The 236,873-nt window shown below is 40.7% G+C and overlaps 1 protein-coding gene across 15 annotated transcripts; it reads left to right on the top strand.

The window, feature by feature from the left end:
* Positions 1–37,466: 37,466 nt before the first annotated feature.
* BAZ2B (bromodomain adjacent to zinc finger domain 2B) lies at positions 37,467–231,334 on the top strand. Of its 15 annotated transcripts, XM_053407698.1 has the most exons (39): positions 37,467–37,849; positions 92,820–92,862; positions 121,817–121,890; positions 150,839–151,000; positions 157,878–158,066; positions 162,471–162,632; positions 164,348–164,541; positions 166,250–166,468; positions 168,028–168,423; positions 170,735–171,359; positions 172,569–172,868; positions 174,868–174,928; positions 177,397–177,505; positions 177,792–177,893; positions 183,526–183,736; positions 187,728–187,820; positions 187,948–188,009; positions 189,821–189,886; positions 191,409–191,474; positions 192,460–192,504; positions 192,775–192,801; positions 194,068–194,133; positions 202,679–202,819; positions 203,719–203,973; positions 206,603–206,817; positions 207,309–207,383; positions 210,829–211,072; positions 212,612–212,674; positions 214,684–214,828; positions 216,489–217,162; positions 218,383–218,647; positions 218,828–218,983; positions 219,394–219,554; positions 220,424–220,734; positions 221,127–221,262; positions 223,814–223,960; positions 227,066–227,331; positions 228,888–229,031; positions 229,874–231,334. In XM_053407698.1, exons 4-39 carry the CDS (start codon positions 150,841–150,843, stop codon positions 230,025–230,027), a joined length of 6,705 nt encoding a protein of 2,234 aa, XP_053263673.1. In that variant the 5' UTR covers positions 37,467–37,849; positions 92,820–92,862; positions 121,817–121,890; positions 150,839–150,840; the 3' UTR covers positions 230,028–231,334. The 15 variants fall into 15 exon arrangements, with proteins under 15 accessions (XP_053263673.1, XP_053263697.1, XP_053263653.1 ...); XM_053407722.1 differs by lacking the exon at positions 121,817–121,890 and having other exon boundaries at positions 150,839–150,949; XM_053407678.1 differs by lacking the exon at positions 121,817–121,890.
* Positions 231,335–236,873: the final 5,539 nt, after the last annotated feature.

Raw genomic sequence — 236,873 nt, 5'->3', positions numbered from 1 at the left:
AATCTGACACTCTCCTTCCTTAACTATTGTCCCACTAAACCTGTTTCTCCAGAACCAAAGTCCTGAAGGAAGAGACATTCTGACAATTCTGAATCAATGCAAATTAGCGTCAAAGTTCATAATAAGGACAACATTACATGCAGGATGAAAAGAATTCTATCACAAGCTAGATACCAGTTTTTGTTTGAAGCTCAGCCTTCATCTCTTTAGGAAACTGGTTGGGCAAGTTTGTCCCATGATTCAAAATCCACCCCATTAGATCATCAACCACCTGCTTTTTAGCACAACAACAACGTAGCCTAATATTAAGCACCAAGATTATAAACAAGCATAAAAACTGTAAAGCTCCATGCATTAACATTTCAACATGCTATTTATTTCATTGGTTAGGATTTAAAATTCAAATTTGCAAACAATCTAAATGCCATTCGATAAATACTATGTTTGTCCTAAATACAATCAGAGGAGAGGGAAATGCTATTATGTTTATAAGTAGCTAGTTGCTAACTCAAGGTCACTCCCTTGACTCATAGTCCTTGGGGTTTTTTATCATATTTATAAAGATGACATCAAATGTCTGACTCATTAATTACTGGCCACAGTCCTGTTTTGCTAACATCCAATTTGCACACAGAAATTTAGCAAACACATCTCCAACCAAGGAGCAGCTTGACGCGGTAGATTTCTGTGCGTCAGATTGTTGTTCAAGGTACACAAGCAATAAAAAATACGGTGCAAAATAGCAGTGCAAAAACGGTTACAAGTGCTTCCATAAGAAATAGAAAGCTGAAACTCAATACGCATAGTAAAAGGCAACCCTGTGTTAAATTCCTTAGGCAAGATGTTCAAGCACATAGTGGCAAACCATCTCCAGGTTTTCTTTGATGAAACTGGTTGTTCTGATTCAAATCTAGTTTTGGGACCTAAACTGCCTTGCACACCCTGGTGGGATGACATACACAAGCAGATGGACATTCAGAGTGCCAACTGGCAGGTTCCAGTGAGTACCTGTACTGTCTTTTTTTTTTTAAGGCCCTGCTAATGCTCAGTGATCTACACTAGCCACTAGTTTGTTTATGGTCTCAATTCAAAGTACTGATTCTGACCTCTAAAGTCCTAAATGGCCCAGGACTACAGAATCTTAAGAATCATCTCTATCCATACAAGTCTGGCTCTTGTTGGTTTTCTTCACTTACTGTTGAGCTCCCTGCCCTACCAGTCCCAATTGAGGTCAACTACCCAATGGGGACATAGTCATGATCTGGGAGAGTATAGCATGTAGCATTGGTTGTTATCTCCAGTAATGCTTCGTTCCCTATTACTCCCCTGTTGTAACTGTCCTGGCATATCTTTGGTAGAGTGTACCAGCAGAGCATTCTACAGATGTTCTGCCATGCTGTTTATCATGGCAGCAGTGTTATCTCAAATTCTGTCAGTGAGACGAGGTTTCTACCATATCCCTCAGCTGAAGGATCTGATGTACAGTATTGCTCTGTTAGTTCTAAACCAAGTTTTATTATGAAAGCTTTAAATCCTTTTGTTATCTTACAAATTTACCAGCAACGTACTTAGTTTAACCTTGCTTAAAAGTTTCAAAAAGATCTGTTTTCAATACTCCAGTGAGATGAAATACTGAATTTTTTGTATCAGTTTCTCAAATTATTATCTTAAACCTGACACCTCTTTCTCTTTGTTAACATCTGAAAAAACAAAATTGTGGGCCTAGAAAGGAACCTTTTACAACCGCCTTTAGCATTTTAGCGCAGAAGTCAAACAAAAACTTTATACAAACTTCTTACCAAATATATGTATGTTTTTCTTCTTTACAATGATACAAAGATATGGCTGTCAGAATATTACACCCTGGGAGTGTCAATATGTTCAATTCAATGTTTTCTCTTGGAACATATATTTACACAATATATCTTAAATTCTTTACCATGTGTTCTGTTCACAATCTGGATATACACTGTTATTTTTATATTGGTCTTATCATAAACCAGTTGCTTCTTATGATGTCTTTAACATAATGTGAAGTTCAGCACACAGGAATCTGAACTCCCAACCACCAAATCCATTTCTTGATATCTGGTAGCACCTTCACAAGCTCATATCCATATACAGTGGTACCTCGGTTTACGAACTTAATCCGTTCCGGAAGTCCGTTCTTAAACCGAAACCATTCTTAAACCGAGGCACGCTTTCCCTAATGAGGCCTCCCGCCGCCGGTGCCCTTCCACCGTTCGGCTTCTGTTCGTAGACCAAGGCAAAGTTTGGTAACCGGAACACTACTTCCAGTTTTGCAGAGTTCATAAACCGAATTGTTCTTAAACAGGGCTGTTCTTAAACTGAGGTACCACTGTACTGTATTCAGCTTGAAATGTAGAATAGCTCATTAACCTTTGGTTTAGCAGTGAACTGAAACCATTTTTTCCCCTATTTCAGTTTGATGGAAAATATACAATCTTAATGTATACAGTATTTATTTCATCAGTTTATACATATTTGCAAATTCCAGAAAGGAGGACTTTGGCAGAAAATCATGAACTAGTCAAGCATTTTACATCTTCAGAAAATGAAAAGTATCAATTTTATTTTTGTCCTCATTAATATTCTGCTCATATGTGTGACTCCATTATCCTGTAGATAAAACCTTTTGTCATAACATGTATTTTCCACCTCCTTTCTTTCCAAGTTATATGTAGATTTGGTTCGTTACGTCTTCGGTTCTCCAGACACTTTTGCATGGTTAGTGATTATCACCTTGCCTTTTACTCAGGGAGTGTTTTTTTAGGACAGCTGCCCACCCCCCGCAGCGCCCAAAACGCCATGCCACCCTCAAGCCCCCCTGCCGCCCAGAATCCCATCCCCTGACACACAGCAGTCACTGTGCTGCACTACAGGTCCCCATGGTCCAGGCAGCAACAAAACAGAAACTTTGCAAGGGATATTATATCTGTACATTTTTTAGTTTCCTTTTCCTTAGGTGAAGCCCTACACAACCTCCTTTTAGATTTGGAGTGTACCCCTTCATATGCTCTTCTTCATTCCTCCATCAACTTTATGGGAATTGTCTCTTGTGCTGCCTTCCTGAATCATTCTAGAATTCCCAGCCAACTATTTGACTTGCACCAAGCCTTTCTTTTCTGTCTGTTTGACGGTGCCTGGTTCTGTTTGATCTTTGTGCTCCTAACCTTTTGGCCTGAATGCTCCCTGACTAATGAAAACAGGCCTCTTCCTGCCAGTACTCAAAAGCTCCAATATTTCAAATATTACCCATGCCTAGTTCTGGAGGAAACTATTGGTCATGTGTTGCTGTATTCCTCCTTACAAGAAACTAAACCCTGCTATGTGTCAAATGTTGTGATTTACAGCAAGTCTCCTTAGATTCCTAAGGGCTCGCCTGCATCTCCCAATGCTGCTTCTCCACTGTATGTGGGCAGGAGAGGCTGTCAGTTTAAATAAATATACCTCTCTCTGTAAAGAGGAATGGTGTTGCATAAGCATTCCTATCATGTAATTCGGTGCAGATGGGTTGGGTAGGTTGACATCCATGTGCAAACAATCCACTGCTTGGTATTTCATCTGCTACTGTATTTTGTTTTGTTTTTTGTTTCTTTTTACAATGCCGTAATTTATTTTAATCAAGTTATATTTTATGTGGCTGTCTATTTTGCAAGATGTTGTTAACCACCCTGGAGTCATCATGATGTGAGGAAGAACAGCCGACGAATTCTGTTAAATGAATAAATAAATTGATGTTTGTTGTTTAAAATGGACTAACTACACATGAAAAATATGAAATAGTGATTATGCAACATGAGAGAGTGGCAACACGAGAATGGGCCTTCTCTGCAGTGGCTCCCTGTCTGTGGAATGCTCTCCCCGGGGAAGTTCGCCTGGTGCCTTCATTATACACCTTTAGGCGCCAGGCAAAAATGTTCCTTTTTAACCAGGCCTTTGGTTTATTTGATTGACATCCTATGCCCTTTTAAAATGTGGAGGGGTTGCTGGGTTGTTGTTTTTATTTTGATTATGTATTTTGTAGTTTTATATTTTTAGTTTATGCTGTGAACCACCCTGAGTCCTGCAGATTGGTTCAATACCAGCAAAGAAGTCTAGCCTAGTCCTGCACAACTTGTGACTCAAACAGCTGAATGTAGCCAACCACCCATTTATGGCAGCCAACAAGGAGCTTAGTAAGACCTGCATGAAGCTGAAATACATAGTGGCTAGGTTGAGTGGCTCATACGTGTCTACATGCATTACCCATGGAAATTCTACTTGGCACTCCTTTAATTCTTTATGTTCAAAGCATGCACAAGGAGGTGCCTAAGTGGAGAGGACACTTGCGGTATTTCCTTTTTCCTCTTACTAAAACAAAATGGCTACTCCCTCCTGATGTCATCAGGGAACTCGGCAATTGGGGCATAAGCCAGCTCCCTGCTAAAGAACTATTGATGTGGATGGGCCTGAATTTGGCTGGGAAGGGCCTGCTGCCTGTGTTTTTGAAGCATTGCCTTCAATGCTTCTGAGTTAAAAGACAAGGCAGCCTGACACTATAAAGAAGGCAGGCAGGGTTTTGTACAAGATTTGCAGGGCCCCCAAGTCTGCCCTGTTTGCCCCCCTAAAGCCAGCACATCAATGTTCTCTGAAACGCACATCCACACACACTGCCAAGGTTGGCACAGACGTCCTGACAGCATCGTATATCCATAATACTGTATGATAGTAGATATTACTAAAAGTTTTAATTAGGCATCTGGCACAATTCACAAGTGGTAGCATATAACACTGATTTTAAGATCAGCAAAGGGGACTGTTGCTCTCTCCTGAGCTTCAGATCATATGCGATTCCTCCTCAGGAGCATCTGGTATTCCTGGCAAACTCTCTGGTTCTGCACACAGCAACTATTATTATAACCAATTAAATGAGCCTCTACCTGGTCCATTTGCTTAAAACTGACCTGCTTTGCTAATTGTGTTATACACTTATCAGGTATGAACAGATTTTCATAAAATACTGGGGTGGTGGAGAATGAAAACCCAGGAATCAAGACGGAATAGAGGATTCTTTACCCAAGGTTGCTACTTGGGCCTCAATCACTCCCACTGGATCTACCAAAGTTTACGAAGGAATACCTACATGCACAAAACAGGAGTTGAGCAGCAGCCAGCTTTCCCCTACCTGCTTCCAAACACCTAGCTGAACTCTGAAGTAACCGTCTTTGGCCTGACTGCCCCACAACCAATACACAACCTACTTCCACCCCAGCCAGTGATTGTTTCCTGTTTCTTCCCCATCTCTTTTGTGACGATTACCTCCGGTGAGAGCAAGAAAACGGTCGATCACTGGCAGTGGGGCAAGGATTTGTCTCCACATTTTGGCTGTGGAGGAAATGCTATGAAAGTACACTCAGAAGTAGCTCACCAGATAGGGCAGTGCCGCTATGCTGGCCTCCCAGCAGGTGAGTCACTGTTGCTTACAGGAAGGGACAAGGTGATGGGGAGGTCAGCACAGTGGAAGCACACTGGCAGGCACCTATGCACCACAGAACTCCTCCAGGAAAGCAACAGTGACCAACTGCCACAAAGCGGCTCTTCCCCTACCATCCAAGCAAGACCCTTCTGAACCGAAGCTTCTTTTCTTTAATCTTTACTCTTGGCTACATTCAGGAATGGCCCCATGAATCTATGTTTTCCCACAACAGGTACCAGAGAATCCTTAGCCTTGTGTGCTGGGTGCTCCATGTAGAACAAGACTCACCAAGGATTTGTCTGTGGTGGGAATAAGGTAGCACTTTATTTTAATAAACAGAGGAGTTGTCAGATCTTCTCTAACACTTACAGACATTTCCATCATTAAATTACTGTGCCAAGTAGGTAGGAGAAGGTTTATAGATATATGGTGCACAGCTCTCCAGAGAACTGGTGGAAACAAGGCTAACTCTTTGAAGGCCCCATTGTCTTTTTTATTTACATATAAATGAATTATTCCTCTTGCTGTCTTTAAATCTTATGAATTACCAGCAAAAATCAACATTCACCAAATTTCTGAAACTCACTTAGTGGCAAAAAGTAATGTATTCCTTTTTTGCTACTTTTTTGCTCTTTCCCTGTTTTGGGGAAAACATTTCTAGACTAGAAAAGCATATACTGAACACAGTATTTGCATAGCTTTCTCTGCAACATAAAGAAAATATAAGCTACACATGCTTCCAGTTTATATCTTTTTTAGAACAACAACACCACTAACTCGGTCCATAGCCAATATTTTCCTCTGGTCATTAAAATACATGTTGTTGCTTAGCATTATTTTAAAAATTCAATATTATTCTCAGCCATAATAAGGTATAGGCTTGGACACAAGCTGTGTGGTTTTTAAAATAAAAAAATAAAAATAGCCAGTCATTCGTTAAATATCTGGGCGGATGGGAAAAGATTTTTATTCAAACTATAGATAAACAGTGTATATATGTTGTTGTTGGTTTTTTTTTTAAGTACTTTGAAATTATCCCAGTTGCTCCAAACAAAACATAAATATTGCTGGTATTCTAAGTGCTGACTTACTTTTACTAGGAAGAAAGACAACAGAAGGAAAATATACAAAGACTACTAGCATTTGTACTCCCCCATTAAAAGAGTTGAAAGAGAAAAAGGGCTTCAATGGAATAAAGCGAGAGATGCTGTAACACTTTACTCCTAAAACAACCAAATGTGGGAGAAAAAGCTTACAATGGGAGCAACGCTCAGAGTCTGAATAGCAGCTTCTGGGGGCCTATTTAGTAGACTTTTGTGTGATTGCTATGCTGAGAAAATGTGGAATTTAAGCTGTTGTTAAATGCAGATAAAGGTCAGAGAGCAGGATCTCCACAAACCATCATTTGCAATATTTTTTAAACTTCTTTTATGCACCGAAGGGATCCACAGTGCCAAAGCTAGGCAAGGCTATTGCAAAATAAGGTATTCCTGGCAACCATGAGGTATTTACTGCTGTTAACAAAGACCAGCATGTAAATGCATTTGAATCTCAGACACAGACAACTGTTGGGAAAGAGTTCCAGAACGTATTCACTTTTTGTCCACTTGCTCTTGGATAGAATGATATCACACTTTTATTTAGAAATGCACTTGGTCGCTGATGCTGTATCAATGGTTGGGTTTTTTTTTCTTTCTTTCTCTGTTAATACCATTTGGAAGTTACTAATATTAGTATAAACTCTGCTGTGCCTTGTGCATGTTAACCGAACAAGTTTCAGATCTCAAAATCAATTAATACATTTCATGGTTAAATCTTTGCACAAATTAAGTATGCTTAGTTCTCCTTCATTGCTTCCAATATTACAGTTACCTCAACATTCATATTTATGAAATTATATGAAAAGTGAACCTATTTGATTACATTTATATTGAAATATAAATATTTTCCAATAATTTTATTTAGACCTAGGGAAAGCTTAGCAGGAATTACAGATCCCCCCCCCACCATTTTGCTTTCCTCCCTCCTCCCCCCCTCCAAGTACAGCTACTAATATCCTAGCCACTAACCCTTAGTGGCAAAATCTACTCTTGATATATTGCTGGTTGCCAAGATAGTGGAACTGTTCTTGAAAGGTTTTCTCAGGTTAGTAAACCATACCTAATGGATTAGTTTATTGGATTTCTGGAGTCAAATTTCAACCTGTATTTAGCATTTTTCTGTCCATTCCTGAATCTATATAAATTTACAAGTGGGCCATTCCTTCAGTATTAATCTTGCCTTTCAAAAGTAGAAGTAAGGTAGAAAGTGGTTGCAAAGCTATGATTACTTTCAGCCAAAACTATATCCTATTTTGCTTAGTAATTCAATACTAGCTCCATGTGATGGATGTTGATATGGCCAGTAAAATATGTATACATCGTACTTTACCAACCTCACCTATGATATCAGAGATTGTGTATAATATTATGTGAATTTACCGCTAGTGGTCACAATCCAGTGCAGTTGTAGCCACAAGAACCGCTGAAATCAATAGGGCTTGAATTGTGGCCAACATGTTTGATCTACACGACTTAGCAAGTGTTTTGTCTCTAGGAACCTGCTTAAAAAGAATTCAGAATCATCTATATCCGCTGAACACAAGACTAGCCCTGGGGAAACCAATGCCAGGTGGTTGGTATAAGCATGACAGAGCTCCAAGAGCTGAACATTGGTACAGTGGTACCTCGGGTTAAGTACTTAATTCGTTCCGGAGGTCCGTTCTTAACCTGAGGTACCACTTTAGCTAATGGGGCCTCCTGCTGCTGCCGCGCTGCCGGAGCACGATTTCTGTTCTCATCCTGAAGCAAAGTTCTTAACCTGAAGCACTATTTCTGGGTTAGCGGAGTCTGTAACCTGAAGCGTATGTAACCCGAGGTACCACTGTAGTTCAAATCTCAGTTCATCTATAAACACTGATGGAACTTCAGTTTCCCCTTCCTTGTCAGCCAGCTTTACAGGGTTGTAAGGAATGTTAATTAAAAGCAACATGCAGTGCTTAAAAAATACTTTGGGGATGATCCAGTCAGTTCCTTACATACACCACTGAGAGCATATAGCACTCACAGAATTGTACAGCTCCTTGCATAAAAGAGAAGCAACAGAGAGGGCAGTGAGAACACACATGAGTGTGTGGCAGGGAACTGGATTGTTCTCCAAGTATTAATACTCCCATGACAATTGCACAGTTTAATACATTTAATTGGGTACGGTAGATTTAGAAACCTTTAAAACCAGAGAAACAAATTCCAATTATTTATCAGATTCGCTATGGTATTTGGTTGTGTGTCTCATTTTAAATATATTTCTAGATACTTGAAACAGATTGGGGATTGCAAAACGCTAAGATCTTTTATAGCCGCTTTCTTCTCACATTAACTACTAGAGTGCTTTAGGGTGCTCAACAGTTTTTAAATGCATGAATTAAAATACAAAGTGACAGTGGAATTATTACTTTTCATAATTAACTGGAGTGTTTTTCTACTTGGAAAATATTAAATACTAAATAGCTTGTGTGTTGTTCTTTTGTCTGTGGTGAACTGGGAAAACAGCCTTTTCAAAGTTCATGCATAAAACTTCCAAAGCTTCTTAGATCTTATTAGCATACATTTTAACATATGCATGATACAAAGGGAGAAAAATGTAGCTAATGATACTGCACTCTCTTGCAAGGCTTTTTACGCTAGCATTTTACTCACAGAAAGGCATACTGCATAGGATTAACGTGCAATTGTGATGGTAATTTGAATCAATTATTTTAAAGATAAAGATACATAAAAAGAATTCAGACTCTCTGCACAGACACACACACACACAAATATGCTACATTTATCCTTATGCTCAATCACAACTGTGTGTGTAGTTTGCTAAGCCATTTCTGTTTAGAAGATTAGAATGTGTTAACTTTGGATTCTAGTGCAATATAAAGATAAGCTGGAGAACTCACACGTATGCAATACTGATCCTTTTACCTAGTACTAATGTGCTTGTGATTACTAAACCATTTCGATTTAGCACTAGAATTCCGATTCGTTACACCGGATCCCAATGCAATACAGTTGTGAGAGATTAAACTTTCTTTGAAAAATTAGTAAGGGACTCTCTAATAAAGTTAAATTCTACCAAGTGCTGGAAAACGGGGGTTTACTGGAATAAGGAACATTCGTTATGTCCTATAGAGCTGATCTTGTAAAATAAGGCACATTCCCTTACAAAAATGGAGGTCACTTAAAATAATGGATTTATGGCAGTAGTCATTCCCACTGAGATGAGTGTCTGCAGAGATTTGAGCTTAACACATTGGGAGTTCCACTATAATTTCCTCAACCTTTACCTTACAGACCCAAGAACAAGAAACTGTCTACTTCAACTCTGATGTGAAATTGAAGCTCTCTTTGTAACCTTAATATAAAGTGCTGAGGTTGTTTGAAATTAAGTTTTTTTTATCTAGCATTTTTTGTACTATTTCAGTTTGGTAAGTTTCATAAGGGATACATCCATCTCACACTAATTCTAACAAATTGCAAAAAATAATAATAATAAAACCTTTCTTTACCAGGGCTTTCTTTCAATCCTATTTCCAAAACTGAGTATATAAGAAATTGAACTTTGCGTCAGTTAAAACAGATAATTGGGCAAAGTCAAACCAAGGGGGAATGGGAGCAGGTAACCTGTTTGCAATTTATTTTATCAACTGCACATGGAAAGGAGCAGGGACAGTACAAAGTGTTTTGTCTTTCCATGTAATTATACTTATTGCCAGTGCAGTGTAGTAGTCAGGATGTTGGACTGGGCAGGCCCAGGTTCAAATTCCCACTCAGCCGTGAAGATCACTCAGTGACCTTTAGCCAATCAAGATATATTAGCCTTGCCTCCCTCACAGGCTTGTGGGGGATAGAATGAAGAATGGTGGGGCGGGCGGGAAACAAACCCATATTTCCAGACCAAGCAATAGATGCAAAAGAATGAACTCAAGCTACTAAATGAACATTATGCATTTTTATAACATATTATGAAAGGATGGGGTATAGAATATACAATAATAACCAAGCAATCATAATCACATTAGATACATTGTTAATATTGTATATTTTATAGGTCATGGACTTATTCTTTGCAAAGTTTGTTAAATCCATTCATTATGTTATAAAATATATGGGGGCGGAGGGAAGCTTCTTAGAATAAGGGTGGGATATACATATAATAAATACATCATCATAATCAATAGATTAAAATGTTGCTAAGTAGTTCCTCACAGAATAACAGGATTTCAAGGTGACTGAACAGCAATTATTTATTAGCAAAATGTAGTCTGTAAAGAACAGAATTAAGTATATTTGTGTCCTGGAAGAAAGTGATGGAGAAGTTGGCTTGGAGAAACTGCTTAGCCTTAGACCAGGCATAGGCAACCTCGGGCCTCCAGATGTTTTGGGACTACAACTCCCACGATCCCTAGCTAACAGGACCAGTGGTCAGGGAAGATGGGAATTGTAGTCCCAAAACATCTGGAGGGCTGAGGTTGCTTATGCCTGCCTTAGACCATCCCACAAAGACTTTTAATGAATGACCAACTGGAATTGTAACAGTTCAAGGACAGGAGGTGCCCAATGGAACTGAACTTTCAGTAGAGCTGGTGAAATGGTCCTGCTTCCCATCTCTCCCATTGAAGCAACCTGCTGGGGCAGCTACTAGCAGTGGCAAGTGCTATTTGATGGAGAGAAGGCCTAATGGAGCTGGTCTTGCGTCACAGAACTACATAGCACTGTACCAGAAGAACTACTTGCTTCATTCATTCGTGAGGATGGTGGGAAATGCTTTCTGCTTTATATTTCGGGGTCTGTTTTCGTATTTTGGATTACGTTTGTGTCAATGCTGAATGAAAAATAGGGATGGAGGAAGAATCCATCCTATAGGCTGCCCTGTACCTGTCCCCCCGCCCCTCGGGAGCTATGGAATACCATCAAGTCTCATAGCTCCCAGGATGGCTTGCTGTATGTGGGTTGAAAATGTAGGGGGGGGCATGGAGTCCTGCGCACTAGGCTGCGGGTTGCTGGATACAGAATTGTTTAGCCATTCATCTAGGGCTGGAATAGCACTAGCATATGGGGGCTGGTGCATGTGTGGTCAATGGAGAAAGGGATAGCAATGCGCCCTACCCACATTCCCTACTCATATTTCCATTTTCTAGGCAGCCTTTTTTATTTTCTCTTGGAAGTTGTGTGCACTGGTGTAGCAACCCTACTGGACTCCTTTCTAAGCAAAACCTGCTTGCGATCCAGGTGTCAGTGGGGGATCATCAAGGTCTTTTTGCCAATTGGCAAATAGCTGTGTTTGAGAACGCAAATACTGAGTGGCTATTTGAAGAGTTATTCCACAAGGAATGCTCTGAGCTCTTAAGATAAAGTAGATCATCACATCCTGGTAACTATTCGTTGTTTAGTCGTTTAGTCGTGTCCAACTCTTCGTGACCCCATGGACCAGAGCACGCCAGGCACTCCTGTCTTCCCTGGTAACTATAGTCCTAGTTTTATTATCCTTCTTCGAAAAAACCGAGTCAAACTTCAAGTAAAGGTTTGTGTCTGGATACCAGGGGGTGTGTGGGTGGGGGTGTTCAGAGCCATGTGGGAAAATACAACAGGATTGTCTAGTAAAGACTTGGAAAGCCCACCAAAGAATTGAGAGATGCAGTAGGCCTTCTGACTGTGGCTTGATACTTTGGGCTTTGTATTTGTTGTGATTCATATTTAATAACAGGGGAGACTTGGGGCTTATCCACACTTTTTGCTCCACACTTTCCATGTACAGACCTGTGCTTTAAAGCTGTGTCCAAGCGCTCCTTTTTTCACCCCAGTGTTTTCCCTGCAAAAGCCTTCTTTTTAAATCAAACAGCAATTTGGCGTTTTCCAATTCAGTGGTAAAGAGCAGGTTTTGCGAGGAAAGCTCTGGAGCAAGAAAAAAAAAGTTCGGATAAGGAGCTTGCAAGCGGGGATCATGCCTGGAAAGTGTGGAAGTGGAAGCAAAGCTTTGAATATGGGACTAAAAGTAATGCAATGAAGAGTATAAATAGACTACATAAAGCTAACAAAGAAGTTTGGAATAGTAAAGAGAGTTGAGGAGGTAGAAAAGAACACCATACATTGATCAATTGATACCACATCTGAAGGCAGTGGAAGAATGTATTTAAAAAAGCAATTAAATTTGAATGTAGAAAAGAATTAATTTAAGCTTGAAAAGTCTTATTTGTAGAGAAGCCAGAGTTCTTAAGAAAGCAGAGATATTCAAGTAATGAACAAGAAGGTTCTAATGCTACACATTTAGCAAGAAACAGCAGCCAAAGATAAGCTTACATGATTGATTTAATCTACTTGTAACCCCACCTTTCTACCATAATATTAAATGTGGCTTACATTAATCATTAAAATCAATAAGAAGCAAACCCCATAAATTACAAAACTAGCCACTCAAACAAAGCAGATTAAAAGCAGCCTACTAATTAAAAAAAAAAATCAAACTTTCACCACACCCAGTTAAATCAAACAGTAAGAAACAGCGAGTCAACTCTACAAGACATGGCTTGCCTGAATTATTTTTATTTTTATTTTTTTAACTTCAGGTCATGTCAGGAGAGGCTAGGCATCTCTCCCAAGGCAGGTATGAAGAAGAGAAGGTCTTGAAGCTTCCCTTTAACAAATCCTGGCCTGCAGATTAAGCAAGCCCACAGGTCACTTGGCCACATAGCCTTGCTCATTATGGTAAGACATATTTCCGTTTAAATTAGTCACTTTAAAATTTATATCTATACATTGAATTAGCAAATGCCAACATTATGCAAACTTGTGTGTCTCCTTTTACTCTCTGGTTTTGCTGAACAATTTCCTGGGGTGGGGGGATGTGTTAAGTGGCCACTTAGTGATCAAGAGGTAAAGCTTCAGTGTTCCGTGTTGCTCTCTATGACTGACAGAAACAGAATCAAACATGCAAAATAAGTAATTTATCCAGGTTATAAAATCAAGCTGCTCTTCGGTGTAAAAATAGTGTTATCTTGGCACAAAGTCCAAGCTCTGTTTTCATGGAACGGGCTGATATAAGAATGTAAATTCCATTAGATAGCTTACACTTCCATTCACGTTCCCACTTTTGCCCCATTAGATATTGAATTCCAATTGGGAAATGTGTTGAAGGGGTGTAGATGCATTTGCAAATGTAAAACATGCCCTTTGGGCAATTTTTCTTGGGGTGTGTTTTGCAAATATATTTGCTCCCTGTAAAATGGGCTCTTTAAGATATTTTTCCCTACTGCCCTGCAAAACCGTTGCAAAGTGGTAGTAGTTTGAAGGGGACGTGGGGCAACTGGGTTGACAACCCCTACTCCTGTTCAGTATCACTTATATAGCCCTCAGGACCAGGATACCTGAAAGATCATATCATTCCTTATATATCAGGAGGTCCATTCTCTACAATAGGAATTTGGTCTCCAATGTGGTAGCACCAGGGGCAGCCCACCCATAAGGCAGACTGAGGCAGCCGCCTCAGACAGCAAAATCTCAAGGGGCAGTGCCCCTGCCCACTGCCAGAGAAGCGAGGAGAAGTGGTGCCGGTGGCTCCCAGCAAGATCTCCAGGAGATCTCAATACCATCTTGGAAACCACCTCAGTTGATGAAGCGGACCTGGCCATCTCTGGGTATTGCCTACCTTTTGGAGCTACCTGCATTTTAAAATTAGACAGACACTGTCCCTGTTGACTTTTCAGCACCTATTGAATACTTTCCTCTTTCTGCAAGCCTTTTAAGTGGATATCTTCCCCATTCTGCATCTGTACTGGAATCTCCTTTCTTCTATACTGAAGTCATTGGTTTGGGTCCTCCAGAGCAGAAGAAAACAAGCTTGCTCCACCTTCCATGTTACAGCCCTTGAGCTATTTGAAGATGGCCATCATATCTCCTCTCAGACTCCTCTTTTCCAAGCTAAACATACCAGAACCTTTATCTTGGTTGCTCGCCTTTGCACACATTCCAGTTTATCAATATCCTTCTTAAATTGTGGCACCCAGGACTGGAAATAGTACTCCAGGTGTGGTCTGGCCAAGGCAGAATAGAGTGGTAGTATTAATTCCCTTGAACTGGTTATTATACTTCTGTTGATGCAGCCTAGACTAGAAATAGCTCTCTTTTTTGCTGCTGTACCACACTGTTGACTCATGTTAAACTTGTGGTCTGCTAAGACCCCTAGATTCTTTTCACATGCACTACTGGGAAGCCACATGTCTCCTATCTTATTGTCCTGAACCCTTGGTCTACCTGGCATCAATTCAGTATGTCAAGACCAAATTCTGGGGGTCAAGCCACACAAGCAAAGTCCAACGGTCAAGCCATACAGTCCAGGGTCAATCCAAGTAGTTAAGTCTGAAGTCCTGCAGTCAGGATACATTTCAGAGTCAAACCCAAAGTACAGCCCCATAGAGATCTAGGAGCATCCAGGCCAAGGCCTATCAACGTTGAGCAAACACAGCACCTCAGTTCTGCTTCCCTTTTGTACTTTGCTTGCTGATTGCAGCATCTGGACTTAACGAGGCATGTGACCTTCACCTGTTCCAAGCCTACTCAAGCTGAGGAATCACACCCCTCCTCCCAGAGCTAGTGAGCCCCACCTGGCCAACTAGGGAGCTGGCCTGGGGGCCCTTGCCTGCCTCAGGCTCCTAGATCACCACTCTCGCTGCTCCCTACGCCTTAGCTGCTATGTTCTTGTGGACAGGGGCCACTCTGGCTCTGGCAATGGGTCCTGCTGCCCTGGTTCCTGTGGATTAACCTTTGTCACCCTGTGAGTACTTCCTTCCCCATTACCAGCTTGTCCTGGTGTGTCCCAGTCCCAGCTATACCCCTCACTGGGATCCTCTTCCTGCTCCCCGTTGTCCTGCCAGTTCATGACACTTAGCTTTGTGCAGTTGGTTATTCCTGCTTAAGTGTAGAATCTTACATTTGTCCCTATTGAAATTTATTTTGTCAGTTTTGGCCCAGTTCTCCAATCTGTTCAGGTGATCTGAATCCCAATTCTGTCTTCTGCGGCATTAGCTACCCATCCCAGTTTGGTGTCATCTGCAAATTTTATGAGCATCCCCTCAGTTCCTTAATCTAAATCATTTATAAAGACGTTGAACAACAATGGGCCCAGGACAGTACTCTGCGGCACCCCATTTAGTCCTTTTCCCCAGGATGATGATCCATCATTAGTGAGCATTCTTTGGGTTGGGTAAGTCAACCAGCCACAAGTCCACCTAACTCCAGCTCACATTTTACCAGTCTGTCCACAATAATACCATGGGGGATGATGTCCAAAGCCTTACTGAAATGAAGAAACACTACGTCTAGAGCATTCCTCTGATCTACCAAGCTTGTAACTCTATCAAAAAAAGAAAAGAAAAAAGGAAGTGATATTCATTTGGCATGACCTGTTTTTGAGAAACCCATGCTGGGTCTTAGCAATCACAGTATCCTTTTCTAAGTGCTCAAAGGCCAACCATTTGATAGTCTGTTCTAGGAACTTTCCTGGTATCGACTTCCAGCTGATCTGTCAGTTGTAACCTGGTAGTTACTATACTACAATACACTTCTGATGCTTTGACTTCCTTCTTGAGCCACTGTCCATCACCTTTCCCTTTAGCCAAGGAAAGTCCCTTGTGAGCTCTCACCATGAAAGCAACATGTGGAGACAGGCAAATGACAGTTTTAAAAGTTGCAATAGGTGGTTGTTATCTCACCTAAGTTACATATATTTCTTCTATTTCTTTATGATGTTTGAATCTCAATGAACTTGTACTGTTGTGAAAAAAGCCCTGAAGAAAAGGAAAACACAACAGTATTAAACAGATATAGTGTGTGATCAAGGTATTTTTACCGGAACATTTTTGCTAAAATCCTTTTTTTTTTTAGTTCTAAAATGTTTACAGAACGTTAAAAATAAAAAAATCTAGAAAGCTTTAGAATCCTGAGGAATGCCTATAATACACAATGCATATTTACTGTTAAAATTTGAAACAGAAGACCACTAGGTGGGGTTGTAAACAATATAGAAAATTTTTATTGCATTTTTATGCTTTGCTGAAGCTACATCTTACAAAAATTGTAAGGCAAACAATGGTTAATCCATAATACAGAAATATGTTTTTGTAGCAACCACAAAAAAATATCCTTGCTGCAAAATTAGTTTAAAACAAATTGAGATAATAAAATTATTCATAGTTTGAAAGAAAGTAACCTCTGCTCAGTGAACCCATTATGAGCCATACAATACCATTTAGGGCTTTCTCTTTTTCGTCTCCCCCATGTCTGTTTTTTCTCATTGTTGTTGCCTGTTTCCCTCTTCGTTGTATGGACATATCAGCTCCAAGTTGACATAGTAAAGAATAGGGAAATCAGGAACTTCAGGCAGCTATAAAATTTCATTTGGAGCCTCCTTCTGTTACATTTTATTCAGTCTTGGAGAAAGCATTCCTCTGAAGGATCCTAAGCCACACACACCTAGACACACAACAGTGTATATTTTAATTTTATGTAGCATTGACATAAAGAGCTGACAATGCCACGGACAAACAAAGCGCACTGAGATATTCCCCAGTAATTTGAATCTGACTTTAAATACCTTCCAGAAAATTGCTTTGTTGCAAAAAAAAAACAAAATAAAATCATACTGCTGTGTAGTGTAATTTATGCATTCTCTCCCAGTGTAATGCGAGGAGGACAAGGTCACTTTTTACATCACTTGAATGATTGAGTGTATATTCTGAGGTTAAGATACTCTCTTTCTTTCTTGAATGTCCAGGCTTCTGTCTTTTAATAAATCTAGATTGTCTTCTCTCCCCCCCCCACCCCCACTCACATAACACTTCTTTCCACTGCCTTGCACATATAAAACATGTAGCTCTGTCGCTGCTGGCAGAAACACCAGTTTCATTGTTTGTATGTCATTATCAATGTTAAAGATTGTCTGTTGTAACTCAGAAAAGACTTTCTATCGAGCAAGAATCATAACGTTTGACACCCCCCCCCCCAAAACCTTCTGGGTCTCAACCAATTAGGCCCTAGCTAGCTTTGAAATCCGTCATAGGCTTTTCAGTTGTCCACTGATTCTTCCTCAAGATCATCACTCTTCCTCAGCTCAGGTTGTAATAAAAGAACTTAGCATATTGCTGAACAAGGAATATTTGGACTGAATTTAAATAATGTGTTATACACAGCAAAGAAGAAGAAAATTCTTTGTATGTTTGTGGCCATACTGAAGTTTAAGATTGTGGATCAAATATATCTCAGGATATGTGAAATAATAGCTAAAGACAATGGTAGAATACATATCTGTTAACTTTTAAGGTATCAGTGTGTGTTCCTGGTTATTTCTTAAGATTTGCAATAGCTCGCTTTGTAAAGCTCAAGGTGGTAATAGTATTTATTCATGCACGCATACATGCACTGATTCAGTTAATTCAGAAAGCTAATCAGTCACATTTTCAGCTTTGAAAGTACCTGAAGCAACATACAGCCAAGGCTAAAAATCATGGCATCATCCCCAAATCAAACAACAAAAAGCAAACCAACAGTCACATGAAATATAACAATTGTACACATAGTAATTAGATGACAAGCCAAAATCTAGCAAACGGGGAAGACTTCCACACTGGCGTCAATATTCTAATGAATGAGAGATGCCTCCCTTCCTAATAAATCTGTGATTCGGTGATGAAATGTAGCAGGATAGGCCTTTGTCTCTTGGAAGGGCAATTTAAAGTGGGAGTGCTACAACTGATAAGGCTCTGCCCCACACGCTTGAATAATACAACGTGGTGAATAAGAGAACATGGAGGCCCCTCCAGTCTGTTGCAGCAAACAAGGAGGCACATATAGGAGATATACAGGACCCGTGGTATTTAGGGCTTTAAAGGAAAGCACCAGCATATTGAACTGTCCCACAGGCATCTGGTTAGCCATTGTGAGAACAAGGTGCTGCGATGGGCCATTGGTCTGATCCAGCAGGCTCTGCTTATGTTCTCCTCTGGACGGAGCTCGTAAACTGACAGCTTGGACTTCTCAGCTGGAGGTAGCATGAAACAGACGTCTCCCACACCATGCCCACCAATCCACATCCCTCCACACAGAGTCTGGGATGATGCTTGTGCATATGCCATACAACTGAAAACCAGGAGGATCCATTTTCAAGATCTCTAACAAAAGTTGGATTTCTTAAATTTATTTTTTTCAGGATAAGAAGAAGCAGGTTTTTGAGCACACTTTTCCAGATTGCATGATGAATAATGTCGACATTTTGTGGCAATGTGCCAAAAAAATCCCCAAAAGCCCAGAAACTATTCTTCTATAAATGGGAAGTGTAGAAAAGCCCTTAAACATGAACTTTGGAGCAAGAAGCAATATACCAGTTGAGGAGAGATTGTTTCCGTTGCTCCACCTGACCATATTCCTATGTTTTGCTTTCCATAATTTAGATGTGCAAATGTGTGTGAAAGTCTTAATTTGTAATTGCAGTGCTATAATTTTCACAAGTAAATGTTTTAAGTTTTCTAGGAAATACTTTAAGTGCTCAGCAGTGTTCTTAAACAGCAGATAGAGGTCAAGTAAGCTATTATTAAATATAATTATATCCGACTTAGAAATAATATTACATTGGATATTCAACGTTATTCATCTGGTTCTCAACGAGCTGTTCCTCCTCCCCTCCCAGATCTCCCTCTTCATGGCCAGATTTTTCTCTTCATTGAATGAATGCCAAAATATGAGGCTCACTTTACAGAGGTGGAGCAAAGGAGTTATACACGCACATTAACGGTGTGCAAAGCTTTGGCACATGTTTATGCTGGATCCCAGAGAGGCTGCAGAGATAGGGTTGTCATTTTCCAAAAAGTAAAAACCAGGACATTCCTGTTGAGCTTTTTTTTAGGAAAAACCCCAAATGGTTGAGTTTTCTAAAGACAAACCCCAAAGTTGTGGGGTTTTTTTACAAAAACACCAAAAAACAACAACACAAAAACACCCCACACTTTTTCTATTGACTTGCTTAAGATCCAGGACAAAGCACTGCCTTTTGGAAATTCCCCTTGGACATCAATTCCGCCTATGAAATCCCAGTAATGTCTGGGAAAATCTGGACGTATGGCAGCCCAATGCAGAGATTTAAATATATATCTCATAAGTTGGCAACCTTAATTATTCAGAAGCTCTAAAAAGCTTAAGTTTCTCTTGCTTCTCCATTCTCTGTTTTCTATTTTGTTTAGCTATGTAGTCCCATTATCTGTATCTCTTATTGTGAAATCCTATGCATGTCTTAGCCAGACTAAGTGCCGTGGAATTCAGTGGCATTTACTTTAACATGTAATCATAGAATAGTAGAATTGGAAGGGACCACGAGGGTTTTCTAGTTCAACTGCTGCAATGCAGAAATCTTTTGCCCAACATGGGGCTTGAACCTGCGTCTCTAGATTAGGAGTCTCATGCTCTACCAACTGAGCTATCCCAGGCACAATGGATTCATTGATTGAATGAATGAATGAATTTATATGCTAACCCTTCAATTATACTCAGGCAAGTTATATATATATATATATATATATATATATATATATATATATATATATATAAACAAAGGAAAAACCACATCAGTTACATACAAAACATCATAATCAATTATTAAAACAATGTAATATCAAATTCTTTATTATAGCTAGAACAGCAGCAACACAACAATATAATATAAAACCTATATACACTTGATAAAAGACTATGTCCCCTTCCAATTGCAAATTCTTAACAATGGCACTATAATAATCAGAACTTCAGAGGCAAGATACACTTTGTATCTGACCAAAATATTTGGAAAATGAAGGAAAATTTCAAGGTCTTAGATTTGAAAATAAACCCTCGTCTTAGACAAGTGGGTGGAAAGCTTATTGTCAACAACGAAGAAGAAAGTGCTGTTTTTCTCAATCAACACATTTCCGAAAAGTGTTATGGAAAGAAAGAGACTGAGGAGATTGACACAAAGGTCTTGTTGACTGACAAGGTTGTACAACTTGTACAACTCTAACAACAGGAACTCCATGCTAGTAGCTTTCCCTGCTGCTAATTCCAGCTTTCCAAGAGCAACCCTACAGGTGGTTAGCAACTGTTAGCCTCTTTCCTCCTGTCTCTGGCTTCTCTTGATCTTCCAGTACCTGGCTCCAGATTACTAATGTCTTCCCTGCTGAGCAAGAGACACATCTGCTGAATCTAGTCCTTTGAACATGGTTCTAAAATGGTGTGAAATCTACTAATTGCTGACAGTTTGCCCTTGTCTGTGCTTTCATTTCAACAGAATTCAGCATTGTTTCTGCTGTTGCTGACATCTTTTGCTGACAGCAGATAAATGGCTGAGTTTAGACATTGCCACAGTACATGAAGGTTGAACTGTTAGATGACAAAGGTGTTAAAGGATTACTGAAGGGGGACAGGGAGATTTCAGAGAGGCTGAATTAATTATTTGTGTTGGTCTTTACTGTGGAAGACGTTGGACAGAACCAGGCCTGAACCAGGAGGGCATCTGCAAAAAGATGCCAGGGCAAACTGGCAAATTAAAAAGTCACTTGTGGTGACTAAGGGAACTTATGGAATCAAACACAAATATGCAACTTGACACTAAAATCAGCCTTCTCACTGGAGAGCTGAAAAGTAGCCAAGATAAGACAAATATGTGCAAAAGGATTCAGGAGAATTCAGAACATTAGAGGCCCATTTGCTTAACTTCTGCTCTGGGCAAATTAATGGAAAGCATAAACAAAGTCAGAAGTGTTCGACATGTAGAAGAACAAGTCAAAGTTTTCTGCTCTAAGACATTACAAGGAAGGAAGGAACTGTCTTTTGAATCTGAAGTAATTCGTAGAAAAAGCGTTGTTTATACTATGCTGTGAACATAAGAACTTAAGAACATAAAAAAAAGCTCTGCTAGAGCAGACCAGTGGCCCATCTGGGGAAACTGGGATTTGAAGCTCTTTATTTTTTATTTTAGCAGAACCTGTGTCCGGGGCATCTAAAACAGGGGCGGGGATTTGTTTTTAAAATGAAGAAAAACAACTGAAGGTGCCATGTTCATTTTAATGTGTTTTATATTGAAAGCAAATGGAACAAAAAAAATTGGACAAAACAAATGGAAAATATTTCATTTAGTTTTTCCATACATTTGAATCCCTATTTAACGGTTTTGCATTGGGAACCACCGTTTTTCATTAGATATATATAGTATACAGTGGTACCTCGGGTTAAGTACTTAATTTGTTCCGGAGGTCCGTACTTAACCTGAAACTGTTCTTAACCTGAAGCACCACTTCAGCTAATGGGGCCTCCTGCTGCCGCTGCGCTGCCAGAGCACAATTTCTGTTCTCATCCTGAAGCAAAGTTCTTAACCTGAAGCACTATTTCTGGGTTAGTGGAGTCTGTAACCTGAAGCGTATGTAACCTGAAGCGTACCCAAGGTACCACTGTATCTGAAATGCCACATAAAGCTTGGGAAAAGAGGATTTATGTTAGGTTGTCTATGTAAGCCACAGAAAGTTTACATGGATGGGGGAAGAGAGGGAGCAAGTTGTGAAACAGAAATTGGAAAGTCCGAATTAGTTTATACTGTGCTGTTAAATTTGGGCCAGTTGTGGCTGGTGACTGGGAAGGCAGAAAGCAAGGAACCTAAACAGTAGGTGGAGCCAGAGGCTATGATCAATATCAATATCAATAACAATATTAATATCATTATGCGGCCCATCTGACTGGGTTGCTGGGCAACTTCCAGCAAATTGAAACGAATTCTAGCTTGGTCCCCATCATCCTCTCTACTGTGTTCTATTAGGGCGACACTCCATTAGGAGAAAGAGGAAGTTGATAGGCAGTGACACTTCCTGGACTGAATGTAAGGAGGATGGCAGGTGGGTGGGAGCAGGCTGAGGTTGGCAGTGCACTTTGCCCTAATGGACCAACCTCCACTGATTAGGACTCATCACTTCCAGGGATCTTCTGATCTGTTCAAACCCACTTGTCACAAAAACTGCTCTACCAATACTCCTTCAATGTACAGTGTAACCACCACATGGTCTCCATGTTCTGCTTATATTAGGCGTTACTACAAAAGATGCCAAAGCTACATTTGGATTAAGTGTGTTAGAAGACATTGTGTGGTTGGTAACGCACAGCCCGTGTCCTCTTGTGCTAATGAGTGCTATTAAAGGTTCCGCCACTGGATTTCCTTCTGAATTTGAAAGAGTGCAGAATATTGTTCTGTCAGCACCCCATGGGCTGGATCCAAAGACCCTGGGAAAGAAAATAACTCATACTACCCTTTTGGAAAAGACTCACACACAATTCATGGCGAATTCATGCAGTGCTATTACAGATTGATTTTATAGCAATTCTCATGCTCCCACTCATGCAAGAGCTTGTGTAAGCAAACCCTTGTGCAAACAAAATAACATTCTTGGCTTTAGTTTCACTTTTTTTGCACCACATTCTAGCGTGACGTGCAAAGCAGCCCACTCATGAATGGAAGACGCCTTCCAAATATGGAAGAGCGCTCCAACAGTCCATTCCCAAATGTGGATGGAAATTCCCCAAAGGGTAATGGTCAGTTTTTCTTGTGGATAGATCCTCTCCTGTACACTTGCCGCCTTAGGCCTAGACTAGTTAGGACAGGGCTTCTGCATAGTTAGTGGTTCTGTGGGAGAAGGCATTTCAGGGAATTGTCAGTGACAAACTACAGTTACTGAAATACCCTGTTCTACCAAACTATTCAAGGTGCAGGAGCCTTGCCCGAACCCCAAACACTTGGTCATTTTTGTCCTCTGCCTCTTGCTTTCCATCTTAAGATTGGGCCACCTGTATATTGTCGTGCTTTTCCCCTGCCTCCTACTTTTTTATTCCCTCTCACCCATCTTTTAATGTCCAGCAAGAAGAGTTCTAGGGCACTTGAAGGCTTGTTCGCTATTTTGTGTGACATTTTAACTGGGTCTAGTAAAGAAGGCATTGTCCTACTGTTGTTAATTCCTCCAGAAAGCTCAGAGTGCTTTTTGTAGCCCCCTCCCCACTAACAATATTTCTCATCCAGGCACTGATCTGGATTAGTTCATTAGTTATGCTTATGAAACTAAATTATGCTGTATTTGTTTGAAACTAACCATCTTTTGTAAAGCGCCCTAGGAGGGCTTTGCCCTAAAAGGTGGCATACTAAGAATAAGTAAATAAGTAAGTTCATAGACATTCACAAGCTGACTTAGCAGCTGGCCAGAGCCAAGGGAGAGATGAAGCAAGGAGAGCTCATATCCTGTTACAGAGTCAAGGAATACCCAGCCCTAGTCAAAAGGAGGAAACGGAAGCTGGAAGACCAGAGAAGAGAGAGGCTCCTCCACTGTGGAAGGGATGCTTAACAACTTGCTATCCCCAATGTTTATTATTTCTTTTGTTTCTGCAAAGTTATATCCAATTATAAATTGATTTAAAAAATCTATTTGACTAAATTAAGGAAGTCAATCTCTCATTGATCCCTTACCCAAGGTGCAAGAAGAGACTATATTATGTCAGATGGTTGAGTAATTTAGGACATATCTTTCTGTGATTAATGGACACTGCAAAAGTATATCATCAACAGTCAAAACGAAATCATCCATATTTGGGAAATTTGAGGTACTCTGCACGGATGGCTATTTTGATTCCCCTTTTAATTAAAATAAAAACAAAATCCTTGTCATCCCTGGTTCTATATTTCCAGCTCTGGCCCAGCTCTTGCCTCCAGGACATCTACTTAAAATTTCCAGTTCCAGCTGTCATAGATACCAACAGATGCCTCATGACAAAACATCCTGTTGGAAGAAGGAACATGCTGCCTTGAGCATGAGCTTTGTGTTGTAGAAGCCCCCTGCCTCCAATGACAGCATTAGGGGGACCCAGGCAAAGACAACCATGATCTATTGAAACTCCCCTGCTTCTTAGGATTGAGGGATAGAAGCAGGAGGGTTCAACTTACTCCCACCCCGGGAGGTGATGATAGGGTAGAACAGGAAATCTGAAAAAGTTTGGAGTGACATGCTGTTTTGTATCACATCTCCCTGCACCACATCTAACTGGTACCCAGACACTAAGACAGACACTTTTCCTATCTTGGAGAAAGTGGCAAAAATGCTGATAGCTGAGATTAGGAGTATCTGTTTTCCAGAAACTACAGCCAGAGGGTTCACAGATGGTTAAAAGCAATCCCCTGCACTGGGAGCACTTACTGAAGTTGATATCACCTGGCAGGTTCAATCACAGCTATAGAATTGGAAGGGTCTTGGAAGGAGTGAGGAATCAGATGCAAAGGTGATCTGATGCCATCTCAGCAGAAGTCACCTAATTGCCATAGTCCTAAACACCTTTATAGTCTTGCTAAAGTTGTCTATCAGGGACACTTCCTAAACCATCTACGAAGGTGATACATATTACTCAGTCACTCGGTTGGACACATGCCTGGTAGTTCTGGCAACTGGCATATGCTCATATTCAAATGTTACCTTGCCTATTACCTAACTGGTAATATAATATAATGAAATGGCAATTGTGTAAATTTCCCACTCAGTTGGCATGGTTCTGCTCTTACATAAATTAATTGAACGTTAATGTAATTGCACTGAACTACTCTATATCATCTAAGTGTCAAAAAACCAAAGTGAGGAGAACCATATCCTCCTATCCAAGGAACAATCCGTACATTACCGAGTTCAGTTCATGGGATTCAATGAGTGAAAACTGTGCCACTGGATTATGTCTCGATGCAGCACACTTTTAAAAGGTTTTAGCCCTCATTCCAAATACTTATTTCAAACTTCTTAATTTTCTCATGGTGTGTATCTTGGTTGAGGTTTTGCTCTTATTCTCAAATGAGTATAGAAGAGTCTATAGTCCTATTCAGCTATTCATCTTCTGGGTTAAATCAACATGCAAGTGGAAGGACAGGTACTCTAACTTCCCCCAACTCTGGGTCTCTGTCCCTGTTATCCACCCCAAGTTGACCATCTGCAGCAGTGTGCTTGCTCTGCTCTTACGAGTTTCTTACATGGTGCAAATCCTATTACAACCAGATACTTCAGTAAGATTGTTCTTCCCCACTTGGAAATAATTGTGTACAATTAATGCTTAACCTGGGCTTTCAGCTCCCAAAATACTTGCACTTGAGTTGCCCTGTTGTGTACAGTGGGACTGCTCCTCACCAAATTGTTTAACAATTGTGACACAATGAGGTTGCTTTTCTAGTACAGTTCTGCTTGTCTGCTCGCCATTCCCACAGTTCGTATTGTTGCAGCTGCACCTTGCAGAGCTGGTTTTTCTTACTCCTCTCTCCTGTCTCATGCTATCATAGATCCCCGAGACAAAAACACAGAACTTTTGTCCACATAAACAAATATGGTTATATAATTATATGTAATTATGTAGGACAGCCATCTTCAACTTTTTTTTTTTAAGACCTGGGACCCACCTTTAACCTCTGCTTGAAACATGGGGACTGTCTTCTAATTTTATCATTAATATCCCCAGTGCTTTTTTGTGATGGTACTCATCAGTACAGAGTACTCTCACCTCTTTTTTCCTGCCCATTGTCTGAAGTGGGGTTCCAGTCACTCAGGAACATGCAAGAGTTGGTGGGAAACCTGATGTAGACAATAAGAACATGGCTGACATGGTAGAGAACCCACCTCTACTGGGACTATGGGAATGGAAGGCGTGGGGAGTGTACATGAAATGTAAATATTTAATAGCTGTGCATATATGAAGTATACATAATGTACACTTTTAATTATTACAAAAAAGACCACATGTTAATTATTCCCAGAAATACTTCATGGTGTATGATTCAATATATAAAAATGCCTCATGCTTGGACTTGTTGCTTGCCCTTTTACTTCCTCTTTGATAAATTCCCCAATTCATTTCATCAAATAATTACATCATAGAAATCCCACAAATCCCACCGGCTGGCCTTTATTTTTCCATTTCAGTCTGAGGGTGATATGAAAGGTTAATTTTTATTTTATTTTTAGCAGCCAAGATTTGGGTTGGAACAGTTCACTGTCAAGAAGACAACAAACATTATAGTTACAAGAATGCCCAAGCATGACATAAATTCTCCCACTTGTGAGAATTTCTATCACTTCACTGAACCGCAAATTGCTCCATGTCACTCCGTGCCAGAAAGTGCTTTGGACAAGTTTTCCCCTCTCACCGAGTCTTGCCAAAAATTCTCTGTAGGGGATTGCAATGAATTTCTGTGGCTCAAATACAACTTGAAACAAAGGGAGTTAATTAAAAGAAGTTATAGGGAGGGGGAAGAAAATAGATGTCTGCAGACAACACAGAATGTCTGTTTTCCTTGTTATTTGAAGGGGCTTCTACAAAAACTAGCTTTTGGTGAGGTTACATAATACTCAAAACTAAACTGAGTATGTTGCAAGCGTCCAAAACAACTAAACTCCCATGAGCAGGGAACATAGCCTGCCAAGCATGTGCTTCTATATCAGCAATAGAAACGAATTTAATACTTTGAAGTCTTTATTGGAATGAACATATTAGCAGCGTCCAGTTGAAAAGTATTGAAATAAACATTGCAACAGTTTAAGTTCCTCCCCTCCCCCAGGCTTTAGTATAAGATTTAAAGAGTCCTGAGTATGGCGGGGGAGGGGGGGAGAGAGACATGAGAAGGAGGTGAAGACCACTCATTTTGTATGACGCCATCCTAACCCAGGATGCCGAACAAGTATCAAAAGCTGAGAAATCAAACTGATGGAGTGGAAAATGTGCTCAGATTAAGAAACAGCCGATTGGCAGGAGTTCCTGAAGGCGTGGATATAGGACAAGCCATTTTTGTTAAAAACACTTTGCAATGTGCAGTGAATGTGCTTGGTAGATAAAAAAAAAAATACTTTTGAACTTCTTACACTTATTGTATTGAAGTACATTCAATCCCTGGGAAAACCAACTTTTGCAATGGATAGTAAACATTTTTCAATGGTTGTGGAAAGTTGAGCTTAATTCCTTCTTCCCTCTAGAGAGGGAGTTTTAGTGCTATGATTAGAGTCTAGGACTTGCTTCCAATATTATCCTCTTTGGGTTTCTAATCTGTTATTTTGAGAAGATTTGGCCTCAAAATACACATATGCTGATAGCAGGCTCGTTCCCCCCCCCCAAAAAAAAACGCCATTTATATACAAAATGGGAGCAGGCAAGTTCTGATTTTTAGATAAGCAGAGCAAGTCCATGCCTTCATCTTATCTCTACACAGCCTCTCTCCCAATACTACCTTTTGATACTGGAAAGATACTGAGGGGAAAGTGTCAACCATTCATCTCACCATCACTCATGTCTCCCTTGTGCAGGGTGGCCATGCATCCCACTGCCCAGAGCAAGCATAGGCAAACTCTGGCCCTCCAAATGTTTGGGACTACAACTCCCATCATCCCTGACCACTGGTCCTGTTAGCTAGGGATGATGGGAATTGTAGTCCCAAACATCTGGAGGGCAGGAGTTTGCCTATGCCTGGCCTATGCCAGAGTGTTCATGTCTGGTTTAAAAATAAAGAACACTTGGAGAGAGAACAGGTGAGGCAGGATGTGCAGGGACACAGGTCACCTGGTGACAGTGAGATGCATTGTTGTATTTTTCTATTTAAGTTATAGTAATTATTTATAGAGGTGCATCTATACATAAAACTTAGCAAATGCACTCTTAATGCAACCTTTGTCATTTTTGTCCTAATTTTCCCCCCATGATCTACTTCCCTCTTCTTGATCATGCCGCCCTATCCATTTTCTCCAAAAATTGGACTTTTCATCACCCTCACTTTAGAAGTGATACTGAGTTTGGAGCAAACTGGAGCTTAATTAGTCTGCCTACTTCTACAAAGGTGAACTAATAATAATTACCTATTGCACAGAGAGGTGGATAAATTGATTATAAAAGTCTTACTGTGTGTAAAACAATTATGCAGTTATAAATAACAAGTGCTGCTCTATAATTTTATCTCTTGATTCAAAAATGTCCCTCAGAATGTAATTATTACACACAAAAAGCAATTCTACTGCTGTACTCAAGAGTGTAAAACATTAGATATGGACCAGATCCTGCCTCCTATCTAAATATATTTTCTTTTAAATTAAATGGAACTTTTAAATTTAATTTTAAGTGATTTCTTTCTACACACATATTGAGGGGTGAATTTTAATAATTTTTGTGTAGACCCCCGCTTACTACTTTCTTTTTTTATGTTTAAAATTCCTATCTACCTAATTTTCATATTCATTAAAAATTGATTTTTTAAATGTGGGGAGTTTCTTCCCCCCTTTCATATTATGGTTTGAATTAAGATAGGTGGTGGAGAGTTTGACTGATAAGATAAAGGTGTCGGCAACTGTATTGTACCTCTCTCTTTCCACACCTTGAAGCCCCATTCTTCACAGCTTTGAGCACAGATACATTTTCTACATTGCATATTTAAGATAATGTTGCAGGTGAAAAGAACATCAGAGAGTATGCCCATTTCCCAGGGAAGGAATGCTGCTTGCATCACTTCTTTTCCAGTACCCTGGACACTTTGGAGGCCATTATATCAAGATAATAGTGCAAACGTATACAGGTTTACTAAGAAGTAATTCCAACTGCGTTCAATTAAAATTATCTGCAAATAAATGTTCAAAGGACTGCATGCTTAAGAAATATGAATGTGAACAACTGCACAATCCTACATGTCTACAGTGGTACCTCGGGTTAAGTACTTAATTCGTTCTGGAGGTCCGTTCTTAACCTGAAACTGTTCTTAACCTGAAGCACCACTTCAGCTAATGGGGCCTCCTGCTGCCGCTGCACCACCGGAGCACGATTTCTGTTCTCATCCTGAAGCAAAGTTCTTAACCTGAAGCACTATTTCTGGGTTAGCAGAGTCTGTAACCTGAAGCGTATGTAACCTAAAGCGTATGTAACCCGAGGTACCACTGTACTCAGTTGCATTGAGTTCAGTGGAGCCTAATACCAACTAAGTAATACATTCTCACTTGTGGGGAGAGGTGTTTTCTTGCTGAGCGCCTTCAAAAGCTTGCTGCAATTGCTATAGAGAAGATAATTATACAAATAAAAGGTACAATTTTGCATGTTATATAGAATCTTTCACAATGTAACCAAAAACTAAAACACTCAGCTTGGACGTAATTCTAAGGATGAGCAGACATAGTGAACTGTAAGCTCACACGCTCCCTTCTACTCTTCCCTTGTATGTGAGAAAAGGAGATTAGAGATCTAGTTTGTGGCAAGCTGTAATTTTGCTGTTTTATCCAGATGTGGTGAACTATGGTTTGCAGAAAGTTAGATGAAAGCTTGCCATAGTTAGATGAAATTACAAACTATGGTTAGCCACCACAGGGGAACGGAAAGCGTACAATCCCTAGATGGGCTCAAAATCTTCCATTATTTACTCTTCCACCAATCTGATCAATTCTACTGAGGGGGGGAAAATACTCCTCATATCCCTCTTTGCTGACTTGCGTGTCTACCATACAGTATTGGCAAAATAAGTCTATAGGGGCTTCTTATCAGTGAGGAGTTATGCTGCAGCAGTAGGAAGCTGACAACAGAGGAGTCATGGGTTCAGGCAGGATGAATGGGAGAGAACAGATTGCTTGCCCCGATTAGTAAAAGCTCCATTTTAAATCTGAAATCAAACCATTAATTGGTCAATCACATCAGTTAATTAATTTATGCTTTTAGCCCTACTATGTAGTAATTAAAAAAAGTCTGTGGGATTTCCTCCAAGAACACAGTTATTAATCCCAGTGACCCAGCTAAACTTCTGCTAGCTTAATTGTATTTGTCTAATCTAATCCCCCAGTAGTTTTAACTGTATACAGTATTGTTTTCACTTCCAATACTAAACGACTGTGTGCACTAACAATAATACAGATAGAGAAAAGTTCACTCCCTTGATACCATTTGAGTTTTCAGTGCCTTCTAAGGCTATTGATTGAAAGGTATTGGTGTTGTAACAGCCATGTGGTCCAGGGAGCTTCTGATGTGCGATTCCTTGTAGTCTTCGCAATATTTCCATGTAGGTCCCATATGATTCTGTCTCATCCCCATCTTTGACAACACAACTATATGATGTTGCCAGACCTCTGGATATTAATGCACCATTTCAACCTTCACCTCCCTATTTACCCTCTTTTGTTTCCCATTGGCTTCTCTAATCTCAGTTCTTACTCCAAGTATTACGATTACTGAGATTGGATGAGGACGAATTGATTGAAATTGAATCTGACTGAGCTGGGCAGTAAGGGAAAAGACATAGGGTTTCTCATAATCCATTGCCTCCACCAAGCTCTGCTCTTATGTTAAAAACGTCACTGTGGTGTGTCTGATAGAGATGAGAGAAGTATAATATATAAGATGGGTGTCCATCCTGATGCCTGATCCTCAAAAAGTGGGGGGAGAAATCACAGGCACACGATCTCTCCGAGATCAGAACATCCATTACTTCCCCCATTACTGTATCAACTGGACTACTCCTACATGTGTTGTTGTTTTAAACGTATGACTTGGGGGTTTAAGTTTGACTGTCCTGGTCACCTGTGTTTATATCTCAGGAAGGCCAACAGTACTTGGATCTCCAGGTAACTGGAGTGACCTGGAAATGTTTTCAGCAATTCCAGTGATTAAGAAGGCTGCAGTTCTTCCTGTCTTATGTGCCCCTGCAATAATTGCACATGTTTGTGTACCTTCATGGCTGGAAACTGTGATATGTTGACCATTCTTGGTGGCTGTTTGGAATTTAAATCTGGTAAAGGATTCAACAGTATCCTCTTGGCAAAATGCGGAAGATATGATGGTACACTTGAAATGTTGTATATCCAAACAACAGTCTTCTTACCAAGTTAAATCTGTGTTGTAACAAACTCAGTATTTAAACCACATTTCAGTGATGCTCCTCTCTCTCACCCCAAGCGAGCCCCTCTGTTTCTACTGAGACTGCTGTGTGTACACGGTTATGTGATGATCAAGGGCACCTATGGGTTAGTGTCTGTGTCATCGCTAGTAATACAATCTGGTTTATGCAGGAGCAAGAATGTATAAACCTTACCTTCACATTTTCTCCACTGTGTACTGGATTCCTTCTCCATATTAGCACAAGCATTGTCTCAGTTTGCAACGTACTGGCTGACGATGAGAGCAGTGTAGACAACTGAGGATGGAGCAGGGAATAAACTAGCATTGGAGTGTATCAGAGGTGGATCCAATTCATGCAACAGTACCCCTACAAACCTCTTAGTCTCCCCGCAAATATGGAAGACCATTTATGAGAACTAACTCTCTCCAGTAGGATTTCTTTCAGGTTGATTTCTAGCAGAGTAATTAGAATTCTTCAGAGCAGGCAAGTCACAGTGATCAACGACAGATCAATCTAGCTGCAAAGCTATTAAAGTTGTGTTATATGCGGTTATTTAAAGTGCATTTTGTTTTTAAGTATTCACCAGCTTTCTGTCCTCCTGTACTCTTTGATTATGCTTAAATGAAGTAGCTTCTCATTCATTTGACTACTCTAGGGTGACATCATAAAACAGGGTGTGTAACAGCATAAAGGCAGCAGGAGTACTTAGACATGTTAAACTGTATAAATAGCCCTCAGAGAATGATAGCATAAGCTCTTCTGTGCCAACAAGTATCTGCGATAAGAATAAACCTCTTAAACCCAGAGTAAATTTTCTGAGCACGAAGGTTATGCTTTTAACAGCTTTCCACTGAGGTATCACTTTTAAGCATAATGTTTTAAAGCATAGATTGCACACCATAATTGAATGAAATATTTAGCTTTTTAATAAATCAACTTCAATGCTTCTTCTTTCTTTTTTATTAATAGCATGTACTTCATGCTAACGGCTTCCATCTTTTACTAGACGCATAGTCCTTGCGGGAGTGGGGGTAGCTTTTGCTGTGTACGTAAGATGAATTCTGATAGCTGATTCATAGATGATATGATGTGGCCAGCTCCCTCACCTCCATTGCAGCCACGTAATTGCTCACATGAATAAATGTAACGGTATACATAGAAAATGTGCTTGATTTCATAGGGCGTGCACCTTAGGCCTCATAATATTTGGTAGCTGGGTTCCTGACTCTAGTGAACTATACTCAGATGGTTTCAAACTATGGTCCAAGAAACCCCAGGGTTCCTTGGAAGTTTAGAGGTTTTTCACTGAGAATATAAGTAATATAAGTATGGTTTTCCCAGTAGTGATGTATGGAAGTTAAAGCTGGACCATAAAGAAGGCTGATCGCTGAAGAATTGATGCTTTTGAATTATGGTGCTGGAGGAGACTCTTGAGAGTCCCATGGACTGCAAGAAGATCAAACCTATCCATTCTTAAGGAAATCAGCCCTGAGTGCTCACTGGAAGGACAGATCGTGAAGCTGAGGCTCCAATACTATGGCCACCCCAAGAGAAGAGAAGACTCCCTGGAAAAGAACCTGATGTTGGGAAAGATGGAGGGCACAAGGAGAAGGGGACGACAGAGGACGAGATGGTTGGATAGTGTTCTCGAAGCTACCAGCATGAGCTTGACCAAACTGCGGGAGGCAGTGGAAGACAGAAGTGCCTGGCGTGATCTGTTCCATGGGGTCACGAAGAGTCGAAGAGTCGGACATGACTAAACAACAACAAATAAGTAATGGCAGGCGTGTTTCTCTGAAAGACATTACTGATTTCCTGTAGTCCAGTTGGTGGGCAGCAGTGCGGGTGTTTTCCAGGGAACAATTCAAGCAAGGCAGTGCTCAGATTCAGCAAGCTTGGCTGGTGCCCCAGATGAATGGGTTGTTCACTCTAGGTCATATCCCAGAACTATCTTAAATAAGTTGGGGTTCTGTGGCAGTTTCACATCCACACCATACATTCAAAACATTTTAGCAGCCATGGTTCCTGCAAGAAATCTTGGGGAGTGTAGTTTGGTAAGGGTGCTGGGAACGGTATCCCTGTGAGGGGTCTCCTAACCATTTTCAGCATCCTTAACAAACTTTAGGTGAAGCCATGACTGTTAAAGTGGCGTAAGAGTGCTTTAAATGTACAGCATGGATGTGAACAGCACGCAACTATTGTTGTTGTTGTTGTTTAGTCATTTAGTCGTGTCCGACTCTTCATAACCCCATGGACCTTAGGGGAAGAAACATTGAAAACATCCAATGCTGCTGTTCTACTTGTAGAACAGCTTTTGATCTGGTGGAGGGAGGTACCCACTAGCAAAAGAGGAAGGAAGGCAACTGTCTCTAATGTCCCTTCCTGCTGCAGCTCCCTACCCTACCTTCCATACTGTTCTGGAGGTTTCCCCAACATCGGGAAAGAGATTTCTGGGATGCACAGGGAGAGCGGGAAGAATGGGAGAACTCTTACATTAACATTCACTTCACCAGATTAAAAACTGTAATGCAGCCAGGGTATGTGTTAATTTCACCCATATATATGTAGTCCAATATACTGAGTTAAGGTAACTTTGCAATACCTGGTCTATATAAACTATAGGTAACTTTGCAAGACTCTCATAATTGCAGCTGTCTTTTTCAAGTTATTTCCATACAATTGGTAACCCTTCTAAAGACTGCAGTAAATAGATAGAAGAACTGTCAGATTTCCTAGACAAGCAAGAAAAGGAAGGAAGGAAAAAGTTCAAGTGATTACTCCTGTACATTACTGCTATATTTGCTGGACTTTTTAAGAGTAGTGCTTGCACAGTAAATTGAAAAAGAATGTAAATAATTTTAAAAATTGATTCATCATATTGTTATTGTATAAATGCAATGCTTGCTTTTAAAACTGAAAACCACAGGTGACTATAAATATTTTTGATGTCATACTTGCTCATCCCAAATGCACCAACTTGCTTATCCCAAATGAATCAACAGTATTCAGTTATTTGGATTTCTGCTAATTAAGAATATGATAAACATTTTCATATGAGTGAAATATTTATGTGTATATTTCTTTGCAGTAGTGATTGAAACAAACAAACAAACAAACAAAAACAGCTACCATTTATCTTAAAGGAATACCATTTGATTTGGACTACAAACACCATTAATGGATCTTGCTATATTTTAAAATGCTAATTGAAGCCAAAATCAATAGATTGCTTTCCAGTGAATTGAGACAGGTATCGTCTGAATTCTCTAATGATCCACAGGAAAAATTATTGTAAAAAATTTATTTGTAAAATAAAAGCATGGGAGGGACCAAGATGCTCTGAATATAATGTAGTTGTCAGAGATGCGTAGGATAGATGGATGTTGTCAGTTGTATATATGGTTATCAGTAATTGCATCAATCTTATATATCTAGATGAATGGACATATTGTTCCACAGGCTGTCCTGACAATGCTTCTATCACATCATCTTTTTTGATATGGCACAGGGGCAGCAGTTTGTATGCCTTATTATTCTATGAATTTATCTGCCAGCAAAGCAACTTTTAGGACTGCACCCTAAAAGTGTTAGTATATATCTCTTTAACATGTGATGACTTCTTTTAACTACACTTGTAGATGTGCTCCTTAGTAATAATTCTAAACTAACTGACTTTAACTTGTCCCAGTATGATAAGCATAAATCAGAAAGTTGTAATGGTGTTGATTTTTAAGTATCTGCACAACACCAGTACAATTCACTGCGTGGATTATTTAAATGCATTGTTTATTTTTTGTGGATTTTAAAATCTTGCTATCTTTTGAGAGATAATACTGTCCTTCCAATAAAATATATGAGCGTCTGATGGGTATCATTCTGGGTGAAATGTCTAATTGGGTATATTCATAGCTATATTTTTATGCCACATTTTTCTCCAAGAATATTATTAGTAAATTTTGAGGTTATGGAACTACTGACCCAATCAAACATGTACAGAGCTTGGCCTCTGAGTTAATTAAATATGGGTTAATAATATATTATAAGGAAATCATTGTCCTTATTACAGTTATTAGGTAGTTAGTCAAATTATAGCTTCAAAGGAATGCAGAGCATGAAGAACTCAGGATTAAATTATGCATTTGAACCTTAGGCCAGCTTTTACTGTTGAGACAGTTTGCTGCTAAGAGAAATTGTGTGTCATTGAAATTAAATGCTTTTCTGGGGATGGAAGGTTCCAGTTTTTTAATGAAATTACTGAGTGTGGTGTAGTGAAATGATTAAAATCTGTATTCCGGGAATGTGGCTGTGAAAAAAAATCAATAAATGCTAGCACAATTTTGCTGCTGAACATGAGTCCTAGGAACAAAATAAACTAGTACCAATATTACAATTAAAATCATAGCCCCATTAACTGATTTTTCATCAGCCTGTCAGGACATAATTTCTACTAAATTTTTTGGAATACATTTTCCTGTGTAATGAGAAGCTTTTCAGATATCCTTGTTAGACAGGCAGTGTTTTCTGCCCTTCCCCCCCAGTGTTCCTGCATTGCAATCATTGTGCTTGCACTTATTATGTTACAAATGACCGAGGTAAGGCTGACATTCTCATTGCATGCAAAAAAGACCTAGTCTGCCAAGCTCTCCCCCCCCTCCTAATGAAGCAGCTTTGTGAAATCTCTCCATGTGCTAATACTAATGAAGATCCTCCAGCACAATTAAAATCACAGCCAGTGCCTGGAAGAGGAAACACAAAACAATAGTATCTCTCTACATGTGCATATTATTTTGATGTTCCAACCAGCTTTTGTTCAGATCTAATGTTAAAAACCTTCACATTTTAAATGGCCCTTGACAGTGCAAAGCATCGTCAGCAACTTACATGCTCCAGTTTCAGAGTGCAAGAAAACATCCTCTTGCGCGCGCACACACACACGTTCTATTTCTAGTCAAAGTATGTTCTTGGCTGTATTTTTAGGCCCTTAATTTTATAGATTACAGGAAGCAATTCTTTGTTTGCAGTGTACTTTAACCCTGACTGAGCTTGACTTTTATGCCATGAGAGGAGAAAATGACATGAGTAGTAAACTATTGACTCAGTGGAGTGCCATGTGTTTTGTCAAAGAAATATTTAAGAGTTTGAATTTATTACAGTGGGCACATTCCAGTATACTGCAATGGCTCAGGCATATATTTTTTTCCAGGAAGGTCAGTAGAAGAACTCTTATGATCTCAAGCCTACGTAATTCATTTCCCTCATATCAGTGGTGTCTTATTTCAAAGAAAGTGGATCAGAGCTTTAAACCTTTGTCTTAAAGCAACTGAATAATAAAAATCCCACATTGTTGTTGTTGTTATTGTTATTGATTTAGTTGTAATTTTATCTCCATTGCATTAAAAAATTATGGACGGGGGTTATTTGGTAGGTTTACTGCCATTCCACAAGCCCTCCCTTTTCTGCTTCTTGGAGGAATTCTGTGTAGCTGGGGTGGCTTGCACACTCCCTACACCAAATGGAGTTAACCCAGTCCCTCCCTGCCTCTTTTACACGGGAAACCCTTTCCCGAAATCTTCACTTTTTTTTTTTAAGTGATCATTTAACAGCGGGGCAAAGCTAATGGATTTACCTTCCAGCCCCAAACGATGCACACTTGCAGGAGCCCCTGGTTTTAAAGCAAAAACAAAGCAACCAAGCTCAACTTTTCTTACAACTTGAGGGGGACACTTGCTCACTAAAAGAACTGAAGGTGAACTTCGAAGAAGTAAGAATCACGCCTTTGGTTCCCTTGCAGCTTTTTTGTTTTGTTTCTGCTTTTGAGGGAGGGGGGGAAGCGTTGGTGGTGCGCGGGGGGGGGGGAGAGAAGGAATCTGACCAGTCATTTCTTACTGAGGCTGAAATGAGAGAAACCATTCTCTCTCTCTGTTTTACACCCCCCCCCTTCTTTAACAGCAACTTTCATTGTTAGAAAGAGAGGAGCCGAGTTGGTTGACGTCACTTTTGGTTGGTGAAGGCTTCGCCTGGAAGTGAAGCTGAATAAACCTTGAGAATCTGCTTCAAGCTGCTGCCGCTCTAAGGAACTAAAGCAGAGACAGACAGAGAGAGAGAAGGAGAGAGGAGGCACACGCGCGCGCGCACACACACACGCACACACATAGAGAGAGGGTTACACTATCATGAATCCTCCTAGTTAGATCTCCTAGCCTCTTTCTTCATTCCCTTCTTCAGGCTGTTTGGGGGAAGACAGCGTCCCCATCACCCAGATAACGCGCATCCATCTCCTCCTGAACTCCACCCCACCCCACACACACAAAAAAGAGGTGTGTGCATGTACAGGGGGCCCCAAGATATCTCTTCCAAACTGTAAAGGTGAGTTAGAATCGATTTCGGGGAAGCGGAGTGTGCGGTGTTGCCGGCGTGCGGGCTGGGGGGGTGGGGAAGGCAGAGAAATTGCTTTAAGGTGGAAGTCTGAATTATGGTTGTCGGGTTGCTCTTGCTGGTACTGCAAGCCGAGGGGGTGGTGGGGTAGGGAGGGGAAAGGGGGAGGGAGAGAGTGGGGATGTAAAGGAGACCATGGGGGGGAGGGAGAGAGAATCCTGGCTCTCCTCGGAGTGTCTTGCGGCGGCTCCCCAAAACATCTCTTTGTTGCCGGGCTTGACGCGTTCCTGCATCGAAGGGACGTGTGTGGGTTTTTTTTTTTAAGCCTGTGCGTAATGTATTAATGACTATTATTAGCCCCGGCGCGTCCGTAATAGTACGGCGGCGAGGAGGAGGAGGTCCAAGTCTGGAAAGTGAAACTGACCTTGTGCACTCGGGACAAGGAGGGGCGGGTGGGCTGGCACAGGCGTGCGGGGCTGGGTGGAAATCGCAGCTCTCCTCCGCCGGGCAGAGAGGTCCCCGTGCCAGGCGCTTCCCGCACTACGCCTCTCTCTCCGGCGCCCTTCAACTTTTTATTTCTCTCCCCCCCCCCCAGTAGCTGGGCAGAAAGTCTCGGGGTTATCCCAAGGCTGGCTCCGGGCATGCAGGCGACCTCTTTCACAAATCGGACCGCTTTTGTGTCTTCCTTGGCTGCCCTTTCCCCACCCCACCCCTTCCCTCTCGGATCTTTCTCCCTGGCCTCCTTCAGTCGCCTTGGGCATGACAGCCAAGGAGACCTGGACCCTAGTGCGGTCGCCCCCCTCCTCCTCCCCTTCGCTCCTTTACTTGCCCCATCCCTTATGCCTCCCCCTGCCGGTCGCTCGGAGCCAGGAGAGGGTTTGCCCCATAGTGGATGGGAGGGGGCGTGAAAGCAGGAAAGTAAGAGACCCCTCTCGCCTTTCTCCTCCCCACCTCTCGGATCCCACAGTAAACTCCCCCCGCCTCGCTCCTTTCATTTCTCCACCCTCTTATTTGCCTCCCTGTTTTTATTTTTATTTTTAAAAAAATGTTCCACTGCCCCAAACTCCGCTTTTTTTATTTGGGAAAAGCGCGGAGGGAAGGAGGGCGAGGAAGCCAAGGGGGGACCCTCGCCTGGGCTCCTCTCGGCGCTTTGCTGCTTTCTTTTCCCTCCCTCTCTCTTCCTCGTCCCCCTTTCTCTTTTGTGTGTGTTGCTTCCTTATAAAGCCAGAGAAGCAGCTGCAGCCCTTGGCCGAGTTGTTGAAATTTATCCCTTTGTGTATATTACAATATCCTCCATTTTTCTGCCCTCTAAACAACAAGCCTTTCGCCATCTTGGGCATTAAAAAAAAAAAAAGATTCCAAGTCTTGTGTATGTATGTATATGTGTATGTGTCTCCCTCTTTGAAAAGGGTGAAATCCTTCACGTCCTGTTGGATAAGGCATAAAGTTTAGGGAATCTAACAGGGTACAGACGGTGACGTCATGTGAAGTTTTTAAAGGGACCCCACCTCCAACGGGGTGTGTGTGTGTATGTTTGTGTTTGTTGCTTCTCTAAAGGTTTCTGGTCGAACAAGTTTTAAGCTGTATTGAAGAGGGAGTGTCTAATTTTAGCTTATTAAAACGTGCAGGAGGGATTGGCATGAGAGGACTAGCCTGTGTATTTTTGCTTAACAGGTGGAGAAATATCTGGATTTATGTATATTGTAGGCTTTAATTTCTTTCACAGTTTGACCTTTCACTTGTTCACATGCAAAAAAATTCTTTTAACTGCCAGGGCATGTCATGTTGTTATTATTTTTTTAAAAAAAAACATATCATATGATATGGTAGTTCACTGATGGATAAATATTAAATTGCTTTGCAAGTGACTATCATTGCCAAACGCAAGAGATGATGACATTCCTTTTAGAAACCTTGCCTGCATACCTGATGGCAAAGAGAGTAGCTAACTCTTTCCTGCAACCCCAAAATAAATTCCAAAAATTGTAGGTCTTTTTCATTTTATTTTAACCTGCACACTCTTTGTGAATTTAGAAAATTCTAGAGGGACAGGACCTGTAGATACAGCCTGCACTGTAGATAGTGTCCCACATGCTGTTGTCTGGGGCTTTCAAAATACAGTTAGTATGCTAAGTTCCAAATTACTAACTAGAAAAAAAAATCAAATTACCTCTGGCTATAAGCTCTTATTGTCTCCAGTTTTGAATAGAGAAGCAACAAAAAGTATTGTGCTGTTAATTTACCTCTCCTCAACAGATACTCTTTTGATTTTATAAAAAAAAGTTATCTTGATCACAGGGCAAAACTTAATGAAACTCTGAATAGTGCATAAATAATTGGATATTTGAACAGAATTCTACTTTTCCATTCTGCCTCCTGTATTTGTTTTGTTTTTCTTTCCACCTATTTACACTTGCACTAACAACATGAAACTCCCTGTGTTTAATTTGCATTCCCTTTGTCTTCATAGTGGGGGGGGCACACCATTGACTACAATTAGCATGGAAACTAATATGAACATTTTTAGAACATCAAGATGTTCCTTTCTTCAGTACACTAAAAACTGAATGACAGATTTAGCATATTTTTATGCTTGAGGAGGAAATGTGCCTTCATGTTTACAAAAGTAAACAATTTACCTTAGTGTGTTATTTTCATTTTCTTTTTTTTAAAAAGGAGTCACTTTAGAAAGCCTTGCTGAATTGAAAGGCTGCCAGTTATGTGAATCTTAGATGGAAGAAAATGTTGAAATAGTTAAAAGCACATAGAACAGATGGCTTTAAATTATACATGCAACAAAGGCCTGGAAGATTTGGCAGATTATAAACGGTGAGCAACAGAAGATAAGCAGTTTAAGAAAATGGTAGTTAAGTACATTTGATACCCACACCTATTGTAAACTGTGTGCACATTTTAGTCACAATGCCGCATAATCAATATAGCATGAAATATCACAAAAACCGTAGTATAGCTGAAAGCATTTTCTGTATTGGATGTGTGTGGTGGGGGTGGGAAGCTTAAATATTTAAGAGGTATGTTTCAGATTTAAGATTATTTCACACAATGTAAGTCTAATCTGGCAAGGAAGAAGCTTTTTTAATGTCTTGGATCTTGCTGATTTTGAAATAATAGCATCTAAAATAAGATACATGCATGTGGTTTTGTGAATCTAAGTGATGGTAGGGGGCTTAAGGATTTTGGAAATCTGAATTATTATTTTTTATTGTTGTAATTTTTGTTCAATTGATAAATATATCTGTGAACTCTTGGACCACAGGGTTATAATACTAATATTTATCTATTAGCGAAATCAAATAAATATCTGAACTGCTTGCATGTGTATATTTCAAGAAAGTGATGTTAACTTTTAAAGTTCAGGCTTAGTATAATAGTTTGTATTGTGAAATGGTTAAAATCAGTGTTTGCTAATATTGCGTGTATGTGTGTTTGTGTTTCTGTCTATATGTGTCTGATAGAGAGAAAAAGAGAAATGTGAATAATAGTTGGGGAACATAGTTGGAGTTAAAAGGATATTTATACATAAACAAAATAGTGTACCTTCTAGTTGTCTATGGGTTTATAGTAAGATAAGACCTGCCACACAAATAGTTTGCGAGTCTTCCCCCCCTTTCCTTTCCTTGCAAGACACTTATTAAACATTCAAATAAAAGGGTAATGAAAGCCTTGGATTTCTGGTTGCCTTTACCCTTTTTTCATTTCTTTGTTTGCATGTTTATTATAGAACTGCAGTGTAAAGGAGCAGATGTTTTGCCAAACATCCTGATGTGTTGCTTTTTCTTAGGGGAGTGCGTAACTGTTCCTTCTGATGCATCGACTTGACAGCTGGTTGATTTCATGGAGCTGCTAAGAAGCCATTAGTGGTGTCATTGAATTGAAACAGAACAGTCACTCCCAGCTTGAACTGCAATTGTTAATGTCTTTGTTGCTACTTTTGTGTTCCTACACAAGATGCAGAATACCACAGTTGCAGGAAAGTTCATGCTTTCTTTCTGATCTTCCTAAATGAGTGAAACGATGTGCTGGTGTTTGATTGCATCTAGATTCTAAATATTAGCCTAGATCAAGAACTAGGATGACTAGGATTTGTTCCCAGGAGATTTCAGAAATAAAAAAAATAAAATTTATGACAAATAACGTGATAGGGTCAAAGCATCCTTAGAATCAGTGTCATGCTCCTTCTCAGCCAGTAGTTTGTTGTTAAAATAGGCCCCTTCTCGTGCTGCTATTTATTTTCAAGGGTGAATTCCAGCTTTAAAAGTAATTATCACAACCCAGCACACACTTATAGATCTTGCATGTGGTAGGCTGCGTCTTGATCCAGTGTGATCTCGATCTATAGAGATTTTTGGTTTTCAAAACTGGAATAGGGGTTGAATAATGTTTAACTTTATTCAAGCAAGTTGTGCATTTGAAGCCACTCAAGTCGATTTTGGTGAGGAGCAGAAGCAACAGAACTGAGTGTTTATAAAATGTTGCTGAGGCCCCCAAATTTTACTTACCATGGGGAGACATTTCTGTTGAACAGTTTTCGGCAGTGGGCTGTGACCTTTTAAAATAAAATAATAAAATAAAATAAATAAAAGTGCTAGAATCGGCAAGAAAACTGCTGACAAAGTTAATAAGACAGAATTATGTATTCACATTGGAAAGCTGGATGAAAATTGATCTGCATATGAGTATGTGCTCGGGTGAAATCAAGGGGAGAACATTTCTACAAGACAGAGAGTTTAGAAAACTGTTTCATGTGCTATTTTTATAAGTTGGGGGGGGGAGTTGAGTGAACTATAGTAATAATAATAAACATCAAAATGCATAGCATTTACAGCATGTTTCAAGTGTTCAAAGCACTCCACTCTACATTATCTCAGTAACAATTAACAATAGGCATGTACGGGAAGCAAGTCCCCGTCTTGCAGTTGGAGGCTTGAGGCTAAGAGAATAAAGACTTGCTTTAGGTAATCTAATGAATTCGTAACCCAAGTGAGGCTCAAATCAGGACCTTCCAGCTCCCTCTGTAAGACTGCAATGCTTAGTAAACTCATTGGGGCCTAAATGGCATTGAGCTCTGTGAGATTGGTTTCCAAGGGACCATAGTTCATTGGAAGACCACAGAAGGTCCCATCTCAACTCCTGGTGTCTCCAGTTGAAAGGCTCAAGGAGCAGATGATGTGCAAGACCCTGAGACTCTGGCGAAACACTGGCGGTCAGAGGCAAAGCTAGGCTAGTTGGACAAATAGTCTGAGATAGTATAAGGCATCTTCTTGTATATTATTGATGTAACATGCACGGGAATCTGTAGTATGCCACAACGCCACACCTGCTGGATAGACAACTCTGTCAGATTGATCTTTGATACTTAAATTTTATTTTCATAAAAGTTTGGGATGGTACTTTGATTCATATGTACTATTTTCTTTCTTAAGGTCTTCTTCGTTAGGGTTCTGACATGGATGTGTTTCAGCCACTCCATTCTAATCATCTTCTGCCTCCCTGTATGCTGAATTGATACTTTAAAATTTTATTAAATTTCCATATTGTCCTTCATCTGAGGATCGCAGCATATAAAAACACAAAAATACACACCATAGTAACAAACAAGAACAACACCCACCCCACAGCTTAAAAGGCCATAGATTGTTTAATAAAAAATATGGAACGCTTCATGAATTTGTGTGTCATAAGACATAATAGCTGGTTAGCTCATCTAAAAATAAACCTTTTTGTAATAGTTAATATATTAACTGCCACTTCTGTTCATGCACTTATAAACCATTTTTCTGTAAAAATTACAATTAAAAGCACCACAGAATTACACAGTGGCTTGGTTTGCATATAATGGGAAGCTGAAGTTAATGGCTTGCTGGGAAGGAGCAAACATGCTGGTGCGTGCTGCTCAGATTATGTCTGCCACTCCCATTTCCCCTTTGCCACATCAGGAGGAAACAGACCAGAGTGCTGGCTTAATGTTACTTGGGAACCAACTCCTGTGAGTTGTTTTAAGAGAAACCACCTATGAGCTCTGGTTTGCACGTAGTATAAGCCAACGCTCTGGTTTGTTTTTTCCTGGAGTGGGAAAGAGAAAAGGGAGAGGGCGTGATTTGAGCTTCCTGCACCAGCTCATTCCTGGTAAACCATAGTTTGTTTAACTTTGGCTTACTGTTACATGCAAGCCAGGCCAGTTTTGTATGAGTAGGCGGTAAAATAGCATTTAAGATTAATAGTTTCCTGAAAAGGAAAATAAATTTCTGTGATGTGCTCAAGGTTTTTTGTTTTACATGTTAGGCCTGTAGTTTTCACTGATACAGTTGTAAGATCGAGATCAAATTATCCTTAAAAATAACACTGTCCTATCCATTCTTCCTTATTGTGTTCATATTGTTGAAAGTGTGACTGTGTGTGCACAATGTGGAACAAATGGAATTAATATTTTCCTCCATCTGCTTCTGTGCATTCAGCAGCCCTTCCATTTTGGTCTAATTGGCACTTTCCATTAGTTTTCTACATATAGATACAAAACAGGGTAACCAGATGCATACTATTTTGTTTTGTTTTTTGTAAAATAGAGGGCTACCATTCAGCACAGAGTTAAGCAAGTGTAAATGGAGGACAGTCCTAAGCATTCTTACTCTAAGCTTAACTTGCTGTGTATTAAATATGTTTAGAATTGCAACCTTAAGTGATCAGAAGTCTTCCTTTTTGAAATTTGACATTCTGTTTTTTTAATTTGCTGGGGTACTATTAGGAAGGAGTGTTTTCTGAAATCACTTCCAGCTTTAAAACATCTACAGCTCAGTCCTATGCATGTTTTCTTATTATTAACTTTCACGGCCCTTACTTCCAGGTAAGCGTTGATGTACAGCAGTCATAGGATTGCAATCTTGTTCTGCTTAAAATCTGGCATATTTCGTTACAGAGGAAGCTTTCTTTTAATATACAATCCTTTCCAAAACCTACCTCTATAAACATGTCAGTATTGATCTTTCTTTTATTTCTTTTAGCATCATAATGTAGCAAAGGTAATACAAGAAGCCATAAATTAATTTATGAAATTTCTACTCTTGAAGATAATTGAAAATAACCCAAATGGATTCAGTACAGTTCCTTATTAGCAGTCACTGGGTCTCTTAGTCTTGGTAGGATCAGAGTAATGATGGATCTGCAATTATATCTGCTGTGTCCATATTTCTTTAAAAATTTAAGATGGAAGAAAAGGAACATTCATAGATGGCTGTAAACTTTAAAAGATTACCACTCAGTTGGAGATTTTTCATATGGCCATATTTTGGGTGACCATCATTCAATGGTGATTAGAAGGCAGGTTGAGATAAATATACCTATTGAGATTTAATGGTTTGATTGCTGAATATCTAGATAGAGGTGCATAACATTAAAAGTAAAACTTCTACATCCACGCTTCTTTTCTAAATGTTTCATAAGGAGGTTGTCTCTTTACATACAATGGAGCACATTCCCCCTTAATATGTGAAAATGGGGACTCAAATAAATGGAGACTCAGAATGCATATTTTTTTTAAAAAACAACAAGCTGTTATGCTGGTGGTGGAGAAACGGTTGCACTGAGATATGTGTGCATTTACTAAGGATAACATTTGTATTTGTAAGAAAATATTCAGAAAGGCTATTACAGCTGCAGTGTTCGAACAAATATGTGCTGTAAGCAAAACGTGCTTAATTCTTTTCCTCTGACGGGAAATTCAGCTTGAAGATAATTATTGCATTGGTCCAATGGATATGCAGAGACATAATTGTGTGTTTTTAACCCTGTTTTTCTGTTCTTACACTTTTCCACAAGCATGCACTCATTAATCAAAGACGCTGCACTCCTGCTGAGGGCGGAGAGGTTCATCAAATTGGCAGCCGGTTTGGTGCAAAGAACGGTGTACTGAAGCTCTTAACGCGCTGGGACATAAATAAATCTAAGGTCTTTGTATGCAAACCCTGGAGGTTAATACTGCATAATTCAATGTCCTGTCTTTGTTTTTATGATTGATGTTTTTAAATGTTTGAAGCTTGATGCAAGTCTTCTACTAGGTCAGGGCTGACAATCTGATTGGCTGATGCCAAAAAAGAAAAAAGGGGGAAAAAGCATTAGGCTGGCAAGGGGACTTTGAGTACGCTGCAGAGATTTTGATTCCCCCCTCCCTCCTCCTGGAAGATCATTGTCATATTGCCCGAGCTGTTATAGGAATGTTTCAGTGATTGACAACCCCTGCTGTGATAATGGACCTAGTGCATGAAATGCCAATAGTTTGGCCCTATTTGTTCTGAAGCTTACTGCTATTTGTATCCTTAACAGAGCTAACATGTAGAACAAGGAAAAACTACTGGGATTTCTCTGTAGAAATAGTGCTGGGACTTGGTTTTAACATGAATTGGTTGCATATTCATAATTTAAGAACAGCTGGTTACAGGCAGCACACAGTCATTTGCAAGCTATTATAGATGGTTCGACTCGCACATGGAACCCGGTCTTGAGCTCAACTCCCCCACCCCACTTATTGATCAACTTGCATTTAAAATCTGGTCACTGCTGTCAAGGAGGCCTTTCATTTCAGCTGTGCTTGCAACATACAAGAGGTTCCATTTTAAAATATTTAATTTTAACTAAATGCTGAAGAAAATGATAAAGTGCAGGCTTTGAAGAAACAAACTGCATGGATCAGTAGTGACACAAATCTTAAATGCAAAAAGGCCTGTTTATTGGAAACACGTTTCTGCAACCTTCTGAGTCCTTTGATTGCTTATGTGGTTAAGAGCAAGGAATCTGCTGGATTTAGTCAAGGTTACACACTTGACTCCACGGCTCTTAAAATACAGTGCAGCGCTTTTGTGCTTATGCCACACACACAGATTTTGCTTGTGTTTTGTGTGCATGTGCACATGTGTAAATGAAATGCAGAGAAGTGCTAGCTAAGAACAGGAACGGGGAGATTTCAGGCTTCTCAGGTCTGCTTCACTTTCTACTAGAACCCTAAATCTACCAATCAGAGCCTGCTGCAAAAGACATACAATTAGAATGGAAGAACAGGGTACCTCTGAATACATTCTGAACCTGAGAATTTTTTTTCAGTGCCGGAACTAAATGCATTGCAAAGTCTGCTCCTGATTAGCTTTATTCATATTCACAGCCTAATTTAGGTAGAAAATTTCATTTTGTTATTGGTGGTGTTACAAAAAAAGGAAGCCAGAAAGCCAGCAATGGACGGTGGGGTGGGGTGGTGGCGATCATAGGAGCTCTGGTGCGTTGTTGCTGCTTACTGGGAGGTAGGGGGAGAGGTTGGTGCAGTGCAAAAGCACAGCGGCACGTTTGCACTGCGCTGACATTACTGTTGCCTCTCCCCTTTCTCCCTATCTCCTGGTAAGCAGCAGTGATGCAACCAATCAAAGAACATCTGAGAACTCCCACTGTACCACATTGTCTGCTGCCGCAGACACCCTTGCTGATCTACTGCACCATGTGATCACCATGTGATCAACCACTTGGACCCAGTCTACATTCTGCCCACCCCTACTAGGCCTTCCATGATTAAACCAATAAACTAGTTGAACTTTAGTTGTATCCTTATAATTAGTTTGAATATTGTAGCCTGGGGTTTTATTTGCTTTTAAGGAATTCAAAATGGTACTCGTGTGCATTTTATTTTAACCTCTTTTGGGTGAAATTCCTCATTACTCAAGTTAACTGTGTGTGTCATTCCCCACTCCCTACATAAGTGTGACCCTAGCTAAAAAAGCATTCCGGTTTATCTGGTATTCTGATTATGCAATTGTTGGTTCTTCCTAGGTCAGCTGATAAGCGGCACTTATGGGGTAGCCTGCCATGGTAAATGGGAAAGTCGTGATTACAGATGCAAATTTACAGTCAGGACTTAAACCATGGTTCTGATTTGTTTCAGTGGGATTTACTACTTAGTAATTATGTTTAGGGTAGCATCCTTTCAGTGCAGAGTACAGTGCACATTTTGGATATTTTAATTTGACAGTTTGATGTAACTTTGGGGGAAGGACCTACTTTCTTGAAGCATGGAAAAAAGGCATTTCATACTGAGCATCTCTTTGTGAAATAATGAGCACAAGTGATATCCTTTTATCTCATAGACTTGAGTCCAGAGTGAGGTGGGTAGGAGCATCAGTAATCTGACATAGTACACAGTAGAATGAAAATCCTGTACAATACATTCAATGCCAGCAACTGTTATCTTGCCAAGTATGCTTAGTGTGTTTAGGAATCTCTATAAAGAGCCGGCAGTAAAGCAATAAATATCATTTGCTGCTGGTTGAAAGTGGAGTTCCACATAGGCCAGTATTGCTGGCTCTGATCTGACAACAGTGTTTGTTGCAGTGTGCATTCTCTCAGTTTTGCAGGAATTCATGTCTCGGCAGATTCTCTTCAAACTTCGTGAAGCACATTTCAGGAGAGGAGGAAGTTAAGTTTTAATCCAGTTGAGCAACGGACTCCAGTTCTCAGGAAGTGCCCGTGCATTTTTGCTGATATGCTTAGGTGTTTTATAGGACAGTCAGTCGTTCTCAGTGCAATCCTAAACATGTCGCCTCAGAAGTAAGCCCTATTGAGTCCAATGGTAGCTACTGTTAGACGAGTGGGTGTAGAATGTGCAACCTAAATTGCCAGCTGAGCACTTACATATTCATTATGCATAAAAGCATTTTGCAACCTTGTCTGGTTTTCAAGAGCAGCTTTGTATAATGTTGCACAATTTCCTATTCTGGGTCACATTACCAATAATGACCTGAAGTTCTCTCTTCTGCTTTACCCATACAAGTGGCTGCCAGTCACTCCTGGGGGGGGGGACGGGACAAAACTCAGCCCTGCCCTTTGACTCACTGTTGCAGCTAGAGGAAGAGCCAAAAACACAAGTGTTCAGAGATCAGTAACCAGAGCTCACACTGTTTTGGAGCTGTAAAGTACAGTATCCATGGCCTCTGTTTTTTAACCCACTGGTAGGTGGGATGTTTTAACTCTTTCCCAAATTAAGTTGTCTTACATATACAGTGCCTACTATATATGGTGCGACTATGTAAGGAGAAGGGCTCCTTTCTCCCCACCCTTTAGCTCTGATCAAATTTGGAAGCAATGGGAGTAAAACAACAACAACAACAACAACTAAGGCTGTGTGCACGCTCCCGTTTGCTCTGTATTCACTGTGCTTTCATGCTAGTTTGGGAAGTAACATGACGTTATCAGCAGTCCAACAGCTTGACCTCACCCCCAAAGGCACAGTCTTTCATGGTCCCCCGAGACATACGGATGCGTTCTGATGTACTTTCTCCTCAAACCAACTTTGATCTGAAATGAGAAAAAGAACAACCTAGCTTTGTTTTAACTCAGTAATGTGGGCACTGCTTAAAACTTGAAAGAGTTGATCTGATCTTCAAATCTGTTTTGCCCCCAAAACATGTCCTTGCCAATTTTAAGCGCCAAGGTGTAATAGCCTTCTGCTTCTGGACCCTCCAGATAGAGTGGGCTAAAAATGTGACATGCGAAATATTGCTTGTTCTAAGAGGATATTCACAGAACCACAGAAGGGAGCTTCACACTGGGGATAGCATAAACCATGTGCTATATGTGATTGTGTGGTTAGTTTCTAAACGCTCCCCTCTTTGGAGCTGCCATTTTTATTATTATTTGTTTACTCAAGGTGGGTTGTCCCTACTAATAATGCTTACCTTGTGTTTGCAGAAGTTAAATTGCCAGATGTGAATAGCAGGTGACAGTTACCCTGAATCATTTCTTGGAAAAAAACCTCATTGATTCACTAACATGATCTCTAAACCTAAAAACTTCTGCTAGAATATCTTCATGTATCATTGATCTAAAATTTCAAGCATAACATTTGGGACTTTACTACAGTGTGCACTCCATCCTACTTTTAGGAGTAGATCTTAACTTTGTAGTCTACGGTCCAGTTAAGTTAGAGAACGTCAATTTTTATTTACTTTCATATCATGTATGTCATCATGGAACACGCTCTGGCTTAAACAGATATATGCATTTCTAGAGATGTACAAAAGCATGGATTCTACATTTCCTGGAATGTATTCTGAGTACCATGCAGGCTTGAGAGAATTCCTGTTATTCTATTTGCTTTTCCAGTAAATGTCTTCAATTCAGGTGAAAAGGCAAGTCAGTTATAAGCTAATTCAGCTGTGCACATATAGCTTTGCTTTGGTGTATGCTGATAGTATTGGAAAGTGAGGGCAAATGAGGGACAGTGTATACACAAATGCTTGTCAGTCCCTCAGATCAGTCCTGGTTTGATCTGGTGGAAAACTTGCAGCACAGTCTGGAAGAAGATTGCTCCCAGGTCCTGTGAATCAGCTGTGCTGTATTATTTTCAATGTGTTCTTAATAGCAGGCACTGTAACTCTCCAACAGTTTGGCTTCACCCCCGAAGGCACACTCTTCCATTGTCTCCTGAGACAGACAGATGCCAACCAGTCTTAATAAATCCTCTCTTATGTCTATTTCCCAGCGCACTCGGCCCTTTTCTTTTCAAACAGGGGCTGAAACATATCTTCTACAAGAGACCAACTATGGGCTGATTCTCCCTGAAAGATGATAGAAGCTATGTAATATGTTTGATATCTGAATACATTGTGTTCTGAAAGCTGCATTCTGTTACTCAGCCTTTACACTAAACATGTTGGACATTGTCCTGCTCTAATATGTGTAGATTTGATTACTGGTAAGTTTTCTCAGACGTCAGTAATCTTAAATAGGGGGAGATCCTAGACAGGGACAGGTTTTGTTTAATGACTGTATATACCACTGGAAATGTTGCATTACTGGATGACATAATGTACCAGATAGCATTATGCTAAAATTATTCATAGAATAATTTTTATGGGACAGAGAAACAAGGAATAAGTATAAGCTATGAATTCTCCCCTGTTTTGCTGATCAGCTGATTTACAATACAAGGAGCAGGTACATGTCTCTGGACAGTTTCACTTGGTGTGTATTAAACTGCAGGCATAGCCAGTTCTGTGCTATCCACATGTCATTGGATGTGTCAGCATGGCCAACGGTCAGGTATGATAGGAGCTGTAGTCCCAAGAATATCTGGTGGACACAACATTGGCCATCCCTCTAAAAAGAGAAGCTACAAAGTAGGGTGTTATTAATACTATATTTAAATTAGTGACTCTGGGCAAGCTGTTTGCATACTTAGCCAGAATGTATAGAAGAAGAAAAAAGATTGGATTTGCAATTCAAATTAGGAAAGCAAAGCAAAGTGCCAATCCTAAACATACTTACTCCTACTGAATAGTGAGGGCAACACATGCATGGATTGTATATTAATGAGTCTTAAGAATTAAACTTGTGATGTTTTCTCCCATTGGACCGCTTTGAGAGGTCAGGAAATAAATGAAAAAATGACATCAGAACTGAACATTCATGTGGATTTCCAAGAAAATATCAATGGCCAGATTCTGTTGGCTTCTGCTGATATAGATTTGTGTAGCTTTAAGCCTCTACATCAGTGTTTCCCAAACTTGGGTCTCCTGCTGTTTTTGGACTACATTGTAGACACCTTGGGAGTTTCATATATAATGGTCTTACTATAATGGTTATTCTGTTTTAAGATTGTACCTGAGGATGTAGCTATATTCTGAGAGCAGCAGGAGTAGAATCAAGGTCTATATGGATTTTAAAATTTCTAGGCGATTATATTGAATGATAGGGTAGCCAATATGGTTCACTCCAGATGTTGCTGGACTCCAACTCCCATTAGCCCCAGCCAGCATGACTCTGAGCGGCTCACAGTGCAACATTTTCACAGAGCCATGTTGGCTACACTTGATTCTGCCATGCATGGAAAGATTGGAGTAAAGGTTTAAATTTCTGAATGCATATACAGTCATACCTCAGGTTGCGATCGCTTCAGGTTGCGTGTTTTCGGGTTACGGATGCGCTGAACCTGGAAGTACCAGAACGGGTTACTTCTGGGTTTCGGTGCATGCGCAGAAGCACAAAATCACGCTTTGTGCATGCGCAGAAGCGCCGAATTGTGACCTGCACGTGCGCAGACGTGGCACTGCGGGTTGCGAACGCTGCGGGTTGCGGACATGCTTCCCGCACAGATCACGTTTGCAACCTGAGCGTCCACTGTACTTTTTTTAGTAGCACTAATGCCTTGACACCTGGGCATTTTCTATTCCTAACGGGTAGGAGATACAGCACTCAACATTTGCAAGCCTGACGAATGAAAAAAAAGGACAGTTTTTCTTTTAATCTATAAAATGAGCTCTTTTAAAAAGAAATCACAAGAAGTTCTTTAAAAACATTTGCTGTCAACTTTCAAACAGCTGCCTATTGATCTTCAAAAGTTCATGAGTTTGAGAACTGCAGTAGAAAGTACAGCATGTTTGTTCAGCAATATTTGTTCAGTAATATGTTTCTGGAGCAACAGCAGTGTAGATTTCAGAGATTACTTCTCATTTGCCAGCCTACCAAGAGCTTATTGTTTCTGTATATCATCGCCTTGAGTCCCAGGTTGGGCTGCTTGTGTAGGGTGCTAGTATACAGAGACAATCTGAATAATGCCTCAATCATTCCTAGCTCAGCCCACCTCTCATAAAAGGGGAAAACCTGGAATTAATGTTGGCATCTTTTCTCTAATGTATGGGCAGTACAGTTGCCAGATTTCAATGCAGATATTATGGGTGGGATTCAACTAATGAATCCCATCAGCAGAAGCCCTGCACAAGGACTTAGACGTTTGCAGTGAGGTGTCTCCTGCTCTCCATCCCCTGTGTGCCCCCCAAAATTGGATGGCAAGGGGTGGGAAGAACCCCTGGAACAGTGTGTGGCAGGAAGAGAGGGGGTTTGTTCCATCTGGCAAACCGAACTTGCTTGCCCTGACAGAATGACCGCCTTGGTGCTACCTTGAATCTCTCCCTGTGCAAGTCTCTCTTGCAATTCTAATACAGTGAAACAGCCACAGATTATTTTGCCCTGTTCTTCTGGTCCTTTCAGCCTCATTATTACCTGCTGTGAAGCAAAAGAAAAGTCCTCCTGGACGGGTGAATGAGCAAAGGGACCAGTGGAGCCTTGTTGTGGAAGAAACCACACCTGTGTCCACACTTTTCTTTTTTTGCTGCTGCAGACTTCTTGAAGGAGTCAAATATTATCTCCAGGCTTGATGTCAACCCACCAAACTTTACGTGAAATTTTTGTGTGGTAAGGTTTTGAGAGATGAAACGTAAGGTTTACTCCCCGTGTCGAAGGAAGACTTCTTCGACAGGAGGAAAGACCCAGTTCCATATTTTGGGTCAAGCTGGAAGGATAACAGAATTGTATGCGTTTCCTCATGGTAAAGCAGGAGCCCATTATATCATAGTACACTTTCCTTTCAGTCCTAAAATCATAGATATTTCAGAGGAAGTGCCACTGACTTCAGTGCATTTTATGTCCATATAATCCTGTTTAGAACTGGAAACTCCATGCATTGTTCTACTGAGTCTTTCACTTAGGTTAGCTGGCTTAAGATCAGAGAGGGTTTTATTCTATAACACAAAGTTGTTGTTTTTTTGAAAGCTAACATTTTCTTTCCTCACTAAAACTGTACTTTGTACAATGTTACTTGATGCTACCTTGGTTGCCACGGAAACTGGAAACTGTAATAAAACTGGAAGCAGGCGTGCAACTGACAGTTTTTTGTCCTGTTTTCCTGTGTTTCTTGTTTCCCTTTTTCCATGGAAACCAAATTCTTACCTTGGAAAAGAAGTTTAAGGCTTGGAAGCGATATGCTTATTTGGCTCTACCTGTTTCTACTTCCAAAAGGAAGCTGAAAATGCGGGTTGTTGTTTTTGTGTGTGGGAGTTTCAGCAACCAGCGGTGAAAGAAGAACTTCTAAAGTGGTAGTTTGTCTGGGAGCCTCCTTCAACGCTCCAGGAGTCAAAAAGCTGTCATCTACATAGCGATTTTAAAAACCATGGGGAAGGCAGTCCCTCTAGGAAGAAAATATATCTTTGTAGGTTCCTACTGGTTTTTGATTAAAAAAAACAGTGACAGTTAAAATATCACTTAGGACTTTTCTAACCTAGGGTGCTTTCAGACTAGCTCTCTTCTTAAAAATTGACATCATAGGAACGTTCAAAATATCCCTATGCTGTCAGACCATTAATAATGTATTCTGGGTGCCTCTCCAGGGTCTGAGGCTGGGGCAGCCTCCAACATCACCTGAAACTATCTGTTGTTTTATTTTATTTTTTTATTTCCCCCCTTTCCTCCAAAGAGCGTAAGGTTGCTGACATGATTCTTCCCCTATCCCCATTTTCTCCTCACAACAATCCGTGTGAGGTAGACTAGGCTGAAAGAGACAGTGAATGACCCAGACTGAGTGAACTTAAATGGCTTAGTGGGGTCTTAGACCTTGATCTCCGAATCCTACTCCAGCACTCTGACCAGTGCACCTCACTGGGATTTTAGCTGGGATCGAACATAGGTTTTTCTGTATGTGTAGTATGTGATTTAAGGGGTGCGGGTGGCGCTGTGGGTTAAACCACAGAGTCTAGGACTTGCCGATCAGAAGGTCGGCAGTTCGAATCCTTGTGAGGGGGTGAGCTCCCGTTGCTCAGTCCCTACTCCTGCCAACTTAGCAGTTCGAAAGCACGTCAAAGGTGCAAGTAGATAAATAGGTACCACTCTGGCGGGAAGATAAATGATGTTTCCATGAGCTGCTCTGGTTCGCCAGAAGCTGGCCACATGACCCGGAAGCTGTACGCCGGCTCCCTCGGCCAATAAAGTGAGATGAGCTCCGCAACCCCAGAGTCGGTCACGACTGGACCTAATGATCAGGGGTCCCTTTACCCTTTACCTTTATAGTATGTGATTTACCAGCATGGCCCACGGAGCACTGATGCTAGGATTTGAATGTGCCACCTTACAAAGCACTTGCTCAACAACACTGGCTGCCCCACCTTGATGCTCTTCTGCAGCCAGGTAAAGTTAATGAACTATTCTGAACCTTCCAGACTGTGTTGCTGCCAAGACATTACTTTCTGTTGTTTTTCCACTTTTCAGGTCTGAAACCTTTTTCCCCCAGCTTGCAGTACAACACAGTGCCAACCTTTCAAGTGCAGACTGGCAAAGTACTATTCACTCACCTAGCATTGAGGAGCGGCATGTGACACATTTAGGGATGGGCTTGGCGGAGCTTTACGTTTTGTCTGCATTTCTTGCCGTATGTTTGCTCAGTGTACTGCCACGGTTCTTCTGCAACCACGGGGAATATGCTTGTTCTTCCTCTGCATGCTGCTCTTTTGGGACACATTATTAGGGAAGCTGGAGAATTCTGAAAGAAAACAGGAGTGGAAATTGCTGATGTTTGCTATTCTCTGTTGTTGTTTTCGGTCCACAGACAATACGTAATGGTTGACGATTTCTCCCAATTGGTATGGCATTTCCTTTGCATTGAAATGAGTGGTGTGGAATAGTGTAGTTAATTACATAATCAGTTCCGCTGCAGCAGACAGCAAGACTAATTATGGAATGTTTGTCAGAAGCTGAAGTGCGGTGGAATGAAAACAGCGTTGTGTTCAGTGAGCACAAGTTGAAACAGAAATGGTTGCCCTTTTTCATCCATATTTACTATGGATGCATTGTTTTGCCAAATGCACGTCTCCCAGCTTTGACATGTGGTCAGTGGATGATGATCTCAATCTGCTGCAATATGACTGGGTGTCAGTCCTTCTCTGTGGGTATTACTGATCTTTTCGCGGTACCGTATAATTTTACCAGCATATTAATCATATGCATGCAGCTTGTGCCAAAGCCTTCTCCTTTCCTGCCCATTCCTTAGATTGGTAGGTTAATCCTGGCATGTGTCTGCAATCAAGAAACAGCACACGCATGGGCAAGTTCAGCATTTTCACAATGGAGTTGGCAAACGGAAATACATTACTTTGTGAGGGCTAGGAGATGGTAGAAGCCTAGTAATGCTTTACAGCTGTGAGCTGAAATGGAAGAGGAGTTGCCTGGAGAAATTTCCTTGAACTAGGAAAGTTATTTATTATTCATATTCCTATACTTGTTTTGTTAAATCAAAGGGACTACTTTGAAACATTTTCAGGTGGCTATAAAAACAGCAGTAACTCTAGCATCGTGTGTGAGAGTGAGAGGGTGTAGTTGTCCCATATCTAAAGGCTATCATAGTAGTATTTAAATATCTGCATTGCTGGAGCCCAACTTAATCTTATTTTTTAAAACTTAAGACATTTAAAATAGACGTAGTATATTTGCAGACATTTTTATAGTGTGGGTTTACTATTTTAAGTGTTTGGACTGCAACTAATGACAGCACTGATGTCAGTGCTAGTTGTATGACACAATGGTTTGCATCAGCATTCCAAAAGTACTTAATGCTGGCCCTCAAGAGTTTCCATTCCCATTCCATAGATGGGAAAGAACGAGTTAGAAGTGAGTGGCAAGGAAAAGATTTCAGCAACCACAATTCCTTCTCTTTAACATTAAAAAATGTATTTATTAGATTTATGTCTTGTTATAGGCTTAGGGCAGTTCACAGTGTGCTTCCAGACAACCTGTTTGCTGATCATCCATTCTGATTTGTTTGCAGGGAGACTAGGTGATATGGTGTCAAAGAAAGTGTTATTCAATTTCCTGTCACTTTCCTTACTGCAAAAAGTCCGATCTTTTGTGGAAGCAATATTTATTATGCAAAACCTCCCAATAATTACACACTCTCAATTTGACAGCATGTTAATACCACCTGAAAATAGTGACAGTCTGAAAGCACCCACAGTCTTTTCCCCAAATGATAACTCTTCTGTCCCCAGTGAGCTCCCAAAATGTAGCAATGGCCACTAACTTGTATAGTTTTAGACAGATTCTTGGATGCTAATTCTATAATTAACTATAGTCATACCTCATGTTACGTTTGCTTCAGGTTGTGCGTTTTCAGGTTGAGCCCTGCGGCGAACCAGAAGAACCAGAAAGGGTTACTTCTGGGTTTCGCCGCTCGCACATGCGCAGACGCGCAAAATAACGTCATGCGCAGAAGCGGTGAATCGTGACCCGCGCGTGCGCAGACGCGGGTTGCGTTCTTTTCAGGTTGCGAACGGGCCTCCGGAACGGATCTTGTTCACAACCAGAGGTACCACTGTATTAGTCGTGTGTGTGTGTGTGTGTGTGTGACCAGTTACAAGGTAGCACAAGCAGAATAGGTCTGTTGCGTTACTGTCCTGCTTGTGAACTTCCCATACAGTTCTGGTTGGCCACAGTGGGAACAAAATGCTGGACTAGACAGGCCTTTGTTCTAAATCCATCAGGGCTTTCTTATGTTCTGATATAGGAAGGCAGTTCTTTTTGTAGACTAAGTGAATATGCTTTGCAGAGTTCAATTTGAGGTATGGTGATGATGAGCTGTCTAGGGCTCTGCCTGATATTCATTCCCTCTGCATGAGAAAACTTTGTTGAAAGGAGGGGAAGAAGGACTTTTAAAAAAATCTAGTTTTGCCAGTTACAAGTTATTCTTGTTCCCGATTTCAAAAATGACTCTGAAGTGTATTTGAGTGAGACTACTCCTACACAGTTCTTTATAGCTCCTTTAGCTTTGTCTTTTTCTCACTAGATGGGTGAGCAAGTGTGCTTAGATTTTGTGAAGGTTGCACTAGTTTTAAAAAATTATTGCAGAGGAAAGGTTGTGTGACCCCCCAGACTTCTTAGGTGTTTTATTTGTCACCGTAAAGTAAAACTCAACACAGTGTTTTCACATAGTTAGATCCCATATCTCCAATCTACATCAATTGTGTTTGCTGGTTAGAGAAGGGTAAATCACTTTATGATGGTTCTGCCTCATGTGGTTTTCAATAAATATACCCAAGCTTTCCAAACTGTGTGTCGTGACACGTTAGTGTGTAGGTGTGTCGTGCGAACGTTCCCTGTGCCCCTCCCGGTGCTAGAAAGGGGTTTGTTAAACCTTCGGTTTGCTAGTAAAACTGAATTACTGTGTCACGAAATGATGCATGTCTAAAAAGTGTGTCACCAACATGGAAAGTTTGGAAGGCTCAGAAATAGACCATATACAGTTGGTGGGTGGGTGTAAGAGAGACATTAACTATGTTGATGTAAACTCCTGTGGGAAATAGCAGTTCATTGAAGGAGTCTTGCGGTCACACAACCTTTCCTCTTTTTGTTCTCTTCATTGGATTACTGGGGTGGGTGTTTTCAAAACAGGCTTTCAAGTATGCTGTTTGCATAGGTTTCATTTTAGGTTTTGTGTCTGTGTCTCATGAAATTATTTCATCTGCATGGTTGCCATATGCGCAGCTGATTGTAATTTTGCTAATAAAAGTAGGGCTTTTTTAATTTTAATCAGTCACTGTTGATTCAGATGAAAACTGCAGATTATAAAACCTTTTTTTAATAGCCGCTCGTTGTAATGCATGCGAGAATGTATTTTTAAAGCTTTTGGCTGTGTTTCAAGCTTACAATGGATTTTCTATTCATTTTCATATTTTAAACTGTAAACTAGATTAGCAAGATTCAAACCTTTTTGACAGATTTAAGTAAACCTTTACCAGCCCTTGCTTTAATATCACTTAAATCACATTATTAATACATGCTTGAGCCAACTAACTTTTGCTGACAGTTGGAAAGTTATCAGTAACCTTTTCCCTGTTGGAAAATAGTCATGTGAAATTGAACACTAAATCCACTGAAACTTTATTGGGCACATCCTACAGCCTTCAGAAAACTGAAACATTTGGTCTAATAAAACTTGGACATTTCTATATCATAAAAAACCTTTATAGTGTTTTGGATTGGTAAATCTGAAGAGGAATGTTAATTTGCTGCTGGAGTTATTCCATAACATTTTAAACTAATGTACAAAGAAATAATGTTCATCAGCAGTTTTTGGTTTTTTTAAAAAAGCCATAACTTTAGTTCATCAGCTTGTCAAATACAATGGGGTAGTTGGGAAAGGACAACACATTGGGGGAGGGGGTTTACAGAAACAGCAGAACACATGGTAATAATGTTCCTGGACTGTACCACTTTATGGGGAGCAGGCCATGGGAATAAATGTTCCTTGATATAGGACACCCCCATAGCTGTCAACCGTCCCTTATTTGGCGGGAAACTCCCTTATCCCAGCGCCGTGTCCCGCTGCTGTCCCTTATTGATGATGTCCCTTAAATTTCCCGGGTTTCAAAGGAAGCAGCTCCTCTCCCTCCCTCCCTGCTGGCCAGGGAGGAGGGAGCCGCCAACTGTGTTGCTTGGCTGTGTTGCTCACCCATTAAGGAGTCTAAGAACAACTGGGGGGGTGTGGAGCTTGCATGCCTTGTGCCGATCAAATTGCCCGTGTTGCCTGGGGACTTGCCTTTGCTCAGCGCTTCCCAGCGGAGAGGTGATGGTGATTTTCCTTGCTGCATCCCCTTTGCCGGGTTGCTGCGCTGTGGGAACCACCGCTTGAGGCTTCGTTTGGCTGCTGGCTGGGCTTTCTGCCTTTGGCTCGGAGGGGCTCAGAAGTTGAACATACCTATGTTTGGAAAATCCCTTATTTTGGCTGCTGATCCCTTATTTTCGAGGCTGCTGGTCCCTTATTTTCAAATCTGTAAATTGACAGCTATGGACACTTCCTGTACAGTACATAGAAAATCAGATGTCATAGAGGAAGATTCTAATCTAATTTTAATCCTAACATGCTAATTAGTTGCACTGACATTTTGTGGGTTCTTTTTTTGGAGAAATATTCTGATATGCCCCCTTCCACCCATGTATTCAGTGTGATTTGATTCAGTTCACAGGCAATATTGCCGCATTTTTTACTGGGTTGTGCAGGCTGATGCTCTGTCTTATGAATGTGTAGACTACAACTTGGAAGCAGACCAGTGCCGATTGGCACTGAGCACAGATTTTATCACTCAGTTCTTTAGAATATAGTAAGAGTAATCAGAAGCTCCCAGCAAAGCCCACTTTTCTCCCCTAGAGCCCCCCCATCTTTACAAAAGAATAGCAAGTTGGGAAGGAGACCTACACCAAGCCAACCACTGTTTACCAGTTATGTTTGGCAGCCCACCAGGGTTTGATAAAAATCCTGCTTTGCTGCATGGGGCACTTTGCTGAGGCAAAGGGGAAGGTTCCAAACACTGAGTGGGCCATAGCATGTGACTGTGTTCTGACTGGTGGGCTGCAACTTATGCAGGGCTGATACTAAGGGGGCTGTTTCCCTCCTTGCAGTACCATGATGAATCACTTGATGTATTCAATCACATTGCATATGTCTACATGAAGCTTTCCCATGCCCTCCATTTATTCTTTAAAACTTGACTAGAAATTTATGCCACAGTGGTTCATGCAGTGTTTAGCTCAGCCTATGCTGATCCATTTCCCATAGTGTAGGGACCTTGGGAAGCATGTGGGATGGCCAGCAGACTATTAGCCTTTTGATATATTGACATTGCCGGGGAGGGGTGTGTGTGCAAAATCTATGTACCCCTAGTTTTTCCAGGATAATTTATTCCTGAGCTCCTCATCCCATTTCCCTTTGCCAGATGATGAACTGCTATTTCCCATTTCAGTCTGATGCTTGTAATACTATATTCCCCACAGTAGGCATTAAGAACTTCTACAAATCCTACCAAAACCAGCAAGGTGGTTTCCCTACATTAATTAAAATACAACCCCTTCTTTTACCTCTGATGTTGCTGAGATATGGATTCCAATATGCAACCGTTTTAGGAAGATGCAGCCAACTGCTTTGCACTAAGAGAAGAAGCAAACAACCACCACCCTAGTGATTACTTTACCACCTTGCTTTTGTCATTGCAAGCACATGGGTCTAGTCCGTGCTTGCATTTGGGCTGAACAAGCACAGATTAGAAAAAAAATAAATAGAATTACAAGGTGAGCACTGTAACAAAACAAATCCAGAGTAACCATTCAGTAATGACAGCAACAGACTCAGTGGTATGTAACATGAGCTCTTACTCGCCGTTATAATCAATGACATATGCTAGGAGCTTTCACATACTTCTTGGGCCATACATTTAAAACCTGTAAGCGGCATGAAATAAAATTGCATGGTTGTCATTTAGCTCTTACGTTTCAGCCTTTCCCCCTTATACTTTATTTATCTTGCTCTCTCCTTCATCTCTTGCCCACTTTGCTAGACAGCCAGTATAGTTCTGTAGAACATGGCCAAGTCTTACATCACCACCACTCCAAGAATTGGCTCTTGGGGAAGCAAAAATAAACATGGTCCATCCTGGCAGCTGAGAGCAAAATGTGTGCCAAATTCCCAACCTCCGCTGGCTGGAGGAGCTAACTTCCCATCCTTAATTCCTAGCTCTGATTTTGAGAAAAATGTTTTTTATAATCTGTTCAACATTAGCCCCAAACCTGCCTGCTACAGTAATAATTATAATATATTGGTGTGTTTTCTTCCTGATAGAGGCACACACATACACTCCAATCAATTAAATGTAATATATCAAAAAGCATGGCCTCCCCAACTAAGTTTGCTTTTGTAAAACTTCAGGTTTGTATATATTTTTTGTTTTCAAAAGAAAATGGTTCTATTCAGGAACCAGGAGAGGTGGGACTGTGCCCAGGAGAGGCACAGCGGAAAAAATCACCCCAGATTTGTAGGAAAGCTCATGCAAAAAAAATTAAATGAGACCAAGGATTTCTCATGCAGAAAGAAAGGAAAAAGGAAAATAGAAATAGAAAAATCAGGTAAAATATCACAGGACATGATGTGAACTGTGCCACCCACTATTTCAATTATAAATTGCAGATCAGTTGCTGCTACAGCAGCCTGGGTCTGCTCTTACACTGGTGAACAACTTCTGTAGCTATCTGCTCTTGCTCCCATTGAAAGCATGAACCTGTGGCTGGGCATGGCTTGGAGGGACAAGCTTGGACAGTGGTGGAGTTAGGTAATGTCAGATTCTTGACTTAATAGCATTTTGCTGGGGTCACTCTACATACGTCTTTAGCTTGGACTTGATGGTCTTCTGATGGGTCCCCATTTTAGATGATAAATGAATATTCCTTCACTTGCTTCAAAATGTGGAAATGGGGTCTTCCTGCTCATTCTGCTGAGTTGGGGCCCTGGACATTTGCCCCAGAGTCATATCCAAAGTGGCACCAGTGAGCTTGGAGGCAAATTTGAACTGTCCCTGTGTGGGATTAATATTAATCGGGGGAGGAGTTTTCAACATGGCGCCGAGGTAAGACACGCTTACCGGTGCTCTTCAGATTTCTTTTAATCTTCTTTTAATCCTCTATATTTTATCTTAACTGACCCAGTCAGTCTTTGAAGCTTTTTATAATTGCTGCTAGCTCATTCCCTCCCGGGCTTTAAGGCACTCCCTCCCAGTTTCTCGTTGACCCCGCGTGACAAACTTACTCCAAGGATTTTGAAGGACTTCTAATGGGCTCTTAACCCTAAAAACTACAAATTTATAAAACCACAAATTCCTCCCACCACCTCCAATTTCGTGGACCCCCAAACATCTCAGCTGTTTTTAACAAACTGAGAAGAAGGGGGGGGGATACTGCAAAGGAGTGCTCTAATTGGACCCAGTTTTTAAACTCCTCGCAGCAGCCCACCTAGGACGGAACGAAAATTGAACGAGATTGCGACCTGAGAACTTTAATACTTTAATACTTAATCACTCTGTTTAGAAGTCTGATCTCATTGATTTAAGAAGAATCTGTAATGAGAAGAGCCAAAAGACTCAGGTGTCTTGACACAGAAACTGACGCAGAGCCCTCTGGTTTCAAACAGAGTAATCTAGATAAGTATCTGCTACCTCAAAAACAGCATATATCTCCTCCCAAAAACTCCCTCAACTCTTTACATGGAAAGACAGTTGAAGAGATATCCCTAGGAATAAATGAGGACAAGGCCACTACTCCCATAACCGAGGCACAAGTACTAATTGATAGAAAGGTGGAGCTGCTGGAGGAATGCTGCCTACTGACTGCTCAAACAGTTCAAAAAATCTTTGAACAATTACAAAACATCTTCAAGAAGCTGGATAACCCAGATGAAAGGAGGCAACTCACTCCCTTTTTGCCATCCTTAACAAGCCCTGGAGATAAACAGAACAAATACAAATTTATACCTCTAAACCAGCTAAAAACCAGAGGAAGCCCCCCTCACTCAGTTAACTTGATACTGAGGCCATGTGAGATTGTTCTCCACATTTTTCCATACAGAGGGCCTCTACCTTACTGGGAGTCAGCCTTCTGGGCCAGACACCATCTAGATCTGCTCCTAGGCCTTGAGGGGGGAAGGATTGACTTAAAAGCAGCCAAGAGGCTCACTAACGATGGATATTCCAAAAAAGTACTACTAAGATTTGGTAGTCATAGAATCCCAACCAAAATCTTAAGGGAAAAGGCTCATTTAGCCCAGAAAGGAATTATTCCACATCGACACTTTGAAGATATATCACTCAGACCACTGATCGCATCTAAAAGACAGAACAAGATGAACAAGGCCATTCCAACAGAAGCCGATATCTGCCCTACTCCCGTGGAAGAACCCAGTAGATGGGAGAAATCGCTGCCAGCTACCCCGGAAATCACGCAAGAAAAATCCAAGTTCCCAAACCATGCGATTGTACCATCAATCAACAGCCTCGCCCTTGACACAACAGACTGGACAGTCCCAGAAGAAGAAGATCTGCTGAGTAACTTTACCAACTTACCAGATAAAGAACAAATAAGCATACTCAGTAAACTGACGAAACTACAGGCCAGATTGACCGAAATTCACCAACAAGGTCAACAAAATGCAGTAGAAACAATACACAATCAAACTTCACACCTACCAGCCCTCTCCCCAAAATGCATAGTCAAAAAGAGAGCTACTAATGGAACTTTCAAATGTATAGATGCAGAGCTCCAAATCCAGCCTCCTTTAAAATATGAAATGACAAGGAAAAACTCCAGCAATGAGACCACAAATTCCTGGCTGAGATATCAAATACTAGCTCCAAACGAAATAGGTACCCCTTATTTAAGTACTACAAAGGGTTCTAACATTGCCGAACAAAAGATGACCTCCAACAGACCTGACACACTGAGCTCAACATCAAATGAAATCAAAGAAATGGAAGTAGAGACCGAAAACAATCCTACTGTCCATAATAGTCCACCAACTACAGAAATTTCTCAGGAGCAAGGAACAGCTAAGGAAGAAAATCAAGAAAGGGAGGAAATTCTAATTTCCCGCACTTTAAAAAAGAATCTAAAAGATCCATCATTATGTTCCCCACCGAAAGTAGCGACAAATGGCTGTATCGGCACAAGACAAAATCCCTCGCTGGACTCAATAACAGAATTAGAATGACTAAAAGCTGTCAACCAGCCACCAACTCAAAAACGGATCCTACGCTTGCTGTCCTGGAATATTGCAGGGTGGGGAAACAAAGACGGAGACCCAGACCTAATGAACTTCTTCAAAGATTTTGAATTAATACTTCTACAAGAAACATGGTCAACTAGAGATATTAAAATCAATGGATTCTCCTCCTATATGAAACCCGCATTGAAAACGAACACGAAGGGCCGGCCGAAAGCAGGGTTCTGTTGTATGATCAAAGACAACTTAGGGTTTGAAATCAAGCAGTTAGAAAAATGCTTGCCACTTGCACAAGCCCTACTTTTAACCCAAAAAGACGATACTTTGCTACTTGTAAATGTCTATATCCCCCCATCCAAAAACAACAGCAACAGTGAAAATTGGTCACAACTAACCTTTTATATAGAAAATTTGATCGATAAATACCCAAACACCTCATTGATAATAGCAGGTGATTTTAATGCCAGAGTGGGAACCAACAATGAACAACTATGTAGCAAACTAAATTGGAATACTGATAATGATATTGCACATGCCCTGAAAATAGGACGATTCTCCAGAGATAGGGTTGTAAACACCGAAGGCTTACGCCTACTTGAATTATGTAACAACTTTAATTTGCAGATTGTGAACGGTTCAACAAAAGGCGATAGAAGCGGGGAGTTTACATACTTCTCCCCCCGAGGATGCAGTGTCATCGACTATATTCTTGTCCCTTATAATATTATAAATTCGATCATGGACCTCAAAATTGGAACGCGTACTGAAAGCGACCATCAGCCATTATTGTTGTCTATTAACTTAAAGGACGAAACCAAAATAACCAAGCACAATATTATAGAACCCTCTCAATACAAACAAATGACCCAATTAAAATGGTCCCAGGAAATGAGTGCAGTAGTGGGGCAAAAACTTACAGCCAACCTGAGAAAACAAGTATTATCCAACTTAAAGACTACTAATTCCTACAGCGATATCCCGAAAATTTATAATGAAATCTTCCAAATGTTCGTAGAACTTAGTACTCCACCTAAAGTTTGGGTACTTAAACATAGCGCTAGCCCTTGGTTTGACGATGAATGTTTCCAGCTAAAAAGAAAACTGCGCCAAACATTTAAAAATAATCGTACTAAACTAGAGCCCTCTTATCTTGATGAAAAAAGAAAATATCATTACATTCTGGCCGAAAAGAAACAGAAATATGCAACCCAAAAATGGCTACAATTACTCGACTCAATTCAGAGTAAAAATAACAAAGCGTTCTGGAACCTAGTGTACGGAGGATTGAAAGCCGAAAATCAACTAACTCTACCACCAATTGCAGAATCCAAATGGTCCCAATATTTTACATCGGTATTTAACAATCTACACAGTGAGCTTAAAGGAAATGAAACCACTAAAAATAAAATCAATAAACTCCAGGAGTGGCCAAGGGTAGAAGAAGAGGAAATTAGAGAGATAGTTAAAAATTTCAAATCGGGGAAATCTCCTGGGCCAGACGGTCTACCAATAGAATTATTCAAGACCTATATAGATTGGTGGGCAGAACCCTTAGCTCAATTGTTTACTCTCATAGATAAATATGGGATCATACCTGAGATATGGTTAAGATCAATAATTATCCCAATCTTTAAAAATGGCGACCCAAAAGAACCAAGGAATTATAGACCGATAAGCCTATTATCAGTGATAGGGAAAATCTACGCTAAGCACCTTTTATCTAAACTCCTTACCTGGATGAAAAATCTAAATTTACCAGGGAAAGAACAAATAGGTTTCTCCAAAGGTTGCTCTACATTAGACCACTGCCTTATACTTATGCACTTGGTTGAAAAATACAGATCTCAAAGGCAATCTAAGATATATGCTGCTTTTGTAGATTTTCGTGGTGCATTTGATTCAATTGACCGCCCAAAGCTGTGGAGGAAACTCACAGAATTAAAAATTGATCAGCGCTTATTGATCCTAATAAAAAATTTATACTCTTCCAATATCTGTCAAGTCAAACTTAACACCAAAGGTCACCTCTCACCAGACATCCCAAACTCGAAAGGGGTAAAACAAGGGTGTATTCTTGCCCCCTTCCTATTTAATTTATTTTTATCAGACTTGCCAGATCACCTTCAAAAAATAGAATCACATGCCCCTAAACTTAATCAGAAACCAGTTTCTCTGTTATTATACGCAGACGATGCTGTTCTACTATCATTAACGAGCTTGGGTCTGAAACGTCTTATATCTTCTCTGATCCTTTACTGCGAATGTAACAAGCTCTCTATAAATTATGAGAAGACAAAAATTTTGGTCTTCTCGAATGGTTGGAAATTAGAGAAATGGAAAATAAGAGGGCAGGAAATCCAACAAGTGAAAATCTATAGGTATCTGGGAATCTTATTCCAGAGCAATTTAGGGTGGGCAAATCATCGCACAAATGCCATAAAACAGGCAAAGTGCACCTCATCAGCTGTTGCCCGTTTTTATTATCAGAAAGGCAATCAATTTATTCCTGCGGCCAATCAGATATTCCAAACAAAAGTGCAATCCCAGATATTCTATGGAATCCCGCTATGGGTCCAAGCATATAATAGTGATCTAAAAAAGATTCACTCCAGCTTTCTGAGACGTATTCTTGGACTCCCAACTGTGATCAAATATGAAACAATGTGTGCAGAAATAGGCATACACACAATGGAATATTGGGCCTGGTCCACCTCAATAAAGTACTGGTTACGCTGCCATTTTCGCTGCCCTCCATCAAGTCTGCTCGCTGATTTGCTCAAAGACTCCTATAAATCAAGATGGTATCAGTACCTCGAAAAAAAGATTGAATCTTTAGGCATCGAGCTGGAGCCCCTGTACAATTCTAATGAGCAATACATTTTCCATAATATCCTAACTAGACTAAAGGATGTCGAGAGGCAAAATATTATGGCAGCTGTAAACAAAATTTGTTCGCCCATATTCTATGATTTAAATATCTTAGATAACAGAGCCAATTACGTCACCAAATTAATAATTCCAGCCCAACGTAGGGCCTTTATGCTGGCCCGTTTGAATGTTTTTCCCTCAGCATTTGTCAGGGGAAGATATCAAAACATCCCCAGAAACAAGAGATTCTGCAGATGTTCTATGAATGTCCCGGACACGGTAGAGCACATTCTCTTTCAGTGCCCATTGTACAGTACGCTCCGCCAACGCGTGCTGTCCCCTCTTTTGGGTGGTCTGGAGCCCCAACAAGGTGAATGTGTGGGATTCTGCCTATCCGACGTTGACCAAAGGGTAACGGCGGGGGTAGCCGAGTTTTTGGTAGTAGCCCTCCAAGGAGCGGGTTAGCAAGGAAAACCACTGATTTTATATGTATATATATATATATATGTATGTAGCCAACTGCTGCCTTTCTGTATATATCTCAAGGCTTTTATATGTTACTTTCTCTTTTATCGTTTTATTTGTATAATGCCTAATAAAGGTTTGAATAAGTAAGTAAATATTAATCTTCAACTGATCGTGCTTGTATATACAGCTGTATACATATCATGGTTAGGGTGATGAGGATGGCGCTGTGGTCTAAACCACTGAGTCCCTTGGGCTTGCCGATCAGAAGTTCGGCAGTTCAAATCCCCACAACGGGGTGAGTTCCTGTTGCTCTGTCCCAGCTCTTGCCAACCTAGCAGTTCGAAAGCATGCCAGTGCAAGTAGATAAATAGGTACCACTGCGGTGGGAAAGTAAATGGCGTTTCCGTGTGCTCTGGTTTCCATCTGGGTGTTCCGTTGCCCCAGAAGCAGTTTAGTCCTGCTGGCCACATGACATGGAAAGCTGTCTGTGGACAAATGCCGGCTCCCTTGGTCTGAAAGTGAGATGAGAGCCACAATCCCATAACTGCCTTTGTCTGGACTTAACTATCCAGGGGTCCTTTACCTTTACCTTTTACTTTACATATCATCTTCTTTCCATGTATGGGCAGATTGCTGCTCTAGATTGACTTTTAGTCTGATCCGACAAGGAGATTCGTATGCTGTTATGCCACTACATTAATACCTCTTTTCCTGTGTCCCCTCAACCCCAGAGAGGCTTACCAGTCTTTAATATAATTGTTTCTGTTGCAGCATACTTGCTATAGAAAGGACCATTGCATGCCCATGGTCACAGAGCAGACACTATTGAAAAACACAGGGCAGTAAGTAAAAAAGAGAAATAAAACCAAGTGGTATTATCTATACATTTTCTGTATATTCCACATACCGTATTTTTTGCCCTATAGGACGCACCGTCCCATAAGGCACACCTAGTTTTTTTGGGGGGAAATAAAGGGGAAAAAATTATTTCCCCCCCAGGCGCGGGGCTGGGGCGGGGGAGGCCTGAGCTTCCCTCGAACCCAGCCCCCAAACAGGCAGCTCTCTGCAAGCCGTGGGAGCCCAGCGCTGGCTCCCGCTGCTTGCTGAGAGGTCCGCGAAGCCTGGACGCGCTGAGCTCAGCGCGCGCAGGCTTCGGCATGCAGGCCACTCTCCGCAAGCAGCGGGAGCGCTCCCGTTGCTTGCGGAGAGGTCTGCGAAGCCTGGACGCGCTGATCTCGGCGCACACAGGCTTCGGCAAGCAGGCAACTCTCCGCAAGCTTCAGCGAAAGCCTGCATTTGCCCCATAGGACGCACACATATTTCCCCTTCATTTTTGGAGGGGAAAAAGTGCGTCCTATAGGGCGAAAAATATGGTACTTTTCTTTCAGTGCTGAGTGCCTTCACAGCCTTAGTGAAACAAAAATCCTGTGATACCTGTGGTAACAACCACACCCTGAGAAGAGAACTGGAGTTTCACTGAGAAAATGGCTACCTTCCCTTTTACCATAGAGTGACTGTAGAGCACACCAACTCTTCACCGTATAAAATCCTATCCTCTCTTTAATTGTCATGTTTATTAGTGCTTTTAATTCATTTGAAACCTTCTATTATACTTGGAGTCATGTGATACCAACAGAAGCTTCAAAAACCTGACAGCCACTTTTAAACAACTAGATTTTGTCATGCTAAAATTTATTACCTAGAGGATCTTGCTGCTAGCAGCTAACACTTCAGTTCCTATTCATTAATTTTGGAGACCTCATAGTCAGCTTCTCTTTATAGAAACCTCTAGCAATGAAAGGCAGTCTGGAGAAAAAAACAGTGGCTCATGTTTTCCTTCATTATATTCCAATTTCCTGTGTTTCCGTCGTTCGTTTTGAAACAATAATGGCTGTTTTGATTTTGAAACAGAAATGTATAGAATCTAATGTATATATTTAAAACAGGCATATTGGCTAATAAACCCTTTCTATTCTACCCATCCTAAACATTGTTTCTTTGTGAAGCAAGTTGTCAGCTTTGTCTAAGGACCATGCTGAAATGTAATGTACACTGTAATTTGCGACCCAAATAAGGATGCTGATATTCAGATTTTTAGCAATATGTTAATTAGCAGTTGTAACCTATATATTATGTGTCTGTGGTTTGTACTTTTACCAGATATTCCACAAAGCTGAAAACAGAAAGCTGTTTAATATTAATAGAGAAATGTATAGAAAATTTCAGCATAACGTTTAGGGTTGCTCAGGATATGTAACTGTTGGCATAAATAAAATGAATGTTGCCCCTTTCACAGTATTTAAATAATATTTATTTTCAACTGTATTTTACTGCCTAGTCTTAAATATGTTGGTTGAAAAATAGGTTATGGTCAGGTCTGTGGGCCTACCTGGTATGTATATTCAGGTTCACAAGTTTCTTTAATTTGATTATGTCTCTTCTAAAAGGTTTAAGTCATTATGAAACATTATCATCAGGTGCTGGGTTTCAATCAAAGATTGTGATATGTCTGCAGGGCTTGTGTCTAGGTTGTGTTGTGAATTAAGACTATGTATAGCCACGAGACGTGAACTGTGATTGGCCCAATTGGGAGTCCAGCAGTATTTGTAGAAGTGAGGGATAGGAATATGATTTTGTTGGGGCTTGTCATTGAGCAGGAATGATAGGAGCAAGCAGCGCTTAGGAAAGTAGAAATTATTGTGGGGTCTTATTATGATTAGCTATCCATGTATTAATTAGGGTGGTGATGGGGCACAGTTGCGAACACTGAACTCCATTCTCCTTCCTCCCTGGGAGTTCAGTGAGACTTACTTTGGTGTAAGACTACAGCTATTAGAGATACAGTTATTGAAGACCATTCTGCAACATGTGCAAACTGTATCTCTGTCTGAAGATTTCATACTGGCTAATTCTGTAAAAAGAGAAGGTGGATTTGGTTCATTGCCTAACACAAACTGTGGCTGCAGATTTATATACATGCCCTGTTAATTTTAGTGGGAACTACAAATGCATAAGCATGTGCAAAATTGTAGCCAAAAGGTCCAGTTGGCAGCTCTGTTGCTTCTGAAAACAGACAATTCATCACTTGGATGTGAACTCTAAAATAATCTGCCCATGTCAGTTCAATATTATACTGGATCTCTGAGGGAGACATTTCCCAGTGGTTTGCTTTGCATGCAAAAGCATCTACAATTAAAAGGGGAAAACCTCTGTCCAAGACCTTAAAGAGCTGCTAACAGAGCATTGCAGTAAGATGACTGCAACCTGCTCTTCTCTGAATGCTTTGCCATCAGTCCGAAGCAGCATGGCCGATGGTCAGACCTGATGGTAGTTGTAGTGCAAACATCAGGTTGGAGAAAGCTGGACTAGATGGACTAATGATCTGATTGAACAGAAGCTTTGCCTGTTCATAATAACATTTTCACAGGCAACTGAGGCGCTAAAAACATGTCTGCCGCATAGCAACTTTATTATTATTATTTGGCCAACCATTACCTTAAGTTTCTTAACTTCTCAAAGTTGACAAGAGCTGACCCAAATGCTTCATTTACATTGCTGTGACCTCCCCTGCAATCTTTTGGTAAAGAGTGGGTAATAAACACCACCACCACCACCACAACAGCACCCAACTCCATTGGGTGGCATTTGATCACATACCCTAATGAAACAGGACAAAGACAAGATTTTTAGGTAAATAAGCAACTATGAATGTCACAGTGCAACAAGAGAGACTTCGTTTTTCTTGTGATGTAATATGGACTGTAATTGGATTGCCATATGGATTTTCTGGCCTTGTATAGATAATACTGTAAAGGAAGGTTGGAGAATATCAATAGCCACTAGTCTGTACCACTGACATATTATAAAGGTGGGTGGGAATACCATGTGATATGTTTGTTTTTTTACTTTTGTTTTGGCTAATAAAAAACTTAGAAAGACAGACAGAAAATGAAATGAGATTTCTCACTCTAGCCAACTTCTCCCTGAAATACCTCAGAGCATAATGTGCTTTATGTGGTTATAAAAAAACTCCCACTTGTGGTAGTCACTTATTTGCTTTGTGTAGATGTTATTTCTCTGTTGCTGGTCACTTGGGAACAGAAGAAAACACAGTATGTGTTAACTGATTGATTCACTTGCCTATTGACAATGGAAACATCTATTTCCTTATGTAATTGGTTACAGAACTGTAGTATACATGGAAAGAAATATGGTCGGCCATAAAACTCTGGAGCTAACTTAAATTTCCATTAACTGTGTACAATGCTTATTAACAAGTCATTTCCTTCCAAAACAGGGAAGGAAGCCCACTGAGGGCATCTTGCCCAAAGAAAGCCCCCTCTTTCACCACTGCCCGTTTGCGTATCTTCTCCTTTGAGCCAGATCCACACCACTGGCAAGAATGAGAGAAGCTAAGACTGGTGCTCTTTCTCCTTGTTTGGTCACTGCTCACAGGTGAACAGGAAGTAGCAGTGAGGGGGTGGAGGAGCAGAGTCTGAGGAGCCCCCTGCTGGAGTGTAGGTCTCAGCAAATGCCTGACAATGCAAACTTGACTCCAGCCCTCATCATGGAAGTGCCAGATTTGAGGGAACCTTTTTGCCGTCCACCATACTTTCTTCCCCTCCCACACAGCCTGATTCACTCACTCTCCCCCTTCTTATCAGGCTGTGAGATAGAGAATCAACCCAGGGTAGGGCTTGTTCTTTCCTCAGGCTTGTCAGATGGCGAGGAAGAGCAAAAGCTGCAGAGGACCTGTTGGGAGCCTGGGGTTTGCATAGGACTGCCCATTGTGTTTCCAGAAGCCTCTGCCACCAGGGGTCTTCTCAGATGCAAGGGCCTACTCAGGGAGAGGAGGAAGACTCAGTTTTGGGCAATGACCAAGGAGAAGAGGAGGAATTGGCAGTGGGCAATACAATCCTCTTAACCTAGTGAGAGTGCTGAGGAGATTAACATCTTCCTATTGAGCTCCTTATTGTTCAGCTAGCTCACAGCTCCCTTGTTATGGGCTAGTAATGGACACCCAGATACATTTTAGCAGAATGGCCTGACGGGGATAGACCCATGGGTGACACGTGGGAGAAAAACACTCATGCTGTAATCCGTTCATGGCTCTGCCTCTGTTGATGGTGGCTTTTCACGCCACCCCTTGTTCTTGCACAACATTTTTTCCTTCTGTTACTGTCAGTGAGATGTACCTGTAGCCTCAGCTGCGTGTTGGAAATCGGCTTGTTTTGAATCTGACCATAGTTAATGATAAACTATGATTCTTAGTTGAGACAAAATGACACATCAAAACTCGGGGAAAGGGAAAGTAATTGCTGCCAAGGTCGCCATTGTCTTTAGCTGTGCAAGGGAAGAAGAGGCGAGAAAATGCATGATTTCAGCCTTTCACCAGCTTGTTATCGCAGCACCAAGCAATGGTTTGGTGCAAGTGTGGGGAATCTGTACCCCTCCAGATGTTGCTGAACTGCAACTCCCATCAGCTCCACCTAGGATAGCCAAGGATAGGTGGTGTAGTTTGGCAACCTCTGGAGGGTCAAAGGTTCCCCACACCTGGTTTAACATTAGGCCTGAACATGCTGGTGATTCTGCTCATTTTGAAAACAGCAGCATTTTAAAAAACAAACAAAAGAAAACATTGCTGTAACATAGACCAATGGGAACAGAGAGAATTTCACCTACAAGTAAATGCCTTTGAAGATAGGGTGGAATCAATAGTGGTTTAAAAAGAAATATGGTATTCAGAATCCTTATAGTGTTCCCATGCCTTGAATATGCAAGTGCCATGCATTTAAGAAGGTGAAAGGAGCTAATGTTATATATATATTCTTGACACCTTTCTAATGAAATAATCTTTTAGCTTCCGATTATTAAGTCTAGAGAGGGAACTTGTCAGTAACTGATTACTCTGACAGAAAACTACTGGAAATCCAGTTGAGCCCGTATTAGATGCCAGATATTTCAGCTGCTGCTCCATATAAGAGTATGGTTTGGTACAGGGGCTGCATTCCAATGCACACTTGCTTGGAAGTAAGCTCCACTGAAATAACTGAACCTTGGATGTGTTTTGCTGTGAGGATGTACTTATATTTTAAAAGTGATGTGAGCTTCTGGATTAACTTTCATTGTTGCTGTTCTATAAAGAAGCCATCATAAAATAATTAAAAAAAATTTTTTTTTAGTTTAAAAGCCAAAAGCTTGCTTGCTGCACACTGCATGAAAACACAGAGCTTATTTAGCATTGGTGCCAGAAAGGAGGTTTAGGGGAAGTAAAAAAAGGTAAAGGTAAAGGACCCTTGGACGGTTAAGTCCAGTCAAAGGCGACTATGGGGTTATGGTGCTCATCTCACTTTCAGGCCGAGGGAGCCGGCATTTGTCCACAGACAGTTTTCCGGGACATTTGGCCAGCATGACTAAACCGCTACTGGTGCATGGAGGACCGTGACGAGTGCCAGAGCGCACAGAAATGCCGTTTACCTTCCCGCTGTAGCGGTACCTATTTATCTACTTGCACTGGCATGCTTTTGAACTGCTAGGTTGGCAGGAGTAAGTAGCAGGGCATCGTAGGTTTTATCCTGCATCAGGCAGTGGAATGGATTTTCATTCCCTTCAATGAACACTGAGTTGGAGCTAAGAGTTACAGAACTGTTGTCACTCCTGTTCTCCCACCAAGGGCAGACGTCTTTCTCATACTCTGTAAAGAACAGTCAGCAAAACGGGGGCAGGGAAGGGATATTGCTAAGGCAATCATTTTGCTATCTCTATATCACACCTTGTCCAAGCCCACAAAATGAGTTATGTCATAAGTCAGCCTCTAGCCTCTTCTTAGTTATGAGTGGTACAAAATAAAATAAAGATGGGTTTGAATTACTTTTCGAAAACCACACTGGGGGAGCCAAGAATTATAAATGATTTTTAGACTTGTCATTTTCCTTCTTTTATCCTGTCCTTTGTGTTCCCATTTTCTTGGAGACATTTTAGTCTTTTGCAGAGCTTTATTCTGCTCTGTTTTTCTGTGAAAACCTGACCCCTGCACAGTACACAGAAACTTCCCATGTTGTGGCTGTTCAGATTTTAGTCTGGTGGTGTATGCCCAGGGTAGCCAACAATTCTCATCATCCCTGACCATTGGCATTGCTGGTCGAGGCTGACATTTGTGGCTCACAAGATCTGGAGGCCACTTCATGCAGAATCTCTAAGTTCAGAAAATCTCCTGATCAATAAATATCAAAGAATTTTGTGATGTGCTGCTCCTGGGTTGCATAACATTATTCTTTTTACCTTTAATGCAGAAGAGCAGACTAATTATTTCTCTCCAAAGGAGAAGATGAATGTTTGCAAGTCTCAACTAGTAGTACAGTGAACTCTTTGCCTTGCAATTAAACTCACAATGCCCATAAAATTTCACAGTATTTGTGTCTGAATTAGTTTTTACCCAAGCAATTAACAACAGAGAAACCCCTGTTCTCTTTCTCCACACACAGAGAGAAGAGAGGTTTCTTAAACCACTTCATTTTAAAAAGAGTGATCTAACAACATGTGTGGATCATGAAGGAAGGCTCTCTCTCTCTCTCTCTCTCGCTCTCTCTCTCTCTCTCTCTCTCTCTCTCTGTGTTGTGCACATGCTCTAGCACTGCAGAAAATTGGGGGGGGGGGCACACATACAATTGTAGGAAATTAATCATCCAAAAGATCATTGAGGGCATTCCCTCTCCATCTTGATTAAATATCAGCAGGACAAATAAAAATAAGCCCTCTTATCTATCTATCAATCAGTCATATAGTAATGTAATATTAAAATTGAACTTTAGGTATGGTAAATCTATACTTCATATTGGCAATATTACTTTGTACTGCTATTGCAATGGTACTTGTTAATTTATACTATTTCCATTTTTGTGTGGCTAGCATTGGCAACCATCTTGGGCCGTACTGAGGTGGTAGATGCAAATCTGTGGAAAATTTGGCAGAGAGACTGAGCTTTCTGTTACTCTGCTTCTGCAGAATGTGCTCATCAGGTATCCTTGCGCTGAAAGAGAACATTTCTACTGTAGAATGTTTGAGTCAGTTGAATGTGAATTCACTGATGTGAAGGAAAGTGGGGGTGAGGGCTGGAATAGCTGTACAAGATTTTCAGTCAAAGCTTGCTGAAAGATCATTTTTTGCTAGGTATGAATCCTGATCAAAATACCTGCTCACGATGTAGCATCTGCATTGTAGATTTTCTTGACATCATCAACTCCATCCATTCCAACCGTTGAAGGCTGCAATGTGGCGAGGTTCATGGCTTGACTGTGTCTGATGAAGTGCAGGTGGAGCTTTGATGATACGCAAAGTCTTTTATTTTCTTTAAACTTTTATTTTCAAACTACTGGGGCTTCCAGTAGATGAATTGGGGAGGTGTATTGTGGAAGGATCAGCAAAACGAACCTGCAGCAGCACTGTTTTACCTTTGTAGCTTTTTCTCCTGAAAGACTGTTGAGGCGGGTCTTTATAAAGCTGGGAAGAAAATAATGCTACTCCGTTGACATGTTTGCAGATGCTAGCCATTTCTTCAGGCGGTTGATTCCAGAACTGCCAAGCGTATATTGTGATAGCATGGCACACTTCACACATCAATGGTATCTTTACAGAGAATGGAATTTTGCTCCATTGTGAATACAGTTGGAGTGGCAGAAGACTGAGTTTGATGTTAGTTGTTTGATCTACAATAAAACAATCACACATGTTGTTTGAGCCCTTCTTTTTGATGCAGAGAAACAGCCACCTGTCTCCTTGCACCTGTATCATGTTGTTGTAACATTAGTTCCATATCATGCAAAGCCATTATATGGTTTGCTAGCACAAGATCCACACACAAATATCCTTGGGAAGGGATATTTGATCCAATTTCAAAATTACTCAAGATCTTGCAATGGTTTCACAAAGCAGGATAGTGCCTTATTGGTGCTGTACGCGTGATTCATTTGGTTTTTAGATCTCATTCTTCATTGTTTCATGATGTCATTTTACTGTTTATGTCTGTTGGCTTGTTGCTAGAATTTTTGGGGAATTGCTGCAGCCTGATGAGGTTATGTCTGAGCAATGAAATTTAGTTGGAAGGGGGGAGTATTAGATATGAGAGTTAAAAGTTAATGATAAAACCTGAAATTGTTGAAAAAATGGAATACCTGTTACCTTGCATTAGCAATGACTAAATTCATGATGAGATGATAAAACTAGCCAGGTGCAAGTGTATTTTGTTCTGTATACTGGAATAGTCTTTTTATTAAGGATCTCTTATGCACAAATGTGCATTTTTCTAATTATAGTTGTAGCATATTCATGCTCTGGTTGGAAAAGGGCCTTCAGAAGAATATTGCAGGCCTTAAAATCTACCGGTACATTTTAAGTTTATTGAGAACCAGATTTGTGCACCAGTTCTGCCTTCTCTACATTTTATTTGCTTTGGATTTTCCATTATTCATTGCAGCCTGCTCAACACAGTAAAACTGGCTGAGTGCCCACCAGAATAGAGTTGTGTGAACTACTTTGATATGGCTTTTCTTCTTGTTTTCTCATTACCATTCTCTCTTTACTTTCTGTCCTTTCTTTGTGGACATTGCTGATTCACTTCTCTTGAAGTCCTCTGCTTTCTACTTTTTTTCCGGGGGGGGGGGGGGGAGCCATTTCAGTACTCAGAGAAGAACACAAAAACCAAGATACAAGAGAAAGTTCCCTATAACTGAAAATAAAACCCTGATTAACACTCTTAACTTGGAGGGCATTGCTTTTAGAGAAGCAGAAATAGGTGTTCCAGGATGTTGGAAGGTTTTCAAGTTATGACAGTGTGTGGTGTTTTTGGTTTTTTTTGTGTGTGTGAGGGGGGAGTATAGCAGGGAACGTTGCAGCCCAAGACATTCTGCTGCGTGATACCAAAGGCAAAGAACACCCCCCCCATCACCCATTAAAGGATCTAATTGGACTGATGGTTGAGTGGGAGAACGTCCTCCAGTGCACTTGAGGCACCAGGCTAGTTTATATGGTGTATATGACAGGTGGGTGGCACACATAGCTCTAATTTCCAGAAATGGGGAATGGCTGGGGATGAATGCCTGGAAGAGAGCTGCTCATCAGCATCTGCTGCCTGAGGCTTCTATCTCAGTTTACCTAATGGTAGGGCCAGCTGTGTACGCAAACCTGGTTAGAGTGGTAACACTTCATACACACAGGATATTGCTGCTTTGTATTAGAGTAGTCGAAACATTTTCACGGTCAATGCCTTGATAGGTATTTCAAATGAAAGCTTTTCTCTACATATTTTTGAAAGCCCTGCTTATGAACTGCATATAAACTATGAATACTTATGAACTACATCTATAGTCATAAGTAATTAGAAGACATCTTGAGTACTTTCTGGCTCCAAGTCAATTGCGAGTACTCTTTCAAGTCTTCCACATAGTACAACACTGTTCTGTAATTGTCAGGAGAGATAGCCAAGCTATAATGGAGTAGTTACGCTGCTGTTATTTTTCATTTAATAAGCTGTAGGACTGTGTACTTTGGTTTTGGAGGAAATAGAAAGCAATGTCACTGAAATAAGCTATGTGCCCAGGTACACCCTTCTTTCCTTCCTGGTTTATTAAACAGTAGTTTTCTGTGTTGTCCAAATCTGAAAACTGGTTTGAGCAGTCCCTACAAGCTCAAATATAAACCCATTTTGATCCTGGCTTGATAGCCTTGTTTGTAGGGAGTATTCAAACAACTTAGCTGGTTTGGACAACACAAGAAACTGTGGTTTAACAATTGCAGAAGTATTGAACCACTGCACAAAGGTGGGGATGGGAGACCATGCAGTACAGCGCTCTTTCCGGGTTCAATGAATTGATTTTTTATGTTTTATTTTTTGCTAAAGGGGCAGAGAGGAATGGCTGTAATTTTGCAGTGTTGTAAAAGGAGAAGCAACATGACTCAGTGGCGAGTAACATATGAAGAGCAAAGGGCAGAGAGAAGTCAAAGATAAAGTTGAGGCTTTGTGCCCACAACAGGGTAGATGGTGACATTGTAAATAGATAAGGAGAATAAACAAAAGAGAGGAGGGTTTGGGCATACTGAGTTTGGGATGAGAAATTATGATTTATTTATTTTTAGTGTTGACTTTACGTTCACCTTGACACAACCAAACAGACTTCCAACATTAATGAAAGCTTTTGAGATTTGGCATTTTCTATTATCTGAATAATATCACAGGAAATTAGAGGTATAAACACCCTACAGCTTTTGGCGATGGCATTAACCCTCCTCAGGTGTTTGCCACAGAACAGGTGAAGGAATGTGTGGGGATAGCTCTGCTGTGATGTAGTTTCCCCAAACCAATGTGCAATTGGCTGAGTCTGTAAGGAGCTGGTTCATTGTGCAATGGGTTAATTTGATGCTAAATTACAACGTAAGTTACAAAAGATCTACCACAAAATATTATTGGCATAATCTTTTGAAATGTGATCATGCCTGGAAGCAGATCTTCATTTTGTGAAATGTACTTGTGTAGCCATGGAATTGTAGAATTGCATGAGCTGCTTTTTGTTTTTGTTAGATAGTCTATGTGCTCAATTGTACTAATGAGGCCTAAAAATAAACAGCACTAAATCAATCTTTTAATGAAGTAACACAGCACACACATCAACTTGCAGAAGGAGGGGGGAAATCTAATAAAGACCCAAACGTGAGCGTATGACTCTTATTAGTACTGAAAAATGTTCACATTAAAATATTGCGTGCATAGGCACAATAGCCTTTTTGAGAATAAACTTCAGTTAATCTGAAAAGTCCCTATGCCTCTGACTGATATTTTTATTGTATAAACATGTTTGTATTGTGTAACTTCCTCAACTGCATGCCAGATCACATCTTTACAGTTGAGTCTTAGTTCGTTTTCCATTTGTTATAAAGTCTGCCTACCAGAGGCATTGTTTTAATATGGTCTTGCTACATGCAGCCAAAGTCCAATCTAGTATTTTAAACGCTGTGAAGGAAAAGTTAATGGAGGAACAAGTCTGTGTATTTTCCTGCTACTAAATTAGTGATCGAGAGAGAGTACACCACAGACCTAATATTTTTATTTTTGTTACAATGCCTTTATGAGGTTGCCTCTAAAACACCTAGCTCTTTCTCACTATGGATAACAGAAGGGCCAGTCCTACTTCCTGCATTTATAAAAATTCTGAGTTGGATCCACGCTTTTCCATGCTTAAGCATAGCTTTTAGGTTGAAATCAATAGGTCTACACTAAGTATAACCCAGTCTGGATCCAACCCTCTAGGCTAATTGAATGTTCATGGAATCTGACACTGTTTGGCCTATGTGAAAGTTTTGTGCTTTTCATGACTTACAGCAATTTTTTCAACTTGGGCGATTATTTCCCACCATTCCACCCTGTTCTGTTGGTCTATGCTGCATAAGCCCCTTTCCCTTTGTTGAAATCTACAATTGTAGCTGTTGCTTTAGAATAGCTCCATTTGTGTGAAGCCATTCCAGAATGTGGCTCAGACAGATTTATGTGGGAGTTGCCGCTTCATTTCCACATTTAGTGGCCCTCGCGTTTTGTGTTCTTGATAGCAAACGAAAGGGGCCTCTGCGTGTATGTTTGTTCCTTGGAAATCTAGCTGCCAACAATGTAGGGCCTTCCCACAACCTTTCCACAGATGGGGCTGCTTCTATTTGTTTAGTTTGCTGTCTAATGACTCCCTGCAATATCAAAAAGTGAGCTAAGCCTAGACAGTAGTTGGAGCAGTAGTTGAATAAAACAATATAGGTTTCTCTCCCCTTATATCTAAGGGAAACAACAGGTGGGTATTTAAAGGCATGACCAGTATCTGGCATAAATATATAAATATAACTAATGCATGTTCTGGCCACACAGGAACCTTCCTGTTGAGAGAGCAGGCCTAGGATTAGTGATTTTATGGGCCTACTTGTGAGCAACACCTTGAGGTAGAGTGGGAAGAATGCTGAAGATTTCAGCAGGCATCACCAGGTTGGGCTAGGAATCTTCGATGTAGGATTGCCATACTTCCAGAATTTCCCAGACATATCTGGAATACAGCAGCTGCAGTCAATGTCAGGCAAAAACTGGTGAAATTTCCGGGAAAATCTGGGTGTATGGCAGCCCATGTTGGCAGTGTTGGTTTTGCCAATTTTCCTCAGAAATAGCTCCAAAATGTCCAACTTCTTTGCGGAAAAAAGCTTGAAATGTGGAAACCCTAGATGAGGGGTTCAGACTTTCTGATCAGTTGTAATGCAGTTGATACAGCTTTTGGTAACGTAGGTTTTGTCTTAAGTTGGTAAATGAAGATAATAGGGATATCCTAATAAGAAATATGGCTTGTGGGCATTGGTTTTGTGGTACAGCAGACTGCCACGACCTAAGGTAGTGAGTGTTTATTAAAGTAAAAAATATTCTTTCAAAGTGGGCTGGTCAAAGATTTTTTCCCTGCCTGAGGCAGACCAGCAAACGCTTCCCACTCACTCCAAGGCAATGAGCTTTCAATATTCAAGGCAGGCCAAGTTATTTTGGCACCTGAGGTAGATAATCCCACAACCCCCAAAACTGGCTCTCCCTTTTCTGGTATTGAATATACATTAATAATACATTAAATAACTAACAGTTTGCTGCTCTTTCATGATACGTAAACAGCAGGGACAGCCGTGCTTTCAAACATTCTTTTAAACTTGTTACATAGTGTGAAAATTGCATTATAATAATAGATACAAAACGGACTTATTTAATTTATTTATTGCACTGTACAATAAATAAAAAGTCCATTTTGTATCTATTATTATAATGCAATTTTCACACCATGTAACCCAAATTTTATTTTATGGTTTATTATTGTTTACATTTTGAATTAGATATAAACTTTTAAGTGCTTTGGGCCTCTAAAGGTCTTGATCCGGCCCGGCAAGTAGCTGATGATGGAGTTTACCCTAGTATAGGGGTGCCGTATGTCCGGATTTTCCCAGACATTACCGGGATTTCAAAGCTCAACAACTTTCGGGGTGTCCTGTTTTTACTTTTTGAAATATGGCAACCCTACCCTAGCATATGCATTTCTTTGTGTGCATTGCTTGGCTGCAGAACTGCATTGCGAATTCAGATAAGTGCGAAGGGTAGCTGTTGCTTATTGTTTTGGCTTGCATATTGTTTTGGACAGTGTGAATTAGGTAGGTGTGCCTGTAAAGGCGAACTGAATCAAATTTCTTCCCATCCCTGGTGCTTTGTGCATTGTGCTGTGCACTCTTGAGCTACCCTCCTGCTTTCAGGTGTGGTGGATGATCTGCCTCATAGCCTGTATTGAAATAAAATTCATCTGCTAGTCGGGCTGGCTTTTGTGCATGCATAGAATGGAGGAGGTGCCATGTTACCCTTTGCCTCAGGAAGCAAAGCATCGTGGCCAGGCCCTGGTGTCGCTGCAGATGGTATAATTGTTGCTGCAGGGGGTGATTCATCAACCTTCAGAGAACAAAAGGAGGGAGATACATTCATGACTAGCAAAACATTACTATTGTGGATGGAAGTCGAGGTGGGGCTGAACTGCTGCTGCTTGCTAATTTTTTTATTAAGAGGGTTATATGGGATGCATTAACACTCATGTGTTTGAGTGGTACATCAGAGGAGTCAGCCTCTAAAGAATTTTATTTTAATGTAAATGACCCAGGAGATATTGTCATTCATCATTAATAATGACATAGGCACTACACCGTAAGTACCTGTAGGACTTCAGAAACCACATCCTTCCTATATATAGTGCTCGTTATTTGAATTAATGCGCTCTCTGGGAGAAAGAATTGAATTTTCCTGGTGACAAAAACACAGCGTATTTCTGTTTTGAGAAATAAAAACACAAAAGAGAAGTGCTACCTTGAGAAAAGACATCTGGCTCAACAAATGAATAACAACGGAGCATTTATTGTGTGAAGTATATATTATCTGGAAAGGCCGTAAAATATTTCTAAAATGTTGGCCTCCACATGTTCTAAAGAGGTACCTTGGTGAGGGATAATACATATTTTGTGGGATTTAAACAAAAACAACAAATGGCACAGAGGGCTGTGTTTGGGATTATACTGTTTATGATGTCATAAAAGTTAAAGCATAGCTATGCTTGCCCTTACTTCAGAGATCTTTGTGAAGGGAAAGCAGAAAGCAAACACATTTCCCCCCAATGGTGAATAAATGTTGCTGCTGTATGCCCTCTTCACCAAATTGCTGGAAGTAATTTTGACTTAAAACTGCATGTGTGTGAATCTTCAGCAAGGAATGAATACCTTGGTGATTAAGAATAAATAAAACAAATTTTTTAAAAAATAATTTTGACATAGTGTGGGCCATACTGTGAGCATAAAGCTGGGTTTGCTTGTCTTTGTTCTTGACGATATGCACCAGCTACTCAGGGTTGTCTCTTTACAGTTTATTTTGTCACCAGGACCCCCATAAATATACAGTCACTGGGATGCTCTGCTGTGGCTATTGACTTTTATGGGTTATAGCAGTACTGCAAACTTCAGTAAGCCCATTACCTAAAAGATACAACTTTTTCTAGAAAGGGGAGTGTCAAGGTGAGAAACCTTCAGACGAGCAGTATTAGAGAAGTTAATGTTGAATTTTGGAGGGGACTGCAGTCACATTTTGAACCAACTAGTTAATTTCTCTTAATGTCATATCCTAGGCTTCAGTTAGTTGGAGTGTATAAAAAGTACAATAATTTAGGTGGCAAAGTGGCAACTGGGTGGGTGTGAAGTGGAAAGCAAGCTAAACTGTCTCACAAGTATTACAACTTGTGGACATAGTTGCTTTTGTCCTAATTTATGTTCCATTAAGTCACATTGTTCCTTGCACATGGAGGAAGCTTTACAGTGCAAACCTAGTTACAGGTCTGCCGTAGTCAAAATAAAATAAAAATTCCTTCCAGTAGCACCTTAGAGACCAACTAAGTTATTGGTATGAGCTTTCGTGTGCATGCACCTGTGGAAACCTGTGCATTTTTGCTCAGAAGGAAGTCCCATTGATTTAAGTGAGTCTGCCTCATAGGTAAGTGGCTATAAGCCCCTCCTTCAGAGATTTGCACAAAGGCATTCCTAGTATGTCAGGGAAGGGTATTGTTCCACCAGCAGCTATAGTATTAAAATTGGAGTAGGAAAGTAGAACATCTGCATGCTGGGCAGGGATAAAAGAAGGAGCAAGAGAGAAATCAGCATTCAGCAGGAGGAGTGTGAATCCTGGCTCTTCCTGATGGGAGTTGAGAGTCCCAACCTCATCTAGAGGACCACAGGTTCCCCACCCTTGAACTGAGGGCACAATTAGTCGTGACAGCAGGAAGGCGTAAGTATACAGTGAAGCAGCCTTATATTGGGGTCAGAGCATGGTCCACATTTTATTTATTTTAAACAAATAAAATGCTTCTGCCCAAAGGCCCCCAAGGCATCATTCAAACCAAGCTGCAAGCACTGATAAAATATAGCTGTAAAAGCAATACAACAGCAGGAAACACACATCAGTTAAAAAAAATGCCACACAACTATCATGTCAGCTCAAAAGCCTGGCTAAACAGCATAGCCTTGACAACCCAACCAAAAATGTGTAGGATAGGGGCTAGAACAAATCTCCAAGGGGAGGTGTTCCATAACCAAGGTGCCACTGCAGAAAAAGCCCTGTAATGTCTGCTCTTCATGCAGAGCTTTCCCGATCTACAGGTGGGATGTACTGATTGGACTTTGAACACCAAAGCACATCACATGGCTCTTGAGTTGAAAGGGCTTGAAAGACGGAAGCCACTTTGCATTATAAAGGGGAATGTTGTGATTCCGAACAAGAGGTTGTATCTCATTGCCATATTTTAAATAAATGATCTGGAGCATAAAGCCTCCAATTCAGAAGGGCCATAAAAACATGCTGGTGTGTGGTTATCTAGCATGTTAGTAATTTAAAATGTAGTGGGTCAAAGATGAAGCTGTGAACCAGGAGTCCAAAGTCCTGAATTCATGACTGAAGCGTACTAGGTAGCAAGCTACCCGCTTTCAGATTCAGCTGTGCTTTTGCAATATGTGGATAATAATACTGAAAATATTTTATGGGATTGTTTCAAGAAATACTGAGATAAAGAATTGCTGAGTTCTAGATGGCAGTTGCGGATTATGTTTTGAAATTGCCATGCAGATGTGTAATTCTCATATGGCTAGTCCTGAAGGATATTGCTTAATCTAAATAAATTTAAACTAAAAGGTAGGCTGATAGGCTGGCTGGGTGCCCGAATCATGCTCTTTGGCCAGATCCTAACCCCATCTGTGGGTGAATAAGCCATTGGTGGTGAAGGAAATGTGTTATTATGCATATGCCCCAAAGCACTTGGCTGGTTGTCATTATTCATATGTACTGAGGCTGCTAGGTGCCCCTGCACATGTCCACATGTATAAGTGCCACTATTCTCTTTAAAATATTGGGAGGTTATGATATCGCCATCCGCTTGACACCATCCTTGGCAAGTGGGGAAGTGGAGCAGACTGCTTGGGGAGATGGAGGTGTTTGAGGTGAGGTTGGACTACCATCTGTCAGGGATGCTGTAGTTGCATTGCAGAACTTACATTGAGCAGGGTTGTTGACTAGATGACTACCAAGGTCTCTTCCAACTCTAGCCCCTCTTCAGGGCATATAATACCAATGTATTGGGCTGTGTATTCCAGCCCCACTCCCAGTTTCCCAGTTTCCATCTAACCCACCCCTGAACCTACCTTGACTCGCAAGGTCTGAAGGGGGCTTCTAACCATGTTCAACTGAATGCTCTTAGAAGCCTCCCAATGATCAGGAACTCTGGGTTATCAGAGTTCCTGATGGCAAGAAGGATTCAAAACATGTTCAGATGAATGTGCTTAGAAGCCCCATTCAGCCCTTTCTGCTCAGCATGGAATGAGCAAGAGTGGAGTGGGTGGAGCCAGCAGGTGTAGGGACAGTGGGTGCAGGTATTCCTTGTTCAGGTGTAACATCTGAGCAAGGCAACCAACATTTTAAAAGAGGTTGCCTAGAGTGGCATAGGGGAGCTCCTTCCAGGCTGTGCCAAGTCTCATTTTGTCTACAGTAAGACCTCTGGCATGCAAAGGGGAGGAGAATATCACATTTCCATTGATATGCCAAAGGTCCCCAGATGCAGAAGACAGGAGCAGAGATGTTAGGGACAACCTGGGCTGCACTGCCTCTCTATTGCAGGTGTTTCTGGAATGAGCTCAGAATGGATCCAGTGCCCACTATAGAAATAACTCAAGGACCAGTGGAGGTAGAATGTTTCCTCATCCTTATAACAAGAAGAACTTGTTAGATATATATGGATGAATCACATGCGCCTGAAGGTCAGCCTTCACTCATGTATTGAGTTTGGGGTCATTCATAACATTTTAATGGAATTGCCCACATTTTGCATTTGTGGAGCACAGGTACAGTATAGATAGTTCCCGTTACAAGCTTTTCTCAAGGTGCAATTTCTAGCACAGTTATTGGTAACTGTGCCAGAAAAAGAAAAAAAGAATAATTTGGTCACAGTGGAAAAAAGACACTCTTGTTTTCGACCTTACTTGCTTTTTTCTTATTAGTCTGCTAAAGCAGATTTGAATGTCTTGCCTATACCCAGCTGTCCGTAGAAAATATCCATGACAGAAATGCTGCACTAGCATATAATTCCCCCTCTCATGTCTCCTAATTGAACAGACTGCCCTTGCTCGGTTACAGATGGCTTTACTGCCATGCGCCTCCTGCAGCCTTCTTTGCAGCTGTGAGCTCAGACATGCTGCTATACAAATGCTCTTCTTTGGAGCACGCAGTCTATGTTTTCAAAGGCATTGAGAGCATAAGTGGGTTCCATTGCCCTTTCTTTTTTAAGAGTTAAGTGGAAGGGTGGAGTGGAGTTGTTTAGCGAAGTCTGAGGGGGCATGACCAGAGATAATGGGACAAAAGGCGAGGTAAATTCAGGCCTAATATCAAGAGAACTTTTGCACAGGGAGATTTATAAGGGCAGCAAAGTAGTTCCCCAAGAAAGCTGGCACTATCCCAGTTTGGGACAATTGGGCATTAGTACAGGAACGGCTGCCAACTGCATTGGCAATGGAGTCTATGGCAAGTATTTTGGCACAGGGATGAATTGAGCAATCTAAAAAGCCCACCTACCTTTGGTTTCTCAATCCTTGTTAGTATTTTGTTTTTAAATAATACCTTTCATCAAATGAGCCTTGTACAAGCATATAATATCTATATATCTCAGTTTCATATCACTATATACCTGCAGCCAAGTTGCTTAGCATTTGGAATTAATTTTATTTAAAGAAAAAATTATTAGATTTCTATCCCACTCTTATCTTGTGGGCTCAGAGTGGCTAGCCAGTAGGGTTTGGTCCCCCCCCCCCGAGGTACAAAACAGTCTCCAGAATGGACAGAATGGAGTCAATTGATTCCCAGCTTTATTTGCTTTACTTTTCAGCATTTGAAAGCCAACATGGCTGGAACTGATGCTAAGAGTTATTGAGCACCTTGCTTTCTGCCCCCAAATAATTGTCTATGCAAAGGCAACTTTTATAAAAGACAAAGGATCCCAGTATCTGCCTCTTCAGTTTAAATGAGATGTGATCAATGTATCCCTCTAGGAATACGCAGGGCCATTGCAGTGTGCTTAAAAGTCTTGGGGCACAGGTCCATGACACATATTTGGATCTGAACAAGTTAAGATGGTGGGTATCCAAGGTCTCAATGGCACAGCACTTGGAGCATGTCCAGCCCTTCTTCTTGCAAAATGTTCAAAAAAAGTAGGGGAGTAGGGGGAGGGAATTCAGTACTCATTGCAATAAATACATAGCAGGGCTCAGACCCCATGGACACCCCCACTCAGCAGTGGCCCTGGTGACAGCCACAGTTGCATCTTAAATCTATGTACAATTACTCAGAAGTAAATTCTGCCCAGCAGGAGGTGTCAGCACTTGCAATATGGAGTAACCTCTCCTTATTTTGTATGCAGGGTACCTGTTTGCTGCTGCTGCCTCCTCCTTTTGCTGCTGCTGGAAAGAAAGTTCCCTCAGCACTTATTTCTCCTGTGCCCAAAGAGAGCTTAATTCCTCTGAGATGAAGAGGCAGCAGTATCAGAGCAGCCGCCCAAGTGACTGCGCTGTAGCAGCTTTCAATTAGCTATGCTACTACTTTTTAAGTGCATTTTCCAGAATCTGCTTTGGTCTTCAGCATAGAGGAAATGGCCTGAATGCCCATTCTCAGTTCTGAAAAAAAATGCCTCAGGGCCACACTTCATGTCACACTGTTCATGTTTTTTAAATAGCGTGCTTAAGCCAGACACGTTTATTTTGAAGAAAAGCTAGCTGGGCCATGATCTGGAACATATTACTAATTTAGATCAGATTCTCTGTGCTCGTTTCTCACCCAAGAACTCCCTCTTCCAGAAGCTATTCGCTGCCACAAAGGTGCTGCTGCAATGTGTAGCTTGGCCCTCAGAATGTAGCTAATTAGGTGTTCAAATAATTTCTACCACTCTGCGGAATACATAGGTATGTACACATGACACACCTTCAATGTGCAATAGCAGGAGCATTAATGGGAGAAGATCCTACACACTTACAGCGGTACACTTACAGTAGGGTTGCCATATTTCAAAAAGTGAAAATCTGGACGGAAAAGTTATTGAGTTTTGGTCCGGCCAAAGTTGTTGAGCTTCTTTTGCAAAATCTTGGGGAGAAATGAAGTTTTTGAGCTGCTTTACAGGGAAATCACCAAAAACGACACTGCCGACATGGGTTGCAAAGTCTTATGCTCAGTTTGGCTTGTGGCCACTGCTTCCTTGAGATGTAATGAAGGCAGCAGCCATGACCAAACTGTAAAGCAGTGGGACCACAACAGACCAATCACAGTGGAGTCAGGAGAGTGGTTAGCGAGTTCAGTCCTCAGTGCTTAAAGAACAAAGCAAGCGATTGCTGAGCCAAAATGGCCTTTGTAAGAATGAATAATACAGACATGGAGAGTTCTAAAAGCCACAATGAGCTAAACTATATGAGGATAAGTTCTGAATTCTTATACATAATGCAGAGCATAATGCAAATATATCATGTAGCTTTAATCTTTATCATTTGAAATCTTAACCAGACTCTTTGCAGTGTGATCATTTCTCCTAAAGAGAGTTATTTTAAGAATATAATGAGAGCATGACGATTTTTACTAATTATGGTGAGAGACTTGGAATATATTTAACTTCTGCCTTAGAAGACATTTGTTAGCAGTCATTCGTCAATCATTTTTAACTTGTGACCTTGCAGTGTTCAGCATGCTTTGGAAACAATGGCAAAGCGCAAGGAAATGATCAATTTCTAAACATAGCTGAGCAGTTTCTTAAAAATGTGAAATATGGACATGTTGTCTTTGAAGAGCAGGATTATTTGTAAAATGCCCTTGGCTGTGATTAACAATGTATAGCAAGCAGCTCTCAAGAGCAGCAAACCTTAGGTGTGAACAAAAAAAAACCTGCTATAGTCTATCAAAAGGAAAGAACAAATCCCAGTAATATAAAATAGGTCTCTGCTGGCCTCTTGTTGACAAAGAATAAGTAACTGGCTTTTGGCAGATGCCGGCATCCTTGACATCCTTTCCCCCCATTTTATACATGCACAAGAACATGCAAACACACCTACTAAGGAGAGGAGTACAAAGCAGATCTGTATAGAGCCAACAAGCTGGACAGGTAAAGACAGTCCAGTATTGTTCACAGACCAGACCACAAACTATACATGCACAGTACAAACCAGTCCATGCATGAGAACTGCAGTCCACAAACTACAGATAAATACACATTAGCCACACTACACACAGGTCACATCTTTGACTGTGTGAAGGGGCTTAATGCACGTACACATGAATATGTGTAGAGGTCCTTTGCATGAACTTGCCCAGTTATGAAGACTTGCTGCAGGGGCCTTATTGCAGACTCCCTACCCTTCACCTTCAGAGGTGAGGTGAGTGGAAATTGCCAGTCCTTCTCAATAATGGTGCCCAAGCTTTGGATCATATTTAAAGGAGTGCTCACTTGGTGATCTGGTGCTTTTTCAGGGCCAGGTGAAAAGCTTATTTTATTTGGCCATACCTTTTTACTTATTTCAATTTCATACAGAAGTTAGGCTGTAGGGAATATGTCTCATTTAACTCAGTGGGATTCACTTCTAAGTAGACACCTGCAGGATTACACTATATTTTATTCTCCTGCTGCTATCTTTATATGGATGTCTTGCTTGTACATATTTATTTATGTATTAAAGTTTTGTTAGATGGTCTAAGTCCAGCAGCCTACCCACACCAATTAAGCTTACGATCTTGGGTTAGAGTCAGTTTCTAACAGGTTGTTGTTTGGGTGTTGGGGACATGGCTGCAGAACAGCCAAGGAATTAAGCCACAACCTTCTTAACACAATTTGTGATGGATATTGCTGTGTTGAGTTACCTTCAGGCATCCATCTTGCCACCCTTCATGATATTGCATGATCACGCAAGTATACTGACTGTAGTGCGATAGACACTAGTGTATTTAGAAGGAAGTTTCAGCATTTATCTTTATGTCAACTTTTAAATATATGTGGCCTTAGTAAAGCTAGGCTATCAGTCCTTGCCTCTGAATTGTATAGCAGGGAGTGAATAACATTTCATCATGATCTACTGTGTTAATGCAGTATGGATGATGATAATTTTTTGGGTGGTAGCAGACATAACCTGTTGAAAAATTTGAAAGTAAGAATGTTTTCTAGCAACACTAGTGGAATGACATTGCTTTGCGATTCCAGTGTTCTGGTGTCACCTTTATTCTTGTAAGTGAGACAGATGAAGCATCTTTCAATTTCTGTGGGAAGATTTCACTCTGAGCAGATGGGCTTGTAAAGTCCTTTCTGTTTTCTGGTAGGCTTTATTAAAATATTCTTCTGTTATGCCATTCGTCCCTTGCTAGCATTGTACTATATTTCATTTCAAGGTTGGGTTTTTTTCATTTCACTTATGGATGTTGTTAAATTTGCTCAAATAGTAGAGGCTTTTGACTTCAAAAATGACCTTCAGAAAATCTTTTGAGATGCTACTTTCAATGGAGCATAAATAAATATATTGCAAGGCTGCATGCTGGTTATTCTAAGCTTAATGAGGACAAAGTAGATTGCTTGCTGTAGTAGCACCTCCAAAACCCCAGGAAACGCTGTTTCAGTATGGAATAAAGGGAGCACTGTTTCTTCTTCAGTGTTGACTTTTTTCATTGCCAGAATCCAGGAAGAAGATACAGGACAAATAGAGCTAGTAGGTGATTAAATTCTCAGGCCTTTTCTGCTTGAAGAGAGGTGTGTGTGTGTGTTTTTGTGATTCAATTAGGCAGGAGTCTCAATGGAAACTGAAAGGAGAATAAGAAAGCCTCTGTATTAGGATTGCCAACTTTTTCTTATAACTGGCCTAATCTGCAGCCATTAGCCTGGCAATAATGTTTATTTCCATGCCATAAAAAAGAATCAACTGCCAATTTGTGCAGATTAAGCTGCTCTTAAAGGCAGAAGAGCTGGCCAAACTCCCTCCCCCCTCCACCTTGCCCACCCCCAATCAGATGCCAATGCTAGGGTGCATCTGTGGAACTCCCTTTTGGCTGCTAAATTAGGCTCTGCCAGACCCCATTCCTGTTGACTCCATCTTCATTCTACTATAATTTTACCTTTCGACTCCTAAAGGTAGGAGCAAGAGCTGCTTCTACAGTGGTGGAGGGGGCAAGATTCACTTCCCGGTTTCATGCTAGCTCTTTTTCACTGTGCCATCCACGCGTGTCAGAAATAAGAAAATGTTGTCTACCTGTAATATTGTCCACATGGTCACATATATGGGGCTTTCTCTCTGTATGTGGAGAAGCTGCTTTCCTCCTTTCCTCCACCACATAGATGACGTGACATATGACGTACAGATGACGTAACATATGAGTGAATGCCTATTCATGCCATGTTTCTCAAACTTAGGTCCCCACCACAACTCCCATCTTCAGTTAGTCCTCAAATCCCATCTGCAACTCTCACATGCACACCCGCCCACATGTGTCTCACTTGCAGAGCGTTTCCTGAACCTCACCTCAAGAACATCCAGGAGTGGCTGGAGGAAAGGGACAATGCTGCAATGTCCCTTCCACAAACTGGGATGGTGCAGAGACAAGGTGGTGACGAGGGGGACAGCCCTAGCTGAGGCAATCCAGCACCCCCTCCAATGCACTCACTGTGCCCTTGCTGCTCAGCAGTGAGGCTGCTGCCAGGAGGCCAGGTCAGCGGCCTCTCTCCTCCCCGCTGGCCATTTCTGAAAACATCCAGTGGCCCGTTGCTTTACAGACCCCTAAATAGATAAGAAGAACTGGATCAGACCAAAGGCCTATTTAGTCTAGCATCCTGTTTTGGACAGCAGCAAACCATATGTCCATGGGAAGCCCTTGTGTTGAGGCTGCTCACAGCAGGTGCATTTCCATATGTGCAGTGCTAGAGAGGTGCACAGTGCTGTTTCCAGGTTTGAGATAGCTGTTGTGATTGTAATAGAGATCGGATTGGATTGGAGATAGCTGCTGGGCATCTCAGTGGCTCCCCTCCTTGAGTAGGCTTACCACATCACTAGTGTGGTCTCTTTGTTATGCCTCTCCCTATGTGTTGAGTCTGCACAGCTGTCCAGAGGAGGAGGGCAAGGTGGGCAGAGGCTCTTTGCTCCTGTTGTTGCTAGGAGAGGGCAGGTGAATAGGCATGGGGACTCCAGTGGTTGGCAGTGGGCCCCTTCCTGGGGTATGCGCTTCTGCAGGTGCCCAGCAATGCCAACCTGTGAGACCAGCGTAGGATGAGTGTGCTTCAGAAGCACAGCTTGTCACAAATGGACTAGAATATAAGAATGGCTGGTATAGTAGTGCTGTGCCTGGTTTGTGGGTTGTAGGTCATTGAAAGAAGTAGTTATGCTACAGTCCTTTGTGGTGTCGTTCTTTATCCTGCAATTAATTTAAATGTGTGTGTGTGAGAGAGAGAGATCAGGTGTTCTAGTTATTGCATATTCATTGTGCTGCAGTCATCTTCTGATTGTTTATGGAATTCCTACGTATTACATTAGATGTGTTTATCCAACATTGTTTCACATCCGTTAGTAATTCATTGGAACATTACCGCTTCTCTTGTTTTTCAGCTTGCAAAACAGTGATGCCACAGAACTGACCACATTGATCACAGTAAGTTATTCTTCAGTTACTGACACGATGATAATTCTTTTTTTAGAGAAGTGTGAATCATGTGGTGAAGTATAAACAGAAGTGTGAACGAAAAAAACCATTGGGTTCAATCCAGAAATCAGTGCAACTTAAATATATCGTTTGGGGTTTCATGTCCCAATTAGTTTCAATCAGATTTGGGGCTCATGCAGAATTCCACTTGTCCTGCCATTTCCCCCCCAGGAAAACCCAATCTTTATTGCTGAATTGGAGCAAACATCAACCGGGTTTTCTGCAGATGGGTACTTGATTCAGCACTAAAAAGCTGTCTTTCCCCTGGGGAAGCAGTTTGGCAAACAGAAAACCACTCCGGCCCACGCTTTCTAGGCACCGGACAAGTGGAAGTGTGGATGAGCCTTTAAGCACGCCTAAGTAAATAATATGGCCCCTCCTAGTGCTTTGTACCAGTGTAGTGGCAGTCTCACTCATAGTAGTTGATGCAATATGTTGTGTTGTACAAATGTTACATGTCTGGGGTGGCTGCTTAATGTATAACCAAAAAATAAGAAATGCATCGCTCCAAAAAAAGGAGTTTTGCATAAAATACATGTGCTCATTTATATATTAAATAAGTGGACCAAGAAACAGAATCTCCCAATCCCTAATTATCAGTACTGCCAGAAGTATCAGGTTTTAACACTGTGTACTTGGTGCTGGCTGGTGAATGAGGGTGATCTACCTCCTAGAGCATCAGCGTCATAAGTAGGAAAGAATTAAAAAATGGCAACGAAGCACTGAGACTTGTTCTTCTTGACAGATCATTCATCCTTGCAGGATTGCAGCAATAATGTCCACATTGTAGTACCTATCCCCTTGTTTCACTCTTACTGTTGTCACACATGGAAATGGTGGCCTCATTTCTAAGTGAAATTATACACTGGTTGCTATTTGATATTATCATTATTATGGTTCATTTGCTGCATTTGCTGCTGACAAAATTCAGTTTCCAGTCATTGGTAACAAGGTACTTTTTCGTTTTCATTCGGAAGTTGCGTTTAGCTGAAAGAAAACTGGTGGTGGGGAGCGGGGGGAAGAATGTTATGATCTGATGGTTTCTGTCACATTTAAGTGTAAGATCAGGGGCCTGGCTTTACAATCCTAATTGCACTGTGTAGAAGCAAGTCTCATTGAAATGAATGGGACTTAATTTCTAATAATGACTGTGACCCCAGGATCTGCATGGTAGAGGCATCCACATGTGGCTTGGGTCTTTCCTTTTAAATTTGTATCCTGTTAAATCATGAATCATGTGCTTAATGTAATCTATGGTTTGTTGGTTCCCTCTAGTGCTCATGGTAGGATTCACTCTGTACGTTTGGATTGGGATATAAGGCTGTAAACCTAAGGTCAGAACTGAACATTACCTAAATAAATAAATAAAAGCAGCCTCTGCCCCTCTTCCTTGATAACATGACCTTATTTTGTGTCATGATACCATATGAAACTGGATTTTTTGCTCCAGTCTGCATCACTTATGCTGAACCTTATTTGCCATTTTTCTGACCATTTACTCAGTTTATTGAGACGCTTTTGGAACACTTTGTAAGATATGCAGGTTGTGCCCTGAATAATTTGGTGTCACCCACAATCTTGGTTTCTTCACTTCTCCTTCCAGCCCCCATATTATTGATGAATGTTAAATAGCACTGGACCCAACACACTTCAGACCTTGGGTCTCAATGTGCAAAATTTGAGGCTGGGGGGAGGGATGTGATACCATGGGCAGAGCTGCTACCTGTGCCCCCTCCACACTTCATTCTCCCTGCCCCATTCTTTGAATAACTATTTCCTATAGCCACAGGCAGCCTGTTCTCAAGGCAACTCCTGGGACAAACTACAGGCGAGCTTAAATGCAGCTTTGCAGCTAAAGGTGTTCACACCATGCATTCAATGCACATAGCCTCCCCCAAGAATCCTGGGAACTATGGTTTATTATTGATCTTGGGAATTGAAGCTCTGTGAAGGGTAAAATACTGTCCCCAAGATTCTTGGGAGAGGGGGTGTGCTATAAAATGTATAGTGTATACACTGCCTCTGTGCAGTTTCTTAAAAATGGAAATTGCACTAGCTTGGTGGTGGTGGTGGGGCGATAATTAATGGGATCAAAACAGGCATAGGGAAGGAATTTGACTTTTTTTCCCTCCCCTGCTCTGGTATTGAGGAAGACCATTCCTCTATAGCTGATATTTGGAGCCTATGAACAATTCTCCCCCCCTCACTCCTCGGCAAATACTCGTTTCAGAAGAGGGATTTTCCTCAAGACTGGAGCAGGGGAGAAAAGGGTCAGAGCATACTCCCTTGCTGCATGTATTTATCAATCACACTCTAGGAAAATAGAAAATTTTGTGCCTTAGTGGGTCTGTGCATGTTGGGTGTGTAGGTGGCACCTTCAAAGAGATCTGTTATCTTTTCATTATTTTTGATTGTCAGAAACAGGGTTGCTCCCAAGACAGAGTATGGAATGGTTAAAAGGGAGGCTGTTATTTGTCTTTTGCCGTCTTAAGATAAAAGGTGGGCATTTATTCTTTGCTGCTGTGTTGTCTCACTTGGGCAACATTGTGCCGGGTAACATTTAGCTTCCCTTATTCGGCGCAAGCTGAATATTTTACGATACTCTGCAATCTTGTATTTCAGTAGCGACCTTCATGCCTGCATCCCAGGGGTGCTTTACAATCAGTAAAGTTAAAATTAGATCTGGTAGCACAGGAGGGAAAAAAATTGCTAAAACAATCATTTTAGAAATGCTGACTAAAAGAAATAATTTTTAAGGTTAGATTCGAAAGGCCCGCAAGTTGGAAATGCTTTCCGCTTGTAACTGACAGCATGTTCCACAGCTGAACGTGAAGCTATTAAAAACCTCTCCATGCAACCTTACAAATAAATATTTAGGAATGGAAAAGGGACTGGTATCTGCTGATTTCGGAGAACAGCCAGGTTCGTACGGAGAGAGCAAATCTATTAAATAGTTGGGGGGGGGAGTGATTTAAAGGTCAAAAGAACAATTTTGTAGCGAATACATTGCTTAGTAGGGTGCCCGTGATGTGACAGCAAAACAGGAGGAAGATAAGATAACCTGCAACATGTAAGATGGAAGCAACCACAGAAACTGCAGAACGAGGCAAGTAGAGGGGTGAGGGTTTGTTATAATGAACCCATGAAAATGAGGGAGAGAACACCTAACTGTAGAAAAGAACAGCTACCATTTACTTAAGATGGTGGGCACTGTACTTTCTTGAGAGTAAGACCCATTGAACTCTATGGGAGTAAGGCCCATAATTACCGAATGGACATATTTAGGATAGGGTTCATAGCAGTACAGGGCAATGTATGTTACTTTTTTTGTTTAATAGTTCATCTCAAGTCCTCCTAGATAAGTGGAAATTACGTTTTTAAAGTAAGTGTGAGGTGTGCACATGATTGCTAGCAACAGTTTATTGCCGCATTACAGTGTAAGATCTCCTGATAAGCTCTATTTATTTGTTTTCTCTCTCCCCACCCATGCAACTACCACCCCTTGCACTTTTCTGCCCTGCAGCCTCCCCCCCCCCCCCAATGTGTTGGTGGCTGAATGTCTACACTAGATACTCTGGGCAATTAAATAAAATCCAAGGTTCTAAAACATTGTGGCGAGTCTAGTCAAGTAGAGCTGTTCCCTTCTGCGAATGTTCTGACCCCAACAAATGAGGAGGAGTGGCTGTTAGGGACACACATGAGGCAGAGAGGACAATGGGTTAATTCCTGCTCCAGTATTCTGGTGCAAGAGAACGAGTGAATAGACGTATAATTTTGAGAATTGAGGGACTGCAAAGGAGAATCGCCTACAGCAGGCTTGCATAATTTATAACACACCGGCCTGAAATCAGGGCCTCAATAAACCTGTTATTTATTTCTTGCTTGGGACAGCAAAACAGGAGGTACATGACCGAGGCGGTGTGTGGCTTGGTGGAACACAAGTTGGGCAGGTCTGCACTGCAGTATCCCAAGACTAGTGCCAGGCATAGGTTATAGCAGACTTTGTTTAGGTGCTGTTGACACAGAATTTATATCTCTTTGGAGCTTCCCTCACACCTGCATGAGTGTTTTTGCTAAGCACAGGTTGTTGGAGAGCCAGTGTGGTGTAGTGGTTCAGAGCGGTAGTCTCGTAATCTAGTGAACCAGGTTCGCATCCCCACTCCTCCATATGCAGCTGCTGGGTGACCTTGGGCTAGTCACACTTCTTTGGAGTCTCTCAGCCTCACTCACCTCACAGGGTGTTTGCTGTGGGGGAGGAAGGGAAAAGGAGATTTTTAGTCGCTTTGCGACTCCTTAGGGTAGTGAAAACGTGGGGTATTAAATCCAAACTCTTCTTCTTCTTCCTCTTGGATTGTTGGGACCAACAGGGTTACCTGTTGTTCTGGCTCAACTGCAGTACAGACAGGCAGAGCCTAATAGCGGGTTCAGAATAGCCACAGTGTGGTTTCAGAAATGTCCTTGAGGATCCTACTGTTGTCAAACAGACACAGGCTACATCCTGAATATGTGAGCAGATGGAGAGCCAGTTATACACTTAATGAGTCCTACCATTTATTCTTATGTCCAACCTGTGTTGTTTCCAGGTCAGCCAGAACCTTCTCCTAATAACTTCTTTATGAGCATGTCGTGTTTCATAAACAGACCATGAGAACAAATTTGTTTACTCAAGTCTGACCCTCCCATGTTACTAGTAGTCCATAGGACACACAAGGGCTGAGCCCTATGTCACTCTCCCCAATCTTTTTCCTGCCCTGTGTGGAACGCAAAGATATTTCCTTAGATGGATGGGTGGCACATAGCATTAATCTACCCTGCCCAGTGTAACGTCGGATCGGAAGAAGGAATTATTTCATAGATTCTTAAAAGACACATCTTTATTATTCAGGATGGAATTCAGTGTTGCCCCAAGAAAATTGTTGTGCTTGCCTGACAACACAATTTCCCCTTTCCTCCCCTTGTGTGCTGTTCTGGGGTTTTTCCTGATCCTCCAGAACATATTTCGGTGGCGGGAGAAGACGGTGGAAACTAGGTTGCGCAGGGTTAGTTGAACACAGCCCTGCATATTCCTCACTTGCTAGTAATATGTTTCTTATTTTAAATACACAATATTAAAAAATCCGTCCAGCACAAATCCTTCTCTCCCCCCTTCTTAATTCCTCCTTTAATAATTTGAAAGTCGATGTGTATTTTCTAAAACGATATTTCAGTCTTAAATTTTAATTATTTCAGGGCAATCTTGACTCAATGTAGGTCTTTTTGAATTGTTCTTACTAGTCAGTAGGGAGCCTACCCCAAATAATGGCCTCTCTTTCCTCTCTTAAGGGTGATGATTCATGTTATTCTGGTTATAGTGTGTTCTCAGACCCAGCATGTAACCACAAATTTTGCTTTAATATCCTGAAATATTATGGAAACACTGTTACTTGTTTCCCACAGACGGTTCAGAAAGAAAACTAAAAATCCACCACTTTCTATTTGCACAGCACCTGCAGATTTAATTAAACCTTTGCTTCTATATAATAACAATAATTATAACTGAGAAACCTAAAAGAATAAGATCTCTGCACACCGTTTTAAGTGTTTGCAATAAGTAAAACTGTTTAAAATGGAAGGCAAGAAGTAATTACACATCTCAAGATTATTTTTTAAAAGAATGTAGTTTTGCAAAACATACATGTAGATTAAAAAGAGACAAATATTAAGGTTGAAGTACTGCAAATGAATATGGAGCTGCTTGGTGTTTGTAATTCAGAGACTCATTTGCTGACAAATCAGCAGTAAAGATTAAGCAAAATCTGCATTGTGTGACTGAGGAATACAGATTAGCTCAAAGGAGAAAATTGGCAATGGAGAATGAAACTATTTTTGCATAGTATAATCATTAAAATATCAAATCTCCTTCTCTTCCTCCTTCCTTGCACCAAAACTTTGAAGTGCAAAAACTGAGAATTCATATATTACATGGTTACTTCATCTGAGGTGCTTTATGCAAAACACCAGATGACAAACAAGGTTTCAACATAAACTGTTTGATTATGCTGTTATGTTTCCCATTAGCCAGCTACGTGAGAGTGAAAGAAAGAAGAAGAAGAAATAAATATTTGAGAAACATTTGTTCCTGTTAATTAGATACTGGGACCAAAAAAAAAAAAGCGCCAAACTTTTGCCAAATCGATCACAGAGCAATCCAAACTCTTGGTGTAGGGGGTTGGAGTATATGGAGGTTTGTCCTTCCACTTAGCTCTCCTGTCCGGGCAGAAATGACACAGGAGCACCAAACTGCTCCTTTGGAGGGCTGTCCACCGCAGTAACCATTGGATGGCTCCAGGTCCATTAAGAGTCTGCTGGATTCCAAGCTGGTTACACTGCTGTTGTGCAATGACATCATTCCTGATTGCTGCGCCAGCCTAGAACTGGTGTGGCAGTCGGGTCAACATATGTCCTGATTGTCTTGCCCTCCCCCAACCTTCTGCTGCTGCCATGAGAGCAGGGCTGCAGATGCAGTGATGGCCCTGCCGCTCTACAGTGATCCACCAATAGGATTGGCATGGGGGTTGAGCTGTGCCTTTGCTGTGTTTTAAAGACCATGTCAATTTGTGTGTGTGCCTGTGTAGATATATTCATTATTCTATATGAATAAAATACAAATATTTCAAAACAAATAAAATATAACGTCTAGGTAACACATACTTTGAACAGGAGTTCTTAACCTGTAGTCAATGAAGCCCCTGGGGTCTATGAATGGGCTTCTGTGGGTCTATGAACTAGGCACAAAAAAGATCGCCCCCCCCATTGCATAAATTGTATGCAGAATTTTATGTGAATGTGTTTATGTGCATTTTCATGATGAGGGGACCCATAGCTTTAGCCAGATTCTCTCTTCTCTTCTCTTCTCTTCTCTTCTCTTCTCTTCTCTTCTCTTCTCTTCTTTGTGTTAGCAACGGCAGTGTTACCAACTTTCCTGACAAACTCTGAACACATTGTACAACCCACATATACAAAACCGGCAGATTTTTCCTTTTCTTGCAATAGACGAGTGAAGCACAATTTTCATTTTGTGTCAACACAAAAGGCTGGTAGTGCAGTCTTGGAAGTAAGGTCCAATGAACTCAATGGGACTTACTCCTGAGTGGACATGCAGAGGATTGCACGGTTTGAGATTGTTAACCCAGCAAATTCAAATTTTCCACCCCATATGTGCTGAGGCTTGTGTCTGTTCATGTTTTGCTTGATTCCTCTTTAGGCGTGCAGTTTCAGCAACTTTATTTGCAAACAGAAGAATGTATTTCTTGAAGAACTGAAACACTGATTGTTTCATCCTAAAATACAGCAGAGAGAACAACCCAGTTGCTGTCTATACAAATTAACATTTAAAACTGCCTTTCCTATATTTATTTAGCATGTTTATCGCATAAGCAAGCTACATAAACTTTGTTGTAAACAACAATTTGTTTGGAAGGTTTTGGCATTTCCTAAGCAATAGCAGCTAAAAGGAATTCTCAAGGTTATATTCAAACATATTACTTCTGTTTAACTAATAAAATCAGTTTGTCTTAATAAAAGGATGCGACTGAAAATTCCGCTTACATCTGAATCATTCTCATTGCCATCTGTACAGTAAAGTTTTATAAACTACTTATTCCACCTAACAGATGCTAATCATTGGCTGACAATAAGCAATGAAAAACTATCCTTTATCCCTTTTAGGAAATAGGCACAATACACTTTATCCATGTCTACTCGGAAGTAAGCCCCACTGAGTTCGAAGAGACACACACATAGCTGAGACTAGGAGTAGGTCCCATTAAATTTAAAATGGTCTACTTTTGAGTAGATATATACAGGGTTCAGCTTTTGCTGCTGGATAAGTGTGTATCGGATTGCTGCCTTACAGCACAATCTATACAGATTTGGTCAGAAATAAGTCACATTGAAAAGGGACTTGCCGATCGCATGGTCGGCGGTTCGAATCCCCGCAGCGGGGTGTGCTCCCGTCGTTCGGTCCCAGCGCCTGCCAACCTAGCAGTTCGAAAGCACCTCCGGGTGCAAGTAGATAAATAGGGACCGCTTACCAGCAGGAAGGTAAACGGCGTTCTGTGTGCTGCGCTGGCTCGCCAGATGCAGCTTGTCACGCTGGCCACGTGACCCGGAAGTGTCTGCGGACAGCGCTGGCTCCCGGCCTATAGAGTGAGATGAGCGCACAACCCTAGAGTCTGGCAAGACTGGCCCGAACAGGCAGGGCTACCTTTACCTTTACCTTTAAGTCACATTGAGTTCAAAGGGGCTTACTTCCAGGTAAATAGCAACTTGATTGTAGCCTATATACTCTTGTGGATTTATTATCATCAACAACAAACATTGTTACTCTAAAATACTTGCCCAAACATCAGAAATACAATGTATATAATTTACCATAAAAGGCACATATGCCTACTGTCATTTTAATAGACATTTACAGTACATGATAATCCAAAACACATGTAGATTGAAGCTTTATGCTTTGGTTTTCTGAGCCCAGTATACTGTATGTGCATGTTCCACTCACAAAAGAGGACACACATTTGCATACACATTGGGTATTTCCATACACAACTGTGCATTCTTTTTGGGGTGTGGGGCAGAGGCCCAAAAATAAATCGGAGGTCTCAACAAAGTAATAAGACATCTGATAGACATAATTTGAACAGGTGAAAGTTTCCCCATAATTATATTTTCATACTAGAAAAGGTAAACCTGTTAATAATCTGTGTGCCATACAGGCTATTAAAGGTAGAAGAGCCCTGTTCTCACCCAGTGCCAACTCCAAACCGGTAAAAGAACTTGAGTTTTGTGAGTTGCAAATCAGTTACGTTCCTGTAGGTCTTTTGTCATTTGGTCTTAGGCTGGTGATACATGCATTGAGTGCAAGATCAGGTATGGTATTTCAGATGGGGAAGTGGTGTTCAAAAGAGATTTAAGATTTAAAGCAGCCAAGGTTCAGATGCACATGCTTGGATCAATTCTAGGTAAAATAAAAAAATAAAAAAGCAAGAAGTGTATTCTAAGAACATTTGTTGTGCTTATTTATTACTTATACTTCATAAAGACTACACTTTTCAGGTTTTTTGAGCAAAACAGATTGAAGCCTTTGACATAACTGCCTATTTAAGTGGTGATACCACCAGCAACGGGACACGGGTGGCGCTGTGGGTTAAACCACAGAGCTTAGGACTTGCCGATCAGAAGGTCAGCAGTTTGAATCCCTGCGTCGGGGTGAGCTCCCGTTGCTCGGTCCCTGCTCCTGCCAACCTAGCAGTTTGAAAGCATGTCAAAGTGCAAGTAGATAAATAGGTACCGCTCCGGCGGGAAGGTAAACGGCGTTTCCGTGCGCTGCTCTGGTTCACCAGAAGCGGCTTAGTCATGCTGGCCACATGACCGGGAAGCTGTACGCCGGCTCCCTTGGCCAATAAAGCGAGATGAGCGCCGCAACCCCAGAGTCGGTCACGACTGAACCTAATGGTCAGGGGTCCCTTTACCGTTACCTTTACCACCAGCTACAACCTACCGTACTCCTAAGAATCTCCCTATTTTCCCCATGGGTGTAAAACTAAAGTAAGACATGCACCAAGAAAGACCACAAAACAGCTTCAAAATTTCAGAATGTTTCCTCCCATCCTTTTTTTCTTTTAATAAACACATGTGAAAAGATATAACTGAGGAAGAATAACGTGCTGTTCATGGCTTGTGAGTGAACTGCACTCACTGATGGGCACACTATTTCTCCATTTTGCTGCACAGATCACCCAAGGATAGGTGTGCAGTCTGTGCAGAATGCCATGGTACCTTTAAGGATGGCATACACTGGATCAGCACACAGAGCCCCTCGCCTGCTTCTTCCAAATTTTGTGCAAACGTGCCCTAAATATGCCGATGGGCTCAAATAATTCCCATCCCCACTTTTTGAAGTTAGGTAACGGTAACTTGTCTTAAAGCACGTTGGGAAAATGTAATAGCAGGAAATTGTTCCAGTTTTAAACTTCTCCAATTTGGCAGGGAATATAAAATGGTTCATCGGGAAGTGGCTTAAATGCCTATCAGCTGCATAAAGCATGAACGTGGAGCTTGCAGGGGGATGTGTATGTATCGTCTGTTTTAGATGTGTTACAGAGGTGATGTCAAGGTGAAAGCAGACTTGCAGAATGGTTGGAAATCATTGATATTCTGACTCTGAGGCTGTAAATGGCTCTGTGGCAGATGGAGTCTTTGTCAAGGAAGAAAAATGGCAGCTCTGGAGCATCAGAGATGTTTTTGCTAGCAGCTCAACTCACAGGCTGTGACCTTCCAGTGTTCAGGAGTTATGTTCTTGCTTTAATAAATTGTCCCCTGCTTTTTATTCCTTAAAAGTAGACAAATAGTAGTCATCATAATTCAGGACAAATTGAGCTGTTTCATTATAAAAGAAGCATAAGCCTGCTTTATTACCTAAATGTTTTAAGCGACAGCTTTTAAGTGTGCTTGCATTTCTAAATGAGAAGGGGGAGAGGGGGGAGCACTAGAAATGTGCTTTAGCTTGGTCTCGTGATTAAAATAAAAAGGGACAAAAATATACAAAGGAGGTGGCAAGATCCCCCAAAGCTAGCATTACTCCTGAATACCCATGGGATAGGAGTGAAAAGAAAAGAAAATATATAGGAGTACAAATATAAAAATGTCTATGACTAACAGGGATGGTGAAAATTATGGTACCGTGAACACGTTCAGAACTTTTAGTCATCCTTTGGTATCCTCTGTGTGTTACACTATAATGGCTTATATTAGTCCGGATCAGAGCTAAATGACAAACCTAGAATATCAGACTAAATACTTGTAATGTTTAATCCTGTATATACACCCCCTAATGAAGTTACTGCTTTATGGTAGTTGCCATAATTGATTCAGGAAAGCACTTAGGAATTATTTTATGTGTACAAAAGACGATGCCTTCTTCATCTGGAAAATATGAATGCAGACTATATATACAGATGCACTTGTGCATGGACGTCTTGTGATTGTTTTCAGAAAGGGTCTAATTTGGTTTTGTGAACAACTGAACACAAAGATTTTCTAAAGATTTTTCTAAACAAATTAAAAAAGGAGTTTGCCTGCAGGACTACTCTTTGCTTCAAAACACCTGCTCCCGAGTTGTCCCATTCATTTAAAGGGAAGTAGTTTCAGCATTGTATCTTAACATGTTCAAATTATGTTGAACTCACTTCATAGCACTGAACTATGATCCATAATTCAGATTTTAACCTGTAGCTTTGTGAAAGATTAATGTATTATACAGAAACGTGAATAATTCCTCAAACATTTGTGTAAATCAGGTTCATGTAATTTTTAAGTATTCTCTAACTAGATAATTTAGAATCTTCTTCTCTTCAGGTAATAATAATCTTTTAAACTGATATCACTCTTGTATTTTCTAAGGGCCCATCTGCTTACTTTAATCTGTGGTGGAAGTATTGGTGCCAATGGGAGTTGCATTTGGCCCTAAGAGCATATAACGTCATGTAAAGGATGTTCAATTGGACGGTTGACCTATATTGCAGAGCAATAAATAATTGTTAAAATTAAAATTGCAAGCCCTTCATAACTATAAGCCTCCTGGGCTGCACTTTATCCCACTTGACAATTGTTAGAATTATAGAAAGCAATCACAGTTCATCACTAAGGAAAGTGACCCCATGCTTTCCAGGGTCAAGGTTGTTGCATTAAAATCTGTTCTCTTTCAAACTCTTGAGGTTGTAGTTTTTGCTCCAGAATATGAGCCCATTCGATTTAACCGTTATCTGTACCATTCCTTTGTAAATGTAGTTTGAACCAGTTTCTTTGGGGGAGAAAAATAGAAGCCTGGAGTTATGGTGACTCAGATTACTCGTTTATGTCACTTCTTCTTCTTCTTCTTCTTCTTCTTCTTCTTCTTCTTCTTCTTCTTCTTCTTCTTCTTCTTGAAATGTGTTGCATTTCAATGAGCATTAGGAGGGCCTTCCTTTACAATAGATGTTTGGAAGCCTCTTATCAGCTGTCATTGAACTTCAAGCTTGAGAGTGAAGGGCAAAGTTTTTTTTAAAAAAAAATTTTTGACAGAAATGAAACTGACATTAAAAATCCTTGAACTCCCCCAGCCCTTTGTGACTTTGGCAAGAACTTTGGACCCTTAAGGAATGCAAGATTGACTTCCGAGTGCATGAAGTGTGAGGAAGCACGGTTGCATTAAAGGAATTTGATGCGAGTGCTTTTTTGAGGTCTGCTCATATTGCAGTTTGCTGACCTGTGGAAGCTGAGAAAGCTTCAGCAATTTGTGCTTCCTCAGACTATGCAGCGCTGTTCCAAAAAAAACACAATTCAGACCTTCCTGGTGTTGCACTACCATGGACATTGACTTGAGGATAAGAAAAATCACTGAGTACTCAGCAAAGAATGGTAATCTGAATCTTCCCTTGTAATCGAAAAGAATGGTAAGTATTTGTAAAAAAAAAATCCCTTCTGCAGGTAATATTTGCATATTCCCCACTCCTCTTCAGCCCTCCATTCCACCTTTCACCCGTCCCAACTCTCTGGAGTTGATTTGATGGCGTTGTTGGGGCCTTCCCTCCTCTGCTGGGCCAAGAGCCCTTCTGTGAGTGGAATGGATTCCACCAAACGATTTTTCAACAAAACAAAACTTTGAACAACCAATATGCTATCTGACAGACTGCTTTTGAATTTCACCTCAAATTCCTCCTGCCTTCCAAGACCAAAGAAAGGCGGGATTTTAAGTGTCAACATGCAGGTTTGGAGGGTTTGCTGTTCAAGAAAACAAACACATAGGTTCACAGAACTAGTTTAATATTCTGTAATATAGGAAATATCAGGCTTGTAACTTAATTTGTAAAATTTGCTGCACAAGCAAGCATACAATGGGTTAGGCTGCGCCCCTGGAAGCAACTTTTGCACCCCATTGTAAGCGACTATAATGTTATGCTAATACTACAGTACAAGTGTTCAGGAATAGGATGCCAGGATGCAAACGTTGTGGAGTCAATAGCGATATCCATTGGTTGTACTAGATCTCAGGGGACGGACTGAGGGTACCACTTTGCTCAAGCAAAGCAGGCTTAGGACTGGTTCCATAATGGAAGAAAGATGGGAAAGAAATGTCAGAAAATAAATAACAGATACGATGAATTGTACCTTGTAAACAATAATAAGGTTTAGATGGATGATCGTTCCAACCAAGCCCATGTTTATCACTACCACAGTGGCTTTTAAAATGTGGAAGTGCCTTAAAGTGTGGATTGGGACTAGTGAAAAAATGAAGACATTTTAGTTCCCAGCTACAGTTTACCAACCAGTGCTCCTCCATGAATTTCAGTGTTTGTGCTGGCTCCTACACAAGCTGTGTCAGTATGAATTAGGGTCCTACAGCAGCAGCAGCAATGCTTGATGAGTTACTCCCTTAGTTAGTAGCCATACAGCTATCTCTGAAATTATTGGTGCCATGAATTAGGATTAATTACATCAACAGAAGGATGTACCGATAATTTCCTTAGGTGTGCAGGTTAATTAAACCCAGTTTATGCACTCTAGCAATATATTTCAGTAAAACTAAAACATGCATTGTTGTGCATTTGAAATGAATCACTTCTTAAAGAGCTGCTGTTTTCACATCTGCGCAAGAATGTTGCTTATCAATAATTTAAGCAAATAATTTTAAAATAACGTTTTTGAACTCTTTAATTTTTCAGATACACAGCTACATATACACCCAGCAGAAAGGCTGTAGACTGCATGCATTATGGGATCTTTAGGATTATTTTACTAACATTGAATAAGATGGTTATAGTCTTGTGTTGTGTATCAGTGAATTAAAATGTAATTGCATGTTATAGTTCCTCACTATAGCCATTTGTAATTTTTAGGGAACACAAAAGGCTCATTCAAACTAGTATAGAAAGATGCTCTTTTAGTTATTAAGAGTTAATGTTTGTACATCTACACAGTCTAAATAGCAAACAGTTTTGATGAGAAATACTCCCAACAGTTTTCCAGAGAAATAAACCTCCTTTGTCTCCTTAGCACCCATTGATTTTTCCTTCAATTGTACATTAACAATGCTGATAGAACGTATGCAGTTGGCATCTACATTTAACAGGAGAAAAGTGTTAAAATAAAAAGCTTTGCTTTATAATATTTATGCATTGTCGTACAATAGTGTTATATTTGAAGCCGTGATAACTGAAGGGAGGACAAAATACTGAAGGGGGGGGGGAGGAATCAGAGAAAGAACAAACGATGCAAAAAGAAAATGACACTGAGGTCTTGGTTTAATACATATGTATTCCAGGTTGATGGTTGATTTCATTAGCAAATCTCATTGTTATGCAATGTCTGTTCTTCTGCAGCAAAATGAATATTGTATTCTCACAGGCTGCGTGTCTATTTTCTGTTGATGGATAAATGAAAGGATATATATTTACTGCTTTTCACAGCCTTTTATGTATTTTACAGGAGAAAAAAACACAAAGCTTCTGAGTCAGTATTCCCCCCCCTTTTCCATCCTTAAAGCTTTTAAGAGCTGTATATTAATGAATATTTTAATACACAGTATCCAGTAGAAATTAACTAGCATTACAGGGGAGATAGCGTGAATTCAGTTCTTTTTTATGTACTGTGGGGGCAAATTTAGGCTAGCAGCCTTCTGAAAGCTGTCAGTCTGAGCAAGCAGAGGTTTATTAATCTATATAATAGCAAATATTCCGATATGATCTTTTTCTATCATCTTTGTGTAAAGCTGATATAGAAATTTAATTTCCTTATATCTAGTAAAATAACAAAAAATAAAATAAATGCCCACATTTATAACTACAAATCTGAATGCTCCTTTTGGGTCTAGTAATAATGCAAGCAGTGAAAGTAGGGGGTGGGAATTTTAGAAGCGTGTGTTAAATTGTTTATCCTGCCATGTCTTGATTCTGAAGCGCGAAAGAAGGCAGAAGCACAGGCAGCTGGACTTGAGAAATGGTGTGGCATATTTCTTATGCTCCCTGAGCTCCCAGTTCAAATCCAACTCTGAAGATTTGTGATAGGGATACAGGACAAAACCCGTTGAGGACTTCCTTGTTACCACTAGGCTTATTTTCTTACATTTATATCCTGCATTTCTTCTGTCATGGAACCCAACCCCTCCTCTGAGCATAGGCACCTCCAAACCCATTGTTTAGGTGCAAATATTGCATTCTTGTACTTACAGTGACGTGGGGTAAATCAATGCTTTTTTATTGGGTAACTAATTTTTTAAAAATGCAAAATGTCCAATTTTCTGTAGCCTGTTACAAAAGAGTTGCTGATTTGTTGTGGGTGCTATTTGGCAGCTGCATTAACTTCATGCAGTGGCTGAGAATTTCACGCAGTGGCTGAGAATATGGGATTCATATGCAGTGGATCACTGTTGAATGCAGTGCTGGCACAAATGTCCAGCTGCGCCAGGGATGGTCTGAGGGCATATGATGCAGCTTGCTGAAGCTAAGTAGGTCTGAATCTTGTCACTGCATGAATAGGAGACTTCCTGGAAGCGTCATGTACACTGCCTTGAATTACATGATGGAAGGAAAACAGGATATAAATGTACTAAAGTAGCAGCAGCAGCAGCAACAACAACACCCTAAGTAATAACATGACAGCTACCACCCGGAGTAATTTAAAGTGCCTTCCACATGGTGGCACTAAAGCTGAAAGTTGCTCTTATTTTTTCAGGATCCTTCTTCTTGAGAACACATTAAAGGTCAATATAAGACATATCAAATAATTAGCATTTAGTTAAAATTGAATTAATTGTTCATAGAAATTAGTCATAATACCAGAATGCAGAAGCAGAGCAATAATATTAAGCACCAACCAACTTAATAGACATTTCCATAGATTACAGATAAAAAATAAATAATTCTTTTTAAAAAAATATTTATTTATGATTTTCACTATTACAATTCTCACATTCAAATATACCTTTCAACCATTAGTACCACCCCTTACAATAATACATTCAACAACTTCCCTTCTTCCCCTTCCCTGGTTCTTTTAATTTTCCCACCATTCCTGCATATTCTTATATATCCATTTAATTCATTTTCTCCCCTTATTCTCCCTTTATTTACATTGTTGAATTCATCTCAATCCTGCTAACGTTTACACTTGTTTACAGTTATTTTTCAAATACTCCACAAATATTCCCACTCCTCTTTATATACTTCATCTTCTTGCTTTCTTATTTTATTTGTTAGACCTGCTAGTTCTGCATATTCTATCATTTTAAGTTGCCAATCCTTATTGGGGACCTCACTCACTCGCCATTTTGGGGCTAGCAAAACCCAAGCTGCTGTAGTTGCATACATGAATAATTCCCCCCCCCCCCGACATCTGGTTACTTCTGACTGCACCATTCCTGAAAGGATTGCCTCTGTTTCTTTGGGAATAAATCATCATAATTCAATACTGGCAACTCCCCATTTACATGGGGGTTGCATTCTGAGGCACCGTGTGCATCAGCCTGCCCCATTTGTCCCATTCTACCCCACCCTCTTCTGGTACTGAAAATGGCAAATGCGGCAGTGGTTGTGCATGTGCTGAACGCACACAAACGGGGAGTTGTCTGTATAGAAGCTTGAAACAATATTCCATATGAGAATAAAAATACAGTGGTACCTCTTGATATGAGTGGATCCGTTCCGGAGCCCCATTCGCATCCTGAAGTAAGCATAAGACGCGACTGCGCATCTGCGTGTGCGTGGGTTGTGTTTTGCCGCTTCCGCGCATGCACGTGACGTCATTTTGAGCGTCTGTGCCTGTGCGAGCGGCGAAACCCGGAAGTAACGCGCTCCGTTACTTCCGGGTTGCCGCAGAGCGCAACCCGAAAATATTCATCCCAAAGCTACTTCAACCTGAGGTATGACTGTACTTTTAAGTCAAGGCTGGTGTCAGGGGTCAGCCTAATCAGTGCCTGCCAAGGCCTGCCATCTGGCAGAGACTGAGCCACTGACCTGAGATGCTAGACCAGCAGGAAAGTAAACAGATTATAATGGAGATATGTTCTACTGCCTCTTCTAGGCACCTTCCCATTGAGACCAAGTGATGGTCCATTCCCTGGTGGGATGAGTGTTGGATGAGCGCTCACTTTAGCCTGTCAGTTCCTTGTAGTATGCAGAGTCATATTCCGCTGCCATTAACCTTGCTTCCATGAGGAGATGGATAATTGCCTCAGAGACCCCTGTGATCTGACAGGAGCCTCTAGAGCAGCCTTGCCCAACCTGGTCCCCTCCAGGTGTTTTTGGACACCCAACATCCGTCAGCCCTAGCCATCAGGGAGCAGTGGTCAAGGAGTTGGCCATGGGAGTTGTAGTCCCAACAACATCTGTAGGGAACAAGGTTGGGGAAGGTTGCATATCACTTTTAAAGATCCCCAGAAGGAATGCAGCAGCAACTCCCTCATGTTCCAAGATAACCTGGCAGAGTTACTTCTCTGTGCCCTTCAGCCCCCCACCCTCATGTTTGCCATTGCCAGGGCTTTTCTTCAGCCAGAACTTGATGGAACTAAGTTCCGGTACCTCTCAGTTGGGTGTCATTGCCATTATAAGAGAACAGGGGAGGCGTTCATGGTGAGTTCCGGCACCTCTTTTTCTTGGAAAATATCACTGACCTTTGCCGCCTACACCTGGGAAACCTGGTATTGGGCTAGCAGATGGGGATCAGGGAGCGCTGGTGACTACAGGAGAGTCTGTAGAAAACTACAGATTGGCTTAGAAAACAAGCTAATTTGTTTCATTAAAGAATAATAACTTGGCTCATAACTGCGCCAATCTGATGTGAGCAGGAGGAAAGGAAGAACATGCCCACCCCTAATAATAGCAGCTTTATTGCACACATACAAAAATCTATAATGTCTGCCCAGACTTGGATTACTAAGCTGTTATGCACAAGTGTCTTTAACGCCAACACAAGCATATTTTGTTGGGCTTGCAGGGACTTGATGACTTATGATGCCTATGTGAGTCATTGTGGCCAAAGACATATATTGTACCAACAACATCCTGAGTTGGTTGTGCTTATTCATCGTCATAGGTCACGTCACAGGGCCAGCACAATGATAATAGAGTTTGCGGCATTGCTCTGGTGCAGCAGTCCTTGTGCCTAAGCCTACATATTTACAGCATTTGATAGTACTGTGTCTCAGTGGGTGCATACTATGTCATGTGCACAGGTCATGTGTCTCTATGGAAGCAGCACCTCCATAGAAACTGGCTTTTCAGGTTATTTCCCCTGAAAATGAGTTAGCTGTTGCTTCATCAAGCATGGGCATTACCTCCCCGCCCACAGGGCACCTCTCAAGTGCGTTCCCCATAAACACCATCTCCTCCTTGTTTCATGCTTGTTCCTTCTTCTGGCCGGAAATTTAATTTCATTGTGATGTTTTATTATTAGTTAGGTTTAATGATTGCATGCTTAAAAGCCCACACAATTTGTGGCAGTATCCTCTTAATATTTCAAAATAGCCATTGGTGTGCACTGAATAACATGGATGCATTCTTAACACATTATGGTGGGAGACTGATGCCACTGTAGAGTCTTAACGTGAGGTTCTGCTTTATGATAGGTTGCTTCGAAACTTCAGTCTCTGAAACTGACTGGAATGAATCATATGAACAATGATAGATACAATTCTAATTTGCTTTGCTAGGCCAACAACGTATAAATAAATCTACTGCAGGCAAACAGGAGGGTGCAGTGTGGCTTCCAGGAGAGGGTGGAGTTCTTGTGAGAATGAACTCGTCATTGTCCCTTGCATTAAAAACACTGATAGGAGGTGAATAATTTTGCAAATAATTCGGCTGTGCAGTTATGCATCACAAAGAGCACTCATTAGGTAAGAGCTCTTCACCATGGAAATAGAAGCAAAGTTGGTAGTAAACATTAGTCCTGATGTGTACAGATCAGTCTAAGTCCAGTCCAGTCCATTTTAATTTTCCATGTGTTCCTTCCTAAGTCTGTCCTGCCCCATTTTTCTATTAATCTGAAAATGTTTCTTAAATCCTTACCCCCCCAAACCTATTTAAATACATACCTTATCATTAAATATATTATTATTTATCTCAATGTATTAAGCTCTGAATGTATATAATTCATTCTGATTCATGTAATAGCCCAGAAGGTGTGATCAGTTTACTTCAAAATGTGAAAATTCTCCTCCAACCTTAATCACAACCTTACTGTGCTAACAGAACTGGGTAGGTGTAGGAATTAGCATTGTAAGAATGTGGCAGCTGTACATCTGCAACAGTGTCTTCTTTGTGGTAGCTCCTCCCTCAGCTGTGGAACCTTGTCCCTGGAGATGTGTGGTTGAAATCCCCCCGCACCCCTGGCTTTCAATTTTTACATGTCCATTATAGGTTGTTGTTGTTGTTGTTGTTGTTGTTAGTTTGCCTGGGCTTTGGGGGATATACGTTTCCTCTGGGTTCCAGCTGCGCTGATATTTATGTCATGTGCCACCAGACTTTTTTGTACCTGTGGGCACATTTACAAACTGGGTGAACTGTTGTGGGCTTCACACAAATGCATACAAACCACAACCAAGCACACATCCCCACAACCTGTTCTGTTGACTACTGTACAGTACAGTCATACCTCGGGTTGAAGTAGCTTCAGGATGAATATTTTTGGGTTGCACTCCGCGGCGACCCAGAAGTAACGGAGCGTGTTATTTACGGGTTTCTCTGCTCGCACATGCGCAGGCGCTCAAAATGACGTCACACGCATGCGCAGAAGCGGCGAAACGCGACCCGCAGTCACGTCTTACATTTACTTCAGGATGCAAACGGGGCTCCGGAACGGATCCCATTCGTATCCAGAGGTACCATTGTATGAGAGAAAGTTTCTTTCATGCCTAATATCATCAGGGAGATTTCATCAATGAAAGCTTCTGTGGGTGCATGTATGCCCATGGGCACCATACTGGCAACCCCTGTGCCATGTCATTGCTTTCAGTCCTGCGACTTTAAGTATTTTATTTTTGTGTGTGCAAAACAGTCCTATGTGTGTAAAACAGTCCACCCTGGGTTGCTTCAGAAGGGCAGCTGATATATAAGTATAGTAAAACAGGTTGAATCCTGGAACAAGGAGCTCCAAAGAGATGCTCCCAAGTCATGTTTTATGGAGGAACTGATTCATAATGAGTCCCTGCCCGTCTCTATTGGATACATACAGGTACCTTGCTGTTCTTGCCCCACCTTTGGAAGTTCTTTATTTCAAATGATGACATTTTTTGTCATGAGTTCCATGGGGATGCCATGGAAGAGGTGGTCAGATTCCAAGGAAGAATGGGAGCACCTCAGGGAGTGAGAGCTGGGTAACCCTGGAGAGGATCCTAGTGGGATGGGGGAGGTGACTGGGGAACCCCTTGATGTGGCTGAGGGAGGGGGCCGTAGAAAGCTAAAATTCAGGGGAGGAAACCAAACAGGTTGGAAGAAGAATGTTCAGTCCTTGTGACATTAGACACCTCCCCAGTGCTATTGTTCCTTTAAAGAAAGGTGCCAGAACTTACCCTGGTTCTCTTATCATGGCAATGGCCCCACCTGAGAGGTGCAGGAACTGAGTTCTGGCTGGAGGAAAAAGCCCAACACCTCCTTCTGTGGTCCACCCCTGGTGCCCCTTCCTGTCAGTAAGGAGCCTCCTCCTTTGGGAGATGTGACTAAGTAAATTAGAAAGTGAACCAGTGTCAACACCACCTCTGAGTACACAATAGACCCCAGAGCTGGTGCAAACCAACCTTTCAGACCCAAATCACTTGAAGGAGTACCCACTTGCTTGCCCAGTGCCGGGAGACTGGCTGCTTGCCACATTAAGAGTTCTGTCTGCCCTGTTCTTCAACATCTTCATCGACGTCTTAGCTTGCATTTAGCCATGTATCATACCTCTTACGCATCTGCTGCACCTTGTAACCTGTGTCTTGCCTATATACTGATCTGATTTATGCATTAAAGACGTTGATAGAAACCACACTGGGAGTTCCCTTTATCCAACAGTGAGGGCCAGGATGAAGATGAATGTTTATCAGTACATTCATCTGTAATTTGTAATTTTTCCTACTACAACTCTGTATATTCCTGCTGCATTTTATTAGTTTTAGATGTTTTCTATGTTATTTAAGAGGGACGCGGGTGGCGCTGTGGGTTAAACCACAGAGCCTAGGACCTGCCGAACAAAAGGTCGGTGGTTTGAATCCCTGAGATGGGATGAGCTCCTGTTGCTCGGTCCCTGCTCCTGCCAACCTAGCAGTTCAAAAGCACGTCAAAGTACCTTCCAGCAGGAAGGTAAACGGCGTTTCTGTGCGCTGCTCTGGTTCGCCAGAAGCGGCTTAGTCATGCTGGTCACATGACCCTGAAGCTGTATGCCGGCTCCCTCGGCCAATAAAGCAAGATGAGCGCTGCAACCCCAGAGTCGGTCACGACTGGACCTAATGTTCAGGGGCCCCTTTACCTTTACCTTATGTTATTTAAACTGTATTCCTATCGCTGAAGTGTTCGCCACCCAGGGCTGATTTAGAAGGAAGGGTAGGATATCAATGTAAAACACAAATAAATACACACACCCCACATACACAAAGAAACATATTTTGCATATAAGCAACATATGTTATATTCAACTTTGATCACACTCAGAGTAGGTCCATTGAAATCAACGGATATTGATTTCAATAGGTCGAATCTGGGTATGACTTATCACTTCAATAAACCAATCCTGCCCTGCTCAAATATTCAACTTACTGAAAAGCTTGAAGGAGATATGGAACAATGTATAATAACATATTTAAATTTTAGGGCTCTTATTTTCCTGGCTTTTTCCATGGATGTTCCTGGGGTGTGGGGTGTGGGGAGGCACATAATAAAACCATGATCTCAGAATGTTGTGATGCCAATATGGTTTGCATTTCCCTGTCTTCACCATGATAAGTGATGTTGGTGAAGATTGTACAATGCAATGGTGATGATATTACACAAGTCAGTTAAGCCAGTTAAGATGCATGCCAGTTGTACAGCTTTTCCCATAGAGCAATCCGGTGCTTAGTGCTTGTTCTTAAAGGTTATACTGAAGAAGAGGTAAGACTGCTTGCTTCAGTACCGCTTAAACACTTTTTAATGAATCCAGTGCAGAAGTTAACGTTTAGTACTGTTCTCTGCGTTTGCTTGGGAAATCTGACAATGTTTTCATCCGATCCACTTTTTAGTTGTAATACTAGTCAACTCCCCTTTCAACTGCCAGTGACACTTTTGAAAAGTTCCAGTCAGTGAGACCTGTGACTCTTTGACTCTGCATGATCTTGAAACTGATTGGTTTATTACATTAGGTCATCTGGACAGGCACCTCTGATATGGGTTGCCATGTGCATTTGCTTTCTACCTGTGGTGCTACATTTGGGACAGTTTATTAGCAACTTGCAATGCTTTTGTTGTAATGTGGGTGAGTACCCTACCTTGGCACTGAAGACTGGAAGCACTTCAGCTCCATGGTTTTACATTTTTCTATATATTCATTTTCATGTTGGTACCATTTTAAACCACGCTTCAGGATGTTTACCTCAATTGATTATACAGTGGTACCTCGGGTTACATACGCTTCAGGTTACATACGCTTCAGGTTACAGGCTCCGCTAACCCAGAAATATTACCTCAGGTTAAGAACTTTGCTTCAGGATGAGAACAGAAATCGTGCTCCGGCTGCACAGTGGCAGCAGGAGGCCCCATTAGCTAAAGTGGTGCTTCAGGTTAAGAACAGTTTCAGGTTAAGAACGGACCTCCGGAACAAATTAAGTACGTAACCAGAGATACCACTGTACATCCTATGCGCTCATGCATCCGTTTCTGCAGAAAGATACATGTCCCACATATATGATATTTCACATTGTGTTTATATTTGTACAAAGGCTTTCTGAAGAAAGACATATTTGTGGATCTTTCTGTCGTAAAATGGATACAGCTTCCTTGTTCTCTGAGAAGTTGGCAGTCTCTCTCTCCCCCTTTTTTTTGTTCCTGGTACACATTTAAGCTTTATTTAAATTTTAAAAGACTTTATTATTGTAGCGGGGGGGGAGCTTCTATCCATTTTTCAAAGAGAGAGAGAAATATTTGAATGTAGTTTTGCTTTGTTTTAATTGTTTCAGGCAGGGTGTTGCCACAGTTCAGGCAGAACAATTTCTACCTTATATTTTGCAAGGCACATACTTCACCTGGGCTGGTTTTGGTCACATGAGCTTGGATGTTTACTGGTAATCTTAAGTGCTCCACCTGCCTTTCAGTTTGTTTACCAGGAAATCAAGATGTGTAAACTGCAGGAAGTACTATTTGACCCTCTCCGGCAGTATCTCATTACAATAATTGCTAATCTCTGAATAAGACAGCCATGTTTTGTGAGTAACACAGGGAGAGAGAGGTTGTGTTAGAGAGATTTTAGGTATTTCCAGAAATAGAGCGTTGTAAATGCTTGCCTTCGGATTATGCTTCCTTTGCAGCTCTTGATAATAGACATCTGCTGACCTCTGGGGTCAGTAAAACTGGGATACAATAGTATGTGTTCTTCCATTCCTCTGAACTGAAAAAAAGAAATATCACGGCTTGTTGTTTTGGAGTGCTGTCACTGTTCTGTATCGAAAGGATAATGGCTACTTCCTGATTAAACCACTATCCACAGTAAGCTGTTCTTATTACATCTCTGTTCGCCTGTGAAGGGAAGAGTGCTCAGTGTTTTTCTTTTTTAAAAAATTAACCAGGGAATTGTCAGTTTAAAATGTTTATGGGATGTGGGTTAAAAGCTTTCATTTTACAGCAGCTTTCTTCTGATTGTTTTCTTCTTCTTAAAGTAAGGAAATTGTTTAACCTCTGCAATACTTAGGAGCTGAAAAAAAATATTTTAATACAAGCATGTCTGAATTTGTCTTTGTGTTGTAATGTTTAAAATCCATCTACCTGCCTTTCACAACTTGTGTGCTAGTGATACTTGCATTTGAGGTATATAAAAAAAGAAATACCGGATATTGTTAGGAAGAGTCAATGGAAAATACTTGCCATGTTATTTGAGCTGCAAATAAAATGGCATTTTAGGCAGCAGGTTATATTTTCATCTGTGGAATGGTTTTTATGCATCTGTTATAATTCTAAAGCATGATCCTTTTTTGGGATTAGGTTTAATTTTACACGTAAGTGGTTGTTACACTGATTTCCATGTAGCTTACATGGTACTGTGCCTGTATACATTTGGAAAAGTAGGGTGGCAGGTATATAAAACTTCGCTTTGGTCACCTGTATGTCATACTGCCTTTTGAATATCCAAATACATCCAGCCAAAAGTTAAGCCGCATCGTCACATTAATTTCAGTAAGAGATAATTGACAGTGCTATTCTCTTACTGACATCAACAGGACTTAAACATGCTTAATTTTCATTCAGTTTGTAACCATAATTCACACATTCCTTTGTATAGCAAAACAAAAAACAAAAAAAAACCACCCCAAAGCCAACAAAAGCTTGGACATTGAGGGGCAAATGTTAGCTGATTTATATTATTTCAAAGCCAATCAGAAGTTCATAGGAGAAATATTACATAGTGCTACATGGAAGAATATTTGCCATTGATGCCACTGGGTGCATGCCAAATTAAAATGAACAACTTTTTAAAAATCAGTCAAGCAACCCAGCAACCTTTGGTCGCTGTGGCCATAGGATAGAGCAGATCTCCTTATCCTAAGGTGATACGAAAGGTCTGCTATTGGAATGGGAAAGCCAACTGTATAGGTCTTCTTCCCACCACTGCAGAAAGTCTGCTTATCTTCAAAGGTTCAGTGGTGTTGCTGCCTCACCCGGTGTAATCCAATGTGGGACAATTGCCTGTGGCGGATTTCCTGGCCAGCAGGAAGCCAAGCGGTCTTCCATCCAAGACAGGAAGTTGGATAGAAGCCTGCCTGCAAATTGGCCAATTGCAGTCTGGCTGTGAGGGAAACTCTTCCTGTAGGATGGGTCCAACTTAACCGGCATGCTTCACTTGGGTCCGCTCCGTAGGTGTATAAGACTGCTTGCCTCTTCCTCTGCAGGCAGTTCCTCATTAGATCGCCCACCCATCCTCATGTTATTGGCAATCTGTACTGTGTTTGAATTTGCTATTTACATTGTTGGTCACCATATTCAAGGCTGGGCAGAATTTTTTGCATCTGACCAATTGGCTATGGCTGGTGGTTTTGCCTACCTCATAGCAATTGTCACAGCTCTTGGGGGTTTAGGCATTGGGTAAGCCTTAGTCTTGGTTGGGAGGTTGTAGCCTCTGCCTTCCGTCCAGAGTTAAGAGGTATCCCAATAAAGGCATCTGGGAGGAGTTGCTTCTGTCTAGATGCCCAGGTGGGAGCTAGGAACATAACATAGTTCCAGCAGGAGGGCTGGATGTCAATGGTTGTATCCAATGCCTATGCCAAACCTCTTGCATCTGTAATCGCGAAAGTTGTGGCATGATTCTGTCTTGTCTGGTTCTTTCCATAAAGTTGGGGTGGCAGGGGGTTGTGGCACCTGGGCAGGCAATGTCCAAAGTCTTAGAACTATTCCACACTGTACATTTAAGGCATAATCAACACACATTTAAAGCACATGACTTCTCCAAAGAGTCCTGGAATTACAGTTTGTTAAGGGTGTTGGAAATGGTAGCTCTGTGAAGGGGAAACTACAGATCCCAGGATTCTTTTGGGGAGGTCATGCGCTTTAAATAGGTGCTGGATATGCTTTGATTGCGCAAGGGAGGAATTCTGTGTCGCGCTCTTTTGTTTGTTCCACCAGCACAAGCATTTCTGCTTGCCAGACAGAACAGTCCCCCTCTCTTGCTGCTGTGTGTTGTTCTGGGGGTTCTCTGAACCCCCCCCCAGAACAGATTGTGGGGAGGCAGGGGGCATGCAGGGGAAGGAGAAAGGGAAAGCCCCATTGTGTTGGGGAACCCTTGCAATGGCTTCCACTTGTGTGCCAGGTTAGTTAAATCGAGCCTGTAGTATAGTCCTGCCCTTAGTCTCACTGGCAGATGAGGATATGTGAAGTGGGTGGATTGGGGGAAGGCTGGGATTGAAAGGTGCCGTAGGCTTCTCAGTGTTCTGTCATGTTCTCAGATTTGTTCCTAATTTTGGGGTGGGATTAGGTAAATCACAAAGAAAAACTCCATAAGAGGACACAGGGACATAAGAGCCATGCTCTGCCCTCACTTCTACCTTGCTGGTGAAAGGAAGTCTGGCAGTGCGATGGATGTGGCTGTTGATCCTCTGGCTCCAGTGTAAGACCGTAGTGCTATCTGCACATACTTCATTGGCGAATAAGCCCCATTGAACTTAGCAGGGCAAACGTTTAAGTAAGTAAGTGTGTGGATCAGGCAGTAAGTCCTATTAGACTGTCAGATCAGGTGGAAACGAATTTTGAAAGTAAGTGATGGTATAAGAATAAAGGCACACTGAGCATACTTGATTTGATTATTGGATTGAAAGCAATGATTGAAAAGCTAATTTTAAAAAGCTGCTAAGTAGAGCTGTTGCCAAAGATCATAATTATCTGGCTTGGAATATGAATTTGTCCCGCTCAGAATGTAAAGTAAGATTCTGAACATGTGTGGTTCATGCTCAAACATGCTTTCTAGGTATACATGCAAAAGAAGAAGAGGAGTTTGGATTTGATACCCCGCCTTTCACTCCCCTTCAGGAGTCTCAAAGCGGCTAACATTCTCCTTTCCCTTCCTCCCCCACAACAAATACTCTGTGAGGTGAGTGGGGCTGAGAGACTTCAAAGAAGTGTGACTGGCCCAAGGTCACCCAGCAGCTGCATGTGGAGGAGCAGAGACACGAACCCGGTTCCCCAGATTACGAGACTACCGCTCTTAACCACTACACCACACTGGCTCTCATAAAGTTATGTTAACTTGCTCATCTTGATTGTGGTGAACTGTGGGACCAAACCAGCTAACCAAGGGACTTTTGTGTGAGGATATATCTTCTGCGTTTGGTCAGTTGTTTTATGTGGTAGCTGTCTCTCATCCAGATCTTAGACCCTCTTGTTTTCACATATGTGCTTGTTTTTGGAAGGTTATAGAGAGTTCAGTTTCCAAGCTATTATCAACCAAGGCTGGTGCTGGGGACCACAGTGCATAGGAAATGGCACAATAAATCATGTGCATGAGGCACCATCAACATACATGCACCAACATTACAAACTGGGAGAGAACTAAGCTTTCCTCATATATGCTCAACAAGAAGTCTTGTGAATACCAAGCAGGTACCTGAGTTCATCTGAGCAGACTTTGCCAAATGCAAGTACAAAAAAACACAACTTGGTTGGATCCAGTGGTGTCCTTATATTCATGGAAGAAGTCCTTTTGTTTATGCAAAGGTCTTTGATTCAGTGAAGGCTCCTACTAGCAGAAGTGGGGGGCGGGGGGAGAGACGATTTTCTCCAATTCCTTGTCTTCCATGCAGTCCCACACAGTCCCTTCCATCCTAGTCAAGAGTATCATCTAACCTTCTGGAGCAGAATATTTTTAGCGTGCAGGAGAATAAGGAGGGAAGAAGAATAGTAGAAAATCACCTACATGGTTCCATGGGTGGGCGCTGGGAGGACCTTGTTATGCGGGACTAAATACACACAGTGCATTTAATTATTGTTGTCATTCTGCTACCAAGTTAGCTGTGAGCAATAGCTTTCATCCTTAAACATACATCCTAGTCCTGTCTATGTGCACCATTATCTAGTCAGTTGAAATCCTAAAAAAAATATGAAAGCAATATAGTATTGTTAATGGATTATAGTATTGTTATAGTATTGCTAATGGGTTCAAAGTGCAGGATATCAAGCATTATGCTTTGGAAATTAGATGTATGTTTAGTATTGTTTTTTTCTTCTCAGCTGAAGATTTGGCCACTTGCTTTATCTGTGTTGTATATATTTCAAGAACCGACTGCTATGCATGATTTCCATTGGTGGCTGTCTGCCAGTGGAATGGCCTTCTGCTGGCTCAGTGATACTTCTTCTTGCTCTCCTCCCCCTTGGAGTCCCCTGTGCACCCCCAAAATCTGATAAGGATTATTGGAAAAATCCTTGAAGCCTATTTAGGGAGGATGTAAGGGACAGAAAAGAAGGAGATTTCTCATTGGTTGGATGTCATGCTATGTTCTCCCTATAATATTTCCCCTATAATATTAATATTTTCAATGTATTTGTCTTCTGGAATTCTAGGGGTTTTTAATAAAGAGTTAGGAGCACTGCAAAATTCTACATAGCAGAACAATTCAGCCTTTGGTAAAGTGGATGACTATTGCTTGTGTAAGATGGTTTATAATAAGCAATGTTTGAAGTAAATCAGGGATGGCCCTCCAGATGTTGTTGGACTACAGCTCAATCATTTCTGACCAAAGCTTACAAAGTCTGGGACTGATGGGAGTTGGAGGCCAGTAATATCTGGAGGGCCAGAGGTTGTCTCCCTCTGAAGTAGGACGGCCATTCTCATAGTATGAAGAGAGGCAGATACTAATAGTCACCTCAGCTTCTCTTTCACTTCCTTCCACAATATCTTTATTGGGTTAAGTCTAAGGGCTTGGACTTAAATCCCCAGTATTGATTACCAGGGGTGTGGTAAGCTCAGGTTAAAATGGGTTAAAATAACATTCCATTCTTTTTCTTTGAACTGCTTCTCCCTAAATTGAAGACAAGGTTGAACTTCGCCACAGAAACATTTTATAGATTTATCTTAAACTGTAGAGAGTTGGGCAGCTATCTTGTGGGTTCAGCATGGCATACTATGAGACTGGCTGTTTTGCTTTTTTATTTATTTTTAAATCACTTAATTTGATTCCTAGGTGCTTGGTCAGGATCGACTAGTAGGTCATGGCAAACTAGCTTTTTTCTGGGACACCGACTTAAAAGAAGCCTGGTGAGTCACTGACAGAAAAAGCCAATTTGATGTGTAATTTCCAGGGCTTGGCATGGGACCACAAATAGAAACAGGGTTCCATAGAGATGGATCCCTCCCAGCAGTTTCACTGATTATGAAGCATTTAAAGCTCTATTGTATAGATTTTGTACAATAAGGAAGAAGGACGAATAGTAACTGGAATTCGTTACTCGTCCCTGTCATGGTGAAGTGGAGATTAGAATGCCTAATGGATAAAGTGAAATGGATTGATTAATTTCATATTCACCACTGCTGAATATTAAATAATAAATGGTTCTTCAGAAAAGAATGGAATTTCCAAGGAACTGGAATAATCTTGACTGTTTAATCAGTCTGAATTTCTGCCACCCATCATAATATTCAGTTAAAAACACCATATTCAATGTTTTCATTTAGATAGTGAATTTGGATAGTATTTAGCGTTGAAATCCAAAACTCCTCTCTACCTAACAGTGTAACAACTCACTGGTCACATACAGTTTTCAGATGTATAAAGTTTCGTAAGTTTTATTGAATATGATTAGAGGGAGTACAGGCCCCTCGAGCCTTTCCCCCTCAAATACATATTGGCATGCATTATGTGTGTACAGATGTTTAACCTTTGTCCAATTTAATTTCTGACATAGAGTTCATGTTGATTGTTATGTTTGGAGGGAGGTTCTTTACACAATTTATGTTTCTGGCAATATTTGAGGCAGCAGCAGATTGCTGGGCCTTTATAGTCTGTACCAGCAAACAAATATGTATGCTGTGTGCATCTTTTAGTTCCTTGAACATGTTAATTACAGGTTTTTCCCTGTGTTTGGATTTTATCCTGGCCTGGCCTGAGTCACCACTATAGTTTATAACAACATGGGATTTGCTTAACTCCTAGAGGATGAAAAGACCAATGACTGTACTTGTTAAAACAACATCAATATTTTGCGTGAGGAAAAACAAGCCAAACACAGAATGCCAAGCAACTCATTGCCTAGGTTTGCTGTGACAATGTCAAAGCTACATGAATACTTCAACCCCCCCTGTTTTGAATGCAGGAAACTCAACTTCGTAGAAGAAGGAAAAAGATGTTAGCACATCATTGTTTGTTGGGACATTTCACAATTTAAATTACAGTTAGACAGATGTAGACCACAGTTCTTCAGTCTGCTGACTCTGGAGACGTTCCGGTGAAGTTACCGTGGCTACTTCAGAGTAAGTGGTTTTGAGGCTGAAGCCTGGCATTGTGTTTACTTATTCATTCATTGTGCCTTAATTTAAAAACTGCATTGCTTCGTGAGAATAGAAACGCTGTTTTAATTTTTAGTGGAGCTTTGTGTCACACAAACAAACCCTGCAAAATATTTCTATGCTGCTTGTGTTGTTCTTCAGAGTTTTAAAACTGACTCAAGCTAATTCAAGCTGAAGTGTGAAAATACCAGTACCTATTTTTAGTTTGCTCTACCAGCAACCAAAGCATTGCAAACCAAAGGTAATAAATAATTATTAATGGTTGAGATACAGATCTCAAAGCTCTATGGTTATTTCTTATGGATTGGGCATAGATTAAGTTCCAAACATGAGTAGATTACTTTTTAAAAGTAATCTAATGTTGCAATTCTTAACACGTGGCACTAACTCCTATTCAACTCATTGGGGCTTAATTCTGAGTAGACATGCATAGGATCACACTGTAAGCATATTATTTTTCCTGGGATCCCTCTTTGTCTCTGGTAGTTGCATGTTGCTTGAAGCTAAAGTGTCAGGAAGCCATGAGGTTTCGGAGCCTAAATTGGCCTATGGTGTGTTCAGGGAGGACAGGCCTAAATTGGCCTATGGTGTGTTCAGGGAGGACAACTGTAGGACAGGTATAGGCCAGGTTTGCTGAAAAGCAGCAATGGCAGAGAGAACAGGTGAAAGTCAACTCTACGGTCATTTGCCAGTGCAGGGCCAAAAAGCCTTGTTGAAGCAGCTGGAAAATTAGTTTTGCTTTGTAAATGCGCCCTGGCAGCTATGCAAAAGAAAAGGAAAAGATGTTATCTCAGCTATTGATTCAGCAACATTTAGTTACAGATAGCCTGCATGAATTTACTAACTTCAAATAGCAATGTGCTGTTTCCCGCCGTCCCCCTCTCTCCAGTCCTGTAAGCTGTTTCCCAAATACCGGAATGCAAGTTGTTTCCTAAAGAGCAGTAGTAGCAGAGAACGAGTGAAAATCAACCCTGTCAGTGGCTTTAGTTTAGTGGCATGATTTGGGGATATACCATATTTTTTGCTCTATAAGACTCACTTTTTCCCTCCTAAAAAGTAAGGGGAAATGTGTGTGCGTCTTATGGAGCGAATGCAGTCTGCACAGCTATCCCAGAAGCCAGAACAGCAAGCGGGATTGCTGCTTTCACTGCGCAGCGATCCCTCTTGCTGTCCTGGCTTCTGAGATTCAGAATATTTTTTTTCTTATTTTCCTCCTCCAAAAACTAGGTGCGTCTTGTGGTCTGGTGCGTCTTATAGAGCAAAAAATACGGGTAATTGTATGAATATATGAGGTTATTGTTGGTCTGTCTGTCCTAGGACACTCTTTATTTCAGCTGCCAGCAATTCTGCAAGGCCTCTGCTGCCAGAGATTTTTTTATTTTAAACTGAAGATGCTATAAATTAAATCTAGGACCTGTAACCCCTCCCAAGGAGGGATAAGAATGTATGGTTCCTGGTTTAGTTTCTATTACCAAACATAGCTAGTAAAAAAGTGACATGTTGCAGTGTGGAAAACCTCAAAGTAAAAGGGAGACTAAGAATGGGCATCTAGATGTGCACATCAGGGCATCCATTTTTATTTACGTCAAAAGGTTACACTAAAACTGGACTTGATAGTAGCAGGAAAATACTCTGATTTTAAAAGAGTGAAATGAAAATAACTGTTTGAAAATCCACTTTAAGCAAAATTCCATGCCGCTCTTTCAAAATCTGGCCAAAATCTACATAAGTACTGTATAAACTATTTTATTACAGTATTATTGTTTTAACTAACAAGGAAGGTAACTTCACACACACACACACACACACACACACACACCCCTTGTCCAATACAGCTAGCTTCGGAACTATATACAAAATGTTTATCGTTTGTTCTCCTCCAGTTGTCAATAGACTGCAGTTAGAGTAAGCTTATTTTGTACGCTAGTGTTTGCATGCAGAATGTGATGTGTCTGTGGTTGTTTCTTTTACTGAAATGCTGTTCACAAATGTCTATGCAAAATATCCACTGTTACTTATTTAAAACTTCTGGCCTGTATTTAACCATGAACCTGTTTATGCTGTTCCAGAATTTTCATCTTCTACCCATAACACATTTGTCAGCAATATTTTTCTGCTGCCCATAGAATATCCATTGTTTACGACAGGTCAAAAACATGGCTGACCTTCTATTAATGGTTGTCCAAGGTTGAATGCCGTAAAGCGGGGTAGCCAGTTTACTGCTCCCCCATGTTGTTCGATTACAACTCCCATCAGCTTTGACATCATGGTCAGTGGTTGGGGAAGATGGGAATTGTAGTCCAGCAGCATCTGAAGGATACCACATCGGCTATTCCTGTTATAAAACAACCTGGGTATATTGCATTGTCTTTTTTTTAACTTTATTGCATGCCTATTTTCATTTTCTAAAAACAGTACAATGTTTCTGTTCAATTTTCCATGAAAGAAGGAAGTGCAAAAAACAAAAACAAAAAACAACAAAAAACCAACCCACAATCCAGCCTTGCCCATTGGGAATATTAAATTTGTGGAGTTGTGTCTTTATGCTTCAGCTTCCTGGCCTTTTATGCTTTTCTTTTTCTTCTTGAATCTCCCATTGCCCATTTTCATTAAATGTCAAGCAACCTCAAGTCTTTTATGAAGAACCATTTTCTGGCTCATGCAGCTCATCAGTTGCTTTTCAAAAAGCTGACAAGTAAATTTATATTCCATCCTTCCTCCTGAATATGGATTGTATTCAGCTAAGTCCTACTCAGTGTAGACCTACTGAAATTAATGAACCTAAATTAGTCACCTCCGTTACCTTTAATGAGTCTGCTCTGAGTAGGACATGCATCTGTGGAGTCCAGCCAAAGTCCTATTGCATCTGGTAGTGCCTGGTTTCAGTGGCATGGCTTCACGTCTTTGTACTGTAGCTGTGCCATGCACAGATTCTTCTGTTGTGTTTTATCATAGAAGCTGTTGCCCTTGATCATGGTGATAAAAACTGTTATTGCAGAGCTGTGTGTACAGGGCTGGATTATGGCAATATATTGTGGATATGATTGTAACAGTCTTCTATAATGGAAGGAAAGTGAAATAATTTTGTAGAAATCATGTGATCATTTGAAAGCCTAGAGATAATGAAATACTTCCTCTTTGGATGCAGTTGCTAGAACAGAATGCCAGAACTGTCAAAGTAAAAAATGCCACTGCTAATTTTCAAGGAATCAATCATTCTACCTGAATGATTTAATATTTTAACATTGTATATAAATAGATATTTATTTATTTGCATGAGCCACCGGCTGTACATTTTCTGTACACAGAACAAAAATATACAAACACAACTGAACATATTCAATTGCCAAACTAAACTAAAAATTATACAATTTTAAACTCAGCATTATCATAGTCCTTATTTTAATGATGGTTGCTAGAGAGCCAACTGAAGAAAATTTACCAGAAATATAGGAAGACCAATTCAGGCTCTTTTCTAAATGAATATGTTGTCTGTAGGCACATGCATGAAGCTTTACAGTCATACCTTGGGTTACAGACGCTTCGGCTTGCGTGATTTCGAGTTGCGCATCGCACTGAACCCGGAAGTACCAGAACAGGTTACTTCAGGGTTTCGGCGCATGCGCAGAAGCGCCTAATCACAACCTGTGCGTGTGCAGACGTGGTGCTGTGGGTTGCGAATGTGCTTCCTGCACGGATCACGTCTGCAACCCGAGCGCCCACTGTATATTAGGTTCAGTTCAGAGGCTGCAATAGAAGTGTGTACAACTTAAAATTCAGTGACTCCGTGCTTTATCCTTTAATATAGGAATGAGGAACCTGTGGCCCTCTAGGTGCTGGTGAACTCTAACTCCCATCAGCCCCAGCTAGAATGACCAATGGTAAGGGATGATGGAAGCACTAGTCCAGCAACATCTCAAAGTCACAGGTTCTCCTCCTCTGCTTGTAATATATGAATCTTGACTTTCCAGTGCATGTTTCCACAGTGTGCATGCTGTGAAAATAATACCATGAGCTTACAATAGTCTTATAAAACTTTTACCTGATGGAAAAGTCAGAAGAGAGTACACAGGAATTATGTATGCTCTCAGTTCAGGTTTTATGTGTGGGAAATGGCACTTATGACTAACTTTATAAAAAGTTAATAAAGCTGAATAAGTAGTGATTTAAATTCTGGTCCTTCCAGTAGCCAAGCTGTATATGGGCAGTGTTATCTCTGCACTGACCTATAGTCTGCTCCTCCTTAATGCCCTGTAGCAAGTTGGAAGATGGAGTAAATATGCCCACCTGGCTACATCATGCATCTATCAGGACTGTTTCAGCAAGAGATCAAAGACTGAAGTGCTTAGTGGCTATTCCACTGTTGTCCTCTGGGAAATTGCCAAAGTAAGGGCATCCTTTAGAAGTGCTGTAAGCCATATTAATTTGCTGCTGATGCATGCTGGGATGATTGGATACTTATTGGCCTAGTATTCTGTATTTTACCTTATATTTTATGCGTGGCTTTTTGTTTCAAAGGAATCGCCACTCATTTTTGTTCCTTGTGAATGACTGAGCTAAGCTAAAATATAATATATAAAAATTAGGCCTGTAAGGTTTAGAACATGAATTTGTAAAGGTAAAGGACCCCTGACAGTTAAGTCCAGTCGTGAACTACTCTGGGGTTGCGGCGCTCATCTCACTTTATTGGCCGAGGGAGCCGGTGTACAGCTTCCGGGTCATGTGGCCAGCATGACTAAGCCGCTTCTGGCGAACCAGAGCAGCGCATGGAAACACCATTTACCTTACTGCTGCAAAATAATTACCTTCCCATTTATCTACTTGCACTGGCATGCTTTTGAACTGCTAGGTTGGCGGGAGCTGGGACCGAGCAACTGGAGCTCACCCCGTCGCAGGGATTCGAACCGCCGACCTCCTGATCAGCAAGCCCGAGAAGCTCAGTGGTTTAGACCACAGCACCACCCGCATCCCAAGAACGTGAATTAGTTAGACTTAATGATTTTGAAATGCTTTGGTTGATTTAAAAATGTGCTGTTGAGTAATTGGGCATCATATTTCTTTTTTAAAATCTTAATTGTTTTTAATACACATTCTTACTAAATTTGGAGGTGCCAACTTAGAGGAAGCAAGGAATTTATTTTGTAAGGTAGTGCCTGTTATGACATATGTATGCATCATCTAAAACCATGCAAACAAAATTATTCAGAACCTACTATTCTGTTAAAAATGTAATTTCATAGGATTGTATGCAATGTTGTTCCGCTTCTGTGATGGATCTTCATTCTCCTTTCCCTTGTAGCCCCACCCGGTGTACCCTCAAAATCTGCTCCAGAGACCTGGGGGACCCTATGGAGCATATTTGGGGGGGGGTGAGATGAGAAGAAGTTGAAGTTCTGTTGCCCGAGTAGAATTTTATCTGCACCACCTGTACTCATTTAATTGATTAAGCTATGTTAAATTAATTGGTTGATATTTGCCAATTGATAATGATAATAAGATTTATTTAATTAGATGACAGCACAAATTAGAGAACGTTACATTTTATTTTAACCGAAAAAGTTAAGTTTGCAAGGATATACGTCACATGCAAGTATGGAGAAAGGGATGCAGTGTAATCACTTTTGGATGCAGTATGTTGATGAAATTAGTGCTGAAGAGCACTAATTTTTTTGTTTTTTTGTTTTAAAGTAAATTAGTGAGAAATGCTTCTGTAGCTCTAGAGGCTTTAGGGGCATTTAAATCACAGTGGGAACGTCATGTTTTTCCACCCAAGCTGCAGCATATTTTATCCTTAGGGGGATGTAGTTTTCTCCTAGTGATGACACGGTAGAACACTGAAACAGCTCTGTAAGAAAGTTTAGCATTTATGTAGGTAAAATATTTATGAAAATAAGGTAGTTTTATCCTTACTGATTAATATAAGTGTTAGCTTAACTTGATTGAAAATAAAAAATACTTCTTCAAATGCAAAGGCAACCATAAATGAATGAACAGGACTTTTAAGAAATTCCCTAGGAAAGTCATTATTAATATCATCACCACCATCATCATCATTGGTATTATTATATATCCCACCTTTTCCCCAGGGGTGGCTTATAGGTAAAAAAATGCAGATAAAATAGAAAAAGCTAAAAACATAGAAAATATAATAAGAAGTAGTTACCGGTAAACACCAATAGAATTAAAACAACATATAGAAAGATCTATTAAAGATACAGATAATAACAACAATAAAAACATCACAGCACCATCCTTTCCATTAAAAACAGTCAGTTCCCAAAGGCCTGCTGGAACAAAAGGGTCTTCCCCTGCTGGCCGAAGAACAACAGTGAGTGAGCCAGTCAACTTGTCTAGGATGAGAGTTCCAGAGTCTGGGTGCAGTCACCGAGAAGGCCCTGTCCCATGTCCACTCCAAGCGTGGCTGTAAGTGTGGTGGGACTCAGCTATACAGCTGCAAATAAAACGTTTTAAATGTGTTGTAAAGTGCAATATACAAATGTGATACTAGATGGCGACAGCGAGCTATGCCAAATTCAATGTATTTTTCAAAACGTTTTTTAAAAGCATTTCCACAGCGTTTATTTAATATGTGTGTAGATTACACCAAGAAATAGGTAATAAGTGGAAAGCGAGAAACCTGTAGTATGAAGCTGAAATCAAGTTAAACTGTCCAGTTTAATTCCTTGTAACATAATGACTATTTCCAGGTTAATTTAGAATAAGTAGTTTGGGGAATTGAATTCTTAAATGGGATTAGCAATCCAATGTCGGGATTTCAAAATCCAAAGAAGGTCATTTTAACGTATTGGTAACTGCTTTCTGGCAGCAGTTTTATTCAATATCTGTCTGAGGAGGCAATCTATACTCCTCTGCTAGTACACTGGTACCTTGGGTTAAGAACTTAATTCGTTCTGGAGGTCCATTCTTAACCTGAAACTGTTCTTAACCTGAAGCACCACTTTAGCTAATGGGGCCTCCTGCTGCTGCCGCGCCGCCAGAGCACGATTTCTGTTCTCATTCTGAAGCAAAGTTCTTAACCCGAGGTACTATTTCTGGGTTAGCGGAGTCTGTAACCTGAAGCGTCTGTAACCTGAGGTACCACTGCACTGGAATATAAACCTACCCTTAACAGCTGTAACCATTGGAATAGCTGTGCTGTACACGAGTTTAATATCACTTTGAAGGAGTAAAACGCAAGGCCTGCAAAAGACTTAATCTTCTGGTTTTGTTACAGGCTTCAGAATCATGTTTATTGGTGGAACCCTGCACATTGTTTACTTTCCAAAAACAGGATTCTTCTTTTACTTCTTTTACATGACAAGCTAAAGTGATTTTATTGGATTGGGAGCCCAAAATACACACTGTAGCGCATAGTTAAGCTTTGAAACTGTGGCCACCAACCTAGATGTCTTTGGAAGAAGATTAGATAAATTAGTGGATGAGAAGTCTGTCAATGGCTACTAGCCAAGATGGCTGTGCTCTGCTGGAAACCACAGGAGAGCAACGTGTTATTTTGTGCTTGAATCCTGCATGTGGGTTTCCCACAGGCATCTGGTCAGCCATTGTGAGAACATGATGCTGGACTAGATAAGCCATTGGCCTGAACCATCAGGCTCCTTTTCTTACGTTCTTACGTTTCCTTCAGGAAAACCATTCACAAGGTTATGATTGCAACGAAACATCCCTGTACCTCTCCCCACAATCTCTTGCAATGCATCGTGCTTGTATACTAGCAGCTTGTGACATGGCAGATCATAAAATTAAGGGTGACCTGGTGCACATGCAGTAGACTCAGAACAACCAGCCAGGAGTGCTTAAGGATAAAACCTAGCTCAGCAGCCTGGTCTAGGCTTGCACAATTTATGACTGATCAAACAAAATGTAGCCCACTGGCCATGTAATGCGATATGCCAAGTGGTCAATAACTGCTTCTGATTTTGCAGTCCTAGGTAGACAGCAGAAATGAGAGATTTATCGAGTTTCTTGGTAGACATGGCTCGGGGGCACCATTTGGGTTGGGCAGAGGGTCACAGGTCAAGTAGGACAAGCCATGTTCACATCTGAGTAGTGCTGCCCTAAATATTCACATGTGCACTATGCAATATCCCATTTTGTATCCTTCAATCTGAACAGCTTCAAGGGACCTTCAGGATTATATTGATAGCCTCTGGTATAACAACAATGATATATTTATTTTTTTAAAATGGTTTGTTCTGCTAAAATGTCAAGTTTTAATGAAAGTTGTTCTATGAAGAATGAGCATTTGCAGCAACAGCTCACAGCCTTTGACATCTGCTACGAGAAAAATACTAACAAATGCCTAGTTCTTTATCAAAGGTGTACACAAAGGAAAAAGGGAATACAGATAACCTCAGCCCAGCTACAGTTACAATGCACCTTTGGCACCGAATAAGTTGACTCTCTTAACACAGGAACCAATCAATTCAAACTTAAGTTTTGTAAAGTTCCATTGGTTTTCAAATGGACAGAGTAAATGCATGTGTAACTCCTCTGATTACATGAGTAGGTGCTAAAATATTCCACTGAAGCAAATAGGCTTTTGAAGCTGGGATTCGAAGACTGTAGAAAGCACTTCCATATGTGCACGAGAGCATGATTTTTCACATGCACCACATCCCTGTGCATCACATCATATGCTGCTCGCAGTAGAGACGGCTTTTGGAACACAAACCTCCCACTGAAATGTCAAGTGTGTGTTTTTTTAAATAATTGAAATCACTCTTTTCTGTCCCATACATGCGGGGGGGGGGGGAGTGTCACAGTACTCTGCTTAAAGGAGCCCACTGTCCGATCCAAAGAACCTGATGGGGAGAGAGAGCCTGGGGCTGTGAAATTGCCTATTGACTCTTGGCACTTGCGCAGGTGCACAGATTCCCTGGTTGCAGTCTTCTCCGCTATGGAGAGGTGTCTTGTATTTCTATCTAAATTATAGGAATTATTTTTAAATTCACACCTATGCATCTAAAATAGCACATGCAGATTTTACGCCAATCTGTGTTCTCTTTTGTCCTCTCCTTTTTTGGCAGCATATAAGTGGGCACCCTAGGAGGAAATCATTCTGTAGCGTTCTGGCAGCTAATGTTCAGGCCTTGCTTCTAGCTTCCTTGGTTCCCACTTCACGCAAAGGAGAAATGGGAATCAAGGTCTGATTACATATCAGAAGTATGAGTGGGAGCTGTTATTAAGGGTTGTTGAGATATGCAGGGCCCAGGCTGTGGAGAGCTTTAAAGGTTAACAGTAGCTTACTGAATTGGTCCTAGGAGTATAATCACAGCCGGTGCAGTGGTTTAGTGTAGGTTATGTATGCCTGCATCTCCTAGTATCCATACAGAGAGCTTCAGCTGCGCTTCCTACATCTTGATTGTTTACAGTTATATCCGCGTTAGTAGATGTTAAATTGTATGTCTCATAGACCCCAGTTAAATGGTAAGGACTTTGCAGCGGTAGGAAGGAACACCAAATTATTCACACAGCTAGAACAAAGTTTGTTTTCCTGTGTTTTCCCTCTTCCTCCTTTTTTTTAATCCTTGCATTTCTTACTAAAAAATAAATAAACAACATCAATAAAACCTGCAAGTTTCGTGGGTGGGTACACCGTTTTCCAGGACACCTGCTTGGTCCTTTCCCTGATAACATCTTGTTGCCATGAAAAAAAGTCCTGTTCAAGTGAGCCTATGGGCCTTGCTGATTCTCCCTAAACGCCTCCCTTGTTGCTGCCGATTGTTTTCATAAATCTTGGGTGATTTGGTTTAGCGGAAATGACCAGCACATGCAAGGCAGGGCATCCATTCTCATTTTAGCCCTGCCTCCAGTTGTTTCTGGGGGTGATTGCACCCTCTAGACTTGCATGGGACAGAAGGCTGCAGTAGGTGGAGGGGGAATTGGTGAAACTTGTGTAAGCAGAATCTGGACTTGAACTCCCATCATCCCTGACAGTTGTGTCCATGCTGGCAGAGGCTGATGGGAGGTGGAGCCCAGCACCCCTCTGGAAAGCCACAGATTCCTAATTGCTGTGTTAAAGCAAATCCACCATTGGTTGCAAAAAAAATTTTAATTTTAAAAAAGGTTGTTGATTGAAAGCTGCTTTGGGTATTGCTTTGTGCAACAGAAATGTTTTGATAATAAAGTAAATTAGTTCATATGAGATATTTAGAAGTTACTTTTCTTCATAAGGCATTGCCATTGTTTGTTGACATCTGTCCTGGGAGACGGTGGAAGACTGCGCCTTCTGGGGGCAAAGTCATACTGTTGGGAGAGTTACAGTGCCTGCTGTGGCTGTAGAGATCGATACAGGAGGGACGTGTTTTATTGCAGGTGGGGCAGATGAAAGCGCCTGGTTTTGCTGCTACAGGTGCACCATAGTGTGTGTTCTCTCTACGCTCCTCCCAGTGGTCATTTCTGCTGCTCTCTTTCGTCAAAAGAGGACGTAGCTTTGTTGTACGTTGCCTCTTTGATGCAGCTCCACCTTGCTTCGATGCTCTCTCTGGAGCAGTTCAGTAGAGCTTGTTCAACAGAATCAGAGAAGTGTTCACAGAGTTCAGTTATGACGGTTCTGGCTGTGTTGATTCGAGGCCGCACTTTCAGCTAGCTTTGTGCTATGGATCCTCCTTGGCTGGAAAAGAATTGTGCTTGCCACCAGGGAGTGATCCATGTCACAGTCAGCACTGTGGTAGCTCTGTGTGGCATGAACACAGTTTGGTACCATTTGCCTGGTGACAATCAGCAGGTCCCCAGTGTGATGATCCTCCCCAACTCTGGATGTGGATAAAAACTGTTACAGTCATTCTAAGTGGTTACCTTTAAAGAGGTCTGTGCTTTATTTCAGCAGCTTCCCTGAAGAAGAGAAAATGGTCATTATCTTTGATCATATGGTTCCACTCACATTTTTTTCAGGATGAGGATACTGTTATGTATTGAGCTGAATGCACACCTGTATTTTCAGCTCACCTTTCTCCACTTTGGCCTGCATGCAATTGGCGATAAAAAAACAGAGCAACCTGGGAGCATAAAGTTAGTTTGTGAAGCTGGGGGACTTCCGGTTAGCGCCAGCGCTTAATGGCGGATTTCTCCCGGAGCTCCGGGAGAGATCTGCTTCGTAGGTTCGGGTCCTGTCAGCTACGGCGGAGCGGGGACCCTTAAAAATCACAGGCGTGTTGCCTGTGAACTGGAGACTCGGCGGGCACCTTTGCGCCCCCCCGACGCTGTGAAATAGCCTTTTTAAAGGCTGCGGATCAGCGGAGGGTGTGAGGAGCGGTGCTGAGAGTCGTCTTCACCCAGCCTGCGAAGCGAAGCCGCGTCGCCATTAGCGGAGAGCGCTGATTTCTTCCGGCGAAATTGGATTAAAAGAACAACTATCCGTGAGTAGGATTGACCGCTAAAATACAATTGGACATTAAAAGTTAAGAAATTGGGCACCGAGACGGATAAGCACTAAAAAGGAAGTCTGCTTTCCGTTCTGTAGCAAGATCAAAGCGAAAGGCATTCTAGCTGTAACTGCTTGAGAGGAAATTTGCGGGAATTAAGAAATCCACCACCAAAGCAAAGAACTCCCTCCCCGAAGGCAGAAGGGGGGGGAAGAAGATTTTAAAGTGTTTTTCTGCCAACTTTAAAGAACTGAGTTAAATACCGCTGTTCTTAAACCTGGGATCGGACTGCCGGAGAAAAGGAACCGGCTAAGGACTGTTGCTATAAGAAGGTTAAAAAGTATCTTTAATTGACTTTGGTTACTCTCAACTTGAAATACTTATTTTGTTGCATTGTAAAGTTACTTACAGGACATTATTGACTTGGGTCCCTTAGAAAGAGAAAAGAACAATTGGAAGGGACCAGGAAAACTTTTGTTTACTTTTAGGAGAGTGTGGGACTATTTGGAGAAGTAAAAAAATTGACTCTGCGCCCTCTAGAGGACTTACAAATTGTTACAGCAACAAGTGAAGTGTAAAATCTGAGAACTTTTGTTTGACAGCTTAAGAGTGTGGGAATGACCTTGACTAAAAGATCTTGTTATGGCAGATGGTAAAGAGAAAGGGGATTCACAAGAAACAACCTTGAGATCTGGCAGACAATATAAAATTGATTCTTTCATGCAGAGAAGGGCTTCTGTATCAGGAGCCTCTGGAACTACAGCTGCCCCAAAGGCAAGAGTGAAAACAATGTCTACAGAAGAATCATTTGCCAAGGTACTGGAGAAGATAAATGATTCTTTGGAGGAACTAAAAAAGCAAGGTGCAGAAACTAAAGCACAAGTTGCTGAAACTAAAATACAAGTTGCTGAAACAAATAAGAAAATTGAAGAAATCTCTGGGAAAATTGATTCAAATACAAAAAGCATAACTGACCTTGGGAACAAAGTGAACTCAAATGCAGAAGCAATTGGGAAATTATTGGAAGAATCATCTACAACAAGAAAGATAGCTGAGGAAGCTAAAGAAATTGCAACTGCTGCTGAGGGAAAGTTCCCACCAGTGTTCAAGAAACTAGATGAGTATGAACTGGCACTTTCTATGCAAGATATGCAACGCAAGGAGAGGAACCTAAGGATCAGACTTGTGCCAGAAAAGGAAGGAGATAACCTGGTGGACTACCTGACAAAAGAATTTTCTGACTTTTGGAAGCAGGAGTTGGACAAAGAAGAATTTAAGATAGAAAGTGCATTTAGACTGGGAGCAAGGCAGAGGAAGAACAGACCCAGAGACTGCTTAATAACTCTGAGATCAAAGGAGGAACGGGACAAAATACTGAACCTGCATTACCAAACAACCCTTCGAATTGAAGATTTTCACATCGAGATTTTTAAAGATATTCCTAAAAGCATTTTGGACGCAAGAGGACACTACAAGGACCTGGTGATACTGCTGAAAAGGAACTACATTCAATTTAGGTGGGAGTTTCCCCAAGGCTTGTCTTTTAAATATAAGGGGAAGAAAAGAAGAATAAAGACAGTGAGTGATAAAGACAAGTTCTTAGGAGAACACGAAGAAGACCTACAGAAAGAGACGTTTCCAGGGCAAGGGCATCCTTCACTAGATACGGACACGGAACCACCGACAAACGAGGAACAAAAATTGGGAGCTGTAGGAGGAAAGAGTAAATAACCCCATCATGTCTCTGCAACTTCTAACCTGGAATTGTAACGGCTTAAATATCCCCAGAAAAAGGAAAAATATATTTCATGCTCTAAAGAAAGACCAATTGGACTTGATTTGTCTACAAGAGACCCATGTGACAAGAGCACATAGGAAATTATTAATAAATAAAAGACTGGGACAAGAATTTATATCTTCAGACAGAGTAAAAAAGAGAGGAGTAGTGATTTATGCAAAGGAAAAGCTGCAACCGAAACAAATCTTCAAAGACGACCAAGGAAGATATTTGGCAATTGAAATCCAATCTCAAGGAGAAAAGTATCTGATAGTGGGAGTCTATGCGCCAAATGAAGGGAAAGCTGAATTTTTCAAGAAGTTGCATGAGACTTTGATGGACTATATGGATTATAATCTAATTATGATGGGAGACATGAATGGAGTAGTTTCAACAAATATGGACAAAGCACAAAGACAGGTAGTAACAAAAGATGGAAGACTACCAAAGACCTTTTTCGAAATGACTGACAATATGGACTTGATAGATATTTGGAGAACAAAACACCCACTAGAAAGAGAGGGAACCTTCTTCTCTGAAGCCAAAATGACATGGACAAGGATCGACCAAATCTGGGTGACTAGCAGTATGGCGCAGAACATAAAGAGAGTGGAAATCTGCCCAAAAACTTTCTCCGACCACAATGCAGTAAAGATGGTGATGAGACAAACAACAACTGGCTCCTTTAGATGGAGAATGAATGACACTTTACTTAGAGATGAGGAGATTTGCAAGAAGGCCCAAAAGACTCTGAAAGATTATTTTGAAATCAATTTAAGGACTAAAGTAGAAAAAAGAATAGTATGGGACGCAAGCAAAGCCGTGATGAGAGGGTTTTTGATACAACAAAACACATTAAAGAAAAGAAAACAAAATGAGAGGAAGGAAAAAATTCTGGAAAAGATAAAAGAAGGGGAAAAGAAACTAAGATTGAAGCCGAAATCACAAGAGATTTTAAGAGAAATCAAATTCTATCAAACACAATATATGGAGCTGACGAATCAAGAATTAGAGTGGAAAATTAAGCAAATGAGACAAAAGACCTTTGAATCTGCTGACAAATGTGGCAAGTTATTGGCTTGGCAAATAAAGAAGAGACAAAAACTCAACACGGTAACAAATATAGAAGTGGAAGGAAAGAATATAAGCAACCCAGCTGAAATTAGGAACTGTTTTCAGAACTACTTTAGACAACTTTACACACAAGGGCCGCAGAAGGAAATGGACATACAACAATTCCTCGAGGAAAATGGGCTGAAAAAGGTCTCGCAGGAAAGTAAGACCATTTTGAACCAGGAGATATCAGCACAAGAAATAGAAGATGCCATTCAAGGCATGGCGTTGGGCAAATCCCCAGGACCGGATGGACTGACTTCCAAATATTATAAAGTACTGAAGGAAGGGTTGATACAACCTTTGAAGGAAGTCTGTAACGAGATTATGGAGGGGAAAAGGGCACCCGATACGTGGAGAGAGGCCTACATTACACTTATACCAAAGACAGAGACTGAAAAGACCCAACTTAAAAACTACCGACCCATCTCGTTATTGAATGTGGATTACAAAATCTTTGCTGACATTTTAGCAAAGAGATTGAAAAGAGTTTTGATGGAGGAGATTCATGGGGACCAAGCAGGCTTTCTCCCGAAAAGGCATTTGTCGGATAATGTAAGGAATATAATTGACATTTTGGAAAAGTTGGAAGTGAACATAAACACTAAGGCTGTTTTGATATTTGTGGACGCCGAGAAAGCCTTTGACAACATTTCTTGGAGCTTTATGTTGAAGAACCTCCGGGGGATGGGGGTAGGCCAAGGGTTTGAGAATGGTATAGGTGCAATTTATTCTGAACAGAAAGCAAAATTAATTGTAAATAATGTGGTTACAGAAGAGTTCAAGATTGAAAAAGGGACACGACAGGGGTGCCCTATCTCCCCATTACTTTTTATATCGGTCCTGGAGGTTTTGCTTAATATGATTAGGAGGGACCAGTTGGTTAAAGGGATTCAGGTCGGAGCTAAACAATATAAATTGAGAGCATTTGCAGATGACCTAGTACTTATATTGCAAGAGCCAGAAGCTAGTACGAAAAGAGTTTTGGAAATAATCCAAGAGTTTGGTCAATTGGCAGGATTTAAATTGAATAAGTTAAAAACAAAGGTATTGGAGAAAAATCTAACACAGGTTGAAAAAGAAAGGTTTCAGAATGAGACAGGGTTGACTGTGGTTAAAAAAGTGAAATATTTGGGTATAAACATGACAGCTAAGAATGTGAATTTATTTAAAGATAATTATGAAAAAACTTGGATAGAAGTGAAAAAAGACTTGGAGATTTGGTCAAATTTAAAGCTTTCCTTGCTAGGTCGAATTGCAGTTATAAAGATGAATGTATTGCCAAGAATGCTGTTTTTGTTTCAAGCACTGCAAATAATGGACAAAATGGATTGTTTCAAGAGGTGGCAAAAAGACATATCTAAATTTGTCTGGCAGGGCAAAAAGCCCAGAATTAAATTTAAGATATTAACGGATTCAAAGGAAAGAGGGGGGTTTGCCCTGCCAGACTTCAAACTGTACTATGAAGCGGCAGCTTTCTGCTGGCTGAAAGAATGGCTGCTTCTTGAAAACACAGACATTTTGGACTTGGAAGGTTTTAACAATATTTTTGGGTGGCATGCATATCTGTGGTATGACAAGGTTAAAGCACATAAAAGTTTTAAAAACCATATTGTCAGAAAAGCATTATTAAATGTTTGGATTAGATATAAAGATTTGCTGGAAAACAAAACTCCAAGGTGGTTGTCGCCAATGGAAGCTAAGGCAATTAAAAAGTTAAATATGGAGTCTAAGTGGCCAAGATACTGGGAAATTTTGGAAAAGGAAGGGGACAAACTGAGATTGCAGAGTTTTGAGAAACTAAAAGGGAAGGTGAGAGATTGGTTGCATTATCACCAAATAAATGAAGTGTTTAAATTGGACAGTAAAGTTGGCTTCCAGGTGGAAAAATCCAAATTGGAGACTGAATTGTTAGAATCCAGTACTAAGAATTTGTCAAAAATGTATAATTTGCTGCTGAAATGGAATACACAAGATGAAACGGTTAAATCAGCTATGATTAAATGGGCTCAGGACATTGGTCATAATATTTTGTTTGCTGACTGGGAAAAGTTGTGGACCACCGGGATGAAATTTACGGCATGTAATGCCTTAAGAGAAAATATTATGAAAATGATATATAGGTGGTACATAACCCCGGTCAAGCTTGCAAGGATTTACCATTTACCTGACAATAAATGTTGGAAATGTAAAGAAAAGGAAGGTACATTTTTCCACCTTTGGTGGACGTGCCCGAAGATTAAGGCATTCTGGGAAATGATCTACAATGAACTCAAAAAGGTATTTAAATATACTTTCACCAAGAAACCAGAGGCCTTTCTCTTGGGTATTGTCGGCCAAGGGGTGTTAAAGACAGACATAACTTTTTTCATGTATGCTACAACAGCAGCTAGAATACTCATTGCGAAGTACTGGAAGACGCAAGATCTACCCACACTGGAAGAATGGCAGATGAAGGTGATAGACTACATGGGCTTGGCAGAAATGACGAGCAGAATCCGAAACCAGGGAAGAGAAACAGCGCAAGAAGAATGGAAAAAATTCAAGGACTATTTAAAGAAATATCATAAAGTTAATGAAAGTTAGAATGATGATGGATTGGAAAGTAAACGGTTACTATTAGTAATGGTTAAGACAAGGAGAATAAAGAAGATTAGCTTAAACTTAAATTAAAATAAGGGAAGATTTGCTGAGTAATTGATAAGAATTTGGAATACAGAAAAGGGAGGCATGAGGAAGTCGGGGAAGGAAGGTATAAGAAATCAGGATATGAAATGGTACATGTTTTTTGTTTTGCTTTTGTCTTTGTATGTTTATGTATGTTGTGTTTATATGGAAAAATTCTTGAATAAAAATATTTTAAAAAAAAAAAAAAGTTAGTTTGTGAAGCTGCCCTTGCCTCACTTTATGCCTCTTTCTCTGCAAGCATTACTCAGCATGACTCTGCCCGTGTTGAGCCATAATCTAATTGCATCATGTGCTACCGAGAAGAACTACAGCTGGGACCATGGCATTGCAGCTTCAGGAGCAGACTAGGACTGCAGTCCTGTGCACAATTACATGGGAATACATTTCATTAAACACTGTGGGACTTGAGTGAACATGTCTAGCTCTGTTGACTTGCTGCCCTACCTCAAGGATCCGTAGTCAGGCTTCCCAAGTCCCTGATTTCTATCGGAAGTATTACAGGTCTTGCTAGTCTAGAAGGAAGTGAGGTGCTTTTCTGATCCTTGCCCACATCGATAGTAATTCAGAGTTTGACGATAACATACTGAATTTGACTTCTCAGAAGTCTCTTTCTCAATTGTTAAGTGCTAAAAGCTCAACAGCAGAACACTATATGCATGTTTACACCAGAAGTAAAGCCTACTTCATTCAGCAGGGCTTACTCCCGGGTAACAATGCAAAGGATTGAAATCCAAATCACGTTTCATATTTCCTAGAATTTTCTTTTTCACTAAGAATGGTTTATATTGTACATTGGGTTCCTTTAGAGAAGCATCTCCATAGAAAAGAATGTCTGTGTCTTCCAGGCAAGGGAGGAGTTTTATTGTAATGTATTTTACAAAGTTCTGTATTTGTGCAGTTTAGGCAAGCCTTTGAAATACCCTCTTCTACATTAACTCCTGCATGACAACACCTTTTGGATTCTCCCATGTACAGTGATGTCAAGGGGGAAAGACAAAATTAGCTGTCAGCTTAGACCTTGATTGATCCCTTTTCAGCCTTGCAAGTCCTTGAAACCTTCCTGGAGCTGGAGGATAGGTACCTGTTGGTACTACTAGAACAGGCTAAGCTATTTACCCTTTAAACGTTTCAAAACTACATTTAATCCCTCCCCCACTCCTTCCTCATGTCCTCTGGATATACCAGATATTTATCTGAACAGACTGCAGAATCCTCAGTGAGATTTCTCACATCCCTTTTGCCTGAAGTGTTTCTGACTGCTGAAACAGAAGCCACCACAAATGTAAAAGAGAGAAAATAGTTTTACTTCGGAACTCAGAAGTAAGTGGAGCTTACTACCGGATGAACATTAAGTTTGGGCCTACATGTGAGAAAAAGGTAAATTAGATGAAAATGTTCATTGAAAATTGCTATAGACATCATCAGTGCCTCCTAGTATTGAATAAAATGCTTTCCCCCACATTTTCCACACATTCCTCAGGAAGCTGTGGTTGGGAGATTATGTGGTCCAAGGGGATGAGAAGAAGTTCAAAAGCAGTCCAAAAGTCTGGGAAGTAGCCGGTGAGAAGTGGTGTATATAGCCAAGTACTTGAACAAATCTTTGGCTTTAGGTTCTGGTAGTATGGCCTTACATTGATATTGCACCAACAATACCACTTCTAGTGCAAACACTTAAAACCACCATTCCTCGTTTTCCAGGGTAAACATTGGAGACTGGATAAGCCTCATGTTCATTCTTCTAGAAATTTTATAACAGTGTGAAAGAATTTAAAATTGTGCTGCCTTTATCATGCCATCACATTTTTTTTTATCAAGAAGACTCTGTCCTTTCCTCCCTTCCCCCCAATTCCGTTCCTAAAATATTGTAACTGTGGCTTATCTCTGACATGCACTGTAAGGACTCAAGACATATGGAATAATATTTTATGTTTGAAGGTACAGTAGTAAAACAACTTCCCATCATCAGTTATCACAAAAGAACTGCTTATAATCTAATTTTAACTGTGCATATACTTTCTTAGATGTATAGAAATTGAAGTGTTATCTTGACTTGGTTGATATCAAAACTTTTGGCACTTAATTATGCCAACTTTATTTGTGTATTTATTTGTTGTCAGATGGCTATAGTTATTTTTGCCATCTTTTTTTCCTGTTGTATATACAAGAAGACATTTTGAGAAAGAATGTGGTGAAGTAGAACGCCAGAGAGAGAGAGAGAGAGAGAGAGAGAGAGAGATTGTAATGATATATGATCTTCCCTATGATGGTGTCTTCCAGACTACAACTCCCATTTTGCTCCAGCCAGTATGATGGGAGTTATAGTCCAAAACAGCTGGGTGAACAGCAGGTTGGAGAAGGTTGATAGATTCTCCTGTGTACAATTTGCTAGTAGCAGGAAGGTCTGCTATGCTGGGGTACAATATATATTTCAATCAAAATCTTGCGCAACAAAACAATTCTACACAATGATAAGTGGAGCTAAAATCTCCCTGCTTTTCCGTGGGACTGTTTCAGAGTGAGCAATTGGAAAATTGCAGTCATTAACTTGGTATTTTTATATTTGTATTTTGGGATAGCTCAACAATAGATTAGGTTGGAATTAGGCTTTACAAAAATATCATTCCCGATTTGTTATTCTCAAGTAGCTTACTTGTTATATTTGCTAATTGGATTCAAGCTTCGGTTGCAGTGCTGTGACACTGGTGAGAGCTAAAAACATTTCAGACAACAATACATGTATTGAAGTCTGCCTACAATACAGGTTTTCTTTCATTCTTTCAATATTTTAGTTCTGTGGGGTCTGTTCTGTTACATACAATGAGTTTCCAGACCCATTGTATGTAATGGAACTAAAACACTGAAAGAACAACAAAACAACAACAACAACAACAACAACAACAACAACAACAACAACAACAACAACACCTGTATTGCTGGCAGACTTCAATGTACGGCATATATATTGTCATGGTCTTGTGCCAGTGATAATGTAACATTAGCCATAGCTATTGGGCAGTGTTGTGTTAGCACTTTTTCTTGCTCCACTGTGTGGCGCTGGTGGAAACGAGGAGGGGCAGTATGCTAAGAGTCCAGAATGCCAGCAGGGGATTATAATTCTACACCTCTTCTTCTTGACAGTTAAGTGGTTGCCTTGGCAACTGATGCAGATTTTAATGACTGTCAATACAGTGCTTTATAAATAAGCAGTTGTACTGCTTGATCATATGCATGTTTCCGTTGAAGTGAGTCTCACTGCACTCAACTGGACTTGCTTCCAAGTAAGTGTGCATCAGTTCACATGCAAAACTTTAAGGGTTGGCTCCAGACGTAGTTCGAGTAGACGCATCAAAATTGACAGGTTGGCATTCAGCTAAGTTTTACTCTGAGTAGACCCAGTAGATTACCGAACATGATTAAGTTCGATCCATCATATTTTAATAAGTTTACTTGAGTAAAACTTAGTTGAATACCACCCATAGTATTTAAGTTAGTCCTAAGGCTGCAAATAAAATTTTGTAAAATTTTGTAACTCTGGATTGCTTCAACCCTCTTCACCATTGGATCCTGTTGGGTTCAGGGGCTCAGGGATCACACCCTAATTCACCACGGATCCACAAAATAATAGTGTGTGTTGTCAGTTTGCATGTGGGTTAGGAAGTGCAGCCCAGTTGGCAGAGGGAGATTTTTCTGCCATATGAGAGCAACAGTGTCTACTGAAAAAATAGGGGGGATATAGCATCTTATCTTATCTCAGCAAACCCTGGGTACTACAAGATGCTCCATGTTTCTTGCTCACATGTATGGAAAGGGTGATGAGGTTCTGGACCAGGCTTCCTCAGCCTTGGCCCTCCAGATGTTTTGAGACTACAATTTCCATCATCCCTGACCACTGGTCCTGCTAGCTAGAGATCATGGGAGTTGAAGGCCAAAAACATGTGGAGGGCCAAGGTTGAGGAAGCCTGTTCTGGACCTTATCACCCATTATGTCATGACTTTTGGGACTTTAAATGCCAACAACTGCTGTAGAATCGTCTAGCAACAAATGTCAGAGCAGCATAGCAGCCCTACATTTGTGAGAGTAACTATCCTCCACAATTCTTTGGCAAACTTGAAATATCTGTTTTAGTAAAACTTCATTAAACATTTTCCTGTAGATTTTATGTACTTCATTTCCCATTATGCCAATTATGAAGACACTGTGTCAAGGAATAAAATTAATTACCTGTAATTCTTGTTCTCAGGAGACAGCAGCATGAGCCTTAGAGTCAGGGTCTATTGTGCAAGGGTAGAGATGTGTTGTGACATTTAGCTCATATTTCTCCAGAGGTTTCGCCTTTCTAATCATCCTGCCTCTCCCACCCCAATTCTTCTAGTGCTGAAAAATATTCACTGTTGTATCACGATTCACAATCATGGACACGGGCATGATATAAAAGTACTGCTAATGCTTGATCCAACTTGTCTTTGTGTAACTACCTTTAGTAAAATCTTACAGAGCGGAAGGACCGGTTCCTAATTTTGGCACTGCTGAATGTGCTTGCCTGGAATATGAGTGGGGCGGGCGGGAAGAGGAGTATGAGGCAGACAAAACAAAAACCTGATGCGGCAACATATATGGTAACAAGGAATTGGAAATGGTGATAAATTAGGATTCATTATTTAAAAGGCATCTTTTAAAACTAAATTGTAAATCTTTCTCAGATACCTTTTGTGATATGGAAAAGAATATAGAGGCTGCTGAAAGACATAGCTATGATTACTCAGTCTCTACACAAACTGGAGCATAAGACAAGTCTGTGAATCTGAACCACCTTACGATATGTTTATAGCAATCTCATACCTTCAGTCACCCAAAAACGTTTCAGGAGATGTGATACCATTTGAGAGAGGTGTACTGTATGTGTATGTGTGTATGGAAAACCTTTTGAGGACCACATGTAAAGGTTACAAAGCAATTTTGGGCACATATTCATATTGATCACTTCAATTACCCTAAGCACATACAGAGGGAGAATATGCTAACTTATGTTGCAGACCATTTGCCAATGTAGATAAATGGGACCAGTTCTCTCCAGTGGCCAACATATTCCAGCCAAGAACCTGTAATACAGGGAGTAATTAGAAAATCATACTACTTCTTCTTCTTCTTCTTCTTCTTCCTCCTCCTCCTCCTCCTCCTCCTCCTCCTCCTCCTCCTCTTCTTCTTCTTCTTCTTCTTCTTCTTCTTCTTGTTATTTATTTATGCTTCACCTATTTCCCTGATGGCACTCAAGGCAGCTTACAGATAAAAATAGGAGCCGCTAAAAACAGAATTGTTTTTCGAAACAATTAAAACAATTAAAAATTCATACATTGAGAAAATTAAAACTACATACATATATACATGATAGAAATATGGATGAAGCCAATTCTATGAGATGCACTTCACAATACAGAGTAAGCCAGCACTTTCTAGTATGCTTGACATGAGAAAGCAAAAATTGTGATGTTGGAACTTAATGCAGTCATCTTGCTCTAGAATATGCAGTTTTTAATTTGATTGGAATGCTGGTTTTATGAAATACATCATTTATTTATTGGTTTGCTTGAGTGTGTTTCAGTTAGCCTTTGAAATATTCATACGGCAGTTAGAATACTTTGGGTAGCTGTTTTGAAAGCTGCACACAGTTCATTCTTTTTAGTTCAGCTGGGGTCCCGTGTCCCTTGAAAACACTTCCCCCATCACTAAGTGAGCTAAAGAGAAACTTCCATCCATGCCAGAGCAAAGATGATGGAACTTGGAAGTAGAGGAGAGGAAGGGAAGTCCGTATATTATGTAAAGCGTGTTTTAGCTTTAACAAGGTTATTTAATTGTATGCAGGACTACGTGCCAGTGCCATTGGCATTGGCAGAAGAACAAAAATGTAATAAGCACTTGTTGCTTTTCATACAGAGAGCCCATCCATATATTGATACTTTTTTTTATTCTTTCTCGTGAACCTTTGGGGTTGCAGTCTAATTATTGCTGATCCTCACTAATGACTCTTTCAGGGATTATCTCTTACAATGTCAGCCATCTGCTACAGTTTAGAGTAATGAACTAACTGGGTACAATTAAGGTTTAGTCTTAAGTTAAAAACAAAATTCTGATGTCTCTCGGAACACACTTGAATAAAGCCTCAGTGTCATGTCAGTATTATAGTTACATTGATCAACATTTACTTTGACATGTTTCCTTTGATGTCTTAGTTTTGATGGCTGTTTTGGATTTTGTTTTGCAGCCGTGGATTTGATCTCAATATTTGTGATTTTAATGGGGATGGTTTTATATATTTTATTATTATTTTTCTGTTTTGGATTGTAAACTGCCTTTAGTTTCTCTGAAAATTAGCAGGGGTATTTTTTTAAAAAATAAACAACCGCATTTATAATTCAACTATATAAAGAACAGGATGTTTTTTCTCTGTTGATTTCTCCCCCTCTATATATATGCTAGCCTTCACGTTTCCCCGTGTCCATCCCATTATCTCCCATTTCCCCTCTGAAAAAAAGGAAAAAGTAATTTCTGCCAAATCTGTTGCATACTTAAATATTAATACTACAGTTGCTCATAATATTCTAAACTTCTTGCATTTTTGAGACATTTTATCATGTCACAAATTATATTGGGTGAAAATATTGCAAGTGGTTTTATTGTCTAGGTTGCAGCATTATGGTTATGCTGATGTGCACTGATAGGAGTATTGGAAAGGAATAAATATCAAATGGGATAATGGGATAAATGTTTCTTTTAGTATCTAGCACATCCTTTTACCACATGCACATCCCACCATGCTTGTGGCTTTGGGTTGGGGTTTCTATATTTAATTAATATTAGTCCATTATAATGTCAATGTGTTCATTCAATAATGCTAAATAAATTGGCCACCAAGCCAGCTAAATGTAGTCATGGCTCAGGCCCACTGAAACCAATGGGACAAATTATTCATGAGTGAAATCCTTTACATGGTTGGTTATTCAGTGGAGATTCCTTCCAAGGAAGTGGATATAGCAGGATAGCCTTAAGTCCGAGTACTTCCCGTGAGACTTATATCATGTAAACTTACTTTAACTGAAGCAGAGACATGGTCATGGACAGGTTGGACACAGAGGAATGGTGGGAGGAGCAAGCCCCAAAAGAAGAAGGCTCAGAACCAGAGCCAGGGACAACAATGAGTGGTCAGAGGGAGAAGACTGGAGGGGGGTGCTGAAGAAGTAACAGGGCTTAGTGAGCAGGGCGAGTCTGGGGAAGAGAGAAGTCCAGAATCAGAAGTAGAATCAGAGAGGATTCAAAAGGCAGAGTGGAGGCAGGGTGGTGAAGAAGCACGGGAGCCCCCCCTCCTGCTGTGACAAGCTCCCCTCACCCCAGTCTCCCAGAACCAGGAGAGGCATGAAGAGAGCGGAAGAGAAGTTAGCTTCATGCAGGCGCAGTCTCAGATTGCCTGGGGGGAACCCTGAAGAGGAGGGGATTTAGGCAGCTGCTTCATGGGAGCAAGACCTACTGAGCCCCTTGGGCTTGCTGATCGGAAGATGGCGGTTTGAATCCCCGCGACGGGGTGAGATCCTGTTGCTCTGTCCCAGCTCCTGCCAACATAGCAGTTCGAAAGCATGCCAGTGCAAGTAGAGAAATAGGTACTGCTGCGGTGGGAAGGTAAACAGTGTTTCTGTGCGCGCTGGCACTCGTCAGGGTCCTCTGTGCGCCAGTAGTGGTTTAGTCATGCTGGCCACATGACACGGAAAGCTGTCTGTGGATAAATGGCAGCTTCCTCGGCCTGAAAGCGAGATGAGTGCCGCAACCCCATATGTCCAGTCACCTTTGACTGGACGTAACCGTCCAAGGATCCTTTACCTTTACCCTTTACCTGTGCTCATTAGGCTTGAAACTCTTGTGCAGATCCTATTTTTTGTAATAAAGAGTTAACCCCACTTACTTCATATGATTTACTGCTGGCTCGCTCCTGTCAGACATTGAGCTGAATGTAACCAGAATTCTTTTCACAGTTAAAACACTCCTTTATTTTTAATTTCTCTTTCCCCTAAAAAAGCAACATATTGCTTGAAGTAATATTCCTTCCAGGTTATTTAGGTGTATATATTTGTGTGATCTTTTGGTATTTTTCTGGTGATTGATTTTAGTCATTGCCACCTGTGCTTCAGTTCAGTCCATCCGACAGAATCTTCAGGCATTATGATGATGAATTAAGTAAACATCTAAGAGGGATAATGAGCACGAATGTATTAGATCTGCCCTGCCACTGTTCTGTCATGGAGGCTTTCCATGGTTTTCCATAGTTCTAAAGCACATGTGGATCCATAAGTAAGACAATGGTAGCGGCGATGGTGAGAGTTGAACAAGCACACACTCCCCACCCCCCGCACCAGTCTGTTTACTTAATCATAATGTGTGAAGTGGGCTACTGTGTATATCAAAGGTCAGTCGACTATATAATTTCATACAGAATATTTTTAGACGATTGAATAATTAGCAAGTTGCCAACATGGAACAGGAAAAGTGGCGGCACAATTTCTGAAGCATTCTTATTTTATTAAACAGAAAGGAAGTGCTAATATATTCAGCAGAATCACAGGCCTACGTTCTAAGTATTGTAAATAAATCCATCAAAGCGGCACTCCAGTGATTTCTGCAGATATGTCTTTAGTAGAAACTTTAAAATGTTGAGCACTGCTGATACTATAAATGCATGATTTTTCTCAAGCACATTTGTATAACATTAGCTTTCTCCCCTCTGCAGCGAAATAATAATTTGCATAGGAAATATGCGTTTTGAAGTATGTTCAAGTCCTTTTGTTTCTTTTTATAAATGTGGGCTACCTCCCGCACGCATAGCAATCTTATTGCTGTTTATAGGATCACTTATCCCAGAATTAGAGAGGCATTTGAGAGCCGCTGATCTTGCAAGGGTTGTTGAGTCTTCCCTGTCCCCTGGTAGCAGATTGTAGTACAAACAATAGTGCCATGATCCATTGTAATATGTGGGGAGATCCCACATTCACCTTTGTAAACAAATCACATGTAGAAATGAATTCTGTTTACCTGTTTGTGTCAAATGGACCCTGTCAGTGAAGTAGAAACCATTTTTGAATAGAGTGTGCCATGTCCGAATAGTACCAGTATAATTGTATGAAATTTTTGCTTTTTAATCTGTCGTCACAGAAATAGGGGGCTAGTTGAGACTGATTTCTATGAGATTATGGACTCTGTTCAAAACCCCCACAAGATTTATTCAAGGTCACAGGCAGCATAGCGAAACAAGCCAATGTTCATCATCATAGAGGAAACTATAATAAAAAGAAGATGTTGCAACCTGTCACCAAATACAAGAGAATTTATCCTCTTTTTCCTGATAGGCCTTATTTATAGATTTAAAATACAGTCGTACCTTGGATCCTGAATGTCTTGGTACTTGGACGTTTTGGCTCCCAAATGCTGTAAACCTGGAAGTGAGTGTTCTGGTTTGCGAACGTTCTTTGGAACCCAAACGTCCAATGGGACTTCCAGGGCTTCCAATTGGCTGCAGGAGCTTCCTGCAGCCAATCAGAAGCCACACTTTGGTTTCCTGAACGTTTTGGAAGTTGAATGGATTTCCAGAACAGATTCCGTTCGACTTCCAAGGTATGACTGTAATGATAAGTAACCAGAGCCATACTTACAACTGGGACTTCTAGAAAACGGATAATTTCCATCATTTTCACATCTTCACAGTGTCGGTTGTAGGCTTTAAAGGGCCCTTGAGCATGTTACTCTCAGTGCCCAAACTCACCACTGTCACCCTTATTTGCTCAATTCCCTTCTCCCTCTGGGCTCAGCCTGCATTGCCACCCAGAAAGATGAGGCAAGTGGAGTCTGCTGCCCCTTCTCTCTGCTGTCACAGAGAGGCTAGGTGAATAGGCAGCAGCAGCAGCAGGGCTAGGAACCTCTAGGGTTCATCAATGGAGCCCCTTCTAGAATGTGGACGTTATCAAGTGCCCAGCAGTGCCAACCTCAAGTGCCAGTCTTGCATTTGCCTATATGTGCAGTGCTTTTAATTTATGAACATGTCTCTTACAGACAGCACTTTTGTTCATTTGTAGACTTATTATCAGGTGAAATAGAATTTGTGTTAAGGATAGGCAGATTTGTCAGTTTCAGTTTTATCTTGGTTTGTCTTTTTTTTTTCTTCCAAAGACCACATTTTGACATCTGTTTGCATTTTCTTCTTAAAAAAATTCCTCATGAAAATTCATTAGTATTTTAATGCAAATATGTCCTAATATGCACATTTTTTGTCGAATTTTTGTACGTTCCTTAATCTAATATATGCATTTTTATGCAAACTTTACTACAGTATATGTTTTCTTGTGCATATTACTTGGCCAGAGAACTGCACCACAAAATTCAGGGAAGTGTGATTTTGAAGGATGGCTGTGTTTTTGTTCTCATATGCTTTCAGAATGTGTGAATTACCTCAATTTGTCTTTAAACATTAAGTGGATTTAGTTTTCTCCCATCCCTATTCTGTGTAACAAGTTTTTATACTTCATAAACTGTTCAGGAGATTATTTCAGTATCAAGTGGTATGTAAATTAAATATCCAGAATTTGCCTCAGCAGGCACACTGTTAAGACTGTGTTCATGGAAGACAATCTTACTCAGCGACAAGTGATCGCCAAAGGAGAAAAGAAGAAGAAATTAAATAATAATGTGTCCTTTTTATTATAGATATGGAGTCTGGAGAGCGGTTAACATCAACAGCAGCATCAGCTTCCTCTACCACAGCGACGTCGTCTCCAGCATCTTCATCCTCTTCTGTTGTTTCAGCAGTTTCCAAAGGTAGCCTTTCCTCTGGAGCTGCCTCACTTAGCTCCACAATCAACACCTGTGGTGAATATGCCTTACCAATTCCTTTTTTACAATGTGGTTTGCTTGGGTCAATGTTCTCCTGAAAGATTATTTCAGGGCTTTTGCATGCAGGGCCGTCTTAAGCATATCCGGCGCCATGGTGCAAAGCTCCCTCCGGCTCCCCCCCCCCATTTCCCAGAGTTTTTTAGGGAGGGAGGGGCTGCCGGTGGGGCTGGAGGAGGCAGGCAGTGGCTGGAGGGCTGCTCATCTGGCGGGGAAGAGGTAAAGGCTGGATACGGCACCTCCCGGCTCAGCTGGCTGCTTTGTGCCGCGGTGGCCATGGATGCTCCGGGTGTGGCGCTGCTTCGGCACCGCATGGCGAAGGCGGGTGAGGGCAGTGAGCTGATGCTGGGAGGCACCGTGTCCAGCCTGCCCCTCTTCCCTGGCGCCCTCCAGAACTTGGCGCCCCACACCACTAGCCTCTATGGGCAAGACGCCCCTGTGTGCATGTTTGGAAACTGAATAAATGCTAAAAGAACAATGAAACTTTTGCTTGATGAGAAGAGCATACAAAAGAAGAGGGGAAGTGCTGTATATTTGCCCCATGGAGTAACAGGAAACGGATATGGTTGCCTGTCTAATGCTATACACGCAAAGACTACACCTGGATGTAGAGCCCTTGTGGTGCAATGGGTGGATGGCGGAGGGAGGGCTGGCAGGGATGTGACCAACTGGTCAACCACATGCCCCTGTTCCACACTGTTCTTAATCACTTGGGTTGAACACCTGAATAGGGCTTCAATGCGCCTGTGATGGGTGAATTTTAATTTTGTGTTTAATTGCTGATTAATTGCATAACACAGTGGGCAAGACCAGTGTGACATAGAATGTTCTCAGATGTATGGTTAGGTCTTTGAACAACAGCAAAACATGAGCACACCAGTGCTTCATTGCTGTGATCCCGCAACAATACTTATGCAATTGCTGTTCACGCTGCATGGTTCAATAAAATCTAGTAAATGCTAAATTTACTAGATACTCCAATATGAACACAATTGCATCCTTACCTTTCTTTTCAACTCCCAGTCTCATTGTTCATGTGACCTCTGAGGCGCACATGATAATTTGTTAGTTTACCAATCTCAGTGTGTGCAAAGTACAGGAGAAAAACATCTACTTATTTAATTCACCATTTATCTTTTACAGTATTAGCAGTTATTGTTTTCTGTGATACAAAGTCACAAACACCTTCATCTCGGCTTACAATTAGAGAGGCTCAGGTTTCCTCCAGTTCAATATAATTATTTTCTTTGCAGTAATCAATAGTCTATTAAGCAAGCTTGTAATAAACTTCAGTAATTCTGCCACACAAATCCCAAGGCAGAGACTGAGCCCAGGCTGGAACCCAGGGTGTTGTACCAGAGAGATTGTATTACAGATAATATGTTATTTGTGGGTACTTTGAAATCAGCTATAACTGTATGGTGTGATTTTGGAAAAAATACTTTTTCAAATGGGTGTAATTTGAGCACAGTAATTATGTTACACATACATTTTCTGTTGTATTTTTAAACCATTACCTTTTTGAATCAGGAGCCAGTTACTCAAGAGTAGTCTTTTGAGTATTCCCATACAGTTCAGTTCAGTGGCACGTCCCTGAGGGCTGTATCAAAGTTTATGCTATAAGTAATTACTGGGGATATGCTTGTAAGACCCTCCTACAAATGGAACAAAGGGTTAAGAAATGTATTATGACATAAACCTCCATACAGTGCAGTCCATTTCATCAGATAGGTGTTATCCTGAATTACAGGTTGGCATATACACAACCTCTAAATGTGTAAACATAATGACATCTAAAATGGGCACCTGAGTTCAGATCCCTGTACTAAAAAGAAAAGGAGGGAGAGATTCATCATGCGTGAAGGAGGGAAAGAGGAGGAGAAGGTTCACATAGTGCCAAACCATAGTTTGGCATTACGTTTGAACAAGTCCCTATGTGGAAATATGGTTACATGGTTCAGAGCATTAGTTATACAGTGGTACCTCGGGTTACAAACACCTCGGGTTCCAAACACTTTGGGTTACAGTCTCCGCTAACCCGGAAGTATTACCTTGGGTTAAGAACTTTACCTCAGGATGAGAACAGAAATCGCGGTGCAGCAGCAGCGGGAGGCCCCATTAGCTAAGGTTAAGAACGATTTCAGGTTAAGAAAGGATCTCCAGAACTAATTAAGTTTGTAAACAGAGGTACCACTGTACAATGAAATCTGTTGGTTGGATGAACTTTCAGACCTTACATCAAGGTTCTGAGCATATTTAGTTGGAACTGCTTGGGTGTTTGGTACCTGCGGCTACAGAGTGTATGAATGGGCTTCCTTGGATGCATCCAGCTAGCCCTGTCCTCTAGGTTCCTATGCATGTGATGGCAGGTCTCCCTTGACTGATGCACAATCAGCTATCAGTCTGCACGCCTTTGTGATTGGCCATTTTCGTGTCCTCATGGAAGGAGCCCTCCACATATACATTTGTACTGGCTGGGGCGTAGCTCATTGTCATGTGAAAGGGCTAGAAGGTCCTTTCTTGGAAGACCCTTCATGCATTGGATAGCTACCCGCAGGAGCAGAATGCATGAACTTTAACTTTAGATGACTTTAAATGAAAGCGACTCACTACCTAGTACACAACTATGTTTACAGTCGTGTTGTAAACTCAAATCCAATAATCAGCCAAATTCAATCACTTATATTAAGACTATTGCTCTCATAGAACTCGCTCCCACAGGAGGCAGTGACTACCAACTTGGATGGCTTTAATAGAGGATTAAGCAAATTCATGGAGGACCAGGCTATCAGCTTTGGCTAGGCACAATGGCTATGTTCTACCTCCACTGTCAAAGGCATTACACTCCAAATACCAGTTGCTGGGAATCGTAGATGGGTGCAGAGTATTGTTGTATTCATGTCCTGCTTATAAGCTTCCCATAGGCATCTTGTTGGCTACTGAGAATTGGATGCTGGACTAGATGGGCCTGATTCATCCAACTCTTCCTATGTTCTCATCTAGACCCCAGCTCTGAATTTGTACATGTTATTTCATGGCTGATGTTTTGAAAAGTGAGGTGCACATATTTCCTTCAACGTATGCTTGGACTTAATATAATACATATACCTAGACTTTCTACAACCAGAGCACACATTTTACCCTTCACTGTATTAGTACATGCATTTTGATGTAAGTCTTTTTCATGCTTACCCCTCTTTTTTATTTATAGTTTTTAAATATTGGTACCCAATTACTACAAATGTTAATTAAAATAGATGTTTATTTGATCTGCAGTCACTCCTGATGATTAGGCTTTCTTCTCAATATTTTTTTTTTAAGCACAGAAGGCACATTTGCCACTACTGTGAATTTTACGCTTCTAATATTGAGAGGCATGTTACAACAAGCTGTTCAAAGATCAGTGTTTTTAGGGAAAACAACAGTCATGGTTTTTGGGTGCTATTTCTATGTGCAAATCAGATAATGAGAAGAATCATAGGAATGAAGCTTTCACTCCCATAAACTAAAAGGTAACCTCAGTAAAAGGTATCACTTTCTCTCCTTTATGTGGTTATGAGAATTGCCTTCTGAAGGCCTTGGAAAAGAGAATGTCTGCATATCTCCAGTATCTTAAATGTGCAACTACTGGGGTGCAGTGGGATGGGTGTGTGTGTGAAATCTAGATGATCAAATTTGTGCCTCTCTTGCTTTGCAAAGGATTTTGTTCACCAATGTTTTATGTTTAAGGCATTAGTTAAGTATTTATCCCTTTTAGTTCTTTTGAAAAGGCTTATTATAGTGCAGCACAAAATTCATTAATATTAATAAAGGCATTTGCCTTTATCGTTCCTTGTTACTAAGACACCAGCACTGTCGAAATGGATGCTGGCCTTTTGGGTAATACTTTCAATCATTTATCTATGTACTGGCTAGTAGAATTTCAAAAGCTTTGCTGAAAAATATTCAACCTATTATAATGTAAGTCAAGAGTCTTAAGCAATGTAGTTTTGTATTAAATTTCATTATGCAAAACATGCATGCAGAAAGCTGGCACCTTTAAACGGGAACGAAAACTAAAACCGAAAAATGAAAGGAAATACAAATATTCATCTCCAGCCAGAATATTAATGTATCAGGAAACAAAAAGATAATGAGTCGGAGGAAAGGAGAGAATCGGTATAATTCACCGTGCTGTCATATGACTTGCTTTGAGGACAAGCCAGAAACACATTCCTTTTTGAACATATTTCTTATGTTTTCTTAAAACACATATTTTAAAATTAATATCTTTGGTTCTTGCTTGCATATCCTGGAAAAATGTTTTCAAGAGCCTGATTGTAATGTTTTCATGTTACAGAGTGTTATTTTTATGAGTCTTTGCAAGTGTAGCAAAATTGTCATCAATATTCTGACTTGGCTCATCCTAAAATTGCTGTTTGAATTTAAAATGATTTCAGTGCTTGTTTGCACGATCGCTTTGATGCATTTGCCTCTACATGTACAGTAGTTCAAATTTGGATTTATAAATATGGTTCTGTTAAGCATAAGGCTAAAGTGTCTGCATAATGAGTTCACCCTGGAGCAGTTAGAGCTAACATACCAACAGACCTGCTGGGCTTACACTGAATACAAGGGTCAATCCACATAGCTGTGGCACACAGGGCTCAGATCTCCAACAGACTGGAATGACCAAGTGGCTTAGGAGAAAAAGCTCAGAGGTCTGCCACTGTTGCTTCCCATCATCTGCTGCCTGAGAAAATTGTTGCACTCAGTCTAATGGTAATGGACAAAATATATCTGGAAATTACTGTTGGTGCCCCTCAATGTTGAGAGGGCTGGTGTTCGACACAAAATGTGCAATAACATATAAGCATGTCTAACTCACACCATATTCTGTCATAGTAGAGCTCTGATACACATGGACACTGACCCTGGCAAGTCTGGTTTAAATTGATTTATTGTTGCAATTATCTTTACTTAAGCAAATTTTGGGTTTTTAGTGATCCAGCGTAGAAAGAAGCTAGCGTCAGACCACAGTCTCACAGAAGTGTTGGTTTGAAGGGCCATGGGGACAGGAGACTTCTCTGCATTTCGAGTTAGCCCAGATTAATGACTTGCCCTATAGAAGCAGCCAACACCAATTATAAGTGGCCTGTTTGTGGCTGTTTGCACTTACTTCCCTTAATTCATGTGCAAATACGCTTTCCTTTGCCTTTCCCCTAGATGGCTTTCCTTGCATCGCTTCTGACGTTTGCAATGTGCAACTGCTGTTTTACTGCTCTTCCTGTGTCACTTAAGTAATGCCAGAAGTTCTAGGCCACTTAGGTGGAGCTCACAACATGACTTCTTTCTCTTCTTGGAAAATGGGACAACACTAGTGTTTCTTCTGATAACTGCAGTGTTTCCCCTGTCTTTACCATGCATGGGCAATTAAAACAAAAGAGTAAAGGATGTTTGGAAGTAAAGGGGTTTGTTCTATGCGCAAATGCTCTGAGGATGCAAATAGTACCACCTAGTGATCAGTTATAAACATCACAAGAATTATCCCTCAGCATAATAGAAACAGCAGCTGAAAAGTGGAGAGAGGAAAGCATATTCACTTGAGAGTAGGGATGGATGAATCTGGAAGTTCAGTTTCTTCTTTTTTCAGTCTTAAATTCAGTACTCCTAATAGATACATTATTGTATGCAGTTTTGGCTACTACACATATTTTCAAGCAATATTCCCCAATAAAATACATTTTCAATGTTATTTTCATTAAAATATGACATAATTGGAGAACTGCTTCGCAAAATTTGGAGAAGTGCAAATTTTGCAGGAAAGCTGTGTATTGGTTTGCCTATTAGTATGAGAAGTGTAAATTATGTAATTTCTCATTAAAATGCAAACAAAAATAGAATCGCTCTTCATACCTACTATCTATCAAGTGACCTCTTCCTCATTGACCTCTTCCTCATACCCTGTGAGATATGTTGGGTGAGAAATATTGATAGACCCAAGGCGACCCAATGAGCTTTGAGGCAGAGTGGGATTGGAATTCAAGTCTTCCTGGTCCAAGTCTGGCACTCAATAATCTAAGAAGAATCCTGCATTAGACCAAAGTTCCATCCGGTCTACCACCCTTTCGCACACAGTAGCCAACCAGATGCCTATGGGAATCCCATAAGCAGGACATGAGGGCAACAGTCCTCTTCTGCTGCTAGTTCCCCAGCAACTGACATGCAGAATCACTATTAAAAAAATGAATGGAATATTTTGTGCATCAACATTAAATTGCTTTAATTCTGCTTTAAACACAATAGATGTTTTGAGTTTGCGAGCAAAAATAGTGGCTCTAACAATGCATCGCTTTGTCATTTGCTTCAGATTTATTTTCTGTTTAGGAGAAGATGCCATTATTTGGATTGTCCCACTGAAGTAAAATAAAAGATTTGTATGTTAGTTAATGGGAGAAGAAAGCTCCTCTTTGTGTATTTTCTAACTATAGAAAGATCTAGCACTTAATCCTTCGCAGGTACACGAAAAGAATATAGCACCTTAACCATGTCAAAATTATTATGATCCCTTTAGTTGGAAGGCAACTTGAGTTTTCTTTTGTACTCAGATCAGGTCAGATAATAAATATTTGAAAAAATCAATGAAAGCTTCTCTCTTTAGAGAAGAGGAAAACAATTAATATGATGGGTAGTAGTTTTGCTCGGAGTTGGGCCATTGGAATTTGTGAACACGACTAAGTTAAGACCATTCATTTCAGTGGACCTGGTCTGAGTGAAACTTAGTTGAATACCACCCGATATATTTGCAAGAACGTCACAAGAGCAGAATGTGTGTGTCTTTGTAGTGTGTTTTCATGTGTTGCATTTCCCCCTTCAGGACATTTATTCAGAACAGCTGGGGATCAACCGTGTAACCTGTCCACAGTGTCGAGTGCCTTCCCAATGGTCAGCCACCCAGTCTTTGGTCTACATACAGCCAGCTCAGGGCATACAGAATTTGGTGGCTTGGGGACACTTGGTACACCCACAGCCTTAGCAGCACATCCCCAACTAGCACCTTTTCCAGGTAAGCACTCATTACAAGAAATACTAATTGGAAGGTGCGACTATGAGGGTTCCTAACCTAAGTAGGTGCACATTTTATATATTCCATTACTAAGGGTAGAATGGTAGCCCAAGAATAAATTTGTATTTTACTGTTTGTTTGGTTTTTAAAAAAAAACAATTAAAAAAACCCCCCATGTTTTCAGGCTTAATAAAGGCAGTTTGGATAAACATAAGCGGAACTGGAAATGCCTGATCAGGAGCCAAATGGTCAAAATCAATTCAAGTGTTCCAGAGTAATAAAAAAATTCAGGCTTGGCACAATATTTGGAAACTAGTATCCATTCATTTCATCTTTCAAGCGTTTACTTTCAAGTAACCATGTTTATAGAATTATACACTCTGGATGGGTGGCTTTAATTTAGCTATCTTCAGCGTCGCCATGTTTGTTTGTTTTAATCTTATGGATTATTATTAGAGCCTGAGAATCCAATTTTCAAAAATACAGGCAAGTCTCTAGCTCTCATGATTTCAGGAATAGGCTTGAAAATGTGGTGCCAGAAAGACCAGGGGGAAAAGGGTGGGGGGAGAGACAACAATAAAAAGGTGGTTATCATTGTACTTCAGAGGCCTCAGGGTGCAGTATTTTTTTCAAGGACCGAATCATAATTATTGAGTGATTGTTTTAGCATCACAATTTTGGGGTTTTAAAAAAAGAAAAATAAACAACATTTTTGGTAGAATAGGTGCACGCTGGCAGAAACTGAAGCTTGATTTCTGTCATGCTTATGAAAACAATATGAAAACTACAGTGAAATATGCAAATTAGGTATGGCTTTCCTTTTATGATAGTTGGCTGTCAGAGATTATGCCAGAGATAGGTACAACAAATAGAACTGCAATCCTTTGCACACTTGGCAGTCATCCTTACTTGGGAGTAAACGCCATTGAACTCAGTGTCTTACAGGTAAACATGAATAAAGATGGTCCCACTTACATTTATGATGGAAAATTTAGGATGAGCATACTGTGGTAAAATAATGTATTCCCCATTTGTTAGAAATCTTTTCCCACAGTTAAGATAGCATATAGTTTTGTTATTTATTTGGACATAAGTGTAGTTGTGGCTTGGTTGTGACTTGAATATGCCATGAATGATGAAAATGTATTTTTACAATTCTTTTTAGCGCACCAGATGTTTCTGTGACAGTGCCTAAGCTCATTGAGTCCTCCCCCCACCCCCGGTTACGTCAAATGTCCCAATTTTATCTATAAAAAGTTTTGCTCTTGGATTGTGTCATATTTGCTCTTCCTGCTGAGAGTTAATCAGCAGTCCTGTCTTGCTCTAAGAGATGAGAAATCCTTTTCCATTCTAGAAAAAACTGATTATACTTCAGTAGCATTTGTATTTTAGGGTACTCTAAGGAATTGGACCTTTCGTAATTCGCTATAGAGCAACAGACCTTACCCCTAAGACTTTTTGAATGTTTTAGCTAGCCACAGGCCACCCTGTCTATATAGATTTTCTTTTCATTCATAAGGTACAGTTCTATTGATCATGAAAACAATTTGTAGATAGATAATATTGCGATATTTTATATTCGGTCAGTAAGGCTGCAATCCTGTACCCACTTTACTAAGAAGTGAGTCTTTCTAACTCAATAGGACTTCCTTCTGAGTAGACATGTAGGATTGCACTGTAATGTATATGGATTAAGATTGATTTAGGTTGCCTGCATTCAGGTTGGTACAATGTCATCTCAGACACATCCCAGACATGGTGGCACATCTGTTATCACCATGAATAGCGATTTCATGTCTACTGGCAATCCATAGCTCCTTATGGACCTATGATGCTCACATACAGTTCCCACATGAGCACTAGGGATACCATTGCTGTTATTCTGGTACAAACAAAACTCCAAATGCAGTGGAGATACAGTTATAGATACCATACATTTAACGCACATGGGAGCCACAGTTTGTTAAGGGTGCTGAGAATTGTAGCTCTGTGAGGGCTAAACTACAGTTTTAAATGCATAGTGCGGGTATGACTATAACCTTAAAGGTATCTCTATGATGAAAGTGAGCAGGGGTGGTGGTGGTGGGAAAATCCTTACACAAGTAGGAAGTTCTGCCTACACAAGGAGTTGTTGCACACTGGTCTCTTGCCTGCTCTCCTAGATAGTTCCTGTTTTTCACATACCCATTTTTACTTTGCTCATTTTCCTAAACAATGCTACCGGTTACTTTCGTGCCACTTAGTTATTTCCTCTTTTGTTGTGTTTGTGTCATTGCTCTCTTCCAAGTCAAAATAGTAATCCATGTTGCAATTTTCTGTGTAATATATGTCCTAGGCTGATGTCTAACATTGTTCAAGCAGACATCTGCTCACTCAAGACTTCCCCTTCCCCGTCTTCCCCCTAGAAGTCCCCTGTGCTCCCCACATCTCTGGACACTCACCCAACCCCATAAAGCAGATTTGGGATGTTGCAGGGAGGGAGAGTTCCTGCTGGTATAGATTGAAACCAGTGAATGCCACTCCAGCTTCTAGAGGACCATCCAGAGAGCAAACCAACACCAGAGAACCACTCTCTATTAGAAGAGTGGTCCAATGTAAAGATCAAGAACCCTAAAAAGGGTGAGCAGGGACTTTGAAGTTGCTCATCAGTAAGTCCTGCCCAACAGGACACTGACTCACAGGTCACCTGATCACAGTCTCCCCACTATGGTGTGATGCATTGCTGTTCTATTTAAATTTGAGTAATTCTATACATATAAATTAGTACATGCAGATTTTATGCAAATTGGGTTGTTTTTTAACCTTCCTCTTTGGCAATTTGTAAGTGGCCACCATAACATAATAGTCCTGACATCATATTACCTACCATCAACTTTCCCCACTTTTTTCTTACCTTCCTTTCAGGCTGAGTGATATGTAGTCCGAAACCTGCTATCAAAAACATTGATATAAATTAGGTGCAAATTAATTCCATTAACTTGCCCAGAATTGCTGGATTCCAGCTTCGCTTCCGTATAATGATAGCAGACTGCTTGTTGTTGGCACAATTTCTGTCTTCATTCACTGAGGAACTTGATGTATGAACCGTAGAAAGCCCTCCTGCAGAGCACCGGGAGCAAGGGAGATTTTAGAGCAAACTTGATTACATAAAGATTTTGAATGGCATCACCTCTAAGCTTGCCTGCTTTCCTTTTAAAGTTTATCTTTTCTATATAAAAAAAGCATAATTGTACATAGGAATCTTTGCAAGACCAATTTCCAAGATGAGAACATCTTGTCATCTGCTCCTCAAACTTGCCTGTGTAGATTGTTCCCTACTGCGTGTTTTCTAGTTTTCTGCCCATTTTATATTTTTAATCATGGTAGGTAATAGAGATACTGTTATTTCCCTTAGAAGCCTGTTCCAAAATCAATGCTCGATTTGGGCTAATGAGCAGTAGTGGAAAGAACTTTAAAAGATAAATAACTTAGATTGTATATTTTAAAATCTTTTCATCTTTTTTAACTGGCTTAGGCTGCAATCATTTACACACTGCCCTGGGAGTAAGTCCCATTGAACTCAATTGGGTTTACTTCTGAGTAGACATGTATCAAATTGTGTTGCATAGCAAAAGCTGCTAACATCACTCTAGAAAAATCATTGTTTGCAAGTCCCAGGCAGCCCTAAAGGGAAAGCTGTGTTAATCAGGTTTTTTTTTTTTCATTTACTAGGAAAGGGATTGCCTTTTATTTTATTTTTTTTGCACATCACAGATATTTTGAAACTTGTGTCAGTTTGACTTGACTTCCATGTTATAGGGATCACATTCCTGTATATTTTATAATGTCCTCCTCCTTCTAAATCATGAAAAAATAACTAGCATTCTATTCTGCTGACGCTTTTGTAAAAAACAAACAAACATGTTGATTCCATGTGAACATTTAAAAAGATACTAGTGTGCATTACTGATGACTTGGGGGTTGCTGTCAAAAAACCGCATCCCTATGTCATGTTTAAAATGTGGCTCTGGTTTTACACGCAAGGTTCAAAACTTTGCTAACCAGAACAAGTGGATAAAAGGTGGTATACAAATTTATTTAACAACAACAACAACAACAATTTCTGCATAAGCTTTGTACCAGCAAAATCAGGATGAATGCTAAAAAAACAGATTGTCTGGAGAAGCCCACAAGCTGTATTATAAGTTGCTTATTGCATTTAATTCAAAGTTGATAGATGTGCCTTGACTCTGTTTATTAAAAAAAGTAACAATACAGAAAATGATAACACCTGAGCATTTTAAAGGCAGGACTTCTGGTTACTATTAATGTCCAGCAGCAGATCTGCTCAGGAACTGTGTATGGAACTGTCCAGAGGGAAATCCTCAAATAACTCTCTTCGTTTTCTTTGCTCTGGTTGTACAGAATGGTGGCGAAATGCAGACATGCACTCGCGTACTGGCACAACTTTCTTCCCATCCCTTATTGGAATATCTCCTTTGTTTGCTCCTCCCGCTCAAAATCATGATTCCACTTCATTCCATTCAAGGACTGCCGGAAAAAGTACCCGAGGCAGTTTGGAGAAAGGTAAGCTGTGAAACATAAAATATAAGTAAGGTAACCTCAGAAACAAGAATGTAAATAAGGTCCCACAGCTGATCCTCTCTCCCTGTGGAGCTTATATTCCTGATACATCCGGATCATATGTGCATGTTGCAGGCAAGGCCGCTCCACTTCCGGGTGGGGCTGTGTTGCGGGCAGACCTGGTTGGCCGGGGGGGGGGGTAGCATGGCTTACCCCTTTTAAGCAGCTGCTCGGCCGGGGAATCTCCCTTCTTATTCCAGCTTCAGTTAATGAAATATTGCAGTGTAGATCTTCAACAGGAGCCACCAGGTCCTCCTGCTCTGTTATTCTTCTTAACCTTTTTTATATCTTTGCAGCCTGCGTGTTACTTGCAATTAGCAAGCGCAGAGGAGAAGTAAAAGGTTTTTCTTTTTCTTTTTGTAGTATGGGGCTAGCCTTCTCTCTCTCTAGAAACCAAAGCCTTTTATCTCAGTTCAGGCATTATACTAGATAAGCATTAAGCCTATTTGTTTATAATTCTAAGTGCTGGGTTTTAAAATGCCCATGAATGTTAGCCTTCAGAATATGCTATTTGTTTTACTAAAGCACACCTGTTTGAAATGTATGGTATAGATGTATTTCAGTGCAGTGTCACTGTGCATCATCTCCTATGTTTTTGTTTTGTTTTTGTTTTTTAAAAAGCAAGTAAATGTTTATTATTTCCACTGTGGATAAACTGTCCATATTAGTTCAACTGCACTGTCATTGTGCATCCTCTCGCTTTGTGTTTTAAAACAGTGATATATATTTTTTTAATACAGATGGAAATAGGTCAGTGCTATTTTTGTAGGAAAAGAGGTGCTGGAACTCACCATGTACGCCTCCCTTGTTCTCTTATAATTACAATGATGCCCACCTGTGGAGCCGGAACTCAGTTCTGTCTGGGGGGGGGGGAAGCCCTGAATAGGACTATTGGTTCATGAGGCAGACAGTTCCCATGAAACAGTTGGATTTTCCCAGTATCACGGGATAAACCGTGCATATTAACTCAGTATATGTGTAAAGTCCTGGATTTAATCCACAGCAGCTCATGTGAAAAAGTCTCATGTATCCAAACTCTGCCCAAGACCTTCAGAAACTGCTGTTAGTGAAAAAAGATACCATATTTTTCCATGTATAAGACTAGGTTCCCCCCATCTCCCCCCCATTTTCTTAAATCTGAGTCCCCCAAAATAGGGGGTGTCTTATACATGGGAGTGTCTTATAGATGGAAAAATACGGTAGTACTCAGCTTACAATGGTCTGACTCAGTATAGAATAGCTTCATACAATTTTCAGATGAGATACTGTAGATTTTTGGTGTTTCTTACCTTCTGCTATTCATATATTTAGCTTTCTATTCAATGGTTACAGAAAGGGTCCTTTTGAGAGATGACATAAGTTTCTTTAATTACCTTTCTGTTTCCCCCCTATTTACAGCTTTGCCCTTTAGATTAAGGAAGTTTGCTGTAGGAAATGTGCCTAACAACTCTTGGCAAAATCCCTCCTATTGCTGTTGATGTTACTTGATTGTTTCCATTTAACTAGTTTTGATGTTTTAAAACATGTCCAGAGTAAGCATATTGCAGAACCCTCTTTTAAATGATCACCATTACAGTTAGTGCGGGAACCTGTTTGACTCTTAACTTTGATATTATGTTTGCTGAAGTTCAATTTTCTTTTAAAATTTCTTTTTCAAGGTGTTAATGGTTCAGTAAATGGCAACAGTACCATTTCAGTATCGGGCAGCAACACGTCTGTATTATCTACCACCACTGCAAGTTCTGCCGGACAAGCAAAGGTTATAACTGTAGTGGGGGGAAGTCGCAAATGTAACCAAGAACAAAATAAAAACCAGATTCTGGATGCCAGAGCTGACAAGATTAAAGATAAGGTAATCACAGTGATGAATCTTAATTTAAGACTTACAGTGGGACCTCGGGTTACAAACACCTCGGGTTACAAACACTTCGGGTTACAGACTCCGCTAACCCAGAAGTAGTACCTTGGGTTAAAAACTTTACCTCAGGATGAGAACAGAAATCGCGCGGCAGCAGGAGGCCCCATTAGCTAAAGTGGTACCTCAGGTTAAGAATGGTTTCAGGTTAAGAATGGACCTCTGGAACGAATTAAGTACATAACCAGAGGTACCACTGTATTCACTTTAGTCTAGCAAGGAGAAAAGCAGGTCCCTTTCTGAACTGGAAACTGGGTACACAGCCAGTGTTAAAGGAGATAGGTATGCACACAGCCCTGTGAAGCTTGATGGATGTGTCTGCTGATAGGAATGTGCATATTTGGGGGGTCACTAGTTGCATGCAACACTTTTAATGTATAGCGTTAGAAGAACTGGATCAGGCTTGAAGAGAGCATATCAGTAAAGATCCAACACGTTAGACGTTTCAGGTGATTGCACATAGTTTCAGGTTGCATGGAAGCCTTTTTGTGTACAACTGTATGTGCAAAGGCCCCCTACTTTCAGAAGGAGGTAATAAGTGCACATGGCATGAAGGTGAGGCTCTTCAGCACAACCCCTCTTGTGCATTGGATAAGTAAAACACCTGAATAGGACTATTGGCACACAGGACTGGTACTGTAATACATGTATTCTCCCAGGATGATGGCTGATCACATGGGCTACGGCTCACCTGTCATCGGAAGGCAGGAAATGCACCCAAAGTTGAATGAAGTAGGTGTGGCTTGGTCCTCCTCAACCCCACTTGGGAGTAAAATGCCCAAATAATGCTATTGGCACATAGGACCAGGAAAGTTACTGTTGGATGCTGATTAGGTAGTAACAATATGACAAAGGCTGCAATCCTATGCACACTTTTTGGAGAGTAGTTTACATTGAACTTAATGGGACTTAGTCTCCCAACCAAACAAGAACAGGCTATACATTTGGTCTGGTTCGCAGTGTTTCTCAGCCTGTGCGTGGAAGCCTCCTCCGTATGCCCAGTTCTCTGTGCAGTAGCACACATCAGAACAACAACAATGCCTAGTAATAGTGTTAGTTCATATTTGACAGGGCAGCTATGCAGACATCGAAATAGTTACAGTTGTGCACCCCTATGCTTAACAGGAGAATGGTCTTCCAATTTGATAAGCTACCGTTTGGAAGAACTAGTTGATTGAGACAAATCCTTTGAAAATCCTGCTGCCCAGTAGATCAGCATGAATGTCAGTTATATAATACTTCAGAGTTGCTAGTTGTTTTGTTTTGCATCTCACGATTCCTTCAGAATAGGCCACAATTATCCCCATTTTACAGATGGAGAACAAAGGAAGAAGGGCAATGAATTTCCCATGTACTTCATGATGAAATCGTGGTAGAGACAGGACCTGAACAGAGTTCATATGGTTCAAGCCCAACACTCTGCCCTTGGGCACATGTTAACTAGAGTAAAGTGAAGTGCATCTTAAAGGGCTTTTAATTATGTTCATAGTGCATTTTAGAACTGGACACTAACATGCTTCCCTCCTTTGCTTTTTTAAAGAAAAGTAGTAAACGAATGAAATTTATTACAATGCCATCAGTAAAAGCCGGTGATTCATATGATTAAAACATTATTTAATGCACAGTCTTTTATCTTTCCTCTTAGAAGTCTAGAAAGAAAGCAGTAGATAGTTCCAGCAACAGTGAAAGTGATTCTGGCTCCTCTTCAGACACCTCCAGCGAAGGCATTAGTAGCAGTGACTCAGATGATTTGGATGAAGATGAAGAGGAGGAAGAGGAGGAAGAGGAAGATCAAAGTGCTGAAGAAAGCGAAGAGGATGACTCTGATTCAGAGAGTGAAGCACAGCAGAAAAATAAGAACAAGGTGTGGTAAAGTTAAGAACTGCCTTATGTTACTGAATAGGCCCCTTTTTTTTTTTTACAGGCCAGTCTCTATATGGTTGACTGAGGAACTGGTTGGTGCAGAACCTATTTTGGCAGCAGTTAAAGTTGCTGTTGTTTTGTCATGCAGGCATGGCAAAAACCGTCAGATTTTCTCAGAATTTTTGAAACATAATATTTATTAATTGAACTGGTTCACTGGCTGGAAGCTTTAAAAGAAAAGGGTGAGGAAGCTACTAACTAAAGGGACAGTAGCCCTGAAAATCTTCCATTGTGCTTTGCCAAGCCAGTCAGAATATGCTGGCACTGCAGTTGTATTGTAAGAGAAAAACACCACAAAGCAAGTCTAAAAAGAGAAACACAGAAAACACTGGACTACCAGGCATTGGCAATGGCATCCTCTCTGTGCTTTAAACTAAATGGACGTATGTGTAAAAGCTAGGTATGGTATTTCTTACAGATAAACAGCTGGTTTAGAGGCAACCACAATTATTTTTCCTCTTAGAAAGAAGCCTGTTTTTTAAAAAACATCGTTCCTCAGCTGAAACAAGCCATCCTAACCCAGGCTGTTAATGGTTTACTAAAGGAATTAAAAGGTGTAAGATAGAACTAAGGCACCAGAGATTAGTTGCCCAGTAATCTATGAAGCAACTAACCCCAGTGCCGTTTTATTTTATTGTAAACTGGGAAAATATAAAGTAGACATCAGGCAAATGAATTAATCTGTGTCGCAAAGGTTGAGATGTCTTCTTGAGTGTTGCCATGGCTACTGGATTCTGTTTACAGCTGCTCTTTTCCTCACATAGCAGTTAACGCCGTCCAGTAACCAGTAACCAGAATGCAAACCCCAGGGTTCCGTTAGGTTGATAGTATAGCATACATTCAAAAGTAACTGAATTTTCAAAGCTCTCTTTCCCAGCCAAACCTTAGCTTCACATAGTGAAAGGACCTTACAGGCAATAAGCTGAAGAAGATATATTGTAAGGTTATTTTAAGTTTATTACACCATAAAGAAGTTGTACGTCTTGGGTGTGTGTGTGTGTGCGCGCATGCTTTGTGAATGTTTGTTTGTTCTAAGTATGCCAGTGGCAGTCTACATGTTTGTATTGTATACTTTGGGGACTAATTTAGCAAGCCTTATGGACTAGATCTTCAGTGTTGTGTGTGTGTGTGTGTGCGCACGCGCACATAAATATTTATTTTCTATTTCACTATGTTTCCAGTACCTCACTTTTCTACATATTGTTTCCAGTGTGGTGTAGTGGTTAAGAGCAGTGGACTCTTAATCTGGTGAACCGGGTTCGTGTCTCCGCTCCTCCACATGCAGCTGCTGGGTGACCTTGGGCTAGTCCCACTTCTCTGAAGTCTCTCAGCCCCACTCACCTCACAGAGTGTTTGTTGTAGGGGAAGAAGGGAAAGGAGAATGTTAGCCGCTTTGAGACTCCTTCGGGTAGTGATAAAGCGGGATATCAAATCCAAACTCCTCTTCTTCTTCCAATGCAGCTAAGGAGAAATCAAGATACACGTTTTCTGTATTTGCAGGTGCTAATGCATAGCGGACCAGACATGAAAGCCGATGGACAAAAATCCCAGGAAAAGCCCCAGGAAAAGAGAACACACCAGCCAATACCTCTTGTGTCTGATAGCCAGACTCACCCGTCATTCCAGTCCCAGCAGAAGCAGCCTCAGGTTTTGTCACAGCAGCTTCCCTTTATTTTCCAAAGCTCTCAGGCAAAGGAGGAATCTGTGAACAAACACACAAGCGTAATACAGTCTACGGGATTGGTGCCCAATGTGAACCCTTTGTCTTTGGTAAATCAAGCCAAAAAGGAAACTTTCTTAAAACTTATAGTTCCTTCTCCTGATCTACTCAAGGCAGGGAATAAAAATACCTCTGAAGAACCTAGCCCATTGACCATTGATGTAAGATCAAACCGGGTGAGAATATATAAGTTTTCTTTGTACGCTTTCTGTACTCTGTGGAAGGGTTCATATTCCATTAATATCATGATTGTTGTTGTGTTGTTTTTTATTTTTAAAAAAATATATTGGAATCCATAAAAATCTAAGGTGATCTTTTAGTTGCACATAGTGGAAGGTTTAAACCCAATGCTTTTTAAAACTATACATTATAAAGAGTTTAAGGTTTCCAGTGCAATCCTTTACTCAGCAGTAAAATGCCATTGAATACAATACTCCCAGGTAAGTGTGTTCAGGAATACAGCCTTAATGGTATAACATTAGAATTTTAAAACAATATTTTGGAAATTGTGTTATGTTTATCTGCAATGCCTGCTTCTCAGAATCAGTAGCTGAAAATTCTTCCTGTAGATAGTAAGAATTCAGTCTAGAAATGTCAGCCACTGTGATGCAGTGCTTAGAGTGCTCAGCTGAGTCTGCGGAGGCCCAGTTTCAAATCCCTGGTTCAGCCATGGAGCTTACAGGGTGACCTAGGGCAAGTCACCATATTTCATCTGTAACCTACCTCACAGGGTTGTTGAGAGTACAAAATGAGACGAGTGACGAGAACCACGTACACTGCCTTGAGCTCCTTAGAGAACAGGGAGAATATAAATGCAACAAATATCCTGACACATGATTTACAGCATTTTGCAGAGCTGATACTGTTGCTCCAGTGGTGGAGGAACTTGCTCCATGCTTGTCCAAAGGTGTGTGTGTGCTCATCTGCCATTACAGAGAGAGATTGAACGTCTCTCTCTTTAAATGAGACTCACAAGCAAGGCAAAAGAAAGCCCAGGTTCCTTTCTTACTGGCTTCTTGGAATGTCCTAAACCTCTGTTAGACCTGTAGACTGTAGTCCTTTGGAAAAATAGATGGAGCAAAAATGAACATGCGCTACCAACCTTGGAAAATTTAAGAGGAGCACAATGCCAAGGTACTTATCTTACAAAGTCTTTACAAATCGGTCTTCAGGAAGACAGTTGAAGTGACATTTCATTTTTCTTCATGCCTTCTCAGAGTATTGGTGGATTCTTGCTTTTTTGAACACTATGCTGTCATGTACAAGTGTGAAAGCTTTCAGAAAAACCTGAATGGAATATGAAGGTGGAGCTTTTGTGATCCATTCATGACATGCTTGCAATGAAAGATTGGGATGTTGGATATGCAGATTCTGTTTAGGAATCTCAGTGTCTAAACGCTGATGGATTGAAATTGAAAATTCACTCCATTAGAAAAGTCTAACCTAAATTTTTGCCCTTGGTTTCTTAGTTTGGGTTACATAGTGGACATTTTTTTATAATACATTCATAATTCTGCCATGGCAATCCTTTATGATTACTCATTTTATATTTTCAGTAATTATTACTGTTTTCAGCAGAAGGTATGGTATTCTCATTACCCTTGAAATAGCATGCTTAAGGTATAGTGATAACAACTTCACTTGCATGAATGTAAAAAGAGTTTGATACATAACAGCCAAGCACTAGTTGCCTATTGATAGACCCTTGTTTTCCTTTGGTTTTTAAAATAGACACATTTATAAAATGCCTCACAAGTTTTTTCAGAGAGCATGAAAGTGTATCTTAACAGTGTGCTTACTGACCGCTCATGCTGTCTGTTTCACAGCTACAGTACAATCCTCAATTACTAGGTTCTGGTTTTTTGCTGTTATATGCAGATGTATTTGGAACTAGGCTTTAGATATCACTTGTGGTTTTCATTTGGTGTACAGTCACATGGGTTATATTTGACAAGAAGGGTTTGAATGGGCAGGTTTATGGGAAAGCTGGGAAGATGGAAACAAGTGCTTCTAAACAATTAAAGCCTGCTTTATGCCTTTCTTCTCCAACCCTAAGACTTATGTTAACAGCCCATTCCTGAGTCCTTTTTACTCAGATGTAAGCACCACACCTTAACCCTTCTTTCATAACAAATCTTCGTAACTCCTTTTCTCTTATCAGGTAAATGTCTCAGAGACTAGAATCTTCCATCGTTAACTGTTGGAATACCTTCTGACTCTCCATTCTGCAGTTTTAGTAGTGACTGTTGAGAATGACAAAGAATGTATTCTGTACATGCAAAATTCTTAGTGAGTCACAGCTCTCAATGAGTTAGTCTTAATTAAGGCAACCTGCCTCACTTAGGAAGTTCAAAGCAGCTTCCTTGCCCACACAGATTTATATCTTATCTGCCTGCCTTTTGGAAGCAAAAGTTTCAGAGCCCATCTGCTAAACCCATTGCTTACGGCATTTAGCTATATATTTTGTTATCTTTTGTGCTTCTGCAGGAACAGTACAAGCAGACATTCCCAGCACAGTTGAAGAAACACCACGAATCATCTAGGAACCTGAAGAAGGTTATCGCAGCAGTATCAAGTCCAAAGCCAACCAGTTCTCCACCAGCCCATCAAAAACACACCTCTTTAGAAAACAACCATTCTAATCCTTTCTTGACCAATGCACTTTTAGGTAATCATCAGCCCAATGGAGTGATTCAGAGCGTCATTCAGGAAGCTCCTCTGGCACTTACCACCAAATCCAAATCCCAGCCCAAGGTTAATGAAAACGTATCTACTTCCAGCAGCTTAACCTTTTCCTCACCAGTAAATTTAAGCACGGGTGGGAAAAAGACACCAAGCAACCGGACACCTGTTATGTCTTCTACCTCTCCTGTATTACCTGGCCCAGCAAAGGAAAAGGCAGTCAGCAATAATACAATGACAGCAGTGAAAACACAACACAACCACCCTTCCACAAAATCATTGGTTGAACAATTCAGAGGAACTGATTCAGACATTCTTAGCAGTAAAGATTCTGAGGATTCAAATGATGAGGATGACGACGACGACGAGGACGATGAGGATGATGAGGATGAAGACGAGGAAGATGAGGATTCTGATGATAGTCAATCAGGTTTATTTAATTTAAAGAAACTCTTTGCATGTCTTTAGCCTTCTAAAGGCACCCTTGCCCTCCTGCAAATGCTATAAGGTTAATTCTTGTCGCCTGGTTTCTATATGGAAATTATAATCTTGGAATGAGAATTATGAAAACGTTAACTGATGAGCCAGCTCAGCTGCTAACTTATTCAAAACATTGATTTACCTAGCTTATTCAAAATGTTATTGATGCTGCTTTAGGAGAGATGACTTTTCAAGTTAGGAGATAGTGAAGAGACAGAGCCATGTAGCTGGGGTGAGACATAGTGGATAACTGCTCAGATGCATGGAGGTTTCTTACTAGTGCGAAGCCTTGAAAACGGTATGGGAAGATGAGTGAGGAGGGTCTGAAGGACTAGTTTAAATAGTTTAGGCTGTAGTCCTATGCATGCTTGTCTAGGAGTAAGCCCTATTGAACACAGTGGGCTTAAGTAGAAACACCTAGGATTGGGGTGTTAGTGCTCCAAATAAGGTTTCCCTAATGGTAAGTTTTACTAGGTGTTATGCTATGGTTATAATGGACATTCCCCTCCCCCCCCCATGCAGTTGCATAGTATGCAGCTCTGTACATCCAAGAAGGAGCCAGCATTTTAATTAAGAACTATGTAGCTGAGCCAAAACCATCTTAGATAAAATGCATCTTAATTTTTTTGCCTAATATGGTAAGAGAAGAGCTGGCATGTTTTGCACTAACCAGTGGTGGCTTCCAGTTGTTAAGCCTTTAGCAGACCAGCACAACTTGTGAATGACCAAGCCACATGCTGCCTACCTACCAGACATGTATGGTAGCCTATGAAAAGTCCAAGAAGCTTCTAAAAGAACAGCAGAGGGGTCTAGTCAAGCATTCAGTAGGCTACAATGTGTGGCTGGTGGAGCTGTGTTTGGCTTGCTGGGTCATAAGTTGGACAAGCCAGGAAAGGTCTTCTTTGGATTGCCAAAGTCTTCAGTACTTCAGTAGAAGGGTGGTGACAGTGAATTGCAAAGGAAGAAGGTGATTATATATCTGTGTCAGGATGTGAAACCAATAAATGGGTCTGAAACATACATCACCTTCAATTGGTTGTTCCCTGCACTAAATAGTTCAGAATGCCTGTCCCCGTCCCCCGTCCCCAGTCTCAAAGAATGCTGGAATGAGAATATATCAATTTCTTGTAATTCATGGTCTTCTCCATTTCCCCCCAAGAATCTGATAGTAATTCGGAAGGGTCTGATACTGAAGGATCTGAAGATGATGAGGAAGAAGATGATAAAGAACCCGATGAATCAGAGACTGATACGGAAGGAGAGAAGTCTTCGATTAAATTGAACAAAACGGCATCCTCTGCCAAAAGCTCTTCCATCAGTCTTGCAGCTTGCTCGACACCACTTAATATCCAAGCAGCAAAGACACCGAGTTCTGCTCCAGCCGCATTATGCCCCGAGTCTCCCTCACCAGCTTTTGTGGGCACGCCTTCTCCTGGGCTTTCCTCAAGTACCCACAGCGGTATTGCAGTTTATTTTATATAACAAAATCCCTATCTATATCAGAGAGGTGCTTTTCATTGAAATCTAGAAGGGTTCACACCTGTTGAGCCCAGCCTTCCGCAACCTAGTAGTACCTTCCAGATGTTGTTGGACACCCAATTCCCATCAGCCCCAGCCAGCATTGCCACATGTTAGAGCACCAGGTTGCGGAAGGCTGGTTTAGCACTTCTTAGAATCTGGCCTTGCTTCAATTAAATTCTTGCATTTCATCACTACTTAAGATTGTATATTCTGATACAAAGATGAATCTCTGTACTGGGGAAAGAGTGATCTTCACCATGTGTGAATGGCAGAGTGTCGATTTCACCCCAGATAGATATAGTGGGAAATTGATACAAACCATGACTGCCAATGACTCAGTACTCCCCTTTCTCCCACAGTGATTTCCCTGTTCTCCTTGTAGGCTGCCAGGCTTGGCTCTGCTTATTCCATATTATCCTCTTCCTTTCCATCCCAAGACTCAAGAGAAGAGAAGCATCAACTGAGTCTGAATTGGTCCTGCTCTTTGGTAGAGCATTGCAAATTAAGACCTGGGTACTGTATTTGCCTAAGGGCTTGGACAGTGTTGGGGATTCTCCAACGCTGGATCCACATGACAAACTTTTAAACAACCCAGGGAATGTTTCACTGTAGAAACAGTGCAGTACCATTACATCATCCCCAGGAGTTGCCTGCTTCTGAAACACAAACGGGGCTGTTTCTTTAATAGCTTGATAGGCATTGATACTATGCTTGATTCACTTCTGCAAAACATGGTAATGGCCACTGACCTGGATAGCTTTAAAAGAGGATTCGACAAATTCATTTTTACCTGGAGATACCAGGATTTGGGGTTGAACCCGTTACCTCTGAGCCATATAAATTCTTATGAAAGGTGGGCATTGGTTAAGGGCTTGCTGCATGACACCTTGATTCTCAAAGTACGTGGAAGAAAATTCCACTACACTATATTAATATAAGCATTATTGGTTCTCCTTCATTCTACTAAAACGAAGCTCATTCAGGTTGTAAAAGGGAGCTGTAAAGAAATAGTTTAGTACACTGCCATCCTGTTTCTAGACACAAATAATCACATTCCTCTGAACACTGACTGCAAATGAGCCCTTATAGGTGTGCAACAACATCAATGTGTGCCCTACAAAGCTTTCGTCTTCTCTCTCTTCCCCTAAAAACAGTGTGCACAGAGCACAGAGAATTGTCAGGCTCCTTTGGGGGGGGGAATAAAAATGAAGATTCTGCTGGGTTAGTAATGAGCTCCCCTGAACCGTGGTAGTAAGGACCTTCCTCCTTGTGTTCATCAGATCCCCGCCCTCCCAGTTTCTCATTTATCTGCTTTTTTACCTACCAGTCCCCCACTCCTTTTTGAATCTTGGTGTGTGTGTGTGTGTGTGTGTGTGTGTAAAAATCAGATTAAAAAGGGAAAGTCGTTAAACAGGAAAATGTCTTTACCAGCCTGGGACACAAATCTGTAAAGTGTGCCCATTGAATGAAAAGAAGTTCCATGGAAATCAATTGAAATATCTTGTCATGTGATGTTCTGCCTTGTAACATCAGCAGTTCAACAAGCCGCAGGCACCCTGGGTTGTACTGGGAACATTATCTAGAAACAGGGTTTCTTTTATATCACTTAAACATGCTAACATAAGTGATTTCAGGACTGGGGTGTTGATGTATAGTTTGGTTGACGGTTGTTCCTAAGTCTGTTGATTTCTTAAATTCTCTGGGTAAGAATAGACTCTAGCAATGGTTAGCAAATTGTGTTCTGCTCATTTCTTGCATTTTTTGCAAGACACGGGTTTCAAGGAAAAAGCAAGTAAAGGGGTATAAACAGCCTCTGCTGATTTGTTCTTTTTGTTAAAAAAAATAGCAGAACATATTGCAGAACAAATAGCAGAACAATTGCAGTTGTAATTTGGGTTTGCTGTGTTCTAAAATTAATCCATTAAATTCTATTTAAGGTACTTCAAAAAGGCGCAGAGTCACAGATGAGCGAGAACTGCGCATTCCTCTGGAGTATGGGTATGTAAGATACAATTTTGAATTAAACTTGTGAAACCAGTTTCTTGTAATGTAGTAACATTCCTAAAGGTAGTGATTTTGCAATTTGTTTGGACCATGATGTCAGGGAAGAGTTAGAGTTAGAAGATTCCAGTTTCCCAGAGGGAGAAAGCATTCCCCAAGGGGGGGGGGGGAGAGCAGTGAATTGAAGAGAAGAGAGCAACAGGAACAACAGGGAGGGACCGGCTGTTCCCAGGAAAGGCAAGGGTTAAGTTCTAGCTCAGATTTGGAGGAGGGGAGATACAAGCCAGCTCTAGCCAGGAGGTTAGAAAAAAGAGCGGGAAAGCGAAGGGAAGGGCGCCTTCGCCATTTTGAGAGTGGCTGGTCATGGAGAAGCAGAGCTCAGAAGGTATCTGAAAGAAGTGACTCTGAGGAATAACATTTAAGAACCGTTTATAAGAATGTTTTGTTAATACGCAATAAAAAGTTTTATAAAAGAACAAGAAGCATTTGTGTGGTGATCTGAAGAGGACAACGACCAGTCCTGACACATGATGAGTTGTTATTAACACTGAAGACAAAAGTACCCTGGCAAATGCAAGTTCCCAGGCCCATGTTTTCCACAGTTACATGAAGGAAGAGGCACATGTGAGAATTTGTGGGTAGTAAGGGGCTTAACCCAAACCCACATATCATCTCCTGAAACCCCTTTTTTCTCTCTAGATGATTTGTCACTTTTGGAGTCTGAACTGGGAGATGATTCAAAGCAACCTGCTGGACTATTTAAATTGAGATTATGGGCATTGGAACGGTTAAGCCACTTCCCTCTGGCTGATGCACCTCTGCAAGTCTCCCTGCTCCCCCATTTGCCTTTTGTGGGGAAAAACAGAGTTGGGTTTCATATGTTTTCTTTGCAATGTTCAGTTCTGAATCTTCACCAAAAAGCTGAGATCTCGTACTGTATTCAAAATCAGACCCAAACCCCACAAATCACAGAATATGTTCCAGGAGTGAGGGGGGAGGTATAATTGCTCATACGTAATTTGCTGAAGAGGTGAATTTCCCCCCAGAGAGTCTTCCTGTGATGCTTTGTGCTTTGCATTGGCCATCCCTTTTTGTTTCTCTGAGGGGGCTTGCCAAGTTTGGGATGGGTTCCAGTAACTAAATTATTGGCAAGACATGTTAGTCCCTGCTGTAGAAGTAGAGCATCCGCTATTTTTCAGCCTTCATTCTACTTACTGACATTCACCATTGCTTGCATCTTGCCTACATCTTTCTTCCTACTTGCATCTTGCCTACATCTTGCCTACATCTTTCTTCCTACTGCAGTCACTAGGTAACGAACTGCTTCTCTCTTGTGCTACGTCTCACTAGGCCCTAGCTAAGGATTAGTTTCTAACACCTCAGCTTTCTCTGCATCCTACAGCTGAAATCTGAAACACCAGCTCACACTGTACTCTTTCCTTACATTGAAACTTTCCTGATCTGCTTCAGCTGTTCAGATTTCACACACACTCTTTTCAGTAAGCTGCACTGTAGCAGTTGTTTGCCCTCAAGGGGGAACTTTTGGCCTTTGGGTGACTGCAGGGGCACGTTTTTCCTGGTGCTTAATTTTCTGCATGCTACAATATGCCTAACTCTGTTTAATAGCCCATGTGACTTGGGGAGTCATAGAATAATAGAATTTTAGAGTTGGAAGGGACCCTGAGGGCCCTGCAATGCAGGAATTCCGCCCACAGCCGTCCCTGGGTGGGCTCGAGCCACCAGCCTTCTGGTTGACAGCCACAGGCTCTCTAACCTTCCTGGTACTGTAACTCACCTAGCCCAATGCCATTAACTCTGACTAGCAGTGACTCTTCCTTGTCTTTCTCAGCCAAACCACTTGAGATTATTTCAACAGGAAAAGCTAAACTAGGGTAGCCAATTTGGTGCCATCCAGATATTGTCAGACTCCAGTTCCCACCAGCCTTAGTCAGCATGGCCACTGGTCAGGAATAATGGAAGTTGTGCGTTCTTAGATTCCAACTTGGTTCTTCAGTTTACAAATATTATGACTGTCACCATCACAGCTTATTGGCAAACTGGGACCCTGATTTACTTAGGAACGTAGGAGGCTGCCTTATACTGAATTAGACCATTGATCCAGCTAGTTCAGTATTGTCTCATCTGAGTGGCAAAGGCTCTACAGGGTTTGAGACAGAGGCCTCTCCCTGTTGTACCTGGAGATGCCAGGAATTGAACCCAAAACCTTCTGAATACAAGGCAGATGCTCTGCCACTGAGCTACAGTACACCTCTAAGTGGATATATTACCCAGAAGTAAGTGTGATTTAACTCCGTGACTCTTACTCTCAGGAAGTTGTACGTAGCATTACTGCTGTGCAGTCCAACTCTATGCATGCTTGCTTTGAGGTAAGTTCAAAGGGACTTCCTCCCAACATATGTGTTGCTATAATGCTGTACCTCTTTAATTTTTTTTTTTTATTGCAGCTGGCAAAGAGAAACAAGAATAAGGAACTTCGGTGGCCGCCTTCAAGGGGAAGTAGCATATTATGCACCATGTGGCAAGAAGCTAAGGCAGTACCCTGAAGTAGTAAAGGTATATTTTAAACGTTATGCTTTCTGGTTCTTATTAAGCATGCACATAATTATTTAAATGAACTTTTTCCTCCACTAAAGTTCCTTGATACAAAATGGCCCATGATGCGAGGCTAATGTACCTTAAACCTGCCTCTAAACTGACCTCTTGTAAATTCGTATCCCCTTGCCAGAATATGCACCAAAAAACCCCCACACATTTGACTTCTCTCTAACATTAGCTTGTACATCAAAGCTGGGTTGTAATGACTTAAAACCTGAAGTGGAAAAATATGTGATTTTTTCAGTATCTCAGCAGAAATGGAATAATGGATATCTCAAGGGACAATTTCAGCTTCAGTGCAAAAATAGGAGTGGGTGACTTCTATGAAGCCAGAGATGGACCGCAGGTATCCGCTTTTTGAAAAAGTAAAGTCTTTGATCCAAGGCGTAGTATCATAAATCTTAAGTGAAATATTTTTTTTACTACACTCTGGAGCATTGCTATTGTTAGCTGGTTCATTCTTGCAGTCATATGTGTGACTTTATGATAGTAGTTGTGAATGACTGAGCACCTGACGCCTGGAAAGTGCTGGAAAAACCTTCACAATTCATTATCACCTTGCCAGGTGCTCAGCATCTCGCAGAATTAAATTTGGAAACTGCAGTCATCTAGTTATCATTGGCCTTTGAGGTTGAGTATATATTCCAGTACTCAAATTACAGTGGTGCCCCGCAAGACGAATGCCTCGCAAGACAGAAAACTCGCTAGACGAAAGAGTTTTCTGTTTTGGAGGTGCTTCGCAAAACGAATTTCCTATGGGCTTGCTTCGCAAGACGAAAATGTCTTGTGAGTTCCTGCAGGTTTTTTTCCCTTCCCCCCCCCCTTTTTCTAAGCCGCTAAGCCGCTTATCCGCTAAGCCGAAAAGCCGCTAAAAGCCACTAATAGCGCTAATCCGCTAATCCGTCAATGGGCTTGCTTCGCAAGACGAAAAAACCGCTAGACGAAGAGGCTCACAGAACAGATTCTTTTCGTCTTGCGAGGCACCACTGTACAAGTCCACACTCCCCCCTTTGCCTTTTAGGTGGGCCCTCTTTTCAGAAGGCCATATAGTATATGGGAAGCATGATTCGGCTAAAACTGGGAGGAGTCAGGGGGTGGGGCTTATACATTTCATTTAAGAATGTCTCCTCTTTTCTCTGTAATTTGAGCACTGGTATATCAGTTTAAATGCTTCTGAGATCAACTTTGTTATTTTATATATGTGGTAATTGTAAGTAGCTGTGTTCACATACACATGTTTTTTCTTTAGCTGTCTCTGTGGTGTTGGCTGAAATATAGAATTAAACATAGAGTTGTTTGTTCATTGTGGAGAATGTATGATGAATTCTGCAAAGTCTACATAAATAAGACTGGGGAGGGGACAATAAACCCCAGGGAGGATATGATAAATGTGTGTTTTTAAGGACATTTTTTGTGTGTATGTTTCATCTGTGAGACACTGTTCTCTGTTTTAGCTAACGTGCACCACGATCGTTTGCAGGTTAATTTGGAAATTAAGTCCCACAGAGTTCAATGAGGCTTACTCTCAGGTGCACATACACCGGATTGTAGTTGTAAGGATTTATGTGTGTCCTCCCCCTTTCTGTCTTACCTTATTTGGACTTCTCTAACGGGAACCTTTTCTTAACCTAAATGTGCCTTTGTGTACCCTATACTTTGTCTTACATCACTTACTACTTGCATAATTGAGTACATAACTTCTTTCTGTGTAGTGGGCAGTATTTCATTCCTTATAGTTTGGGAATATGGGGTCTGTATATGGTCTCCCCTTTTTTTAAGGCAAGTTTCCCACAGGTACAAACTAAGTGTGTGCAGATACCTGCCAAGTGCTCCCAAGTACTACCCTGAACTATTGGAGCAATTTGCTCATGGCTCTAGCCTGCTATGCCGTCCCCACATAGGGCACATCCTACAAAGCCAGGTGTTGCCAAAAAACCCAAACATGAAATGGTGCAGAACCACACATTTGGGAAATGACACTGTCTTGGTTTTGGTCCAGTAGGTGAAGGAGAATTGAACACTACGGCTTCCCCTGCTAGTGCTCAGTCCTTTAAAGTGGTCAGTAGAGCATAGCTGTACATGTAAGTCATTGCAGATATTGGGGCTAGTTCACATAAACAGCCGATGTGGAGACAAACCTATTTCTTGACAACTTCAGACTACAGATTGGGGCTCACTTGACTGACGTTTGTCTATTTAAAAACCTCTCTAGTGATATAAAGCCAACATGTCAGGGAGAAAGCCTGGCTAGAGCATATCTCCTTGACATGCAGTTTTATTTTGTGGAGGGGTTTTATTATTGTTGTTTTTTACAGTGAGGAATGTTCACGGAACAAGTTTGCCACCTCATCTGCTGTTTTAAGAGAACAAGGCGTCAGGGTATAGCTGTACTGCTGCAGCTATAGCAGTCATTCTATTTCCTTAATGAGGAACTTTAATTCTGGGAGCGAGGCTATAGATTTTGACAGTAAATTCACAGAATCCCCACCAACTACAGTTCCCAGGATTCTGCACAGAAAGCCATTACATTAAAATTACCAAGTTACCCTGAGGTTGGGTTTCCCCCTTGTTTTTACTGTAATGGATTCACACAGGCAGCCATGGAGATTATAGCAGTGTATAATATTTGCAGTTGGTTAGTATTTTGTAAAATCGCAGGAATATCTCAGAACAACAATTCCTTATTCTTCTTGGGGAAAACTATGGCAGTTAAAATTGGGGTGAAGAAGGATAATAGATATGTAGATATGCAGTCTGGATATGTTAGTGTACTGTTGGGACCATTTGACAAGTTTCCCTTTACAAATTACTCACCATGTACTTTTTCAATTAATTCCTTCAACATTTCTTGCCAAACTCCTATGCATTATGAGTCTGAGTCTCTTCTTGAAATAAAAATAAACTCAGTATTCTGTCTGGTAGGATGCATGGCCGCAGTGTTATTAGACACACCCCAAAGTATTAGCTATCCTTGTGCAGGGTTCCCTGCATTGAAAGTTGTGCATAGAGTACTTTGCCTTCTGAAATGCTCCCCTAACAACTCTGTTATTGGACATTGGAAAGAGTTCTGCGCTAATAAATGTTACGTGTGCAAGGGGATGTGAGGGTTCCAGGTAATCTTTCTTCCAGTTTTGATTAGTAGAAACGGTTGCACACCAAAAAGAAAATATGTTAGATGTCTCCATTGAAATGACATTACCATACAAGCACATGTACTGAAAACCAGGAGGACAATTCTATCAAATTGCTTTAAGATTTCTTCCCAAGGAGACTTTCGCTGTCTAGTTTTTGGTACATCATTGGTTAGATTTTGCCAGACGCACATTTAGATCGATTCCAGCCAGGCAAGCATGATTAGCCTTCTCTTTATTCAGGGTGATAGCTCTGAATTCATGACCCTTGTTTTCACTTTGGGTGGAGGCAGGAGCCATTTAAGAACCCTGGAAAATATGAGAACAGGTGCATTAGAGTTAGAATGGAGCAATACAGAATATGAACTTTGGGAAACACTAGATGAAGGTAAGTAACTCTTCAGTGTTAGGGAACTTTTTATTGTAATGTGTGTGCATTAATGAGAAGAGCAATGTACTTCATTCAAAATAGCAGCTTATTTTTTTTCTACAGTGGTTGCTAGCATAAATGTGCTTGTTGTACATGCTTTCATATATGTCTATATATGTGTGACTTCTACAAGCCCCAGCTGGTATTGCAAACCGCATTTGTTACCGTGTGTGATGGGATTACTGAATCACTGCTCTTCGTCACCAGTAAACTCTTGGTAATCTATCCTTGTTCCCAGTTAAATGTGAGTTACCATGCTTAATTTTAAAGCACACAAATTAACTTTGGAACGATGGACTCCGATGTAATTAACTTCAAATCAAAGGTATGCAAGATATTGCCCCGTTTGTCCTAATTTTACTTTTACCATCGCTTTGTTTCTTTGGTCAATTTGTATGCTTCAAAATGTTGAATATGAGATTATGCAATAAGTGAACTCAACTCAAGAAATGAGAACTTTGTGTGGCAGCAGAGTTCTACATGTGCCGCTGGTGCACAGCACAATCCTATATGTATCTTACTCAGAAGCATCAGCCCCATTGAGTTCAACCTGTTGCAGTACTAGGTGCTCATCCACACTGCCGTGCTCATCTGAGCCTCATTGGGTTGGATGTGTGTTCTTGGCACAAGGAGGGATCGGATGAATGAGCAAGTATAAATTTAGCCTGTTGTTGTTACAGTTTACTTATCCAAATACGGAAGTCTTGTAAGGCTCCCTTTCTTTAGAAGGGAGCTTGGTAGCCAGCAGATTGTGTTCTTGGTTCTAAGGTTAACAGTGATAAATTAATTGTGGCCATATGGTTTGTTTGTTTAATTATTTTAAAAGGCAATGGAAACTAGATATCTAGTCTAACCTTTTCCTTGGCATGTTAGTTTTCTATGCACAGGGATCGTCTTTTTTTTGTATAGAGAGTGGGGTGGGGGGGTTTCCAGTCCTGTAAGCCTTCGTCTGCAGTCTGAAGTGTCACAGCACAGATACAGAAATACAGGAAGCTGTTTTAGACTGAGATAGATGCATTGGTCAATCTGGCTCAGTACTGTCCACACTGACTGGCAGCAGCTCTCAAGGGGTTCAGGTAGTGGACATTTCCAACCCTATCTGAAGATGGCAGGGCTTGAGACAGGGACTATCTGCATGCAAAGCAGCTGGTCTACTTGTGAGCTATGGTCCTTTGGTTTATCCCCTCAGTGATAACTGGGTTATGAGAAAAGCATGAGATACACAGTTCAGAAGAGATCAGACTTCTGAGCTGTTTTAGATAAAGAAACACAATACTAGGCTTCTCTTGTGTAAATTAAATGCAAGCTGTTCCTAAACTAAAGGCTGTGTTTGAAAGCTACAGGAATTTAGGATGTGGAGGGTTCAGATGCCACATGGTGACATCTGGAATAATAATAAGCAAATGGAATAATTCTCAGCAGAAATCCTGAGGTTTCCACAGAATGAGATAGTGAGAAGAAGGGATTAAAATAAATTGAAAATTTCAGATCAGTTAAAAATGTTTTTTTTTTAATGGTAGGTAGAAACTGATTTCCATAGATGAACATAACATGTTTCTGAGAAGACTGTAAGGCAATAATGAGTTTCAGTGTGAATTGATTGTAAGAATGCCCCAAGTACAAATTATCAAAGATAGTTTCATCATGCTGACCAAAGAATTTGAGACTTCGTTTTTAGCAAACATGTTTGCCTTTTGTCTCAATGTATCCTTCCAAATGGAATAATTAGACAAAACAGAGCAAATACAATGCAACAGTGATGTGTAAGCAACAGCTAATCGCTTTCATTAAATACTCATTACTGCCAAGTAATTTCATTTGGAAACAAGCTATTCAGAACTTCACGAATGAACTTAAATAAGAATACAAGGATGCGAAGGGGCTTGAGATATATGCTGAATCAGGTTTATACACCAATGCTAGCTGAGGGGCCTTTAAATGTATATAAGTGTTGCTGGCAGGACAGCAGCTAATTCCCTAGAAAAGACCCTGGTTTGCCTGAGTTTTGCTGGCAAAGATGTACCTACTTCCTGACAGTGTTCCACTGGTGGGAGTGAGGGTGGTGAGTGGATCACAAGACCCCTCATCCCCCAGGACACCTTTAAAAACAGCCAAGAGATACAGCTGCTATGGAATGGGAAAAACAACAATACTTTTCACTTTCATTGGTGTCAATGGGAGAGAAGTGGAGAGCAGGGCAACTTCCATGCGGGGTGGAGTGGGGAGAAAATTCTAGGCCGCAATTAAAGCCTAAATTGATTAATCTGCCAGTTTGATCAGTTCAAGCTTGCAGCTCTCACACAGATATATAGACATACGCTTCGGTGTGCTTTTTTACATGTCAGCTGAGTGCACATTTTTGTTGTTGTCCATTTTGCGTTTATAATGACTTCCTGTGAAATATATTAATTACAAAGGGGATGCAGTGGTGTTTGCTGAAAGAAGAGGAAGTCCTTCCTCGTATCAGAGCTATGGAAGGACGTAGAGGGCGGCCACCGAATCCAGAGAGACAGCGCGCGAAAGAGGAATCGAAAATGAGGCGTCGCAAAGGTCGACCTCCAAATGTTGGTAGCACTGAGTTTCTTGACAACACAGATGCTAAGCTGTTAAGAAAGTTACAAGCCCAAGGTAAGGACTTTATTATAACTTCTCCCAACGCGTAGTAAAAGGTACCTGCAGACAATTTATATTCAATAAGCAAAGAAGCATTTTGGTTTATGTATTGTGTTAAGGACTTTCCATGTTCACTCAAGCTCCAAAATACTCCTTTGAAATGTCCCAATTTTGGGGCTCTCTACTGGCCTGTGTTAGTCTGTCCATTTGGTGGCCAGCAGGAGGTCAGAATAACTGGGAGAGCTGGGCAGAGGGATACCGCCAGTCTGCCTGTGTTATCAGTAACACATCCACAAAAGGTTTTATCTGTTTGTTTAAGAGTTTGTCATTTTCATACTATCAGCAAAGAAGAACAGAATATATTACTACTTCCAAAACTAGGGAGAATTCAGATTAGTCAAAATTATAAAATATTTGGCTTCATCAGAAACAAATTATATACAAAGGGTGGTATTAAACTGAGGTTTACTCAGAGTAGAACCATTAAAATTAGTGGAGCTAACTTTATTAATCTTAGTGGGTCTATTCTGAGGGAAGCATGGTTAAATGCCACCCAAGGTCAAAGGAGGATAGGATACAATTAATTGTTCCTTCAGTCCTGTTTCTTGGCAAGTACTTGGCATATGTCCCTGGTAATATGTATGGATTTTAATAAATACCTGTGGAGGTTTTGTTTTCATTTGCTATTACAGTATGTATTTTTGTGTGATCTTTTGATGAAGGGTAGTATAGAATTTTAATTTATTATCATTTTTTAAAAATTATTATTATTAGTAGTAGTAATATGTAAATGCAATTCACACATACTTTCCTGATTTAGGGTGGCCATGATGTAAAAATCAATTCAAATGTTGGCCTTGGGGGAAACAATTCTCTTTTTTTATAGATTAAGTGTGTCTCTGTGTGTGTCACCTGATAAAGGCCCTATGCTGTCATTTAATCAAGAGTCATGTTTTTATCTCTGTGACAAAATTGCTATTATAAATTATTCTAGCATTATGACTGTTGCCTACACTGTTATTGGTTCAGCCATTTTTATTATTATTTTTCTGGTACACATTCCGATCCTAAATAAATTCCCATTTGCAGTATTCCTATGGTGAATACATGATTCAGTAAACATGCTTAAAATTCCTCCCTACCTATGCTTCTGTTTATATTTTTAAAACAATGTGAGCTGTAGGCTCCTGTCTTTTCTTCCACATTCCACTTCCTTTTTTAAAAAAAAAATTATTATTATTTTTGTTTTACAGTTTCAATTAAACATGTTACAAACTTTAAAATATCCATTGCCTTCCCTTCTCCTCTTTCCATGGTCCATTTTGCATATCTTGTTGTTGTTGTTTAGTCGTTTAGTCGTGTCCGACTCTTCGTGACCCCATGGACCAGAGCACGCCAGGCACCTCTGTCCTCCACTACCTCCCGCAGTTTGGTCAAATTTGCATATCTTACATCCCTGCATATTTTACAATAACCATTCCAATCGGTTTTCCACTATTACATCCATCAGCCACTTCCTTGTAACTTGGCTTACACACACATACACACATTTTGGATTGTGTGTATATCCAATTTACCTAATTATAAAGCATTTAGTTCTGCAGTCTGGAAGGCTTTGTCATGTATGACACTGTTTGAGCTTGCAAAACTCCAGGTTACCAATTCATTATTTCTCAAAAGACTTCCCAGTCTTGTTTCATCTAGTGTCATAAAGAGTAACTCCCTAAATGTTCAGGGATGCCAGAAACTGGTCATCCAATAATTTACTTGGGGAAATTGATGACACACACACACACATAGGTATTGCATATGACCAAGGTGTAAATGCACCTCTTACACAGTGTGCGCATCTATTCAGCAGAATCTTCTTGAAAGCTTGCTATCCCTGGCACAAAACCTTACTTAGGACAATGATAATGAAAAACTAACCCTTTAGAGATAATTGACTCCTCAGGGGAGAGGGGCAGTAGCAAGCAGAATATTTGGCAGTCTAGAAGACTACAAAATTACTTACTTCCCAATATAATGCTCTCTACTGCCTTGTCATTACCTCAAATGAGAGAATTTCTGTGGATAGGTTCCAAAGAATGGAAAGAACTTTACCTTCATCCTGGGGGTGGGGGCAGGAAATGGTTGTCATCAGTATTTGTGCTGCTTGTATATTTACATAAGTACCTCGGAATGTGGTGAACACCACAAAGCTGAGTTCAAGCTTATAACACTTACGGAAGGAGGATAATTATCCCAGTCTTTGGCACATGCTTTAGAGGTCATGCCAACCTTCTGAATAGTCTCGTTTCAATGGCTCCTGATTCCATAAACTGGCACATTTGTATAGATTCCAAACTAGGTGCCTCTGTGACATAACTATTCTGCCAGTAATTCTAGTCTTGTTTTTTGTAAGATAACTTGTCGTGTAGATTGTGCTGTGCTGTGTATAAATATTTCATGTGTAATTGTAGTTTTTGCAACTCTCCCTTCACAATTGTTGCTTTTATTCCCCCCACCCCAAGCCCAGCAGTTCTAGTAGGAGCAACAGGGCAGAAACCTCTAGTGTGGGTGAAGGGGAAAGGTTAATTCCTGTTGCTACTAGAAAACCTTGTGAGATGTCCATGGAGGCAAGGGACATATCTCTGCTTGCAGCAATATGCTATTCAGTTACTGACTGAATAGCTGACCTTCCTTGTAGCGAAGGCAGCTGGCTAATGCACAGTTGCATACTTGCATGGTGTTGGTTGAGGTTCCCACTGCCTTCGCTACCATTTCTGTATGTAAAAGGTAAAGGGACCCCTGACCGTTAGGTCCAGCCGTGGATGACTCTGGGGTTGCAGCACTCATCTCGCTTTACTGACCGAGGGAGCCGGCATACAGCTTCCGGGTCATGTGGCCAGCATGACTAAGCCAGAGCAGCGCACGGAAACGCTGTTTACCTTCCCACCGGAGCGGTACCTATTTATCTACTTGCACTTTGACGTGCTTTTGAACTGCTAGGTTGGCAGGAGCAGGGACTGGGCGATGGGAGCTCACCCCGTCACGGGGATTCGAACCACCGACCTTCTGATCAGCAAGCCCTAGGCTCTGTGGTTTAAACCACAGTGCCACCCGTGTATGTAGTTTCTGGTAAATACAGGAATTTGGCCATCCCTGTTGTGTCCCTGAAGTGGCAGCTAGTGGTTGCTAGCAATGAACTGCTCTACCAGCCTCTGCTGGGTGGAAAGGCTCCTATCAGGTACAGCACATGCTGTGGTTGCCATCCATCTGAGAATTCCCAGACACGTCCTCTTTTGGGGGTCCTACATGCCCACCCGGGAGGAATTTTGCATTTTAGGTACATTTCTAATAGCAGGGATGGGGAAACCTGTGTTGATGTTGCTGAACTGCAACTCCCATCATCCTGCCCGTTGGCCACTCTGGCTGAAGCAGCTAAGGCTGCTAGAAATTGGAAGCCAACAAAATCTAGAGGGCCATAAGGTCCCTGCTGCTGTTTCAGAATCATTTTTTTTAATGTGGTGATTAAGAATCCACTGTATATGCAAGCTGAATTTCAGCCTCTGTATTCTGATAAATTCCCTCATTGAGCTTTAAATGGGAAGGAGGCACTTCCACATAAAAAGAATCCCCTCATTGATCTTTTAGCATCCGAGATGACAGTCATTATTATTGTAATACTTTTTCTTTTGCCCACCCTGCTCCCTAAAAAGGGAATTGCATGATGCCTTGAGGTGTGTGTGTATACGCATATATACCCACAGAGACACACACACCTTTACACCTAATCCTCTTCCTTCAAGATACACTGAGGTATTAACAGCACAAAAGTTCTTTGAATGAAATCATGGGGTAAGGAAATCCTCAAATCAGACACTTCTAGGCTAAATGCACACAAAGCAAACACAGACTTCTTCCATATTTTCTTTGATCTATGTAAGATTGACCTTGTGTTAATAAGAAATATTTATTGTACCCTTAGTATATTTTTTTATTATTTTTTCTCTTTGTGTTTCAGAAATTGCTAGGCAAGCAGCACAAATCAAGCTTTTGAGAAAACTTCAGAAGCAAGAACAGGCCCGAGCTGCCAAAGAAGCAAAAAAACAGCAAGGCAAGTACTAAACTTCTAAGAACCTTGCAGACTCTCGCAGATGAATTTTTGAATCCATAGATATTAGTTTTCCATTATTCTGCACTTATTTACTGCTGACATTTTTTTCTTTCTTTCTCACTCACAGCTATTATGGCTGCAGAAGAAAAAAGAAAGCAAAAAGAGCAGATAAAAATAATGAAACAGCAGGTAATTTATGCCTTTCAGGTTTCAACCGTAAGCATTACCAGATACGTTCTACTGATGGCATGTATGTGTTTAAGCAGGACTGTGAGCTGAAAACCTAGCCTGTTCTGCTTCTCTGTCCTTTGGTAGCTTGATGAACTATAAATTTTAAAAAGACTCACACACAGCTTAATATGAAGAAACCTGCTGGTTCTGCTTTTCAAACATGGATATACATCACCTGCTGATGGATGTTTACAGATCAAGTTGATGTTAAAGGGCAAGGGGAGCAGAAATGGTCAAAAATGTTGGCAGCCATGTTTAAAGGCTTTTCTTGCTAAATATATTTGGTAATGGATCAGATGACAAACTCATTAGAATCTGAAGGTCTGGTCTGGGATTTCTGCCAAAACAGAGTCTTCCTTAACTGTAAGTTAGCTGTGACAAAAGACTAAATCACTCTGGTTTTATCTGACACAAGGCACGAGTAGGCTAATAAACCATTAAGCAAACTGCAATGTCAGACAAAGCATGAATGATACTTTTACTGTGTTCGTTCCATCGAGTTTTATCTGAGAGACCTTTCCAGTTTCACCCTGATCTTAAACGCATTATGTTAAATTTATCTTTTTTGTAAGTAGTAGTAGTATTAGATTCTGGTCTTCATTTATGCCGCTGTTATTAACAGCAATTTACAGTTAGCACCTTAAGGTTGTGAAATAGGTTGTACAGTTTTTAACAGGAATCCTTAACACTGGAGCTGGGCAGTATGAAGGCACAATATACCATGAATGTGAAATGAGGAAATTTACAGCCCAGTTCTGTGCATGCCAACTCAGAAGTTAGTGTTGTGGAAGTCAATAGGCTGTATTGTCCATAAATGAACATATACACACTTACCTGGGAATATGTCTCACTGAACTCAATGGGATTTTTTCTGAGTAGGCATACACAGGACTGAATTATATATTTGTCTTTATAAGATGCTTGCTATAAATGCATAATATATTTCAACAATTGTCTCAGGTAGTTGATTTCCATTTGCATGCAACAGATTGGGAAGTGCAGTTGAAAGAAAATTACGGGAAATGTTATGATAAATTTCAGTAATCCATGCTAGGATAATTAAACAAAATGGGGCTGCTCATTAAAACAAATTTTCAGACTGCAATAATATACGCAAGTAAGCCCCACTGAGCAGAAGCATATAGGATTCAATGGTTAATATGCTATAAAATAAAACATAAAAACAACAACAAAAAATTATTTAAATACATTAGTAGCAGGAGACCAGCTAGGGAGGCAGTTGGACCTTCAGATGACAAGGGATTAAAGGTGTTCTAAAGGAGGATGAGGAGATTGCAGATAAGCTAAATGAATTGTTTGCATCTATTATCACAGCAGAAGATATAGGTCAGACCCCACTGCCTGAACTAACTTTTTTCAGGGAGTTTGATGAACTGAGGCAGATAGTGATGACAAGAGATGAAGTTCTAGGCCCCCGGGTTTTCTGGAGGGACTACGACATGACAAGTGGAAGTCTGGATGAGCCCTTTGAGATATTTAACACCACATTATCACCACAAGTGCCTGCAAATCCCTAACCAGCTGGAGCAAAAAGTTCATCCTTTGCACCCTTCATGTCACAGGTGTATGGCCCTTGCCACTGCACTGCTAGTTCAAAGCACATTAAATCAAGCCTGGCTTATCTAGTGAAGCCTGACAGAATGTGGTATGTTGTCGCATCCTGGAAACAGGATTGGATGGGTGGGCTGTAGAGGATATGATCCGTTATTACTGCTGCTTAAAATAAATGAAAGCTTTTTTTCTTGTAGGAAAAGATTAAGAGAATTCAGCAAATCAGAATTGAAAAAGAACTTCGGGCTCAGCAAATATTAGAGGTATAACCAGTTCAATGAAGCCAGCTTTTACTGGAATATGCAAGGAAGAGTCTGTTAGAGGAATTCATCAAGTGTTGTATCAGAGTGTCACCCTGTCTGTAATTAAAAAAAACCCAAACCCAATCCATCCTTAAACTATGGCTCTAAACCTGCAAATTCTTAAGTCTGGCACATCAGTAAAACCATTTGATCATGCAAATTTTAGGGAAGCGCATGTGTCCTGGATATCCATGGGAGTAGTAGCTATGTTTGACCCCAAACAGCAAAGTGTTCTGCAGCACATAAAAGACGAACAAGTTCAAGACTTGGGTTCATTTTATCATGTGCACCAAATTCATTTTACATCTGATGAATTGGACTTCAGTAATAAACACATTAGTGTATAAGTACTCTTTGGGATTCTTCTGGAGCGTGAGATGTACCTAAAAAATTGTAGGTTGAATCCAAAATTTCTGTGAGCAAAACTCTGCAGGTGGGGTGCTCCTGCTGGAGAAAGGGTTGGGGGGGGAGATTATCAGAGATTCTGCCTTCTCTCTGCAGCTCCTTGTGTCTTCTGAAAAAAATTTCTGGATGTTTGAGGGACTGAACAGAACATGGGAGGTGATGCTAGAGAGTGCAGGAGGTGGGAGAATTGGTGAAAATCATTTTATTTCCTTGCTCTAGCAGGAGCCTCCACAGGATTGCAGCCCCATCTGCAAACGGAAGAATCCCTTTGCAGAACATAAACTCTGGACCCAACTCTATAGGTGTTCAATAAGTTAAAATGCAAAGTCAGAAAAGAGAAATAAAAAGATTTGATTGAATTATCAGAACAAGCAACAAGGATTAAGAAAGCATCTTTGAAGCTGACATTTGAACAGCATGTTTCTAATCTTAAAAAGTGTGCATGTTTATACTTTCAAAGGATTTGTTAGTCTCTGTTTCGTAAACAGTTGGTTTGTATAATGTATCCATGCCATGTATAAAGTATGTCAGAGGGAATTTAAATTTAAGATTTCTATTTCAAATCTCAGTTTCTGATCTGTCTGGCAACAGATTTCTTTTTATTCTTAGTTGTCATACTAGTTCTTTAATACATTAAGCAGGGAGTAATGTTCTGATAATGTGCCAGTAAGCAGTTCCTTACCCCTGGCTTTAATTAAGCTCTCGAAATTATGTCTACAGATTAGGTATATTCAATCACTAGAAAGCTTTAAATTATCAACCAATGATTTCCCCCCCTAAAACCCTGCTATTTTAGAAGAAAAGTAATGAAAGTTCAGTCCTCACCAGTAATGTTTTACATTTCCATTTTGATATATAAAGTGTTCCTTAATTGTACACTTCCACTCCCTCTGCCACCAAAACTCATGAGTTCTTCACAATGCAGAACGTACTGAGGAAGAAATCTGTTATGATGTACACATTATGTGTGGTATTGTTTCGCACCTTGTGAGGCATGAAGCTTTTGTTCTAGTCTGAGATTACTTTCAAGTTGTAGTGGTGCCATTGCATGACCTTGGGACCTGTTTTGCATGCACAGGCAAAAAAGAAAAAGAAGGAAGAAGCAGCAAATGCCAAATTATTGGAGGCCGAGAAACGAATAAAGGTTAGTTTAGATAAGCACCAGAGTTTTTATCTTCCAAACACACACACACACACACGACTGTATGATTGAACACATAAGCAAATGATATTGTGTCAAAAATGTAACAGAAATAGATTGTCAGAACGTATCCAGTACCTTTTATTCTTTATGCATATGTGTCTGTGTCTCTATGTTTTGTATGTGTACATGAAGTGTTTAGAAAAATATCGCTACGTTTGTAAGCTTACCCGATACACAGTTTGTGTGTATGTAGTAAAAAAAAAAATCATTGAAAAATGCATGTACTAGTTCTGGGTATTTTCTTGGGGAGCAGCACCGATGGTTTAAATGAAAAACACCAAGGCCAGTGTACCAAAGTGCTATGTTCTATCGGCACTGCACACCAAGGATTTTGGGGTTTCACCTTCCCAACCCCTTAGTTTAATTTCTGTCCCAAGCAGTGCAAACCCCTCTTTCAGATCAGATGCAGCATCTGAGAGGCTGTAGCAGGGACAGAGTCGGCTACTCTTTTTTGTGCAAACAGAAGCACATGCAGCTCTTGGGATGGATCCTGGTTTGAGTCCAAATTTACTGCTCTGCTCATAGAAGGAGCTGTGCATTCACAAAGGACCCCTTGCGTTTTTAACCTGAACTCGGGTTCTTTCTGAGAACCAAGCAGTAAGTTTGGAACCAGGATTTGGTTGATAATTGCGTACAACTTCTGTGTTGCATAGAATACGAAAATCATACTTGATCATTGATCTGCAGCATTTGGAAAGCATGTAATCTTACTCCTGATCTTGACATGACTTAATATTCATTCCAGTGCCTCTTCCATTCATTCTGTTTTCAAGGTATCCAATACGCTGATTCAGGTTATTACGGGGGGGGGGGGACAGAAAAATGGGGACTAAAGAACATGAAAAACCTACATGATGGTGGGGGGGCGGGATGGGGAAAGAGTCATTTATCATATATTTGATTTTCTTTTTTTCGTATTTTTAAGGAAAAGGAAATGAGAAGACAGCAAGCTGTTCTTCTGAAGCATCAGGTTTGTACCGAACACTTAATGAGAAAAATAAATGCTATTTTAATGCAATATAGCTAAACTATTTTGGAGGGCAAATCTTCAAATTTTCTTTACTTTTTTTAAAAATATAATTTTTTTAAAAAATTATTTATTTCTGCTTAAATGTTTTCCTTCACCTTATGGGTAAATTTGCTTTGCTTTGGTATTGGGAACTTTGGGGGATTTTATAAAGTGGTTTTTTGACTCTTTGTGATTTCTGTTTCATAATATTGTGCCAACTCTTTCTACCAGGAGTTGGAGAGGCATAGACTAGATATGGTATGGGTATGTTTATTTTTGTACATCTAACACCGCATTGTGATTTGGTTGTGATATGGTTGTCATAGCAATGCATAAAATGTAGCACTGGCTGCTGTCATATTACATACTGCTGCATGGCTTTCCAGCACAGTGCATTGCATACATCTGCTTGTCTTGTCTGTAAAAGCAAAACAACACGACTTACCTTATTATATAAATTGACCCCTATGACTTCTATGCAAGGCTGTTGCCTTGATATCAGGGTTATTGTTGCCATAATACTAAGTTGGACCGCAGTACATATTTTGAGCCAAATTCAAAAAATTATGTGTTCAGCATATATTAGGTTTTACCAGCTATTTTCACTAGGCACCTTCTGCATTTGATTCTGGGAATCCTATTCGTTTCATTTTTCAAACGAAATTTTGTTTTTCAAAACTTTTAATAATATCGCACAATTGGGAATACTTAGTCTGAATTGGACTGAAGAGCATGCTGTCCTTCAGAATGTAAAAAAATAAAATAAACCCACATTATCTTGGTCCGATAATGAATCTTGAAGTTTTGTACTCTTTTGCATTGTGTTTTAGTCCAGGACTCAACACAATATCCTTAATTTAATCTATGGTGCGGCTTCTGTGTCTTACCTAAGCGCAACAGTAAACATGATCAGCTTATTGCATTCTTATTCGTGTATGACTAGTTTTATCTGAAACTAGTTTTAAAACTGACAGCTTGATTTCAGTCCCCATCGACTGCATCCTTAATTTTATATTCAGAGATACATATTTACTACCAATATGTAGTCAAAATGCTTTTTATTTTATTTTTTTAAATTTAAAAGAAACACTTTTGATTACTTTTCAAAGTATCTGCATTAACAGTCTTTTGCTTAATTGGCCACTCAATGAGTAATTGCAGGCTTTCCGTTATAGCAGATGTAAGGTAACTGACCTGTTCCAGCCAACCATTATGCTTTTTTTTCTGCCAGCTTCTGAAGGAGCCTCACAACTGACCATAAGTAAATCTGTATGCTTCTGTTTTACACTGTCTCCATGTTCATCGCTGTACCTTTTTTGCTTTCAGTTGTCCTTGTATTTGCTTTCTAAACCTGAACTAAAACATGCACAAACTTGGCTATTCTCGTCTTTTATTTAGCATATACCCCTGACTTGTCTATTAATGCTAAACATGTCCTGTTGAGCTTTTTGGAAAAAATTTTTTAAAAAATGTGATGCCTGAGGTGGGAGTACTGCTTTGTTCTGATTTTATCTGCTCTAATAGGAACGGGAAAGGAGAAGGCAGCATATGATGCTTATGAAAGCCATGGAGGCACGCAAAAAAGCAGAGGTGAGTACAAAACTCTGAAACGGGATATTATTTTCCTCGTTCTTTGTACAGGGAAAAAAGGGAAAAAATAAAAATAAATCACAATTCTGAAATGGGGTGATTGCCCCCCCCTTATTCTTCGCATAGAAGCTTTGCCTTGATCTACAATATATATATATTTGTTAAAATCGGAATTGATAAATAACTTCAAGGGCACAAAATCATCTTACGTTGAATGGGGAAAATGTATTTGCTTCCTCTGTGTTTTGCAGTTAGGTCATTTCATACTTCTAAATTTTATGTGGCAAAATGTGATTTTATTTCTCCCCAATTGTATATATAGTACTTTCCATTAGGTTTGTTGGTCTTATTTTGTGGATTCTGAAAACTGCCATAGTATGGAGGTAACTATTTGGTTCATTATGCAGATTCATTGCCCACCCGCCTGCCTGCCTGCCTGTGTAGTCTAACCTAGTTTGCAGAAGAGACAAGGCTTGGCATAGAACGTACACAACACTCTCAAAACTTTGGGGTCCTAGACCTGATGAAAAAGCATTAGAATATAGAATATGCAACCATAGAGTAGCGAGGAAGAAGCCTTTCACCAGTGGAGGTTTTGAAAACCTGCAGCTGATCATAGGGGTCACTGACATATATAATGTAAATCAAAGCGATTTGTAAGTTCTAATTCATAAACCGTGTAAAGTTTTTGAACAGTGACACTGGAGACATGAACCATTTGTAAATCATGGGGGCAGATCTACCATTGTGAATAATATTCCAAAGCGGTGTTTGTTTTTCTCATCCCCTGCACCTGAGGAATCAGACTATAACTCTGGTGGGTTTTGCCATCAGCATTTTGGTAGGGTATGACATTTTCTTCCCACCTTATTTTCAAAGCATCATGCTGTACTGTACCCTTCTTTTGTCCTGATTAATGTAAAATTAATGAATCTGTTCCAAGTTATGCATTGCAGTTTCTCATGCCCTCCTTCGTTAGATACCTTATATCCTTCAGGATTTACTTTTAAGCTCTTTTGACATTCTGTCAGACCCTTTTGAAAGGCAATCTCAAAGGACAAGGGATCTTCCTTTCTAAATCGAGCACGAAATACAGTCTCGGACAACACCACCTTCACCAACATCCCCCATGCCCTGTTCCACATTCCATGCTGCGTTCCACATCTGAAGGCCCTCCAAAGCTTTGGTAGGGATATAGGTGGCTGTAGTGGAGAGGAAATGATGGGGAAGTTTCCTTTCATGTGCTTCCTTCGCTCTGCTTACCTTTGGATCCAGGCCTTGGTCTTGCACTGACAGTGCTTATATAGCAATGCCTATTTCATTCCTGTTTTACTGGTGCCATCAATTTTAGAGGTATGAGATTTGCAGCAAAATATTTAAGGGTTGGGCCCTTATTTAATATGATACTTAATTTTATTTAAATAAAGTGCTTCATTGTTGGATTTTTTAAAGAAGGCTGTCAGTGGGTAGAGTTATGAGATACACTTTATGACAACAGCCTATAAAACAAATAAGAGCAAATTGGCCCAGTTGCAGTGTGCACTATTAATGATCACACATCCATAGGCCAGCCTTTAAAAAGTCTGCAACTTCATTTTTAAATACTTATTATTTTTCCAAATCAAATCTCTCTAAAAAATCTAATTGGACATACTGCAAATAGAGATGATTAAGTAAAGCAGAATCACATATAACTAAACAGTTTGCAGTTAAAAGGAATTTATATCAGTGTTGTGAAACGCAGCAAGAGGAAAAATCCATTCAGATATGTTTTTAAATTGCATGAGACAGATAAAATTTGATTCAGCGAAGCTTTTCGGATTTCAAAAGAAACAAACTGTAGCATGCCAATTCCCTCGTCTGAAACAAGAGCAAGTGGAATTTATTTCTGAGTCCTCTTGTAGGGGAAATCTAGTAATGCTATAGCTCGTAAACGGCCTCGGCCCAGTATACCTGAAGGAGCATCTCCACCCCCATCGTTCTGCCCGGACGCTGAGGTCCAGCGCCGAGGGCCTTCTGGTGGTTCCCTCATTGCGAGAAGCAAAGCTACAGGGAACCAGGCAGAGGGCCTTCTCGGTAGTGGCGTCCGTCCTGTGGAACGCCCTCTCATCAGATGTCAGAGAGAAAAACAACTACCTGACATTCAGAAGACATCTGAAGGCACCCCTGTTCAGGGAAGTTTTTAATGTGTGACATCTTAGTGTATTTTTGGTCTTTTGTTGGAAGCTGCCCAGAGTGGCTGGGGAAACCCAGCCAGATGGGTGGTGAACAAATAATAAATTATTATGATTATGTTTAAAGAAACCCCCAGTCTACTTTGACTCCTAGTGACTCTTCAGGGTCTTGGATGGAGGAGTGTCTTTTGCATCACCTGCTACTTGAACTTTTTAACTTCAGGTTCCTGGTACTGAACTTGGGTCCTTCTGTAAGCAAAACAGGTGGTTTACCACTGAACTCCAGAAAGGACTAAACTGAACTAAAACAAAATATTTAGCAACTGTGAAAGATGTGTTCAGCACAGCACCCCAAATTATTACCTTTAATTTTGAAAATGGAAGGGAGTTTCATACCCTTTGAAGCACCATGTTTGAAGTACCTATTCAAGCAGGCTTTTGGATTGTGTAGACTGGGCCAGATTAAAGATTGCCAGAGCCCTGCACTATGTTGCTGTTTCCCTGCTTTTGCTCAGTGCCGTGCATTCTCTTGTGTGTAACTTTAAATAAAAGTGGAGGTAACCTTCTATGAGATAGTGCCTTAGGAATCATCAGAGTTTATAAAGAGGGATGGTACGTGATAAATCAATGTCTCAAGTTTTCCAGTTGCAAATGACTAATAACGAGCAAAGTGAAATGGGACAATATTTATTTATTCCATGGTTTATCCACCCTTCGATCCCAGGGTGGTTTGCAGTAAATCCATTAAACAACAAAAAATCCCGTTTACAACCACAGAAGCAAATAGATAATAAACATCAGGTGTGTCAGCTTGGCCCCACAACTATGAGTGCCCAGGGCCATGGTTGCCGTTCAGGATTCATTGTCATAGCACCAAAATTTGTGGGTGCCTGGCCTATTTATGGGGAATTTTATGGATGCTCGGCACATAGCTGTCAACCGTCCCTTATTTGACAGGAAACTCCCTTATCCCAGCACTGTGTTCCGCTGCTGTCCCTTATTGATGATGTCCCTTAAATTTCCCGGGTTTCATGCTCACCTGGCTTAGGAGGGAAGCAGCGGCTCGGGGTCCTCTGCCGTGAGAGAGAGTGCGCACTGGCGCTGTCATCCTGGCACAAGGAGTTCCATCGGTCCTTCCCCGCCCAAGGGGGGGGAGGGAGAGAGACTCTCGCCCACGCCGCCCGCGAGCCCGGAGGTGGCAGCAGTGGTGGCAGCTGAGGAGGCGGCCTGAGGGAGGAGGAAGAGGAGGGGATGGGGAGGGACGCAGAAGGGTGGTGCTTCAGCAGCCGCAGCGGCGCCGCAACTGCCTCATGCCAGATTGACAGCATCTGTCAATCCTACCAATGTATGTAACTCTTTACAACAGCAAAATCCCTTATTTTGGCTGCTGATCCCTTATTTTCGAGGCTGCTGGTCTCCTATTTTCAAATCTGTAAGTTGACAGCTATGCTCGGGCACCCAGGGTCCCAAGGAATTGGCACCTATGATAAACATTAATTAGAAAGCAATCCAAATGTGTTAAAATAACAGCAATACAAACCATTTCATAAATGTTGCAGTGGTCCTCATAATAAGAGCAATCAACTCTCTCCAGAGTGAAGGGGCTACTCACACTCCCTGGAGAGGAAATTCCGTTGGGTGCCAGTGCTGAGAAGGCGCAATCTGATGGCACTGTACATCTGACTATGCCCACCAGTAGGACATTCACTATGGCCTCCCTTCTGTATTGGTAGTATCTTGAGAAACCATGGACTATTTGAGTGGTTTATGGTATGGGCTGTGTTGCCATGATTATATATTTTTTTCGGGGCTCTCCCGAGTTCTCTTATTTTAGTCATTAAAATTCCAGACAATAGCAAATACAAACTTAAATTCATTTTACTTGCATAAAACTGCGTAGCAAAATAGTATCATTATGCTATAGGTTCCACCCAACCCAATTCTCAGAGGATCAATAAACAACAAAAGGTTGTTAAACATGCATTTATCACTAAGCAGCTCTGTCAGCAGTTTTGTAGGCAGTCATAATATGGGAGTGTATCTCAGGTTTCACAAGTTGTCTAATAAGCAGTTTGAAAGCAGAATTAAATTCACAGCACCCGGGTGATTCTTGCGCTGTGGATATTCCATCATTGCTAAAGATTTATATTACCTCGTTTCCTATTGAACATGCTGTGCGGGATTCCAGACCTAGTTTTACTTAACAAAACCCATCTTTCAGTTTTAAGTGTTCTGCGTATACACTTTGACCGTTTAAAATCGATAAAATTGAGTGCGAGAGCCAAGAATGTTTTATTAATTTGAAGTTGGTGTAAGTAACACTGCAGATGATTAAATGTCATTTCCCCAGCACAATGGTGAAAGAATAGCGTGACTTCAGGGGGGGGAGGAATGCAGTAGGACCTGCAGGTTGTGTGTAGCCAACAAATGTGTTTTCCTGAGCCTTTAAGATGCACAGCACCTTCTTTGAGCAACACAAAGAAGTGGCACTATTTATTTGCAAGCCGTGTATTTTGGTAGTCAGGTAATATAAATTACACTGCAATCCAATCAGCGTGATTCTTCTCTACCCAGTGTGCCCTCTTGAATGGTATTGAGGCCATGCACAAATGCACCAATAGATTGCATCTATTGCCCAGACTCTCCCCATGACTATTTCACCCTGCACACTGTACCTTTGCCTTGCAATATTTCTTTATACAGTAGACCATGGAAAAGCAAGATCTACTGTGTCTCATAAGCATAGGAGCCAACTCCCAAAGGGCTGTGGTTGCTTGGGAACCCACAATTATATAACTGTGTGGGCTGGGCACCCACAAAGTACCGTGGTACCTCGGGTTAAGAACTTAATTCGTTCTGGAGGTCCGTTCTTAACCTGAAACTGTTCTTAACCTGAGGTAACACTTCAGCTAATGGGCCTCCCACTGCCACCGCCGCGCCGCTGGTGCGCAATTTCTGTTCTCATCCTGAAGCGAAGTTCTTAACCTGAGGTACTGTTTCTGGGTTAGCGGAGCCTGTAACCTGAAGCGTCTGTAACCTGAAGTGTCTGTAACCCGAGGTACCACTGTACGCGAAAAGCTGCCTCCGAGAGAGAAGCAGTTCAACTCCACCCTCCACTGCCAGCCAGTGAAGCACCCTTTTGGGGGGGAGGCTCGGACATGGATTGTTGTGGCGGCGGGCACCCACAATCCTGAGGACAAGATGGCACCCCTGCTCATAAGCATACACCCAGTGGCCCAGACTCCATTGTCACAGCCAATATTGGGCAGAGGGTGGAAATATCATAGGGCATGGTGACGAGAGAGATCCCATGGTAGAAGAGCCACCACTTCCTAAGTCCTCCTGGCTCAGTCCAGTTAGGGCAGAAAGTGGGTGTGGGTGTCACATTTATGGGCTTCCCCCATTTCCCCCCGCTGTTGATATTAATGAGAGAGGAAATTGCTACAGCAGCTGCAGAGCTAGCATAGTATTTTGGCCTTTTTAGGAGAATGGGGCGGAGGGCGAGGTGTTTGATCCTGTGGATCCTAGACCTCAGTACCCTGCCCTCTTTCAAGCCTTACTGCCAATGGCATTCTACTGGTGGTATGTTTAAGCCTGTGGGGGTATATTTAAGACTGTGGAGCTCTCTCTTTCTTGGCATATATACTAGCCAGGTTGAAAGCCCTGCTGACAAAGCTCCTTTCCACTGGTATAGTGATACCTACACGTGTCTTAAGGCCCATCATTTGGTTATTAACTAGCTTTAAAATTGCCACCATGTGTTATTTGTTTGTTGATTTTGTTGATCCTATATCTTTGTTGTAGTTGGTTTGATTATTCTATATCTTTATGCTGTTTTTCTTAATTTGCTTTGGAAAGCATCCTGGGATAAATGTTAAAAAGGGTGGTAAATACACACAGACACACACCAACATGCCTGTTTCTGCAATGCACCCATGGTTTGATCTTCTGCCAGGCTGTCCAGTATTTGTGAGGATTTTTCCTTTTGTATCTGCCTTGTGTAAACTTCTGCTTTATTAGCGTTCTTTTATTCTCCTTGCGACCTCCAGTATTCCCTTGTATCTTAAAATTTATGCCTTTTAAATTTGAGTGCGAGTCACTGTCGCAGAAAACAGATTCTCACTTTTAATTAAGCCCAGAACAAAAATCTAAGGTACCCAGCAGCGTCATAAAAGGCAAAAAAAATTGACCATATACCTGAGGTAATATTGCAAATGCACTGGCAGAAAGGGTTTACAGTCATAGATGTTGTAAAGTTTTATAGCAATTGGTCAAAGCACTCCTTTGCATTGCCTATATTTTTCCGTAATGCTGTGTTGTCTTAAAACAAACAATATAATTTTACATTCCTCACTGTAGACCCCATCCCTCTGGAAAGAACACTTATTTTCCTGCCCTGCCCACCCCCCACCCCCTGCTTGTGTAGATAAAATGAACAAGTTCTTTGTGTATTTTCCTCCTTTGTGGAACTGATAATACATTAAATCTATGAACGCACTCAAAGTGCCTCATTTTTATTATTTAAATTGCAGTCGCCGGTGAGTTATGTTTGGGGCCCTGCACTGTGGTTTCCATGAAAATTTCTGTCCCCCTGAATCTGCTATTTGCCTTGTGAGGGACACATAATATGGGCAAGAAAAGGCAGTGCAGTGAGAGGAAGACTTAGCTGAACAAATATATTATTCTGCATTATTTCAAAAGCCACAATATTATATGACCACCTGCAACCACCTCTGTAAAACTTAGTAAAACTACCTTAGTAAAACTTCTCAGCATCAGTTAAATCAAGTAACTGTTTTAAAATCTATATTTTTTCTATACCGTCTGGTAAGAATTCATTTGACTGTATTTCACGAGGCACTGATTCAGATGTCTTGTTTAGTAAAGTCTATTCCAATCTGCTTGTGTCTGTTCTAAAGCAGTTTATGGGTCTCATTCTGCACATATATTTGTTGCATGTACTTCTGCCATCTTTCTTGTGGCTTTGTGGAGATCTGTTAACGGCTGATAGTTGCCCATACGACTAGCTGGAATCCTGGCGATATGAAACGACCCCCCCCCCCAATAAAAAGTAAATTAAGACAGTGGCTTGGATCCTAACTCACAGAATGGCCCTTTCCCGCCTCTCCCTTTCCTCTATATCTCCCTGCACACCATTGTACCTTGGAAATCCACTCCTTCAAAACAGGGTGCCATCTTTCTCTAGGAGCTGCAGCAGAAGAGAAGATTCCCTCCTCCCTCTGCTGCCGCCCATCCACTGCACAAGAGCATCCTGAGCATTTCTTGTTTTTGAAGACTTGTCTTCTTTTGGAGCAAATCTCTGGGCATATACCCATGATTGGTAACCTCAAGGATTGAAAAATCTGTGCACCTCCATGGTGCGTAGCAAATACACTCTTCCTATTTTACTTAAGGAGCAATCACTCATTTGAGCACAAGTACCATGGCACTGTGGTCTAAACCACTGAGCCTAGGACTTGCCGATCAGAAGGTCGGCGGTTTGAATCCTCACGACGGGGTGAGCTCCCGTTGCTCGGTCCCTGCTCCTGCCAACCTAGCAGTTCGAAAGCACCTCAAAGTGCAAGTAGATAAATAGGTACCGCTCCGGCGGGAAGGTAAACGGCGTTTCCGTGCTCTGCTCTGGTTCGCCAGAAGCGGCTTAGTCCTGCTGGCCACATGACCCAGAAGCTGAATGCCGGCTCCCTCTGCCAGCAAAGTGAGATGAGCACTGCAACCCCAGAGTCTGTCACGACTGGACCTAACGGTCAGGGGTCCCTTTACCTTTTTACTCTCCCTCTCAACCACAGTTAGTTAGTTAGTTATTTTAATCTATTCAAAAAGAAGAGGTGCTGAGGCCTAAACCTGCCCTAGTCACCATGCTACACAACTCTGGGAAGCCTTCTTAATCCTAAGGATTTAGGAACAGGCTGGGGTTCTCCAGTAGTGAGAGAAAGACACTCTTAAGTATTCATGAGACACTTGTTTATGTTATTTACATACTACAGGATTAATTCATGACATTGAAAGCACATTCCAGAGCTGACCACTACTGAACAATGGCAGAAATTTAGCATTGGACAAGTCATCTGTATACTGTCTCTTTAAAGTCCTGTGAGGAAAATGGATGTCTCTTGCAGAATTGGGCATTTGCTCGAAAAAGCAGTATTGCAGATCATCTAACCCTCAGGATGGTTATTCCTTTTTTAAAAAAGTTGGGGTTTGTGTGTGTTGCCTTTTATTTTAAATCCACATGGTTTAATTGCTGTAGTGATTATTAAGATTGTATAACTACTGCTTTTCAAATTCTTAAATTGCTCCTTTGTAAGTAGAATGTGCGGCTTTAATTTTCTATCCTTTCTGTGCTATTTAAGGAAAAGGAGCGGTTAAAACAAGAGAAACGTGATGAAAAGAGATTAAATAAAGAGCGTAAACTGGAACAGCGAAGATTGGAATTAGAAATGGCTAAGGAGCTAAAGAAGCCTAATGAAGATATGTGCTTAGCAGACCAGAAGGTAATCAGAATAATGTAAATTTACTTTTTACTTCCTTGCCCCTTTTTATGTTTCTCCTCTTTTCCTTCATCTGCCATTGTTACAATAATTAATTTTTCTTACTGTGGCTGCCTTTCCAACCATTCCTCTTTTACTTTAGATTACTTGATAATATTATTTCAAGTGTGGTCTACATTCAAATTGTAATTCTAAAGTAAATATTAGGACAATGGTATTCTTCGTCTTTTTTTATTATTAATCAGCAGTGGACGTTTGAATGTTTGGACCTCAGGTGGCCTATTTAGCACACTTTTGCCAAGCCAGCTCTTTTAGAATTCTCCAGTAGCCTCCATTATGCCTCTTTAAAAGTTTTGCATTGCAGCTATTTCCGTCGTTCCTGCTTGTGTGCTTTCCAAAGGCAGCATCCGGTTGCCCCACTGTTGGAAAAAAGGCGGTGGATTAAACAGGCTTTTGGTCTGATACTGCAACTTTTCTTCTCTCTCTCTCTCTCTCTCTCTCTCTCTCTCTCTCGATTATCAGTAGTGCAACTGATGTAGGGCTTCTGTTTGCTTATTTTGTACAATACCTCAGGGAAGCAGTACTCTTAAGAGAAGGTCGTGTTTCCCAGAAATTTATCTGCAATTGCATTTGTATTGCAATAGTGTTTATGTATACAGTCTGGAGAACTTTAATTATGGGTCAGCATAACTTTAATTATGGGTCATTCATAAATAATAATAAATATATAGTTGCTGGGAAAATATGGGTGCCCCCCCCCCGAAGTAGCTGCGCTATTGTGATTTGGAGTGTGTGAGTGTCGTTAGGCACTAACTGGGGTTTATGTATTTATTTTTAGATTTTTACCTTGCATTAGCTTTGCAAGCGGTTTTCATTCAAGGTGACACTTCTCTGTTTTCCAGCCTTTGCCAGAGTTGCCTCGCATCCCGGGCCTGGTTCTCTCCGGAAGTACTTTTTCAGACTGCCTCATGGTGGTGCAGTTTCTGCGCAACTTTGGTAAAGTCCTTGGCTTTGATGTGAACCTGGATGTCCCTAGCTTAAGTGTCCTTCAAGAGGGATTGTTGAACATAGGCGACAGCATGGGAGAAGTACAAGACTTGCTTGTGAGGCTGCTCTCAGCTGCGATTTGCGATCCAGGACTGATAGCAGGATACAAGGTAATGGATACTCTTTATGGTAACTTTGGTGTGAGACCGGGGCGGGGGGGAATCCATGTCCCAGTTTTCACAAATTGAAGAGGAGGATATAAATGTGTGTCTGGGCTATACCACTTCAAAATCCCAGATTTTGTAGTAATTGAATGCTCTTCATAACAAAACATAAATCCCTAGACATAAATACAAGTGTGTGTGTGTGTGTGTGTGTGTGTGTGTGTGTGTGGCGGGGATAGAGACCCTGTTGTGTCAGGGAAGCTTGAGTCCCTGGAACCTAGTTTTATATGTGCAAGGGTTGGTTATTTAGTTATTTATTTATTTATTTATTTATTTATTGTATGGAGGAGCATTTGCTCATGGGAGTCCCAACTACGATATATCCTGAAGTGGTACTGCCTGAAAAGCAGGTTTAGCTTTTCATCTTTTCAAGCAATTTTTTCAGCTTTTCAAGCACTGCATCAGGGGCATCTTTAAATGACAAAGTGTATTCTTATTAGAACAAGTTGGATTTGCAACAAAATATTACAGTGCGCAGGTGTCCAGTTCGCTATGCCAGCCAGCCATGCTTTCTTCAAGGTTACTGCATTCTATTTCTACCCCACCCCCACTTACTGGGGTTTTTTAACAATATAGTTTTAAAAAAACTATATCCTATAGGCCCTCAAAAAAGAAAGAAAGAAAGAAAAAAGAATTGAGACTGCTGTTGGTTTGAGTACCGTATTTTTCGCCCCATAGGACGCACCGGCCCATAAGGCACACCTAGTTTTTTGGGGGGGAAATAAAGGGGGAAATTTTTTTTCCCCAGGCACGGGGCTGGGGTGGGGGAAGCCTGAGCTTCCCCTGACCCCAGCCCCCAGAACAGGCAGCTCTCCGCAAGCCGTGGGAGCCCAGCGCCGGGCTCCCACGGCTTGCGGAGAGCTGCGCGAAATTTGAAGCCTGGGGCTTCGGCATGCAGGCAACTCTCCGCAAGCCGTGGGAGCCCAGCGCCGGGCTTCCACAGCTTGCAGAGAGCTGCGCGAAGCCTGGAGAGCGAGAGGGGTCGGTGTGCACCGACCCCTCTCGCTCTTCAGGCTTCAGCGAAAGCCTGCATTCGCCCCATAGGACGCACACACATTTTCCCTTCATTTTTGGAGGGGGAAAAGTGCGTCCTATAGGGTGAAAAATACGGTACATTTTATCTCCTTGCAAACTTATCCATCGTACCTTCTCCACGGCTTTCAATTTACTAAACTGCCAGTGAGAGCAAGAAATTGGGGAGAGCTCAGCTGGTATGCTGATCACACATAGCCTGCCAAAGCCAGTTGAGGTATAAATGTTTATCCAACAGCAGCATGGTGGGGCAGGGGGGAAGGAGGGATGCAGGGAAGCAAAGTGGCTCAGGCCTCTTCCTGGTCACAGTGATGCTGCCACTCGCTGAGACGAGGATGGGGTGGGATGAATGCGGGGGTGCTGGTGCTGCCAGTCCAGAGCTCCTCCTCCAGCCTCACTGCTGCCTAATCCTGCCCTGGTGAAGGGCAGTGGCATCAAAGGGAGAGTGCAACAGCCACTTACCCTCCACCCCCCTTGCCACTGCTGCACTTCCGTTATAAAACGAGGCTACAACCATTTGCTCACTTAACCCTATTGAAGTCATTGTGATTTTTCACCCAAGTCCTGCTTGCGGACTTCCCATAGGCAGTTCTGGCTGGGCACTATGAGACTAGGATGCTGGGAGATATAAACAAACAAACAAACAAACAAACAAACATATAAGTTTTTGGCCTGATTCAGCGGGGCTTTTCTGGTGTTCTTTGATCTGGGGCAGCTGCTTTCCCTGCTCCTTCACCTAATGCAGTACCAAGAATCTAGTGAGTGCTATGGGTGCATGGTAGTGCAATATTCCTAGTGCAATATTCCTAGTTTTCTGTAATTCGCACAAGTTCTGGGCGTCAGATGTCATCAAAGAATAGATTACTGTTTTTATTAACCATTAAAGGCAATTTCTGCTTTCATCTCTGGATGTCAACAGGGGTGAGTATAATCTAGCTCTTAAAGCCTTATAAATCCATTCATCAAAAGTTATTCCAGACATTGCTTTATAAGCTAGTCTCTTATCACTGAATTGGTTTCATATTAAGGTTATGATTGCAATCAAGAATTACCTAAATGTATTTTTCAGAGACTTTCCTTTGAGCAGCTGTCCCCTCATGTGACCCTTCAAACTGGTTATTAAACTCATGTTTTTGTTTTTAAATCAATCCCGAATTTTACGAGCCAACGAATGAAGCTGTCGTCAAGCATTCATCCCCCTCTTCGCTTCTTTCCTTTCAGTAATGTTTGCACAACCCCCCCAAACTGTTAAAGTCAACAGGAGGAATGTATAAATTGCTTTTGTGTAGGGAAGGAACTTTCATTCAAAAAGTGTATGCATAAATAACTGCTTAAATTTAAAAACCAGCTTCTCGGCTCTGCGAACAAACTGTGGAGATGAAACAAACTAGCTAAATAAATAAATAAGAAATTCGGGGGTGTCAATGGATGGTGGTGCCCCTGGCTTCTGGCTTAGCATTATTTCCCCTTGATTTCAGATAACAAAAATGCATTTTATGTTGCCATTCTGAACAGTTATTTTATGAGCACACTTCTTTCTCAGGCAAAAACGATCCTCGGGGACCATTTGCTGAACGTTGGCATCAACAGAGACAACGTATCTGAAATTCTGCAGATTTTCATGGAAGGCCATTGTGGGCAGACTGAACTCACAGAGAGCTTGAAAACCAAAGCTTTTCAGGCACACACGCCGGCTCAGAAAGCCTCTGTACTTGCCTTCCTTGTTAATGAGTTAGCATGTAGCAAAAGTGTTATAAGGTAAGTGCCTTGTGCATGCTGTGAATTTTATATTTCGATTCTGGTAACAAGAAAATAAATAACAACAAATTGGCAATAGTTTTCATAAGGTTTGAACCTCAAAACCTAGGGATGAGAAACCTGTGGTTTTCCAGATGTTCTTGGACTCCAACTTACACGAGCCATCATGGGCCAATAATCAGGGATGAAAGTTGTAGACAGACAACATCTGAAGAGCCACAGGTTTGTCATACCTGTTCTAAATACTCTGTAGCAGCCAGGTAAGTGTTATCTAATTATCTAAGGCGGGCTGGCTAACGAAACCCTGTCAGGGCATCATGCTTGTTTACCAACGTGATATTTTAACTAACCAACTATAATATTTATCCGTGATACATGTAATATGTAGTAGGCCTATGTGTATAGTGAGGTGCCCTTTCAGACTTTTTTTAAATAGATGATATCATTCAATTAATTATCTAAGTAATTAAACTTTTTTTCTGTTTTAACAGTGAAATAGATAAGAACATAGATTATATGTCAAATTTAAGGAGAGATAAGTGGATGGTTGAAGGCAAACTTCGGAAGTAAGTGATATTTCTTTTAAATGTTCCAGTATTTTGCATTCATTTAAATTTGTTATACACAGAGTAGTTCCAGAGACAGGAATCGTGTGATATAAAGAAAAAAACTTTTAGTAACTCCCATTATTAAATTAAGATGTGAAATTATTTTTAAAAGGCCCATGGCTTATCTTTCACAATCCATTAAAGACACATGAAGTTTGGTGGATTAGGAGGATTCAGAATGAGAAGAAAATCATTTTGCATTTTTTTTTAAAGAAGCAATATCACTTCTCATTTGAAGATGTCTGGAGCTGTCAAATTGTTATTGGCATTAGTAGAAGCTGATTGGAACTTTCATTCTGCAAGAAGATTTGCAGGGCCAGATTGTTAATCCCTAATCACCTTGAAAGACTTGCAAATCATTCATGTAACTAATTAAAATTACCTCAGATTTTGCTATATAAACTGAGTATTTCCTGTGGTACACCTAGGGAATAATTCAGTTACTGAGGTAATCAGTATCTGTTTGCTAAGCATAAACTGTCAAGTTTTTAAGGATGATAATATATGCCCCCTATTTTTCTCCATTATGCAAAACAAAATTCCATACAGCAAGTATAACAGCTCCATCTACCATAGAATTTTAAGTTGAAATGATTGTGAATTGCAGGAGGTATGCATGGCCATGTGGGTATGCATAGCCAGGCTTCATTTCCTTTTCCTCAGTCGTTTTTCTTTCTTGTCTAGCAAAGCAAGGAGTCCGTACTGAGTCCTTGGCTTCCAATGCTTGTGTCTCTAATCCTTTTTCTACCTTCCCCTCCTCCCTTAATGCACCTCAGAAGAAAGAAGGAAGAAGTAAAGGAGAACAACAGGAGAGAAATAGAAGAAATAAAATAAGACTTAAAAGAATTTCAGGAAGAAAAATATGTGAACTTCTGCTGATAGTAATGGCTCCCAATTCATGCAGGGTTCATTGTTGTGTCTGTGGGGGCATGTCCAATCATTAACTTCCCTATACTATATAAATTCCATCTTTCTGTCCATGGGCAAATGAAAATTTGATGTTTCCCAGCAGCCCACTTTGGGAAAATGCCTCCTTGTTGCCTCTTACCTCAGGGGCAACTTTAAGTCTTCTTTTTCCTGTAAGTACTAGATTGCTGGGTGGGGTGGGGAGTTCATGGTTCTCTCATTCCTTTGGCTTTCCTTTCAAGAAGTTGGCAAACAATCCTATATAAACATAGCTTTTTAAAATCTTTCCTTCTTAGTTACCATCATCCTTAGCTTTCTCCTCACCCCCATCATACATGACAATTTAATTCCTTCCTTCCATCTCCATTCATTCTTAACTGTCGTGTGGCTGAGCTGAGGACTCCTACTTATTCAACAAGAATTCCCTTTGCAAGTTGGTTTTTACCTCATGATCACTACCTTTAAAAAAATTCTTGCTGTACATCTGTTGAAGTCTTGCAGAGAAGTATTTTTACTGGTCAGCTTTCAGGCTGCACTCCCCTTCTGAGACATGACTTAGAATCATAGAATGGTCAGAAAGTTCATCCTGATGTTTATTTAGTCGGAATCTCCTTTCTTCTAGGGACCCTCATTTGTGTCCTGGATGCTATAGTGCTCCTTTGTCCCTTTACATGTTGTCTTCAGTCCTTAGCTTTAGCAGAAGAAAAAACTGCTATTTTAACATTACATTCTGGCTCTCAGTCAACTGATGGCATAATTTGTATACTTGCCTCTTTGCCACAAGGCAAAATCTGTGTACTCGTAGCTGTTACAACAAAGAAGTCAACAGCACCTATTTAGAAGACTAGAATAATTCATACTGGGTTGCCCTTCACATCAGAGCTACCTAAGCCGCTATGCCGTGATCTCCTAAGGGAATTAAATATGCATTTTTTTAATTAATGAATTTTGGAGTTGCAGATTAAAAAAAATCTTCAAGCTCACTGTCCAGTCCTAAAACCTGTAATCTCAGCCTTAAATATTCCAAGAGCTATGCCAGTGCAAGACCAAAAATGCCACATCAACTGGTGTTGTGGCATCAGTGCCACAGTGATACAGATGTTTACACCTGAGGTGCCTACATTTCTTTGCATGGACTGTTTTTTTTAAATAAAATAAAATAAACAATAAACAGTAAGCAGCTTGATTATCTTCCAAGATAGTCTTTTTCTTTTTAGTTCGTATTTCGGACTGGGAGAACAGTTTATTAAGAACTGTTTATTAAGAATAGCTAAGAATGCTAGGCCATCCTTGATTCTTTATTTACACTTTAGAAACTGATGAGCACCCTCAAGCTTGTCTCCTTTTTTAAATCATAGGCTTATTCATGGCTACTTTTTAAGAAGCCAGCCACACTGCATCATTTCTACTTGCTGTATGGAATACTGTTTTGTTAAGGCAGGAGAAGAAAGGAAGAATAAGAGACGGCAAAATTCATAGCAGCATCGGTTTCTCATAATTTACCTGCTTTTGCCACCCTGATTCGTACTCTCCCCCTTTCCTTTCCTTTCCTTTCCTTTCCTTCCTTCTAAAATCCTTCCCTTTTCCAAGCACACACATTTTCATATCTCTCCAAATTCCGTTATATGCTAGAATGTTACAAATGGATATTTGGCCTGGCTATTAAAATACCTCCTAGGTTGTTTCAGTATATTTGCCTGATAGATTCCTGGTAGCTAGAGCTATAACATCTGCTGTATGGGATCTTGTTTTGTAGGGTAAGAGATGAGGAAGGGCTACTACAACTGTACTTACTGGTATGTAAGTTTATTTTGTTTCATAAAAAATGAAACTCAGGCTTCTGCCGCCCACAGTGCTTCAAGATTAGCCTCCTGCATAACGCTCTTTCCGGCTTAATTATGTGAATTAGAATACAGACACTTGGGGAAAGTTTTGTGTTCAGATATTCCACAGTCAAATGTAATACTATTCTCACCTATGCGTAAGCCAATTTTTATAACCTGTCTAACACGAGTTGACTTTAAAAATGTACATTAAAAAAGGAGATGGTGTAGATTTATAAATGGATGAAAAGAGGAACACAGATAAAGAGTTGCTTCTTCAGCTTATAGGAACAGCTGTTGAAACCTCTTCTTGTCCTGGAGTGCTTTATGCAAGATTTTGTACATGCAGTAAAATTCACAACAGAGCTAAACTATTCAGTGAAGGACTAAATTCTGTTTTGAAGAGCCAGAAGCTTTCTGTATCCTGAACATTCACGTCAAATAACAGTTAAGATTTTTCGTTTTGCACCAAGTAAATATTCATCTCAGATAGGAATCCATGTTGGTGAACTACTTTTCTCATATGCTGAGCCAATGGTCGCAAATAACAAGGCAACTGAAAATTGCTAAATGACAGGAGCCTGAGCATATGACTTACCCTTGGTGAAGTGTGGAGGAGTTCTGTATGCTACGGCAACATTTGGTAATACTGTTTATCTGCCATGTGTTTAAAGGCTTAGAATCATTCATGCCAAGAAAACGGGCAAGAGAGATGTTACAGGAGGAGGTGATTTGGGAGAAGAACAGCATTCATTGGGTACACCCACGCCAGGCAGAAAACGGAGACGGAAGGGAGGAGACAGCGATTATGATGACGACGACGATGACTACAGTGATGATCAAGCCGATGAAGATGATGAGGATGATGAAGACAAGGATGACAAGAAGGGGAAGAAAGCAGATCTTTGCGAAGATGAGGTGACGAATTCTAATGCCTACTCAATTGCTTAATCCATGTGTTTAGGTTTTAAACCAATTTTAGCCAACATAGTGCCCTCCAGGTGTTGTTGGATTCCGGTTTCACCATCCCTGAGCATTGGCCGTGCTTGCTGAGGACTAATGGGATCTGGAGTTCCAAGAGTATTTGGAAAGCACAGCACTGAGTACCCCTGAAGTAGCCTTTAAAATAAGTCTAGTTAGAATTCTGTGGATTAAAAGAAACTTTAAGAGTGACTGCATTTTTATTCTAAAAGTGCTAAGAGAGCATATAATTCCCAGTAATTTACTTGAGCACCTTAGAACCATAATCCTATGAGGCATTTCTAAGCCAGGGCCAAGATACAAAGAGCTGCAGGTTTGTGCTAGATTTTTTTGGAGCAGATGCTTTCGAAACTTCCGTCAGTTTTAGAAGCTATTTGCTGGGCTGCTGTTTGGGGGCAAGGGAGAGCATGAAGCCCCCTGAGCTAATCTCATTGTTCTTTCAATCCTGGCCTAGGTTCATATTCTTCTTATAGAATTCCAATGTTTCTGTCCATCAAGGAAAATTTGCAAACCATAAAATTTAATCAGTCTTTATTTTTAAAGTGTCAGTAACAGTAGTACGGCGTGTTCTTTATATCAAATTGATCTCATGAAGTTGCCTTACAGTTTCATACAAATGTTGAAATACACTTCTAAACTCTCTCCAAAGACTTATAGTCCATTATTGACTTTGAGAAAAATGCTTGGAATGAACTTTCAAGGAGCATTGCTTTTTTTTTTTTACAGAACCTTGCTAACTAAATTATATTTTAGAATATCTTACATCCTTGGGCTGCAGTCCTCAGGTGAATGCCAAAGGATGGAGTCCAAGAGTATTGATTAACGAGCGATCACTAACAAGCAATTTCAGTGGCAGCTGATAGAGTACTAGGATAGGAGCAGATGGTACAGGAGGGATGAGTTGGGACTGAGGCACTAAAGGGCTCAAGGCAGTAGTGGTTCCTCCAGTTGAACGTCAGATGCTACAATTGTTGTTTGTTTTGAAATACTGTGAAAGGAGGTGAAGTCTGTTTGGTGTGCAGATTTGACATTCCATTCACCAGTTCAGCAGAGGAGGAAAGAGGGTATCACATGGGCTTTCTTAACTGTCTTGCCCTGTGTAGAGGAGGGTATGTTAAAAAAAAAAGTACTGTGGCCATTTAGCACAGCATTCCATCCTTGCCCAAGCCATCAGTCAAAGCCCTGAGTTTCGGGGAAATACAGCCAAGGCTTGTGAGCCAGTGAGGTCTTCTCTGCAGCCTCAGCATAGGCTGCCATACCTGTTCATCTGTCATACCTGTGCCTGGCTAAGGGAATCAGGGTGTGTGAAGTTGTTGCAGAGATTAAAGATCCCATGATAAATACATGTCTTTGTTAAGCTTTGTTGATTTTTTAAAGGCATATCCCATGAGCCTCTGATGTTACATTAGCAGCCTATAAAAACATGATTAGTATACAGTGAATAATGCCCTACCACATTTTGTTTATTGGTGGTAGGATGATGGGGACCAGACAGCAAGTGTGGAGGAGCTAGAGAAACAGATTGACAAACTGACTAAGGTAAGCTGCCTCCATAAATTAAAAGTTTGCGCCTTTTATTAGATAGCTGACAATTTTCCCTAATAGGTCTTTAGTATTCATTTGAAATAATTGGACTTAACTGCATTGGCCTAACCAGGGTCAACCTTACAGTGAGACAACAGAAAGAAACAGAATGGGTCAAGTATGGATTGGAGGAAGAGAAGGACCATTAGTATTAGGTGCAAAATATTTAAGACTAGCCCTGGACCTGAGGGTGCTTCCAGGTGGGGGCTTAATATTGTAAAGTCATCATTCAAATATCACGAATGATTCATTGCCAACAGATTTAAATTGTTTTCCTTACTAGATTTTCCCCAGAAGGGGCAAATCTGGATTAAATTGGGGGCAGGGGGTTTATGCCAACCTTATCTGGACACTCTGGAGAAAAATGTGTACTTGTGCATTAACCGTCCCATAATAAACAGCTGCCTGGAAGCATCCTAACTTAATCTAAACCTACGAGAAGAAATAAAGGGAGTGCAGGAATGCAAGGCTCAATCTAAACGTCACTTTCCTTCATGGCTGAGAATGATGTGATGTTGTGCTAAACCAGGGGTATTGAAAGAGTGCTACAATAAAATGATTGCACTGTGTCACTGTATAACCTGCAGCTTTTATAGCATGACTGATTAATGCCCTAATCTGCCGTATGGACTACCAGGGAGTCCTAGTGAGGGTGCAGGATGTTGCTGAACTACAGCTCCATTCATCATGGTTGGGGCTGATGGGAGCTGGAGGCCAACAATATTTGAAGGGTCTCAACAGGTACCTCATCCTTGATCTTGGGTGTGCTGAACCACTGCACCTTATAGCACTGATAGTGGTCCTTGTTTCATCCATCTTTCATGTGAAAGTCAGTTGCCAGGATCAAAAGAACTGTGAAAACAGTTTGTGAGCCAAAGAGGGCTTTAGACTTTTTTTTTCGAACAGCAGACCCAACGCTGCATAGCAAGCTGCTTTTGAAACTGAGAGGAGTTGCTTCCTGATCCCTGCGGTAGAATGAAAACCAAATGGAACTTAGGATCAGACAACGGGCTGATTTCCTGGATTTCCTGGTTAATATCCTTCCACTATTGGCCCCCAACGCTTGGTCTGCAGTGGTGCAGGCCTGATGCATATCCGACTCAACCAAGCAGCACTGTGTTGTGGGTCTTGCCTCCAGCTCATCCATGCTTCGGATGGGTGATTGTCCCTGACCAGCTGTTCCTGTCAAGATGAATGATTTGAGTTCTATCTCAGCTTCCTTGCTTCAGCTAAAGCAGGAATGTGTCAGAATCATGACAGCACCAAGAGTTGAGGCACAACTTGGTTTATCTGTTTATTTTATTTGAGCACTATTTATTTATCAGAGTCAGTTGAAAGAGCTCATTAATTTCACATCAGCAGCTACAGTATCACCTTGGCCTGGCTAGTTTTACCACTGCGCACACATGCACACCCACCCACCATTTGTTGTGTTGCACGATTAATAAGATTTCATCTGCTGTCGTGCAATGAAAACCATTGGTCCTTTTGTTTGTAACAAAATACAGAAGGCAGCTTTCAAGCTGGCTCAAATCTGTCTGATGCGATACTTTCAGGGACGGCGTGTCCTGTTTGGCTGCTTGAGGTGAAATTGGAAGTGCCATGCTGCCGTCACCAGCAGCAGCATACCTGCTGCTGCCGCTCCCTACGCCACCCACCCTTCCACCTCCGCCAGTAGCAGAGCGGGGGGAGCACCTGTTGGGGTGTTTCCTCAGGGGCTTCCACTGCTTAAGGTGGCGGCCTCGCCCCACATAATGGGGTCGTCTGGCCCTGGATACTTCATAACCAATTTGACTCTGGTTTTCTAAAGGGTAGGGGCAGGCAGAATCAAGGCGTGGTTTCTGAAATAGCCGAAAGCCTCAGGAAAGTGTTGTCGTCTGTTCAACGTCCGGCTAACCTTTTGGCTTAACATTGAAGAAAAAACTTTGTAACCTTAACAATGCCTTTCTTTTAAAACTCAACAGCAACAGAATCAGTACAGAAGAAAGCTGTTTGAAGCTTCCCATTCTTTACGTTCAATGATGTTTGGCCAGGATCGTTACAGGCGTCGATATTGGATTTTGCCCCAGTGCGGAGGGATTTTTGTTGAAGGCATGGAAAGTGGAGAAGGTAAGGATATAGTTTTTGGAATGACTAGGGCTGGATCTAGACACATCAAAGAAGCATTTCAGTTGAACACGTTGCAAACTTTTGTATGAGAAATCAGGTAAGCAAAAAACGGGACTCCACAGCGCCATCTGTTGTCACAGTGTTAGAATGCATAAAAGCAACGCATGCAAAGCGTTTTTTCTTTGCCAGTGTAGCTGAGTCCTAGATCATTTGAAGGTTTTGCTCGGGGTTTCTCTCTCAGCAAGGGTCTGCCCAGGATAAGCTATCAATGAAGGTCTTTGGTGTCGCTGCAGGGAAAGATTGCAAATGCTGAAGCTTTCCATTGGAGCAGTCCTTCTGCGGGCTTTCTCTGGTTCACATAGTGGAGCATTGTTCTCTCACAGCAAAATAACTGTACATAACAGTATGTTGGTGTGGTGGCTCCCAAAGCTTACTGCCTGATGGCTGGAGTACCTATGAGTGTCTCCACTTTCAGGTATCTACCCAATCCATTGTTTTAAACTTACTGTGGCTATGTTTCTAGCATGATACCTTGGGCACACGTCACTAGAAACATTGCAGAGGAAGCAAACACTTGTCTTATGAGATGCTTGTATCTTAGCAGCCACACATAGAGATGGAATCTAATTAGGGACAGCCTTTGGGAAATGGTGTGGACTGAATGGGGGCTGCAAGCACATCAAACTTTTCTTTCCTGTAAATCTGCTCCTTTTGCAAATTACTCTTACTGTTAATGCCTAGGTGCAGCAGCATCACCACAAAGGATGAACGCTTTAGAAACTGCTGGGAAGAAGGCACAAAAGATGAAAGCAGTGTTATCTTCCCCCCTCAAAGAAAAAATAATATTTCAAATTTTGCAGAAAATGCAAACACCCTTGCAGGTGTTAGCAGTCATAGACCGTAAACACTGACCTCCACTTATCTGTAATTATGCAGCTGCACTAAGTGATGCAGAAACTAAGCAGGCAAATGGTTTGCCGTGCAGAGCAGTTCCTCTCCCTGCTGTCGGTCTGCTCCTTTCCCTGCCACTCTCCCTTTTCTTTTGTTCTTTGTGAAGATTCTTTATTAATGCTTGTTGACACATTGTAAAGGGCTAGAAGAAGAAGAAAAGGGAAATTATGGGGGTGGGGGTGGCAGATTCCTTCCTTCTGGAAAAAAATAAATAGGCCCTTCATCTTTTAAGCAGAGAGCTAATAAGGTTTCTGATTATATATATTTCAGAATACTTAAATATGAAAACCCCAATCCAGAGAATCGTGTCTGTGCATGGGAAGCAATTCCATACACAGATCTATTTTGGTCTGCCAGGAAGAGCTCGACATAAATGTGGTGTACATTCACATGTTACACGTCCACATTGAAATGGAGAAGATTCTGGTTTGCTTCATGTTTTGGGTCACACCCACCCCTTTGCCTTAGGCATGTTGGTTATAAACTTTTGTTTACGACAGTTGATTATGAGATAGTTGGAAATCCTACCCCATTTCCAGTTCAAATAGTAAATATTTCTTCCCATTTTAAACCTACTTTGTATATCAGGAGTACGTTTTCCAAATAGGTGTGTGAAGGTAGCTGACAACATTGTTTTTCTAACAATTTGTAATTAACAGAAAGGTTCCATCGTGGATGGTAATTTAATGAGCATTTTCTCTGCATACAGGTCTGGAGGAAATTGCAAAAGAAAAAGAGAAGCTGAAAAAGGCCAAAAGCATTCACATCAAAGAAGAAATGTTTGAGACCTCGGAAGAAAAATTAAGTTGCTTAACCACAAACCAGTGTAATCAGAAAGAAGATCTCAAAGAGAAGGACAGCACGAATCTGTTCCTGCAAAAGCCTGGCTCTTTTTCAAAGTTGAGCAAGCTGTTGGAGGTAGCAAAAATGCCTCCTGACTCAGAAATTCTAGCCCAGAAAGCCAATGGCAGTGCAGCAAATGGGTGCTCATTGCCTTATCAAAATAGCTCCAAAGCCTCACTCTGCAGCCACCAGGCCTCTGTATCACAAAGCAGTGGTGAAAAGTCAGATCCGAATAATCTCTTTAATTCTGCTTCAGCTGGACCAGGGAAATTTTACAGCTCCCCATTAATTTCAAACGACCAGTTGTTAAAGACTCTTACAGAAAAGAGCAGACAGTGGTTCAGCCTTCTGCCTAGAACTCCTTGTGATGACACATCCATTACCCACATAGAGTCACCAGCTGCCGCTTCTTCTTCTTCACTAACTCCTCATTCGCATCCTCCATCCAAGTCACCCTCACCCGTCCCATCCCCAATTATTGGTTCTGCCTCTTCCCCCAGTCCAATGGGATTAAGCCCATTTGCGTTATCACCTCTTCAGGTAAGTATTAAATTGTAGCTTAAAAGTGTTCAGTCTTGTATTCTTTATACCGGCAAAATCCAGTGGGTTGTTCCCCCCCCGCCCTTTCCGCATTGAGGTGAAGAGCTGCAAATTAAGGGCCATATTAAACTAAATCGTTGCACTAGCCAAAGCCAGCACAACGATTCCCACCAGTGCAGCGGGTCTTTCCCCTCTCTCCTCCCCTGCACACCCCCTGTGCCCTCTCTAAATCTGCTCCAGAGGGTCAGGCGAAGCCCCAGAGCAGCATATGGAACAGAAGGGAGGTTGTTCCATCAGACAAGCAGAAATGCCTGCGCTGATGGAATGATCTCCTTACTGCTACATTGAATGCAACCCTACGATGTAGGCAGCTATCAGAGTTAAGGTGAATTGATTCTATTAGGAGTATTAATCTGTTAGTTGAAATTATGTGATAGAATTATAATATATTCTTCCTGCTTGATCAATCCATGAGCAATTTACTGCAGATGGTGTTCTCTCCAAGGATTTTGTGGGCATGTGGAGAGAGGAGAGGAAACAAAAGTCCTGTTGCAGCAGCGGAATTACATGTGCTGAGCTTTGGATATTACCCTAAATCTCATTGTGAGCATCCCCACAGGAGGAGAAGGGAATGGGGTCGCTCGTGCAACCTGAGGCTCATGCACATAATGTTGCATCTAAATCAGCTCAAATCGTTTTACCCAGCACACAGAAACTTTTCTTAATGCTGGATACATGAGATGCAGCTGCAGTTAACCGGAATGGGAAGAACGTTAAAACAAAACGCCATATATAGGTGACCATTCTGGAAAGAGAAAGAGTTCATGCAAATATTTTTTTTTTTAAAAAAAAACTTTGCTCATTGGCAAAATTCTGCATGAATGTAATATGGTACTTTAAACTGATGTCACTAAATATTGATTTTTTTAAAGCATGTATGGCAGTTTTATGGCTATTGTAATAAAATGTCCAGCGATTTTTTTTTAAGTACCATTTCTTAATCTTTCCATTTTGCATTCAAATATTGTGTGATTTATTTTTATTTTGTTTTAGTGATCAGCTGTAGCCACTTTATCTTTTAAAATGATTTACGAGTCAAGAATTCCTATGTGTTTGTAACATATTTGGTAGTAAAGCATCCTGTTCCAGGTTTCGGTTTTCTAAGTACAATCGCAGTAGAACTAATGGCTCCTTGTTTTTTCGAAATATTCCTTGCACAGCCCATGAAGACAGGATTGCCTGTAATGGGACTTCAGTTCTGTGGATGGCCAACTGGAGTGATTACTTCAAATCTTCAATTTTCATCCCCTTTGCCTAGTATGGGGTCAGGATTAGGGTTGTCAGAAGGCAATGGCAATTCATTCTTGACACCTAGCAAAAGTGAGTCCCCTGTGCCACAAGCTGAGAAACAAGCTTCTGTACCTTCTGCTGTGGTTGAAGTAGCCAAACCAGTTGATTACCCTACTCCAAAGCCCATCCCAGAGGGTAAGTACCATATTCTTCAAGAAAGGTATAACTTCTGACTACCACTTGGAAACACTTTCAAGTGAAGCCTCAGGTGCATTTGTAGACGTACCTTTAGATCCAAGCCAAGGAGTTTTAATGTTGCCAAAGGTGTGTTTTATTTCAAGAACTTATAAATATTGTCTCCATGTTTTGATTCAGAAATGCAGTTTGGCTGGTGGAGAATTATTGACCCAGAGGATCTAAAAGCTTTGCTTAAAGTGTTGCATCTCAGGGGAATTAGAGAAAAGGCCTTACAGAAGCAAATACAAAAACATATGGATTATATTACTGTAGCCTGCCTCAAGAATAAAGATGGTATGTAACTGAAATAAACACACTCACTTGTAGTGTTATTACATAATTATGATTAGATGTTTGCTATTTTTCAAGATTGCGTTGATGAGCCAAAATGGCATATAACTGGTACTTTTCATCCAGGCAATTCTTAAGTAATTAGTGACTTCTCAGCTTTATAATATGGATTTTATCAGTCTGTCTTATCTCTCTATACTACCCCAACCCCTTTTCAAATAACTTGAGTCTCTTAAAATATAAATGGAATGTTGTTGAAAGACTGTAGTTCTGATTTTCTTCCTTTGTTAAAGTTCGGTGTCATTGGCCTCTTATGTAATACATGTTTTGCCCCAGGAAGCAATTCCTGACCTTGCAAACTTGATTAGGTTGAAGTTGTACTAAAAGAAACCCAATCTGATTCCCAAATACAGCTGCAATTATTGAAGTAAATGAAAATGATGAAAATCAGGTAACACGGGATATTGTAGAAAACTGGTCCATAGAAGAGCAAGCCATGGATATGGATATTGCTATTCTTCAGCAGGTGGAAGACTTAGAGAGAAGAGTGGCTTCAGCTAGTTTGCAAATCAAGGTAAAATGTGCTTCAGTAAAACCTCTCTTCGGTAATGTCATTGCAAAAAGCGATAATTCAAAACTGCTATGAGCAGCTGTTTTTACAGTTGAGGATAAGTGCTTTTCTCAGTAACATCTCTGGGGGGCAAAAATCCAATACAGTTTCATTAGGTTAATATCACCTAGACTAAGATGATTTCATCCTTTTTAAATGACTCATACATAAAGTAGACATTTCAGTGGTTAGAATTTTCAGAGGAGGAATATGAGTCAGGATCAGAAGCATGATGCTGCTAGTTCCATGAGCCCAGTGACTTAACTAATCATTGGTGGCCTTCTGTTTAAGAAGTAATCAGAAATCCTACTGAGTAAGAGGTATGCCTTGGTCATACCTTTAGGTATCTCTTAGGATTCCAGTTCTCATCATCATTGGGCATGGCAATCAATAAGATAGCATTAGATGTCACCAGTGGTTAATGTGAATTTACGTACCTGGCCACTTTTGGGTTCTCAAAATTATTGCAGGGTTTTAAAAAGGTACAAGTTGCCAGAACTGTGAAGCTGGGCCTTGAGTTAGGTATGTTCTTTCCATGCTGTGAGCAGCTTGTGGGTGTGATCCAGGGGCACCATTCATGTAAGATTTGTCTTACTGATGGCCTGTTGTGTTCAAAACAATGTAAGAGAGAATACTGCTGCTGTAAAGCTCTGTTCTTTAAAAGTAAACGTTATCCCAGTCGAAGCAAAACAGGAAAGAAGCTTCTGGTCTCCTGGAGAGCATTTGGAAACAGAAGCGCAGTGTAAGGGCTAACTCAAGCAAACAATCCACTGATCATACTTAGGTGGTTACAGTAGCAAACAAACATGTGAAACCTTTCTATTGAAATGTAGGGTTGGATGTGCCCTGATCCTGCATCGGAAAGGGAAGACCTGGTATATTATGAACATAAATCAATTACTAAATTACACAAGAAGCGTGATGGTGATTGTGCTGGTGGAGAAGAAGGCAGTAGCAGTACTCTAGAACGGAAGAGTGACAACCCTCTAGATATAGCTGTAACCAGACTTGCTGACTTGGAGCGGAACATAGAGCGAAGGTATCTGAAGAGCCCCTTAAGTACCACCATTCAGATCAAACTGGATAATGTGGGCACAGTTACTGTCCCTGCTCCTGCACCATCCGTTAGTGGTGATGGTGACGGGTAGGTTATTGAGATTAACTTGAAAAATTATTGTGCTTCTTTGCTAATTGGAGCCTATTTTCTATTGTGTGTTTATCTATGTATCTTCTTGTATGTCTTTGATCCACACGGATCACGTTATTATGCATGGTGCTTTGTAAGATTTATTTTCCCCCTGTTATGTATGTTAATCCTGCAAAGTTATCCTACATTTAACTGGTTGTGACTAAGCTTTGAGGCACGTAGCCACAGTCTGTGCACTACATCAAATTTAGTTGCTTAAGCCTTATTACCCTTACTGGCTGTGTACGTTTTTGTCATTGCTTGGCTTTCGATGTGACAATGATTGTTCCACGTTCAGAAACTGATGAAAATGGATGTGACCTGCTTAATTTCTCTATATTTCAATGCAGAATGGAAGAGGATATTGCTCCAGGGCTAAGGGTATGGAGAAGGGCATTGTCAGAAGCTCGCAGTGCTGCACAGGTAGCTCTGTGCATTCAGCAGTTACAGAAATCAATAGCATGGGAAAAATCTATTATGAAAGTTGTAAGTGTTGTGAACTGATTTTTACGTATCCTATTTTCCTCCTTTTCCAGATACCTCAATTGATAGTGTATCTTTCATTGCTGCCTGTGAAAAATACCAAAGTTAAATTGTGCATTTTACATTGATTCACATGCTGTGCTCTCTTGTAGCCAAATTCAGCATTCTGAACTTTCTTATGACAAATAGCCCTTCTGCTGGTATATTTTGACCTTAGTATTCCAAAAACCAAAAACTAGAATGGCCATTTCTGTGCCTCTCTCTGGGAGAGGTCACCATGCTAATGAAAAAATGACCCCTTCTGTGTTGCCATTATGGGGATTCAGTGTCAAAGACTGCAATTAAAGGCTTTTTCAGAAAGATGAGATGCAAAGTACATGCTTAAAAGATGTGCATGGCTTCTTTGCATGCCCACTTAATACAACTGTATGTGCAGATTGGACGAGTGTACAGGCGCACAGGCTGAAATGTCCGTCTCCGCATAGAAATGAAAAATTAACAAGCACTGCTGTGTTAATTGCATATTCATGAAAGGCATGCAAATGCATGTAAAGAGATTTTGCATGAATCCCTGGGCATCAGATTTCTGAAAATTAAGCTTTTTATACTATAGCAATGAATGGGAAATGCTAACAATTAAACAATGGAAATATATGAACTGTTGAATTAACTAATTCTTTCTCCAACTTTTATACTTACTGTAAACTTATAAACCTACTGTTTACCTGATAACATAAGCCATGATGTTACCAGCTTACATTTTATCTATATTATGGGCAATGGCCAGTAAATACTGCTGCTTCTTACCTTAAGACAGTTTTCCACTGGCATTATAAATGCTATAGTTTCTGTCCTGTATTTCTTCACTGAGATTAAAATGAAATTAGGGGGGGGGAATCCCATCACACTCCCAAATTGTAAACATTGCTTCTGTTTAACAGCAAGTAAACACCCCTATTTTTACTACTGGGACAGATGACAATTGTGACTCTTTAGTGCTAGCATGGGGATCTTCTGAGTTGAGCTCCAGGACTTGAGCTGTCCACACAAAATTGACATTCCCCTAGTTAAACCTCAAACACTCAAAAAAGAATGCCTTGTTGCATTGGGTTCTGCATGTTATTTTCATGATTCCCTAACTTTGCCATGCGGCGTATCAGGAGATGAGCTCTGTGCACAGAATAGCATGTGGTCTCTGGCATTTAGATCTGTTGAAATTAGATGCGTGGCTTCTGAAATCAGCATCTATTTACTTCATGTTTTGGCCAAATGAAAGAAAATACTGAGGATACTGGAATTGCTGGTGTTCTGTAATGCACATCTACTTTCTGCACAGCAGACCTTGTTCACTATCCACATGTTGATAATCTGAAATTTCCTAGTGCTTTCCCCCTGATTTCCCCCCACCTACATTAGTCTGATTACAGTCGCATTCGCTTTTTTGTCTGACCTAATTATTGCAAATCTAACAAAAAATGAAAAAGGAGTGGCACAATGTTCCTAGAAGATTCCATATCAGAATAAGGGAGAATAGCAAAAATACTTAGGGATATATCCATTGCTGCAGCTCTGCTGGTGCAATGGTCTTCTGTATGTGCAACAGACCTACCCCTCTCTCTTGTCCCATCCAGCCCCACGTGTGCCCGAAAAATCAGTTCCAGAGGGTTGGGGGACACTCTGGAGCAGATGTTGGGGGTACACGGTGGGAGGACAGGAAACAGAAATCCTGTTGCACCAGCAGAACTTCATGTGCTGAGTCCTATGCGCAGTTAACTTGTGTGATTTAAGCCTTGTGCAGTTGAAAGCCCAGGCAGTTGACACCACGCAAATTAAATGAGCTTAAAAGCTTTTTTTGCACTGTGTTTTCCCGGCATGGAAAGCTCTTTTAAGCTCCTCTGCCTTGCTTACTGGGCAAGTCCCACTTGGTGCGTGTGCTCTGGGATGCTCTCGTGGGGTGTCCCGAGAACTAAAGTGCCCCTGTAAGATCTCGCGAGAGAATCTCAGAGCCCATGCACTGAGCAGGCCTAAGCTGGGCGGGGGGTGGGGGGTGGAGGTAAGGCCCACTCAGTGTGCCAGGTCCAGAAGGTAAGGGTGCTCACTCAGGGATGGTTTGAGTGTATGCATTTTTGTGTATACATGCCATCCCTGGAATGTAACCCATGTGTATGATGCAGTCACACTATACAGTAGAATGTCAGTGTTAAGTGTCTTGGGAAATAATACTGTTCAAAGTTACAAAATTATTTAAATTCCTAAAATTCCCTCAAGCTGAGCAGTCCTAAAGTAAAGACCGAATCCCTAGCAGAGTGTTTAATCTGTAATAAATATATTATTTAGTCTATAATAGTCTATAATGTAGTCTATAATAAAGAGAAAAATTGAAAGGGAAAATGTTTGATTTACTGGCCATTTCTGTACTTCTCTGGCTCCACACTGGGTGCCATATAACCTTAGACACTCAGAATTTCTTAAGTTTTCAATTGCATTTTATTCTCTAATACGTGCATAGAATGTTTCTACATGCCATAATTAAAGTATTTCCCCTGTATTGTAGTACTGCCAAATATGTCGAAAAGGAGATAACGAGGAGCTTCTTCTCCTTTGTGATGGTTGTGACAAAGGCTGCCATACCTACTGCCATAGACCCAAGATCAGTACTATTCCAGATGGTGACTGGTTTTGTCCCGCCTGCATAGCAAAGGTAATTCTAACTTAAAGGCGAATCCTTGGAAATTCTCCAGTTCAGTTTTCTGTTGCTTTCCAGCAATTGCCATGCAAACAGTAATTGCACATAGACTCTGCAAAACTTAGCTGTCCATAAAAAAAATTAAATGTTCTGACCATTCACACATGCCTCTGTTTTTCATCTATGATACATGGAAGACTTGAAAACGGAGGGAGAAATTGAACAAATGCTTCCCTATCTGGTTATTCTCTGCCCAGCAGAGAGTACTGTTTCCATTCTTTTAAACTACTTTTTAATTGTGTTTTTAAATGTTTTAGAAATGGGTTTCAATTGTTTTAAACTGTATTTATTTAGGGGGGGGGTTGTGGGGTTGTTGTTGGTTTTTTTTTGCTGTTTCTGTTTATATTTTGATTTTTTTGGAGCCTTTTGGAGCCTGAACATCCAACAGGGCTTCCACAGCTTCTGATTGGCTGCAGGAGGTTCCTGCAGCCAATCAGTAGCCACGATTTGGTTTTTGAACGTTTTGGAAGTCGAACAGACTTCCCGAACGGATTCCGTTCGACTTCCAAGGTATGACTGTATAAAAAGTATGCATCTTCTGTGCTTGACATTGTTTAAATGCTGCTTTATTTATATTGTGGGGGGTAGTTTGTGAAGAAGCATAAATATCCTCTGACAATCATTCTGATGTGTGTGGGAACCGTGCACATTCCTCTGGATATTGGCCATTGTGTGTTGAAGCAACATCCATTCAAGCTGCTATTTCATTGAAAAAATAGTCACGTGTTTGGCAAATAAGTACTGGGAATAAATTTGGCTCGGTTCACATTTTAATGCAAATCTAGCTAATTTGCACCTCTTGAAATGAATGTGTGAACTGAAATACAGCTATCCTTTTCTGAATTTATAATGTAGTTCTCCCAACAACAGAGGATTATAAAAAATGTATATATAAGTGAAAATAACATACAAAATGAATTTTATTATGAGCATTGCTTGTAAAAATTGTATATTAAGGAAAATTGCATGCAAAAAATGAACATTAGGTGAAACGTGCTAAAATACTGGTGTAATTTCTGAGGGTTTTTTTTTTATAATTGCAATCAGACTTGGAAATTTTGGGAAAGTGAATTTAGAATTATAAAATGATAACTAAGAAAAACTGAGGCAGAAAGGTTGGGGCAGGGTTGAGAATTTTTACATATGTATAATCTACTGCTTGATGGATTTGTGTACTTGACTTTCACAGCAATCTGAGATGTAGGATTAAGTTGCCATGCGTTTTAGCATGGTTTTAAATTTAACTGGTCCCTAAACTATTTAAATCGAATTTATCAGTGTCAAAACGAAGTATAATTTAGATATCTCTACACATAATTTGTCTTCTGCATTTCCCTATTGCCATTCAGGACCTCTTCAAATAATAATAATAATAATAATAATAATAATAATAATAATAATAATAATTGATTATGTATACCCCACCCATCTGGCTGGGTTTCCCCAGCCATTCTGGATGGCTTACAACAAAGTATTAAAATACAATAGTCCTTCAGATATTAAAAGCTTCCCTAAATGGGGTTTTTTTACAGGTACAGTACATGCAAAATGTTTTGTGTTCATAACAATATATAGTGTGTTAAAAGGGAACACTTCCTAAGTGGCAAGAGAGAAAATGCAATAGACAAGTTAAGTGTTAAGGAATGTATTTTTCTTTTTATTGCTATGAGTGATGGATCCAACTAAGTTATATTCACAAAAGTCTCATTGGAATAGTGGATCTTCTCTGAGCATGAGTAATATTGGATATCTCCCAATGTATGCATAGAGCAAAACCTCTTTCATCCACGTTTATAATGAAGGTGGATGTAGCAAAGAAGCAAGATTGTCTGTGATGTTCTGCAGTGCACTGTACTCCATGAGTGCTTATTCCATAATATATTTGTTAGTCTTTAAGGTGCTGCAAGGCTTTTGTTATTATTTCATGTAAAAAACATGGATCTTTACAATTAATAGCTATTTTAAATTTCTTTTATTCCTGGAAGACATCTGCTATTATCCGATTAATTTACTGCATGTTTTTGTGTATATAACCTTAAATCATGGTGTGTGTTTTTCTAGCCATAACTTTTGTATAATATTTTCTCTGTTCTCAAAACACGCCCCCTCTCATTTTATGCTGAACAGCATGGTTAAGCTGTTTGGATTCAGATGAATATGGCTCTTTATTTTGTCACATAGAATCTCACTTCTTAGCTTTCTCAAGCATTGTTTTGTAATCTGTCTGGGTCTATTGGCTTTTTACCCCCTTTGGTCTCCTTTTCATTCGCAGCTTCTTCCATTTTAGTATCAATCGCCTGTTTAATTAGTGTGCTCTTTGTTCCACATCTAAAGTAAAAATGTTAAACAGACTTCCATTTACATGCTTCCATTTGGTCCATTGTTGTTTACTGTAAATTTACAGCCTTTGTTTAAAGTTGAATCGTCACAACAGTTATAGTGATTAATTTTTTTTCTTTGAAGACTGAATACTCTGAGAAAAAGGGAATCTGTCTGGCAATGTCTGTAGAAATCTAGAGTGGCCTTGAAACTGGCCTGGTTTTAAGAGGATTTCTAGAAATCAAGCTCTCTTTTACCGCCACCCAAATATTTTGCTGTCTGAAATATTCATGTATTTTTAATCAGACCAGTTGTAACGTCTCCCTGCCCTCCCCATTCACAAGCAGGAAGCACCAGTATGTGCACAGGAAATGGGATATTTCTTTCCACCAGCAGTCCTTGTGTCTCATAGGATGCTGCTTCAGGGTTTTTGGAAGGCAGGGGGAGGGGAATCTTCTGCTGGACAGAGGATCTGAAAAGCCCCTTTGTATAAGCAGAGCCTTTGCCCTGTGGTGCTTTTGATTCTGGCCACTGACTTACGGGGTAAATGCAGTAAGAATATGCCCATCATTTCTAAGGGCCGATAAATTTTCTTGGTAGGAGGGCATCCTGTAAGGGGTGCATGAAAAGAAAACAGCGATGTGCCTAGATTCACCTTAGCGGGGAAAGCATTCCAAGCATGTTTGCTTGGCCATTAGGTTTTTGTCTTCATTTATTGGGATTTTTTTCTCCCTGCTACAGGCAAGTGGTCAAACTTTAAAAGTGAAAAAAAACCAGATCAAAGGGAAGAAAAGCAACGAGCATAAGAAAGGCAAGAAACTGCCATTAGCAGCAGAAGTGGAAGAAGAGGACTCTGCATCTACAAGCAGCTCTGTTAAAAGAGGGAAAATGGACTCTAAGAAGAGAAAGATGGATGAAAATATTTCTATTAGCCCAACAAAACAGGAAAGTGTTTCTCCTGTGAAGAAAGCTAAACGTGATGAATCTAAGGACATGGCTATATGCAGGTATTGGCTGGCTGGGTATATTCATTTTTTGTTTATGGGCAAGTTGAAACCCTCCAAGTACACGCAGTGCTGCAGCAGTTGACCTATTTGTTTAAACCTGGGTCTGTCCCAGTCATTTGTAAGAAAGAGGTGGAGGAGGCCCCAGTGGTAGAGTAAAAGCTTGAATGAATGAACTTCATCATTCTACCTCCCTGCTACCTCTCCCCCAGCCTGATGTGAAGAAAATGGTGTTTGGGTGATGGACTGCATGAAGATAAGCGTGGCTCTCTCTCCCCTCCCCCCCGTGTCCCTTTTGTTCTTAAAAGAGGGAGCACCCATTCATTGTATACGTGATTGAGGTAGACTAGGATGTAAACATCTCATGTAATTTCTGCCTGAGCCAGCTCTTTTGGGGGTCATCTGATAGTACAGATCAGCTGCTCAGGCTTTGACAGCTGGTTGGTTCCAGATATCCAGAGAATTGACACTCCACTCTCGAAGGTAGCAGCAGCCAGAGATCATCAGTGGAGAAGGTGAGCTGTTCATCTGGCCCTCCTCCACAGCTCCTGGAATTACTCCTCCTCTTGAGGAAGCTGGCCTTTTTGCACCTTTGGCCGGCAGAGGGAAGTCTCCCCCACCCCCTGCTGACGGACTGATTGAGAGGCCACCTCCACTCAGTCTACTAGGGGAGCCGGGCCAGTGGGGGCAGCAATGCCCCAAGGGAGCTAACCTGCTTTGGGAGGAGGCAAGAACAAAAGCCACCCCCATAACATCGTTTTCTCGGGGTATAGTCTTGCCCTACTTGTTTAAAATGTTTTAAATTGTTTTTAACTGCTGTGCCTTTAAATTTTTTTGTTGTTGTTTTTGGTTTGCATATTAAGGGGCATAAGGTATGCCTGGGAAGAGAGGATCTGGAGAGAGCAAGGGGGACCCCAATTACTGTGGAAGGCGAAGGGAGGGAAGGCCTGGCAAGGGGTACATGGCATGGGCAGTTAGTGACAGATTAGGCAATCTGCTGGTTTACTTCCCGCCTCACTGCCCAGTAGTCTCAGAGGCAGCTTTGAGGACTCCCAGACTGCTGAGGTTGGAGAACTTCAACATCCATGCCCAAGCAGTTAACTCTGGGGTGGCTCTGGACATCATGGCTGCCATGACAAGCATGGGGCTGTGCCAACATGTCATTGGTCCAACACATGTGACAGGTCAAATTCCGAACCTTGTTTTCTCGGCTGGGCAGGAAGAGGGTGATCTGAAAGTGGGGGGTATTGTCATGGTAAGATCATTTCCTGTTGAGATTTAGGCTTTCAGCACCTTTCCCCCTCTGCATTATACAAATTTTAATCATCATCATCCACTAGTGGAAATCTCTTCTACTTTTCATTTCTCCTCCCAAGTAATGTGTATTTTATCTTTGAAACTTTGCTTTAAAAATCTAAATAAAACTTAATTATTATCTACTTGTACAGTGTGTTTCACAGCAGGCAGCATTCGTATTTATAGATAAGTATAGCTAGACAATATCATGTGAGGCACCAAGCTGTTCAGCAATTGATTGTTTTTGCGTGTGCCTTTCTTAGTGTTCTGCTGTCTGAATTGGAAACTCATGAAGATGCATGGCCTTTCCTGCTTCCTGTAAACTTGAAACTTGTTCCTGGTTATAGGAAAGTTATAAAGAAACCCATGGATTTTTCCACCATTCGAGAGAAGCTAAGTAATGGACAGTAAGTAAAAATCAAAGGAACTGCCATGCCCCCCACCCCCCAAAAAGTCAATGTAATATTGCATCAACTTTTTTTAATTTAATAATTGGGTAAAATCAGATTTTTGGGTTTCCCCCCATTACTGGAACAGAACACTGGGTGAACAATCTGGGGTGCTGAGAGGATTTGTAGGTGGAAGAGTAGACAATTGGCCAGCCAGTGCCCAGCTCTGATGGCTGGCGAGGTGGACCAAAAGTGCAATTGATTCCGGGAGTTCTGCTAATGGCCATTTAGGCCAGGCCACTGTTCAGGATGAAGCCATAGATATTTAAGAGGCAGACTAAGTTGCTGCTGCAGTCATACAAACTCAAGGGGAGGAGCTTCTGTACCACATCCTGTTCAGGCATAAAAGGATATGCTTTTGTCCGGGCTGGAGTATCTGTTGCAAAGCAACAGATAGATAACATGCATGCCCAGTCTAATGTGTGGGTACTAGGTGTGGCGGTTTGTTCTCAAAAGGGGTGTGTGGTGATGTTGAGTCCATAAAATCCTGGAAATGACTTGGGCCCAGTCTCTTTCAGTCTCTCTCGCCTCTGAGGTTTTGGAGCTATTTAGGCTGCCCATACTGCATTAAAACTGCAGACGTTTATTGGCTTTCTCTTCATTTGGATGGACCCGAACCAGTATCATTCAGCACCTGCTGTGTTTAAGATAACACGTAGCGAAGAAGTGAGACTAAATCTAAGATGAACAAATTGCCGTTCTAAATTAATCCTGGTATATCTTTCCTCCTTGGTGAAGGTTTTAGATCCTTTGCTTCCGTTCTGTATTTTAAGGAAATTTTGCTCTCTTTGATATTTCAGGTATCCTAATCTTGAAGCCTTTGCTGTAGATGTCAGGCTTGTGTTTGACAACTGTGAAACATTTAATGAAGATGATTCTGACATAGGCCGGGCTGGCCACAACATGAGGAAACATTTTGAAAAAAAATGGACAGAGATTTTCAAAGTGAGCTGAAGTGATCACAGTCCAACATGTTTTCTTTTATTAAATGAGGATAAATGAGACCAGCAATGTGAACTGTATTTACATTAAAGTACAAGGCACATGCATAACTAATGACTGTTTTATTTTTCCTTAAAGTATCACTGGGGAGTGGTACTAATTCCTAAGGCTTCACTCCTACAGCAACCATGGCCCTTGGTTCTTGGTTTGTGTGTTTTATCAAACTATTTTAGGTAGAACAGGGAAGCACACCCAAAGAATTTAAACATAAGGGGTGTAATAGTGCAATAGCAATTTAAAATATATCAAAACGCACTGAATATTCAACCACCAGAGCTCTACTTGGGGAAAAATGTTCTCTTTTCCCTTTCAATAAATATCTATTTTTCATTTTTTTTTACTTTGTAGTTTATTTTTTAGTAAATGTATTTAATTTTATGAATTATTTATGATTAAATAGCATCCAGACTCTTCGTTTTCTGTGAAAAGGAAGAATTAGAAAATAAAATTGCTTTAAATCTTGAAAATACAACAAGGAATGTTTTAAAATATAAAACAAAGCCAAGTAAAACTGTTTACACTGATGTGCTGTAAAAAGCACGAAAAATTAAACTTTACTGTAGAGTTACAAGTACATTTATATATATGTTGCTGCATCACTTGTGTAGTTAAATTGTATTTCAAGACAGTGAAGAAAATGAGACATATGTATATACTGTTCATTATTGTTTATATTAAGTCTTGTTTTAAATATGTATGATGTGTACATATTGTTTGCAGACATTATTGTTTATGCCTTAGAAGGACTGTAGCATTTTATTTTAGTTTTAAGGTAATTATAGATATATGGCTTGTACAGTAATTATCCTCTACCAACACTGTGGAGTCTCCTTAATCTTTGTAGTGCCTGCCTTTAAAACAGGGTGTAGGGGATATTAGTTTTCCATTTTTCTATTTTGTTATATAATTTCAAGCCACCAGGGCCTCAGATTCAAGTATAATCATTTGTATCCATGTGGAATAAAATTGTGACAATTTCCTACGCACACAGTATTTTTTCATAAAAACATTTCCCTCCATTTGCCTTGCCACAGAAATAACAAAAAGACATTTGTAACCACTGTGTTTTATCTACTGTGTGTTGTGGTGGCCTGTTGGAGGCAAATAGATCAGAATTTTTTTTGTACCTATGTAAGAGTACTTGAAGTTTCATTTAAAACAAAACGTTGTGGAAAAGGTAGCATTCTCTTTTTTTTAGGAGTGTTATTTTTCACTAGTATGTGTGGCACGGATACAATAAAAGACTGTTTTGCAAACCAGTTTTTTTTCTCGGTTATTTTAATTCCCTATATATTATAGTAATTTTTTTAAATAAATAAATAAAATGCTGCTAATTAGCAGCAAGATCTCCCCCACCCCACCTCCAGCAGTTGTGAATAGGAGATAGTAAGGAAAGGATCTGGAAAAAGCTAAGCTAAAATGGCTTTTGATTGTGGGACCCGTTCTGTGAAGTTATGCCAAAGCACATTCAGGCCTGTCTGGCTAATGGAAGCCCAGTACTAGTTGGAATTACTCAGTTATGTGAGTGCTACAGCAGGACTAAACCAAAGGCCTCGTGGTTCAAAAGGCTCAGAAACTTTATTGGAACATCTTGATAGGCACAGTCATTTTCTGCACAAACCCGTATGTGTACATCCATTATATTACATAGCGTCTCCTGGTCTATGCTGCAGTTCTGAGGCTCATTCTGACATGTTGTACGATCCTATACATGTCTACTCAGAAGTAAGCTCTACTGAATTTTGGGGACATATTAGTAGGATTGGTGAACTTGTGGCCCTTTGAAAGTTTCTAGATTACAATAACCATCATTTTCACTGAGGGGAGCTGGAGGTCAACAATGTCTGAAGGACCATGGGTTCCCCATCCTGGGCGTGTAGGATTGTGTTCCTACTAAACCAAGTGCAAGGGCTGCTGCACTTGTATAATGGTATGTCACCAGTAAAATGTCAAAGATAGTTCACCTTTACTGGCAAAAGCATCAAAATCAGAAAGCTTTCAGTGGTGCCCAAGCTCTAATACTACTAATGGAATGGTTTTTGTTGTTGTTGTTCCAAGGAAATCTCATAGTGATTTAATTTTTTCTTACAAGGCTTTTTAGAGACTCTTTAGATATGTAGCAGTAGAATAGTTTTATTTCTGTGTTGTATTGCCTAATACATGTGACTGGAGAGTGGATAATTAGTTTCAGTAAATTATTCAGAAATATTTAATTCTATTTTATCCAAATTAGAAATCAGTCTTTTATCTCTAGCATACAAAGGCTTACAAGAAGATTTGTTCTACTTGACTTACTGATATTTATGGCCAAGTTCCGTACTAGAAAAATGTAATGAGTGCTTCTGAAAAGTGTAAAGTTGTTAATAGAAAGAAAAAAGTTTTTTTTTTAATATCAGTTTTTAAAATTCACTTTTGCCAATTCATCTGGCAGAGGAGTAGTAGAACAGTAATAATTGGGTATTAGCAGCCACAAAACAAATTTTGATTATAGAAGCACAGAGGCAATTAACAATTGCAAATCCACCTAAGTAGTCACTGGGACTAGATCTCAGGGGTCCCACTCCAGAGAGCAGATCCTAAGTCATATATATCCACAGAGGTAACAATATCCTTTGAGGTCACCAACAGGTCCATAAGAAAAGAAGGGAAACTGCAGGTTCTGCCAAAAGCCTGTCTAGTCCAGCATCCTATCCAGATGCTTATGAGAAGCCTGCAAGCAGAACCTGACTGCAACTTGTGATTCCAACAAGTATTCAGAAGCATACTCTTCTTGCAGTGGAAAAAGAATATAGCCATCCTTATGACTAGTAGCCACTGAGAACCTTTCCCTGCATGAATTTCTCTAATCTTCTAAAGTTGGTGGCCATCACTTGTGGGAGCAAATTCCATAGTTTACGCACTATGAAGAAGGACTTTTGTTTGTCCCAAATCTTCCTATATTCAGCTTCATTTGATTGTCCCAAGTTCTAGTATTTGTAGGAAACAGTACAAAAAAACAAAAAAGACTATCAAGTGGATTTCATGCAGTCTACCCATACTGTAGCATAAGCTCTTGCCGTGAAAACAATTCACCTTGTTCTCTGACTTTTTTAAACATGCACACATTAAACTTAAATAGATAAGTGCATCACTTTGCAATATACATAATTTATATATTCACAAATGTGTATAGATGCCTTTTCCTTTTTTTTTGTTTCTGAAGCATATGTTGCCAAAGGCAGTCAATATGTACTAAGATTGTAATTCTTACTATATATAGTTCTAATGCTTTCACAATTGTTTGTTTTTAATTATTACTTTTTCTATAGCTGTTCTTATTTTTTATCTGTAAGCTGCTTTGAATTCCTGTCAGGGAGAAAGGTGAGGTATAATAATAATAATAATAATAATAATAATAATAATAATAATAAGAAGAAGAAGAAGAAGAAGAAGAAGAAGTAGTAGTATTAGTAGTAAATGCCACTGAACTCAGATGCATGAGTAGGATTCAGACTTTATCTACTCCCTATTGTGAATTTTAAAACAACTGAATGCATCACTCATTGCTTTTCATTTTGCATAGAAATGAGTTATTTCTTATGTTACCTGTGTATTTTATCTCTGCTTCTCTAGCTTCTTTGTCAAACTGGAGAGAACCATCTTGATTCAACTACCCATTTTTTACCCACCTAAATCCTCATTTTAAAAGTAACTTTAAAATTAAAATTCCTTTCATTTTCCTCCCCTCCCCCCTTGAAGTTTCATTTACTTATAACTAAACTGTCCCTGCCTGAGTGAAGGAAAGAGATACGATGTTAAGTTTTTATTGAAATCTGAAATCTCTCTCTCTGTATATTTATCTCAACATTTTGGTGTGTCTAAGTGGTGTATTGAAAACCCAATATAGTAAAACTAACAATAAGTTAATACTTTTCAATCAGAATTCAACTGAAAAGCCTAATAGGTTATAAAAGTAAAAGTAAAAGTTCAACAGAGTGGGGCCTGTCTAACCTCAGCTGGAAGGGAATTCCACAAAATTGGACCCACATTTCATGGATGTGGTGACTAACCACAGTGACTAAAAGCGACTTCCCGGAAAATCTCAGTGACTGAGGGATACAAGGGATCAGGTAGTCCCCAGGGTATGCAGGAGGGCCTTGTAAATTAATACAGGAATCTTGGACCTGGTCCGGTAGCATATGGACAAGCTATTGAGCACTGGAGATATGTGCTGGCATTATGCTATAGTCTATCCCCATCAACAGTCTAGCTGCAGTGTTTTGTACTAGCTGGACCCACCCAAGGATAGCCCCACAAAGAGTGCATTGTAATAATCAAGACCATTCCTGCCCAAGAATGGCTACAGGTGGCATACCAGCTGTAGATGGTAAAAGGGACATTGAGGCTATCTGAACTTCCAAGAACAAAGATGGATCCAAGAGAAACCTCAGACCCTGAACCTGTACTTTCAGAGTGAGCGCAACCCCATTCAGAATTGGCCAGTGTCTTGGACGTGGGACCCAACAACCCACATTGGAGAACTTATAAAGAAAACTAGTGAAAAGGCTTGAACCACAAATTCCCATGATATTCTGTCACTCAGTATGAGCAATACTGAATAAATGTTAACTTGGCAAAGCCAGCATACTTAATCAATTCATATTTACACCACTGTCAAGCATAATAATAATAATAATTTATTATTAGTGAATATAAGGAACTTTAGAAATGTATCGAAAACAACGTTGCTGTGATATAAAATACACAATAAAAATTGCCATAAAGATGATATATTTATTCTACTGCATCAGCAGAGCCCAGATAAATAAAACAGCTGAAAACAAAGAAGGAAGCACTAGTAGTCAAACCAACCTGATACAGAGGGTATATTGTAGAGTATCATGTTTGCATCTGTGTGGAGGTCAGTGAAAGTACTGTAATACATTTTAAAGCAGCCTTATCAGTTTACGAAATTAATATTGGGCTTTGGTCCACGTAAGCTCATGCCATAATAAATATTAAATACAGTGGTACCTCGGGTTAAGTACTTAATTTGTTCTGGAGGTCCGTTCTTAACCTGAAACTGTTCTTAACCTGAAGCACCACTTTAGCTAATGGGGCCTCCTGCTGTCACTGCGCCGCCTGAGCTTCATCTGAGGTATTAGTTCTGGGTTAGAGGAGTCTGTAACCTGATGCGTATGTAACCTGAAGCGTATGTAACCCGAGGTACCACTGTATTGAAGGAGCTACAAGACTTTTGGTTGTTTTTCTGCAAAAATATAATACACCTGTTCCTCTGGAAGTTGTTTTGAAATGTATCACTTACATGGCACTCTGCCCACCTGGAAAACAGAATGTTTTCCCCAAATGCCTGAAAGTGACACTTACCACAGGCACCCAGGCAACTGCTTCTTGTAGTTGTTTACATACATTGAGGGAACAAAACTTGTACTTGCAGCTCATGAAGTTTGCACAGCTTACTATTGCAAGGTATCACCTTGCAATAGGACTCTAAATGCAGACTTGTTTGGGATCTGGATCTTACAACTCTGGGACTTAATGGACAAACTTAGAACCCATGTACTAGAGTTGAACAGGCAAGAAAATCACTTATTTTTTAATCAACATGGCATAGTTTCATTACAAGTGTAACACTGACAGAACGTGGTTATAGGCCTCTGAGGTCCCGTGGCAATCTCTGGAATGATACCTTGGTTTAAAAACTTAAAATGATTTAAAAGTTAAATGTAATTAAATTTTTGGTGCTTCTTGGGAGGATTGGGCGGGGGGAAACAGCTGTGTATGAATAACTTTATGACTGGTGTATATTACAAATGGTGGGGGGGGGGACAAGGACAGACAAAAGGAAGCACTTCTTCACAGCACAAAGTTGAATGCCAACTTACATGGCTTTAAAAAGAGGATTAAAAAATTCATGGATATGAGGCAATTTCTACTAGTCAGAATCACTGTGTACTATTCTCCAGGATCATAGGTAGCATATCTCGGTACCAGTTTGGGGAACTTTAGTGTGATAGTGCCATTGCTCTACTTCCTGCTTAGGAGCCTTCTCTAAACATCTGTTCCACCACTGTGGGAAATGGAGATGCTAAGGCTCTTCTCCTGTTCTTAAATATAATCAGATCCTAACCAGCCATTTCTTTTTTACAGATGTGTAACAATTATGCCAAGCCAAAAGAGCAACCCATCTAACAAAAACACATATTATCACCTCCGACAGTGACTTTGGTTTGCTTATTATTCTGTACTCAGAACAGCAATAATAATAATAATAAACCGTTATTGTCACTACACCACCTGTGTGCAGTGAAATTAAACGACCCCTCCCCAATACACTGTCTTGTTCGCGCTCTGTGTGCTTGTCAGAAGTCAATTGCACCACAATTGCAAGACGCTGGGCAAGCTGGATAAAAGGCTTGAGAGGTATACAGTGGTACCTCAGGTTAAGTACCTAATTCGTTCCGGAGGTCCATTCTTAACCTGAAACTGTTCTTAACCTGAAGCACCACTTTAGCTAATGGGGCCTCCTGCTGCTGCTGCGCCGCTGGAGCACAATTTCTGTTCTCATCCTGAAGCAAAATTCTTTACCTGTTAGCGGAGTCTGTAACCTGAAGCGTATGTAACCCGAGGTACCACTGTATAGAAAATCAAGTATAGCAGTATGATAGCAACTAGTAAGCTGCATGATGCAATGAATGGTTTTCGATCACACCTGTAGTCAGATCAAACGTGATTGCTCCCCTCTCTATGTACGCATATAGACAACAACATGGCAATGTCGGGCCATGTTATCATGCG

Source organism: Podarcis raffonei, chromosome 1 (assembly GCF_027172205.1).
Source record: "Podarcis raffonei isolate rPodRaf1 chromosome 1, rPodRaf1.pri, whole genome shotgun sequence".
Classification (NCBI taxonomy): domain Eukaryota; kingdom Metazoa; phylum Chordata; class Lepidosauria; order Squamata; family Lacertidae; genus Podarcis; species Podarcis raffonei.
The sequence above is the reverse complement of the archived record's forward strand: the minus strand, read 5'-3'. Positions and strand labels throughout refer to the sequence as shown.

Excerpts from the sequence above, each read along its gene's own strand:
- BAZ2B (XM_053407678.1), top strand. The coding sequence starts at position 150,841 with ATGGAGTCTGGAGAGCGGTTAACATCAACAGCAGCATCAGCTTCCTCT. Across the intron at positions 177,506-177,791 it reads AGTACCCTGAAGTAGTAAAG|TATCTCAGCAGAAATGGAAT; the intron begins GTATATTTTAAA and ends TGATTTTTTCAG. Across the intron at positions 191,475-192,459 it reads AGGCCGAGAAACGAATAAAG|GAAAAGGAAATGAGAAGACA; the intron begins GTTAGTTTAGAT and ends CGTATTTTTAAG.